A 223,996-nucleotide genomic window follows, 5' to 3' on the forward strand; every position below is an offset into this window, starting at 1 on the left:
AACAGGCCCCCATTAACATCAACGGGGCTGTACTGGAGCGGGTTGAGAGTTTCAAGTTCTTTGGTGTCCACATCACCAACGATCTATCATGGTCCAAACACACCAAGACAGTAGTGAAGAGGGCACGACAAAACTTTTTCCCCCTCGAGACTGAAAAGATTTGGCATGGGTCCCCAGTTCTTCAAAAAATTCTACAGCTGCACCATCGAGAGCATCCTGACCGGTTGCATCACCGCCTGGTATGGCAACTGCTCGGCATCTGACCTTAAGGCTCGACAGAGGGTAGTGCGTACGGCCCAGTACATCACTGGGGCCAAGCTTCCTGCATTCCAGGACCTATATAATAGGTGGTGTCAGAGGAAAGCCCATAAAATTGTCAGAGACTCCAGTCACCCAAGTCATAGACAGTTTTCTCTGCTACCGCACGGCAAGCGGTACCAGAGTGCCAAGTCTAGGACCAAAAGGCTCCTTAACAGCTTCTACCCCCAAGCCATAAGACTGCTGAAGAACTAATCAAATGGCTATAGGACTATTACATTGCCCCCCATTTGTTTTGTACACTGCTGCTACTATGTTTATTATCTATGCATAGTCACTTCACCCCTACCTACATGTACAAATGATCTCTAACCTGTACCCCTGCACACTGACTCAGTACCCCCTGTATATAGCCTCGTTATTGTTATGTTATTGTGTTACTTTTTATTATTTTTTACTTTCGTTTATTTGGTAAATATTTTCTAAACTCTTCTTGAGATGCACTGTTGGTTAAGGGCTTGTAAATAAGCATTTCACGGTAAAGTCTACACTTGTTGTATTGGATCGAAACCCCGAGCTGACAAGGTAAAAAATCTGTCTTTCTGCCACTGAACAAGGCAGTTAACCCACTGTTCCCCGGTAGGCCGTCATTGTACATAATAATTTGTTCTTAACTGACTTGCCTAGTTAAATTTAAAAAATGAAAAAAATATTCGGTGCATGTGACAAAGTTTGATTTGATTTATATCCTTAACTATGGCTCTTGGCTCCATGAAATGGGGTATCAGCCTACTCAGTGACACCCACAGAACACAACGCTGAAGAGTTTACAGAAATATTTGCGACGTAGAATTTCATGGACCCAAGATCCATGGGTAAGGCTGTACATTTCAATATGAATGTAAATACACATAGTAGGTTGACTGGTGAGCTAATGTGTGTCAGTTCACACCGGTGTCAAAGTCCCGCAATAAGTGTTAAAACACTCATATTTGTGTAGACTCTTCACAGTTGTGTTCTGTGGGTGTCACGAATAGGCTGATACCCCATTTCATGGACCCAACATCAATAGATAAGGCTGTACAGGGCATATACGAATGTCACCAACGCAGTTCTGAAATCGAATACATTCACAGTGCGACTTCAATTTGTTTTGGTCAAATTAACTAGTTGTCTTTTGTTAGATTTAATGAACAACATTCCAGCCTTGTTTAGCAGGATATATTCCCAATATGGCATTATTCCACTATTTGTATCCATTTGCGTGTTTCAATGGGGGACATTTATTTTGAAGGCGAATCGCAAATACCAGGCACCTTTGTGGCTAATCCTTATTGTGGCTAGCTTCACATAAGTCCAGCAACCCAACCTAGGTGCCAGCGAGAGTAAACGGACGAGTCGACCTGGGTAAACAACAGTGGTCGCCTCGAAGAGGCAGGAATGGGGACTTCATCGAGGGCCCTGATGGCAAATAGAATGTGTGTTTTATCGTAAAAAAACAGTATGTATTGCGTAGCGTGTTAATTTGCAACATAGAGCCAGGAAAAAATTCAAGTATTTTTCTCTCGGTTCTTTAGCCAGGCGCTGATTTGTAACGACGTTGGTATTGCCACGGGCCCACTTCGATTTTGTTCCTGTTGTCAGTTTCACTACCCGGTGACTGTCGTTCGATCGCGATTTACTTGTGTCCCTTATGTAAGTTCATCCAGGACATATGCAATTCAAAGGGAGCCACGAAATAACACAGAAGCCCACTTTCAAGAGAGTACAGGTATGTGTTGAGTCAATATAGCTAGCTAGATAACTGTCTTTGTTTTTCTCTCAACGTTAGCTGGCTAACACGACCAGACAGTAGCCAGCGTACTGTAGCTAACTAGCAAGCTATTGTTTGCTCTGAAGATTCAGTAGTTAATGTTAGCGTGGTACGGTAGTAGCTAAAATGTCTTTTGTGAGCCATTTTGGGGTTGGCTAGCTAACGTTAACGAGTTAGATAGCTAGCTACATTTGTTATTAGCAAATATGATCTTATCAGCGAGTTCATTAGAAACCATCTTGCTAACTAAGTAAACTAGTTAGCCAAGGCCATGTAGCTATAACCATTTCTTTATTACATTTTACGATGAACTCGGACGTATAACCCAAATAGAGAACGTTAAGTTAACCAAATAAGACAATTACACGTATAACTGACTAAATTAAACGTTAGCTTACTAGTGCTGGATAACGTTGGGCAACATCAAAATGTTTTGTATCTGTGGCAGACACATCAGAGAGGAGGATGATGATGAATGTTCATCACATTCTTTTCAAGTAATGGAACTGCGCTGTCAAATCAGCCTGGTAGCGTGTTAGGTTTGTTGATTTACGTTAATATTGCTAGAGAAGAAAACTAAATGCTGAAGACATTTGCAGCGGTCATTTGAATTATGGTATGGCTTTGGTTGTAATCTTGATGCATTATGTATAAAGATTAAATACATAGACAGGCTTGTACAATTAGTATGGTTACGTACCTAAAGAGCCATAGACCAAAATTAGGAAATATCTCAGATTGAGGCCTAGTACAAGCCAGAAAACATTAGGCAAATACTGTCAATTATTATTATTTTTTCAATCGCATGAAGGAGAACATTGTCAACCGAATGACTTATTGTTAGGAAACTTGATGTGTACACTTGGGACCAGTCAATCGTTAATTATCCTGCCCTAAATTCTCTGTACTGTTCCAGTATAAGAAGCACCAATAATTATTCCCTCATTACATGTTTTGGTTTGTGTTCACGATGTTGATGCCATTACTTTTGCGTTGATGGCACTCTATGATAGAAGACAACCCATCTCATAGTGACAATTTGAAGAACAATAACACATCACTGGGTTGATTTAAAGCTGCAATATGTAACTTGTTGGGCAACCCGAACAATTACACATAGAAATATGAGTTACAGATCTGTCATTCTCATTGAAAGAAACACTAAATCCCCGTTTTCATTGGCACTTTGAAGTCAACCCAGGCTGGCCTGGCCTTGGTGGGTTAGCTCAAATTGCATTTCCACCCCCCAGAAATGATAAATTATGTCATGTTGCTAGGTAGCTGGCTTCGCTGATGTTGCTTGCGAACAAGATGTTGAATAATTTAATTCACCCTCACAATGCTGTAACAAACGTTACCCTATACTCGTGCCAGCCAACCATGTATTTAGCTTGTTGGCGTTGTTGTTAGCATAACTAATAATTCCTACCTTGCTTCCCATGGTATTGGCTATTAGCTAGCTAGCTTTCAATACGACCTGGCTAGCAAAAATTCCTGCTAGCTTACGTTATCTAGCTTGTTTCTACTCTGATTTGCTAGCTAAGGTTAGGTAGCTAGCATTTGAGGACTGACAGTTCTCATAAAAGTTTGTGTAGTGTAATAATGAATAAAGGACCCAGCTATTATGGTAATTTGTGTTATGTATAGCTACTGCAGTACTGCTTGTCCATGTGCTAGCTAACAGCAACCAGCCCAGACAAGCTAGCTTAACGTATCCGCATCCAGCAGTGAACAGCTTGGTGGTTGCATAGTAATGGCGTCACCAACCCGAAATCGAATCGAGCTGGCGCCAGTTGTGAAATTAGGCTGCGCTGGCCCGGGTTTCCCTCGACCCAGGTCGAATCTGGACCAAATTTCAAGTGCCCGTGGAAACGGGGAATTGGAAGCGGTAGCTCTGTTCTATGTTCTATTTCTATGCTTACGTTATTAAAGTTAGTTTTTGCGTCTTTTACTTTCGGTTTTGTACACCAGCTTCAAGGAGCTGAAAATACGAGATGTTTGGTTATGGAACATATATTTCACCGGTTTAGATGGTACAATGGTACAATCTACACTATACTTGCTTATTTTGTCACAAACTGAAATTAGGCGAGCTATTATAAGAAAAAGCTTGGACATCTCAAATACAGGCTTGAGATAATAGTGCCATGATGTAGGCCTATTTCAATACTACTAAAATTCTGTGGGCAGAACAGACGTGATTACTTCTGATGAACAGTCATATCACTGTTATCAAGTCAAACGAAAACTGACCAAAGAAAACATGCTGAGGGAGAATGCTGAAATGGGCCACACTATTATCATTCTATAACTGTGCCACTGCTCTGCAATAAGGCATCCAGTGGGTTTTAGAAGCTGCCATAGTTACAAGGGAATGTGTGTAGCTACAATTACGTTTATTTCTAGCTCATATAATTCTAACGGTGTTCTGCCATTTCCTAAAATTATCAAGGATCTAGTCCTATAGTACCATACGCTAATAGGAAACCGATGCTTAATCACTCAAAGGTTGTCTAGGTGTTCCTTCTTTGAATGCAAAAATTAGTTTATACAAAAGGCCGTTCTTGTCAGTGCATTAGGGGATTTCCGTCACCTTTGCAGTATGTAATGCTGTCAATGTTAGCAGTGCTGGTTGCGTCATACGACATTAGATGGAAGAATCCCTGTGATTGTGATGAGGATGACATATTAGCTTCTCAGAAGGGCATGTCGTAGCGGCAATGTATGAAGTACTGTGCCTGCTTAATCAAAGCTGTGCGCTTTTTGTTTCTTGGCTAACATGTTGGCTACCTTTTGTAGAGACAAGAATGTGTAACTTCCTGTTCTGCAGTTCATTGCACTGCTGTGGCGTTTTCTACAATTATTGACTTGTAGAGTTACTGCATAATGAGTTCTGATACACCTCACAATTTGAGTCACACCTTGCACAGAACACATTGACAAACCTGCACTAAAAATAGTAAAAGCTAAATTAGGTAAAGGTTTGGGATAGGTTAATAATTTATGTGTGTCCTTGCGTAGGTGGTAGATTTGGTTTTTCTGCAGCCATTGCTGAAACTGTGTACTGTGAAGCTCAAGATATGTCTGCATTGTGCTCCTCAAGGAATGAATTAAAGCAGTTACCCATAAACGCCCTCTCCTCTGAAATGTCTCCACCTTGGTGCCAGGGGGGATTGATTGCCAAGGTGGCTGTCCACTGAGGCTGCTGTGTTGCTGAGTGTCATGCATTGCTCGCTCTGTGGCACAGGAGCTCATCAGTGGCTCACAGGGGGAGCCCCAGAGGATTGTGGTTTGGGGCTTTGGTTCCCTGGCAGCAGTTATACATCGGAACCCAGGGAGGGGGCATCTCAGAACGCCCCAGTTCCCAGAAGTCTCCACCTGCGGCATCTTCTATTTTCTCTTTGCTCATGAGATGGAAACACAGACATGATACATGAGTGTTTTCATGAATACTGTATCAGGTATTTGTTCAGTGCTACTGTCAATGTTAGTTTGCTTTAGTAGGCTAGGCTACACATTGAGGGCTCCTGGCCAGATACCCTCTCCTGTTGTCTAGTTTGTGAGGTGGATATCGTGTTTTAATGGTAGTCAACTCAGGGCTACACGAATCCTCGAGCTGTGGAGGATTCGTGAGGAAACTTGTCAGTTTGGATTCCAGCCCTACCGGCATTAAATCTGACTTCAGTCCTCTGCCAGCCTACATGGCAGGGTTTCTACACTAACCTGTGCTTTCTTTGGCTGGAAGGTCTGCTCAGTTTATATTTGGTAAATGCAGGATTTGAATGCTTACCTACCTACTGTGATGATCCCTAGTGATTGACCCGCTCAGGGTTCAGCTGCTGTTTGAAGACAAGCACCCACACAATCCTTATGTTTCCTGCAGGCTTCTACCTACTCATGGGTCAATGGGGTTTAATATGCATATGGAGAATTCCAGCGGCATGTCAACCTGAGAAAGTCATGTTGTCCTTTTAAAGTGAAACCAACATGCCAATATTGTATACACTCCCCCGAAAGGGTGCTATAGACAAACACAGCAAACTTTTAATTTATATTTTGTCCATTCTGTGAGACATTTTAAATTTGTGGTTTTCCATGAAAATGTAACATCCATAACTCTAGAATCACTCTTGTCCAAACAATGGGTGGGGGGAGTGGCTTCCACCCCAGGCACCCAGTCGGTTTGCATTCTAGTGTATGCTCACACACCAAATTACACTCTGCACTACTTTCCTGGTGCAGATTTTAACACACTTTATGATCACTAAATAAGCTAATAGTGCTGCATGTTCACGTCGTGTGGTGTTGTGTAACATCAAGATCTCAGGGTCAACGAATGGAATTCAACTGACCACTGTTGCTGGGTGCTTTAATTTCTCTTTGCCTGAGATGTGCTACCGTAGAGCCCTATAAAATCTGTTTACATTTTTGCCCAATTTGTTTCTCTCTCATTGTTTTCTCTTTAGTTTTCCCAGGCTTCTGAAATGTTCCTGTTTTTGTTTGGTTTTCGCTCTCAAAACAACACGTTTTAATAGAACATCCAATTTTGTTGTTTTTCTAAGTACACAAAAATGCTTAACCACACCAGGAGACAATTCTTTAGGTCTGGGAAGAATCTAAGATATTTATTTTTTGGAGTGTAGTTACACTTTAATTCAAGTGAGCAGCTAGCAAGAGAATGCTGTTATTATAGCAGACATTATGGTAGAGTTTGCTAAACAAATACTCACGATATCATTGATTCCCTACGAAGTTCAATATGTATTTGAATATTGTTGAATTCCGTTTTAATATCTGGATTCGGTGATTTCGCCATCATTCTCCGCATCGCAGATTTTATGGGGCCCGACTAACAGTAAATTCATGTGTTTGATGATTAGACAGAACAGAACCTTCACTTACAATAATGTGTGCATTCTTAGAACCTATGCCACTAAAGCCGTGTTCACATTGGCAGTTTGAAGTGACTCAAATCCCTTCTTTTTTTTTGCATATCTGATGCAAATGTCCTTTTCCTGCAGTCTGAACAGCCAAAAAGGACATGGAATCTGATATTACAAGCCACATTTGAAACCACCCTACATGGTTTGAAAGCAGATACAAATCTGATTCCTGGCCTTGCGACTTGTCTGAAGGGTCAAATCTGATTTATTTGCCCTCAACTGGTTTTTAGACTGCTATTTGGCATATCTTGTTGCTTGCTAGCTACTCTGACAGTTAGATTAGATAGAACATGTTAGTTTGACAACCACACACTAGAGGTCGACCGGTTTAATCGGACTGGCCAATTTAATTAGGGCCGATTTTAAAGTTTTCATAACAATCGGTAATCTGCATTTTTGGATGCCGATTATATTGCAATCCACGAGGAGACTGCGTGGCAGGCTGAACACCTGTTACGCAAATGCAGGCAGCAAGGAGTCATGGTAAGTTGCTAGCTAGCATTAAACTTATCTTATAAAAAAACAATCAATGTTAACATAATCACTAGTTAACTACATATGGTTGATGATATTGCTAGTTTAACAAGCTTGTCCTGCATTGCATATAGTCAATGTGGTGCCTGAAATTGTGTCACTTCTCTTGCGTTCATTGTTAGCAGAGTCAGGGTATATGCAGCAGTTTGGGCCGCCTGGCTCGTTGCGAACTGTGTGAAGACCATTTCTTCCTAACAAAGACCGTAATTCATTTGCCAGACTTTTACATAATTATGACATAACATTGAAGGTTGTGCAATGTAACAGCAATATTTAGACTGAGGGTTGCCACCCGTTCGATAAAATACGTAACGGTTCCGTATTTCACTGAAAGAATAAACGTTTTGTTTTCGAAATGATAGTTTCCGGATTTGACCATATTAATGACCAAAGGCTCGTATTTCTGTGTTTATTTTAATTAAGTCTATGATTTGATAGAGCAGTCTGTCTGAGCGGTGGTAGGCAGCAGCAGGCTCGTAAGCATTCATTCAAACCGCACTTTCCTCCGTTTGCCAGCAGCACTTCGCAATGCTTGAAGCACAGCGCTGTTTATGACTTCAAGCCTATCAACTCCCGAGATTAGGCTGGCAATACTTAAGTGCCTACAAGAACATTCAATAGTCAAAGGTCTATGAAATACAAATGATATAGAGAGAAGTAGTCCAAATAATAACTACAACCTAAAACTTCTTAACTGGGAATATTGAAGACTCATGTTAAAAAGAACCACCAGCTTTCATACAGTTGAAGTCAGACGTTTACATACACTTAGGTTGGAGTCATTAAAACTCGTTTTTCATCCTCTCCACAATTTCTTGTTAACAAACTATAATTTTGGCAAGTCGGTTAGGACATCTACTTTGTGCATGACACAAGTCATTTTCCCAAGAATTGTTTACAGACAGATTATTTCACTTATAATTCATTGCATCACAATTCCAGTGGGTCAGAAGTTTACATACACTAAGTTGACTGTGCCTTTAAACAGCTTGAAAAATTCCAGAAAATTATGTCATGGCTTTAGAAGCTTCTGATAGGCTAATTGACGTCATTTGAATCTATTGGAGGTGTAACTGTGGATGTATTTCAAGGCCTACCTTCAAACTTAGTGCCTCTTTGCTTAACATCATGGGATAATCAAAAGAAATCAGCCAAGACCTCAGATTTTTTTTTGTAGATCTCAAGTCTGGTTCATCTTTGGGAGCAATTTCCAAACACCTGATGGTACCACATTCATTTGTACAAACAATAGTATGCAAGTATAAACACCATGGGACCATGCAGCCGTCATACCGCTCAGGAAGGCGACACGTTCTGTCTCCTAGAGATGAACGGACTTTGGTGCGAAAAGTGCAAGTCAATCCCAGAACAACAGCAAAGGACCATGTGAAGATGCTGGAGGAAACAGGTACAAAGTATCTATATCCACAGTAAAACAAGTCCTATATCGACATAACCTGAAAGGCCGCTCTTCAAGGAAGAAGCCACTGCTCCAAAATGCCATTTAAAAAAAGCCAGACTACGGTTTGTAACTGCACATGGGGACAAAGATTGTACTTTTTGGAGAAATGTCCCCTGGTCTGATGAAACAAAAATAGAACTGTTTGGCCATAATGACCATTGTTATGTTTGGAGGAAAAAGGGGGATGTTTGCAAGCCAAAGAACACCATCCAAACCGTGAAGCACGGGAGTGGCAGCATCATGTTGTGGGGGTGCTTTGCTGCAGGAGGGACTGGTGCACTTCACAAAATAGATGGCATCATGAGGGAGGAAAATTATCTGGATATATTGAAGAAACATTTCAAGACATCATTCAGGAAGTTGAAGCTTGGTCGCAAATGGGTCTTCCAAATGGACAATGACAATAAAAAATGGATAAAGGACAACAAAGTCTAGGTATTGGAGTAACCATCACAAAGCCCTGACCTCAATCCTATAGAACATTTGTGGGCAGAACTGAAAAAGCGTGTGTGAGCAAGGAGGTCTACAACCTGACTGTTACATCAGCTCTGTCAGGAGGAGTGGGCCAAAATTCACCCAACTTATTGTGGGAAGCTTGTGGAAGGCTACCCGAAATGTTTGACCCAAGTTAAACAATTTAAAGGCAATGCTACCAAATACTAATTGAGTATATCTAAACTTCTGACCCACTGGGAATGTGATGAAATAAATAAAAGCTGAAATAATTTTCTCTACTCTAATTCTGACATTTCACATTCTTAAAATAAAATGGTGATCCTAACTGACCTAAGACAGGTCATTTTTACTAGGATTACATTTCAGGAATTGTGTAGAATTGAGTTTTAATGTATTTGGCTAAGGTGTATGTAAACTTCTGACTTCAACTGTATGTTCTGAGTAAGGAACTAAAACGTTAGCTTTTTTAAATGGCACATATTGCACTTTTACTTTCTTCTCCAACATTGTGTTTTTGCATTATTTAAACCAAATTGAACACGTTTCATAAGTTTTTGCAGACTAAATAGATTTTTATGTAATATATATTAAGTTAAATTAAAAGTGTTCGTTGTTCATTCAGTATTGTTGTAATTGTCATTATTATAAATAAATGCCCCTACCACACACACAAACTAGTGAATGTGCTAGAAAGCTAAACGGCTAGCTAGTTGACTGCTGTGGCTAGCCAAAAAGGACTCGTTTTGAAAGTTGGCTCATCTTATCCTCAAGGCTTAATGTCTTATTACATGATGCATTTATAAATTTTTTAGCGACTGGGAAACGTCCATGACAGCCATTGTTGTCACCTTAGCTTGCTTCATAACTTCTGAGTGATTGGTGGTGCTACTGCTTTCTATCAGCCTACTCTACTGCGCCCACACCTGTCGTTACAATGACAACTAGCGTAGCCATGTCAGCTAAATAATTTTGACTAAACTCCCACACATCCAATTTGATTACTTGTAACTTGCTGTTTGGACAGTCAGTATTCCAAAGCGGTTTTAAAAAACAAAACAGATTTGAGCATTAAGGCCTGTAGTGTGAACAAGGCTTTATACCATAGAGTTCATTGTTTTCATACTGAGCCTTGTGTCAATACACAGGATATTGCAGGCTGGAGAATGGCAATTAGTATGTCTTCACACATTACTGTTTAATCAGTACGGCTTCATTAGGCCAACCATTATAAGGCTTCTAAAGAATAGCTAACAATGTCCAATTCAGCTCACTTGTGTCTTATAAATAAAACACATCTCATGAAGTAGGATTTTATTCTGAATCTCAGTTTTGACGTGTTTACTGGTGGATCAAGTATAGAACAACACCACACTGCCAGCTGTGTGTGCACGTTATACCACACTAAGAAGTAGGCTAATGAACTGAGCCAACGTGCCTTTTTAAACAGATGGCTGCTTTCATAATTCAAAGGACTTGAGGTGACTGCACTGAAGCAGAATACATTTTACTCTGCCCTACCCTTGCTGAAAGGCTTATTTTGAAGTAGAAACGGTGTGATTAGATTAGACAATTTTAGGAAAGGAGGATGTGTGATAAATGGTGAGGGATGGAGAGGGAAAGCATGATAAATGGTGAGGGTGGATGGATAGGAGGAAAGCGGTGCGATTAGGCCTATATGAAGGCCTAGAATCTTCCATCTTGGTAAGAGTTTGCGCTAGGCTAGTGTTTTGATGCCAGCATGCTTGTTTTTATTTACAAGATCTATATCAAAGGGATGCATGCTTAGCATTGGTTGCTTGTAGCCTGGTACCTTCTGAAGCTATAGATAAGCGAGTTCTCCAGTCAATTCTGTTCCGGTAAGGCCATTATGAAAATGTCTCCTAATCTCCCCACGCAGCCTTTCCATGGTTTTATCACTCTACAATATAGAATTGAGCTGGTAAAAAATATGCTCCAGTGTTTGTTTCCACCTTTTCCATATTGCCAGGCTGCATGACCTTACTTTGCTTATCAGTTTCCTTCATTACAGCATCAAGCCTAGCGAACATACTGAGATTAGTCCCAGATTACCACCCAGTCTGAGTCATGCACTGCCAAGAGTGGATAATACAACAAATGCTACACGACTGACTCAGCCCAAGGCCTCAATTAATTTGCTCTCACAAACAAACCATGGTGCACTGTTTTTGCTTTTCTCCTCGTACACGATGAGATAGCGAGCGCCTCTATATTACCACAGCATGTAATTATTATCATAATACATTTAGCCCATCTTTCTGTTTTATAAATTGTCTCCATTAACAAAGTGCAATCATTATTTTTCAGCGTGTCTAACATTTATCTTCTCTTGTTTCACAGAACTAGGTTAGTTGCGGGCCCGCCAATGGACCTATAGGAGCTAGTGGAAGTTTAGTTGGCATTGCGTCTGCGTGGACCAGGCAGCATGAAGAGCGAGGTGCCCTCTGAGGCCCAGGGCAGACAGGAGCACCTGAAGGGTCCGCTGGCCAACCCAGAGCCCATGGAGACAGCCAAGAGCTTCCCTGCCAACATGGAGGTGATCGGCAAGGCAGGCAGCGAGTTTGCACCACTGTGTGCTGAGACCAGGCACCGGCCCCTGAGGGACATAGGGGCCCGCAGAGACCCAGACAGGGGCCTGCCCGGACGCAAAAAGCGCAAGAGCCAACAGCCAGGGCCTTCGGATTGCTCCCTGAAGGAGGGTCGTGTCAGTGAGGGCTCTCTTCCCCTTCAGCGCCACCAGCCAGATCTCTTGGAGCACCGCAGCGAGGATGAACGCAACCCAGAGTCCTCATTCAGTGACTGTGCCTCCTCTCCCTCCTCCAGCCTGCGCTTCGGGGATTCAGACACTCTGAGCTCAGAGGAAGAGGTTGAGGCTGGAGGGACAGGAGCAGCAGGGGGACCGCAGCCCCCACAGCAGACGCCGGTCTCCACCACAGGAGGCGGGACAGGGGTGGGTCTGCGCACCATTCTGGGTCGGACTCGGGGAAGCCGCTCTCATAAGTGGGCACGGTCGGAGGTGGAGCCGGTGCTGCTGAAGCGGCCGTGTCTGAGCGGGCGCCGGTCACTGCATAGGAAGCGGTTTGTGAAGCCTGGGCCCGGCGGCATCCAGCGGACTCAGAAGCAGAAAGAGCGCCTACTTCTCCAGAGGAAGAAGCGGGAGGTAATCGCTCGCAGGAAGTACGCGCTGCTCCACAGCACCAGCAGCTCCAGTGAGGAGCTGACCAGCGAGTCATCCTCACCCTCGTCCACAGAGGCAGAGGACGAGCTGTATGTAGATGGCAGCAGCAGCAGCCAGCCAAGCAGCACAGCTGTGGCCACAGGTAAACTCACCCTCCTTATGCACTCTGGTGTGTGCTTCGGACCTTTTCTCTTGCGCAAACACACACATATTTTTAAATAATATTATTTGAATTACACATTACAGTCGAAGGATTCAAACATTTAATATGTCATGTATATATGGACATTTATGCATACAGAAGCACATTCTTCTCCATACAGCCCCGCTGCCCATGACAGCTGACACAGAGCAGTACCTCGCTAGCTGCTTTGCCTTTGTCCTACGCAGGTCTGCAATCTCAAGCCCACATACTGTCAGCCTATGTACATAGCAGAGGCTCCCAAATATCAGCACTACAACGTTTGCAATGATAGCCAAGACTGTTCAGACGTGACACAAGGGGCTGGTATTTCAGCAACTTGTCAGTAAAGGTTCCATCTAGGCTCCATCTACGATTCAAAAGAGTAACCCACTTCCAGAATGAGCACCCCTGCCCCCACAACAACAATAGCTGGCATTTTGTGATAAAAAAACACACACACAATCCCCATAGAGTGAAAAATCTTCCTCACTCCTTTGACACTGAGCTTGCAATGACGTATGACATGAAGCTGCTCTGACCAGGGTAAATTGTACTGATCATTACATTTTTACATTTTAGTGATTTAGCAGATGCTCGTATTCAGAGCGACTTACAGGCGCAATTAGGGTTAAGTGCCTTGCTCAAGGGCACTGACAGATTTTTCACTTAGACTCGAGGGGACTGACAGATTCTTCACTTAGGCTCGGGGATTCGAACCAGCGATCTTTCGGTTACTGGCCCAATGCTCTTAACCACTAGTCTACCTGTCACCCCACAAAACAGATCACAGGCAAAGGAGTCGCTCACTGTTAGCCAGCCAGCCAGAGTTGAATCACAGATAGACTCCACCCGTAGCACCGTTCACTCCTGTCCAACTGCTCTGTTTCCCAGCTGTCTGCTTTGCAGGCCTTGTTAGTATGGAGTGGGGGTGGGGTGGGGAGGTCATGGACTTCCTGATGTTGCAGAGCCAAACATCTCATACTTTTGTCCACATTAGTCCAAGTCTGTTGCATCACACCCCAGAAATGTGTTGTCAAATTCATTCATGTCAAATGAATCTAATGCAAGCTAACTTCGGTGAATCCGCTTGGCTCAGAATTGAGATCAATTCCATATGTTTTGCCTCAGAGAAAAGACTGAGCAAAGGAATGCATGAATGGCCTTCAGAATATACATTTAGTGTGTACACAGCCTATTCCTACAGTTTTATTCAGTCTCACTGTAACTGTATTGGGGGGAATATATTTGGCCTCTGTGGTGTTCTCTGGAAATTAGATGTGTAGCCTGGGGGCCAAGCAACCATTACAATGTTTTTGTTCCTTCTTGCTGAAAGATGTCCTACCAGGGCTATTTGAAGACACTCAGAATTTGGATTTCTTTCACCAGGCCGGCAGCACTTTCACTCTAGCCAGAACTGTGTGTTGTTTACGGTCTCCCTCTCCCCCATTATTTGGAAAGACACTTGATTTGGAAGTGAACATCAACCGAATGCTTGTTACACTATCAAACACATGACTTCAGTAAAATGTTACTTTATTCAGAGACAACTATCAAAATTAAGCTCTAGTAAAAGATACATTCCTCCTCTGATCGTGGAAGAGACCATTTTAATCCCTGAGCCTAGTTTGGTTTGTGCCTGACCTTCCCCGCTCTGTGTGCTCAACAGCAATGAGAAAAGCTGCCTAAATATTGATTGATGAATTAGCTCAGTCAAAGCTAGGCTATTTTATGAACAAAGCACAATATCACATGACTAGGATGGGTGTGGGTGTATCTGGGGGTGTATCAAATTTTATTGGTCACATACACATGGTTAGCAGATGTTAATGCAAGTGTAGTAAAATGCTTGTGCTTATAGTTCAGACAGTTCAGTAATATCTAACAAGTAATCTAACAATTTCACAACTACCTAATACATACAAATGTAAAGGGATGGAATAAGAATATATACATAAATATATGGATTAGCGATGGCCAGGCGGCATAGGCAAGATGCAATAGATGGTATAAAATACAGTATATACATATGAGGTGAGTAATGTAAGATATGTAAACATTATTAAAGTGTAGTTTTTTTTAAGTTATCCATTTTTTTTAAGTGATCCATTTATTAAAGTGGCTACTGATTTGAGTCTGTTTGTAGGCAGCAGCCTCTCTGTGTTAGTGATGGCTGTTTAACAATCTGATGACCTTGAGATGTTATTTATTTTTCAGTCTCTCGGTCCCAGCTTTGATGCACCTGTACAAACCTCGTCTTCTGGATGGTAGCGGTGTGAACAGATAGTGGCTCGGGTTGTTTTTGTTCTTGATGATCTTTTTGGCCTTCTTGTGACATCGGGTGCTGAAGGTGTCCTGGAGGGCAGGTAGTTTGACCCCGGTGATGCGTTGTGCAGACCGCACCACCCTCCGGAGAGCCTTGCGGTTGAGGGCGGTGCGCTTGCCATACCAGGCGATGAGCTTGCCATACCAGGCGATGATACAGCCCGACAGGATGCTCTCAATTGTGCATCTGTAAAAGTTTGAGTGTTTTTGGTGACAGGCCAAATTTCTTCAGCCTCCTGAGGTTGAAGAGGTGCTGTTGTGCCGCCTTCACCACGCTGTTTGTGTGGGTGGACCATTTCAGTTTGTCCGTGATCTGTACGCCAAGGCACTTCAAACTTTCCACCTTCTCCACTACTGTCCCGTCGATGTGGATAGTGAGGTGCTCCCTCTGCTGTTTCCTGACGTCCACGATCATATTGTTTTGTTGACGTTGAGTGAGAGGTTGATTTTCCTGACGCTACACTAACGAGTTCCCTCACCACCTCCCTGTAGGCTGTCTCACCGTTGTTGGTAATCAAGCCCACTACTGTTGTGTCGTCTGCGAACTTGATGATTGAGTTGGAGGCGTGCTTGGCCGCGCAGTCCTGGGTGAACAGGGAGTACAGGAGGGGGCTGAGAACGCACCCTTGTGGGGCTCCAGTGTTGAGGATCAGCGAAGTGGAGATGTTGTTTTCTACCTTCACCACCTGGGGGTGGCCCATCAAAGTCCAGGACACAATTGCACAGTGTGGGGTTGAGACCCAGGGCCTCAAGTTTAATGATGAGCTTGGAGGGTACTATGGTGTTGAATGCTGTGCTGTAGTCAATGAACAGCATTCTTACATAGGTATTCCTCTTGTCCAGTTGGGATAGGGCAGTGTGATGGCGATTGCATCGTCTGTGGACCTATTGGGGCGGTATGCAAACTGAAGTGGGTCTAGGGGGGCAGGTAAGGTGGAGGTGATATAATCCTTGACTAGTCTCTCAAAGCACGTCATGATGACAGAAGTGAGTGCTATGGGTGGCGATAGTCATTTAAAAAGAAAATACTACATAGTTTCCTAAGGACTCGAAGCGAGGCGACCATCTCTGTGGGTGTATCTGTGGGTATTGAAGAATCAGTTTTTACCCTTTTTTTATTCTGTCCACAGTGTTTGAGCTCTGTGCAGCTTCGTAGGTGCCACGGGTAGAGGCGGTGTAAAGTCCAGCGTTTTCCATTCTTTTGAACATAGCTCTTGTGCAGTGGAATACACACATAGAAGTTAAGCCCAAGGGTTTGCTGGAATATGACCCCTGGGCCATGGCCAAGCCTGTTAGGATGTTTATGAATTTACATTGCCTGAATCAAAGAGGGCTATGTTCAAGAAACATTTCAGGTTTTTCCTCTCATATTCATATGCCTCTTTAGGAACTTCTGAGGCCAATTACCATGAATATACATGCTTTGATGGAGCTCTAATGTATGTGTTTCACTTTGAGACATCCAAATGAGGGCGTGCATCGCTGTCTATAAAAGGTGCTATAGAATGGCCCGGCACACACACATTTCAAGTTTCAGACTATATATGCACATTTTGAATTTCCTGTTGAGTAGCAATAGGAGCTTCCCTCCCACATATCTCAGTCTTGCACACGGTCATTATTATGTAGCACATTCTCTTATTTTTACCGAGGTCACTCACTGGCTCCTCTCTATCACACCGCTGAGTCACCCTGACCTGTGAATACCAGTGGAAAATAGACTTTGCACGCAAGGTTGGTAGGTACTGCTGATGGGGGCTAACTGACCTCGCACTGCTACCCGGAGCTCCAAACCTGGCAGCCCAGAAACCAGGCCTCTTCCTTTGTCTGAGCTGCAGGTGTCTGGGTTTATGCACCCAGCTTCTCCTCCCACAACACACCACAGTACAGCAGGGTAGAGCAGCACAGCACGCCTCTGACAACCACCTGCTGTTTCCAAAGCTGCACCGCTACAACACTCGCCAAAGAACGCCCTTTTTCAAGGAACTCTTAATTTTCCGTTCCTGCCCTACCCTCTTTCACCTCTCTCAGTTGAATGTCTTCATGTAGCTAAGCTGTAATAGTGTTTCCACTCAGTGGCCCTGGGGAAGGATCGAGGGGGCCATGGGGCGAGGCTGCCTCTCTGTCTTTGCTATGGGAAGTAGGTGGGTGGAGAGGACTGACTCAAGCACTAAGCCCCACTGTAGCTTGCTAACAACAAGGGCTCTCAGAGGAGAAACTATGCCATTGTTGAGAGGAGAGGAGAGGAGAGATAGATCTCTATTGGCCAGAGGCCATTCGTCAGACCTTAAATACATGGACATGACAGGAGTGTTTTAGTACTGTAATTCCTGTATTCATGTCACGATATAGACATATGCCCTGCAGTAGGGTACGAAAATCATAACAGTTCTATACATTACATTTCTATCTGCAACTGTCCATACTGTGTGTTATGCCAAGCTGCAAACAACCCTGAGGTCACAATCTGCCTTTTCTCAACTGCAAAATGGAGAATGCAGACACTACACACTGAAATAAATATCTATTCAAAGCTAGCTGCCAGGACATTTCTCTTATTTGTCAATAGTCACATCGGCCATTGTTAGATGTGAGGGCATATAGTCTTCCTATTTACATTCCCTGAACCAGGAAGTGTTTGTGTAGAGCAGCATGTTTCATGAGGGAGAGAGGTAGCTAGGCTAGGAGAGGGTGCTAAGCAGCAGCACCCAGTGGACCACTGCAATAGAACTCACTCAGGGGAGTGCTGATGTTCACTAGAGCAACAAGCCACTGCACAGACGCACACAAACAACACATGGCACAGTTGAACCTAATGTTACAATCATTTCAGTATAGTAATAATACACAGTGGACTAGAATGAATTTTGTTTTTGATCTGTAATTTTAAATCTGTTAAAATATGTCTGTAGATCAAACAGACAGTGGGTATAAGGACCACATTTAGAACTAGCTGTTTGGGGTGGTTTGACAAAAACAAGCCTCTTGCCTTCCTGGTTGTGTTGTTAAGTGTATTGAACACACCCTGGGCACACTCTTCCTGACAGTGAGGCCAGGTCAGGCATGGCTGAAATGAGAACTGGAATGAGAGCTACTAGACAGGGGACCAATCAGAGTGCAGATGCAGAGATTGCACTGCAAATCCTGCAGACAGTGGAGAGCAGAGAAGAATTTACTGACCTACATTTCACACAGGCCCAGTACACAGACTGTTAGCCTGCACACCCACACCACAATCACTATTCATTTATACTGATACTGATACTCCTATTTAGCTTTGGGTGTGTTTCTCCCCTGGTGAGGAAGAACCACCAGAAGATGCTGGTGGAGGTTGTTGATGTTGCTGCGTAACACACATGAGCTGATGTGTTGTCAACCAGCCATCTTAGCAACAGAGCCTGCTATATACAGCAACAGACATGTATAGTATAACCTCTCTGGAATTAACTGCATACTAAAAAGGATGCAATTTTATTTACGTAAAGTGAATTTCCGTCTACTTTTCCAGCTACTTTATATGATCATTATCAGTTCAACAATGTTTACATCAGGACTTACAAATTGCTGGATGTCTCTCTCCTCAGTATACTCTTATCTATTCGGATGCCTAGTCACTTTACCCTACCTTCATGTACATATACTACATTACCAAAAGTATGTGGACACCTGCTCGTTGAACATCTCATTTCAAAATCATGGGCATTAATGTGGAGTTGGTCCCCCCCTTTGCTGCTTAATAACAGCCTCCACTCTCCTGGGAAGGCTTTCTACTAGATGTTGGAACATTGCTGCATGGACTTGCTTCCATTCAGCCACCAACATTTGTGAGGTCGTGCGCTGATATTGGGCGATTAGGCCTGGCTCACAGTCGGCGTTCCAATTCATCCCAAAGGTGTTCGACGGGGTTGAGGTCAGAGCTCTGTGCAGACCAGTCAAGTTCCTCCACACCGATCTCGACAAACCATTTCTGTATGGACCTCGCTTTGTGCATGGGGGCATTGTCATGCTGGAACAGGAAAGGGCCTTCCCCAAACTGTTGCCACCAAGTTGGAAGCACAGAATCGTCTAGAATGTCATTGTATGCTGTAGCGTTAATATTTCCCTTCACTGGAACTAAGGGGCCTAGCCCACACCGTGAAACAGCCCCAGACCTTTATTCCTCCTCCACCAAACTTTACAGTTGGCACTATGCATTCAGGCAGGTAGCGTACTCCTGGCATTCGCCGTAGCCAGATTCGTCTGTCGGACTGCTAGATGGTGAAGCATGATTCATTACTCCAGAGAACGCCTTTCCACTGCTCCAAAGTTCAATGGCAGCGAGCTGTACACCACTCCAGCCGACGCTTGGCATTGCGCATGGTGATCTTAGGTTTGTGTGCGGCTGCTTGACCATGGAAACCCATTTCATGAAGCTCTCGACGAACAGTTCTTGTGCGGATGTTGCTTCCAGAGGCAGTTTGGAACTCAGTAGTGAGTGTTGCAACCGAGGACAGACTATTTTTACATGCTTCAAGCACTCAGCTATTCTGTTCTGTGAGCTTGTGTGGCCTACCACTTAGTGGTTGAGCCATTGTTTCTCATAGACGTTTCCACTTCACAATAACAGCACTTAATGTTGACTGGGGCAGCTCTAGCAGGGCAGAAATTTGACGAACTGTTTTGTTGGAAAGGTGTTATCCTATGATGGTGCCACGTTGAAAGCTTTTGGCTCCCGAGTGGCGCAGTAGTCTAAGGCACTGCATCTCAAAGCTAGAGGCGTCACTACAGACCCTGATTCAATTCCAGGCTGTATAACAACCAGCCGTGATTGGAAGTCCCATAGAGCGGCGTAAAATAAGAATTTCTTCTTTACTGACTTGCCTTGTTAAATAAATAAATAAAAATATTGCTTGGTTGTGTGCTCGATTTTATACACCTGTCAGCATCAGGTGTGGCTGAAATAGCTGAATCCACTAATTTGAAGGGATGTCCACATACTTCTGTATTTGTAGTGTATCTACCTCAAGTACCTCGTACCCCTGCACATTGATCTGGTACTGGTACTCCCTGTATATAGTTCCATTCTTGTGTATTTTATTTTATTCCTCTTGTGTTAGTTAAAAAATGTACATATATATTTTAGTCTGCATCAAATGGAAAGGTTTGTAAGCAAGCATTTCACTATATAGTCTACACCAGTTGTATTCGGCGCAAGTCATTTAATACAATTTGATTTGACTGTTGTGTTCCAGGTTCTCTGGATGAAGACGTGGTGGTGATCGAGGCGACCCCAGCACCCCCTGTCCCAGCCAGCGAGGAGATCAACGTCACCTCCACCGACAGCGAGGTGGAAATAGTCAACGTGGGAGATGGCTTCAGGTGAGCACCTTCCCCTGTCTCCTCTCTGAGGAGATCAACGCTGTACAGAGCTAATGAACCACAGTGGAAAATCGAATGAAGTGACATGGTAAAGTACTTTGGCTGTGAAATTCTCTCTCTCGGGAGTAAAAACATCCACCTCAATATTTCCCCCCATCTTTAAGCTGTGAAAGCAATCTAAATGGCACCGGCCTTCGTTTGTGTCCTGAGACAGCCTGGCCCTGCAGTACTGACAGTACTTTATCCTCGTGGCTCTGTCGATATAATCACAGTCAACTTTGGTGTGTCTAATAGAGGCTCGCTGAGCACTGGCTTCTCATCAAGTGTCATAACATTTACTGAGACTGCCACATTGGGCTGGGCTAGTGTTTTTCCAGGATACCTCAAAAATGCAGTGTCGGCTCTTGGAGTGCTATTTGGCCCCTATGGAGAAGTTGCTGGTATCGCTGTGGCAGGGGAGATAATGCTCATCTGGGATTGGCCGTGAAGCTGGCAGGCTGCAGCATTGCACTGGCATTCCACCGCTCTCCCAGCTGTTGCTATCGCTGTCTTCTTCAAGGGCAAGGCTTCCATACAGTAATACACAAGCTCTCTCCCCATCCTCCATCAACAATCTAACGAGAGACCCTCTCTCCCCCCAGGGCATTCTCATCTGACCCTCAGTTCACTCTGATCCAGGTCCAGTTACCTCTGATGCCCCTGTCAGGGAACTGCAGGTTCAGTCTCTCTGGTACAGTCTCTGATCTAGAGAACCAGGACATTAGATCCAGGTGGATTTGCTTTTCTTCTCGCTGCACGCTCTCCTGACCCGATATGATTACTAAAACATTGGAAATAAATGCCAGCTGGTTACAGGTTACCAGGGCTTTTGGCAGGCTTTGTGAAGTGGGTACCCAGTGTGTAGTCTTTCCACATAGACCTAGGCCTACATGATTTCTCTATCTGACTCATGTGGGATGTCCTCTTGAAAATGATCTCTGCCTTGACCTGAGAAGAGTTGATCTCATGCATTGGGATTTTACAGCAGTGCCAGTGTGAGAGCCCTATGCTACAGTATATCGGTGCTGTTATAGTGGTGTTCCTCTCTGAGTTTTTTCTAGTTGTCTCCCCTCGTCTTTCTCTCCTTGAACCCCTCTCCTTTCTTTAATTGTTATTGAGGTGTCTTGGTGCATAGCACTGAGAATCATTTACACCAGCTTGATTCCATTATCTCACCCTCTGCTGCCAGAAATAGCAAGGCCTGTGAATTTCACTCCTGCCAGCAAAGTCACTCTGTCAACCCAAATTAATTGCTCTCTGTTTGTGATATGCCTTGTCTCTTGTGAGACAAATTAGCAGAATTCTAGCAGAAATTCTGTTCCAGCATTCAAATGGTCAGTTTCAGTTACTGTAGCGTTTATCTTGTATAAAACTTTTGTACATGCCACAACACTAAACAATACATTTATTCCACTATAACGGTGACAAACGGTGCCCACAAACTGTTAGTGCCTACAGTGCTTTTGGGAAAGTATTCAGACCCTTTTACTTTTTCCAAATGTTACATTAGACTTATTCTAAAATCTATTCAACATTTTTTCATTAATATACGCACAATACCTCATAATGACAAAGCGAAAACAGGTTTTTAGAATTTTTTGCAAATGTATTAAAAATTAAAAAAAACAGATTCCTTATTTACATAAGTATTCAGACCCTTTGCTATGAGAGCCAAGATTGAGTTCAGGTGCATCTTATTTCCATTGATCATCCTTGAGATGTTTCTACAACTTGTTTGGATTCCACCTGTGGTAAATTTAATTGATTGGAGGGCCTTGGTCGGGGAGGTGACCAAAAACCTGATGGTCACTTTGACAGAGCTCCTGAGTTCCTCTGTGGAGATGGGAGAACCTTCCAGAAGGACAACCATCTCCGGAGCACTCCACCAATCAAGCCTTTATGGTAGAGTGGCCAGACGGAAGCCACTCCTCAATAAAAGGCACATGACAGCCCACTTGGAGTTTGCCAAAAGGCACCTAAAGGACTCACAGACTATGAGAAACAAGATTCCCGGTCTGATGAAACCAATATTGAACTCTTTGGCCTGAATGCCAAGCAGCATGCCTGGAGGAAACCTGCCACGATCCCTATGGCGAAACCTGCTCCAGAGTGCTCAGGACCTCAGACTGGGGCAAAGGTTTACCTTCCAACAGGACAACAACCCTAAGCTCACAGCCAAGACAATGCAGGAGTAGCTTTGGGACAAGTCTCTGAATGTCCAGAGCCCGGACTTGAACCTGATCGAACATCTCTGGAGAGGCCTGAAAATAGCTGTGCAGCGACGCTCCCCATCCAATGTGATAGAGCTTGAGAGGATCTGCAGAGAATGGGAGAATCTCCCCAAATACAGGTGGGCCAAGCTTGTAGCGTCATACCCAAGAAGACTCAAGGATGTAATTGCTGCCAAAGGTGCTTCAACAAAGTTCTGAGTAAAGGGTCTGAATACTTATGTAAACGTGATATTTTTTTATATACATTTGCAAGATTATTTTTTTTTAAGTGTTTTTGTTTAGTTATTATGGGGTATTGTGTGATGAGGATTCTTTTTTTAATACTTTTTTGAATAAGTTTAACGTAACAAAATGTGGAAAAAGTTGAGGGGTCTGAATACTTTACAAATGCACTGTACATAAAGCTGTCCCAACACCTTACCACTGCTACACTTGGCTATCAGCGGAGCCTTGTCGGGCAGCAAAACAGTTTATTCAGCCTAATTTACTGACTTTAAAAAAACATAGCTGATATGGCTGACTTGCTTAAAGAAATGTGCTTACTACTGACAATTGAGATGTACAAACTATGGCGTAAGGGGACGACGTGCGGATGAGGTAATGCGTTATTTCGATTAAGACACTAATGAGCAAGTTAGGACAGACGTTTTCAATATTACTATTTGTTTAGCACTTTTGAAATGGGCTGTTCTTACGGTATTCTCCCTGTACACCAAGTCAGAACTGTAGGATAAATAAAGGGGCATATAGGCAGACAATGAAAGCTCTTACAATATTATATGATTGCAATTCTCTATAACAGGTTATAGGCACCACCAAGTCAGAACAATAGGCAAAATTTAAGAGGTGAAAATAGATTAAATTATTAGTGAGGCACGTGGGCTACTAACAGCTTACTACACAACATACTCTTAATATTACTTTCTTAGCTACAGGATACATATCTCCCTGGCATGTTACATTTATGCAGCAGCATACAAGATATCTTTGGACTCACCTTGTTGTACTGTGCTCACTTGAACAGGAAGGTGGCGCGGCTGTCTTTCGTGGGCAAATTTTGGCATCAAACTCTCATCAGTCTGGCATTCTCTGGATCTATGGTGCTTTCAAGACAACTGGGAACTCTGAAATTAACAAGGGCGAATCATGATGACGTCGGAGCTCTAGAAATAGGCCCGAGTTCCCAACTTGCAATTGCGAGTTGGATGACCATTCAAAACTTATTTTCCCAGTCCGAGCTCGTTTTCTTCCGAGTTCCCAATTGTCTTGAACTCACTGAAGTCTGATATTTCCCAGTTCAGAGTTCCCCGCTGTTTTGAGCACGGCAATTTGCGATTTCCAACTTGTTGTGTAATGTTTATGTCCAATGGCCGATGAGCACCGATATGTTTTATTTATAATTTCTATTTTCATTATTTATCTTCATATGACAGGGATTGAAAAGGAATTGCCAGTAGATTGTCGACTGATTCATGATGATGATGATGACTGCTAGCTAAGATTTTGAAAGTAAGATGTTGACATGATCACTCCAATCCAAGCTACTGTATCTATAACGTGATTTAAAGTCATTTTATCTGTGGCCAATGACCTTAAGCCTTCTTGGATGGACAATTCTAATGTAATTCTATGGCAGCACCTAAGGGGCTTGAATTTTCATGCTCTACCCGTAGATTTTGCAGTGATGTAGGCTGTCATTGTAAATAAGAATTTGTTCTTAACTAACTTGCCTAGTTAAATTATTATTATTATTATTTGTATCTAGTTTCCCCATGCGTGACAGAACACTGAGCCAATCACGGCGCAACTCGAGAACACTACCAACCCCTTCGCTCCGTATTTTCCGCTGGCTGCCCCACCACAGAAACCACCGAGCGAGGCTGAAACGCCTGCATTTTGGAGCTGCCTTACTCAAGAAAGCAAAAAAGAGACAAACTTTGTATGCAGGTTTATTAACTCAATTATATTTTAGTTTTTTCATTGTTTGTGAACTGATATGTGACACGTATTAATGCCAGAATAACATGCAAAACAGGCAACAACAAAAAAGCAAAACAGATGGAGCTCAAAACAGCCCTGAATGACAGGTCATTCCTGCTTGTATGTAAAGGCTCGGTATCTCGGGAGTAAAGTATACAAAATAAACCTACATAGGTGATTTTATGTATCCTTTTTATCCCATGGCAGGTCAAAACACTGTTCTGACACTTAAAAATACTTCAACAAGCAACATTGTGCAGGTTTACTGAAATAGGCAAATTATCTCTACCGTGTGCCTGTCACCAATCTCTAGATGTGCACAAAGCATACCATAGGTCTAGAGATATCAGGAGTGGCCAGCCCAATGAGCCCAGTGCATTTTCATGTTTTTTCTATTTCATCTGAATGACATGCAGATGTTCAGGGTGGCAGTCAGGTAGTAAAGCTTATTGATCTGGGTGATGGATGGCTGACTGGAGAGGAGATGGAGACTGCTAGTAATCCCAGGTTAGCCTCCCAGCTGCTATGTCCTTGAGTGAATCGCTAATTTGCTTCAGTAAATACTCAGCTGGCTACATAAATGCAAACTTAATGAGGCCGTGTCATTCATTTGCATGTTAGGGGATTGGTTGGTTCCTGGCGCTGTATACTGTTTACTAGCTAGCTAATCCACCTTGTGTAATTATGCTCCTTACTAATGTAATCCATAGCATGCTAGTATTGTTAGCCATAAGCTTATGTTTTGTTATTCCCGGTCATTATGCTTTCAGGAAGATAATCAGCCAAATATGGCCGCCTCAATGATGGCTAGAGAGGAGGTACACAGCCATGTCATGGAGTGTTCTGTCTAAACAGGCCCGTTGGGGCCAGAGAAGGTTCTAGAAGCCTCTGTCTCTCTGGTATGACCAGTCATGTGGCATCACTTCCCATTATTATCAGGATGAGAGGAGCCCCCTCCACACTCTACAAACAACCCTAAAATAGGCAACTCCATATCTGACCAGTTAGTCCTATGATATTATCCCATATTGACCTACAGTATCTATCATATAATGCATTTACTGTCTGCAAGGAACGTGATCATGTTGTTTTCAAGGGTAGGTTTTTAGATGTAGGATATTTGTTCTGTATGTAGGGCAGTGCAATGAAGTGTTGAGTAGTGTCTGGCTGTTCCCAGAATGGGACCCTCTGTGTGAAACCTAAGGTCAGTTAGTGGTGCTCCCTCTCTCAGGCTCTGACCGTTGACGTGACTCATCTCCAGGCTCCCAACTCTTTGTGTGTGTGCTGTGATTGAAATGCAGGGAGTGGGGGAAAGCCGGGGGGGTTAATAGCATCAAGTCTTCACATCTCAGGAAAATGAATGACCTGGGTCCAAAGTCAGGCCTTTGTGTGTGTGTGTGTGTGTCAAGAAGAGTAACATACTGTTGATTAGTAGCGTGGACGAGCCGTTAAAGAACAGGTTTAGAGACCAGTTCAGGCTGCTGTGGAATAGCAGGGGGCCAGATAGGGTCTCTCCATAGCTCCGCATAGTGCATAGCGTACCCAGAGAAGAGCTGCACTGGGGAGCAGGCCACATGCCTCCGGTTGTTTTTAGCAGTGAAGCCAAGCCCCTCTTCCAGAGGCCAGCTCATCTGACCACTCTCTCTGGGCTCACCATCGCAGTGAGCCCATTCTGCAGGTCTGGAACCCCAATGGAGAATTTCACCCACTTGGCTTGACTGACTGGAGCTTTAGTGGCCCTGTTAATTTCTCCCATGTTCCCTCTGTCCCACAGACACACGATTAGCTTGCCCGTGATTGATTGTTCCCTGACAGTGCTCCTCTGTAGATTTATTCAGGTTGTGCACTGTGACTTATTTTAAACAGCGTTATCCAGGAGTTGCTCATGCTAAACGTGCCTGGCCTTTTCAGAAATATTCATGGGGGGAAGAGAAGAGATCAGTAAGGGGAGAAGAGATCAGTAAGGGGAGAAGAGATCAGTAAGGGGAGAAGAGATCAGTAAGGGGAGAAGAGATCAGTAAGGGGAGAAGAGATCAGTAAGGGGAGAAGAGATCAGTATGGGGGAGAAGAGATCAGTATGGGGGAGAAGAGATCAGTATGGGGGAGAAGAGATCAGTATGGGGGAGAAGAGATCAGTATGGGGGAGAAGAGATCAGTATGGGGGAGAAGAGATCAGTATGGGGGAGAAGAGATCAGTATGGGGGAGAAGAGATCAGTATGGGGGAGAAGAGATCAGTATGGGGGAGAAGAGATCAGTATGGGGGAGAAGAGATCAGTATGGGGGAGAAGAGATCAGTATGGGGGAGAAGAGATCAGTATGGGGGAGAAGAGATCAGTATGGGGGAGAAGAGATCAGTATGGGGGAGAAGAGAAGAGATCAGTATGGGGGAGAGGAGAAGAGATCAGTATGGGGGAGAGGAGAAGAGATCAGTATGGGGGAGAGGAGAAGAGATCAGTATGGGGGAGAGGAGAAGAGATCAGTATGGGGGAGAGGAGAAGAGATCAGTATGGGGGAGAGGAGAAGAGATCAGTATGGGGGAGAGGAGAAGAGATCAGTATGGGGGAGAGGAGAAGAGATCAGTATGGGGGAGAAGAGAAGAGATCAGTATGGGGAGAAGAGAGCAGTATGGGGGAGAAGAGAGCAGTATGGGGGAGAAGAGAAGAGATCAGTAAGGGCCCTCTAAGAAATAGAAGGCTGTCTTTTTCTGAGAACTTGTAAATATTTGGAGTGTGATACAGATGGGTTTACATAAGCATTGCTCTCCCTCACCCCAGCCCCCTCTCTCCATCTCCCTCCTCTCTCTGGCGCACCCTCACTTGCTCTATCACACTGCTCTATCACACATCCTCCCTCCCTCCACTCTTTTGCTATATCGCTCCCTCTCTCTCTCCCTGTAGATATCCCTCACTCCCTTGGCTCTCTATCTATCTCTCTCCCTTGATCTCCCTCCCTCCCATGGTCCTCTCTCTCTCTCCCTCTATCTTCCTTCTCTCCCTCTCTCTGCATGCTAGGTTGACCATATTCTCCCTAGGTATTTCCGGGAAGTCAATGAACAGAGTGTAGCTAGTTACGTGTGTGTGTTTTATCTCCCCATCTCTGCCTGCACCTCCCAGAGATGCCCTGGCTTGCAGGAGAATGCAGAGAAGGGCCGTTTGAAGGGGGAAGTGTAGCAAGGAGTACTGGGTGTAGAGGTCAAAGGGCACCAGGATGAGTAATGCAGACCTGCCAACATGCACGCATTTTGCTTACCAACTATGCAATTCTCTGTCCATGTACACAGTACGCATAAATGAATAGGGCCTGATTTGGTATTTTTCATATTATACTTTTTTACATTTAAAACAAAAATGAATCCACTGAGTAAATCTAACATCCTGATTCTCGAGCTGCAACACACATACATGTACAGAGTTTGTGTCAACGTACATGGAGATGAATAGATCATTATTGGACGCTACCACGTGTCTGCCCCTCCTGTTTGTTGTGATGCTGAGTTTGCCGACTGTCAGCTGTACGTAAAACACATGGACAAATCCTTTTTCCACTCCGTGTGTTGTGGAAAGGTAAACACTAATTGTTTCAAGCTAACGTTAGCGAACATAAGATGGACATTCAGTGTGCTCTAAAGTGCCAGCAGTTCATTTGCTAGTGAAAGAAATGCAAATACGAAAAATAACTGGTCGCATTTGTGCGAGTGTGATATACATTTAATTCTGCGTCCCATTAGTTCTATTTTCCACGTAACATTACGAGGATCACGCAACCTGATAGACTGTAATTATGATCCACGTCACCAAAAGTATAATCAAAAATAGATATGAACATCTTGGAATTAAATGGAGTCGGGAGTTTAGAAAACTGTGCGATGAAGAGTGAATGAGTGTTAGCTATAGAGTCAATGCTTCTAAAATGCCTTTGCACTAGATTTGAGATCATTTGTTTTTATGTTTACAAAATGATTTTGCTTTTAGTGTTGATTAGGAATAGTGTCTAAAAAGCCAGTACTTGTGAGCTGGCCCTAGTGATTGGCCCTGTTTGAGAGTTGACAAGCATTCCTCTACTATCGAGACTAAACTTGGGGGAATGTGCTAAGAAAAACGTTATAGATAATTATCTTCATTCTATACTGTACATGAAATGGAATAAACATACAGACAATCTGTGCTAATTCCACAAAACATGTATTTATTTGATATGTTTAGTTCTTATCAGTATGAATCTTTTGTGTTTTGTAAATACCTTTTCAGAGGACTGAACTGAACCAGGTGTGATCCACAATGTTTGTCTAAGCACATGAATCTCCAATTTGCCGCGCGTCTGGTACTCTAAAAAGTTGGACAGGGTTGGCAATGATGGTTTTCCGCTGAAAGATAATTTGTTTACAGTGCAGAGAGGCCAATGGTTGGGATAGAGGGAGTGAGTGCATGCGTGCCATATTCAGTATCAGTGGAGGCTTTGGATTTTGGTGCAGAACATGCAGCTTGCACTTCTGTCCCCCCCCAGTACCATAGCCCAGTTTGTACACAGTCCATAGATCCCATCCTTGCAGTTAGCCCCACATTACCCCACTGTCGAGCCCTCTCTAAGCCCTCAGGCATTTGGCAGAGTGCGCGTGGAGATGGCAAAACCGTGGTCCTGCCAAGCCCCCAGTTCCCACAGTGTTCATGTTTACTGTGTTCTGTTTTCCCCTCGCCTCTACCCCTCAGAGGCCACGGTGGTAAACAGGTATTTACAAAATAATCCCAGGTCTATGTTGTGGGTAATTAGGTGCTTGTCCCTGGTGGGCTAGCCTGCTCCCTGGGCCCCGAGGTGGGAGAAAGGAGGAGCAGGTGCCAATTAGTGCAATCAAGCCACACCTCCTGTACTGGCTCTCTGTGTGTACCACCTTCACTGCTCCACGTGTGTGTGTGTGTGTGTGTGTGTGTGTGTGTGTGTGTGTGTGTGTGTGTGTGTGTGTGTGTGTGTGTGTGTGTGTGTGTGTGTGTGTGTGTGTGTGTGTGTGTGTGTGTGTGTGTGTGTGTGTGTGTGTGTGTGTGTGTGTGTGTGTGTATGAACTGCCCTATGGGATATGCCATGGAGGCTTTTCTTCCTCTTTTCTGCATTGCCAACATCAGAAGTTGCACTAATAGGTTTTTGTTGCCTTCCTTAGAATGGCATTTCCTCTGCTGAGTGGTGTGAGAAGACGGAGTGTGAGTGGGGACACTCTCACGCCTGCTTATTAGAAGGACTTCTTAGGCCTACATGGCCGTGTGTGTATGGCCTTGCTATTGTTGTGCACACACACTGGTCTCACTGGAATAGCAGCAGCCCACCATGCTTGTCTGTAATCTTATTGTTTTAATGATGCAACCTGTGGTGTAGAGGTTCCAGCAGCAGCCATTTGTTGAGAGGAGCAGGGGTCTCTCTGCTCTTGGCTCTCCCCTTCCCTCAGCCTGGTCTCGGCCCTCAGGCCTGGTTCACTGCTCTCTCTCTCTATTCCTCAGCCTCATCTCTCCATGTCTCCATGACAGGCTGCTTTACGGCAGGCATTCTATCCCCTAGGCTCCCCCCTCTCATACTGCTTTACGGCACACTGACACTCTCTGGACTCCCACATCACACGAGAGAGAGAGAAAGGCAGGAAGAACGAGTGAGGCAGTGAGATGGGGAGAGAGGAAGACTGCGAAAGGGAGAGAGGAAAGAGCGCAGTCAATGATGCACAATGGTTATGATTTGAGCAAATTTGTGTGGTTGATGAGGCTAAATGAGGTAGAGGTGTCTCTGTGTGTTCCACAAGGTTGTTTTGGAGTTTAGTGGGTGTGGTGGATGAAGCCATGTGTGTGATACAAACATGATCTTTCTGTGTGGTTCTCAAAGGTTTGCACAGCTGTGTGTCTCTCTCATGCGCACGGCTGTGTGTAGACTGTCTTTATGAATTAGCTGCAGCGCTAGCACTCACGTCAGCTGGCTCTTATTTACATTCCAGCCAGGCGTTCCAGCAGCTCCCAGTGAGCTGATTTGGACTCGACACACAGAAAATGCACTGTGGACAGTCCCCTGCCTCCAAATGACAACGCTTCAACTTTCCCTTTTACTACATGATAAATGACATCATAAAATGAACTGTTGTTCATATATTTATTTAAAGGACGATCAGGCTGGGAAAGCAAGAGATTTGCTTCGGGAGGAAAATTGGGCTGAATTGTCTGGATTTTCTCACTTCTCCATGAAGTCCTATGGACTGGGTCTCATCCACTGACCACTGGTCTCCAGTGAGAGGGCTGTGTGGTCAGCAATATATCATAGAATTGTTACAATACCGTAGCCCAGGGTCCAGAAAACCTGGCATTATCAGTGTGGTCTCAGTCAGTCTGAAAACTGAAGCCTTGTGTAATCTGGCTGTTTACCCTCCTCTCCTTCCTATCTAACTGGCTGTGTGTTTGTGTCCACAGGCCTCGCTCGGTGGGGGGCCATGGCAGGATGTACTGGGGCCCCAGCTGCTCCCAGAACCGGCCGCAGGAGCCCCGCGGCCGCCACCGCCTCTCTACCGTCATCCAGCCTCTGCGCCAGAGCGCCGGGGAGGTGGTGGACCTCACAGTGGATGAGGATGGTGAGCATGAGAACGTGCCGACCCGCAATACCACTCTGAGATGAACTATATGATGTAACAGTCACATAGAGGTTCTAGACTTAGGCCTCTGTTTTTCCACTGTCTTTTCTTTCAAATCTAGGCTCATTTGTCTTTCAACACAAAGGCGAGTTTACAGTAGTCCTCTGAGGTATTTGTCCTCTTAAGAAGGACAGTCATTTTTATATGAACAACATACAATGGGTTGCACATACACTCTCTCTCTGTGTGTGTTTCTTACTCTTTCTCTCTCTCTCACACACACACACACACACACACACACACACACACACACACACACACACACACACACACACACACACACACACACACACACACACACACACACACACACACACACACACACACGGATACAGAGAAGCAAGTTTACTCTTGAGGCAGAAAGAAAATAGATCTGGTGATTATATGTGTAAAAATCAATTACATTGGGGAACAGCTTTTTCATAGATGCTGCATACAATAGCCGGACTGTCGCACAGCATATAAATGTGGATTTTGATGAGTAATGCTTTCTTACATGATCCAGCTTAACACTGCTAGGGAGTTGGGAAATATTACATGTCAAATTAAATACTCTCATTCACACTCTATTGTTTAATAGGATTAGCTAGCTTCTTCCACACATCTCTCTAAACTTGCGAGCGAGTGGCTGTCGCTAACTTGAATAAGAATTGTCCTGTCATCACAATTCAATTTGAAATGTTCCCGTAAGCGAACACTGTTTTAATAATGATTTATCTGTATCTTTTCGTCAAATGGAGGGATATTAATAGCGACCGTGCCCCTGAGAGCGACTGCTCTTTCATTGGTTGGCTTTTACACATCAACCCAATGCATTTCTGATGCATGTCATTTCATACTGTCAATCCTATCATGTTTGTAACATGATAAAATGTCACAGTGATGCCTGCCACTGGAGCAGTAGCCAGAAGCATGCTCTTCATTGTAAATGTGGAGGCATTAGGCACAAGGAATGAAATGCACCTGGCAGTATTAAAGCTTTTGTGGGTAAAGTGTTTCACTCTGGATTTAGGGGATATACAGCTGACTCCTGATGAGTATAGCCTACATTGAATTACAAAGTCCATTGAAGAGCTGTGTATTTAATAATCCCCAATTTATATACGTACGTTATTCTCACCAGATGTATAGGCCTACTCCAGTTCAGTTCATACATTCATGACAGCCCAAGCCATTGCATATACACCTTTTAAAAATGGGTTCTTTGTTTCAGTTTCCCTGTCTAGTTGTTCATTGTTTTTATTTATTTAAATGAAAATCACATTAGAAATTCAATTTATTATTATTTTAATATATCAGGTGTAGACTGACTGGTTTTGTAATGGCTTTACCATTCCAACATCCTGCATATCTCTGGCTAATGGCTATGTTTTCCCAGACCAGTTTGCCCTCTAACCTGAGGCATTAGCAAACCAGACCAAAGCATTAATGTGACTTAAAAGTCAAATTTGGTGCATTCTCTTTATGGTCTCGCACCGTGTGACTGATAACAGAATAACAGAGCAGTGTGAGATATGAGTGCATTTGCATTTCTTTGGAGGAGGAGGAGAAATTAATTTGTGACTATGAAAAGCAGATGGAGCGCACACTGTGGAATGCTAATGAGGTCTCTTCTTCTCCCTGGCTGCCAAGGCACTGCAGCCAGTCTACACATCAGGGTTTCCGTTAGCCGGTAATAGCCAGCTTTTGGCCGATTTTTAAAATAAATAAATGGAGAGCAGATTAAATTGCTGTGTGTATAGTAGGCTTACACTGAGTATCCAAAACATTAGGAACACCTTAATATTCAGTTGCACCCCCTTTTGCCCTCAGAACAGCCTTAATTCGTCGGGCATGGACTCTAGAAGGTGTCGAAAGCGTTCCACAGTGATGCTGGCCCATGTTCACTCCAATACTTCCCACAGTTGTCAAGTTGGCCCTGATGTCTTTTGCGTGGTGGACCATTCTTGATGCACACGGGAAACTTTTGATTGTGAAAAACCCATCATCAGCGTTGCGGTTCTTGATAAACCGGTGTGCCTGGCTCCTACTATACCCCGTACAAAGGCACTTAAATATTTTGTCTTGCACATTCACCCTCTGAATGGCACACATGTCTTAAGGCTTAAAAATCCTTCTTTAACCTGTCTCCTCCCCTTTATCTACACTGATTTGAAGTGGATTTAACAAGCGATGACATAGTTTTCACCTGGCCAGTCTGTCATGGAAAGAGCATGTTTTGTTCACTCTGTGTATATTCGTTATGTAGGCATATCTTATTTATCACAAGCCTACAGCATACAGACACAGAGCCTTTGAGTGGAGAATCTGTCAGAGAGCGAGAGCTGCTGCTACAGCGTCTCTAACAGTAAATACATAGACAACACAAGTCAGGCTTCCTCAGCGCGTCACACACCACTTTGCAATGAGCTGGAGGCCGTATGCATTTTGAAAACATATACTTAATGGTTTGAAACCTGAACGTTTTACTACATATGAGGCATGTCTTACCTTGCTTCAAAGTAGACGAGCCAAAATCAGACCATATACGTGGAGGCAATTATTTTATATCAACTTTCTTTAATTGTCCAGTATTCCGAGGCACAATCCTAGTCATATTAGCAACCCATGCTAGTTGTTGCATATTACATCTCCCCTCTTTCTAAATTTCCACAATCACGCGTGCAGTGCCCTTTTGACAAGTGTTTTCCCGCTAATTGGGTTATGGAACGAACATTCACGCGCGCGTAGCTTTCTGCATTGTGCGCATATAATAGTTGATCAACATTTTAAGCTAAACGTTATGATCTGTTGCATCAGACTCATTGCTTTTTAACGTTTGTTTTATGTAGCCTAGGCATTACTGGTTGTATGAATTTGGACTCTATCGTCCCACAACTATCCCAGAGTGTTTGGAATAGGTTATTTCTTTCTCGACAAGCTGACCAATAGACTAGGTCAACTGTTCTACTGTGGAGGATAGTAGATTGACAGGCTAGTGATTTTGCTGTTCGTTGGCTGATGAAAAGTAGATGTGGACAGTTATTCTAACCTCTTTAAAGTGCAAATCAGAATTTGGTAAGAAGGACGGCACCTCATTGCGTCCTTGACTTGCGTGTTCTGTTGGTGCTCAGAATGACAGAAATCACTGTGGGTGGATGCCCTAATAGGTTATGCACCCAATGCATATGGGTCCGGTAAATGTCTCAGATGTCCAGTAAATTAAAATGCTGCCGGTCAAATGTCCGGCGCCACATTTTCCTAACGAACCCCCCCCCCCCCACACACACACACACACACACACACACACACACACACACACACACACACACACACACACACACACACACACACACACACACACACACACACACACACACACACACACACACACACACACAAACAAACATATGGATATGTGTGCTATGTAATGAATTCCCACCTATTAAATCTGTTTACCTGTCTCTTTTCCCTACCTCAGATCTCTCTGTCGTGCCATCCACCTCTGACAGCATTCACGCTCAGACTGTCAGCTCCTCCTCTTCATCCTCCTCTCATCATACCTCTACCTCAGAGCCCCACGATGCTCCTGGCCCCTCCACCAGCTGCCCTGGTCAAGGCCCAGCCCCAGACAGCACGCTGGCACAGGGGCCAAGGGGTACCGCAGGCACAGAGGGTAAGACAGACCATAGACTCTCCAGAAAGAGTGATGTCAACCTTGTGTGCCTTTTATAAGTTTAGTGATCTTCCCTGTGGGTCATCTATGAATAATGATTGAAGCTTAAATGTGTTTTCCATCTTTCTATCAGATGAGAGCAGAAGAGGATCGTCCGGCGTGGCAGGAGAGAGTGGGAGCACGGCCATGCCCAGGTTACCCTCCTGCTGCCCGCAGCACTCCCCCTGCGGAGTGCCCTCCCCTGGTCACATGACCCTGGGCCATTCCAGCTGCCTGCAGGCCCAGCCCTCCCAGCAGCCGGGCTCCCAGCAGCACAGCCACGCCCACCACTTCCACCACCACCATCACCATGTGCCTCAGCACCCACCTCCACCCACTCTGCCCTTTCCTGAGCCCAGCTGCCCCCTAGAGAGGCCCACTGCCCTACCTGCACCATGCAGAGGGGGAGGGGTCAGCAGCAGCAGCTCCACCCAATACCACGACCAGGTAGGCCTGAGTGTTGATGCTCAGATGCCCTGTTGTTTTTTACGTTGTAGCATTGGAGGTTTCCCCAACTTTAATATATCGACCAGAGAATTTATGCATTTCTTATAGCAGCAACATTTTATAAATATATTCCATTATTAAAATGAGATTTTTTTAAGTCATGAAAGTATTTGATCATATTTTCTTTCTTGCCCAAAATCTATAAAAGTAGGCTAAATTAATAGAATCTGATGAGATAAAAGGCTGCCCTTTCCTCCCACAATAGCTGGAGATAAATTAGAAATAATTTATAGTTTTAGTAAACCATGCAAGCCATGTTCTCCCTGGCAGATGTCACCATCGCATTCAAATGTATCTTTGACTAAGTCTTTGTATCTAAACAAACGGCTCCATCAATATCTGCCAATGAATCATATTCAAGGTGATTAAAAAGGATTAAGAAGGAAAAAACAGAATAGGAACTGAAACAGACAAATAACTGGTATCTTAACAAAAACGTTACAAAGGATCTAGCTGGCAGCCTCCCTTGAAGCCAGGTTCACCGCTGAATAATTTAAATTCTGCTAATTGTTAGGAGCTGCTGAATTGTATTATTTACCATCAAAGTGGAGCAGTGTGTGGTTAAAGTGTAATGAGTTGGGTTGGGGTTGAGAGGGCTGTGTCTGCAGGTCAGGTTAGGGGCTCCCTCTATAGACCTCCGTCTCTGTCTTGATACTCTCTGATTCCTACATAATTCATGCAGGGCTGGGGCAAGTATTCAAAACTGGGCCGTCAGGTCTCTACCATGAAAAGGAGGAAGTAGTTGCATGGGTGAGGCAAAATGCTGTGCCCTTTGATGGGCTTGGCCTACATGTAGGTACCGCCCTCAGCTACAGCTCAGAGAAAGGAGACATGCTGCCTGAATAAGGTGAATAAGTCATGTTTTATACATCAGTCTAAATATGATTATTTATTTGAATAATTCAACGAGGGAGGGCTGCTACTATGATTTGAAACTCCATCACTTAGATTGAATTTTCTCAGACGGTTTACTGCAGTCTAAACTTTGAAGCCCATTGTCTTGTACTTGTATCTTGTGCTTTGTGCTGGCTGGACCATGAAGCCCTGTGGTTTTAGTTTAGTGTTTTGCTGGTTAGTTATATATTTGGTCACTACAGAGATCAAAGTCAGACAGGAGCACCATAACATCATAGCCTGGTTCTACTCTCTCCATACCTCCCCTCCCTGTATCTCTCACCCCTATTCTTTCCTTTTCATTCCTCTCCAACCCTCCTATCTGTCTCTCCCCTCCCAAGCAGACTCTGCCAGTGGACCTGAGCAACAGTGGCTTGCGGAGCAGCGGGGCCGGTAGTTTCCATGGAACATCAGCCTTTGACCCATGCTGTCCAGGCTCCACGTCGCGGCCCGCTGCCTATAACTCCCAGAATGCAACGGGGCCAGGGCCCAGCCAGCCCAGCGCAGTGGTGGACTCCTTCAGCTCAGCCATGGTGGCCCAGCCTCAGCCACAGCCACAGCTATCCACCTGCAGGCACTTCATGCACCCCTCCTGTGAGTAGAGCTACATCTGCACCAAAAGGGAGATGGCCTTTTATTTTGGGGGGTGAAGTTATTTTGTGGTTAGATTTGTGTGTGGTTTCTATTGTTTAAGTGTTGATTTGATAGGAATATGAAATGCTGCAGTAGTAACTATAGTGTGTTATTCCCATGCAGAACCTGCATACTACTGTACTAAACACGTGAGCCTTTAGGATATATACAGTAACTATTACCACCAGACCTTGAAAGATTATGCCGATAACGGCACTCTTGAAACCCAGTGCTAATAGTAATTAAGAGAAACACCTGATGTTTAATGTGCTAAGTGCTGCGGGTGTGCTACCAAACAGGCCCTGTTAATTGCTGATTCTCCTCAGAATAGATCTGTGTGGAATGAGAAGGAGTGTGGCGAGGCTCCCTGGTGGGGCCATATTTAGAGGGATAATTGGAACTGTTGGCGCACCTGTCTAGTCCCTACACTCAGTCACGTCAGACAGTTATTCCTGCTCCGGCCACCTTCTCTCTGCAGTAGGGAGGGAGGGAGACCGGGACAGAGACAGAGGGTCTGGGTCTGTACGGGGTCTCAGGTGGGAGACCTGCTCAGCACAGGGAGCAGCCAGGCAGCATGTTTCAGTGAGGAGAGTCATAACTTATGATGATGATCAGGTGTCATCATTAGGAAGGGGACTTAAAGGCGATCTGGTAAGGTGTTACTAACTACTTATCAACTTTCTCCCACCATTCTCACTCTCTCTGACACCCAGACGCCCCCCTGGCACGCTCCCTGCACCACCAGCCCTCTAACACCTGCCCCCATTCCCATGGTAACCCTCCTCCCCCTCCTCAGCCCACTCCACAGGGTGACTACGTCATCCCCCACCCCGTCCATCCCTTCCATACGCCCCTGCCTTCCCACCCCCCTGGCCACGCCGTGCCCCCGCCCCCCCCTGCCCCTCTGCCTGCCCACCACCTCACAGGCTCCAGTGCCCCCCAACACCTGCCCGCGGAGCACCAGGCCCTGCAGCACCACATGCCCGCGCTGGGGACCTCTGTGCAGAGGCTGCACCAGCACGAGATGCTGCAGAGGATGGAGGTTCAGAGACGCAGGATGATGCAACACCCCACGTGAGTTTAGCCTCTGTCCAACCCGTCTGATGGCAGCAACACAACTGCAAACACAGACCGTAGCTTCCAATTGTCTGATTACAGGGACAATATTATGGTATTTTCCCTCTTGTGTTTCTGATAAACCTCTCTTTCTGTCTCCAGACGAGCACATGAGCGCCCCCCTCCACACCCCCACAGAATGCACCCCAACTACGGCCATGGCCACCACATCCACGTGCCCCAGACCATGTCGTCCCACCCACGCCAACCTGAGCAGAGGACTGCGTGGTCAGTACCATTTAGAGCAGTTGAGGGCCAATGCCTTGCGTGTAGAGCCAAGAGATTTTTTTTTAACCAAAGTATTTGTGGCCTGCTGTGCACTAAGGATATAGTCAGTCATCTTCACTGTTGAAATGGCATCTGTGATGTCAATGTATGAGTTGATGAGGACTGTTGTTGGTCTGGTTCTCTTCTGTAGGGAGCTGGGTATCGAGGCTGGAGTGACCGTGGCGCCATATCCTTCAGGACACCTGCACCCTCACCTGCCCCACTACCACCCTCCCCCAAGACTGCACCACTTCCCCATCCCCTTCATGGTGAGTGCACGGCTGGCACCCTCACTCTAAGCACACGTGCCTACGTTAGAATACATGAGAAGTATGGCTTAGATGAATGATGCTAGTCCTCTATTTATAACATCTGTTTTTTCAAGGATGGTTTGTTGGGCCACATGAATAATGCGTTGGCAATTAATGGTGGACCGTAAGGCATTTCAAGTGCATATTCAACATAACGGGTTGCCTGAAATCAATGGATGCCTCTTTGAAAAGATGTTAAAAGTTAATGCACAATGTCCGAAAATATGAAATTGTGAACCTTCTGCGGTTATCAAAAATGCAGTTTTTCTCAATGCTAGCTGGAATTTATACCCATGTCGAGCAGTGCCAGCAGACTTAATTGATAATACTATATCGCTATATGTGCTTCATGAACTGTAGCCCACAGAAACAAATGACTGTACTCCACTGAAGTGAACATATTTCCATGGAATTGTTTTGCCTCCCTCACAGCACACTGGCATGTCTGAAGTAACCTACCCGCACATTCGCTACATCTCATCCAGAATGACTGGATTTGGACGAACTTATGAGGTGACACTCGATTAGTAAAGAGCTAGTAACTAGGGCCTGGAGTTTTTCCTGCTCAGGTCAGGTGGTGAGGAAACACTCCTGGCCCTGGTAATTAGTTATGAAGGCGCTAAGAGCGTATTATGGCTGTGGCTTATGAGCTGTGTGGAACTGAGTTGGCTCAGTCTCACGTTGGGTTGTTTTCCTGCCCTTTTCCTCAGGATCTGCTGCATTTAGAGGAGAGATTGGGGACTGTGAACCGAGGGGCCTCTCAGGGAACCATAGAGAGGTGCACTTACCCACACAAGTACAAAAAGGTGAGAGCACTCCTATAAAAAAGTGTGTGTGTGTGTGTGTGTGTGTGTTTCAGAACATATCCTATTTAATGTAGTTTGATGTGATGTATTTTGTGCATGTCTGCACAAGATTTTATTCTGGGACAGAGTGCACACTCGGTGGTTATTTTGTGCTCCTTTCAAAATATGAATGTATTGCTATCGTTAAGTCAGATGCTGTAGAAACTAGAAAGTGTCCCTTTTCACGCAAAGTTTCAGCCTTTAGAAAACATTGTAGGGAAAGATTCCATCTAGTTTTCCAAATGTATTTAAATAAGTAACCTAATAACCTGCTGCCCAATACAGAAGGTGTTGGAGACTGAGCGAGACATTGACGAACAGTTAACCCCTGAAGCATGGGCAACTATTGGGAAAAATATGCACGCAACCTCTGACTCGGTGAGAAAAAAACAAACAAATTCAATTTGGAAACATGTCTCTGCTCATTTATAGTTGTTAATGGTAGTAGTGTTGGGGGCAAGGGGATTCGGCAGTAGAAACATTTGATAGGTTTTTTTGGAATATTTATTTCAATATATTTTTTCCAAATCCATATTACCTTGATCCATAGGGATGACATGTTTTGTAGCCAGGACAAAATTACCGTTATCTCTGTCCTCATAGGGATATGTGTTCACCCTCATAATGCTTGTACTGTATACAGTAAGCTCTCTATCAGTCATAAAGGATAGTTTATTCGCAAGTTGGTCTGTACCTGTAATGTTTACAGCCTGTGAACCCTGAATACATTTATCGTGTTTTACGGTAACCCTCATAAAATGGTCTTTGCCTTCCCTGTTTAATACGTCTTTATAATGTGAATAAGAGTTGTCTTTGTTGGAACTTTGTTTTTGGTGCTGTGTATCTATAATGGTGTTTTCCAATGTTTCCATTAACAGAGAAAGCTGCATGGTAAGCAAGAAGAAGATGAGGGGGCAGACGAAGACACAGAGGAGAAATGCACCATCTGTCTGTCAATACTGGAGGAAGGGGAGGACGTCAGGTACAGTTATACTGTAGCGTGTGTTTTAATGCGGGCTGTTTTTGTGTGAGAACGACCACTCCTTTCCCACATTTTCTCTTGATATCCCGTGGAGATTTTCTCAACACCCAAATATAGTAATCAGCAGAAAACTCATCCTTTGAGTGTCTGAAAATGACTGGTCTCAGAGGACATTTCTGGAGCTCAACATATGTGCTCATGTGATCAAGTGAGTTTCTGCCCTCTGTTGGTGTAATGTAAGAACTGTAATGAGTGAATGTTCATTTTTTATCTTTCAACAAACCAAATTAAACTAATTGTATTCATTGTCATTTCATTCCAACTTTACCAGATCTTTTCATAATGAAGATGAAATTCAAAGTCTGTCTAACAATATATTCTCTCTTCCACAGACGCCTACCTTGTATGCATCTCTTCCATCAACTGTGTGTGGACCAATGGCTCCTCACCAATAAGAAGTGCCCCATCTGCAGAGTGGATATCGAGGCGCAGTTGTCTGCCGTTGAGAGTTGATGCTGTTTTTCTAACAACTCTTTGTTGGAATTTTCTTTCATTGTTGTTTATTGTTTGAATTTTTCTTCAGAACTGCAGTCAACCAAAGAGGGCATGAATTACCTGCGCAGATCCACTATGAGAAAATAAAAACTTCAGGCTAAAAAAGCGTTGAGCCTAGAGTGCCAGCTATCACACAGTACAATACTGCTAGAATTGACATCTCCATTACGGATTTAAAATGTTATTGTATTTATAAAGCTTTTATGTAGCTTTTGATTGTTTCCTCGTGTCATATTTTATTTTTATTTTTTATTTTTTGCATGGCTCCTCGCAATGCATTTCTTTGCACATGTATTGTGGGCTTCTCATGGCCTAACAACTTGCAGGTGAGGATAGCTGCTCAAGTAAAGAAGCATTTCTATATACCTAATGCCTTGCTTTACTGGAGTAGAATGTCAACCTCCATTTAAAAACATTGCAGGACTCATTTTACCAATCATTGTATTGATTAGTTTATGTTTAGACAATGTGGTTTGCTAGTGGAAGATGTTTCGTTTCTAAGAAGGTAAATCAAGACATTCCTTAATTAGGAAAAAATCATGTTAAACTGATCAGCTGCTGTATTTGTGTTCACCCAGTATTTCTAGAGTGGGAATAAACTCAAACTTCACCTCACCTCCCAGAAAATGCACATGCGTGTCTTACACCTCTCCTGCACCACCTTCTTTTTCAATGGAATGATTGTTGAGGTCTGCTGAGGATACAGTCTCTGTGTTCTGTTTGGATTTCTCCCTCAGACAGGCCCCAGATGGAAAACTGGGTTCTATAAGGGGATCTCAGGCCCACAGATGCAACCAGTTTCACATGAGCCTGCAACCTGGGGATATCTGTTGTTTGGAACTGGGAATGGCATTGGTTTATCCCCGTTTCTATTTTCAGAGGGAAATACACAGCGCTCAGCTCAGAATAATAAATAAGTAGCTGATTTTTCTTACAACCCAGATCATTGTTCTTACCCACACTCTCCCTCTCTCTCTCTGTAGCTGTGCAGCAGCAATCTCTCTTTGCTGCCATTGAAAAGATAACACTAATATTATTCTCGACTTGCTAACTTGCATATACTTGCACAGGAGAGAACAGACAGGAGTGTTGTAAAGAGAGTGCGCTGAGGCCATGTATTTCCACTCTGATTGCTGAGTTTTGGAAAAAAATAATTTTGAATGGAGTGTTGGAATGCAGTACTTATGGCAGGTATCCATGCATTCATAGACTTAATGGCACCAGGATGATATTCCATGGGATTTATATTAGTTTTAAAATAATATTAATAAAGTTAGAACTCTTTCCTGTGTCTGTTTATTTGTGTTTTACCATTCACCTATGCATGTTGGTCCATATTTCACAACTGCACGTTGAGGGATCTACTATCAACAAAAAATATTGGTAACATTGGTATTCACACCCCTAGACTTTTTCCAAATTTTGTGTTCCAGCTTGAATTTAAAATTGATTACATTTTGATTTTTTTTGTCAGTGGCCTATACTCAATACCCCATAATGTTAGTGGAATTCATTTTTTTTTTTTTTACTAATTAAAAATGAAAAGCTGAAATGTCATTAGTCAATAGGTATTCAACCTTTTTGTTATGGCAAGCCTGAAGTTCAGGAGTGAAAATGTGCTTAAGTCACAAGATGTATGGACTCTGTGTGCAATAATAGTGTTTAATATGATTTTTGAATGACTACCTCATCTCTGTACCCCACACATACAATGATATGTAAGGGCCCTCATTTAAGCAGGGAATTTCAAACACAAAGTGCAGGGAGGTTTTCCAATGCCTCGCTAAGAAGGGCACCTATTGGTAGATTACATTTTTTTTTTAAATAGCAGACATTGAATATCCCATTGCGCATGGTGAAGATATTAATTACACTTTGGATGGTGTATCAATACACCTAGTGACTACAGAGATACAGGCGTCCTACCTAACTTAGTTCCCGGAGAGTAAGGAAACTGCTCATGGATTTCACCATGAAACCTATGGTGACTAAAAAAGTTACAGGGTTTAATGGCTGTGATAGGAGAAAACAGGATGGATCAAGAATGTAGTTACTCCACAATACTAACCTAATGGACAGAGTGAAAAGGAAGACTGTACAGAATAAAAAATATTCACATACAACACATTACTGAGTACCACTCCACATTTTCAAGCATAGTGGTGGCTGAATTATGTTATGGGTATGCTTGTAATCGTTAAGGAATGGGGAGTTTTTCAGGATAAAAAAGAATCGGTATGAAGCTAAGCACTGGCAAAATCCTACAGGAAAGCCTCGTTCAGTCTGCTTTCCACCAGACACTGGGAGATTAATTCACCTTTCAGCAGGACAATAACCTTAACCACAGTTGCTTACAAATTAAACGGTACATGTTCCTGATTGGCCAAGTCACAGTTTTGACTTAATTCTGCTTGAAAATCTATGGCAAGATTTAAAAATGGTTTTCTAACATTGATCAACAACCAATTTGACAAAGCTTGAAGAATTTCTTTCAAAAATATGGGCAAATATTGTACAATCCAGTTGTGCAAGGCTCTTAGAGACTTACCTAGAATTACTCCGTAATTGCTGCCTTAAAGGCTCCCAAAGGTGATTGTAACATGTATTGACAGGGTGTGAATACTTATGTAAATTAGATGTTTATGTATTTCATGTACAAAAAACTAACAAAAAAATATGAAAACATGTTTTCTCTAGATGATAAGGTGAGAAAAAAATTCTCTATTTAATCCATTTGGAATTCAGGCTGTAACACAACAAAATGTGGAGTAAGTCAATGGGTATGAATGCTTTTTGAAGACACTAGATGTGATATAGCAGTAAAAAAAAATGCCTATTCAGCTCCTGCGTATAAACTGTTTATAATCTGTAGTCATTAAGTAAAGATTAACTGAAGTATCCATCCATGTATCCAAAGAGCCTGCAGCAAGAATAAAAAACTTATTTCATGCATTCTATGTAGATTTTATGAATATTCCCCTTACTTATTACTACTCATCAATCAGTGAAAACCAAGTGTAGTGTTTAGCCAAGAGTAGCCAAGATTAGCATTTTGGTCAATTCATAAAACATATGTTATTTTGGCCAAGTGAATTTATCAGCAATATATACCTTTATGAAGATTTTACACTATTGTGGAGAGATGTACTGCTTGGATTCTTTACCTAAGATAGATATAAATTGAAACAATTTTATGTAATTCATTTAATTATTATTTTGGCCAAATTTCATATTCACAAATATACATTTACAAACAAAACACCACATTGTCTTACCTTACAACAACAAAAATTGTACTATATTTTAAGACAATGAAATACTCTACCAACAAAAAAGCTGATAGAATTATAAGTGTATGTCCCTTAAGGCCCTTGTGTAATGTGATATTGTACCCCCTCGCCCAATTGTCCTTTGTATCTTATTTATGTAAACTTGTGTTCCCCCCGTGTACTTTCTGTATTGATTTGTTGTTGGAAAAAAAGAGGAAAAGAAATGAGATCCGTTCTGATTGTGCGACGTCATTCTCTTTGGCAACCAATGAAAGAGGTGCATTCTATGAAGCGGTATCCAATTAGAATCAACAGAGCGGTATTTGAATGACTGTGGAATTGTTCGTTGTGACTTGTTTACTTGGGCCTTGTGTCTGTGGAGATAGCGAGCAAATAACAGAACTAAAGCGAGGTTTTGCACATTATAGCTGGCTGTCTAACTGCCGTGTTTTTAACAAAGTGTGAAGATGTCGTCATTAGAAGTTCGTGCTGCGGTGAGTTTTTACAATATGGACTAGCTAATTTGTTTGTGTGCATGTTACTCACAGCTAACGTTACTTGTGCTTGTCAAAGTAATACGGCTTGCGTAGTTGTCTTTTCAGCTTGCTATTTTTTGTTTAGCTAGCCAAGTTATCAAGTAGGTAAGCAACTACAATGCCTAAAATTGAGTTATTTTACCTGCCTGAACATCTAGCTAGGTAAGTTACCTAGTGTAATCTGGCATGGTTAAATTGAACGTTTTGTCATTAACTGACGACGTTAGTAGGCCATTTCTTTGCCGTGTTAGCTAGCAAGCGATGCGAAACTTTTATTAGTTATAATTTGTGTTCACATGGTTGGTTTGACGGGTCATTTTGTCTTAAACAGTTAAGGAACGCAGACAACCCAGCACTAATGGGAAAAGCAAACGTAGCTGGAGTAAGAAGGGCTGTGCTTGGAGAGCTGTCCAACTTTCCTAATGCCAGCAAAGCGGTGCTGTTTAAGGTATGTTGTCTTGCACGGTAATATTTGGTCCATTGTCTGTCTGATTTCACTAGTTACTCACCCAGATCGTTCTCAAACATGCTTCTCTATACTTTCTACAGAAGACTGTTGCTGCTAAGGCTTCAACCAAACAATCTATGAACCAAAAAGACCAGCCAGCAGCTGTTCGGCCTCAACGTTCCCCAGTGCATCAAGTTCCTCAGCCTGGAGAGTCTGCTAACGTGTCCATGAAAGAAGAGGAATTGTGTCAGGCGTTCTCAGTAGCTCTACTTGCTGTAGAAGACATTGACGAAGGGGATTCAGACATGCCACAACTGTGCTCTGAATATATAAAGGATATCTATGGATATTTGCAGCGCCTTGAGGTAACTTGTGTTTTCTCTCTAGGCTAACATGGTGCTGACTTGTTAAATATTTTGTACTGGTCTCATTGTCTATCTTGATGTTTTCCCCTCAACAGACCCAGCAGTCTGTCCGGCCCAAGTACATGAATGGCTATGAGATCAATGGACGCATGCGCGCTCTCCTGATTGACTGGTTGATTCAGGTGCATTCCAGGTTCCAGCTACTGCAGGAGACTCTTTATTTGACTGTGGCCATCCTAGATCGCTTTCTTCAGGTAAGCCTCGTTAAAAATAAAGTTTTGAATTGTACATCCCATTGTTCACTTTTTTATAACCCCTCTATCAAGGTGCAAACTATCGGCCGGAAGAAGCTCCAGCTGGTTGGCGTGACTGCCATGTTGTTGGCATCCAAGTATGAAGAGATGTATTCCCCGGAGATTGGCGATTTCGTTTACATCACAGACAATGCATTCACCAAGGCCCATATTCGGGAGATGGAACAGCTGATTCTGCAGAGTCTGAACTTTGAGCTTGGACGGCCTCTACCCCTACACTTCCTCAGGAGAGCCTCCAAGGCTGGCAATGTAGGTTATTCAATGACATGCATGTTTTCATCGTTTTTCCTTTACTGGTGTATTTTTTAAAATTGCCTATCAACATGAACTGCAATTATTTAATTGTTTGAGGTGGAAAAGCAATCAACAACCGACGGGTTACCAGAAGGTTACATTATTACTTGCATGCAGTGACTTAACCAGTGGTTGTATTTTCAGGCTGATGTTGAGAAGCACACACTAGCCAAATACCTCATGGAACTGACCCTCCTTGACTATGACATGGTGCACTACCATCCTTCTGAGATTGCTGCTGCAGCCTTGTGCCTCTCCCAGCTGCTGCTTGATGAGCTCAACTGGGTAAGCTGCTCTCCTGGCAATTATTGGGATGTTTATGGGATGTGTCCACTCAGATTATCATAGATTACATTCAAACTGATTTGGTGCTAGCAACATATGGTCCATTTTTTTTTTACTATTGGTTATGCTTCTTGTGCAGACTCCAACGCAGGAGCATTATTCTACCTATAATGAGAACCACCTCAAGCCAATCATGCAGCACATTGCCAAAAATGTCGTCTCTGTCAATGAAGGGCGAACAAAGCTTCAGGTAAGTTGTCTGATAGCTTGACCTTGCTCTAGTGATTTTTAATCTTAAACCATTGGATTTGGGTAAAATGATTACATGCCAGATCTTGGAAAGAACCATAACCATTGTCTAACTTGTGCTCCAGGCTGTCAAGAATAAGTATGCAAGCAGCAGGCTAATGAGGATCAGCCTCATCCCTCAGCTGAAGTCTGCAGTTGTAAATGGCATGGCTGCTGCTCTGCTCCCAGAACATAAACCCTAATGTCATGTGATTACAGACTGATTCTTAATCTGCTGCACTTTATTTTTTAACAATTTTTTTGTCTCTAAGAATCTATCGTGAGAGCCTTTTAGACTGCTGCTTTTAAGTACATGTAAATATTTAAATTTGTACAAATAAAAGTTTTGAACCATCTTAAATATTGTCTAGATGCATTTTGGATGTATGCTTAAACATAGCTGTGTATCCATTATTTGGTAAGTCAATGTTGAATAGTCATTAAAATCCAAAGCCACAGCCTAGTTTAAATTTTATTCTTAATGGAGTATCAAAGAGTGAAACACCACCTGTAGTCAAATTATTAACACTCCAAATGTGAACAGGAGTATAATGCATTTCATAAACAACTAATAGTTGTGCTACAATAACGTTATGGGCCAGCCATTTCATTAAGACATGTAACTTTCCCTCTAAATGAAATACAGTAATTATGGTAAAGTTTATTGACTATACTGTAGGGTTTTACAGCCCTGTGTTCCTGAACCAACAGCTGCACCTTTCATCAAGCTGCCCTGGGATGTTGCAGTTAACATGTACTCTCGCCAACGCTTATTGACCAACTGGTAAAGCTACAAACATCTAGGACCAAGCTATGGGGAAGTAGTATTTCCTGTCCAGCTAGGGCAGGATGAGGAAGAGGCCGGGTTGAGCCTTTACGCAAAAATCACTAACGTCTTTAATTACATAAGCACAGTAACTACATTAGTACATGTTTAAAGACTCATTTGCCATAATGCACAATTGTATTTTCCACCATACAGGACCACAACTATGCCTGTAAAAAAATATATTAGGGCTCTATTCAATCCATAGTGCTGAAGATCTGCTGCAGCGCAATTAGACTACATTCACGGTAAACGCTTCAATCGGAAATTATATTTTTAACACGGCTCTTCCAAGCTACTTCCATGATATGGATTGAAACCAGCCCTTAATGATTTTCATAAATGGAGAATTCGAAAGCTGTGGAAACCAGCAAGAAAACGAGGTCAATGGAATTCTTTGCTTTCACCTGAAAGAACAAACTCCGTCTAATGACCCATACTGTGAACTAAAATCTACATAAAATGTAATAAAAGCAGAATTGAGAAAATAAAATTTAAATTAAGTGAAATTTAACACAGTATTGACATAATTCCTAAATGTCAAGATGTACATACAGTATACCTAGAATTGTAGCTCTTATGTAAACAAAGTATCCTCCAGTAACTAGGCCCATCTCTAGTTTGCAACCTTTCAAAATATCCAAGAATTACTAGCTGTGGCAGAAGTGACCAGTCTGTCCAAGTTAATACCTGTAGCTACTGATAAAGTGCTTATAAACCACAGAGTACAGTACACTGTGGCCCAAGAGTTCTAGGGATATCACTCACGTTTTGGAAATAAGAGCAGGGGATTCCTGAAGACTTAACTATTGAAAGTTACACTGCATTTCCTTTTCCCACAAGTGATTGCATTTGTTTAGCTGACCAATAACAATTGGCAGTGTTTTGAGCATTTGGTTATCAAACCCATTTGGTCATTGTTTTTCTGGTGAAATGCATTGCCGAAGTTATAAAATCACAGTGCAATGAACTATTAAAATGTCCATTTTATGTAAATGTCTTGTCAACATATTTTTATAGCCAATACATCTAAATTCAGCTTAGCAGCACAAATCCCCTTTCAGATAATTGTTTGAACAGACAGTGGCTTCTTGGAAACAACCCAGAATTCATTTTAAAACCCTTTCATTTCCAAAATGAGAAATATGAAAAATGTAATTACAACCTGGTTCCACATATCATGCATATCATTTATATGCATCCACAATATCACCTTATAACCATAGCGAAGTGAAAAAGATAGGGAGGGAGAATGTAGAAAGCTATATTAATACAATAAATATTTGTTCAGTGCTCACAGGGATTGTGTAGCGATTTGCCCCTGGACAATAAAGTATTGCCCTCAGATCCTCATAAAAATAGAACTTCATTGCAAGCCTGACACTCGTCTGTCCAGAATAACAGGAAGTTACATCCAGAAGAAGGCTACAATACAGGAGTGGTGAAAAAAAATGTTGGTTTCTCTCTTCTCTCACAAAATCTCTTTGTTTTGTTTGGTAGCTCTATCTCCTCCCTTCAGTCAGTAGAGGTGTGTACTTCTCTCCTGGTGATTGACAGTCAGCTGTTATTCATGCAGCGCCTAGATCTTGCTGACGTAGTTGTTGGGGAACAGGCCTTGCTTTGCCCGTAGCCTCCCCGTCCACCAGCCAGAAGCATCTGATCAAGAAAGAAGACTTTGCTTACAATGGGACTAAAGTCCAAAGTGTTACATTTTTTAAAAGTGTGAAAGCGTTAAAGTGCAAATGTTTTATGCACCCCCCACCAAACAAAATCCAATAATTTTCCCTTTGTGCGATGATGTGATTTCTGCCTCCTGTGTATTACCTTCCTTGATGATGTCGATGACGTCGTCTGCATTGAAGCTGAGCTCATCTGTGTCCTGAGCATCATAGGCATAAAGGGCTTTGCACTGGGGCACCTGGGGCTTGGGTTTGGGGGCAGGTTTGGGTCGCCCCCCTCCTGGTGGTGGTCTACTGACCGACTGTCTTTGGACACTGAGGAATAAAGAGAAAGACAACAGGGGCGAGCCTTAGATATCAAAGAAAAGTCTCCTATCCTTCATTAGTGTGACACTATTCTACTGGCTGACTAGAACACTACAGTCAGTCATTAGGAAAGCTGGTGATTGTGTGGCTTTAGCAAAGGATGTGAAGTTATCAATATTGGGATGAAAGAACATACCATGTGAGTTTGTGTGGTAGTTATTATTGGATTGGTTTGTGCTTACTCCATTGTTTCTTTCAAAGACACCTGACTAAATAGAATTTGATATGCACAGTTCCACCACAAGATGGCGAGCCATCCCATAGATTTGTCTCAGTACAACTATGTACAACACTATTGGTGCCTTTCCAATTAGGATTTACCCCAGTGTTTTACCCAGAAGGCTCTTTTCTGTTTCCATTTACGCGGGCCGGCACCCGTGTCTCACTGGGCCATGGCTCCGGCGGACCTGCTCTGACTTGGAGCCGAGGCAAGGCCCTGGGTACTTTTCAGCTGGTACTTACAGGACATAACAATGTCTAAAAGTGAACTTTAACACCTTCTCATAAAGCAACAGTTTTGAAAGATGCAAAGATGGTTGATTATGCGCACCACAAGTCTTTAGTGTCATACTAAAGACTAGTTATTGTGGAAACACCACACTAGAGCTCACGTTAGCATAAAACACTGGTAACCCCATGGTGTGGGGGTAAGTCTCATTGGAAATCACCACATGGTATTATGGAGTGTAAAATACTGGAAAGTTATTTGTAAATACAGTGAATTAACTTGAGAAGGCTAGAGATGAAAAATGAAAAAAACACACACAACCCCTTCACGAAGTCAACCAATAAGCGAACTATCACACCAAAGGAATCACCAATAAAAAAGTAATGTCTTGCTTCCCCAAGATATGTATCCAGGATATCTCAAAACCATTGAGACGTACCCAATGGAGGTTTTCCATGTTAACTGACACCAGACTCGATTTTGGGAGAAAAAAGCAAGCCCAGTAATTTGCAAGCAGTGGGATCTAGCGATATTATATGACAATAGATTCCATATCAGGAATCCATATCATGCCTTTGAAGGTATAATTCTGGAGCAAAATAACTCTTCAACAACAGAATGATTGACAGCATGTTACTGGGCTCCGACTTTTTCCAGTAGTTCATCCAATCAGATGATAGGTTTTGCCTTCTGTTAGAGAGATGTCTACAAGCAAGAAGGAGAGCATCTAGCTACAGGAGAGCCAGGGAGAGATATACACATCATGCCAGTGAGCTGCGCCTGGCTTGGCTAAGGCCTGAACCATCACCCAACACACCGCAAACACTGACTCACATTCCTCCATTCGAAGCTGTCCAGGCGCCTCCGTTACTATAAAGGAATACATCATCCAAGTTACAGCAGGTAGGTGTGTGTGTGTGTGTGTGTGTGTGTGTGTGCACACTGAAACAACACTGCACCATACTGACACAAACACACACTCATACACACCATGTTACACACCATACTCATCCTCAGTATTTACATGTTTTTGTAAGAGCAAACATATCTGTATAGTAAGTCATTATAGTTATCAGTCCTTAGAGCTCTGTATTGGGAGGTAATCAGGGCTGTTGGTGCCAGTACTCACCCTGCCGCCCCCTGGTCAGGGACCTTCAGACAGTCCAGGTTTGGCTGGTTGGGCTTAGGATGGTTGCTGCCTCTCTCCTTCAGAATGACGTTGTTGGGCAGGAAGGGGCGGGACCCATTGCCTGTTGACGGAGGCCTCTGATTGGAATGCTGTGAGGTGTTCCTCTGATTGGCCATGTGGTTGGTGTTTTTCGGACCACCATTCTGATGGGAAACTGTGACAAAGAGGAAGATGGTTGTCATTAAGTGTTGCTAACTGCTTTGTTATGTACAGGGGTGAGGGCCTACATCAGCTAATGATTATTCTACCTGGAGGCCCAGGGGCAGCCCGTGTGGGAGTGTTCTGATGGGTTCTGGACACGCTGGAGCGACTCTGAGTGAAGCTCTTCTTGGTGGGACCTACAAAGGGGACTCTAAGTCAGTAAACAGCATGTTTCAGACAACACTAAGAAAACACCATGTCGATTGAATCCTGATGTGGAGGGATGGTACACCCTACTCCTGTAATACTCACGTGTGTTCTTGGGCAGACCGGCTCCAATGCTGACCTGCAGCGTCTTACTGGAGGGCTTTGTGACAGCCACGTCCCCCTGGCCCTGGACAAACATCACCTGTCTGGAGCCGCCTCCACTCAGGAAACCCCAGTTCTCCTTCTTCAGCTTCAGCTCCAGTCTGAGAGACAGAGCAGAGAGATCTCCCTTACAACCACTGACTCAAACCATCCACTGGAAACTGCCAGAGAAATGTAATCCGTTATCTCAGTACCAAATCAAACGCAGTATTTCCAGAACAACCCCAGAGTATTGTAAATAATGTTGACCAAAGCTTTGTCTACTTCCACTCCACCCATATATCACATTGTCTGTTTAAAGGCATGTTTGTGTTTACAGCACGTACGTGGTGCCAAACTTGAGCGGCAGCTTCCTCTGGGTCCTCTCCTCGAACCTGCGGGCCAGCAGGCTGATGAACTCGGTCTTAAAGGTGCACTCCAGCAGGCTGTCATACTCCTGCTCATGCAGAATCAGCAGGTCGTCCTGCATCGTGCTGAGGGACAGACCAATCAGTTGGGACTGGGGAGCAACTTTGTGTCATGCACTGTAATGTGACAGATATTAATAAAGTTTGATTTGAAGTTTGAACTGATATGTTGGAGGAGAGCGATTGTGAATTCGACATTCGATTCTATTGTCACAAAACATAGTACATCTGCATGTAAACGCCAAACGCTCCAGATTAATTATTTTATTTTACCAGGCAGGTCAATTAAGAACAAATTCTTATTTACGATGACAGCCATTTGTTTTGTTGAAGTCACCAGTAAAGACAAATAATACTGACAGCATCAGCCCAGAGGTCAGGTCAGGTCAATTATTATAACCCACATTACTTCATGACCCACTAAGCTTGACATTTGCATATAACCAGCGAGAGACAACGCAGCAGGTAACTAAGGAGAAAGGGAAACCTGTTCCTGCAACTCACACAGCGATGCACTGTTTCCCCCCAATGAACTAAAGTCTTCTCCAATGAGCTTTTTACAATGCCTGCTTTCCCTCCCAGCACCACCTGGTTCATATTACCCACAACCCCCCACTCAATCACACAGACTCAAAAGCCACGTCTGTGCCTCTACAAAGTCTTCTACAATGTCATGTGCAACATTCAAACAGATATAGAAGTACTGAACAACAAGCTATATGATAATACAAGTCCTAGAGTTACACTCATAATCTAGTTGAGTGTTAAACACGGCTTTGACCAGTCAAGTTCTTGTTCTTTCTTTTTTCCTCACTGGTTTTATGCAAATGTAAGCTTAGTGGGTCACAGAGTAATGTGGGTCGTAATAATTGACCTGACCTGACCTCTAGGCTGATGCTGTCAGTATTATTTGTCTTTACTGGTGACTTTAACAAAACAAAATGGCCGTCATTGTAAATAAGAATTTCTTCTTAATTGACCTGCCTGGTAAAATAAAGGCAGAATAAAATAATTACTCGGAAGCGTACTATGTAGTTGTGTTGAGAATGTGTATTCAAATAGCCTTTACACACCCACACACACAGGAGCAGATATATACAAGAGGTTTGAATCTCTTCCATGTTTGCAATAGCCCATGTGTGACATTTAAAGGAACATGGGGACTTGAGTGATCGTACATCCAGACTTTGTAGCTTTTACATTTCTGCAGATAGCTGTAGCTTAACATGGTGGGTTTATGTGAGCTGACAGAACAATCTCATGTGTAATGGGGGGCTGATTCCTGAGCTGTTTATCAAGTTTCTTATTGAGACCCAGTGAGTAGTATCTTTTGTACTTGAAAATACAGAAACCTTGATACCATGAATGTACAAGCGTTTGGATGACATCACTGACAAGACCAATAGTCTCTATGTACAGTACATTGTGCATCTATTTGTGACAGCTGGTGAAAAGTGTTGCACTTTAACTAGCTGACTTTGCGAGGCCTTGAGTCTGCTGGTCCTGTGTGTTCTTACTGCCTAAGGGGAATAAACACTAAACAGTCAGTATGGGACTAGGCAGACCCTGCCAGCCTCTCCTGGCGCCTAGGACCTGGGTCATAATATCTGGGTCTTACCTGAGAGACACAGCCAGGATCTTCTCCACATCAATCCGCCTCTTCAGTACCTCGGTCACCTGACCTTTCTCAGGGCCCTGCTTCACCTTTTCTCTCCCAATCAGGTACATACACTTCGGGGTCAGGATCAAGTCTCTCTTAATGCCCTGGAAACACATATGTACAGAGAGGAGACAAATGGTCATTGGACTAACAATATCAGAAACAAGCAGAGAATTCTGCTGCTCAAGACACCCACTTTGAAGCGACGGTCGTATTTTGTGACTTTGTCAGCGAAGTCAATCTTTTCCCTCTTGGCCAGGAACTGTCGTAGCTCAGGCCTGTCGTCCATACCCAGGTAGTCCCCTACAAAGTTCCTGTTGAGGCTGTGTCTCCTCCGATCCTTCCTGTTCACCAGCAGGTCAGAGGCTGGGGACGGACACACAGGGACAGGCAGTAAGACAAGAATGCATACATACAGTCTCAATTCAGTTCATTTTCAGAAGCATTAGACCAGAGCCTTGATACTATTTGACATCTAAGTTGTAATATTAGTCATGATGATTAGGCTATTTCGTTTTTTTCAAAACATGATTGTCACTCACCTTCCTCCCTCATCTGAACGTACTTCTTGCGGGCCACATACTTGCGCCAGGCTTTCTGGATGGCCCTGGCATGGCTGTCAAACTTACGTTCCCTTGTCTCCTCCAACAGGAAGAGCTGTAGAGAGAGGCACAGATATGAAAACATTTATACTTGAACAACCTGTGACAGCAAAACCTACTGGGCATACCTCAGTGTAGACACACCCAAATACAATGACAGGGATGACTGTACAGACATATTGTTAATGCCTGAAGAAATCTGAATATACAAACACAATTCCAAGTTGTCAGGTTTTTTTCAGATTCCTATGAGTATATAATAGCATAACACTATAATGTTCTCTCCAAAGCGAAAGGTGGACTGTTTGGAACCTGAAACGAGCCTTGCCTAATACGCTATTTTCTCCAATGTCCAGACCCATGCGCCCAGATAGTAACAGTACTATGGGTGGGTCTGCCATCAAGTCCTAAGCCCACCCTGGCTCAGCTACCTCCCTCTCATTTCCTGATGGCCCCCCAGACACCCAGCATCAAATCTCCCCACCCCTGTCCCAGACTAAACATCATGCCCACTCACACGTGCCCAATGCAGCCCTGGCACTGCCACACCCCTGCAACAGGCCACACAGGCTCGGTCATGTCCTATCACTTTACATCAAATTACCCTTTAGTTACTAAACACATTCAAACTAGATCTGAATGTCAAATCAAATCCAAGTTTATTGGTGACATGCACACACTCCTCAATGCTCATCAACAATGTAGTAAATAACAATAACAATCGATCAAAAGTGTTAAGTTTAAGAATTAAAAAAAAATAAAAACAAGTATGAGTAGTTCATAAGTAAGTTCATAATAGAACAAAAAGTATGATTGATTTAACAAAATGTATGTTTTATACATGTTAAAATAAAAATGGGGGGGCCTCCCGGGTGGCGCAGTGGTCTAAGGCACTGCATCGCAGCGCTAGCTGTGCCACCAGAGACTCTGGGTTCGCGCCCAGGCTCTGTCGCAGCCGGCCGCGACCGGGAGGTCCGTGGGGCGATGCACAATTGGCCTAGCATCGTCCGGGTTAGGGAGGGTTTGGCCGGAAGGGATATCCTTGTCTCATTGCGCTCCAGCGACTCCTGTGGCGGCCCGGGCGCAGTGCGCGCTAAACCAAGGGGGCCAGGTGCACGGTGTTTCCTCCGACACATTGGTGCAGCTGGCTTCCGGGTTGGAGGCGCGCTGTGATAAGAAGCAGTGCGGCTTGGTTGTGTTTCGGAGGACGCATGGCTTTCGACCTTCGTCTCTCCCGAGCCCGTACGGGAGTTGTAGCGATGAGACAAGATAGTAATTACTAACAATTGGATACCACGAAATTGGGGAGAAAAGGGGGTAAAATTTAAAAAAATTAAATAAAATGGGGGGAAAAAACAATGTGAGGATAAGAATAACTATGAAAGGAAGGAGATGACTGTTAAAGAGACTGTGGAGCCAGTGTTTTGGCTGGGAGTGTGTTTAAGCCATCCAGACCTTTAACTCTGAGCAGCACCTGACAGTGTCACACCTCTGACAGTGTCTCACAGGGCTAACCATTAGCACCTTGTGAGACAGTCTACTCTGAAGAGAGAGTGATTCTACTCTTGGCATGGACTCAAACTATGTCATCTAATAGCATGAAGAGAAAAAAAATGCTTTAGCCATGAACTAATGACTTTGTGTCAGCGTCTTATCAGAGGGAGGTTTGTTTTGAGAAGCCTGGCAGCTGGGTAATCGCAGGGCCCGCCCCTGTGTGATATTTGTGTTTCATAATCACACCTCAGTCGCATGGGCTCAGGAGGGCAATGTGGGGGTTGGGGAACTTGGCAGTCTGCTGCTGGAATCACACAAGGCCTGATTCAGGACTATGTAATGTATCTTCATGTATGTGTGTACAGATGTCAATAAGTGATCTCACGGGCTAGACACAAGCACGGCTTTCATTGGAGCAGTGGGGAAAAGTGCAGTTACGGTGGAAAAAACACCCTCCAATGTCCCACCACCTCCTTGACCACAGACTCGCACTGGTGTAGGAGTTCCAGTGTAGTGTTGACTCAACAGCTCTGACGTGGGCACCAGAGCTGGGTCTAACCCGCTCCTTCCTGCTCCCCAATCACAGATATACTGACATGTTCCTGAATACTACAACCTTTTATGGTGTTCAGTCTAAAAACTCTTGAGTCTTGGATTTCTCTCCCTGACAACAGAATTATTGCATGCCAACGCACATGTCAACAACACCATGGCAGCCTGTAGCCTATGAGAGATCTAATTATACGCCTGTTCTAACCTGTTAGAAGAACGTTAGGTAGGTGGCATTTTCATTGGATGAAGGCAGGTTGGTGGTACAGAGAGGTGTGGTCTAAATGTATGTAGGCAGGTCAGAGAGGGGTGGTCTAAATGTATGTAGGCAGGTCAGAGAGGGGTGGTCTAAATGTATGTAGGCAGGTCAGAGAGGGGTGGTCTAAATGTATGTAGGCAGGTCAGAGAGGGGTGGTCTAAATGTATGTAGGCAGGTCAGAGAGGGGTGGTCTAAATGTATGTAGGCAGGTCAGAGAGGGGTGGTCTAAATGTATGTAGGCAGGTCAGAGAGGGGTGGTCTTACCGACTCAGGTGCTTTGATGAAGACCTTTGTGCTTCCAAGCTGGAACTGGTCCTGGTCCATGTTGACTGCACGTAGGAGATGAAGAACACCCTGCTTCTCATCTCCACGCCATGTAGGCCACGACTCCTTAGTCAGGATGGCATACCTGAGGAACATAATGAGGGGGAGAGAGAGATAATTAGATGAAGACAAAGAGGAGAGAGGGAGATTGAGAGAAAAATCCACAACCAAACCCTCATTTAGAATTTTGGACATGTTGTTGCAGCATTTGCGCGGGATTAAGTGAGTGAGCAATGTAAGGCCTATGCCAGGTGTAAAGGAGCGGTATACTCTTGCTATGTCTGTCCTATATGATGCAAGGGAGAAGAAAGAGGTCTGGGGCCATTAAGAAAATACATTCACCACAAGTCTAATACAATAACCAAACTCTAAACTCAGCCGTGCTTTTTCACAATGACTCTTATATAGTATGTGTATGAAACAGTAAAGCCTACAACAGAAGCCCTGAGCTCTCCCTGTGTTCTATAGCAGTGGTTCTCATCAGGAGGCTCAGCACACAGCCTGTTCCTTCGAGCCTGCCAACCAGAACATTAGCAAAGTGAGCACTTCCTGATTGCCTGCAAATGCCGACCCTGTGTCCTTTTCCTGAGAGAGATGAGAGAGAGACCGCCTTAGCCTGTACTGCCGACTGGGATAGGAGCGTACAAAACCAACCGCTGTCATTCTGGGAGGACAGGGCAGATCGTGTCACACGAAAGTGACTCATACATATATATATTCTTAATTCCATTCCTTTACTTAGATTTGTGTGTATTGGGTATATGTTGTGAAATTGTTAGATATTACTTGTTAGATATTGCTGCACTGTCAGAACTAGAAGCACAAGCATTTCGCTACACCCACAATAACATCTGCTAAACACGTGTATGTGACCAATACAATTTGATTTGATTTACTCTGAAAGTGTAGAATTCATTCATTCCTTTATGCCACTCTCCCCCAGAAGGAAGGGCCTTACCTGTTGAGGAACTTCCTGAAGAGTCTGCGGTAGGCATAGCCAGCGCGCCTCACCCTGATGTTCTCCTTCAGGCCCAGGTACTCCACTTGGTGCTTTACCCTGAAGAAAGAAGAGAGAAAGGGGAATACACGGTCAGTCTGGCTGGGATGTATGAAGAAGGTTGGTCAGATGCCTCAACCAACCCTTCACCACAAAGATATAGCAGTGGAGACATTCATCTGTCAGCATCTACCTCCATTTCTAAGGTAAATCTAAATAGAGAAATTATATTTTATAATGAACCTCATGGTGGGGCTATAAAATAATTTATATTTTCCAACACTAAGGATACTGTAAGGAACTAAAGAATCTCTTTATGCACCCAGGCTTCCTGTGAAAACAGCAGTTCCGGTGCTAATTAGGCAGTCCAGCCTGAGCCTGAGCCCAGCTCACTGCTGCTCACAAAAGGAAGGCCATTAGGCCCAAACAACACAGCACCCTGCATCAGTACATCTCGTACCCAGCCAGGGAAGAAAGAGCGGGAAGGAAAAACAGAGGGAGTTAGTGTAAGAGTGTCTCAGAGACTTCCTCCATTACGCAGTCTTAAAGAGGCCAGAACAGGGAAATACAATACCAGTGAGTGATTCACCAAGCAGACCTAACAACATTGAGTTGAGTAATGGGATATCCTGCTCAATATCAATTGGCAATCTGCAGAACGGACTGTAAATGATGTAATAAAAAACGGTTTAGTTTGACACACATTTCAAAGACTATGTTTTTTGCTGTTCCCTGACATTTCAGTGTTCAAACACTCACCGGCTCTCCTCCCAGTCCTTGGGCTTCTTGGTCTCGTTGGGTTTGATGCAGCGGATGTAGTGAGGGGTGCACTTCATCAGCGTCTGGACCAGGTCATTCGCTTGTTTCTGAACGGAGAAGGAGGAGGAAGAAGAGGAGGAGGGAGAGGATGAAGAATAGTTTGTGTTTAAAACATACCAACTGTATCTACATGTTGTTGTTGAATCACTGTTTGTACTCCAAGATGTAGTGTTCAGGGACACAGCACTGACGAGACTGATTACAAGGTGGTATCTTTGTGCTTGAAAGATACTGATGGGTGTCAGAGAGAGAACCTGAACCCTGATTAAAGCTGTCATCGCTAGAACACAGCGACGACACTAAAACAACACTGGAGTGAATGAGCTTTTCATCCGCAAGCTCTGGATTTGCACCTGACAGAGAGTGATAAGGTCAGGTAGGCGCGTGGCCCATAGATACACCCATGTCACTGATGTACGGCGTACAAACACACGTCTCACAGCTGCTCAACACACCTTGATTTTACTGCCCGCTGTCGTCGGCCGGCCTTTCTTTTCGGCGTTGAGGTTATCTGGAAACAGGGCCCTGATGAAAGCTCTGTAGAGGAGAACCAGGGTGTAATAAGGACTGATAGACAACATTGGCAACGTATATAGAAGACCAGGCTAAGACTGTTCTCCACTTGAGTTTTCTTAGAAGCAGCAAACTCAGGTCTGTGGAATCTCTGAGCTGGCTGCCAGTGACTCAGCTCACATTGTTGTTTAGCTTCAGGGAACTGAGCTGAAGTTTGAATAACTGTGGTTTTTAGCTGCTCTCCTGCCAAACTGTGACTTTTACTTCCTCAAAAATGTGAATTTTTATTGCACTGTGACTGGAAAGTTATACCAGCAAATATGGTATTTTATTTAACCTCATTCCTTTTAATCATGCTCCACTCAGAATGTCCTCACTCACAACATGGTCTCTAAACCCATGATGGATGTGTGCTGGTCAGAATGTAGCACATAGTTGCCAGCATTCCAGAACCCCAAGAACAGTTCTGATCTCAACATTTATGTTTATCACTTGAAGTGCTCAAAGTGCTCATTTTGCAGTCCTCAAATAAACCTGTTGTAAATAACAACAAGGTTCAAGTTCAAGAAATCTACTGCTTAAGGAATTATTTATTTGTTGTTGACAAACATACTAGTCAAGTAAAAACAAATACAGGGACTGTCAGGACACAGAATGTGCAAACGTTTACACGAGGGCTACCATCTTTCCCTGCATGAGTATTTGTCTGGTCTTAAACTTTTTAATCAAGGCCATGTGGACATAAGGGAGGGAGGATCAGTGGGCTTTGTGTGTGCAGATGGACCAGCAGCACACTAACAATGTCCAGCTGACTATAATGATATTTTCTTTCTTCTCTGAGCAGACCTGCTGCGCTAAAGAATGAGGCTCCTTTCCCTCCACACATTTGTGTCTGTGTGTCTATAAGTGTGTGTGTGTGTGTGTGTGTGTGGGGGGGGGGGGGGGGTCTGAGATCACGTATCTGAATTGGGTTTTGGGGTCTTGGCATGGCCCACCGTGCAGGGCCCCCTGCAGGCTACACACAAAAGGGCTTTAGAGGCTGTGGAGGCTGTTTGCACAGATGGCCACTGGTGGCTCAAAGGAGGCCCAGGAACCGGTCTCAGAAAGAACAGCTAGCTGCATATGCTCTCTAATGCTTGCATAAGTGATGAGTGACTTACATTTCGCTGCTTTGCATCAACTCGATGAGGTCACTGAAGAGGACGTCACGGTTCCTCTCACAGAAGCCCTCTGCGTCGTAGGACACCTGGAGGAGAGATGTTAGAGGGTTAGTGACGATTATAGCACACAGTTAACCCATTCAGATAGCAGTTAGTACCCTCTACTCAGTCCAGGTGCCCTATCAAAATTAACAGAGAATGTTAAGAGCAACAACAAAGAATTAATTGACAAAAGAGAAACGATTGACGACAGGTTCTCTGCAAGACCACCAATGTTGTATTTTTAAGCTTGCTTCCCAACTACAGCTTCATATACATAGAGTGTGTATAGATCATTGGTATAGCCACTATAGTCTGGGCTGGTACTGTAGGAATGTTCTAAGCCATGATGACTTAGGACCAGAACCCCTCCAAGCCATTGTGACATGGTTCATTAGGACTTGTGGCATGCAGAGTGTACCAGGCTGAGACCCAAACACATCTGAAGCACACAGCACAAACCATGAGAATGAAAGGGTGAGAGAAATGGAGAAAGAGTGAGAAAAGGACTGGAAAAAGAGAAAGAGATGACATGAGAAGAAGAAAGAGCACAACGGTGTGAAAGACAGAATGAGAGAAAGATAGGGAGAGAGATGAGAGGAGAGAGGGATGAGGAGAGGAGAAGAGAGGTATACTGCAGTGTTGCAGACCTTGCCAGCGTAGTGGTGGATGATGAAACCTTGGTTCCAGCTGTTGAAGTGTTCATGGGAGTTGATGGCCACCCTCAGCTTCTGCAGCATGGTCTGGTCTGCCCCCTCGCCCACCGCGTGCATGGTGGCACACACGTCATCCAGGATGCTCATGATGCCAGGGGGGTTCTGGGAAGAGAACCAAAGAGATGAGCACAGAGAATAACCTCAGCCATGACATCAGATCTAAAGCATTAACATATCCCCCATGACCATCTTGATTATAACTGACAATGCCAACTTTCTCCACACACTAGACACTCTTTCTGAATTTCACATAAATACATGTAATGTCAATGTCACGGATAGACTAAAGTGATAAACATGGGTTACAGTATTCGTTGTGTACTCCACCAGCTCAAAGCATAACAGCAGAGCCAATTTACAATTAGGTACCGCGTTGCATCCCAGAACATCACACATCCACTCACTGAATGATGTCATCACAACACACACGCTACCCTATCTGGCTCCACACTGTGTCCATGGACACGGCGGCCAGTGGCCTTAACTAGGGACAGTAGTTGCAGTGTCTCTGGCTCTTTAGTTGCGGCAAAGTCACAAACAGAGAACACAGGTTTCTGTCACTAGTGTAAATGAAGCTCTGGTAAAGTTGCCAGTCACAGATGTAGCCAACTGGGCTTGGTCTAAAACAGAGGAGTCAGAGAATGGACACAGACTCCCCGCTTGGCTGCCTCAGATCTCAGCTTGTTTAAGGGTCGCCCTTGTTGTGGATTTCATGGATTAAGCCTCTCAGCGGGACGGATAAATCAAATTAAGAGGCAAGTCGGCACGTTTGAGGATGTTAGACTGCCGGTCATGGGAAGAGTGGGGAGGCTTCAGTGGCCCTACTGTGACTCAATTGGCAGAGTGTTTGCTCTTATTTGGAGCATTAAGATGGCAGGCATAACAAACTACAGATCTATCTAAAGTAGTTTCACAACTGTTTCCTGTTATCCCATTTATATATGTGACTTCAAGGTGTGCATTCAATTAATAGTGGGCACTGGGGACTCTGCTTACCAGTTTGCTCTCAATGAGATCGCAGACAATCTTGTTGTTAAAGTATTCAATAGGAGTCCACCGGATGCCTTCTTGTACATACTCCTCCTAGAGAGAGAGGGGGGAGGAGAGTGATTGGTCTGACGATGATTCTCTACTTAAACATGAGACAAGTAGCTTCTGCTGGTGAAAAGGTGTGAGAACAATGAGTGAAAAAGCCCAAAACATTACCTGCTCAGCTTTAAGCGTGAGCTCAATGAAGATCTGCTGCAGTTTCTCATTCACAAAGTTGATGCAGAACTGCTCAAAGCCATTTTTCTACACAGAAAGAGATGGTGTGTTAGTGATAAACCAGAGAGGCTGTGAGAGTGAAGTCATCCGTATGGACACAGAGAGCTGGGGAACTCCTCTGGGCTTCCTGAATGGGCCCTGCTTATGAGGTGAGGATATCTACCAGTCAGCCTGGCGTGGCTGGAGGAAAACATCTCCACAATACTTTACACCACAATAGACCTGGGACCTGAGACTAATGTTTTATCTAAAGAAACCCAATATATCCCATCTCAGGTCGTCTGAGCACTAACACAGGAGGTTTATTTTCTCTGTGCTTTGTTTAGTAATAGGCCTGTGTATTAACATAAGGACTGTGGACGGACCCAACCACTGTTTAGATAACAGTTGTATGCTATCTAAACTTACAGCTTTACATTAGCTCATGTTAGGTATCAGAGGACAGGTACATCATGGTTTGAGACTGTAGCCACGCTACGACACTGAAGCTGTCCCGTTTCATTATTTAATCAAGGCCAGTCCTTTTCGGGGGGCATCAGTGAGACCCCCAATAATGCAACCCAAACAAACAGCTAATCAGATTAGAAAGGTCCATTAACGAATGCTGTCCCAATCAAGAGATGGGACATAATCCAGACACTTTACAAAATCGGTCTGATCCTCTGTCTTTAAGCTGTTTAACTACCCAAACTTTACTATGATTACTGAGATGTAGTGACCATGTATCACCTTCTGCTATGATTTCCATATGTAAATCACAAAACATAAAAGGGAAAATCTACAGAAAACTTACTTGGAATATTTCAAATCCATAGATATCCAACACGCCAATATTAAACTCTTGATGAACCTTCACGATGGCTTTGTTGATGGACTGAAACAGAAAACAAATGCTTTGTTACATTTGCCCATTTATGAAGGGAGAGGACCGGGTATTATTCTAAAGGTCAACAGGTCATGGAGAAGGAGTGTCCATTCATACCTCTACTAGGAAGTCAAAAACACGTGAGTGCAGGGCCTTGGACAGGGCGTCCCGTGTGTAACACGCCTGCTCCACATTCAGTGTCACATCGATGGACTCCATAGAACTGCCCCACTTGCTGTCCATCTTCCTGCTGGTCAACTTCTCCTTCAGCCGCTTCTGGTCAATCCCCAGCAGAAAAGCAGGGAAGGCCAGGACTGCAGAGAGAGAGACGAGAGAGAATGAAGAAAGAAAGAGACAGACAGATGTGTGGCACACACTCTCCTCATGAAACAAAACACCAGTACATTCTGAATACATTGGATCTAACTAAATAAAGGGTTCAACAACAAAACGGGATGCAATCAGGTCTGGTGATGACTCATTGCTCCCTCCTCCCTGCCATAGCCACAACAACTGGGTTCTCCTAGCAGAGGCCTGAGCATTCGGAGGGCCATTAGGACTCTCCTGAGAGCCCCTCCCTGCCTCATTACACTGAGTCACTTCCCCCAGAAGGAAACTGATCTCAGTCTCTGGATCTGACGGTGTCTGAGAATGCATCAGACGGATCAAATAGCCCCTGTTTGGGAAATGAGGGTGTGACTGACTGTACTCCACACCACAGCACAGGCCAAGTCTATCCTCAGGACCATGCTGCATCTCCTATTGTAGCCTGCCAATGCACTCTCCCTCAAAGAGGATATAGATAGTATCAATGACGAGCAGCCAGTTCATCTATACCCAAAATAATGATCCATACCAGTCTGATGGATGGTTAGAGGTTTATATGTACAGTACAAGGGAGTGTTCTTTCTAGTGGATCTGAGGCAGGGATTTGTTTGGCTGAGCGTGAGCAGATGTTTATGCAGACTTGTGTTGGTGTGGTTTTATATGGGGAACCAGGGGTCTTGATATGTGAAACACATTGCAGTCAGACTGGAAGTGATATAGGGGGGGAAGAGGAAACGCAGAGACTCTACACAACGCAGCTTTGTACCCTGGATAACCAGAGGGGATACATTGCATCATTCAGCCTGGACGGGTGGCTGTGAGGTGGGCAAGGAAGTAGAGGAGGGAGGGAGGGAGGGAGGAAGGGGAAGAGAGGGGCGGGGGAAGAGTAGGAGTGGGGCAGGAAGAGGCTGCGTTTCTCTGAGTAATTTTAGTCTGTGATGTAATGTGCCCAGACCTTGAAAATTGTTTTTTATTTTCTCTGGTAATTCAGCGTGGCCTGGAGCTTGGCTGCAGCCCTGCATTAACACAATGAAGCTTTGGGGAGTGAAGAGACAGAGACAGTCTAACTGCATTTCAACCTGACCACTTTCTCCCTTCCCACACCCTGTTGACTCCCCTCACAGATGTGAAAGGACTGGATTGGTGCAAGCAACAAGCTCTACCTAGCCCTCTACATAAACAAAGTTACAAGGGTTGGTACATACACTCCTCGCTCTCAACGGCGGCGTAGTTCCCTGCTTCCCTGAAGTTGATGTTCCCAAGGTGCAGCACTCCGGCTACAATCTGCAGCACCAGCCCACGGTCCTCCCCTGAGATGCCAATCACCTCCATGGCATGCTGGTAGAGGACAGAGACAGAACAGGAGACATGAACCCATGGATGAAACGTGTGTTTACTTACTGCTGTGGTACCTAAACCATGTCCTCTAATTACTCCTGTTGTGGTTTCACTGGTAAAACAAAAACAGGTGGAGTACAGGGTACAAAATGAAAACAACAGAGGAGAATGGAAGACAGACGGAGAAGAAGAGAAAGAAAGGCAGAGAGAGAGAGAGAATCGTCACAATGGAAAGAAAGTAAACGTACCATAGTTTCCTGAAAATCGCTTTTGTCGTTGATGTCATCCACTTTGTAGGATCCAGACTGATTGAGGTAATTGTAGTAATCTAGGCTTGTGATTCCGAGGCTGCTCTTCTGTTCTCCAGTGGCTCCCTCTATCAACTGCACAAACAGAAGACAGTGTTAGATGATTACACTTCTGTTAAGTAAGAACCTGTATACAGTAATTCTAGACTCAAAGGTCTACAGGAGCTTTCAACCTGTGAACTCACATTGTCTTTCCTCACATTTCTACATGTCAGACGTCTTTTAGACAGGCAGCAACATATACACATGCTCATTAAGTGATCAGCACCACACGTTTTACACCCAATTTAGAGTAATATGCTTTATTCTCCTTTCATGTGTCAAGAAAGTTGCATCATGGGTGTTTGACCGCTGCCTCTCTTCCAGAGACCTCAAGTGGTACACAGTGAGAACAACCTGACCTGCTTTCAGGAGCCAAATGGCACTTGTTACTGTTAGTGTCCTGAATGCTGAATTTCACTCATGGACACTGTGAGCCAATTCCTGTACACATTTCCCCAGTTCTAAAATGTCCATAAAAACTCTTATTAAACAGGAAAATGACAAAAACACACCATGTTACTGGAGTCCCTCACCTGATAGAATATATGGAAGCTCCTCTCTCCAGGATTCCTCATGACGACGCGTGATTTCTCCAACAGGAAGTTGGAGATTTTCCCTCCATCTGGCTCGCCGCCGGAGCTGAACTGGATCTCAAAGTATTTCCCCTGAAGGAGGAGAGTGTGGCGCTTTAGTATCAGCTCAGGCCTCGCTTAAGCTAAAACCCAGACCTCTCCGAGCAGGAAATAACAACCATCACATGAGTTGTACTTTGGGTGCACACCTGCAACCCAGTGGTATGTGTGTACTAAGGCTTAACCCCTTTCTCTCGCTCTCTCCCTCGCCCTTTCCCTCTTTCCTCCAGACAGGTCTGTCCTCTGTAATGTCTATCCCATTCCCAGCCAGTCTGAAGCCCCAAAGTGCACTGATACACTGAGACACTATTCCTACAGGGAGACTTCCTCAACCATTTCTCAGACCATGTGTCAAACCTCATTTACTTTTCCCAAACTAAACCAGGAAAACTAAGAACAGAGACAGTACTGCCTTGTCTGTCAACCTGAATACAATACTTACCACTAAGCTCTGTTGTGAATGCTGTAAGTAGATAAACTGGCTTTAGAGGGCACTAAAGACTGTCTTTAAAACCTCTTTCCAAGCTAACTAACTGTCTTTAAAGTATAGTATGTGTTTTTCTATTTGCATCTTTACTGGCAGTGGAGTGCCCACTCTTTCTGGACAGTGTGTCCCCACAGCCCTGGTTAACCAGGCCACACGAGGCTAGCAGCCCCAGCCAAGAGGAGATGGGAGAAGGCAGTAACACAGCTTATAAAAAGAGGAGCACACTGTAATTCACTATCTCCTTTTTTTCTCTTCTCTATTTTCACTGGAAGTCCTTGTGTTTGCTTTGGTTCCGGAAATGACCGCAAAGCACCTTCAAATCATTCCAGGGCAGAACACAGTGCCAACCATATGATGTTAGGCGCCCCCATTCCGCTAATAAAAAAAGAGATTTGGAAAGACGTGGGACCCTTACAAATCTGCTGGAGTTGTTGTTCCTCACTGTCTTGGCGTTCCCGAAGGCCTCCAGGAGAGGGTTGGACTGGAGGATGATGTCTTTGACGTGCTGTGAGGGAGCAGACAGACAGTAGGCTCGTTTTAGTGTGACAGGTAGGGTATAGAGGCAGTGGGTAGGGAGACACTACTACACTCTGCAGTTATCCACGTCCCTGCTGGCAGATCAACATGCACCGTCACCGTCTTCCACCGTCGCTCCACTCTCATAGCGTCTGGAGCACATTATCTTTCCCATGAGCCATCTGCATATCAGGAGCCCATGAGTTTTAAATCAGCACAGCGTCGTGGAGACCAAACTATTATCCTCTCTATTATTGAATACATAAGTGGAGTGGTAGCATTTCTTGGAATCCTTTTGCGTCCCTGAACTATTGTCCTCTATGAAGAAAAAAAACTTTAGTGGCATGGCGGTTCTAGTGTAACAGCTTTTTGTACTTACCCCAGGGCTCAGTTAAACCTTACATACTAATCAAACCGCTCTGTGAGAGCCACGTGAGACTTCAAAACACGTACAATTTCCAGGTTAAAAACACATGCTGTGTCTGTCACATCGATTTGCATGCATATGATTCAGGGGCATGGTAATCTGATATGCATCCTGCAGTCAGAAACCAATATAGGGTGACGATAATCAGAGACAACTACTTTGCTGTTCAGTCTGTCTGTTTGAGTGTTTGACAGGGGTAGTGAAGTGACAGTCACTCACAAAACATTACACCCCCCCCCCCCCCATACACACACACACACACCACAGGCACTTACACTTACCACAAGCACACAGGAGTTGGGGAGACCATGTGAATGAGACACGTGGACAGAGGGATTGACAAAGCTCAACGGGGCAGGAAGGGTATTGAGAGAGGTAGGGGGTTTCCAACACAATGGAGACCTTATTCAATAAAACAATAGAAATTCCAAGGGCAATTTCTGTAATATACTACATAGACTGCACATAGACTTATTTTAAATACATTCTTTAACAAACGTTAGAAGCACACTTTTCAGTACATCTTAAAATGATTTAAAAGATGCAAGGCACATAAGACTCATAGCCAGTAGCAATGCAGAACCATGTACAGTACATTCAAAAAGTATTCAGAACCCTTCACCTTTTCCCCATTTTGTTACGTTATTCTAAAATGGATTAAAACATCCCCCCCCCCCCCCCCCTCATCAATCTACACACAATACCCCATAATGACAAAGTGAAAACAAGTTTTGTTTGCAAATTTAAAAAACAGAAATACCTTATTTCCATAAGTATTCAGACCCTATGCTATGAAACTCAAAATTAAGCTCCGATGCCTCCTGTTTCCATTGATCATCCTTGACATGTTTCTACAACTTGACCGGAGTCCACCTGTGGTAAATTCAATTGATTGGAAATTATTTGGAAAGGCACACACCGGTCTATATAAGGTCCCACAGTTGACAGTACATGTCAAAGCAAAAACCAAGTCATGAGGTTGAAGGAATTGCCCGTAGAGCTCCGAGACAAGATTGTGTCGAGGCACAGATCTGGGGAAGGTTACCTTAAAATTTCTGCAGCATTGAAGTTCCCCAAGAACACAGTGGCCTCCATCATTCTTAAATGGAAGAAGTTTGGAACCACCAAGACTCTTCCTAGATCTGGCCGCCTGGCCAAACTGAACAATCGGGGGAGAAGGGCCAGGAGGTCAAGGAGGTGACCAAGAGCCCAATGGTCACTCTGAAAGAGCTCCAGAGTCCCTCTGTGGAGGTGGGAGAACCTTACAGAAGGACAACCATCTCTGCACCACTCCACCAATCAGGCCTTTATGGTAGAGTGGCCAGACGGAAGACAATTCTCAGTAAAAAGCACATGACAGCCCGCTTGGAGTTTGCCAAGAGGCATCTAAAGACTCTCAGACCATGAGAAATAAGATTCTCTGGTCTGATGAAACCAAGATTGAACTCTTTGGCCTGATTGCCAAGCGTCACTTCTGGAGGAAACCAGGCACAAGCTTGTAGTGTAATACCCAAGAAGACTGTAATCGCTGTCAAAGGTGCTTCAACAAAGTACTGAGTAAAGGGTCTGAATACTTATGTAAATGTAATCCTTTTTATTTGTAATACATTTGCAAAGGAAATCTAAAAACCTGTTTTTGCTTTGTCATTATGGGGTATTATGTAGATTGATGAGAAAAAAAACATTTGACTCCATTTCAGAAAAAGGCTGTAACGTAACAAAATGTCTGAATATTTTCCGAACCGTTTTTACATTGAAAATGTACAGTAATTAGTCATACACCCTTTTCCACATGACTCACTGAGAGCATGATAGCTAACATTAGCTTTGAACTTGAAACCTTGACTAAAGTACAATAATTCCAGTGTGGAAAAAGCACTATACTAATCAGACTGAAAAAATGACTACCATCACAATTGCGTCTGAGTGGAAGTATCTTGTGATCCAGCTTATATTCCTACAGACTGGAAATTCCAAGCCCTTTTCAGTGGGCCAATAATACCAGGGAGGCTGGTGGAGAGGGGTGGCTTGTGGACAGGACATCTGCTGAGTAGTGTGGGGGCCAGATGGCTGCTGGGTGGGGGGGGGAGGGGGGGGGGGGGTTGGGAAGAAGGGTATTTGGGGGTTGGATGGGCTGATGATGGACTGATAATGATAATGGGAGATTGGAGGGAGGGATGGCAGGAGATGGTTTGGGTGGTGCGGAAAAGGGAGGTTTAGACAGGAAGCAGCAACCGGTCATTAGGATAGACTGACCTCATAAGGTACATTGTAAATGACAGTGGATGTGTGTGTGATTGTCTGAGATTAATCACATTTTCACAACTGTAGTTGAGCGGTGTTTTAAAATGGAAGTAGCTTCTCTGGGCTCACCTGCACTTTGGGTCCTCCTCCGGATACTCTGGAGATGTAGCCCATGATGTATTTGGCTGCTACAGTCTTCCCTGCACCACTCTCTCCACTGAAACACAAAGTAGAAAGGTCAGAATGGTGCATATAACAGGGCAGTCCTCTGAAACACAATGTACAATTCAAGGATGCCCACGTTGTTGTCAACTGTATCAGTTGACAGTTAATGGCTGTCAGTAACCAGATGATGTAATTACTCTGCTTGCCTTGCTTTGTTATTCAAGAGGACGTCACAATTCTGGAAATAACAAGTAAATGAGAGTATACACTTTCTCTGTGGAAATTCAACTGAACTGCGAAGCTGAAAAAGCAGTTGTAGATTTATGGTACCAGACAGTAGCATGTTAAATAACACTCCATGAAAATCTCCTCTAAGCCTGGTTTTAAGAGGGTCAGTAAGGGTTTACCAAAAAGCTCCATTATTGTCTCTTCTTATCCCCAATTAGCATGAGGGTGGCCTACTATTGAAGGAGGGGATTTCTCAATTTGACCCATGCCTCTTTTCTCTTCTCTTTAATGTGCGATGTAGGAACATAAGTTGAGCCAGTCAAAATGCTCTTCCTCTAATTCTCCCAGCTGAGCCAAACCCTTCACTTCAAAGCAACTTTTTTCAAACATCCAGAATTACCAGGTGAAATGCCATTTCTTGACTTCCTGTCCACAGAGACTCCACTTCCTATATTCACTCAGCTCTCCTTCTCTGTGGTTTATGCCAACCAAAATCAGACTCATCTCAGCAGTAAACCTCCCACTCTAGAAGGGGCTAATAACACTAATCCTGTTTTGTCACATTTGCCCAGTTTATTTTCTTCCTTCTCTTTCCTCAACCTCTCCTTGCATTTTTCCTCCTGTCCTTTCACTTCACCAGGGTCATACTTATTTAGACATATGTGGTTTGGCAGTGGATGACAGGAGTCTGTGTTTTTATTTCATTTTTGAAGGGGAGTCATGTCGGTAATGCCCTTCTGAGACGACCCAGCTGCAGACCGTTAGAGGACGCCATAAGAAGTCATCAAAGCAACTCTATATGCTTATTCATCTCACTAAGCCGATACTGGACTCTGCTCCTCTATAGTATTCAGTCTAGCTTGCTACACAGCTATTCAAAACCAAAACAACTATAATCATTCTAGATATAGTGGTCACTACAATGCACTCAAAATACAGTCAGTACACTGACTAGTGACCAAATGTGATCCAATGTTCCCTCTAATCTTTGCCAATAAGCATTTGTAGGACCTTAACCATTAAGGGAACCCATCTGCACACGGTGGACTTATGGGCATGTTCTTTTCAGCTGGAGCAGGCTAGGGGCTGGAGTTTGAATCACATCCTATTTTTACCCTCCTGAGGGGTGTGCCCATTGTTGTAATTACACAGCACGCAGATGCTTAACACATTGTTGACTTCTTCTCCCATTTATTGGCCAAACAAGGACAGAAGGAGAGTCATGTCGTTATAGACAGCGTACTGTAAAGTACTACATTCAGCGCTGAATCACTGGGCTCACTGATGTCACTCACAGCTCAGCTTGACAAAGAAAGCACCTGAAGTGATCATTACAGACATCAGCTATGAGTGAAATGGAATGCATGCTGAGTATGATGTGGGACGATGGATACCAGTTATGCATATTTGTATGATTAGGCACATTGTGTTCCCAAGCCACTACCGTATGACACAAGTGGGCGGGCGGGCGGGCGCACACACACACACACACACACACACACACACACACACACACACACACACACACACACACACACACACACACACACACACACACACACACACACACACACACACACACACACACAAGGTGTGACTGAAGTATGGCTTCATTTCAACTTGTTGGATAGCATAATTTCCTGCAACTGAAGGGTCCATCCATTAACAGTGACAAACTGTAAAACTTAGATGGATTCTCCATTTCCCATGTCATTGTTCCCGTGAAACAATGACCCATTACCAAGCATGTCATATCAATGGGGGAGAAAATACACTTCCCTACAGAACTAAACCCAAAGGAATAACTCTACTCAGTATGAGGGTAACATTAATAAGTAGAAGAAAACTGTTATATGAGCAGAGGGTAGAGTATAGTGTGTCATTAGACACTACATTTCAGGCCACCCTTTCCGGGATAGAGCTGTAAACTCACTGGCCAGAGCCTTGATAAGAAAGGACGGCAAAAACTGTGCACAACACAAATGGTGCTATGTGATTCGAAATATTGCAGCGTCAGTGTTTGTAGAAGCGCAAGCACTTCTATATATGAAATGATGGCATCATTTGTGTTTTAACCACTCAGGGAGTTAGTTAATAAAAAATGTAAAACTATTTTATAATAATACTCTACATCTTTATTGCCTTTTATTGCCCTGACAGAAAGCCCAGTCAACACCACTTGACCACGTCAGATGACTCATGTCATGTTGAATGACTTCTTTAATAAGTGGGAAAGAAAAAGGTCCAACACAGTACAGTGCTGACCACACTGCCTGGACAGCAATTTCATGGAGGGCTTTGTTTGCTGATCTGGTGCATCACAAATCCACTTCCATTCCTTTCATGTGGGAATCTGTACTGGCAGCTGTCTAAACAACGGGAGGAAAGTGCTGAACCAGGTGCCATTCGCCATGAGGTAAGCACTACAGTAACCGTCCAAGCCCCGGGCCTCAGGTGACTGGCCCACAACATAAAGCCTCAACTATGAGACAACACTTTTCCCTTGGGAGGCCTCCTCCCATGGGAACCCATTGTACAGTCATGTTACCCACTATAGGCTTCACAACACTAGGGAAGGATCTCTGGACTACCACTAGCTTCCAGGAATCCAGGGCTGTGACCAAACACATTTTAATGGACAGTTAGGCTATTTTACATTTCCTCCTTGACCACTGCTTGGTAAGACCGACTTTGGTTTGGTTCAATCATATTGCTTTCAACTGTCAAGTCTTTTCAGCTGAGTGGTCTAAAGAGGAAAGGAAGCTATATTTGGAGCATAGCCAAAGAGTCCATTACATTTTCAAACAATCTTGTGATCCTCTGTCTGTCTGAGGCGAATAATCCGTATCCATGTGTATTATACAGTATACTCCCAAATGTGTTAATTGTCACTACTCATCCACTCTCAATCCATAACAGCAGAGGAACAGTCCCTCCCCCTTCCTGTACCGTGAGAGAGGACCCATGCATGGGCAACAAAGTACTATGCAGGTGCAATTCCTGTTTTATAAAAGCAGGAAGCTAATGCATAAATAGATGCTGTGTTTTGTTTTCATTCTACATCCTGAGAATATTTTCTGAAATCAACCAGCTGACACAAGAAAAGAGACTTGAGGCCATTTTCTTTAGACTTGAAGGTGTATTTTCCCAGTTTTTCTTTCCCAGCAGGCTGTGATATATGGAGGGTGGATTAAGAGTGGTTGAAGAACCCAGACTGAGCAGGGCACTGTCATTCAGCAGCACTCCTCCCAGTCAGGTGGTGGATCCTGTTGGTTCCCTTTCTATCTATTATCATCACATTCAACAGCAGCACTATTCCACCTGTGTCACCATGCAGTCTCCTCCTACCCCTCCCTGCCTCTCGACTTCTGCCTCATTCACAGGCATTTCCCACATACCAGCTCTGTTGTTATGGTTGTCAGTTGTCACCCTTTCTCCCCAAACACAAACATTGAAAGGGAGGGGAGGTGCCTGAGACATAATAACGAGAAAAGCAGGCAGGCAGACTCACCTGATGATGACACACTGGTTCTCCCTGTCGATCATCATGTTTCTGTACATGTTGTCTGCCAGGGCGTAGATGTGAGGAGGGTTCTCATACTGGGCCTGGGGGTTCAACAGAGATCATGATCTAAGCATATCTCATTAAAAAAACTGGGTGGGTCCATTTTCTTGGTCCTAAGTGGAAAACTGACTGTAAGGGCAAGACTGTAAGGGATTAGGAGTAATTCATGTAATGAAGTAATAAAGTCAGAGGGCTAACTGTTTTTATCAAGCATAGTTAACGTCCGATTTGGCAGCCAAGGCCACTTTCAGTACGCTGGCCAAGAACACTTTAAATAATACAGACTTGAACAGTCTGTACTGAAGGTATTGCCAGGCCTTTTCAATGGGTAAGGCAAGTTTCTAAATCTGCTCCAACTGAGGGGTGCTGCTGGAAAAAGTATTTGAAGCACACCTAACCCAGAGTTGTATTTTCTACCAAATAGAAAAACCTTTTGGTACCCTGTCTCACTGTCTCATACTCCTGTCGAAAGAGAAAAGGCTGCTCACCGCGCCCTGATACATCTCCACTTCCTTGTCCCCAAAGTATGGCATCTGCTTGAACGGGTTAACAGAGATGAGCACAGGGCCAATGTAAGTCTGTAGAGGTTATGGGTTAAGGGTCATACTAATGACACATAAGTACCAGTAATATCAACTTTTCAGGTCCCAGTGACTCACATGGTCAAAGGAAAAAAGAACACTAAGAATTCCCAGAGCTCACTAGTCATCTGCATTGAGCACCAATGACAACCCTCCACTCATTTTACGCTTTAAGACAATGCAGTTTCAGAACACATTTATAAATCTTGACGGAGTCTCTCTTGGAGTAGATGGAGAAAAATGACCTAACTGTGAGTAATTGGGCCCATGACGTCATTGCAATGTGCATCTGTGTGGTAGTACTGGAGTGTGTGGTGATTGGACACAAGCCTTGTAAAGACACAGTGTTCACACATCAGAGTGAACAGCCCAGCAGTGTAGTGATGTGAGGTTTTGGCCCTGCAGCCCAAAGCAGCTCCCGGCACATAAAGCTGGTATTGAGGGCGCCCTGCAGTGACCCCAGCTCCAGTACGCCACTGGCTGGAACACTCTGTGTTGATGCTATTTTCTGACCACAATCAGAGGATTGACTCAGAGTTTTCAATCTAAAACGGCCAGCATCCGCTCAACTCTATAATCCTAAAGACTGCCAGGACACAGATGAGGTTTTAATTAATGAGCTCCTTCGAGAACGTTCAACATCTTCCATCAAAAGGGTCATTCAGAGACTCAAACATTTCAACACTACTTGGATACATTATATGGGCACAAGAACAAAACTTTAAACCTCAATATATTCTTGAGGTCTGTAAGAGTGAAGCGGAATACTCTTCTTAGGGATTGTATAGGCCTACAGGCCTGGGGCATTTACAGATCTGGCCCTGAATGCTCTCAGCACAGCCACACAAAACCATTACTGTTGTAGGAAAGTAGCTGCACTGCTCACATTCACTGTGCAAGGCATACCGTACATTTCCCAGCCCCCCCCTCTTTCCATATTGCTGCATGGTGAGATTAAACCAGAGTAAACCTGATTAAGATCCATTCCAGCCTGGAGGAGAAGGAAGCTGAAGGAAGCTGAAGTCAGGGGTCCAGATAGGGGCGCAGAGGCCCGTCACCCCCTCTCCACTGGTGATACATGGTGGGAGTAGCCCAGTGTCTGGAGCCTCAAACACTAGATCATTAATCTGAGTTATTACATCACTGTGAATGGTCACTCAGCTATTCTGGGAACAGTGGGAGTGTGTCTACGGCAGGGCTTAGCCATTCTTCATCGAGGTGTGAACTGTGTGTGAATGTGAAGGATACAAAGATGTAGTCGTCCATGTATCTCTTCTTGAGGTTGTCCACAATGGCATCCTCGTTGATCTTGGAGAGGAGCACCATGTCGTCCACTCCACTCTGCTTGACATTGTGGCTCTGCCAGTGGTACCGGTAATGGCCCCGACTCCCCTGGAACACACAGAACACAATACACATCTGTTAGTGCCTTCAGACCACTAGTGCCTTCAGACTGCTTGCAGCCGCATCAAACTATAAAGGACAGAATAATATTTTTCCCTGACCGCGTGACCTGACCAGGAAAAAAAAATCATGGTCCTATAATCTCATAGAAACTTCATTAGCAGAAGCTTACCTTTACCTGGGACTGAAATCATCACATTTGGTGAGAGTACTAGAGTAGGCAGTCAAAACTTTTAGCAGAAAACTGTCCAACAACTGAAATGAACTTGGGCTTTCCCCTGAGTAACTCATTTTCACCCATGCAGAGTTTTGATATTTTTTAAACTTCTAATAGGTGCACGGTCAGGATTCCCAAAAGTGCTTTCAGTGTGTTGTTGGCTCTTTGATGTTGGCTCTTTGATGTTGTGTTCTGACTGCTGTCAGACCTTTCCCTTTACCTCCCTCTCTCTTCCTCTCCTACCTCCGTTCCAGTTAGATTTTGTTTTCTGAGAGCGGGTCTCCAGAAAGCTTAGGTCATTCATCATGTGCTGTGAGTCAATGTCATCTGGCTACTGGGGAAAGGATTACAATGTGCTGTGAGGAGTGAGTCTTATTCTCCTGGATGGAGAACCAATTAAAGCCATAGACCAGATCCAGAACATTAGTCAACACTGGACACATCTCAGATCCATTTAACACTTTGTTTGCCTCCTGATTCTACCGAGAAATAGCATTTTAACCCCCCCTATTCTATTTTAGTTTACCTTTCAACTGGAGTGCAGCTTTACATACTGTACAGCTGAACGATTTGTATTTCTACGCCTGTTTTTTCTTCCTGGTTCTGGAATGCTTTGTTTAAACTTTTGAAGCGGTTCAGATTGGAAAGGGCTTGTGCATAGATTAGATGGCAGCAACACCTCCATATTTCAGATTCCATAGGCTACAACAGACTGAATGCTGCTGAATAACAAGTGACAATCACTTGTTAAATGGCAATTTGTGGTTGAAGACAAAAAGCACAGTTGCACTAAGATGTACTTTCTCTACCAAAGCAACACAGAGCAAAACCATGGTGAAATTACAGGAAAATAAAGTAACACCACAGTAGATTTAATACGCCAATGGAAATCCATGGTAACTTTCAGTAATTGACTTGTACAAAGTCAAGCAGAGAGACTGCTCAAATGAACCCTTAACGTTCTCAGGGGTGGCTCAATTTTCTTACACCAACAAAATAAATACCACAACCTCTCTTTACAGACTCACTCTTAGCATGGAACATAGTGAGTAATGTTAATAGCTTCTCAGACTATTTCTATGTGCATTTTCACTCAGGAGCCAAGACATAAATTACTGCTCCATTAATTTTCCAGACGGTTCCCATTATCATGTTTTACTACTTTTTTTAAAACAGAAGAAGAAAAGGCTGATTTCTCCTCTCATTGGCGCGCTAAGCAGGGTGCATTACATGTGATTCCATACCCTGGGAGCTCATAAACACCTCAATGGAGATGTGTGAATGAAGAGAATATTGATGGGACACTGGGGAATTGGTGTCTCAGGAATTTGAAGATATACAGCGCATTCGGAAAGTATTCAGACCCCTTCCCTTTTTCCACATTTTGTTACGTTACAGCCTTATTCTAAAATAGATCAAATAATTTTTTTGTAATTGGTGAAATAGACATCTTACCCACAATGCCTAAATCTACCCGCATTTGGCACGTGGCGGGTGTTCATTTTAGGCCCTGCTTCCAAGTCAAGGTAAACTTCTGGTTTTATAATTTTTTTTATACCTCCAAGGCCCACTGGTTTAACTGCTAAACTGCTTGCTGACTGACTGTATTGCATGATTGTAGAAGGTTTATTAACGCGATAGTTCTAATAGCTATGTTGACTATGACGTTAGCTAATATGGTGACAACGATTTAGGCTGTGTATAGCGATTATGATATGAAGGTTTGGCTTGGAGAGGTTTTTTCACATGGTCACAGACAGCTGATTTGTTATACTGTATTTCCATGTTTGACTACATCACAATCAAAATATGTATGTGAGACTACTCAGACAGACTCTTGATAAAGCATGAGCCAAGTCAGAGGTTCACAGAGCCCTTTACACAGGAGAAACAGTACAGTCTCCTGGCAGCTATCATAAACATTCAGAACAAAAGGACTAGTTGATAAATAACATATAATAATATTATACTGAGATTCTCTGTTATATTTCCATACTCATCTGAAATCCAACACATCAGCTTCATCTCATTGTCATGCTCTAATGCAGTGGCAATGACATTAACTGCATTGGAATCTACTACAGATGTTGCAGTTGGGTCCACCACACATATGCATAAAACAGCCCAGATCTATAGACCAACCCCAGGCAAATGTTATTAAAGCCAGCACCATATATGCTGTAGGACACAACCCTACATCCACAAATGAAAATGAAGTACCACATTAGGCTATTTAGAGTGCTATATTTATCCTGTTGCTGCTTTGTTGGGAATGATAATGTTCTACTTCAAGAGGGAGAGGACGTAAGCCGGAAACACAGGAGCCAAAAGTTCAGAGTATTTTCCATGGGGGTTAGAGGAGAACATTGGGTACATTGAGATTTTCTAATAACTTTCATCAATACGCACCAACAAAATAGTTTATAAACATTGATAAGAATGTATAATGGCTTATTGATGACAGTGGTTATAAAGCCAATCATTGTGACTGCTTGTTGGATGCTGTGCCATAAACTGCTGATGTATGGCTCTGGTTGAATCCTACCTATGTGTTTTGACTGAGATCTGGCCTAGAGCAGGATGCTGTTCTCTCTGGTAAGTGATTCCCCAGGTTAGTGGAAAAGTTGAGGTGAGTCAGTCCGTGCTGAAGGTCGGAGAGCATACAGTCCCTTAGGAGACAGATTGGACTGGGAGCTACCAATAATAACATCACCATGGAACCAGCACTGACTTCCCTCTGAGCACATCTTAACAACTACCTTCTACACACAGACCGCCCTTAGTAACAGCATACTACAGAGCATCAGTCATAACTAATGATCTTTGCTTCTGTACAGTTCCAGTCACATATTATGTGTTTCACAGATGCCAAAACAACCTTGATCCCAGGAAGTATGATTGGGACCTCTGTCCAAAGAGATCTAGGATTAACCTGATTCATTACTTGATCTCACTCTCTCTCTGAAATAACATTCTCTCTCTGAAATAACAATCAACTCCTTAAAGTCTCCCAGGTTTGGGACCAGACCTTTTCCTTAAAGTTATCCCGACAGCATTTGAGGAATTTCTGCACCAACCCCAGATTCATAATGCCAGGCTTTTTTCCAAGCAAATACCATTACCATATATGGAGAGTGCCGAGCAGAGCTGAACTCAGGAAATGGCTGGGTTTGATTCAGTACAACAGGCGGCACTTTCCCCCCCCATTCCACACTTTTACTCTGTTCTCCTTTTCCAACCTTGGATTTGACACAGAGCCCACCATGTGTTAAGAAGACCACTTTCTGGGTGCTGCACTCTACTACAGAACTGGATCTCTTTCCAGTAACAATCTATGAGATAAACTCTCCTCCATTCGATAAATATTATTATCTTTTACTAGCCTAGATTATTCATGACTACAACAGTGTTATTTGATTGTTTGAAGATTTGAAACATGAAAATATGACATTTGAAACATCTTCAAATATGTCTTTCACAGTCTTTGTCAACTGAAAAGATAAATTGAATAACTGTGTGATATCATATTACAAAGCAATAAAAAAGACTGATGTGCAGCAGCAGCCTCCTCCCCCCCCCCCCCCCCCCCTTGCAGGCTGAGCTGCCCAGCATGTTGTGGTTTGGCCAAGACCAAGCAAAGACTCAGGGCTGTCATCAACAGATTAAGATAGGGTTTGTTAATGAAGTGATGGTCTTCAGTGCAAACTGCAGGAGGAGCCTCTTGGTCCTGATGAAGACAGAGGCTATTGGATGTTGTCACGTTCGTTGAAATGAGCGGACCAAGGCGCAGCGTGCATAGAGTTCCACATGTTTATTTCCGATGAAACTCACAAACAAAAATAACAAAGAGCAACGAAACGTGAAGCTATGTAGTACTCGCAGGCAACTAGACATAGACAATATCCCACAAAACTAAAGGTGGAAAAAAGGCTGCCTAAGTATGATCCCCAATCAGAGACAATGATAGACAGCTGCCTCTGATTGGGAACCATACCCGGCCAACAAAGAAATATAAAAACTAGAATGCCCACCCAATTCACACCCCAACCTAACCAAATAGAGAAATAAAAAGGCTCTCTAAGGTCAGGTCTTGACAGATGTCTACAGTAAACCTCACTAAGACACAAACCCAGCTGCAGTGTCCAAAGCCGGTTTGCATGTACCGTCTTGAACTACATGGGAAATGCCCCATAGCTAAACTGTACTAAAATGCTGGTATCTTGGTGGATATAGCTTGGAATGTGGCCAGGATCAGGCTACACATGTATTTTGTTCATGCAAGGGTTTTACTCAGTGTTGGATAAGTTCATACATGTGCTACCATGTAGCAGTTCAGTTGACCTGATTTCTGAAAGCAGTTCCGTTCTGAGTCAGGTTGCCCTCCCCAGAGAAGGATTATGATTTTATCAAATATTTTTGATTTCATTTAAACCGTTTTGAGAAGCTTTGGATAGATGCACATATACTAAGTCTTACAGTATGAAATGCCATCATGCATTTTGTTGATTAAAAAATCCCAATCCCCCAACCACCCCAAACCTTGAAGAAAATACTCTGTGATCCTCCACACCACCCACACTATATCTAGCATTGGAAGGCATGATGTCAGTTAGTACTTCCTGTCTCCATGACCCTGGGTCACAGCCAGGTCACACAGCCATACATCAGCTATGACCTTTGCAGTTGTAACATCCATCTTTGGTGCGTACTAATTGATTCTTGAAGAATACAACTTATAAATGCCTCATGAGCTTAAACTGTCGTACCCCTTCAGAACCCAAGATATCAGCTTGTTTTACTTCAATGTTTGTAAACAAAGTAAATGTAAACAAACACCATATAGCCTCAAAACATGGTTAAAACTATAATGTTGATAGCTCGGCCTATGAATTCGAGAGTGGTGTCTCCAGCCCCATCTCTCAACGTTTTACCGAAACAGGGGCGCTTTGTTATTATTTCAACTCCGGATTGCCCCTTTAACTGACATAAACTAAATAGAACTAAATCAAGGCCAACAATAAGCAGTGCTTCCACCTGGACTCTATCACTGCTCTGGATTAACTGCTGAATCTGCACTTTTAAAAACCACTCATTTCAGAGCAGTGCCAGGAACAGAGTGCTGACAGAGAGTAAACCTTCCACAAGTCAAGAGGAGAAAACAAAGCAATCAAAGAGAGAGGTTGAAAAACCCTGGATGATGATTGAGAATACTGTGGTGTCTCTAATATTAGAGACAGTAGTCTGAACAGTCTGAATCATCATCCGGGGTATTTCAAGATGAGAAAAGAGAAGTAACAATAAGCAGCATCATGGGGCTGTTGCCATGCACAGTTTCTCCATGGGATGGGATATTCATTAGGGTCACAGAGCACCATAGACAGCAGCCTCTTCCTCAGCTGGATCTGGACCCAGACTGGACCATGGTCACCATGGCAGCGCCTGCTGTCTAAGTGGCAGCAACACCCAGGGTACAGCCAACGGGGAGCCAGCTTCACCATTGCTCAGCACCATGCCAGTAGAGGAGACATCCATGCCAAGCCTAAGAACACTACCCAGACTTGGACTAATAGTTGTCTCACGTCAATAAGTAAAAACATTTCTGACCCTGTCTGGGTCTCTTAGCCTGGCAGCCATAACTACCCATGAATGAAAATACCCAGAGCCAGTGGAACCCGCTACCAAAGCTCATGGGCATGAAAAGGTGTCTTACACCAATTAGAGTCAGTTCAGTGTTTGTCTGGGAGACATTAACACCTGGAAACATGCATTTTTTTTACCTTTATTTAACTAGGCAAGTCAGTTAAGAACAAATTCTTATTTTCAATGACGGCCTAGGAACAGTGGGTTAACTGCCTTGTTCAGGGGCAAAACGACAGATCTTTACCTTGTCAGCTCGGGGATTTGATCTTGCAACCTGTTGGTTACTAGTCCAACACTCTAACCACTAGGCTACCTGCCACCCCAAGTTTGGTCTGTATCTATTAGGTATAGGTGGTAGACATGAGAATCCAGGCTGCAGTGCTTCTCTCATTCTGCTGTGCAGCTTACCCTGAAGTCACCTGCTTAGAAAAGACATACCAACATCAATAATGCAGAGAAAACCAACAATACTCCTTAACTGTCTAAGTTCTTATACTGTTTATCTGGGCCAGGGCTGACGTACACGTTGAATAAGCTTTTACGTAAAGTGAAAAGAGGCCCTATTTTTCTAAGAATTTGTTACATAATTGTACTAAATCACTCTAGATGGTAGCTGAGGGTAGTGTGAACTGGAGAGAGCTGTAGCCTGCAGGGCAGGGCTAGGTAGGGCTGGGCTGGGCTAGGTAGGGCTGGGCTAGGTAGGGCTGGGCTGGGCTAGGTAGGGCTGGGCTGGGCTGGGCTGGGCTAGGTAGGGCAGGGCTAGGTAGGGCTGGGCTGGGCAGGGCTAGGTAGGGCTGGGCTAGGTAGGGCTGGGCAGGGCAGGGCTTGGTAGGACTGGGCTGGGCAGGGCTAGGGCTGGGCTGGGCAGGGCTAGGTAGGGCTGGGCTAGGTAGGGCTGGGCTGGGCTGGGCAGGGCTAGGTAGGGCTAGGTAGGGCTGGGCTGGGCAGGGCTAGGTAGGGCTGGTCTGGGCAGGGCTAGGTAGGACTGGGCTGGGCAGGGCTAGGTAGGGCTGGGCTGGGCTAGGTAGGGCTGGGCAGGGCTAGGTAGGGCTGGGCAGGGCTAGGTAGGGTTGGGCAGGGCAGGGCTAGGTAGGGCTGGGCTAGGTAGGGCTAGGTAGGGCTGGGCAGGGCAGGGCTAGGTAGGACTGGGCTGGGCAGGGCTAGGTAGGGCTGTATAGCTGAGTGCCTGTGTCCTCCCCAGGGAGAACAAACAGAGAGATAAGGAGAGGTGTAAGCTGAGATAGAAGAACCTCTCTTTTGAAACCTCTCCTCCTATGTACTGATCCATGGAAACTCATGTGAAATGTCATATTTCATGAGAATACACCTAGAGTTTATAATTCCCCCTTAAATATATGACAATGTTTATGTTAAGACCCACTTCAAGCCACACAAAAATAATAATTAAATGTAATATCACATGCTATGGTATAGGGTGGAACTTAGAAAGACTTAAAAAAGCTAAATGTCGCCATGGGTAGGCCTACTCTTTTAAGAACAGCCACACTATTTTTCTTGCTGCTTGAATGCAAACAAACCATTTGCAGCGGGCTCTCATTTGTACCAATGATTTTCTGTGCCACACAGCGGCTGCTATTTGTCCAGACCAGTCTCAGGTTTCAGTCACACAGCTTCCAGCTAGGAGCCCTCGAATAGGAAGGGAATTCTTGCAAATGTCCAGCGACAATAATATAAATTATATATTTTTGCAAAGACAATATCTCCCTGGTCTCAGTTTTTGTATGGCGGTTTCCTCTCTCTGTCAAAGTGAACCTTCCCTCCTTCTTTTTCAGCTTGTCATACATTACCGGGTGGATGCGTGCCACACATAGAATTCCCTGAACTAGACCTAAGTGGGTCCCATGTCACTGCTTACCATTGCTGTGGCAACAACATTCACTCCCTGTAAAATCAGGTAGACCTCAATTAACTCCTGTAAACATGGCTGATAAGAAAATGCCATTGTGATACCCTCCCATTCCCAACAAGTAATGCCATACTGCAGAGTTCCCTAATAGGCAGCCCGCGGGCCAAATTCAGCCGCTGGATGATTTTATTTGTCCCCCCCAAGTTCTCTTTGCAGAAAATAAAAAATCGAATTGTTGTTGGACATAAAATACTGTAAAATCACCAGGAAATCAGCTGAACGCCATTTAAATTTAGGAAATCTGTGCCCAATACTGTTTGGGATTCTTGCCGACCATCCACTCAAGGATAAATCGTCCCACAGCTGAATGTAATTGGGGACCCCTGCTATACGGTCATTCAATATCCCTTTACTGTGGAACACATCTGGGTGGTCTGACATTCATACTCATTCAGGGATATGGGTAGCAATCTCTAGGAGTCAGTATTGGAATAAAACGTCAAGCTACAACACTGCCAGTTAGCAACGTGTTTTTATAGTATAAATTACCACTCTAAATGATGTTTTCTCAAAAGAAAACCCCTATGACTGAAGGATTATACCAACTACTGCTTCTAAGCTGTGAAATCACCTGCTAGTCAGGAGCCAAACACTTCTCATAAATCCAATGCACCCTTCAATATCCACTGGGTATCTTCAAGATAGACCTTTAGAAATCAACTCTATAAATCTTTCATGAAATGGTAAACACTCCATCTTCAGGGTCTAAGACACCTTCTGCATCAGTAAGAAGTTTGGTATCTCCTCTTATGATGAGACTGTTGCCAGGAGGAGAGTCAATTGCCATAAACAGAAAACCCTCTGAATTAGTGAGGCTTTAGCCCAGCAGCAGTCATGGGTTATGGACTGGACTAATTGGCCCATTTAAAACAGATATATGACATAGGACCTCCCAGGACTAGACAGGAGAACTCCTGAATGGGAGAAGGGGAAGAGGGAAGGCCACTCACTGGATAACACATCAATGCAGCAGGAGTTGTTTTTACAATGTGTACCAAAACTGTCTGGGTCCTGGGCACAGTACTACTGTGGCATAACATGGCTGAAATGAGCGCAGAGTGCCTCAAGTTACTGTGGGATAGGTATGTGAAGGTCAGACACTGTTGAATTGTGTGGCTGGAGCAAAGAGAGGTGGATGTATATTCTCTAAGACACGTTGAGTGCTTTCAGCGCCTGGAATTTTAATCACCGCAATGGAGAGTAAGAGAGATAACTTCGACAGTGACAGAACAGGAGGGATACAGGCAGTGGTGGTGGTGCGACACGTCAGAAATAAATGTGAAAGAGAACCTCGTCATAAGGGGTGTGGCTGGCTGGGTGTGTAGAAAAGCATGCCTTGTGCTTGTTCATGGTATAAATAGAATAAGGGCCCAGTTTATACATTGGATGTATGGGTTATTTTCCTCCTTTGGCTCCACCAAGTTCATTCCTCTGCTTATGAACCAGTCCTTTCAGGGGGGCAAACAGATGCCTGACATAGCGATCAGTCCAAAAGGGCAACAGCAGAGAACACATTAATTTCAGTAAGAGGACACAAAGACACATAAACCGCCTGTGTCAATAACATCAGTTGTGTGATAAGCTGTCCGACAGAGGTGAGCTTCTATACAAGTCAATATTTGTTTTTTGGGCCTTGCTGCCGCTGTGTACTTATACAGAGAGGACACTAGGTGCCAACTGTACAGTAAGTCCACTACTAGAGCGCATAAATTACAGCCTGCCATAAAACTGCCCTGCCTAAACAAAGTTTGACAGATTCATACAAATATACAACAGCTTTTAAGAGATATTAGCAGCCCACAAAAGGGAAGCATAACCGAGAAGTTAATCAAAGCCAGACGTGTGGGAGCTTGATTAAACACTAGCAAGAACTAAAACTCTTTCTGCCATCTATTTTTGGACTGAATAAAAAGATTGAACATTCCCCACAGTCATACTCAAATTCAACTGGGTGCATGAAAAAAAAACAGGGATGTCCTAGGAACAGTAGAGCCAGATTGGGTGATAATTTATCCTAAATGATCATATCTGGCATGGCTCCCAGGAAGGTAGCATCAGAGAGATGAAGGGCTGTGTGTACTCCTGATGGCATAGAAAACAGGCAGACTAACGATGCCGGTTAGAGCATCTTACGCCCAGGCGTTGCGGGAAATGGGTGCTGGCTGACGACCAAGAGCAGCACAACTCCCATCTGAGCTGACGTTAAATACTCAGGATGTCATCAACAACGACCTCTCGCCAGAAAGCATTCCACCCTCCCCAAGTATGGCCTAATAACCTGGCCTACCCAACAGAACACTGGTAATAACCTGGCCTACCCAACAGAACACTGGTAATAACCTGGCCTACCCAACAGAACACTGGTAATAACCTGGCCTACCCAACAGAACACTGGCACAGACCTTTACTCTACACACCCGTGCATTTACAGTCTGTCTGGGACTGGGTATGAGGCTGCTGTCTGTCACTGTGTTTCCACACCGCATGCCCAGAGAGATCAAAATAAAATACTTATTTTGGAATACTTAGTTTTGTCACTGACTTACTTTGTGTCTGAACAGTCCAAGCAGCTGACCAGCTCTAAAAATGTAATGGAAGAGAGCTCAAACTCAGTCACTGCTACAGACACACACACACCTTGAAAAATTGTCCCAAATACAGCTTCATGACATATTGTTCTGAATATACACAATGAATCCAATGACAAGCATTTACATTCCACAAAGATAACCTTGAATGAATCACAATCAGCTTCACTGTCAGAAAGCAAATGTTCACACACCAGATTTCACTGCAATACTTGATACATTTCTCGTTTAAAATCTTATTCCAAAGAGTTTGTGCAGTTAAAATGTGAGAAGAATAAAAATGATAGATGTTGCAGTAGGCTGTTTGTAGTCCTCTCCAGCTTTGAAGGGAACAATATAGCACAGTTTCAATTATTTCCAGCTGACATTCTCTAGATTCTCTGACATTAATCGTATATTTTGTTGGTCACTATAGAATTGCTAATTGATTGCAGAGCTACATCACACCCTTTCATTGAGGGTTACAGTTGATGTTTGGTTCAGTGATATGTACAGTTAATCCATCCATCCATCCATCCATACATACATACATACTGTACTAGTAAAAAGCTTGGACACACCTACTCTTTCAAGGGTTTTTCTTTATTTTTTATTATGTTCGACATTGTAGAATAATAGTGAAGACATCAAAACTATGAAATAACACATATGGAATCATGTAGTAACCAAAAGTGTTAAACAAATCAAAATATATTTTACATTTTAAAATCTTCAAATTAGCCATCCTTTGCCTTGATGACAGCTTTGCACACTCTTGGTATTCTCTCAACCAGCTTCATGAGGAATGCTTTTCCAACTGTCTTGAAGGACCTCCCACATATGCTGAGCACTTGTTGGCTGCTTTTCCTTCACTCTGCGGTCCAACTCATCCCAAACTATCTCAATTGGTGATTGTGGAGGCCAGGTCATCTGATGCAGTGCTCCATCACTCTCCTTCTTGGTCAAATAGCCCTTACACCGCCTGGAGGTGTGTTTGGGGTCATTGTCCTGTTGAAAAACAAATGATAATGGGACTAAGCGCAAACCAGATGGGATGGCGTATCGCTGTAGAATGCTGTGGTAGCCATGCTGGGTAAGTGTGCCTTGAATTCTAAATAAATCACAGACAGTGTCACCAGCAAAGCACCCCCACACCATCACACCTCCTCCTCCATGCTTCATGGTGGGAACCACACATGCAGAGATCATTCGTGCATCTACTCTGCGTCTAAAAAAGACACGCCGATTGAAACCAGAAATATGGACCAAAAGAACAGATTTCCACCGGTCTAATGTCCATTGCTCGTGTTTCTTGGCCCAAGCAAGTCTCTTCTTCTTATTGGTGTCCTTTAGTAGTGGTTTCTTTGCAGCAATTTGACCATGAAGGGCTGATTCACGCAGTCTCCTCTGACGCTCAAACGCATTAAGAAGGAAAGATATTACACAAATGAACTTTTAACAAGGCACACCTGTTAATTTAAATGCATTCCAGGTGACTACCTCATGAAGCTGGTTGAGAGAATGCCAAGAGTGTGCAAAGCTGTCATCAAGGCAAAGGGTGGCTATTTTGAATAATCTCAAATATAACATTTATTTTTTATTTAACACTTTTTTGGTTACTACATCAAATCAAACTTTATTTGCCACATGCGCCGAATACAAGAATTGTAGTCTTTACCGTGAAATGCCAACAGTGCAGTTCAAGAAGAAGAAAATATTTACCAAGTAGGCTAAAATAAAAAGTAATAATAAAATGTAACACAATAAGAATAACAATAATGAGGCTATATACAGGGGGCACCGGTACCGAGTCAGTGTGCAGGGGTACAGGCTAGTTGAGGTAATCTGTACATGTACGGTAGGTGGGGTCGAAGTGACTATGCATAGGTAACAAACAAACAGCGAGTAGTAGCAGCAGCAGTGGCGATTTTTATGAATTGTTCAGCAGTCTAATGGCTTGGGGGCAGAAGCTGAAGCTGTTGAGGAGCCTTTTGGTCCTGGACTTGGCGCTCCGGTACCACTTGCCGTGCGGTAGCAGGGAAAACAGTCTATGACTTGGGTGACTGGAGTCTCTGACAATGTTATGGGCTTTCCTCTGACACCGCCTATTATATAGGTCCTGGATGGCAGGAAGCTTGGCCCCAGTGATGTACTGGGCCGTACCCACTACCTTCTGTAGCGACTTATGGTCAGATGTCGAGCAGTTGCCATACCAGGCGGCTATGCAACTGGTCAGGATGCTCTCGATGATGCAGCTGTAGAATCTTTTGAAGATCTGGGGACCCATGCCAAATCTTTTCCGTCTTCTGAGGGGGAAAAGGTTTTATCGTGCCCTCTTCACAATTGTCTTATGTTTGGACCATGATAGTTTGTTGGTGATGTAGACACCAAGGAACTTGAAACTCTCGACTCGCTCCACTATGGAGCGATGTTAATGGGGGCCTGTTCGGCTTGTCTTTTCCTGTAGTCCACGATCATCTCCTTTGTCTTGCTCACATTGAAGGAGAGGTTGTTGTCCTGGCATCACACTGCTAGTTCTCTGACCTCCCTATAGATTGACTCATCGTTGTCGGTGATCAGGCCTACCACTGTTGTGTCGTCAGCAAACTTAAATGATGGTGTTGGAGTCGTGTTTGGCCACGCAGTTGAGGGGGAACAGGGAATACAGGAGGGGACTAAGTGCACACCCCTGAGGGGCCCCAGTGTTAAGGATCAGCGTGGCAGACGTATTGTTGCCTACTCATACCACCTGGGGGCGGGCCGTCAGGAACTCCAGGATCCAGTTGCAGAGGGAGGTGTTTAGTCCCAGAGTCCTTAGCTTAGTGATGAGCTTTGTGGGCACTATGGTGTTGAACGCTGAGCTGTAGTTGATGAACAGCATTCTCACATAGGTGTTCCTTTTGTCCAGGTGAGAAAGGGCGGTTGGAGTGCGATTGAGATAGCGTCATCTGTGTATCTGTTGGGGTGGTATGTGAATTGGAGTGGGTCTAGGGTGTCTGGGAGGATGCTGTTGATGTGAGCCATGACCAGCCTTTCAAAGCACTTCATGGCTACCAACGTGAGTGCCAGGGGGCGGTAATCATTTAGGCAGGTTACCTTCGCTTCCTTGGACACAGGGACTATGGTGGTCTGCTTGAAACATTTAGGTATTACAGACTCGGTCAGGGAGAGGTTGAAAATGTCAGTGAAGACACTTGACAGTTGGTCCGCGCATGCTTTGAGTACACGTCCTGGTAATTCATCTGGCCAGCGGCTTTGTGAATGTTGGTCTGTTTAAAAGTTTTGTTCACATCGGCTACCGAGAGCGTTATCACACAGTCATCCAGAACAGCTGGTGCTCTCGTGCATGCTTCAGTGTTGCTTGCCTCAAAGCAAGCATAAAAGGCATTTAGCTCGTCTGGTAGGCTCGCGTCACTGGGCATCTCGCGTCTGGGTATCCCTTTGTAGTCCGTAATAGTTTTCAAGCCCTGCCACATCTGACGAGCGTCAGAGCCGGTGTAGTAATATTCAATCTTAATCCTGTATTGACACTTTGCTTGTTTGGTGGTTCATCTGAGGGCATAGCGGGATTTCTTATAAGCATCCGGATTAGTCTCCCGCTCCTTGGAAGCGGCAGCTCTAGCCTTTAGCTCAATGCAGATTTTGCCTGTAATCCATGGCTTCTGGTTGGGATATGTACGTACTGTCATTGTGGGGACGATGTCATCAATGCACTTATTGATTGAGCCAATGACTGAGGTGGTGTATTCCTCAATGCCATTGGATGAATCCCGGAACATATTCCAGTCTGTGCTAGCAAAACAGTCCTGTAGTGTAGCATTCGCGTCATCTGACCACTTCCGTATTGATCAAGTCACTGGTACTTCCTGCTTTAGTTTTTGCTTGTAAGCAGGAATCAGGAGGATATAATTATGGTCAGATTTGCCAAATGGAGGGCGGGGGAGAGTTTTGCATGCCTTTCTGTGTGTGGAGTAAAGGTGGTCTAGGAATGTTTCCCCCCTGGTTGCACATGTGACATGCTGGTAAAAATTGGTAAAACTGATTTAAGTTTGCCTGCATTAAAGTCCCCAGCCACTTGGAGCGCCGCTTCTGGGTGAGCATTTTCTTCTTTGTTTATGGTTGGTTGAGAGCAGTCTTAGTGCCAGCTTCGCTTTGTGGTGGTAAATAGACGGCCAAGAATAATACAGATGAGAACTCTTGGTAGATAGTGTGGTCGACAACTTATCATAAGGTACTCTACCTCAGGCGCGCAATACCTCGAGACTTCTTTAATATTAGACATCACGCACCAGCTGTTATTGACAAAAAGACACACACCCCCACCACTCGTCTTACCAGAGGTAACGTCTCTGTTCTGCCGGTGCATGGAAAATCCCGCCAGCTCTATATTGTCTGTTTCTTCGTTCAACCACATCTCGGTGAAACATAAGATGTTACAGTTTTTAATGTCCCATTGGTAGGATAATCTTAGTAATAGGTCATCAATTTTATTTTCTAATTATTGCACGTTAGCAAGAAGAATGGAAGGCATTGGGAGTTTACTCGGTCACCTCTGTCTTCTCAGAAGGATCCCCGATCTGCGTCCCCTTTTCCGGCGTCTATTCTTCACGCAAAAAGCATGGATCTGGGCCTTTTCCAGTGAAAGCAGGATATCCTTCTCGTCGGACTCGTTAAAGGAAAAAGTTTCTTCCAGTCCGTGTTGAGTAATCGCTTTTCTGATGTCCAAAAGTTATTTTCGGTCGTAAGAGACGGTAGCAGCAACATTATGTATACAATAAGTAAAAAAATAAGTTACACAAAACGCAACAAAAAAGATAACTGGTTGGTTTGGAGAATGTAAAACGTCAGCCATGTTCTTCGGCGCCATCTTACATTTTACATGATTCCATATGTGTTATTTCATAGTTTTGATGTCTTCACTATTATTCTACAATGTAGAAAATAGTAAAAATAAATAAAAACCCTGGAATGAGTAGGTGTGTCCAAACGTTTGACTGGTCGTGTAGCTAATGAGATTATGGGTATTACTGGCACAATACAGTGGGAAATTGTGTGGCACAATAGTATGCTAATTGATGATTATAGGAAAGCCATAATGAGCCATTAGACTTAATCTGAGAAGTGACGCAGGGTGATAACAATGGTGACCTAGGGCACGGTGACAGACTGAGATGGGTTGATAAAGTCTCCATGGGGCAGTGCTGGAGCCCAAACGCTGAATCAGAGGCCTATGATCTTTTGACATAATGCGACAGTGGGAAGGAAACAAGCTGAACAGATAAAGGGAACTCAGCTCTTGGCAGAGCGTGACATTTTTCCATCTCCACAGTTGTCCTAACGGGTGAGAAAACACATGCAAATAGAAGCTTTATATAGGACTTTATTACTTATTTGTTGCGGAACAGAGTTTCACCTCCTTAGTGTGGGAGACTGTAGACAGTGGATATCTGTTGAAAATTACAAAAAGGTGTACTTGTCTCTCACTGTGGTGCTACTTCTTTATTATTTAGCAATAAGGCCTGAGGAGGTGTGGTATATGGCCAATATACCACGGCTAAGGGCTGTTCCTAAACACTAAGCAACGCGGAGTGCCTAGATACAGCCCTTAGCCAAGGTTTATTGGCCATATATCACAAACCCCCAAGGTGCCTTAATGCTATTAGAAACTGGTTACCAACGTAAATAGAGCAGTAAATGTTTTTTTTATTTTTATTTTTTTAAATACCTGTAGTATAGGGCCTAATATACCACATCTGTCAGCCAATTAGCATTCAGGACTCGAACCACTCAGTTTATAATAAGAATTATTACAGTTATGCACCAGTAACACTAAAGTGACATAAACATTGACATGCGACTGATGATTAATCTGTGCACCCAGGAAAGAGTTTGATAGACCTGGGAGATGAGCTATCCTTTTACTGGAACGCAGGCATCACCCATGGAATTCAGGGCATGTTTGTCTGTATGCTAGTGAGCAAACATAACCCTATCACTTCAGCTCAGATCCACAGACAAGACAGAAAATCTCCAGAGGCAGACAGAAGACTCCAGCTGTGCCCAATGGGGCTGATATCATGGTAACTACGGTTGGAAAATATGAAAATTATAGTGACAAATGTTGTGAAATCTTTGTCTCACAGCATGAAATTGCCTAAAATACGTCAAACTTATATACTTCAAGGAAAAACATGAGTTTCCATTTACTACACATGACACCTTTATAAAACATAGCAGCTGTTTAATTGTTGGCCAGACTGGAACAGGTGGGTATTGTTTGTGAGAGAGAAGATATCACATCAGCCTAGGAGTCTGACCAAAAGTGGCCTCCACTGCATGGGACCAAAGAGCAGCCTGGCACAGTCCTCCCCATCCCTCACTGGGGTAATGGGAGACATTCGCTGTGAGAACAGACTGTGCTCTCAATTGGGTTGCAGCCCCAGTGAGGGTAGAGGCCTGCTGGGCTCCCAGTCCTGTGGGTAGTGGTGCGAGAGCCAGGCTCACAAACAGTGTGCTGTACCAAGGGCTGGGCAGCAGGAAACCTGGGCAAGCCAGAAGAGAAGAGGGGAGCTGACAGTGAGCTGGCCGGGACACACAGACCCAGATCACTTTACAGAGGGGAAAATGCGGCTGGCTGTTCCTCACCTGACCACCACATTCACAGCTGGCCCAGGTTGCTGAGGGATGCGTTTCAGATTTCAAAGAATATCAAAGGCCTGCCTTATCACTGTGCCATCACTTAACTGACTGAGGAAAGCAGAATTTTTTTTATTTTTATGGAAACGTTCATTAAACAAAGGTGAGGCAGAAAATGGGTATACAATTAGATCTAAAAAGGAGAATCCTCTATATTTTTGCTTGCTCCAAAACCACTAGACTGACAGGTAACCCTACATTATAAAGGCATCAATGGCCACAGTTAGCAGGTGCTATTAGTTTGCACAAAGGGAACATTTACTTGTCAGTAAAGAACAATGGGGTTTTGGTTTGGAGAACAAACTGCCACCATGCTCAACTACTGAGGAATACTAAGTAAGTGCCAAACAGAGGAAGTTGCTGTGTTAAAGGCATCATGAATGGACACCATGAAGTGGTATCCTCTAATGTGATGCACTTTAAAAGACATGGCAGGATGTGGCATGACATCAGACAGCATATCTGTTTGAAGACAGAAAGGTCAACATCAGCTCTTCATAAAACTAATGAAAATGTTAAACCTTCAATAAAAAGTTAAATTAAAGCAATGCTCATTTTATGTTTAATTCGTCCTTTTAACTTTTCATTTTGCACAAACAAACCACAAGGGGTTACAACTAATGAGTAAATATCATTCAGGGGAGCTTCTGTGAGAACATTATCAGAATAGTATAGCCCAGACCATGAATAACACCCATGAATAAATCTGATTCTACATCTTCCAGAAGACAATGGCAGAGCATTGATCCAGTCTGATTCTGCCATCTGTTCTGGAAGTCAGTGAGTTGGAACTTAGAACCTGTGTGATGGCTTACGGAACGCCACGAACATGAAGATGGAGTTTTGTAACAAAGACCAATATGTGTGAGATTGATAAAGAGGAGAGTGTAGGTTTACTGGACCTCTGTGAACAAATTTAATAAGTTCCCTAGTTCTACAGAAGGGGTGTTCGCCATGTTCTAGAGAAGGTCTCAAATTCCTGCAAAAAATATTTTTAGCAATGCTGGGTGGAAAATGGAGTGCAGGCTTTGAAATGGAGCGATGTTACTGAGCATTCACCTCCCTGCAAGAAAGGCTGATAAAAAACATATGCTGTCATACTGACCTAGTATTCAGCATCTGGCAGTGGGGCCTATGAGTGATGCTACCGTCTGGTGCTCCAGACAGTCAGAGTGACAGACTGCTTCTCTCCACACAAGCCAAATATTAGAGTTCACTCAATGTGGCCCCAAAAAGCCTTTCAAAAAGGAAGAGTTTTGCACCGAGTAACTGCATTGTGTTTCGCATTGGTGCATTACGTTCATTCTTTATCTCTGACATCAGACCAAAGAGAGGAGAATATCTGGGGAAGGTTTATTATTTGACAGAAAGTGTGTTTTTGACGAGCCCAGGTTCTGACACATCCAGATGACGTGTTATGATCTTGTACGCAAAACAGCAACCTACTTTTGGAGAAAACCTGGAAAAACAATTGCTCCTTTCATGTCCAATTTTTCCAGTGGTGCAAAATGTTAAGATGCAAGACGTATTAAATGTATTCCACCTGGTTCATTGAAAGGATACATTCAGTTGTGTCCAACAGTTTGATTTTGTTTTGAACTCAACCTTACCATTCTCTGATTACTGAATATTATGCTCAATAAATCTGTCACTGATGAAGGGATCTGTATATGTTCTACTGTCATTAAAGCTACCTCACAAGAAGGACACCACTCCATTTCCTTCTGGTCATTCAGCATGCAATTCAGCACCCATGCCAGGGAACCGCCCACAAGCGCTAGCCTAAATAGGAATATCTCCAACTTCAGCAGAACCAGGGGAATATCAAAGGCCTGCATTATTCTGCAGTGGGTTCACTGCAGAATATTACCTCTGAAGTGAGTCAGATTGTGCCTCAAGGCTAAAAGTTGTCTAATGCTGGCTCATTTAGATGGTGTATGCACAGCATGCTGAATCTATCTATCCTCATATCTGGGTTCATTCATTGGAATCTACTACAGAAGGAGAAAGAATGTTTTTAAAACCACTATGAGCCTACAGAGAGGTAGTCGTCCAGTCATCAAGCAATGTAAATGCATGCATTTTTTGGTACCTCGTATAGGAGGACAATGGGTAAATCCATTTTAATTCAATCAATTTTGACAGCAACCCTTTTGATTTGAACTAAACCTTCCATACATATTTGCCCACTGTAGAAGTGGTCAGAAAGAGATAAAGAGTGCTTCCATAAAGGTGCTCAAAGTCGATATTTTTTGCATACCCCACCATACCATGAGATATCCATGTCACTTCTTGAGCACTTCCTGAGCACTTCTTCCATGGGCAAACATGTATGGAAAGTTTTGTTTAAATCAAAAGGGAGGCTGTCAAAAAGTTAATCAATTTATATGGATTTACCCCAATGGAAGCTCAAGTAAAATAGTTCCGTTAAATCTCCTATAATCATACCTCATTGTCCTGATATAACATGAAAATACTTTATGTTCTCAGTTTGACTGTTAGCTAAGGTATAGAGCTCAGTTATGTGCTACTGAGTATGTATTATGTAAAGGTTTGTTCCTTGGATTCCTTCTTAGATCTACAGGATCCATACACTGTGCACTGGGAGCAGAGCCGTGAGACTGCATAACAGGGTTGACCTGTTCTAGAGAGACAATATATGGACATAGGGCAGGGTTGGTAACGTCAGAATACACACAGTGTACAAAATATTAGGAACACCTTCCTAATATTGAGTTGCCCCCCCCCCTTTTGCTCTCAGAACAGTCTCAATTCACCGTGGCATGGACATCACAAGATGTTGAAAGCATTCGACCTGGATGCTGGCCCATGTTGACTCCAATGCTCCACACAGTTGTGTCAAGTTGGCTGGATGTCCTTTGGGTGGTGGACAATTCTTGATACACACGGGAAACTGTTGAGTGTGAAAAACCCAGCAGCGCTGCGCCTGGCACCTACTACCATAACCTGTTCAAAGGCTCTTTTGTCTTGCCCATTCACCCTCTGAATGACACACGTACACAATCCATGTCTCAGTTGTCTCATGGCTTAAAAATCCTTCTTTTAACCCGTCTCCTCCCCTTCATCTACACTGATTGAAGTGGATTTAACAAGTGACATCAATAAGGGATCATAGCTTTCACCTGGTCAGTCTATGTCATGGAAAGAGCTGGTATTCCTAAATGTTTTGTACAGTAAGTGTACAGTACATTACAAGTCAAGCAACATCCTTCAGTGAATTTGGGCAATTCAAGCGGAACAAATGATACAAAATGTAAAAAAAATCTTATTTAATTAAATCAAACAAAAGAAAATATACAACATTGATTAGACCCAACCTCTGCCTTTAAAGATAATGTAATACTGCAGTTGACCTGTTGGATTCAATAAACAGTATTTGAGCAGATATCCACATTGGGATATCTGCCACAATGGCAATGGCCTCATGAACTGTGGTCTAAACACAAAGGAAGAGGCCATGCAACAGGGACAACTTTCTCCATAACGCTCACCGGTACGCTTAAGCTGCTGGGATGACATTCAGTAAGCAGGAGAAACCGGTCTCCATGTGGATAACACACGCGCTGCTCTCTGTCTCCTCTTCCATGACCAACCTGTATTATTCAAAGTAGGGCCGTACCTCACGCACCAACACTATACCTAGGAAGTGGGAGCTGCATGTCTGTCAATATAGGTGGTTGCTATAGTGACTGTATCTGCAAGCGCCCTTTCTTTTACAACCCCCCCCCCCCCCCCTACAGATGTATAATTATATGGTAAGTGAGATGAAAGTTAAAAAGGAGATGTTTACTTCCATATTGACATAGTGACTTAGTTGTGAGCAGTGTGACCCACCTGTATCACAGAGAGTAAACAAACAAGTTTAACAACGAACAGGGCAGAGCTAGATCTCAAGAGATCCATGATCCAGTTATCTTTAGCATGTCTCACTAAGGCTTTGGTATCCGATACACACTGTTGTCCAAAACATTTTATTGGTTCAATGTTTAATGGTTTACTATATCTCTCGTCCACATACAAAATCCTGCTCAGTTAGAGAAGGAGGGTGAGAGAGAGAGTTTGAGAGAGAGAACTTTTATCATAAACATATGGTAGGTAGGCTACTCCCCAAATAGGAGAGGGAAAATAGTGGATTGGATTGTTGTTGCATTCTTATCAACATTCCATACAACCTGCTAGATTGGATTGATGGCATAAAGGAGACTAGAATAAGCATTTAGTTCATGTTGTTCTTTGAATTGAACTTTACACTGTAGCAAAACAAAACCTAACATGATTGCAATTCCTGTCTACTTAAAAATATATAATTCTGTGAAGTAGGCACTCATACATCCAGCTATGTTATTATTCTCTATGGCAATTAAAAACATAATGGCTATTGGTTACAATAATAGGCAACTTCACAACAGCCTCTAAAAATGACCCTTGCAGCCCCTCAGTAGGCTAAGACACATGACAACATGACCTTGTTGAACGACTAACCAAGTTAAACTAAACATTTCTCCAAATAGTCTGGTGACAATATACAGGATGCAATATCGACCTTTTTTCACAATTCATAAAAATGATATGGTCATTAGGCTAAAACATAAGATTATATTTCATAAAATGACATTGTCCATTTGTATTGACCGTATTGCTACTGTGCAATAGGAATATGCTGATCTTGAGATTTATAACAATGTTATGACATGTGATGGAAATTTTACGTCATAGTGTCACGAATCCATTAGATCTCTGTATATTTAAGAATCTATAAGAATTGTCACATCCCTTTCAACAATATACATTATCGTGTTCCTTCATAGCCATATGACATGATTATCCATAAAAACAATCTGTAACAGTTAAGTTATCTTACCATTTTCTCTCCTTCCCCAGACAGTAACAATATATCCTTGTATTCCGTATTGAACAGGGGCTGTCTCAGTAGTCGTCTAGTACTAAAAACAGTAAAACGTTGTTGTTTTTGCAGTAAGACAAATTCCAAATAAACAATAGGATCCCAGATGCCTTCCAAGCAGGAACGCACGGATTCTCCTCAGGACCTGGTTGCTCTGTCCATACTGTAGCTTTGTCTAAAAGTGGATCGGCACAGGAACTAAACTCAGGCTCCGAATGCTGCAGTATGTTTGAGCCGTGAAGTTAAACTTCGAGGCTGTCGACTGAGCAGCCTAACCAAACAATCCATAAATGGAAAATTCGTCTTTAGCCCTCAGCCAATAGGAGCGGGATCTGGACGCGTCACTCCAGAGGGAATCCCACCAGATGATTTTGGGCTCGTTGGAGAACGCATTTGCTGTGGGTAGAAAGTGTTGCGCAATCAAATCAGACAAATAAGAGCTTTGAATTTAATAATAATTTATTCCGAAAGAGGACCATATTGTACAAGCATTATACACTTTATGATACTTTTAGATCACTCCTGTGATAGCTTTTACAAATATATATTTTTTATCTTTTTGGTTGAATTTGTGTTTGAAATTCACTGCTCGACTGGGGGACTTTACAGATAATTGTATGTGTGGGATACAGAGATGAGGTAGTCATTAAATTTTTTGAAACGCTATTATTGCACATGCAATTTATTAGAGTCCATGCACATTTTTCCTCCTGAAATTATTTAGGCTTGCCATGACAAAGGGGTTAAATACTTATTGACTCAAGGTGTTTCAGCTTTTCATTTTGAATTTGTTTGTAAAAAATGTAAAACACATAATTCCACTTTGACATTATGGGGTATTGTGTGTAGGCCAGTGGCAAATAAATTCTTAATTTAATCCATTTTAAATTCAGGCTATAACACAACAAAATGTGGAAAAAGTCAAGGTGTGTGAATACTTTCTAAAGGCACTGTAATTAACATAACCCAAATAACAACCATGTGAATGAATGTTACAGTATTACATTTAAAAATGTCTCATGTGACAGATGTAAACAACTGTGTGATCACAAATATCTGGAGTAGTGGGATGAAGACAAAGCACTCATTGTTCACTGTGTCAAATATAGAAAGAGTTCACCCAGGCTGTATCACAACCGGCCGTGATTGGGAGTCCCATAGGGCGGTGCAGAACTGGCCCAGTGTCGTCTGGGTTTGGCCTTGTAGGCCGTCATAGTAAATAAGAATTTGTTCTTAACTGACTTGCCTAGTCAAATAAAGGTTAAATTAAAACAAAAATTATATATATATGTATATATATACGATTGCAAAAAATCTGTTTCTCACAGCCAAATTCAAAATGTAATTTGATTGATTGGATATCTGTAATGTTTTGACAAGTCAACTCTGCAACTCCAACTCCATCATGTGTCAGCTCACCACATCTACTGTCACCAATATGTAGCACACACAAATGATGACATCTCCTGTGCACCAGATCTTTAACTGGGCACAGTTTGGATGTGGAGTGAGGCAGGGAGGGAGCAGATGTAACCTGTGGGTGTAATGTAGTTGTAACCTGTCTGACAGGCCTAACAATGGCATGCAGGGCTTGCATGCTGCCCATGACAATCTGTATCAGGTTATGCTGCTGCCATGAACACTAACTGATTTGATTTCAAACATCTGTAGAACGTGTGTGTGTGTGTGTATGTCAGTGGCATAGCGCAGTTCGAGCAAGACACCCCAACCAAAATAACAATAATTTGGCCACACCTTATTTGGATAGTCCCAAATAGATGATCTACAGATGGTCATTCTATCAAAAAACTACTGCATATGTTGGTAAGCAAATGCTTGCTAAGGTTACAGTTAGGGTTAGTTTTAGAATAAGGTTTAGGCTAAGCGTTAGGGTTAGGGTTATGGCTAGGGTTAAGTTTAGGGTTAGGATAAAGGTTTAGGTTAGTGGATAGTTAGTTGAAATGTTGTTGAAAGTTATTGTGGGTGGCAGTTAGCTTAGTGGTTGGTCCAGGAACTGAAAGATTGCTGGTTCGAATCCCTGAGCCGACGAGGAAACAAATCTGCTGAGGTGCCCTTGAGCATTGACTAAAATGAAATTGAACATTCACAAACCATCTACTTGGAATTATCCAAATAAAGTACGAAACAAACCTTTTTCTTTTTGCCATGAGGCAGAGAGAAAAATGTGCAGTTTTATAACCAATCTCTTGCTATTTTACAAATTTTGCCATGAGGCTAAGAGAAAATGTTACTGTTTTGGAGCTAATTTCCTTGTATTCTACACATTTTTCCTTGAGGTTTATGAGATGTTCATATGTTTGTTATCTGGGGGTCCGCGCTCCGGGGGCACCCCAATCCAAAGGCTTGTGGGACCCCGCCTTGCTCGGGCAGCAGGGGTGTGTGCTGCACCAGTGGTGTATGTGTGTGTGAGTGTGTGTGTGAGAAAAATGTAATTTTGATATTCAAAGATTTGGAGAGTCTAATAATGGTTAAAATATAATATGAACATTAATCGTTGATGAAGAGTTACAGATGCACGGCAAAGCTAGTAAAAACAGGTAAGTAGGGACATCTGCAGGGCAAAAGCTCTAAACACAAACATTGGCCAGAGAGGAACTTAAGGCTGCAAAAGGATCACTGGGGAAAGGGTGATTTAGATTTTTTCCTTAATTACCTTGAGATACTTTGAATTACTTCTATTTAACGTCCAATAACAAATGTTTTAGTCATATCTCCAGCACATTGGAGTAGTAAGTAATCATATAGATATGAATATTCCTATGCAGATTATTATAATGGGCCGAATTTTGAGACTTCATGCATAAATATGTGTAGTATGAACTCTTCAAAAACTAGTTTCTTTTTCAATTAAATGTAAAGAACAGCAAAATAGTTGGGAGTTCTCTAAACTGTACCACACTGACATACACTATACAGTGCCTTCGGAAAGTATTTAGACCCCTTGACTTTTTCCATATTTTGCTATCTTACAGCCTTATTCTAAAATGTATTACATTGTTGTTTTTCCCTCATCAATCTACACACAATACCACATTATGACAAAGCAACAAAAAAAAAAGTAAAAAAAATAATAATTCTAATTTAACCCCAAAAGGTTAAATGAAAAAAATATATATAATTCATCAGACCAGAGAATATTGTCATGTGCCTTTTACTGAGGAGTGGCTTCCGTCTGGTCACTCTACCATAAAGGCCTGATTGGTGGAGTACTGCAGAGATGGTTGTCCTTCTGGAAGTTTCTCCCATCTCCACAGAGGAACTCTAGAGCTCTGTCAGAGTGACCATTGGGCTCTTAATAATGATGGAGGCCACTGTGTTCTTGGGGACCTTCAATGCTGCAGACATTTTTTGGTACCCTTCCCCAGATCTGTGCCTCGACATAATCCTGTCTCAGAGCTCTGCTGCAAATTCCTTCGACCTCATGGCTTGGTTTTTGCTCTGACATGCACTGTCAACTGTGGGACCTTATATAGACAGGGCCCACAGTTGCTGCTGCTAAGCTTTCTAGTAAAGCAATAAAAATAAGTAAGCATCGCAGAAGAAAAGTGCTCAAAATAGCCTGCGGTAACATAATGTAGCTTAAGAAACAAGGTTCATGAAGTCAATAATTTGCTAATAGCAGATGAAATTCATATTCTGACTATATCTGAAACTCACTTAGAAAATGCCTTTGATGATACAGTGGTAGCAATACAAGGTTATAACATATACAGAAAATATAGAAATTCCAATGTTGGAGGTGTTGCTGTTTATATTCAGAACCACATTCCTGTAAAGATTAGAGAGAATCTCATGTTAAATATTGTTGAAGTAATATGCTTCATCTGCCTCACCTGAAGACCATTCTGGTGGGAAGCTGCAATAGACCACCAAGTGCTAATAGTCAGTATCTGGATAACATGTGTGAAATGCTTTATAATGTATGTGATATCAACAGAGAGGTATATTTTCTAGGTGATTTAAATATTGACTGGCTTTCATCAAGCTGCCCACTCAAGAAAAAGCTTCAAACTGTAACCAGTGACTTATCAGTCAACCAACCAGGGTAGTTACCAACAGCACAGGAATTAAATAATTAATATTTATTGATCATATCTTTACTAATGCTGCAGAAATTTGCTTCAAATAAAATAAAATAAAATACAATTTTATTGGTCACATACATATGACTAGCAGATGTTATTGTGAGTGTAGCAAAATGCTTATGCTTCTAGATCTGACATTGCAGCAGTATCTAACAGGTAATATCTAACAATTCCACAACAAAACCTAATACACACAATCTAGTAAAGGAATGGGATGAGAATATATAAGTACAAAATATATGGATGAGCAGTGACAGAGCGGCTAAGATGCAATAGATAGTAAAGAATGGATACTGAAGGATACAGTATTCAGTATATATATATGAGATGAATAATGCGAGATATGTGAACATTCTTAAAGTGGAATTATTAAAGTGACTAGTGCTCCATTTATTAAAGCAGTATTCGGATCCATTGGATGTAATGAGCACAATATAGTAGCCATATCTAGGAAAACCAAAGATCCAAATGCTGGGCCTAATATAGTGTATAAGAGGTCATACAATAAGTTTTGTAGTGATTCCTATGTTGTTGATGTAAAGAATATTTGTTGGTCCGTGGTGTGTAATGAGGAGCAAACAGACACTGCACTTGACACATCTACGAAATTGCTTATTCCAGTTACTAATAAGCATGGACCCATTAAGAAAATGACTGTAAAAACTGTTAAATCCCTGTGGATTGATGAGGAATTGAAAAATGGTATGGTTGAGAGGGATGAGGCAAAAGGAATGGCAAAAGTCTGGCTGCACAACCGATTGGCAAATGTATTGCAAATTGAGAAATCATGTGACTAAACTGAATAAAAAGAAGAAGAAACTACACAATGAAACAAAGATAAATGAAATAAAGAATGATAGTAAAAAGCTTTGGTGCACCTTAAATTACATTTTGTGGAAAAAAGAATACTCATAATTCATTGAATCAGATGGCTCATTCATCACAAAACCAACTAATATTGCCAACTACTTTAATGATTTTTTCATTTGCAATATTTTGCAAATGTAGCCATGACATGCCAGCAACAAACGCTGACACTACACATCCAAGTATATCTGACCAAATTATGAAAGACAAGCATTGTGATTTTGAGTTCCATAATGTGAGTGTGGAAGAGGTGAAAAAATTGTTGTTGTCTATCAACAATGACAAGCCACCGAGGTCTGACAACTCGGATGGAAAATTACTGAGGATACTAGCAGACAATATTGCCACTCCTACTTACCATATTTTCAATTTAAGCCTACTAGAATGTGTGTGCCCCCAGGCTTGGAGGGAAGCAAAAGTCTATCCGCTACCTAAGAATAGCAAAGCCCCCTTTACTGGCTCAAATAGCCGACCAATCAGCCTGTTACCAACCCTTAGTAAACTTTTGGGAAAAAATATGTTTGATCAGATACAATGCAATTTTACAGTAAACAAATTGACAACAAACTTTTAGCATGCTTATAGCAAAGGACATTCAACAAGCACAGCACTTACACAAATGACTGCTGATTGGCAGAGAGATATTGATGATACAAATATTGTGGGGGATGTTTTTTTAGACTTCAGTGCGGCTATTGACATTATCGATCATAGTCTGCTGCTGGAAAAACGTATGTGTTTTGGCTTTACACCACCTGCTATATTGTGGATAAAGAGTTACCTGTCTAACGGAAAACAGAGGGTCCATACAGAAATTATTTGTCGAGATCAGTGTGGAAGAACTTGACTGGCCTGCACAGAGCCCTGACCTCAACCCCATCGAAAACAGTTGGGATGAATTGGAACACCGACTGCGAGCCAGGCCTAATCGCCAACATCAGTGCCTGACCTCTTCAAATCAAATTGTATTTGTAGACCTTACAGTGAAATGCTAACTTGCAAGGCCATAAACAATGCAGTTGTAAGAAAAATACATGTTACGTAAAAAATTGATAAAAATAAGAAATCAAATAAAAATAACAAGTAATTAAAGAGCAGCAGAATGGAAGCAAGTCCCTGCAGCAATGTTCCAAGATCTAGTGGAAAGCCTTCCGAGAAGAGTGGAAGCTGTTGTAGCAGCAAAGGGGTGACCAACTCCATATTAATGGCCATGATTTTGTTATGTTGTTTGAGATTTTCGATGAGCATGTGTACACATACTTTTGTTAATATAGTGTATATTATACACACACCACAAACACCCTCTTTTCATTAATTCCTTCCTGTGATATTCTGCTCTGTTTCCTCATTCTGTGAATCAGGAACAAAAAAGCTTTGTAATCTAAGTTAAATGATCATGGATATGCTATCTATCTTAATGGTGATGACTCTCATAGGAAAATGTCAAGGTCGGTAACTATTTTTATCAACAGTTTAAGACTTGAATAATAGGGTCTGTGAGTGTACAATCGAGGAGCTTGATTCTAACTTTGGAAACCTTTTCTCTCTCAAAGGGAACACTTATCTAAATTATCAAGAGAAAGAGGAAGCTATGTCCCTACAATGTGAAGAGAGAATTTGGCAACTTGATCTAGATGAAGACAACAGAGTGGATTGCACTTTTAATTGCAGTCTTTGTGACAATGAGAAGAAATGTGACCGAGATTTGATGTGCAATATTACAGCATTTGAATTAGAAAAAAACCCCTGCAAAAACAGTATCAAACAATGTTTAAATATGAAATTGGAGAAACACGTCACTGGATTCTTTGCATGTTTTCATACCTTTCCATCAAATGACCAATTCTTATTCCCCTTTAAACCTTCAAAAGATCAGGTGGAATCATTTATTGTGGCATTTGTTGAACCAGAGGGTAAGTTCACATTTCCTAACTTTCACAATTTCTAAATGATATACAACTCACATTACAGTATACTGTACAATATATTGTATATAGACATATATCTGTTTATGAAAATATTTAACATCAAATTATGTTCTGTTTCTGTAGTGGTGATATGCTACCCTGGTGTGGAAACTAAAACGTCTGTTACCAAACAGCATGGAGAATCAGTCAACCTGGCATGTAATTTCACAGTAGCCAAAGATTACTCTAGCTTTCCATTTTCAGTGTATTGGATCAAAACCATCAGTGGCAACAGTAGCACATGTCTTTATTCTTATTCTTATGATAGTCATGGAGAATTATATGACGACCATTGTTTCATTGATGAGGCCCTGCTGAAACGAAGGTCAAATACTGCATCTAAACCCCTAACAAACCCTATCTTTCATAACCTTAAGATCAGCAATGCCACATATTCAGACAGCGGACAGTATGTTTGTGCCTTACAGGTGCTTAAGAATAGAAACGGGCACTGGAAAGTAATAACTAATGTCACAGTCACTGTGAATGGAGAATTCAACAACCACACCAAAAGGAATGACACAGCCCCGTTATATACTCCTGGTGAGTCACAGTATATTGTTGTTACTAATACATAAAAGGATCATGAATAATACCTACTTGATCTTCATTCTGAATGCTTTGTGTTTTATTAAAAGGGGATCCTTACATACCACTGTATGTAGTGGGAGGCTTGTTTTTCTCCTGCCTGTTTGTTACTGTCATTGTCATGATGAAAAATACCAAGATTTCGCAAGGTGAGTAAAAACCCACATACTGTATGCTCTATCATCAGGTATGTATTTTTTTTTTTAAATCTTATAATGTTATTGACATGGGCTTAAGTTACATTAAAGAGAAAAGGAGGATTCACTTTCTTTTTTAATTGAATGTTTTTGTGTTCATTCGTGCTCTACTGAACGTTTCCACTAGATGGTGCTAGTGCTCAGTCCTACAGTTGTGCTTACTGTTTCTCTGATATTGTGTAATATGTGTGATTATCTAATTATTTTGTAACATTGAATAAACATTGCAGAAATAAAATGAACGTGATTTTTTTGTTGGGGGGGGGGTGGGGTGGGGTCCATGGTACTTAATCATTGAAATATCAATTGGATTATCAATAGGCGATAGTATATACTAAACATGATTAATCAAATCAAAATTAGTCGTAAATAGACATAAATGAATGGACCAAACGATGCTTGAGGAATCAAGAGAGTAAGATATAGCACTTTCTGGGGCCCTCCCTACCCTCCGTTGTAGGTCAAAAGCCCTTAAATGTATTTTTACTCCGTTTTTTATCTTAAATCTGAACAGGAGTCAGTTACAGCTGGTCCCAGATCTGTGCTTGGGGGTGCAACATAGACCGATGCTCCTCCCCTGTCTGTCTCCTCTCGAATGTAAACATGGCCGTTGTGTCCATAGCAAAAAGGATACACACACAATTAATCTTCGCCTTTCCCCCTTCTGATGACCAGGTGGCGAATCGCATCTCTGCATGTCTGGCAGACATATCAGTGTGGATGACGGATCACCACCTCAAGCTGAACCTCGGCAAGACGGAGCTGCTCTTCCTCCCGGGGAAGGACTGTCCGTTCCATGATCTCGCCATCACGGTTGACAACTCCATTGTGTCCTCCTCCCAGAGCGCTAAGAACCTTGGCGTGATCCTGGACAACACCCTGTCGTTCTCCACCAACATCAAGGCGGTGGCCCGTTCCTGTAGGTTCATGCTCTACAACATCCGCAGAGTACGACCCTGCCTCACACAGGAAGCGGCGCAGGTCCTAATCCAGGCACTTGTCATCTCCCGTCTGGATTACTGCAACTCGCTGCTGGCTGGGCTCCCTGCCTGTGCCATTAAACCCCTACAACTCATCCAGAACGCCGCAGCCCGTCTGGTGTTCAACCTTCCCAAGTTCTCTCACGTCACCCCGCTCCTCCGCTCTCTCCACTGGCTTCCAGTTGAAGCTCGCATCCGCTACAAGACCATGGTGCTTGCCTACGGAGCTGTGAGGGGAACGGCACCTCAGTACCTTCAGGCTCTGATCAGGCCCTACACCCAAACAAGGGCACTGCGTTCATCCACCTCTGGCCTGCTCGCCTCCCTACCACTGAGGAAGTACAGTTCCCGCTCAGCCCAGTCAAAACTGTTCGCTGCTCTGGCCCCCCAATGGTGGAACAAACTCCCTCACGACGCCAGGACAGCGGAGTCAATCACCACCTTCCGGAGACACCTGAAACCCCACCTCTTCAAGGAATACCTAGGATAAAGCAATCCTTCTGCCCCCCCCCCCCCTTAAAAGATCTGATGCACTATTGTAAAGTGGCTGTTCCACTGGATGTCATAAGGTGAATGCACCAATTTGTAAGTCGCTCTGGATAAGAGCGTCTGCTAAATGATTTAAATGTAAATGTAAATGTAAATGGATAGCAAAGCCTTGGATATAATGCTGTTAGCTAAATACAAAAGTTATCACTGCTGTATGCCTGCAGGGTTTACGTTGTGGAGTTCTTCTCCAGTAAATTAGCGAATTAACTCACGGTCTGCAGCTAGGCGTTCACAAAGTTATGCGAATGGAATGCTTGCTAGTTAGCTAGCTAGGTTGTTTGACGAAGTAAAAGTTGCTTGCTAGCAGCTAACTACAAGGCTAGCTGGTTACTAGTAACTTGCTCGCGAGGAGGACAACCAGAGCTCGCCAGCACAGCACAGCAGCTGTGTTGACACGACACGAAAGGAGATACCCAGCAAGCTATCCCGGCCTGATCCAAATGGGGAAATTTATCTCGAAAAATTGACTGTATTGTTGACTACTTCACATTTTCAGCAGTTTATTTTTTAGCTGTTGTTATTGTGCTAGCCAAGGTACAAGTTAGTTAACGTTTGACATTCTTTTCTCACTGACATCTTGGAAGTATCCATTAATCATCTTTAGTTATTGGACTCAAGCTATTAATAATGTTTTCTGTGAAGCCCTTGAAACCAACCTTTAAATCCTACCTTCTGCCTGTACAGGTGAGTAACCTTAGTTGACTAGCAAAGTTACTCTGTCCTCGGTATACTAACAGTTACTTGCTATTACTGAGTAGTTAGCTAGCTAGGATTACTTGTTCAATTCTCTCGCTATATGTTGTGCAAAATTTAGTTTGCTTATTATAGACTAACAAACTGTCTCTGTTTTATATTTCATGCCGACTGATCTGAAAAAAGCTCCACAGCCACCTATCAAGAAGTTAGAGGCCAAGTTGCTTCCAGGTGAGTTTACAGTTCCCTCTGCCACAGCTAGCTTGTTGTTTCTGACTGTTCTATTTGTAAATAACTATGTTATGAGTATGTAGGGGCTACATAAATTAAACCACCCATCAAAATATCCCGCTCCTGAAAAATAACCAGTAAAGGCTGACCTCATCCAGCTATAGTCTTTCTTCTCATGCTAAGTATTTCAATGACCAGCCAGTGAAAACTCCCATATCTCTTCAGCTAAATGTAATTTCTTGTTTTGAATGTGTTGTCTGTCAGTGCACCTGACTTGTGGTTTTCCCCACAGGTCTTTGGCATCCCTTCTTGTCGCATCATTAGGCTGTGGTAATCTCATCCAACTGAAAGTCTATTTTCTCTGGGCTGTCTCGAGTCACCATGACAATGCAGTGCCTGCCTGGCCCCCTTTTCATCACTGCAACTAACTCTGCATAATTTAGCCTTAGTTAACAATGGGCTGGTTCAGATATGCCTCCTGATTTTTTCAGTCAAATCCCAGCTCAGAGAGGATGCGAGTTGGTTAATGACTGTCTTAAGGAGGTTACAATAAGAGATTCACAAGGGTATTTCCTGTTCACAGAGCATCAGTCACTGAAAACTATTTCTCGCCTTTTGTGTGTTTTTCTCTGCAACTTAGAATTTTTAATGCGTGGCAGGGCCTCAGGGTTGTTTACTTTTTTCCCATTAAGTTGGCAGTGTTTGTGTGTGAGCTAAACTGACACCCAACCTCTCCATATTACATTTTGCTCCAGTGTATTAAGATAAACAAGGAGACATTTAAAGAGAATGTAAATAATGAAAAGTCTATTTATGTGTCTACTCACCACTCATCAATCTGTGTACAGGGAGGGGCCATGACCCTCCACTCAATTCATGTTGCCCCCCCATAAACTATTGTTGCAAAAAAGCCAACAACATTCTTAAGCATTTCGGTTCATTCATGGCTGTTATGGAGGCGGAAGCTCACTGATATAATGGAGCAAGATTGAGAAACACTTGACCGTATAACCTTGAAGTGTCATTAGGTCTATATCTGAGTCTGAGGACAAGTTGTGAATCAGAGGTTGTGCTGTGGGACGAATTTCCCTTTGAGGCGTTCACTCCTTTTAATTAAGCAACAGAGGATGGACTTTCCTTCATTCTAAAATAGATGCGCCTTCCCTCTTGCACTTTATTTCTATTTTCTCTGCTTGGCAGGGCTTTACACTGACGTAAATTGGAAAATGTTTGCGTACACGAATACATTTAGGAGCACAATGACTAATTTTTGATCTAATAAAACTAGAATCCTTCATTTTTTTTACTTTGCACAGCAATATTTATGCGCATATGTGAGTAAAACTGTCACCCTGTGTAGCATTGCTTTGGTTGTATAGTTTTAAACCCTCATCTTTTTCAGCTGATTGTTTTAAGACGCTGGTATGTTTTATAGAGGGATACCGGTTGTTCCTTGGCTGGAGGTTTAGCTATTGTTATTGCTGGGTTCTGCCAGTGTGTTTCAATGAATGCTGGCAGTGAAAGTAAACATGATGCACTCACGCAGTGCCACCTGGCCTTGCTTTACAAAATACGATAGTCACCTCCTCTCCCTCAACTGACTATGAACAGTTTAGCCTACATTGAATCTCAGGTTTGATTTTACACTATGGTCTATGTTCTGATCTTTAGTTCATGGCTCTGAGGGTGGCCCTGAATGGATAGACTTGGGCTTTATTTGTGGGCCTCCCAGCTCCTCGGTAGTGTTGCTATGCGACTTGAATATGACCCATTCAAAGGGGTCTGTGTTTGAATGATCCATTCAAGTGCACACCAAACTGACCAGACAGAGGACCACAGTGGGACTAACTCATCTCAACAAATCATCTCAACTGTCCTCCTCTCTCTTCTATCTTCCCCTCTCTCTCTGTTCATCTGTCCTCCTCCCTTAATTTCTGTAGCTCTCTGTTTATCTCTCTGTCCTCCTCAGATTCTCTCTTCATCCCTGGCTGGATCCTTTGCTGGCTGCCCACCTCTAATTAGTGAACTGTCTGGTTGGGTTTCTCCCTCTTCTCTCTGAATGTTTTTATTTTTCTCCTCCTCTAGGCCTAGTTCTCTCACCCCCCACACTCTCTCTCTCTTACTCTCTCTCTCTTTGTATGTGACCTGTGTTTCTGGAGTGTGTGTGTGGGTGTCCAAACATAGATGACCAACATTGACTGTTTTGTTTAGGCTCCTTGCTGACACACTGTCACCTTTATGACACGCGTTCATCTGAACTGTAGGCATCTGTAATGATAGTTAGACAGGTACTGTAATAGATGTCCCGCTGTTGTTTTCCCAGTAGGAGAATGTGAGCTGAGGCCTCTCCACTGGCAGTGGTGTTTGCATGAGGCAAAGCTAACTCTCTGTACTCCCAAGCACATTCTCACCTCTCTGGCCCACATACTCCTACTGTTCTCAGTCTCTCTTCACCACTTAGTTTGCCAGCACATGAGATCTGCTCCGTTAATCACACAAGCTAGGCTAATATGGGCAAAGTCATGAGTTTCTCAAAATGACGTGTCCTGTCGCTATCCATCAGCAATGTGATGGTGTTACTGGCGCACTGTACTCTACTATTGTACAGGTGGATCGCTGAAGCATGTCTGTCCCTTTAACTGCCATCTTTGTGTTGTTACTGAGGCATTTCTCCCTAGTCTTGTGTGACTCAGAGGATTGTGATAATCACTGTATACAGAGACCATGTTGGGTCTCTGAGCCTGTCCCTCGCCACCAGATGTCCAAACTGTGATCTGGTCTGCTAGGTGCTGTACACAAACACAGGTGGCCTGCTTTGAAAGCTACAAAACCCCAGGAAGCAAAGCCAGGCTGTGTCAGTTGGCAGGTGTGATCACATGAATAGCCCTATTTGATTTAGGTTTTTGTGGACTTATTCAAAAAGGAGAACCTCATCCTAGGAAGGGTTTGTTTCCTCCAGTATGATTACATGATATACATGTTTTTGACATGCCAATCACACACAGGATAGGCCTTGTGATTGTTCTGAATCTGTGTTACCTCTGGTCACATGATAGGCCATGACCTTGGCCAACTGACATTTATCTGAATAGGCACTGAACGTAGCCAACTCTGTGATAAACAGAGAGTGCTATGATGTAAGCGGTTGATGACATGACCACAGTACTGTTAGATGTTGTGGTAACCCAGGTTACTTACTGGCAGAGTTGTAGTCCAGGCAGTACTGTACTTTTGTCAGACCTGTCAGCATTCTGTCTCCACAAAATAGTTAACTCATCAAGCCAGCAGATTATTAGACCCAGCTTTGGAAGTAAAGACAGTAGTGATGGATGGGGGTGATGGTGGGCGGTTGCTGACTGGTCCCACAATTAAAGAGCAACAACCTATTTCTTCAGTCTCTCTCTCTGTTCCTTGTCTGATCTTAATCCATGCTGTGAAACATAACAGTAGAACTCCACCCTACTATACCCACTCCTCATCTTCAATAAGACTCACAGGCCATAAAGTTTTATTGTTACATTCTTGTGCATACGTTAAACAACTTGTGACATGGGTGATATAATGTAGCTTGTAAACAATGTTTAACATGGAATACAGGCAAGAACAAATAGGCCTAGCCTTGGGCGTAATTCATGTTCACATGTTCACGTTTGTTTATTCGTCATATACAAGGAGTAGCCTTCACAGTGCAAGAATCACCTGCAAGTCAGCATTTCATTGCATCGTGTACTCCATGTGTATATACAGTTGAAGTCGGAAGTTTACATTCACCTTAGCCAAATACATTTAAAGTCAGTTTTTCACAATTCCTGACATTTAATCCTAGAAAAAATTCCCTGTCTTAGGTCAGTTAGGATCACCACTTTATTTTAAGAATGTGAAATGTCAGAATAATAGTAGAGGAGGATTTATTTCAGCGTTTATTTCTTTCATCACATTCCCAGTGGGTCAGAAGTTTACATACACTCAATTAGTATTTGGTAGCATTGCCATTAAATTGTTTAACTTGGGTCAAACGTTTCGGGTAGCCTTCCACAAGCTTCCCACAATAAGTTGGGTGAATTTTGGCCCATTCCTCCTGACAGAGCTGGTGTAACTGAGTCATGTTTGTAGGCCTGCTTGCTCGCACATGCTTTTTCAGTTCTGCCCACAAATTTTCTAAAGTATTGAGGTCAGGGCTTTGTGATGGTCACTCCAATAACTTGACTTTGTTGTCCTTAAGCAATTTTTTATGCTTGGGGTCATTGTCCATTTGGAAGACCCATTTGCGACCAAGCTTCAACTTCCTGACTGATGTCTTGAGATGTTGCTTCAATATATCCACATCATTTTCCTCCCTCATGATGCCATCTATTTTGTGAAGTGCACCAGTCCCTCCTGCAGCAAAGCACCCCCACAACAGGATGCTGCCAACCCTGTGCTTCACGTTTGGGATGGTGTTCTTCGGTTTGCTAGCCTCCCCCTTTTTCCTCCTAAGATAACAATGGTCATTAAGGCCAAACAGTTCTATTTTTGTTTCATCAGACCAGAGGACATTTCTCCAAAAAGTACGATATTTTTCCCCATGTGCAGTTGCAAACCGTAGTCTGGCTTTTTTATGGCAGTTTTGGAGCAGTGGCTTCTTCCTTGCTGAGCGGCCTTTCAGGTTATGTCGATGTAGGACTCGTTTTACTGTGGATATAGATACTTTTGTACCTGTTTCCTCCAGCATCTTCACAGGGTCCTTTGCTGTTGTTCTGGGATTGCTTTGCACTTTTCGCGCCAAAGTATTTTCATCTCTAGGAAACATAACGCGTCTCCTTCCTGAGCGGTATGACGGCTGCGTGGTCCCATGGTGTTTATACTTACATTTACATTTAAGTCATTTAGCAGACGCTCTTATCCAGAGCGACTTACAAATTGGAAAGTTCATACATATTCATCCTGGTCCCCCCGTGGGAATTGAACCCTGGTCCCCCCGTGGGAATTGAACCCACAACCCTGGCGTTGCAAGCGCCATGCTCTACCAACTGAGCCACACGGGACCAAACAATAGTACAACTGAGCGTACTATTGTTTGTACAGATGAACGTGGTACCTCCAGGCGTTTGGAAATTGTTCCCAAGGATGAACCAGACTTGTGAAGGTCTCCAATTTTTTTTCTGAGGTCTTGGCTGACTTCTTTTGATTTCCCCATGATGTCAAGCAAAGAGGCACTGCGTTTGAAGGTAGGCCTTGAAATATATCCACAGCTACACCTCCAATTGACTCAAATTATGTCAATTAGCCAATCAGCAGCTTCTAAAGCCATGACATAGTTTTCTGGAATTTTCCAAGCTGTTTAAAGGCACAGTCAACTTAGTGTATGTAAACTCCTGACCCACTGGAATTGTGAAACAGTGAGTTATAAGTGAAATAATCTGTCTGTAAACAATTTTTGGAAAAATGACTTGTGTCATTCACAAAGTAGATGTCCTAACCGACTTGCCAAAACTGTAGTTTGTTAACAAGAAAATTGTGGAGTGGTTGAACAACGAGTTTTAATGACTCCAACCTAAGTGTATTTAAACTTTCAACATCAACTGTATATCATACAAACACTGCAAACACCCTCTGTTCATTCTTCCTTCCTGTGATATTCTGCTCTGTTTCCTCATTCTGTGAATCAGGAACAAAACAGATTTGTAATCTAAGTTCAATGATCATGGATATGCTATCTATCTTCATGGTGATGACTCTCGTAGGAAAATGTCAAGGTCGGTAACTATTTTTATCAACAGTTTAAGACTTGAATAATAGTGTTTGTAAGTGTACAATCGAGGAGCTTGATTCTAACTTTGGAAACCTTTTCTCTCTCAAAGGGAACACTTATCTAAATTATCAAGAGAAAGAGGAAGCTATATCCCTACAATGTGAAGAGAGATTTTGGCATGTTGATCTAGATGAAGACAACAAAGTGGATTGCACTTTTAATTGCAGTCTTTGTGACAATGAGAAGAAATGTGACCGAGATTTGAAGTGCAATATTACAGCATTTGAATTAGAAAAAACCCCCTGCAAAAACAGTATCAAACAATGTTTAAATATGAAATTGGAGAAACACGTCACTGGATTCTTTGCATGTTTTCATACCTTTCCATCAAATGACCAATTCTTATTCCCCTTTAAACCTTCAAAAGATCAGGTGAAATCATTTATTGTGGCATTTGTTGAACCAGAGGGTAAGTTCACATTTCCTAACTTTCACAATTTCTAAATGATATACAACTCACATTACAGTATACTGTACAATATATTGTATATAGACATATATCTGTTTATGAAAATATTTAACATCAAATTATGTTCTGTTTCTGTAGTGGTGATATGCTACCCTGGTGTGGAAACTAAAACGTCTGTTACCAAACAGCATGGAGAATCAGTCAACCTGGCATGTAATTTCACAGTAGCCAAAGATTACTCTAGCTTTCCATTTTCAGTGTATTGGATCAAAACCATCAGTGGCAACAGTAGCACATGTCTTTATTCTTATTCTTATGATAGTCATGGAGAATTATATGACCACCATTGTCTCATTGATGAGGCCCTGCTGAAACGAAGGTCAAATACTGCATCTAAACCCCTAACAAACCCTATCTTTCATAACCTTAAGATCAGCAATGCCACATATTCAGACAGCGGACAGTATGTTTGTGCCTTACAGGTGCTTAAGAATAGAAAAGGGCACTGGAAGGTAATAACTAATGTCACAGTCACTGTGAATGGAGAATTCAACAACCACACCAACAGGAATGACACAGCCCCGTTATATACTCCTTGTGAGTCACAGTATATTGTTATTACTAATACATATAATTATCATGAATAATACCTAATTGATCTTCATTCTGAATGCTTTGTGTTTTATTAAAAGGGGATCCTTACATACCACTGTATGTAGTGGGAGGCTTGTTCTTCTCCTGCCTGTTTGTTACTGTCATTGTCATGATGAAAAATACCAAGATTTCGCAAGGTGAGTAAAAACCCACATACTGTATGCTCTATCATCAGGTATGTATTTTTTTTTTTTTATCATATAATGTTATTGACATGGGCTTTCTGTTTCTTTCTTCCTCCAGCAGAATCTCACACTCTGAGAATGAAAAGGTATTTCATTATTTGAAAAGAACATTTCCGATAGCCATCAATTAATTACATGTTGCTGATATGGAATTTTATAATAATAAATACTTTATTTAATCATTGCAGAGAACAAGATGGAGAGGAGACACTTAACTCAGACTGTAAGTTGGCATATTATTTCCGTAAAAGGAATTTGCAGTACTGACAGATTTTCAAACCCATCTAACCCCACTGCTTCCTCTTTCTGGGTGTAGGCTCCCCATATGCTGAGGGCAGAGGAGAGGATGCGGGGCTCTTCTCACTTCTGAAGCTGACTGAAGTGAGAGATCCTGTGAATGCACAGAACGGAGCTGAAGAACATGCTGCTGTTGCTGTCGAGCCATATTCTGTAGTGATGTTCAATACTGAGTATGAGGCCTTTGACCCCCAGGCCACCCAGACATCATCCACCTGCCCCCTAAGGATTGGAGCGAAAATAGAAGTTACTTGCAGCCAATAGTTACTCATATGATGTAGATAAAGTGAGCTAAAGATAATATTTCATGATTGGTCTTTCATATTGGGTTTAGACCAGGATTGGGGCGGGGCTGCCAGGGGTTTGTTTGGGATGGCGGGTGGGAGGGGTTGAGTGTTGGTAAAAAAACAATTGTGATTCTTATTGATTGTACAGGTTATGTTACTCAATAAAAAATTAGATCACAAAAATTAAGTTACATTAAAGAGAAAAGGAGGATTCACTTTCTTTTTTAATTGAATGTTTTTGTGTTCATTCATGCTCTACTGAACGTTTCCACTAGATGGTGCTAGTGCTCAGTCCTACAGGTGTGCTTACTGTTTCTCTATTGTGTCATATGTGTGATTAGCTAATTATTTTGTAACATTGAATAAACATTGCAGAAATAAAATGTACGTGATTTTTTTTTGGGGGGGGGGGTCCATTGTACTCAATCATTGCAATATCAATAGGCGATAGTGTATACTAAACATGATTAATCAAATCAAAATGTGTCTTAAATAGACATAAATGAATGGACTAGACTATGCTTGAGGAATCAAGAGAGTAAGATATCGCACTTTCTGGGGCCCTCCCTACCCTCCGTTGTAGGTCAAAAGCCCTTAAATGTATTTTTACTCCGTTTTTTTATCTTAAATCTGAACAGGAGTCAGTTACATCTGGTCCCAGATCTGTGCTTGGGGGTGCAACATAGACCGATGCTCCTCCCCTGTCTGTCTCCTCTCGAATGTAAACATGGCCGTTGTGTCCATAGCAAAAAGGATAGCAAAGCCTTGGATATAATGCTGTTAGCTAAATACAAAAGTTATCACTGCTGTATGCCTGCAGGGTTTACGTTGTGGAGTTCTTCTCCAGTAAATTAGTGAATTAACTCACGGTCTGCAGCTAGCTTTGCGAACGTAATGCTTTCTTGTTAGCTAAAGCTAGCTAGGTTGTTTGACGAAGTAAAAGTTGCTTGCTAGCAGCTAACTACACGGCTAGCTGGCTACTAGTAACTTGTTCACGAGGAGGACAACCAGAGCTCGCCAGAACAGAATCTGTGTTGACACGAAACGAAAGGAGGTACCCAGCAAGCTATCCCGACCTGATCCAAATGGGGAAATTTATCTCGAAAAAGGGACTGTATTGTTGACTACTTCACATTTTCAGCAGTTTATTTTTTAGCTGTTGTTATTGTGCTAGCCAAGGTACAAGTTAGTTAACGTTTGACATTCTTTTCTCACTGAAATCTTGGAAGTATCCATTAATCATCTTTAGTTATTGGATTCAAGCTATTAATAATGTTTTCTGTGAAGCCCTTGAAACCAACCTTTAAATCCTACCTTCTGCCTGTACAGGTGAGTAACCTTAGTTGACTAGCAAAGTTACTCTGTCCTCGGTATACTAACAGTTACTTGCTATTACTGAGTAGTTAGCTAGCTAGGATTACTTGTTCAATTCACTAGCTATATGTTGTGCATCATTTAGGTTGCTTACTATAGACCAGGGGTGTCAAACTCATTCCACGGAGGGCCTAGTGTCTGCAGGTTTTTGGTTTTTCCTTTCAATAAAGCCCTAGACAACCAGGTGTGGGGAGTTCCTAACTAATTAGTGATGTTAATTCATCAATCAAGTACAAGGGAGGAGCGAAAACCCGCAGACACTCGGCCCTCCGTGGAATGAGTTTGACACCTGTGCTATAGACTAACAAACTGTTTCTGTTTTATATTTCATGCAGACTGATCTGAAAAAAGCTCCACAGCCACCTATCAAGAAGTTAGAGGCCAAGTTACTTCCAGGTGAGTTTACAGTTCCCTCTGCCACAGCTAGCTTGTTTTTTTTTTGTTTTTTTCTTTTCTTCGGGGGTGGATCAGCTTAATATTGCGGAAAGAATGTTGCTTCCAATGTAATTGTCTGCATCATTTCCTATCCCCCATATTTTTGGGGGTAAATATATATATCCATTCACGTATGCATACATATACACATACCTACATAGACATACATACTTTTTTTAAAAGAGTATACCTTTATTATTATTCCCCGCAAACCCTACCACCGATCCCCCAATTGGATTAAACTGATAAACATTTCTGTTTTTACCTTCAATTTATACATCTTATACACATTTTACAGACACAGTCTACTTTATAATAGTTCTCTCTTGAAGGTTCTTAGTCCTTCCTCTATTTCTGTTGTCCATCCAGTTTGATTTCCACTTGTAACTGTGCTATTTCACAATAGCTCCGCACCTATACACATTTCACAGATCCCGTATGCCCTACATTGTTTATCTTGTTATTAGTCCCACCCTTCAGCTCCACTCAACCTTTCCCATCTATCTTCCAACATCATCCATTTCGGATTTTTATTTGCCATATATTTTTCAACTGTGCTGTGATGCTTCACAAAAGATTTGAATCTTCCTATTCTCATAGCTTCCACGGATTGTAAATGAAAAATAAACATTTTTGCTAAAATAATTATTATATTATTGATTGATTGACTAAGGCTTTTCAAATCCCCCAGTATTGCTATCTGTAGCGTTAGTTTTACGCAAATGTTGCAATTCTTCAACCATTCCTGGACCTGTGACCAAAAACGAGCTACATAAGGACAATACCAAAATAAATGGTCTAATGACTCTGCCTCATCACAGCAGAATCTACAGAGCTGGGAAGATTGTATCCCCCATATATATAACATTCTATTAGTTGCAAGAATTTTGTACAATAATTTAAATTGAAAAATTCGAAGTTTTGAATCCGGCGTTGTTTTGCGTATCAATTCATAAACCATGTGCCATGGAATGGGTACATCGAAAATCTCTTCCCAACTATTTTGCAATTTATATGGCACAGCTGTAAGTTTTTTGGTCCTTAAATGAAATTGGTATATGTTTTTATTTATCACACTTTTCTTTAACCATTTATGTTCTTTAATATAAGGCCGACATACAAGTTCCTTACTTTTATCCCCTTCTACCTGCCTCTTCCATTTTTGTGGTAATGCTGCAATTAATTGGTTGTAATTTTGGGTAGAGCAGACATTTCCATATGTCTGTGTTAGCTGCATGTGTGACATTACTCCACCAGTCCTATTTATGATATCATTCACAAAAATTATACCTTTTTTAAACATTTCTTCGATAAATACATTTTTTTTATCAATTACTATATTTGAATTTAACCACAAGATTTGTTGCACTATTTGTTCCGTCCTTTCAGGTGGATTAAACTGAAATTGCAACCAACTTTCTAAGGCTTGTTTAAAAAATAAACATATTTTGGAGATTATTTCCTTTTCAAGCAACCGAAAGTGAGCAGGTGTAATCTGAATAAAGGGAAAAAGGCCCTTCTTGAACATAGGATGAGACATTCGTACCAATCTACTAGAGAACCAGTTTGGATTTAAGTATAACTTTTGTATGACTGATGCCTTTAGTGAGAGGTCTAATGCTTTAATATTTAATAATTTCTGCCCTCCGAATTCATATTCGTTATATAAATAGGCCCTTTTAATTTTATCTGGCTTGCCGTTCCAAATAAAATTGAATATTTTTTGTTCATATAATTTAAAAAGCAGGTCACTAGGTGTAGGCAAAACCATAAGCAAATAGGTAAACTGTGATATGATTAAAGAGTTAATCAGGGTGATTTTCCCACAAATAGACAGGTATTTTCCTTTCCATGGTAGCAAGATCTTATCTATTTTTGCTAACTTTCTATAAAAATGTATTGGAGTGAGATCATTTCTTTCTTTTGGGATTTGTATACCGAGTATGTCCACATCTCCGTCAGACCATTTAATTGGTAAACTACATGGCAATGTAAAATGTGTATTTTTTAGTGATCCAATACGTAATATGGTACATTTATCATAATTTGGTTTTAATCCAGAGAGGATAGCAAATGTATCTAGATCCTCTAAGAGGCTGTGGAGAGATTCTAGTTGTGGTTTTAAAAGAAAACGTGAATCATCAGCGTACAATGACACCTTAGTTTTTAGGCCCTGGATTTCTAATCCCTTAATATTAATGTTTGATCTAATTTTAACAGCTAACATTTCGATGTCAATAATAAATAGATATGCCGATAGTGGGCAACCTTGTTTTACTCCTCTAGATAGTTTAAAACTTTCTGAGATGTAGCCATTATTTACTATTTTACACCTAGGGTTACTATACATCATGTTTACCCATTTTATAAGAGATTCCCCAAAATTGAAATATTCTAGGCATTTATATATAAACTCCAGTCGTACTTTATCAAAAACCTTTTCAAAATCAGCTATGAAAACCAGGCCTGGTGTCCCCGATATTTCATAGTGTTCTATTGTTTCCAGTACTTGCCTTATATTATCTCCAATGTATCGTCCATGTAAAAAACCTGTCTGATTAGGATGAATAATATCTGACAAAACTTTTTTTATTCTATGCACCAAGCATTTTGCTAGGATTATTGCATCACAACACTGAAGTGTAAGAGGTCTCCAATTTTTTAAATGGACTGGATCTTTATATATACCACTTGGGTCCTGTTTCAGTAATAATGATATCACACCTTCTTGTTGCGTGTCTGATAATCTATCATTTATATAGGAGTGGTTAAAACAAGCTAATAATGGTCCTTTGAGTATATCAAAAAAAAAATTGTATACTTCCACTGGTATGCCATCCAGTCCTGGAGTTTTCCCATCCTTAAAGGCCCCAATTGCATCAAGTAGTTCCTCCTCTGTAATTAGGCCTTCACATGAGTCTTTCTCTACAGATGTTAATTTTACATTATTATTAGGGAAAAAATCCATACAATTAGTTTCAGTTAGTGGAGATGGAGGAGCCTGAAACGAAAACATATTCTTAACTTCTTGAGAATACAGGGGGTGCTGTTTCGCATTAGCATAATTGCCTCTACAGACTAAACTGCCTCTTATTCAATTATTGCTGTTACTATATGCATATAACCATATAGCATTGGATAGAAAACAAGCTATGGTTTCTAAAACCGTTCCAATTGAGTCTCTGAGTCAAACACAGGTCATTTCACAGCACTTTCCCTGAGCCTGAAAAAGATTGCAAGATGTGTATGCTCGCTTCAAAGCTCTGCCTATATATGGTCACGCCACCTATGACCCGAATGACACTTTTTTGTTTATCTTGTACTGACGTGAAATAAGACCTATTTCTTTGGCGTGACCGACAACTTCCGGTTTCTGAGATGCGCGTTTTCAGAGGTGGCATTGTCTTTTGTTATGCTGACGTTACGGATGAAAACTATCTCCGTGTCGAAGTTTGTTTGATACATGTGACCATATCACCGTAATGTATGTTTTTTCAATATAGTTTAATCAGATTATTAGAATTTTTTCGGGAGTTTTGCCGTGTTCCGTTCTTTGAGTTTTTTAACTTTGGGAATTGACCGTGCCAGTCGACCAGTACCCAGGCTAAATGAAGAGGGGAGGTTGCCATTGTGAATGGATTGAACGACTCATCAGGACTAAGGACACCTTGATCAACATTCTGATGAAAGACCAGCAATAGAAAGACCCAATTTACGATGTTATTTCATATATCTGTCGTGCATGTGAACTGGTCGCGCGCGTCCAGCCGGTTCTGGCTGGCCTGGTTATGCTAATTAGCGATACATTTTGTTTTCGCTATAAAACATTTAAAAAATCTGAAATATTGTTTGGATTCACCAGATGTTGGGCTTTCAATGTCTGTACGCTGTGTATTTTTTCTGAAATGTTTTAAGACAAGTAATTAGTTATATAACGTTGGTCTCTGTAATTGTTCTAGCTGCATCAGCACTATATCAGATTGCAGCTGCAATGTAGAACTGTGATTTATACCTGAAAAATGCACATTTAAAAAAAAAAAACTATGCTATACCATAAATATGTTATCAGACTGTCATCTTAAGAATTTTTTTGTTGGTTAGTGGCTATCAATATCTTAGTTTAGCCGAATTGGTGATAGCACCTGATGGAGTAAGAAACTGTTGGAGTAAGAAAATGGTGTCATTTTGCTAACGTGTTTAGCTAATAGATTTACATATTGTGTCTTCCCTGTAAAACATTTAAAAAATCTGAAATGGTGGTTTTATTCACAAGATCTGTGTCTTTCATTGGGTGTCTTGGACTTGTGATTTAATGATATTTAGATGCTACTATTTAATTGTGACGCTATGCTAGCGATGCTAATCAGTGTGGGGGGTGTGGGGGGTGCTCCCGGATCCGGGTTAGGTACTCTGTAGAGGTTAAAGTACTTTACTTCCTCTTTCAAAATATCATTTGGTGAATCATGCGTGACTCCATCATTTGTAACAAGTTTTAATACGTTTTTTTTGGTAGCATTTCTATATTGAAGATTGAAAAAGAATTTGGTGCATTTTTCCCCATATTCCATCCAGTTCGCTTTATTTTTATAATATATTACACTGGATCTTTCTTGAATAAGTTCCTCCATTTCTTTTTGTTTTTCCTCTAACTTATTCTGTGCCTCTATGGTACCGTTTTTATTGTTATCTAACTGTACTGTTAGTCCTTCAATTTCCTTTGTTAATATGGACTCTTTTGATCGAAATTGCTTTTGTTTTATAGATGAGTACTGAATTGCATGGCCTCTAAAGGCACACTTAAAAGTGTCCCATACAATATGGGGATCTGCTGTACCTATGTTATGTCTAAAAACGTCAGTTATAAATTCTTCTGTCCTAGTTCTAAACAATTTATCATCTTGTAGGCTTTGATTAAATTTCCAATATCCTCTCCCACGTGGAAATTCTGTAAGAGTAATATATATGCCAATTATGTGATGGTCCGACCTATCAATTATGTGATGTCCCCTATCAAACACTTTTTAACTTTTGGTGCCAGAGAGAATTATATAAGAAAGTAGTCAAGGCGACTAGCTTGATTAAGCCTCCGCCATGTATATCTCACTAGGTCAGGGTATTTAAGTCTCCATATATCCACTAATTCCAATATATCCATGACATTCCTGATTTCTTTAAGTGCCTGAGGGTGATAGTTTGTAGTGTGATTTCCTTTCCGGTCCATAGAGGTATTTAAGAACGTATTAAAATCTCCCACTATAATAATAGAGTCTAGTGTTGCTTGTAGAGTTGATACATTCTTATATATATTGTCAAAGAAGCTTGGATCATCATTATTCGGACCGTATAGGTTAATAAGCCATATATGTTTATTGTCCAATAACATATTTAAAATAATCCATCTACCTTAAAGATCTGTTTGGACAAGTTGCACATTTGGATCAAAGTTATTATTAATTAAAACCATCACCCCTTTTGAATTTCTTTGCCCATGGGAGAAATATATTTCGCCCCCCCAGTTCTTTTTCCACAAAACTTCATCTAAAACTGTCGAATGGGTTTCCTGTAAACAGTAGATATTATAATCCTTCTCTTTTAGCCAGGTAAATACTGATCGTCTTTTCTTATTATCTGCTAAGCCATTACAATTGTAACTGGCTATACTTATTTCACCACTTACCATAATGAGACACACCTTTCAATTATTTTTATCAAAAATATATGTTTGTAAACGTCCTATTAAAAAGTAACATAATGATTGAGTGTCTATATAGTTGTACCATGACATTTGCATCTCCACTAAGCAAACCTCCAATTGGTCCCCACTATTCCACCCGCCAAAAGCCCCCATCTCGAGTTGGGTTGTCATCCCAATGCCCGGCAGACCACCCCCGACCCCCCGCATCGCACAGCCCCGGACCGACTGGGATCCATCCTTCGAAAAGTGCACACAGCGCCATCCACCGAACCGAAGCAGATCCATTGCCAAATGCATTTCCATCGCCCTCACCTCGATTTTTATTACATATTGCTGTGAATCATCCTCTATAGTCCCTAACATCTTTTACTTCTTCCTTCGCAACAGTTGTGGGATACACACATACACCCACACACATTCAGCCCTTACCCCCACACAACCATAAGCTCACCCTCTCAACAATTGCACCATCCCAGAGCCCAACTCAAGATGGGTCATGATTTACAAATGTACTTGCAGTTGCAGCTGCATGAGAAGGCCCGCAAGACCGCACAAAAAATGAGCATAAATGTAGAGATTTATTTACCATTGTCACATCCTAGATGATGGAGGTCAAATGTACACCTTCTTCCTGAAACACCCACAATACGGTCATCCATTTTGACCATGTTCCCAAGCATCTCCATGCAGTCCGACTTGATTTCGTGCCACCAGGGCCACAATAATATACCCCCTCTCTGAATGTCCGAGTGTGACCCCCTCCCCATGGGTTACTGCAGCTAGTGTTGCCAGCACTGCCACTGCCTGGGTGGGGGCACCCCACCGGAATCCCCCCCGGCTAGGTACAAGGTCGTCAAGGTTCTCATTAGCAGCTTTGAGAATTTCCTTGTTTGTTATGCTCTCCCTTTAGGGGGCTTTGGCTTTGCAGGACCAACCCTGCCAAGCAGGCTCAGAATCTTGAGGGGGCAGTGCTGCTCTTGGTCCCTGACCTCATTTTGGCTGCATACAGACCGCTTACAGCATGCACATAAAACAGTTGGGGACTTCTCCTTAGTATCTGGGCCATTCATGTGGGTGTCTAGGGTATAGGGCCATGGACCGTACCATTAAAATAGGATAATAAATAATTAGATATAATTTATTTTAAAAATGTAGTTCCCCATGATAGGACAATAAATAAATAAGACGTATAATTCATTATAAAAGTATATCCATCATCTGAACAACATTGAAAGCCCTCTCATACCCGGCCCACAGCAATACACTGGCTCTGGGATATGCAACTATTTCATTACTCACTCACTCAACTTTCCAAACATAACAAATAAAAATAAACACACACCACACCATCCACACATACTGTGCCTTCTGTTTACTTAGTTTTTATCTTCACTATGTAGAAATAGTGCTTGTGTTCAATTAGTTATATGTGAAGATTTATAGAAAAGCTATATTTTGTATTGTATTGTTACAATCAATAACCGGGCTTGAATTGTGTTTATTTTCCTCATCTATGAGAACTTTGTAATTTTTAAAATAACCATGGAGTAATCTTTGTGTCTCTGAACAACTGGTTATCAATATATAGTTTATCAACGACGAGAGCTACTCGTTTCGCTTTTAATCTATTTTCTTTAAAAATTGGATACAGAACTTTGCGCCGTTCTGCAATTTCTTTTGGAAACTGATCATTCATGCCAATTTTTGTCCCAGCAAGTCTTTTACCCAGGCTTTTAACCATTATTTTCTCTTTAAATGAAGCAAATTTGGCAACGATTGGGCGTTCGTATCTCTGCCCTCTCTGTCCGAGGCGGTGTACACGTTCAAGTTGGATCTTATCTATAACTTCGCGTGGAATCTGCAGCGCTGCAAAAAGGAACTCTCTAACTACAGATTCAGGAACCTCTCCTTCTTTCTCTTGGATACCTGTAAGTACCAAATTCTCTCTCATGGATCTAGTTTGTATGTCCAGTAAGCATTCCTTCAGAACGGTGTTCTCCTTTTTAATTTCATTCATTTCGGTTTCAATCTTATTGACTGTCCCTTTTAGCGCGTGTGTTTCCTTCTCCAATGCCGCAGCTTTTTCATCACTCATCTCTAGGCTTGCCTTCAACTCTTTTATATCTTTACTAACTAATTCAAGTATACCCAGTTTGTCATTTATTGATTTTAACAGATCGGTTTCGACCTTTACCATTGCCGGTGGTGAGAACATTAGATCATCAGTGTCGGTTGAGGAGTCACGTTTTCGTTTTTGAATCGGTTCCCCTGTCTTACTCTCCGTCATGTTTGGGTGTTGCTTGTTTTCGTAATATTTGTCGATAAATGTCTCTAGTCTTAGGATTTGTTTTGTGTTATTATCCAGATTGAAGGTTATCACCCACCAGATTATTTAGTGCTAATATTTTAGTCTAATTTAGCAGATATTTCGAATATTATGTTTTATCTTGAGGTGCTCTACATAACTTCGTTCAGTCCGCCATTACCTTTACGTCCACCGTCTACGTCTACCAGCTAGCTTGTTGTTTCTACCAGCTAGCTTGTTGTTTCTGACTGTTCTATTTGTAACTAACAACTATGTTATGAGTATGTAGAGGCTACATAAATTAAACCACCCATCAAAATATCCCGCTCCTGAAAAATAACCAGTAAAGGCTGACCTCATCCAGCTATGGTCTTTCTTCTCATGCTAAGGTAGAAGATGACTGATATTTCAATAACAGGCCAGTGAAAACTCCCATATCTCTTCAGCTAAATGTAATTTCTTGTTTTGAATGTGTTGTCTGTCAGTGCACCTCACTTGTGGATTTCCCCACAGGCATTTGGCATCCCTTCTTGTCGCATCATTAGGCTGTGGTAATCTCATCCAACTGAAAGTCTATTTTCTCTGGGCTGTCTCGAGTCACCATGACAATGCAGTGCCTGCCTGGCCCCCTTTTCATCACTGCAACTAACTCTGCATAATTTAGCCTTAGTTAACAATGGGCTGGTTCAGATATGCCTCCTTATTGTGCAGTCAAATCCCAGCTCAGAGAGGATGGTTAATGACTGTTTTAAGGAGGTTACAATAAGAGATTCACAAGGGTATTTTCTGTTCACAGAGCATCAGTCACTGAAAACTATTTCTCACCTTTTGTGTGTTTTTCTTTGCAAATTAGAATTTTTAATGCGTGGCAGGGCCTCAGGTTTGTTTACTTTTTTCCCATTAAGTTGTCAGTGTTTGTGCGTGAGCTAAACTGACACCCAACCTCTCCATATTACATTTTGCTCCAGTGTATTAAGATAAACTGATTCCAAGATGGCATAGCAGTTCAGACGTCTTTGTTGTCCTCGTATTGTCGTGTCCTGTATACATATATATTTACACCTTTCTTCGCATATCTTTATATATTTTATTATCCAAGAACTCAACTACAAAAGCTTTCCTGCAACCCGCCTCACCAATTACAAAAAAAAGTATTATTTACCTAAAATCTGAAAATCCACAGTGGAAGCTAGCCAGAGGCTAACCAGAAGTCGGCCGAAACTAGCCAGAAGCTAGCCGGAAGCTACCCAGAAGCTAACTAGAAGCTAGCCAGTAGCTGATCTGAAGCTGCCCAGAAGTTAGCTGGCTAGCGTTGGTGTTTCAGCTGCCCACGTTTTGTGGTCTTCAGTTATTCCTTTAGCTCGATAATCTATCGGCACTTTTTGTGCAACGCGACTCGGACCGGAGCATACCGGGCCTATTTTTCTCAGTGTCCCCGGATTTTTAGCCGCAGGCTCTGGACGTTTGCACCTTGATTTCACAGCTAGCTAGCTGCAAACCGTGTGACTATTGGCTTACGTCGATCCCGGAGCAAACTTAAATTATTCCGGAGCTAGCCAGCTGAGGAGTTCCATCAGCCATTCCTGGGCTACAGTCACCTATCCGGACCCGTTTTTTGTTGTTGTTGTTGTTGTTGCTGCAGATGCGGAGGCCCATCGGGCCTTCACGACTGACTGGCGACATTATCTGCCCGAGGGAGTTATCCAACTGGCACCTCCGTCGCAACGTTACCTGAACGCTCATCTGGGGCCCGCTAATCGTTAGCTGTCTTATCGGCTGCTATCTGAATAAGTATATCGGACAATTTTTTCTTGGGTCACTATATCTATTTTGCCAATTGGATTGATCCCCTCTACCACACGGAACCCCACTAATCTACCGACGGAAACGCACGAGGTGTCTAAAAATAGACTTCCATCCTATGCTATCTTGCTACCGATAGCCATCTACCCGGCCAGCTGTCTGGATCGCCGTGACCCCAACCAACCTCTACTCACTGGACCCTTATGATCACTCGGCTAAGCATGCCTCTCCTTAATGTAAATATGCCTTGTCCATTGCTGTTCTGGTTAGTGTTTATTGGCTTATTTCATTGTAGAGCCTCTAGCCCTGTTCACTATACCATATCCAACCTTTCAGTTCCGCCACCCACATATGCGATGACATCACCTGGTTTCAATGATGTTTCTAGAGACAATATCTCTCTCATCTTCACTCAATGCCTAGGTTTACCTCCACTGTATTCACATCCTGCCATACCTTTGTCTGTACATTATTCCTTGAAGCTATTTTATCGCCCTCAGAAACTTCCTTTTACTCTCTGTTCTAGACGTTCTAGACGTTCTAGACGACCAATTCTCATAGCTTTTAGCCGTACCCTTATCCTACTCCTCCTCTGTTCCTCTGGTGATGTAGAGGTGAACCCAGGCCCTGCAGTACCTAGCTCCACTCCTATTCCCCAGGCGCTCTCTTTTGATGACTTCTGTAACCGTAATAGCCTTGGTTTCATGCATGTTAACATTAGAAGCCTCCTCCCTAAGTTTGTTTTGTTCACTGCTTTAGCACACTCTGCCAACCCGGATGTTTTAGCCGTGTCTGAATCCTGGCTTAGGAAGACCACCAAAAATTCTGACATTTTCATCCCTAATTACAACATTTTCAGACAAGATAGAACGGCCAAAGGGGGCGGTGTTGCAATCTACTGCAAAGATTGCCTGCAGAGTTCTGTTTTACTATCCAGGTCTGTTCCCAATCAATTTGAACTTCTACTTTTAAAAATCCACCTCTCTAAAAACAAGTCTCTCACCGTTGCCGCCTGCTATAGACCACCCTCTGCCCCCAGCTGTGCTCTGGACACCATATGTGAACTGATTGCCCCCCATCTATCTTCAGAGCTCGTGCTGCTAGGCGACCTAAATTGGAACATGCTTAACACCCCAGCCATCCTACAATCTAAGCTTGATGCCCTCAATCTCACACAAATTATCAATGAACCTACCAGGTACCACCCCAATTCCGTAAACACGGGTACCCTCATAGATATCATCCTAACCAACTTGCCCTCCAAATACACCTCTGCTGTTTTCAACCAAGATCTCAGCGATCATTGCCTCATTGCCTGCATCCGTAATGGGTCAGCGGTCAAACGACCTCCACTCATCACTGTCAAAGCTCCCTGAAACACTTCAGTGAGCAGGCCTTTCTAATCGACCTGACCGGGGTATCCTGGAAGGATATTGATCTCATCCCGTCAGTAGAGGATGCCTGGATATGTTTTAAAAATGCCTTCCTCACCATCTTGAATAAGCATGCCCCATTCAAGAAATTTAGAACCAGGAACAGATATAGCCCTTGGTTCTCTCCTGACCTGACTGCCCTTAACGAACAGAAAAACATCCTATGGCTTTCTGCATTCTGCAACAGCCCCCGTGATATGCAACTTTTCAGGGAAGCTAGGAACCAATATACACAGGCAGTTAGAAAAGCCAAGGCTAGCTTTTTCAAGCAGAAATTTGCTTCCTGCAACACAAACTCAAAAAAGTTCTGGGACACTGTAAAGTCCATGGAGAATAAGAACACCTCCTCCCAGCTTCCAACTGCACTGAAGATAGGAAACACTGTCACCACCGACAAATCCACTATAATTGAGAATTTCAATAAGCATTTTTCTACGGCTGGTCATGCTTTCCACCTGGCTACCCCTACCCCGGTCAACAGCACTGCACCCCCCCACAGCAATTCGCCCAAGCCTTCCCCATTTCTCTTTCTCCCAAATACAGTCAGCTGATGTTCTGAAAGAGCTGCAAAATCTGGACCCTTACAAATCAGCCGGGCTAGATAATCTGGACCCTTTCTTTCTTTAACTATCGGCTGAAATTGTTGCCACCCCTATTACTAGCCTTTTCAACCTCTCTTTCGTGTCGTCTGAGATTCCCAAATATTGGAAAGCAGCTGCGGTTATCTCCCTCTTCAAAGGGGGGGACACTCTTGACCCAAACAGCTACAGACCCATATCTATCCTACCCTGCCTTTCTAAGGTCTTCGAAAGCCAAGTTAACAAACAGATTACCGACCATTTCGAATCCCACCATACCTTCTCCGCTATGCAATCTGGGTTCAGAGCTGGTCATGGGTGCACCTCAGCCACGCTCAAGGTCATAAACGATATCTTAACCGCCATCGATAGGAAACAATACTGTGCAGCCGTATTCATTGACCTGGCCAAGGCTTTTGACTCTGTCAATCACCACATCCTCATCGGCAGACTAGACAGCCTTGGTTTCTCTAATGATTGCCTCGCCTGGTTCACCAACTACTTCTCTGATCGAGTTCAGTGTGTCAAATCGGAGGGTCTGTTGTCCGGGCCTCTGTCAGTCTCTATGGGGGTGCCACAGGGTTTAATTCTTGGACCGACTCTCTTCTTTGTATACATCAATGATGTCGCTCTTGCTGCTGGTGAGTCTCTGATCCACCTCTACGCAGATGACACTATTCTGTATACTTCTGGCCCTTCTTTTGACACTGTGTTATCAACCCTCCAGACGAGCTTCAATGCCATACAACTCTCCTTCCGTGGCCTCCAATTGCTCTTAAATACAAGTAAAACTAAATACATGCTCTTCAACCGATCGCTGCCTGCACCTGCCCGCCTGTCCAACATCACTACTCTAGACGGCTTTGACTTAGAATATGTGGACAACTACAAATACCTAGGTGTCTGGTTAGACTGTAAACTCTCCTTCCAGACTCACATCAAACATCTCCAATCCAAAGTTAAATCTAGAATTGGCTTCCTATTCCGCAACAAAGCATCCTTCACTCATGCTGCCAAGCATACCCTTGTAAAACTGACCAACCTACCAATCCTCGACTTCGGTGATGTCATTTACAAAATAGCCTTCAATACCCTACTCAATAAATTGGATGCAGTCTATCACAGTGCCATTCGTTTTGTCACCAAAGCCCCTTACACTACCCACCACTGCGACCTGTACACTCTCGTTGGCTGGCCCTCGCTTCATACTCGTCGCCAAACCCACTGGCTCCAGGTCATCTACAAGACCCTGCAAGGTAAAGCCCCCCCTTATCTCAGCTCGCTGGTCACCATAGCAGCACCTACCTGTAGCACGCGCTCCAGCAGGTATATCTCTCTGGTCACCCCCAAAACCAATTCCTCCTTTGGCCGCCTCTCCTTCCAGTTCTCTGCTGCCAATGACTGGAACGAACTACAAAAATCTCTGAAACTGGAAACACTTATCTCCCTCACTAGCTTTAAGCACCAGCTGTCAGAGCAGCTCATAGATTACTGCACCTGTACATAGCCCATCAATAATTTTGCCCAAACAACTACCTCTTTACCTACTGTATTCATTTATTTATTTTTGCTCCTTTGCACCCCATTATTTCTATCTCTACTTTGCACTTTCTTCCACTGCAAACCAACCATTCCAGTGTTGTTTTTTTTACTTGCTATATTGTATTTACTTCGCCACCATGGCCTTTTTATATTTTTATTTATTTTTATATATATTTTGTTTGCCTTCACCTCCTTTCTCACCTCACTTGCTCACATTGTATATAGACTTATTTTTCACTGTATTATTGACTATGTTTTTTCTACTCCATGTGTAACTATGTGTTGTTGTATGTATCGAACTGCTTTGCTTTATCTTGGCCAGGTCGCAATTGTAAATGAGAACGTGTTCTCAATTTGCCTACCTGGTTAAATAAAGGTGAAATAAAAATAAAATAAAAAATAAACAAGGAGACATTTAAAGAGAATGTAAATAATGAAAAGTCTATTTATGTGTAAAAAAAAACATTCATCAATCTGTGTACAGGGAGGGACTATGACCCTCCACTCAATTCATGTTTCCCCCCCATAAACTCTTGTTGCAAAAAAGCCAACAACATTCTTAAGCATTAAGGTTCATTCATGGCTGTTATGGGGGCGGAACTCACTGATATAATGGAGCAAGATTGAGAAACACTTGACCGTATAACCTTGAAGTGTCATTAGGTCTATATCTGAGTCTGAGGACAAGTTGTGAATCATAGGTTGTGCTGTGGGACGAATTTCCCTTTGAGGCGTTCACTCCTTATAATTAAGCAACAGAGGATGGACCTTCCTTCATTCTAAAATAGATGCGCCTTGCCTGGTTAAACTTAACGCTGCTGAAATAATAACAAAATTTCCCTCTTGCACTTTATTTCTATTTTCTCTGCTTTGCAGGGCTCTACACTGACTTAAATTGGAAAATGTTTGCGTACACGAATACATTTAGGAGCACAATGACTAATATTTGATGTAATAAAACTAGAATCCTTCACTTTTTTTTTACATTGCACGGCAATATTTAGGCGCATATGTGAGTAACACTGTCACCCTGTGTAGCCTTGCTTTGGTTGTATAGTTTTACCCTCATCTATTTCAGCTGCTTATTTTAAGACGCTGGTTTATTTTATAGAGGGTTACTGGTTGTTCCTTGGCTGGAGGTTTAGCTATTGTTATTGCTGGGTTCTGCCAGTGTGTTTCAATGAATGCTGGCAGTGAAAGTAAACATGATGCACTCACACAGTGCCACCTGGCCTTGCTTTACAAAATACGATAGTCACCTCCTCTCCCTCAACTGGACTACGAACAGTTTAGCCTACATTGAATCTCAGGTTTGATTTTACACTATGGTCTATGTTCTGATCTTTAGTTCATGGCTCTGTGAGGGTGGCCCTGAATGGATAGACTTGGGCTTTATTTGTGGGCCTCCCAGCTCCTCGGTAGTGTTGCTATGCGACTTGAATATGACCCATTCAAAGGGGTCTCTGTTTGAATGATCCATTCAAGTGCACACCAAACTGACCAGACAGAGGACCACAGTGGGACTAACTCATCTCAACAACTCATCTCAACTGTCCTCCTCTCTCTTCTATCTTCCCCTCTCTCTCTGTTCATCTGTCCTCCTCCCTTAATTTCTGTAGCTCTCTGTTTATCTCTCTGTCCTCCTCAGATTCTCTCTTCATCCCTGGCTGTATCCTTTGCTGGCTGCCCACCTCTAATTAGTGAACTGTCTGGTTGGGTTTCTCCCTCTTCTCTCTGAATGTTTTTATTTTTCTCCTCCTCTAGGCCTAGTTCTCTCACCCCCCACACTCTCTCTCTCTTACTCTCTCTCTCTTTGTATGTGACCTGTGTTTCTGGAGTGTGTGTGTGTGGGTGTCCAAACATAGATGACCAACATTGACTGTTTTGTTTAGGCTCCTTGCTGACACACTGTCACCTTTATGACACACGTTCATCTGAACTGTAGGCATCTGTAATGATAGTTAGACAGGTACTGTAATAGATGTCCCGCTGTTGTTTTCTCAGTAGGAGAATGTGAGCTGAGACCTCTCCTTAGGTGGTGGAAAAATGTGCCTGGCAGTGGTGTTTGCATGAGGCAAAGCTAACTCTCTGTACTCCCAAGCACATTCTCACCTCTCTGGCCCACATACTCCTACTGTCCTCAGTCTCTTCTCACCACTTAGTTTGTCATCACATGAGTTCTGCTCCGTTAATCACACAAGCTAGGCTAATATGGGCAAAGTCATGAGTTTCTCAAAATGACGTGTCCTGTCGCTATCCATCAGCAATGTGATGGTGTTACTGGCGCACTGTACTCTACTATTGTACAGGTGGATCGCTGAAGCATGTCTGTCCCTTTAACTGCCATCTTTGTGTTGTTACTGAGGCATTTCTCCCTAGTCTTGTGTGACTCAGAGGATTGTGATAATCACTGTATACAGAGACCATGTTGGGTCTCTGAGCCTGTCCCTCGCCACCAGATGTCCAAACTGTGATCTGGTCTGCTAGGTGCTGTACACAAACACAGGTGGCCTGCTTTGAAAGCTACAAAACCCCAGGAAGCAAAGCCAGGCTGTGTCAGTTGGCAGGTGTGATCACATGAATAGCCCTATTTGATTTAGGTTTTTGTGGACTTATTCAAAAAGGAGAACCTCATCCTAGGAAGGGTTTGTTTCCTCCAGTATGATTACATGATATACATGTTTTTGACATGCCAATCACACACAGGATAGGCCTTGTGATTGTTCTGAATCTGTGTTACCTCTGGTCACATGATAGGCCATGACCTTGGCCAACTGACATTTATCTGAATAGGCACTGAACGTAGCCAACTCTGTGATAAACAGAGAGTGTTATGATGTAAGCGGTTGATGACATGACCACAGTACTGTTTGTTAGATGTTGTGGTAACCCAGGTTACTTACTGGCAGAGTTGCAGTCCAGGCAGTACTGTACTTTTGTCAACAACAAAAGAGTTGTTAACTCATCAAGCCAGCAGATTATTAGACCCAGCTTTGGAAGTAAACACAGTAGTGATGGTGGGCGGTTGCTGACTGGTCCCACAATTAAAGAGTGACAACCTATTTCTTCAGTCTCTCTCTCTGTTCCTTGTCTGATCTTAATCCATGCTGTGAAACATAACAGTAGAACTCCACCCTACTCTACCCGCTCCTCATCTTCAATAAGACTCACAGGCCATAAAGTGTTATTGTTACATTCTTGTGCATACGTTAAACAACTTGTGATGCAGTAACATGGGTGATATAATGTAGCTTGTAAACAATGTTTAACATGGAATACAGGCAAGAACAAATAGGCCTAGCCTTGGGCGTAATTCATAAGTAACATGTTCACGTTTGTTTATTCGTCATATACAAGGAGTAGCCTTCACAGTGCAAGATTCACCTGCAAGTCAGCATTTCATTGCACCGTGTACTCCATGTGTATATACAGTTGAAGTCGGTAGTTTACATACACCTTAGCCAAATACATTTAAACTCAGTTTTTCACAATTCCTGACATTTAATCCTAGTAAAATTCCCTGTCTTAGGTCAGTTAGAATCACCACTTTATTTTAAGAATGTGAAATGTCAGAATAATAGTAGAGAGGAGGATTTATTTCAGCTTTTATTTATTTCATCACATTCCCAGTGGGTCAGAAGTTTACATACACTCAATTAGTATTTGGTAGCATTGCCATTACATTGATTAACTTGGGTCAAACGTTTCGGGTAGTCTTCCACAAGCTTCCCACTATAAGTTGGGTGAATTTTGGCCCATTCCTCCTGACAGAACTGGTGTAACTGAGTCAGGTTTGTAGGCCTGCTTGCTCGCACACGCTTTTACAGTTTTCCCCACACATTTTCTATATGATTGAGGTCAGGGCTTTGTGATGGCCACTCCAATACCTTGACTTTGTTGTTCTTATGCCATTTTGCCACAACTTCAGAAGTATGCTTGGGGTCATTGTCCATTTGGAAGATCCATTTTCAACCAATCTTTAATTTCCTGACTGATGTCTTGAGATGTTGCTTCAACATATCCACATAATTTTCCTCCCTCATGACGCCATCTATTATGTGAAGTGCACCAGTCCTTCTTGCAGCAAAGCACCCCCACAACATGAAGCTGCCACCCCCGTGCTTCACGGTTGGGATGGTGTTCTTCGGCTTGCAAGCATCCCCCTTTTTCTCCGAACATAACGATGGTCATTATGGCCAAACAGTTCTATTTTTGTTTCATCAGACCATAGGACATTTCTCCAAAAAGCACGGTCTTTGTTCCCATGTGCAGTTGCAAACCGTAGTCTGGCTTTTGCCTGGCAGTTTTGAAGCAGTGGCTTCTTCCTTGCTGAGCGGCCTTTCAGGTTATGTCGATGTAGGACTCGTTTTACTGTGGATATAGATACTTTTGTGCCTATTTCCTCCAGCATCTTCACAAGGTCCTTTGCTGTTGTTCTGCGATTGATTTGCACTTTTCGCACCAAAGTACGTTCATCTCTAGGAGACAGAAAGTGTCTCCTTCCTGAGCGGTATGACGGCTGCGTGGTCCCATGGCGTTTATACTTGCATACTATTGTTAGTACAGATGAACGTGGTACCTTCAGGCGTTTGGAAATTGTTCCCAAGGATGAACCAGACTTGTGGAGCTCTACAATTTTTTTTCTGGGGTCTTGGCTGATTTCTTTTGATTTTCCCTTGATGTCAAGCAAAGAGGCACTGAGTTTGAAGGTAGGCCTTGAAATACATCCACAGGTACACCTCCAATTGACTCAAATTATGTCAATTAGCCTATCAGAAGATTCTAAAGCCATGACATAATCTTCTGGAATTTTCCAAGCTGTTTAAAGGCACAGTCAATTTAGTGTATGTAAACTCCCGACCCACTGGAATTGTGAAACAGTGAAATGATCTGTCTGTAAACAATTGTTGGAAAAATTACTTGTGTCATGCACAAAGTGGATGTCCTAACCGACTTGCCCAAACTATAGTTTGTTAACAAGAAATTTGTGGAGTGGTTGAAAAACAAGTTTTAATGACGCCAACCTAAGTGTATGTCAACTTCCGACTTCAACTGTAAATGTGCGGTCAATCTCTATTTTGAATGTACGGTCAGGCTCTATATTGAATGTACGGTCAGGCTCTAATTTCAATGTACGGTCAGGCTCTATTTTGAATGCACGATCAGGCTCTATTTTGAATGCACGATCAGGCTCTATTTTGAATGTACGGTCAGGCTCTATTTTGAATGTACGGTCAGGCTCTAATTTCAATGTACGGTCAGGCTCTAATTTCAATGTACGGCCAGGCTCTAATTTCAATGCACGATCAGGCTCTAATTTCAATGTACGGTCAGGCTCTAATTTCAAGGTACGGTCAGGCTCTATTTTGAATGTACGGTCAGGCTCTAATTTCAATGTACGGTCAGGCTCTAATTTCAATGTACGGTCAGGCTCTAATTTAAATGCACGGTCAGGCACTATTTTGATTGCACGGTCAGGCTCTAATTTCAATGTACGGTCAGGCTCTAATTTTCTCATAGAAAATGCAGTGTATAATCTGAACGATTGTATCAAAAGAAACCAGCTAAATAGAAAGTGACAGATTACAGCAGGGCTGAATGGGTTAAACTCATGCTGACTCTGAGGGATAAACTGTCATTTTGACATGTGATGATCCTGTTTACAGTGCTGGGCCTGGTTCTCCTTGGCTGTTCGCTGCCTGGCCTACGGTAACCCTCTGCAAAGCAGCTCCAGCTGTTATAGTCTAGCGATGCTGCAGTGTCACTCAACCATACTGCCACGATATAAAACGAGAGGGAATCACCACTGCACTCCATTCATGATCTAGTCTATCTTACAGTGTCTACTACTTTAGGTCTTCACTTCATGCAATGGTAAATTCATGCTTAATCTGTCATGAAATGTCAGGAATTTTGCACTATGCAAAGGTAGCAGCTGCATTCATTGAACTTGTCATTGTTTAGATTTGAAGTGTTTAAGAGAGAGACAATGGTTCGTCATAAACATTCATGTCCTTCAATGTTGCCAGCGAGGTTGAGAGCTAATTACTGTCAGACCTCTTAGGTCCCTGTTCAGTGACACAGGAAACGGCAACATCAATAAAAACATCATGAATGGTTTAGTCTAGAAAGTTAAGGCCTAGTTTAGGATTGGGTAGACCTGTCTTTGATGAAGAGGGGTTTTGATCTGGATGTAAAACTTGAGAGGAGGACCTCGATCCATCAAGCAGCCTTACTAACCAAAGCGGTCTCTGTCCGTTTGAGGCTGGGCTCAGTTAAAAGTTTATGCTGAGCTCTCAGTTCTCTTAATGGCAGATCGTTTTCCCAGGAGGAGGACAGCTAGGCCCACCTGATCCCAATTCTCTGGCTCATGGGGTTTTCCTGGCAAGCCCGTAGTGCATGTGCTGAGTCTGTGAACTCCCGCTGAATGGCCAGAGAGAGAGAAGGATCCTGGAGTAGAAACAGTCAGCACTGTATATGACTCATCATGGGCTCTTTTTTATATTGAAAAATAAATACCTCTTGGAGCCTGCATCTGGGCTATGGAGGTAATTAAAAACATCTGTTTGTGAGGAGGAGAGCAAAGTCCTGTAAATGGAGGGAACCCTCTTTGGTTCAGACACCAGGTTGTTGTCAGGCTGTGGGTGTTTGTGTTTTGTCCTGAGGTGCTACTGGAACCAAAGAGGGGTTAAAGAGTAGATGTCACAACGGGCTACTAGGCCTATAGGTTAGGCAACAGAGACTGTTGTGTTGACCTCCTCTGTCATGATGCGTTCTAGCTATTCTATGACAGGTATTTCCATCACCCTGACCCAACGCCTCAGACTGGAATGTGGGATCATTAGAGCCAATTCGAGGGGCTGAGAGGAGAAATGCACAGATCACTCTCCAGCAGCGTAACAGGATGCCTCTGGCTGGATGGCAGGATCCTGAATGAGACTAGGAGATAGACATCTCAGTATGTGATCATTCCACTTCCATAGCACATTTTCCCAAGCTTCATTCATGTCATATTACTCAGCCATCAGCCCAGGTTTTGTTTCATCGCTGTAAGACTTAAAATAACTTTGTGGTTAACACTCACGCCTTCAATTTCTGTCCCTTTTAGGACTATGTTTTCTACCTCCTTTCTTTGAAACCTAAATGTCATGGTTCATGTTACTTCCTGTTTGTCATCCTCAGGGGAGATTGTGGTGAACGAAGTGAGCTTTGTGAGGAAGTGCATCGGAGCAGATGGCAGCCATGGTGACCTGTGGGGGAAGCTGATATGCACCAACTTCAAGGTTTCCTTCATCACCCATGATGCCCTCCCCAAGCAGGTATATTTTCAATGTGAGTGCACTCCAGTGGAGGCTGCTGAGGGGAGGACGGCTCATAATAATGACAGGAACGGCGAGAATGGAATGGCATCAGACACATGGAAACCGTGTGTTTGATGTTTTTGATACCATTTCACTGATTCCGCTCCAGCCATTACCACAAGCCCGTCCTCCGTAATTAAAGTGTCACCAACCTCCTGTGGTACATTATGTGTGCCTCTCTCCCAAAAATGACTGTAGCTCTATGGGCCAGTTACCCAGACACGGATTAATCCGAGACAATCTCCATTAAAATGCATTTTTAGTCCAAGACTAGTCTTAATCTGTGTCCCGGGGGATTGGCCCTACATGATCACACCTGAGTTTATTGGAGAAAGTGTGGTCAAGGTTGTCACATGATAAGCAGCATGTGGGATAGGCCTGTTGTCTGTTGTGAAATACCCATCAACAAAAAGGTTTGTAGGACACTGGTGTCTTTCTTCCAGTGTCAGATGTTTTATGTAACTTCCCACCCTATGCTTTTAGACCACCTGTTTTGTGTTCAGCATATTTTGATGCCTTCACCTCTTAAACAACTTAAGTGAGTCATCCCAGATCTGTTTACTTGAAAAACAAAAGTTTATCGAACTCGTGGAAGGATTGCACTGCTCTTGGAAATCAGCCTTGATCTTAATGGTCCTCATTGATGGCAAAATTGTGGATTTGCCTTTCAGTGCAAATGGGGTAACTTGTAGATTCACACATTTGCTCTAAAGTTGTCAATGATCTCCATTCATCAGCTGATTCAATGTTAATCATTATATTTCACTGAAATACAAAAACGACAGTATCATCATCAGTGTTCCTGGCAGAGCATTTCCAGATGGTTCAAATGTTCTCCTCTCAGCTGTTGATAACATGTGGTGCAGTCTCACTCCGCTCCAGTTAAAACCTCTGGTCTCCCTGGAACTATTGTGTGCTTTTTCCCCAGGTACCTCTTCTCCTCACCATGTTGATCTCTGTGTTGTTCTCTCAGAGGTTCCAGGTTGCCAACCGGCTGCTTGGAGAGCACGATGTTCCCTTGGCGTGTGTGGAGCAAGTGGTGACAGGTAAGAGCATGTGCTATTATGCTAACCATGGTGACGAGATGGTCAACAAACTCAAACAGCAATCTCCACCAAATATAACTCTCAGTGGAAAGTAGCCTACTCATATGACACTGGCAGTCCCTTTAGTCCAGAAATAAAGAGCAGTTTAGGTTCCTGACAGGTAATGTTTTTTTTTTTAATAGCCTGTGTAAAATAAATTACCTATGAAACGCATTGCCCCCCACGATTCTGTCTTTATGACCGATCTCTTGCTGGATTTTGTAAGACCCCCCACACTTCTTGGACCGCTGCAGCTGTAATGCTTCATCTACACCCAGCTGTTGAACTATGAATGCACAATGGACAGGTTGTGCTCTCCTCCTTTGAAATCCCCATTAATGTTTTTTTTCTGATGGCTGAGGGACCAGTCGGATCTCAGATCCAATCACGTCCCATCTGGCTGACCCCAGTTTCTCTGTTTAGGCTGTTACCAGGCTGATTTTTGACACACACCATTGACTTAAACCAGTTTTGGTGACTGCCTGCCTGCTCCCTCTGGTTACCTATCCGTTTTTAGTATCTCCATAGATGAGGTCATAGCCCAGACAGAGGGCCCTGGCTGAAAAGCCTGTTCCGGAATAACCTTGTTTGTGTAACTCATAGCCTCGCTCTCTGCTGACATGGCTGGGAGCGTGGGGCTGTTGTGCTGAGCTGATAGAGCATGAAGCAATGTTTTCTACTCAGTACGCCCTCAACAAAGGTCCTTTATGAGAGCCGTAGCTTGGCAAAAACACTGACCCAACGCTCCACCCACCACAAACCGAGACGAGGCATTGGTCTTATCCTTGTCTGGTAAGGTAGTGAAGGTGTGTGCAGGTGGTGGTACACAGGCCAAGACTAGATTCCTGGTGTGCCATGGAAACATGCAAATAATCCCCTTCTGGTTCTAAGATCATTATATACTGAACTAAAATATAAACGCAACATGCAACAATTTCAAGATTTTACTGAGTTACAGTTCATATAAAGAAATCAGTGAATTGAAATAAATAAATTTGGCCCTAATCTATGGATTTCACCAGTGGTGGAAAAAGTTCCCAATTGTCATACTTGAGGAAAAGTAAAGATAGAAAATAGAATAGAAAATGACTCAAGTAAAAGAGAAAGTCACCCTGTAAAATCCTACTTTAGTAAAAGTCTAAAAGTATTTGGTTTTCAATATACTTAACTATCAAAATGAAATGTAATTGATAAAATATACTTAAGTATGAATCATTTCAAATTCCTTATATTAAGCAAACCAGACAGCACCATCTTCTTGTTTTTTATTTATTTACAGATAGCCAGGGGCACGCTCCAACACTTAGACATCATTTACAAATAAAGCATGTGTTTAGTGAGTCTGCCAGATCAGAGGCAGTAGGGATGACCAGGGATGTTTTCTTGATAAGCGTGTGAATTAGACCATTTTCCTGTCCTGCTAAGCATTCAAAATGTAACGAGTACTTTTGGGTGTCAGGGAAAAGGTAAGGAGTAAAAAGTACATACTTTTGTTTAGGAATGTAGTGAAGTAAAAGTTGTCAAATATAAATAGTAAAGTAGCTAGCTACTTCCAGACACAAATAAGAGAACACCTCACTCTGACTGTTTTACTCACCCTAGCAGGGCTGGTTATCCAAAGTGTTGGTGACTGTAACTGTGCTGCTGGCAACAATAGCCAGAATTAATAATGACCATTGAGAACGCACAACGACTATACCACTTATTTGAAGTCATTACTTTATAACATTGCTCAACATTTTCTTAACATTTGTCAAATCAATGAATTTGTATCTTAAGACCAATAAGCATACTACATACATACTCAATACATTTATTTTGTCTGTTCTGAATGACGTATCCACTTACTGACGCTCCCTGCCGGTCCGAGCGGGTTCCTTTTCTGCGCTGTTTAGTTGGAGTGTGGGGCTCCCTGCCACGTCTAACGCAACCTCGGTCTCCCCAGGAGCAATCAGCAAACGGAGTTAGCCATCCCGTTTGCTGAAAGACTGCAGATTCTTTCAAACAACAATTTTATTATATGATTTGCAAAAATGAAGCAATCAACCATCACTAAGAAAAGTCAGAGTTGAAAGCTCTACGAACAGAGTTGGCTCTCAGCTTTTATAGAAAAGTTCAACCTTTTTGTTTATGTGGCAGTTAGCAGATGTATGCAAACAGGAGTTGGGAACATAGTGTATAAAAGGCGTTTAGTTTGTCTCTGTAGATAGCTGACGTTGCCACCATTGTCTATTCTTTCCTGCAAGTTTCCATACAGAGGAGTTTCTACAGATAGTACAAACGGGATGTCACATACTGCGGTCGCACCCAGCTCTTATCTGCACACCCAGACTTATAACTGTCCCACAAGACAACAAGCCTGCATCAGAGGGAAAAAACACTATCATATAACAATGGACAATTATGTAAGTCAAAACAGCATAGTATCTCTAATTAAGTAATTTAACACGACAACATTACTACAGTCAGCATGCCAATTGCACACACTGTCAACTTGAGACATCTGTGGTATTGTGTTGTGTGACACAACTACACATTTTAGAGTGGTCTTTTATTGTCCCCAGCACAAGGTGTACCTGTGTAATGATCTTGCTGTTTAATTAGCTTCTTGATATGCCACCTATAAGGTGGACGATAAGGTGGATGGATTATCTTGGCAAAGGAGAAATGCTCACTAATAGGGATGTAAACAAATGTGTGTACAACGTTTGAGAGAAATAAGCTTTTTGTGCATATGAAACATTTCTAGGATCTTTTATTTCAGCTCATGAAACATGGGACCAACACTTTACATGTTGCGTTTATAATTCTGTTCAGTATATTTCAGAGGGTGAAATAAACAGTTGAATCTTGTGGAAAATGTTTTACCATATGTAATACTCGAGGAACCTCTGAAGAAGATTATTCTGTATTCAGAATAACATAAGTATATTTAGAGTATTATCACATAAAGGGTCATCTGAACATGAAGAATGAAGTTCCTCATTTGTTTTTAGACAGCTGAGGTCTTGTGGATCATTTTCAGTTCCGTTTTTATACAGCTGAGGTCTTGTGGATCAATTTCAGTTTCTTACTTGGTTGAATTTCTCTGAAGCTCTGTGGTGACATAGATAATCATTTTTTCTGTGGAATCTTTGGTCACTCAGCTGCCCACATGTACATTACACCACACTATACTAGTGTTGTCCCAGATCTGTACTGTATGTGCTTTAGCCCAACTCCTCTAAAAAACATTAAGCCTGCAGACCTGGGACCAGGCTACTACTGTTACTATCTGCATATCCATTAGCCCTAATAAGCACTGGTCTTTGTTTTGTCTTTGTTCCTCTCAGTGAACGATGCTAAGGGAAAGCAGAAGGTTCTGTGTTCCAACCAGAAGCTGAAGTTTAATCCCACCGAGCTCATCCTTTACTGCAAGGACTTCCGAATCATCAGGTTCCGCTTTGATGAGGCTGGGCCTCAAAGCGCCAAGAAGGTTTGCGATATAAGCTTTCTGAACAAAATGGACACTTTTGATGTATAAACACTATATACATTTTACATGGTGTTGACTCTTGAATTGAACCTGAGGCTAAATACCAGCCATCTAGCATGGTAATCCTCCAACTCAACTCTTTCTCACCACTACAGTGGATTAGTTTCTAAGAGGATTTCACTGGTAATTCACTGTGGAATGGAATGCCTCTGCTGTCAGTATAGCTGTTTCCAAAAGACTGCCACTGTCAGATTTAACTATTTTTTTTAATCATCTCTTGCTAGCCTACATGATTATCAGTATTAAGTCCCATTATGTGAGTGTGAGAGCAAACATGCTGGCAATGACACTAGTTAATCCTTTATTTTGGATGAGTAGAAATGCCATGTGTGCTATGTCCTCTCCCAGAAAACCAAACAGGCCTGTATGTGTATGGTAACCGCATTGACAAACACACTGAGGAGGCCCTTCTGGGGCGATGTAGGCTGCCCTGTATCCTCCTTTCTGTGCCTTTCCTCCCCTCTCCACTCCTCTTTTCCCCTCTTCTATTTCTGACAGCAAAGACAACAAACAGGCCTGGTAAGAGCATTCACCTGGAGTTTTTATTTTTATTTCACCTTTATTTAACCAGGTAGGCTAGTTGAGAACAAGTTCTCATTTACAACCGCGACCTGGCCAAGATAAAGCAAAGCAGTGCGACACAAACAACAAAACAGAGTTACACATGGAATAAACAAGCGTACAGTCAATAACACAATATTTAAAAAATGAAGTCTGTATACAGTGTTACCGAGCCTTGTGGGCCTGTTGAGCTCATGCTAGACAATGTGATGCTGTGTGCAGTGAGAAGGGAGCCGGGTAGGAGGGAGAAGGGAGCCGGGTAGGAGGGAGAAGGGAGCCGGGTAGGAGGGAGAAGGGAGCCGGGTAGGAGGGAGAAGGGAGCCGGGTAGGAGGGAGAAGGGAGCCGGGTAGGAGGGAGAAGGGAGCCGGGTAGGAGGGAGAAGGGAGCCGGGTAGGGGGGAGAAGGGAGCAGGGTAGGGGGGAGAAGGGAGCAGGGTAGGGGGGAGGCGGGAGCAGGGTAGGGGGGAGCCGGGTAGGAGGGAGAAAGGAGCAGGGTAGGTGGGAGGCGGGAGCAGGGTAGGGGGGAGAAGGAGCCACCCTGGATATAACCTGCAAGCCCCTTGGAACATATGAAGCCGGATAGAGAGGTTTTAAAGTCACCACAAAAAACAACCAGGGAACAAAACATCCATTCAGCCCTCTAGTTTCTGATCACTCTGCAAACACAGATGCTGTTGTACCCCAGGTTCTGGTCCAAAAGTAAATTCTGTGTTATGTGGAGTAAGGCCTCCAAGAGTTCTTAGCAGCAGCCCTGAGTCCTCTGCATGGCCGAGGCAGGGAGACCGCAGACCTCAGTATATCTTCCTGACAGCCTGCGTCTATGTACACACGTGACCTTAGATCTCCAGCCAGAGCGCATGGTGCATGCCACATGGGAGCAGTTTGTCAGAGAAAGGGGGAGCTAGCGCTTGAAGCGCTTCAACACACACCTGAAAGATATTGAACTAAGAATGAACTATTAACATTACCTGGCTACTCTGCCTTCCAGGGCCCTTTATTTTTTTTTGGGGGGGGGGGGTTTGGTAACCCATGACAATTTGATTTGTTGTGTCTTGGGCACTGTTATGACAGCTGTTTTGAAGTCCAATGGTAACTTCTGGTTGTTTCTGATTACACATGGTGTTTTTTATGAATGGGTGCTTCTGCTGTAAGTATTGGAATGGTACAGAGTGGGATTTAACTGCAGTCACTGTGCCTATTTCTATATGGGGACACAGTGTAATTACTGTGGGGAGCTAAACCAGGGCTTGATCCTTGTTTTTGTTTGTGACATATGGAATGAAGCCATTCTATAATAGCTTATTATACCAAAGGAATTTAGAGTTGGGAGCAGTCTCTCAAATATACACAGAGGCACACACACACACACACACACACACACACACACATACACACATACACACATACATACATACATGAACACAAGTTCCTTCCTTGTGTCCTGTGTTTTGGTCGCAGCTCCTCCAATGAATGGACAGCATTGTGTAATTCTATGCAACTGCCACTGATGGAAAGCTCCAAACGCCAGACTCAGCCCTCTATCCCAATAGAAATAGGCCTTCTGCTAAGTTTTGCTTTCCTAGGTTTCACTTAAATGAAATCCTGGCTGCCACGCTTAAGTCTGAATGCTTGGCGCAACTTAGCTACCCAGATAGTCCCACGGCACACTTACAAATACATGAGTATGGTTCAATGGTTGAAGTCTTTCAAATGTTTGCCCTTGCTTTTCAACGTTTGCCTTTTATTAGAAATAGTGAGACATAAATGAATGTCTTCGTCACTCACTTAAAATGAAATACAGCACGTGGTGAAATTACTTGTATTTTTATTAATGGTCAAATTCAAGGTTGACAATCTATTTGACTCTTCATAGTACTCTCACACAGGAATACTATCTACCCTTCAAGGTGCAGAAAACATGACTTAGTGCCTCAGCAGTTGAGAATGTCTGGGATAAATAATACATTCTGCTTTTTAAATGGTGGGATCTTGTAGTAAAGGTAGAGGCCCCTTGTAGCCAAGGCACAGCTTGAAGTGTTATTGAAAGTTGCCAAGCAGGTTCCTGAGTCTTTAGCCAATAAAAGCATCACCTCCAAATGAATAAAAACAACTCCTGTAAAAGGTGAACAGAAAAACACTCTGGCCGTCGTCAGCAGACTCCGAGGCAGCCAGAAGGTGCCTCGAAATGCATTTCAAAGACACAACTCATTGAAATGGGACCGCATATCCTATGGAGTCACTGAAACCTGTCCATTCACAGTACAGAATTATCTGCCGTCACATCTTAAAGATTCTAGCAGACCATCTCCCTTAGATTGGATTGTTGGGGCCAGGAGATTTTCCAGACTCCCTGACCTGACAAGTGGTGCATTTCCATACAGGATTTACCGCAGTGTTTTACCCAAAAGTCTTAAGACTTTTCTGTTTCCATCTATGTGTGCCGGCACCCATGTCTCATTGGGCCATGGCTCCGGCAGATCTGCTCTCACCTGGGGCCAAAGCCAGGACACTGCTACTTTTCATCCTGCATTTACATAACAATGGTTTACAATGAACTTTAACACCTCACAAAGCAACAGTTTTGATTCTTCAGAGGTTGTTTATTCTGCTCTTCACTAGTCCTCATTGCCAGCCTTAGCTATGGAAACAATTTCCCTAGTATAATATAAAGACATATACTCTGGTGTTACAGTCAAAAAGCAGCAAAGGAAAACTTACAGGCTCGTATAACTAGGCCCTACAGTGCATTCGGAAAGTATTCAGACCCCTTGACTTTTTCCACATTTTATGTAATGTTACAGCCTTATTCTAAAATGTATTAAATTGTTTTTTTCCCCCTCAACAATCTTAACTTCTTCGGGATCGGTGTGGGACGGTTGAGCTAACGTAGGCTAATGCGATTAGCATGAGGTTGTAAGTAACAAGAACATTTCCCAGGACATAGACATATCTGATATTGGCAGAAAGCTTACATTCTTGTTAATTTAACTGCTCTGACCAATTTACGGTAGCTATTACAGTGAAAGAATACCATGCTATTGTTTGAGGAGAGTGCACAATTTTGAACATGAAAAGTTATTAATAAACAAATTAGGCACATTTGGGCAGTCTTGATACAACATTTTGAACATATATGCAATGGTTCACTGGGTCAGTCTAAAACTTTGCACATACACTGATGCCATCAAGTGGCCAAAATCAAAATTGCACCTGGGCTGGAATAATACATTATGGCCTTTCTCTTGCATTTCAAAGATGATTGTACAAAAAAATACAAAATAATGGTTGTTTTTTTCTTTGTATTATCTTTACCAGATCTATTGTGTTGTTATATTCTACTACATTCCTTTCACATTACCATAAACTTCAAAGTGTTTCCTTTCAAATGGTACCAAGAATATGCATATTCTTTCTTCAGGGCCTGAGCTACAGGTAGTTAACACAATACCCCATAATGACAAAGCAAAAACACGTTTTTAGAAATCTTAGCAAATTAAAAAATATATATATTTCTCTTTTATTTTTAATAAATTTGCGAAGAAATCTAAACCTGTTTTACTTTGTCATTATGGGGTTTGTATGTAGATTGCTGAGGAAAAAATATGAATGTTTTCCATTTTAGAAGAAGGCTGTAACGTAACAAAATGTGGAAAAAGTCAAGGGGTCTGAATATTTCCAAAGGCACTGTATGTACTGTATATTTGCCTGGACCTATTCAGTTCCTTCCTTTTTGAAGTCATCTGTTTGCCCCACCCTTTGATTTAAGGTTTGCCTGGCCATCGCTCACTACTCCCAGCCCGCTGATCCCCAGCTGCTGTTTGGCTTCGAGTACGTAGGGAAGCAATACTATGGATCCCTGGGTAAGTATACAGTACATTGCTTAATCATCTGGTTCTGAGTGAAAAGGCTTTGACACACCCTTATTCCCTGTGGCCTGCCAAACTGTTCTAGCTATCAATAGCATCCCCACTGTACATGTCTTGACATGTGAGGAACCTAAAGGAAAACATGCCGAATACACTGTTAACAGAACAATGTGATCAATTGAGTTTCGTTGGAACACCGGGGCATCAACAGATATTTACAATTGTTGCAATGTTTGAGTTGAAGGAAATACAGCAAGCAGGTGTGTGTCTTTAATTAGCAAGAACTCACTGCTACATGTGCAGGGGAGCGAGTTAATGGCGTAGATCCCGGAGGAGGACTGCAGATGCCTCTGTTTGACCGGGCCTCTGAATGGGACAGAGAGATCAAGAGAACAGGTGCAGCAGAGTGGAGGGTGTGCTCCATCAACGAGGGCTACATCGTCTCATCCAGGTGGGGCCCACATAGTTTAGAGGAGTGGGGATGAGGGGGAGGGAGGGTTACTGCAGGCCTTGAGCTCATTTTCTAAATTTGGATTATGATTAACATAGCTCATTAGTGTCATAATCCTCATCAGGCAGAATGGTAATACTTTATGTAACACACTTAGGTAATGGCTTCCATTGACACTTTATATAATATAATCTTTGTGGAGATGGAAATGTAGTAATTGCTTCACTTGCTGCCACAGATTTTGAGTTATTTATTTTCATATTGTGGTGAACCATTCAGAATCTGCTGTGGCTAATATGACGCCCGACTCAGTGACATCAAATCTCTGTTATGCATATTTCCCTCTTATATTTCTTTGTCCAGTCTCCCAGAGTACTTTGTGGTCCCAGTGTCCCTGGCGGATCAAGACCTGAAGCAGTACTTATGTTTTTTCACTGCTCACCGCATACCTGTGAGTGGCCAGCCTCTTTCATCCCAAAAAACAACAGCTTTTGCTTAATAAAAGCCTTTCTTGCTGTTTTAGACAGAATTCCCTAGACCGACTGTTTCTATCAAGTATTAGTGGCTCTGATTTGTTAAGTGCTTTGAGAGGAGTGACTATGCATTTGAGCATATGTGAGTGTTTGTAAGTGAGAGAACAAGGGGGACTGTTTGTGTGTGACTGCTGAAACATGACACGGTGGTGTGTGTTTGTGTGTGTTTCCCTTAGTTGTGGTGCTGGAATCACCCCAACGGGAGTGCCCTGGTGCGCATGGCCAGCATCAGTGACCCACTGCAGCAGAGGAAGCTGGACCAGAGGTATAATAAGACTGAATAGAATATCAATGAATCCATTTATATTTGTTGACGTTTTCATATTGTTTACTACAATCATCTGTTTTCAATTTCCTTTCAAATAGTGTGATTATTATGTCAGCACTGTGATTTGTTATTTTGGCATAACTGACAAGTGAGATTGCCAAACTATTCTGTCCAGACTCGCAGTACCAAAGAGAAGTAAATAAACTGCTTGTCAAATAAGTAGTGCTGTTAAGACCATTTCCAACAGTCTTTTCCTGCTCTGTGCTGTGGTAGGATCTGTAGTGCCATAACAAAGAGCCACCCACAGCGCAGTGACGTCCTCAAGTCCGACCTGGACAAGAACCTGCCCAACATCCAGGACATCCAGGCTGCCTTTGTCAAAGTGCGGCAGATCTGTGTCATCGGTAAGTCGGAGGAATTGAAATCAATCAATTAAATGAATGTTGTGATCTATTTGTTGCTTAATTATTTTTTTTATGAAGGCACTTTGTTGTTCTTAGGCTTTTATTGCTGCTCTTAGGGATTCTGAAAGCTCTTGGGATGTTTGACTGTGTGTTTATTTGTGTGCAGAGCCCTTTGAGGAGTCTGAGGAGAAGTGGCTGTCGTCCATGGAAAGCTCTCGATGGCTGGAGTATGTCAGGTATGTACAAATATTTAGACGCCACTGGCCCTGCAGGTTGGCTCACCATGCTGTTTGCACTGGCATTGCCGCTGTCCTGTCCTGCATGAAGTTTCATTTAGAAAAGTACTAGCATTGACAGACGCTCCTGCTGGTTCTCTCTCTACCATCTGGTAGAGAGAGAATTAGTCCTTTTATTTACATTTTTTAATAGTGGTAATATTTCATGAACAAGTATAGGATCATTTTGGTTGGACTCAACTTTTGGTCAGAGTTAATGAATGTCGTACTTAAGATGTATGTGTAAATGTTACATATTTGTACCTAGAGTAAAGTCAACTGTATCCTTTCATATTCCTGGCTCCAGGACCTTCCTGAAGCATTCAGCCGAGGTAGTCTACTTGCTGGAGGGAAAACATGTGTCTGTCATTCTGCAAGGTAACGAAATACATGGTTTTGTCCTTTAGTTGTCTGTTTCCTGTATAGTTCCCCCTCTGTTTGTCTGTCTGTCTGTCTGACCTGTATTTCTCTCTTCTTTTCTTTCTCTCTTCTCTCTTTCGCCTCTCTTCTCTCTCCAGAGGAAGAAGACAGGGACCTGAGCTGTGTGGTGTCCTCTCTGGTACAACTGATGCTGGACCCTCACTTCCGTAGCCTCACTGGCTTCCAGAGCCTGGTGCAGAAGGAGTGGGTGATGGCTGGCCATCGCTTCCTCGACCGGTGCAACCATTTGAAGAAGAATGACAAAGAGGAGGTAGGCTTAGTCTATTTGCATACTTGACATGGAGATGTACTTTGAAATGTTGTCATTGTTTTTGTGCCCAGGGATTTTAGTCATTTAGCAAACACTCTTAACCTTAATTGTTCCTGTAAGTCGCTCAGGATAAGTGCCATGCTCAAGGGCACATCAACAGATTGTTCATCTTATCGGCTCAGGGAGTCAAACCAGCAACCTTTTGATTACTGGCCGAACGGTTTTAATCGCTAGACTACCTGCCGCCCTTAATCCCAATATTCTCTACCTTTCCCCCTCTTCCTCTCCTCCATCCCCTCAGTCTCCTCTGTTCCAGCTGTTCCTGGACTGTGTGTGGCAGATTATAAATCAGTACCCAGCAGCCTTTGAGTTCACTGAGACCTACCTGACTGTGCTCAGTGACAGCATGTGGATCCCTGTCTTCAGCACCTTCCTCTTCAACTGTCCCCAGCAGCGCACTGAGAACAGCATGGTGAGGAGCTCACACACAAAAAGCCACAAACACAGGAGGTTCCCCCTCAACAACATAGTTGCGGTTGTATTCAACTCCGTCAACGCATCTGTGTGCAGCTGTGTGCAGCATTAGTAACCTTAACTGTCCTCCTCCACAGGATTTTGCTAAGAGTAAGTGCATCCCTCTGGGGGAGGAGAAGGCCCTGCGTTTCCCCCCTGTCTGGGACTGGTCACAGCAGTTCACCCCCAAAGACCAGGCCCTCTTCAACAACCCCATGTATGTTGGAAAAGGTGCCACCTGTGTTCAGAATGGAACAGTGAAGTCCTTCAGACGCACCAAGGTCCGTTTGCTCTCTTTGTTTGAGAATGCAAATGAATACAATGAAAGAGAGTTGTCAATTACCCCTTAACAGGATAAGTACAATTAAATTCTAGATGAGTAAATTAGGGAGCTTTGCAAGAATAGCTATGCAAGACTATCCAGGGACAGTCCCAGATGCCAGGAAATAACCTGAATTCATGAAGATCAAAATGTCATGTCCATCAAAGTAAAATCAACACCATCTACATGTATGTACATTCTAAATTCTAAATGAAATAACTTGTAAATGAGTGTGTGTTCCTTTCTCGTCCAGAAAAACTACAGTTCTACACTCCGAGGGATGCCCTCTTCCCTGAGGAACATTCTGATGGACGGCCATGACAGCCTCACCCTGACCAGGCGGAACTCCCTGGTGCCGCGGCTCAAACCAGACTTCTCCCAGATCAGAGAAGTGGTGGAGAGCCCAACAGAGCGCTTCTTCAGGGACTGGGTCTCCCGGCCCGCAGACCTACAGGGGATGCTCATCCCCCAGCTCCTGCCTTCACACCTGGCTCTGTGGAGGCTCTACTTCCTGCGCTGGGTCCCTGAAGCCAGCATCCCCAAGGGCGGCCCTGTAACCGCATACCACAAGCTCTCCCAGCTGGCTGATGAGGTAGAGAAGCTGCAGAGCCAGCTACGCCAGTACAAGGGGGGCAGCACCCCGACCTCCAACCCCAGCGCCGCCCCATCAGACCACAGCAGGATGTACTTTAAGGCCGGTTCCACCCACGAGCCCTCTTCAACTCCAGAGTACCTCAGCTCCTCCTTCCCCTTCTCTCCCGTGGGGAACATGTGCCGCCGCAGCATCCTGGGCACTCCTCTCAGCAAGTTCCTGAACGGGGCAAAGATATGGCTCTCCACTGAAACTCTGGCCAATGAGGCACTCTGAGGTCCCGTGGCTAAAGTTCTCACTCAAATCAGTGCTTAGAGTCCAGAATTGATGTCCTATCATGCTAGAGGCCAGAGGCTAGCTCAGTTGAATGTGATGATGTGGCTGTTTGTTTTTGCACAAGATTATTCATCTTTGCTTAAATCGCACATTTCTTCAGGGGTTTGCCAGGGTTGCTCTCTGTAGGAAGTCAATTTTGATTTCCAGTTTCACTTTCTAGTTTTAGATTCAGTTGAGTACGTAGAAGAATGTTAGTGGAATATGATTTTGTAGTGACATTGATGTAGTGCTGATGACACTTTGCAAAGGAAAAAAGGAGTTATGAGGAGGAGTTAAATCTGTGGTAGACACTTATCGCTTTATTTGTATCACTTAATATAGTTTAGTTGTATTTCTAGAGACCTTCTGGTAAGGTACTGCATTGTTTCTAGAATGAATAATAACCAAATCATGAATAGTGAAAGGAGAAGGACAGACAGGGCTATTTACTATTAGGCCTTCTTGCAGGAAATTATCTTCAATCACACAACACACCAATAAAATGCCAGGGAACTGGCACTGGAAAATGTCTTCACCGTTCGAGACAATACATTTGTGGACATTCATCAATCAACTTTTTCCCTTGATGGCTTTGGCATTGAAATGCATTAGTTTCTGGACATGTATGATTTGGAGCTGTGGGCAGTAAAGAAATGCTGGGCAGGCTGGATACCTGTCCTATCATTACTGTACACCCACACAGCCTGAACTGATGCTGCTAATGGCTGGACGCCACCTGAACTGATGCTCAGACAATCGGCATGTCTATTCACCATAGTCAGGTGATGTGTTTCAGAGTGGGTTTGAAGTGGAGACATGTAAACAGTTGGAATCTCTTTTCTCTAATGAGCCCTCATTGCTCCTTCACCTGATATTAACAAGACAAATCCCAAATATGAAGTAAAGCTGTATGAAATAACTACTGGTAATGGTGATGGTTGTTTGAATTCTGAGAAGGTGAAAATAATATTGGCAAATAATGTACAGTTTTATTGCTTGAAATGACTTATTTGACTATTTTCTAAATATGGTACTTACTGATTTTTAGCCCCTACTTTTAGTTTATATTCCATGAATGCACAGCCCTTGTTTTAGTTTACCACTAATTCACACCATTGGTGCACTCAGCACTGTTATTGTATAACAATTGTGCTCTTCATTTGACACAATTTGATATTGATCAACAGTGCACATATTTATTCAGTTATGCAAATGGTCTAAAACAGGAATGTAGGAAATTCCTTTTTAGATAGAAATTTGTGTTACTTACTGTGTTCAATGTACCGGTTCACTTCTATCACTTATTCTACTATGCATGTTGTTACACCGAGAGTAATGACATTAGGAGAGACTGAGTACTTCAAAAGCTGCATCTGGAAGCCAAATGTAAGTGCTTGATCTGAAGTACCATGTTGGGATTAATGTTATGTTGTACCTTTGTGCTCTGTGGAGTGTCAATGTGTTAGGTCAAGTTTGGAGATACACATTTAATGCTTGCAGAACACTTGTTGGAAAATTGAGGGTTCTGAAGTGCAAAAGCACTGTCAACACTGACCACAGGGGATCACAGTTGTAAGGCCAAATTTCAATGTTAAGGAACTTAGAGCAAATAAAAATGCTAACAATTTTTGAAGTTGTCATTGTTTTTTGTTATGGGGGGGGGGGGGGGGGGGATATGTGTGAAAAATCTTGTACTCAATATTTCACAGACACCCAATAAAATGGCTGCAATGCTTGTGACTGGGTTGGATTGCAAAGCTGTCAAAATGAGACGATTAGCAATGTCTGCAACACAGATTTATGAGGGAAACTGAAAATATTCACATGACATTCAAATGAATATATTAACCATGTTATATGCAGGTACTACAGTCAGTGTATGGATAAGAAAATGCAAAGCTACTGTACACACTGTAACGTATATCATATAAGCATAATAAGCATAATAAGCATGCCACCGGCACCCCCTGCTGTAAATTCGGAGCATCAACCGGGAAAATTGCAAAAACAACACGTCACAATAATTTACCGGTACTGTAAATCTGAGAAATTACTGCATTCATAATTCAAGAACCTCCTAAAGAATCTCAAGGAGATACCCATAATGGCTAAAATACCACCTTTTTTTATTGCCTGAGGATTGCCATTTAGAGAGGAACAAGGCAATGTGTGTTCTAAAGGGAAATAGATAATTGTGCATGCAGACATTCGGGGGGGAAATGGCAAATCAAGTATTCCTAGCAGAAGGTAAACATGCGTATTTTTTTATTGGCTATGAAGCTCAAATTTATGAAAATGATCGGATTTATATGCCTCAAAATCATCCAGGAAATCGAGTTTACTATGTCTGACGTCATCTAGGAGCGCCACCGGGTTTTCGTCTGCTGGCCTCCGAAATGGGCTCGACTAATCAGCCCTGATTTCATCCATATTTCTTAATCATATTAACTATTCCGAAAGCTTAAGGCAGTCGAGGCATATCCACAATGATATTTGGAGGTAAGTGCACGAGAAGACAGGAAGTCGTGGCGTCTGGAGATACAATATTTGACCGATAATAACAGGTGATAAATGGCTATCCAGCTAGCTAGCTAGCTAGCCATTACTAGTGTTCGCTGATGTCAAGCCATATATTCTGACGTTGCCTGGCCTCACTTCACTATTATTTTCATCCCACGAAAGTTTACTTTTCTAACTATGCCCACAACAGTAGGTAATTGTCATCCAATTATTTGATCATGTTTTGTAGCCAGTATGAGTATTCTCAAGCTTGTTTGAATGACATGAGGAAACACCCAACTAGATTGCTACTCTTTACTCCCATCCCAACTCAAATTTCAGTTTTAGCTATAGATCTATCAAGAGAGCTTAATCAATTTAATATCAGATGTGAACATGTTAAGTTATAGTGCAGTTTGTCCAATGTTTTACATTGCGAATGACAACATGATCTATGCCTTGAGACCATTGCTCCTATTCAAAGAAGATGACCACAGCATCCTTCACCAAATATACCTGCTGTAGCGAATAACGCTAATTTCTTCATGGACATGTCAAAGATTGGTTATATTGGGGGAAATGTTGGCACTAGATTTCTGAAAATATCAAGTGTCCTGCGCGCCTCTTCACATGGAAAGTGAGGCATGTGATATGAATGTGGGTCATTTAACACGTTTATATAAGGTTTTATAAAGAAAGGGAGGATGTGTGTGGGTGGAAGAGGGTTTGTTGTGTAGGTGTTTAACAGTCTCATCTGTCTTCACCCTTACGTTTCCCTCGCCTAGCTTCCTACTAATAATCCAATTGACCGTGGAGAAAATACACAACCGTGTCATGGGACAAGACAATATAATTAGGCTAGCTGAAAAAAATGGTTCTGAATAATCTGAAAGCATTTCTGTTTGCAGCAGCTGAGGTGTAGAGAAGTCTCTCCATTACTCTCTTACTCACTCTCCCTCTTGTGTTGTGATTCACTATGTCATACAGTTCAGCCTGTAACATAACATGTTGCCATGGGGAGAAAGCAATATGGCATAGACCATAAATGAGTTTAAGTGTGTGCCTGATCTTTATGGGGCTGTTGGTTTTCTCACCTCCTGTCGTCACATGATGGCAAATAGGCCTAATTATTCAAGGAAATAATATCCAGAGTTAAAAGCTGCAATATGTAGCTTTTTGGGCGACCTGACCAAATTCACATAGACGTGTTTTATAGATCTGTCATTCTGATTGAAAGCAAGTCTAAGAAGCAGTAGATGTGTTCTATGTGCGCTATTTCTATTTGTCCCTTAAGTGTTGTTTTTGCGTCTTTTTTACTTTAGGTTTTGTACACCAGCTTCAAACAGCTGAATATACAATATTTTTGGTTATGGAAAATATACTTCAAAGCGGTTTAGAAGATACAATGATTCTCTATACTATACTTGCTTGTTTTGTCACCAAACTGAAATCAGGCGAACTATTAGAATTTTAGCAATCAGTAAATTGCGGAGCGATTTCTGCATAGTGCATCTTTAACTGAAATTCTGTTTGTTTGTGTCCATCTTTTTGTGGATCTCCTGTGTCTAGGTCTGAAAACACACTCTCAAACATCTTGGCACTCTAAGCCTGGCTTGTGACGTGGGTCTAGTATGTGTTGATGTAGTATGTTAAGGTGAATCCTTGGGGTCGTCTGGCGGCTGGTCACACTGTCTCTCTCTGTGTTTCTAGGTGAAGCGGTGGACGAGGTCAGCTGCAGGTTCTCAGAGCTGGTTCCTGTGGTGCTGACTGCCTGGCCAACAGGCTCCACTCCCCGTGTTGCACAGTAAAGAGCCTTTCACGCCCAGACAAGACCACACGACACCGCCATGAAGCCGGGTCACGAGCGCAATCAGGAGTGCCTGCCTCCCAAGAAGAGGGATCTCAACAACAGCACCAGTAGTAGTGCGGGAGGAGGGGCAGGCAGTGGAGTGGGAGGGGGTGGTGGTGGGGGAGGGGGAGGGGGGGAGGAAGTGCCCTCCACTCAGAGCTCAGGGGTCGGTGGTGATACTCAGGGAGGTGGCACAGCAGAGGAGTGGCTGCATGCTCAGCCTGGTCTACACTATGGAGTAGAGAGTGCTGAGGGCCTCCAAGGGCTGCCTGTTGACCAGTACAGCATGCTCTATAGGGTGGCTCTCCCCTCTGTCTCCTACTCCCAGACCAGTCTACACCCAGTGTTAAGCCATATCTCTCCAGCTTACACTGTCCCCTCATCTCTCCTACAGCATCATCCAGGTATCTCCTATCCCCCTCTAGGCTATGCCCAGATCCCCCACTCCTCTTTCCAGTTTGTCTCTCCATACGGTGCAGTCCCTTATGCAGTTCCCCCTGGCTTTGTTCCCAGCACCCTGATCTCCCCCTCAGTTGCCCTCTCCCAGCCCCACCTGGTCCCCTACCAGTCAGTCATACAGGAGGGGTTGGTCTCCCCTCCTACCCAGGCCCATGTATCTGCCCATGCCTTTGCCAAAGTGGGGTCGTCCGGAGGGGTCCCGCTGATGCTGACCTCGGAACAGGCTGCCCAGCACCAGCAACACCTGGGCCCGCTGCCCGCCGCAGAGCTCAGTCCTCGGGGAGTGCCTGTCTTTTACCACCCTCAGGGCAACAGGGCTGCGCCTGCCCCCAGGGACCCCTACAGCAGGGAGCAGGAGACAGACAGGGATAGGGAGGTGAATGGGGGGGAGAGGGAGCAGGCAGCCAGGGAGATGCTCCAGGACTCAGTCTACAATGCCAGGAATGCAAGGCTGCTGCAGGCAGCATCTGCCTCTGCAGCACTGGAGCACGCACAGGACAGAAGCTTGAAGAGCCGCAGGCTGGACGAGAGGGCTTCGCCTGGGCAGCGCAGCACCCCAGACACTGACCTGGAGGTAAGACTTGAGGTTTTGTTGTAGTAACTTACACACATTTATTTATTTTAAATAAATGTTTTATTTTCAAATTGTTTTTGAATAAGGAGAGTTTTGATTTGATTTTGAATTGTCCAAAATTCTGACATTATTTAGTGCACTTTACTTTTTATAGTGTCTGCTGTGACAGTTGCACAATATCCATGTTCCCCTCCACTTCCTTCCTTTATTACTTGAGGGTGTGCTGATCATTGGGCAACCAGTCACATCCACACACTGCCTGCTGCTTCAAGGAAAGACTAAAAATGCTCTGGTTTGTGGTCTCGACTAGAGTTGATAGGAAACCACTGCTTTCTGAGGCTTAATAATGGTGGTTGAGAGGAGGTACAGGAGGACAAAACTTCAGTCTTTTTTCCTTTTTCTCAGACACAATTTTTTACATTTTAAAGATAAAAAGGTTGATTGAAATGTGTTAAGATGTATCTTTTGTCATCCTCAAGGTTCAGCAGGTCGTTGGTCGCCTAGCCTCTCCTGTCCAAGGTGTGAGTGGAGGGCGCAAAGAGGTGTCCTTTGGTCCCCTGAACCTATCCCAGGGCTCCCAGAGAGGCAGAGAGGCTCATGGGGAGGCAGGGGAGAGTGCTGGCCGGACAGCATACGCGATCCACCCTGCGGTGTATGGAGACCCCAGGGTGACGGCCCATCAACAGCAGGCAGGGCAGCCAGGCCACGCGGTCATCTTGGCCAATGGACAGACAGTCCTGGTCCCCTTAGACTATCACCAACATCAACAGCCACCCCAGCACTACCCCAGCCAGACCAATGACGACACCTCTGCTGTCACCATGGCCTCCCCCACCACCTACTCTAAAGCCTCTGAGTCTCCAGCCAGAGTGTGCCTCCCAGACAGGGCTGTGGTGGAACTGGCCGCCGTGGAGCAGCAGCCTATTTCTGTCCCATTCGCGGCAGCCCTCACGCAGGCCCTTGCCCCGGCGCCCACCCCTGCCCCCTCCAATCCCTCCCATTTCATGAAGGGGGCCATCATCCAGCTGGCCACGGGGGAGCTGAAGCGCGTGGAGGACCTGCAGACTCAGGATTTTGTGCGGAGTGCTGAGGTGAGTGGGGGGCTGAAGATCGACTCCAGCATGGTGGTGGACATCAGGACCAGCCAGCAGAGACCCGGCCTGGTGGCGCTGCACTTCACAGTGGGCGAGCAGCAGAGCAAGGTGACCATTGACGTGCCCCCGGAACACCCCTTCTTTGTGTTTGGCCAGGGCTGGTCCTCCTGCAGCCCAGAGCGCACGGTCCAGCTCTATGGCCTGGCCTGCCACCACCTGCAGGTAGGAGACGTGTGCGTGTCCATCACTCTGCAGCAGCCGCCCCAGCAACAGAAACAGCCCCTGCAGCAACAACAGCAGCAGCAGCAGACCCAAGCCAGGACTTCCACCAAAGTCAACTCCACATCAGGGGCCATCGGCCAGCCTATGGGGCCCCCTGCCCCCCAGCAGCCCAGGCCACAGCCTCACTTCAGGATGGAACGTGTCCACAGAGAGAGGGAGAGGGGGGATAAAGAGGAACCCATGCAACTAGGGGGTGTTGGGCAGAGTGAGATGCCCACCAGACCAAATAGGACTTCAGCAGAGCACACTAGGAGCCAGAGCAGTTACTATTTGCACACAGAGGGTTCTGCTCGTCCAGGGGCGGGGGTGGGAGTGGTGTCGACAGTGTCGAGCGCGTCTCAGAGGCGCTGGTCCTCCCCCGGCCTTCAGAGATACATGAAGGTAGAGGATGGGGCGCACCCTCAGCTGGGCCCCTCCGGCTCCTCTCGACCCTCCTTCATCCCACAGGAGGTCAAACTGTCCATCGAGGGGCGCTCTAATGCTGGGAAGTAGCACCAACCATGGCAGTCCACACCACAGAAGAGACTGTCAGAGGAGTGAAAGCATCAGATAGGGGGAAAGGGGAAAAAGAGTGGGAATGTAGCCTCTGAATGTTTGATATTTTGCACACATAATAAGATTACAAGTTCTTTGTTTTCAGGGGAACTACCTGGTCTGGAGGCTGGTCAGGTCCGCTCTATTTGCCTGTCAGTCAGTCCGGACAGTTCCTGGTCCAGTGATCAGGAGATTAGGTCTCTGCTCTCCCAGGCTGACAGGGAGCGGATGCAGAAGCAGGGAGTGTATGTAGCTGGTGAATCACCAAAGTCTTCAGACTGCATCTTCCTTCCGCCCTACCAACCTCTCAGTACCATCCTTATCAGAGGTGAACCAACCCTCAGAACCATCCTCGTCAGAGGTGAACCAACCCTCAGAACCATCCTCGTCAGAGGTGAACCAACCCTCAGAACCATCCTCGTCAGAGGTGAACCAACCCCTCAGAACCATCCATATCAGAGGTGAACCAACCCCTCAGAACCATCCTTATCAGAGGTGAACCAACCCCTCAGAACCATTCTTATCAGAGGTGAACCAACCCCTCAGAACCATTCTTATCAGAGGTGAACCAACCCCTCAGAACCATTCTTATCAGAGGTGAACCAACCCCTCAGAACCATCCTTATCAGAGGTGATCGCATTCACTGGACTTTCTCTTTTTGACCAAACTATCTCCTCTGGAAACTCAAGACTGGGGAGAATATGTAGCCCATGTCTGGTAGACAGACAACAGGGTCTGACACAGTGACAAGAACATAGCTATCCTATTATGCTCTGTCTCCCCCCACATTTCTATTTTGGTCTGTTACCTTCAAAAGCGTTCTCCCAAAAAGAAGAAAAGACTAAAGACACACCTGCGGTGCTGAATTGCTGGTATCGGCACAGATGCTTTTCCCTCTAATGATGTTAGTTCTCTTGATGCAGACTCTTGACGTGTCATCGTCAATTAGTGTGCTTCTCTAGTAGGAGCAGAGGACTTCTACTAAGGCACAGACACTCTCCCTCATCTCCCTGCCTCTCCTCGTAGGGCCCAGTCTGCTGAGAGAGGGTCTGAGAGGAGGGCAGGCAGCCTTAGAGGTCTTTCAATCAGCTCCTTCAATCAACCAATCAGAACCTAGGAAACCGCTCACTCCTTTCGTAAGGCACCAACCAAGCTTCCCCGTTTTTCATTTTACACCCCGACCCCACTTTGTGCCACGGTTACATGTCAGTTTTCCTTTCGAAAGAAACCAAAAGAGATCATGCATTCCAGTATCATAGTGATTATCAGAGTGACCACAAGACAAAACAACACTCATCTTCCCGAATGCAGCCCTCCCTGCCTGCTATACCGCTCAGCATTCCTCTGCCTGACTGGTGACTGTTTACTGTCGTTGTATTAGTAGGTACCACTACTGGAGGCACGGGCTGCTCCACTAATGTCACCTGTAGGAATGAAGCCTGCATGGAGCAGTACTGGCTGCAGGCAACTGGCCTGCTCAGGCCGCAGCCCGTCGTGGACGGTGAGGGCCAAAGAGTGGGACCCCAGCCCCCATTGAGCCATGTTGGCACCCATAGAATCTCTTTCAGTGCAGCAGCCCCTGGGCCTATGAGGGGAGCCCTGTGTGTGTTGGAGGGGATGGAGTTGGTCCTGCTTTATACCTATTTCACACTATTGTCCCAACACAAACTGGGGGGGATCTTTTGGCTTGCTTTCCAGTGAATATAATTGGTTTAAGGTTAGCCTGCCATTTTCCAGCCTGGTTTCGGTTGTTCATGGCTAGCTAACTATGTGCCTCTGCTCGTTTAAAAGCAGGATGGCACTAGATATGTTATCTGGCCAGGTCAGCATACACGACTGTGTGAAATGGGTATATGAGTCTAGTCAATCCTTGCTCAGTTACCAAAATCAAAGCAATAGTGGCGTTCCTGTTTATTTGGGGTTTTCTGTGTATTTTGTTATTGTTTTTATATAAATATACAGCTTGCGTATCAGACCTAATACTATCTTTAACCCTGACCTGAAACATTCCTGCTTTTCAAAGGTGATGCACAATTTGTCTCTGAAATGTTTTGTTCTTTGTATGGTTATTACAGATTCACAATCAAAGCATGCCTTTTGAAAATAATTTGTTTTCAAAAACCAGGCATTTCTTCTGGAGAGAATAGTCTCATTTTTGATGGACTGGTGGTTCGGGCTCTGATCCTCACTGATAGTGTTTTATATGGTTTTATATAGTTACCCTATATGGTTACCCTATATGGTTTTATATGGTTACCCTATATGGTTTTATATGGTTACCCTATATGGTTTTATATGGTTACTCTATATGGTTTTATATGGTTACCCTATATGGTTTTATATGGTTACCCTATGTGGTTTTATATAGTTTCCCTATATGGTTTTATATGGTTACCCTATATGGTTTTATATAGTTTCCCTATATGGTTTTATGTGGTTACCCTATATGGTTTTATGTGGTTACCCTATATGGTTTTATGTGGTTACCCTATATGGTTTTATGTGGTTACCCTATATAGTTTTATGTGGTTACCCTTTATGGTTTTATGTGGTTACCCTATATGGTTTTATGTGGTTACCCTATATGGTTTTATATGGTTACCCTATATGGTTTTATGTGGTTACCCTATATGGTTTTATATGGTTACCCTATATGGTTTTATATGGTTACCCTATATGGTTTTATATGGTTACCCTATATGGTTTTATATGGTTACCCTATATGGTTTTATGTGGTTACCCTATATGGTTTTATGTGGTTACCCTATATGGTTTTATATGGTTACCCTATATGGTTTTATATGGTTACCCTATATGGTTTTATATGGTTACCCTATATGGTTTTATGTGGTTACCCTATATGGTTTTATGTGGTTACCCTATATGGTTTTATGTGGTTACCCTATATGGTTTTATATGGTTACCCTATATGGTTTTATATGGTTACCCTATATGGTTTTATATGGTTACCCTATATGGTTTATGTAGAATTGTTTTATTTTGTCCATGGCAATATTATTTCCAGTGGACCTTAAGATTGTCTTGTATTGCACATAGAAAACTTCACCTGTTGATTCACACTGACCTTGTAATGGGAATTACAAATGTTTTTGTAGTTATTACATTTTTTAAAAGTATTCTTAAGGTAGTTTTGGCAATAGAGAAGCTAACTTGCATGGTTGACACTGTTTACAAATTAGCCAAGAGAAAATGCTGCAGTTTCCTTTTTCGGACACAGATTTTAGTCACAGAAACTTCAAGTGGATAAAATCAAGATGAAGTGCAATTAGAGCAGATGTAAAAATGTTTAAGTCATTTAGTCATTTAAAAATCACTCAGACATTTAGTTTATGTCATTCCATAAAGCAGCCAGACATTTAGTTTGATATGTCATTCCATAAAGCAGCCAGACATTTAGTTTGATATGTCATTCCATAAAGCAGCCAGACATTCAGTTTGATATGTCATTCCATAAAGCAGCCAGACATTTAGTTTGATATGTCATTCCATAAAGCAGCCAGACATTTAGTTTGATATGTCATTCCATAAAGCAACCAGACATTTAGTTTGATATGTCATTCCATAAAGCAGCCAGACATTTAGTTTGATATGTCATTCCATAAAGCAGCCAGACATTCAGTTTGATATGTCATTCCACAAAGCAGTCAGATATTCTCATTAGCTTATAGTAATTCCAGTTATTTTTTATTCTAAAATGTCTTTACTATTAATGCTCTTATCAGAAAGACATTTCACCTCAGTTTTGTCTAGTTTTAATGTTTCTGGTCACTTCTGAACCGGTAGTCCTGTCTGTAAATGACGTGTATTTGTTTTGATATCACCTGTGTCACAAGATGTGCTCCAACACAGATCCAAGCATTAATATCCCAGGCTCACTGATACTGTGTGAGAAGGTAACTGTGTGTTAGAGCATCTATCTACTGGCCTGTCTGTACCTGTATCCTGGGCTTTGAGCTCTGAGGTGAAGACTGGTGATTGTGTGTGGTGACACCCAATGCCTTCTAATGGACTGGAGTCCCTCATCCACGCTATTTATAGACGGCTGTGTCAAATCTAGTTCATACACCCCTTCCAACCCCACCACCCTACTGCCTCCAGAACATTTCTGTTGAGTGGAGCCCCCAGGGACTCACGGTTCACTGAGGATAAAACCTCTGACTGTCTTCGACAACAAGGGGAGGTCCGTTAGGCCTGATCAGGGCAGAGTCACATACCATTTGATACCGTCATGACAACCAATCTGAAATTTTGTTGAAAAATAAATGTTTTTAAATACGGTAGTGGTCAAATGCCATACAGAGATGAGCTGGATGATTTTACACAGTGGAGCAGTAGACATTTAGCCATAAACCGCTCAATACTAATTCATTTATTTTTTACGGTGATTACGTTTGTTAAAATGTTTTTTGCTATAAGCAATACAGTTACACAGAATACCTGAAAACGTCATGTAGTATAAGCATGTGCTATGCAGTAAACTCTGAAGTATTCTGCTCTTCAGTGTCAAAGTGTACCTACTACGGGGTAGGACAGGTTTGTAATGTATATAAGAAGGTGGCTGATGCAGTCATTGTACACTGATTTCTCTGAGTACTATTGCTTATCAGTGCCCACTCTTGGGTGTCTGAATATAGTGGATTTATTTTGTCAGGTTAAGTTTTTGTTCAGACCCTTAGTTGTCACTAACCTAAGTTCACCACAGTGTTTTGTTCCAGTCAGCTCAGCCTATGACCTCCACCTTCCGCTGCCAGGCAGTACGGGACAAATCATGACCAGAGATAGGTATGCATGTGTAACTCAAATTTTGATGTAAATCTGTCATTGACATCTATGGATTTGTGCTGAAATTCAAATTATGTGCATGGATATCCAGTTAGATTTTGGCCTTATGATCTCTCTTGGTCACGTGTAGCAATACCTTGGTATGAATGTTAAGGTGTGTATTCAGCCCTGTAGGGTCAGAGTCTTCTCTTTGGTGAACTTTTACTCTCCAAAATGTACTGCCTTACCAAGGGCTCTCAGCTGGGCCTGTCTCACATTTTATAGGAGATGGTGTGGAGAGTGCAGATGCTCTGAAAAAGAACGATGTCAACAGCCTGCCTGTGTCTGTGCACTGTTGTCAAATGTTTTGTGAATGGGTTGCATCTCATGTCCCACCTCCCTGGGGGCTCTTCCAGAAAGCAGGATCAATGAGTTAGCCAGCTAACGGTCCCCCAAAAAATGTAAATAACAGCATTTTTTTCCGAGAATTATGAACTTGAAATTTGTAGTGGTATAATTGACTTGACAACCAACAATCCATATTCAGGTTTAGTTTTCTCAATGAAAATTAAGAGATTTATTTGGCTGCTTATCAAAGTTACCTGGCTAAGGTAATGATCCTGCTTGCTGGAACACCCCACTGCTCATCACTCTTTCCTCCAGATATTCTTACTGCAGTAAAATATCATGGAACAGAACTCCTCACATGCACAAACAGCACTTCTGTGTCTTACCACCTCCTCTCTTTGCCATGCCACACAACATGTGTATCAAACTCAGTATTGTGGTCTGGGACAACCATTCTAGGTGCAAGCAGTGCCTCCTGTTTCTTTACCTCTTCCTCTCTGTCTTGAACACAGTATGTGGTAGTGGCTGTATGACCACTCTGACTCTCAGCAGACAGTCAAGTGGACAGGCACATTAGCAGCACGCCCTCTGTTACACTCAGACTAGCATCGTTCTCAGACTTCTCTTCAGAGCGTGAAAGGGCTACTTCAGCAGTTTTCTAGGTTCTTCTCTTGACTCTAACCATCGTAAGAAAGGGGAAACATTTGACCTGTACGTTTTTGACCTCACTCTTCTTATTACAATTTTATTCAAGAAAGAAAATTGCACTAATTTGCCATCCTTTATAGTATTATAAAATTAACGGTTAGTTAATTGAAGTTTTTAATTATTAGCGCTAAACAACACAAAACCCAATGAAACAATCACTTGACTGTTGTGCATGTTTGTAGAGATAATGTTTTATGTGGCTATTATCAAGCTTGTCAATAACGCCTTAAGATCTGCTTTGTACAATGTGTTAATGGAATGATGCTTACAAGTGACCCAGTTTCCCTGTTTTTCTGTAGCTGCAAAGGTGGATCAGTTCACTCTTGTTGTATTGACCCCCTCTTGGCACTCTCCCGGTGTTTTATTCATAAGCAGAAAGGCATTTGGAGATGGATTGTATCTCTGGATATGGATAGGTTACAGTGAGGGATCATGTAAGAGTGAGTCCCTAGCACTGCTTGAAAGCTGGACCAGTAACTGACTCGCTGTTTCTTTTCTTTTTAAATACACGCACCACCCTCTGTTGTTAATGTGAGTGGACGTTGGGAGTAGGTCCCTGAAGGTGAGGTTGTGCTCAATGTATTTTAGTTCTGGTCCTGTCTGATCTACATGGGAGAGAATGTGAGGCTTTTCAAACCAGTGACAACTTTCCTTTATTGGTAACTGTATGGTCTGTTTTTGTTTTGTGATTATGGAAAAAGGCTTTATGACCCTTGTATAAAGTAGCCCTGTTGGTCTGATCTTGTATGACTGAGGTAAATAGACTGGATGGGATGGTGTTGTCGCCAGGCACTAGAGATGCAGAATTAAATCAGGAAGATGGGAATGGTTAAAAGTTTTAATGGAGTTGTTGTGTATTTTCAGATTTGACATTTGTATTTTGGCACTAAAGTTACTGCTTTTTACGTGACATTTGACCAGTTTTAAAAGAAACAGCATCCTTTTTTTAAAGTATAAAATCTGCAAAATATATGCAATGATGTATATGTAATATTCAATCCTCAAATATAATCCAGGTTGTATAAACTTTTGTATAGTGAGTTTTAATATCGTATGGCCGTACCAATATGTATTGATTCTTATCAAAAGCCTTAGTTGTCTACCCAAAGTGCTCCCTTAGAATACAGTACCCTACACCTATCTGAACTTTACAAAGCATTAATAACTATTTTGTTTGTGTTTTTTTTATTTGTACCCTTTTTGAATAAAATAGATTTGTACTGTATATTTGTACCGCTGTGAACTACTTAAGGCTGTTTTGTTTTTGTTTTGCTGTTTTAATTCTATGTACTTAAGGACACAAAGATATTGTATTTTTATTGTTACAGCTAACTTCTTGGAGACATTGCATTTATCATGTTTGTTAAGTAAACACAATAATATATATATATATATATACTTACTATTACCCTATGTCCAGAGTTGTGTTTTATTTGGTCTCTTCTTTGACTGGTCCACATGGAGAGGTGATATGTGGGTTCTGGAGCTAGTTCCGGGGTCATAAACCATCTCATCTGCAGCTTTGGGTTATCAATGATTTCATTACCACAGAGGTCAAACTTGAGTTTCAGGATCATGTCTGAATGAACTATAGAGTTGTTTAACTACAGTACACCAGTGATATTTTCATTCCATGTTCCTGCTCTGTTCACACCCCAGAGTTAGCATTGGATATCACTACTCTGTGTAGGTGTTATATAGGTTTATGACACTGTGTCTGCCATGAATAGAGAGGCCATTTTGGCCTGGAGAGAGCCAGTCCATTTGAGTGGCATGCTTTATTTGCTGACTGGTGTGTAGGGTGAACTGAAAGAGAAGAGACAGATTACTACACAGCGCAGGTGTCAAAGTCAATGTTTATTTCCACATTCTATTCCTGCTTTCAACATGATCTGTACATCTGTTAATCCAGTAGTAGAACGGCTGCCGTAAAAGTACCGTTCTGAGCAGTGACAACAGATCGAGCATAAAGTGTTCTGTTTTTCACTTTTGTTTACCCTCATTGATTTTGGCCTTCTTAAAAGGATTTCCTTTGTAAACATGGACATCAAGAGAATATCCTGATAGACTAGTAAAAAGGCCAAAGTTCAAAGAACATCTTTCAATTAAATTGAACAAAAACAGGCAGGCATAGAATAACAGTAGAATACAAGCTCATATTGAACCATTCTAGGACAAATGCAGTTTCACGACATGCAGTGTTAACCTAATCCAGACTGTCACGCCAGGCAGAGCTTTAGACAGTGCTGTTCAAAAGCACAAACAGAACCTGGGAAACTGTTGATACAATTTCCTTTTGTAGTATTTTAATGTCAGAGAAGAGCGTACTCCACATTTTCCATTGCATTATTCCACTGTGTGAGGATGATATCAGCTGCCAGTTCAAATCAGTCAGAATACCCAGTATTCATTATTGAAAAGGTATCCATACGTTCAGTACTTGGCAGAAATGTTGGTACAGATTTTGTAGCAAAGATAATGACCGTGTGTGACAACTTTGTTGTGAGCATGGCTCTGCTCTCTGTGTATCTTAAATTAGGATAGTGATATGACCCTGCTGAAAAGAAGTTCATGGACCAGGGCGCTGAATCTATGGCCAAAGAGGCCTCACTGAGTTGCATCGCCTGAGTTGCACAATTCCATACATTTGAGTCCATTTGTTTTTTCCTGCACTCTGCATAGTTTTAATAGTCAAATTTCCCTTGGAATAAACAGCACTGTTGCATAGAGGTTTGAACCACTCCTACACTCTTAAGGACAATTAGAATATAATAGCTTTTCCCTGTTGAGCAGGATGCTATTCTGTTGTGGGCTTCAGCCTGGTAGTGGCTCAAACTGAGAACCAGTCTTAGTTCCTGTCTTGAGGAATACTCCAGAAAACTAATAATGTAATGTTGTCAATGTGTCTGCAGAGCTCAGTTGAGAAACATTGCGTATCGGAGGTAACCTTTGGCAAGAAATTGAGAACATATGACCAAAGAGAAGGAAAAAACAAATACATACAGTATAGAACCAAACATGGCAAAATGTGTACTTTCATCTATTATATACCAAACAAAAAAAATATCCCCCATTTTTTTTAAACAAAATATATATTCACATGTTGCATAAATATCAATTGGAATGAGGTCAATGAAACATAAGACCAGAGATCTCTCCCAACTGGTCGAGGGTCAACGGGTTTAATAATGAGTCTAGAACATGCTCATTGGAGAGTGGAACTCTGCAAAGTATGATCACTGGAAAAATGCAAAGATTAGTTATTCAAAATATAGCTTTTACCCTGACACAAGCAGTTGAAGTCAGAAGTTTACATACACCTTAGCCAAATACATTTAAACTCAGTTTTCACAATTCCTGACATTTAATCCTCGTAACAATTCCGTCTTAGGTCAGTTAGGATCACCAATTTATTTTAATGTGAAATGTCAGAATAATAGAGGGAATTATTTATTTCAGCTTTTATTTCTTTCATCACATTCCCAGTGGGTTAGACGTTTACATGCACTCAAATAGTATTTGGTAGCATTGCCTTTAAATTGTTTAACTTGGGTCAAACATTTCGGGTAACCTTCCACAAGCTTCCCACTAAGTTGGGTGAATTTTGGCCCATTTCTTCCTGACAGAGCTGGTGTAACTGAGTCAGGTTTGTAGGCCTCCTTGCTCACACACGCTTTTTCAGTTCTGCCCACACATTTTCTATATGATTGAGGTCAGGGCTTTGTGATGGCCACTCCAATACCTTGACTTTGTTGTCCTTAAGCCATTTTGCCACAACTTTGGAAGTATGCTTGGGGTCATTGTCCATTTGGAAGACCCATTTGCGACCAAGCTTTAACTTCCTGACTGATGTCTTGAGATGTTGCTTCAATATATCCACATAATTTTCCTGCCTCATGATGCCATCTATTTTGTGAAGTGCACCAGTCCCTCCTGCAGCAAAGCACCCTCACAACATGATGCTGCCACCCCCATGCTTCACGGTTGGGATGAAGTTCAGCTTGCAAGCATCCCCCTTTTTCCTCCGAACATAATGATGGTCATTATTCCCAAACAGTTATATTTTTGTTTCATCAGACCAGAGGACATTTCTCCAAAAAGTATGATCTTTGTCCCCATGTGCAATTGCAAACTGTAGTCTGGATTTTTTATGGCGGTTTTGGAGCGGTGGCTTCTTCCTTGCTGAGCGGCCTTCCAGGTTATGTCGATATAGGACTCGTTTTACTGTGGATATAGATACTTTTGTACGCGTTTCCTCCAGCATCTTCACATGGTCCTTTGCTGTTGTTCTGGGATTGATTTGCACTTTTCGCACCAAAGTACCTGCATCTCTAGGAGACAGAAAGTGTCTCCTTCCTGAACGGTATGACGGCTGCGTGGCCCCATGGTGTTTATACTGGTGTACTATTGTTTGTATAGATGAATGTGGTACCTTCATGTGTTTGGAAATTGCTCCCAAGGATGAACCAGACTTGTGGATTTTTCTTTCTTTCTGAGGTCTTGGCCGATTTCCCCATGATGTCAAGCAAAGAGGCACTGAGTTTGAAGGTAGGCCTTGAAATACATCCACAGGTACACCTCCAATTGTCTCAAATTATGTAAATGAGTCTATCAGAAGCGTCTAAAACCATGACAATTTTCTGGAATTTTCCAAGCCGTTTAAAAGGCACAGTCAACTTAGTATATGTAAACTTCTGACCCACTGGAATTGTGATACAGAATTCTAAGTGAAATAATCTGTCTAATTTTTGGGGGGAAAAATGACTTGTGTCATGCACAAAGTAGATGTCCTAACCAACTTGCCAGAACTATAGTTTGTTAACAAGTAATTTGTGGAGTGGTTGAAAAACTAGTTGTAATGACTCCAACCTAAGTATGTAAACTTCCGACTTCAACTGTATGAGCATATTTCAATACGTTGGTTAGGAAGGAAATATGACAATTTGGGGCATTTAGAAAAATGCTAGTAAATTAGCACTCTCAGTTCACATGTTGAGTCCTAAATGTCCTAGAGGTAACTAACATGTACAGAACAGTAACAGCAGCAAAGATTGTGGTTTAATGAGCCAAAAATGTCAATGCAACAGAAGATACATAAAGTAAAAAGGAAATTATTACCAACTACTTGGCAAAGGTTATGAGTGTTGAAGGTACGAGGGAAAAACAGATTGAGGAAGGTCAATGTGACTAATAAAAGGCAAAGAGACCTACAGTAGTGGCAGTATATTTTGAGTTGAAGAGAATGTGCTGGAATGGAGGATAATGGTGCTCAAAACAGGGCTCATTAAATAGTACAGCATATTCAGAGCATAGCGGATAGAAATGTGATGTATACGACAGGTCCGTTTTCTATCGTTCCCGTTTTATACCGTACATTTCGGACTATGTCTTACTGAATGTTCTGTCCTGTTGAATATTCTCCCGGTGAGCTGTGAATACATCCTAAAGATATAAACACACCCTCAAACTAAGGAAACAACCCGCATTCTCTTCTGTAGTGTACGTGTAAAGAAGCTTGGAGTCAGAACGTAGGTCACAGAGGGCTCGGCCTCAGCCCTTACTGAGGTAGTTGATTGGGTGGATATGAGCTAGCCAGAGCAGAGACCCACGTTGGCAGCGTGAGAGAGGTGTAGCTACCGGTAAACTCCAGCGACTTTGCTAGCAGAAGGGACCAGAGGCGAGGGAGAGAGCTATTGGCTATGTGACTCATTCCCACCACTGAAGGTCCATGTGCAAAATATGGAAGGGTGTAACTGCTCCTGTCACAATGGGCTGGTAAGTCAAAGTCTGCTAGCCCCCAAAACAGATCAAATCTCTTTACAACATGCTTTATCAATACCTACCATTTAGTGACACATTCTTGAATCTGCTCTTATTTCCTGCTAGTCTGTAATAAATTAATGTTATTTGTTGACACAGGAGTTCGGGTATCAAGTTGTTGGACACAGAAGCTGCTGGAATTTCAACCAGCATGGAATGGTTCCATCTGTGGCCTTCTCAACCCATAGGCGTAGTGGAGAGGTCATTGTAACTGTTAGTGGCCCAGTGTGCTGCCCCCAGTGACCTGGTCCTGCTAGGGCAGCTTCATGAAGAGGCTGTTGTCCAGAGAGGGGACAGGCATGGGGCAGGGGAACTGGAACAGGCTCATGTCTGCCGTCAGGGCAGCCATAGCAGCTGGATCATGCTCTATCTGGCCTCTCAGGGAGGGGTCAATCTTCTCTAGCCGCCGTTTCAGTCTCTTGGCCTCTCTCTCACGGATCAGCCTGGTCTGCCTCTTATCTGGCGTCTCGTTGGCCCTCTTCATCCGCATGGCCTCCCTGTCGCGCAGAAGCCTCCGTGTCCGTTGCTCCTCTGTCTCCTGCAGCCTCTGCATCCGCTTGGCTTCGCGGTCCCGAAGCCGTCGCAGCTCCCGCTCCTCGGGCGACTCGTGCTCCCGCTTGGTCTTCTTGGCGGAGCGCTCACGCTCTAGACGGTGCATGCGTGCCTCCACCGGCTCGTTCTTCCTGCGCATGGCCCACTTCCTCATGGGAGACTGGGCGTCCACCAGCTGCTGGTAGGCCACACAGCTGTTGCACACCAGCAGCACTCCGGCCGGGTGCACAGGCATGGGGCTCAGGATGTCTGGCAGCAGGGGTAGGCCTGGTGAGGGGCTGAGGGCGTCAGGGAAGGAGGGGGGTGAAGAGAGGAGGCTGTGGTGCAGTGAGGGGAGTGGATGGCCTGGGAGGTGTCCGAGACCTTGGCCATGGTTGTGTCCTGGGCCATGTCCTTGGTTGTGGCCGGGGTTGTATGCCGGGCCGTGGCTGTGTCCCGGGATGTGGCCTGTGCCACGGCCAGGGTTGTGTCCTTGGTTGTGGCCGGGCCCGTGGCCGTGTCCCAGGCCATGACCGGGGTTGCCCATGGGGCTGCTGGAGAGAGACCGGGACATGGAACAGTTCTCATCTCCGCTGCTGCATTCCATACTGCTGCCTGTGTTCAGGACCTCTCTGAGCTTCTCCCTGTGTAGGGGGGCAGATATGTGAGTAGTTACAGGACACAGCTGTTACAGGCTAGCTCAGACAGACAGTCTAACTCTCTAAACTCTGTAGATAACCCATGTCATTGTGTATGTGAAAGGCTGAAGCACTATACTAGGGTATAGGACTGAAATGAGGTAGTAGTGGTTGTAGCTCCCTCCAGTAACCACGAGCACAACCGTTCCTTGATCTTAACTGGCGGGTTTATTCTGTAGTCTTAGTCAAAATTATCACCTTCCGTGAGAACTAAAAAAATAAATGAAAATAGGGTTATTAAGCAGACTCTTACAACTTTCTTGTCTTACGAGTGACTTATTAGCTTTATATAACTCTGAAGTGCTTACATACATAAACAGTTTAGCCGGAGCTATAACAGTATCAGATTAAACACATGAATAAAGGAAAAATACCTCATTGGCTGCTTATTACAGAAGGGAGGAAATCAAAAACTGCACACTTATTATTCCTGGCATGAATTCACGCTTCATCCTTAATTATTATAACATACACAATTCAACCTTTACGAACTACACCCGAAGACATGAAAACTTAGCTAACACAGCGTGGGATTGCCTTCACTCCAACGGTGTGTTGCTACGATAATAATCCCCGTTACAACAGTTCTTAGTCACATAGTTCCGCTTGTCTTATCATTTCCCCTGCATAGCAAACACGTAAACAAAAAACAACGACATAGACTTACAGGTTAATTGTCAGTTACAGTGGTGGAGGAGGCACAGACCTGTTGAAGTTGTTGGTGTCGGTGAAGCGTGTCCCACACACAGCACAGTTGGAGAGGCGGTCCTCAGAGTGGATGAGAAGGTGGCGCCCCAGGGAGCCTGGCGAGCTGAGCGTGCGCCCACACACTGGGCACACGTAGTTCTTACTGCTGCCCATCAACGATGTGTGCTGCTCCACACAGACAGACAGAGTTATAGTTATTTAATTAGGTAAAGCACAATGGTTCTCTTTGTTTGTCAGTGTATTTTATAAGCAACCTAAAAGTGAGGACAAACCCCAACAGTGCATATCTAAGAATACTCATATCTACAATTGTGGCATAAACGTATGTGGTTACCACTCCACCATCATGTGAGAAAGAACACGAATGGAAGGAGGAAGTGGTTTGGTGGTAAACGTGTAATTCTGGCTCAGAGACTGATCACATGACTGGATCAGAATTATCCTTCCATCTTCAGGGTGGTGATGACAGTAGCTCATAGGAGGTTTAAAGGTAATTGTCTACCCCTAGCCCATTATCCCCCTGATCCAACCGCTGAAGCCAAGGAGGCTTTGGCCCCGTCTGAATACTTGGTGCCATGGTGGGCTGTCTGGTACTGTACTGTCCTCACCTGGTAGACGTGTGTGATGAGCTGCTCGGGGCTGCTGAACTCCAGGGTGCACAGAGGACACACACAGCTGTTCATCAGGTCGGCCCCCTCCTCGCTCTCCTGAGAAACACAGAGGCATCAGTACTACTGTACACCCAGATACTGTGGATGCTATGTGGAGCTACCATACAGATCTGCTTCATCAGTAATATGTATGCTAATGATTGTGTAATAATACAGTAAGTTATGTAATGGTGGTTCTGCCTACACTGAGAATGTAGGGTAAATATTAGAAGAGGATTTAATGTGTACATCTAAAGGGTGGATATGTTCATCCTCTCTACAGTACATCTATGGCTGGTCCTGGGAGCAAGAATCCTGAGTGGTAGGTCATAAGGTTGTGTGTGGTTGTGGTGTTGGGTGGGTTGAGAGTATGAGAGAGAATTACCCTCAGGCCCCCAGTGACTAATTGACTGTCACTATGACACACTGTATGACTCTGCCATGGGTGTGAATCACACCACACAACCTGAGATGCTTTCTGTTTCTGGGGTCTGAAAGTGTGAGGATATTCTGTGAATCGCCAGTTTACAATTTACAAACGCAATGTATTCAGACGTATTCTTGTGCTGCATCTCTTTCTGTAGGATTATTGAATAACATAATTCTGGAAATGGACAGTGCGGGGTGGGGCAATAACCTTTCCACATAAGTCTAGAGGGCCAGATGACCCTGAGATCTGTAGAACACAAATCAGGAAGGAAGTGCATGTGTGAATCAGCAACCAGGCAGGCCCGCACTCAGTGACCACACAGTGCTAGGAGGAGAGAACACCCCTCCATGGGTAACCCTGACAGTGACACTCACTTCTTTAACTCCCCTGTGGTGTGTTCTCTTGGTGGAGGTCATGTGGTCGTCAGCTGAGGTGTTGGAGGATGAGTCGTGGTTGTCCAGGTCGCTATCACTGTCTTCTATGGAGGCAAACACAGTCCTATCAATATAGACAGACAACAGAACACAGAGCTAGTCATATTCTCTCACGACACCCCCTACAGAGAGTATGTCACATTAGGGTCAGGGAAATGCCCTAAATGCCTACCTGAAATGCTGTCCTGTTGGGAATTGTTGCTGTGGCATTCGGTGTCCTCAATGAAATCGTCCCTGCCATCCATGTTAATAGTGTGGAGGGGGCCTGCAAAGCCGGTGCTGTGGAAGGGCCCTGTGAACAGAGGAGTCACAGGGAGATGATAAGACCATCCGAGGGAGGGGTGGCCCAATTTAACTCTAGGCAAATCCACCTGATTTTCAAACACTTAAAACACGGAAGCCAAATGCAGAAACAACTTCCTTATCATAATTCATATTCGAGCCACTAGAAATCCCTGCATTAGCATGTTTCTTTTCGCTGATAAATCCTGAACGAAATACACCATATTACTGGCCTGCTAATGTGCCTGGACCTTGTCGGCTAACAGCTGAGTAAAAACCCATAACTGATCCAAATGGTTCAAATGGTTGCCAATCAGGCAAGCTAGATGCAGCCATTTCTAAATGAACATTAAAAACGCTAGGCTTTTGAGCATTACTCAAATGACAAACTACAGTGAATAGCTTACAGCCTAGACTAGAGGTTATGTACTCAATTGAAAACAATACAATTCTTCATTACATTGTGTTGTTGTAGCCTAGGTAGGATACATTTATTGTCCCTAAAAAAAACAAATAGGGTAGCTTTTCCAGCTGGTACCAGAGGACTGGGAGGGAGAGCACTCAGCGCATCCTCAATAGTGTAGCGTGGTTCGTTCTGCGTTGTGTAATTCTTAATGAAGACGCTGCCACAACTGATGGTCTGCTCGTTGAAATCTTTTTATTTGCCCTGCACACGAAGAGACAACACACACGTTACCCTTGGTGCAGTCACAGCTCTCCGGCACCTTGCTAGCCGAGGGTCAGGCAAAAGAGCGCCAAAAGGAATTAACAGGTGCTGCGTGCACACTCGCTGCACAACAGCATATACAGAACATAATTCTGACAAAATAAAAGACATACCTGCACACGAAGAGACAACACACACGTTACCCTTGGTGCAGTCACAGCTCTCCGGCACCTGCGCGAGCACATGTACACTCACTCAACCACTGTCACAAGTACTTAGAAGTTACAACAGATACCCCAGTCAGTGAGCTCTGTGAAACTTGTTAACATAAATTCCTACACTGTCCACACTATACCAAACGTATGGTTGCAAAACAGTACATTGTATAACCTTATGACGGTTCCATATTAAACAGTTTCGGAGCCAAGGACAACATACCTTGCTAGCCGAGGGTCAGGCAAAAGAGAACGATAAAGTGGTATGGGGATACAGATAACCCGCGATGGGCCAAACCAAAATATACAAAACTTTTACAATCACTTGTATGTACAATATTGGTATGAAAAAGTGTTTGTACACCAAATAAAAACATTAGCTATGCAGCTGTAATTAAATAAAAAAATACACTGAATTATTATTATTATTACCAGATTATTAACATCCCCGCTTTACCTGGCCTATTTGAATTGGTCCTTGTGTGCAATTTGGTGCGTAATCTAGGGGAACAACATCACACTGCTACATTCACCCCCACTGTTTTACACTAGATTATAGACCCAAAACAAAACACATTACCTCAAAGGTAACAAAGCAAAGAAAGAAAAAAAATTCACACCCACAGGGCGACAGAGTAACCCAGTGTAGTCCCTTAATTCTAGACCCACAAATGGTCGATCAGCTGAAAAGCTATCCCGCGAAGGATTAGGAAAAATAAGGGGTAGCTAATCCCTTATTCAACCGTATACGAAAAATGCCATATACATTTTATGCCGATGGACTACACACAAAGTTACATGAATTGTCAAATATATTAGACAAACCCACAAATCATTCTAAGACATGCTTAGATTTCCTACATTCCTACAAAAGAAAAGGTAGGCAATATCCTACCGTCACTGAGAAAACAAGAACTGTTTCATTTCCTGTGTAGACATAGTTTGGATTAACCTATCCACTGGCTTAATAAGTCTACCCAGTCTAGTCCGAACACCCTCACCCACAAACCTAGCAGGAATGTCACAGACAGCACTAACCCTGCTCAGAGGTCTAACCTCAGGATGGGGAGTCCTACAGATCCGCATCTCCGGAGCCAGCACACTTTCAGTTACCGACTCAACACTAGTAGTGTCAGACGACTGATCAGAATCCTGGTAGATTGTCACAGACCACACTGACGAAGCATCTTCAACCAAGGTAACATCATCCACACTGAATGGAGTTTCGCAATCAGAACTCTTGTAGGCTTCGGGGATATCTCTCTGGTCCACTTCTGCTGAGCACACCTCACTTAAGGGGACTTCATACGGTTGTTCCACCTCACTTCCATCAGCCGGGACTTCACCATCCTCTTGGAGTATCCTCCCAGAAGACTCAGGAAGGCCTGCTACCCAGTGGACAGTCCTGGCGTCACTCCCATCCATTTGGCTGGACATTGCAGACATCTCAGAGATCACGTCACCACTCGATAGAGATCCGTGACCCTCAGGTTCCTCCCACGAAGGTAAAGGCAGAAAGTTGACTGGCATAATCAGGTTCCTATGCACAGTTTTGATGCGTCCAGTGGTAGGGTGTTGGATACGATATGTGTTCAGTGAGCTGTTCTTTGCAACCACTATGTACACCACACTCTCCCAGCGATCAGCCAGTTTCTTCTTGCCCCTCTCCCCCTTGTTAGCAAGTAGAACTCTATCTCCCTTCTGCACCGAGTGACCCTTAGACCGTCTGTTGTAGACCTCGGCTTGTCTCTTTTGTTGCTTACTGGCATGCTGCTGGGCCAATGTCATGGCCTCTCTCAGATCCTCACCCAGAGACTGGACATACTTATCCACATCTACTGTGTCCCCATCCAACAGCACACTTTCAAACATAACATCTACCGGCAACCTAGGGGTGCGTCCGAACATCAAGAAGAAGGGTGGAAACCCAGTAGTCTCATGAACAGTGCAGTTATAGGAGAATGTCAATGTGTTCAACATCTGAGGCCATTTAGCCTTAGACCTAGCTGGCAGAGCTCTAATCATCCCACCCAGTGTGCGATTCAGACGTTCTGCTTGACCGTTACCCATGGGATGATAAGGTGTGGTGTGGGACTTTTCAACACCAGATAACTGAAGTAATTCTGCAATAAGTAAACTCTCGAAGTTTGCACCCCTGTCAGAATGGATGCAATCAGCGAACCCATAAATGCAGAAGAAATTATTCCAGAGAACACGAGCAACAGTCTTAGCAGACTGGTTTGGACATGGATACGCACAGGCCAGCTTAGTAAAGTGATCAGTCACTACTAACACATCAATAGACTTGTTGTTTGAATCTTCGGCAGTCCAGAAATCAATACACACAAGTTCTAAAGGTGCCGTTGTCACAATGGAGACAAGTGGGGCTCTTGCTTCAGGCTCAGGTGCTTTACTCAACACACATCTCTTACAGTGGGCCACATATTCCTTGACATCCTTCTCCATAGATTCCCAGTAAAACCGCTGTCTCGTGAGCCACAATGTGCGCTGCTGACCCTGATGACCAGCATCATCATGAACTCCCTTCAACACAAGGCCTCTCAAAGACACAGGTACGACATACTGGAATATTTTCTTCTTACTCACTGGGTGTTTTGAGACACGATACAGAATCCCTAACCGCGTGGTGAGTTTCCCCCACTGTCTTAGAGTATAAACTGTTTCTTTAGCTTCAAAGACTCGCTCTCTCCTAGATGGGCGCCGGCCTCTATCTACAAAGAACATTACTCTGCTGATGATAGGATCCAGTGACTGGTTATCATACAGCTCCTTGTGTGTAAGGACAGGTAAAGGGCTCTGACCCATGGACATCAACTTCTCAAGGTGCTGCACATGTGAAACGGACCTCACTGTGGCACCATCATCCCATCGGCGATGGGCTTGGAGGACAGCAGACACCTCTTCACAGGAAACCAACCCACTGACATCGTCTCCAGCTCTACTCAACTCACTCCCAGGGAGCCATCCATCCCCCCACAGAGGCGTAACTACTCTCCCTACTAGTATGTGTCGATTCACACAACGAGACGTGCTGGGTTCGACAACAACAGTACTGCCCACAGAGAGTTTTGTCTTTGGGGGTAAGCGGCCCCACACAAGATGCTCACTCATGGGTTGGAGCGTTACTGCCCTCTTCAACTTAATGGTGCCCACTTTATCTGGGATGGAGTCTCCTCTCCATCTCTCCAGATTTGATAGGAGACGCAGGAACTGGCTGTCCTCACACTGTCCAGAGGGACCTGGCGTACCCACCACCTGCCAGTAGCTGTCATTTGATTTGAACTGTCTAATCAGAGACTTCAACACGTTAGTGCCAACAATGAGTTCATCAACCTGCCCATCTACAATCAGCACTGGGACTACATAACTGAAGCCATAAAGCTGTAGTTTCAAGTCACACATGCCCACTGGGCTAGTTTGCGTCCCACCACAACCCACCAGTATGATGTCTGAAGGAGCTAGAAAGTTCCCCTCTACCACTCCTGCCTCCCTCAACCGAGGTACAATATCTGCGCGCAGAGTAGTAGCCATGGACCCACTATCTAACATCCCCTTCAGCTCAACTTTATCCTGTACTAGCACGGTGGTGTAAAACAAACTGTCATTCTGAGAAATTCTCATTGTGTTCTGAAAAATTACTGTGTTGTTCTTGGGTACTGACTCACAAAAATAAGAATAAACAGATTGGATATCATCATCAGTGGAGGAAAAATTAGACTGCCTCACATTGCCCTCCTCAGAATGGAGACTTTCTAGTTTTCCTGAGACCTGCCAGTCTGCCCACATACAGGGCTCTTTCGCTTCCCAGTCTCACTACAGTCAAAGCTCATGTGGCCAGGAGAGAAGCACTTGAAACACAGCTGGTGCATCTGACAGTGAGCTTTGGTCCAGTGATTAGTGCTTCCACAGACAGCGCACTCACGCTCACGTTTGGGGAACTGTTTACGGGGCCCTCTGTTCACAGACTGAGTATTGCTGACAAGAGCCTTCTCTAGCATACTCAAAACCTTCTCTAATGTCCCACCCTCAGATACAGATTGGGCCTGATCCGGGTCACGGCACCAGTTTGTAGCGTGGTTCGTTCTGCGTTGTGTAATTCTTAATGAAGACGCTGCCACAACTGATGGTCTGCTCGTTGAAATCTTTTTATTTGCCCTGCACACGAAGAGACAACACACACGTTACCCTTGGTGCAGTCACAGCTCTCCGGCACCTTGCTAGCCGAGGGTCAGGCAAAAGAGCGCCAAAAGGAATTAACAGGTGCTGCGTGCACACTCGCTGCACAACAGCATATACAGAACATAATTCTGACAAAATAAAAGACATACCTGCACACGAAGAGACAACACACACGTTACCCTTGGTGCAGTCACAGCTCTCCGGCACCTGCGCGAGCACATGTACACTCACTCAACCACTGTCACAAGTACTTAGAAGTTACAACAGATACCCCAGTCAGTGAGCTCTGTGAAACTTGTTAACATAAATTCCTACACTGTCCACACTATACCAAACGTATGGTTGCAAAACAGTACATTGTATAACCTTATGACGGTTCCATATTAAACAGTTTCGGAGCCAAGGACAACATACCTTGCTAGCCGAGGGTCAGGCAAAAGAGAACGATAAAGTGGTATGGGGATACAGATAACCCGCGATGGGCCAAACCAAAATATACAAAACTTTTACAATCACTTGTATGTACAATATTGGTATGAAAAAGTGTTTGTACACCAAATAAAAACATTAGCTATGCAGCTGTAATTAAATAAAAAAATACACTGAATTATTATTATTATTACCAGATTATTAACATCCCCGCTTTACCTGGCCTATTTGAATTGGTCCTTGTGTGCAATTTGGTGCGTAATCTAGGGGAACAACATCACACTGCTACATTAGCACAGTGTAGACTACCTATGATTTCCTTATCTGATAAACTTGTTTTTCCTTTTGTAAATTGACTGTATATATTCACTGCAGTATTAAGCCTAACATTGAGCTTATGAATTACGGGTTAATATGCATACGCTTCTAATTTAGGAGACAGGCATGGGATGTAGACTGTCTGTCTGTTGCGCAATTACGCACCTGGGGTCTCTTCCTCTTAAATCTTATGGGGTCCCAGAAAGAGCCATACTACAAAAGCTTGTTGGACACTTATTTCGACTTATTTTCTTTAGCCTACTAATAGCCTATTAGAGAGATGCATGCTTGCGGAATGTAAAATAGGCTACAGCATTAAGAATGGGCAGGGAGTTGGAAAGGAGAAGCCCATATTTTCCTATAGTAGGCCTAGCTTAACACTGGGCTACATCCTGACAGAACACACGAGTGGCCTGCTTATGTACCTTTCTGGACCTTCTTAACTGCTGAGAATAGTCCCAAACTGATCCAAATGGTTGCATAACCAGGCATAACCATATGCAGTTATCTTTTTACAAAATCGGACGTTTGAGGTGTTATTCAAATTAGCCTACATCACATGGACAATAACTGTGCACTCAAATGATAACAGTAAAACTTTTTTTCTTGCACTTTGACTCGTAAATATTTAGCTTATAGCACTAATATCTAGCTAATATTTAGCTTATTACTGTCACGACTTCCGCCGAAGTTACGTCAGCTACACATTACCAGCCTCTCTTTCCAGCTGTTCCCATTCACAACAGGCTATAGCAGGGGTAGACAACACTGGTCCTGGAGTGCCGCAGTTACTTCACGTTTATTATTTAATTGACCTGGAGGATCAGGTGTGTTGAATTTAGACAAACATTGAACTGATCAATTAGCTCAGCTGGTCAGGTGTGGTGCCTAGTGGAACAAAATCCTGCAGTACCTGCAGATTGTTGAGGAGAGAAAGTGCATTGGTGTGATTACTTTTGGCCACTTATTATGATAACACTGTTGCATTGCAAATAGTTGCACAGGACAGAGAGATGAGCACAGTGAAAAATAAGACCCAAAGAAATTGACAACCATTAGAAAAATGGAAGTCACTTGCAAACCACTTGAGCAATGGTGTAATAGATATGCAGGCAATATGGCGTTTGTTGTTGAAATGCTACATTTAAATACAGTAGGAGTTATTATATTGTTTTACATTAGGCCTACATTGACGTATTATTTGCAGTTGTCACTATGACAATGAACACACCCTGAAAGCACTGGTCTGAACCAGTATCTGTGGTTAGAGAACTCATGGTCACCTTATTAATAGACAGCGTGCAGTAGGATGCGTTGATCAGTTGATTGACAGGTGTAGGACTTCAGAACAATAAGAACTTTCCTCTAGTGTGGATGCTCACCAACGTGTTATAGTTATGTAGCCTATAGTTTATCTTTATAGTTATTGGCTTGGTGCCTGGCCCTTAACTCTGACAACACAACTAACGTTATTGTCACAACAGAACTAGCCTAGTAGGTCTAGCTAATGGAGAACGTGTATGAAATCCATGTAAAATTACACTTATATACTTGTTTACTTAACTTTTATACTGTACACTATAAAATGTCTCCTTCAAATAATTGACATTGGCAAATTTGCCACCGGCGAGCTGCAGTAGAGAAGTAAAGCGGAAGTCGAATCCATCACTTCCGTTGTTTGGCTGTGCCCATAGCAACGTTAGGATGGGAAAGTGTGACCACTACATGTCGACTTTAGTTTTTCTTATGTTCTTGAAACACAACACACACACGCAAACAGGATGCAATTGAACATCTTAAAAGGTCAGGTAGAAGTAAATTAAATACACAAATAAGAATATAATTGTATATCTTAAATGACAGCATTTGGGAATTTGGTTGTATAATCTTAAAGCCCATTCAAAACCCGGAAGATCGAGGAACCGAGGCAAAATGGGCGGTCACTTTCCCATCGTAATCTTGATTGAGGCCATCCTCAATGACATAAAAAATATATATATATTAATTTGAGTCAGGTGTGTATAAAAAGACAGTTGATATATTACAAGACAATGCAGGAAAATACAGCCAGTAGACAAAGCCTTGGAGGTAAAACGTGCTAGGCATAGGAATGACAGCCCTGGAACAGAAGATTGACAGGTCAGTAGTACAAGGCGGAGCGTGATCATGAAGTCAGGGGAAGACATTTCTAGAGCACAGACCTGTAATATTTAACATGGAGGGCATAAACACCAGAGAGCCTGGTGTGTAGCCTGCACTTCAGTTACCTGGTGTAGGTGCTGACTAGCCACAAAATCCAAGCAATCTACCACACTTAGCATACTGAAGAAAGTGCTTCAGATTAGAATAGCAAGCCTATCCAGCATTAAAGGAGTCGTAGCTACACACATAAACCCATCATAGCTGCTATAATACACTAGCACAAGACGGTTATACAAACACAACATAGAATACATGAAAGGCCTAAACCTTTAAACACAATCATTCACCTAGCCTATATGCAGTTGACATGGATGCTTTCATATTCACTGACATGCCAATATAATGCTGCATCAACACATCGCAGAAGCGCACATTGACACATGTACTCACACACAACCAGACCCCCAATTTTCACAGAAGCAGAACGAACATACACGCTTATCCAGGCATGCTGCAGTCCCAGGGGGAAGCAGCCAGCACTCCTTTCCACTAGCAGCCTGCAAGGCACTGTATCTCCCTCTCTCAGTACCACCCACACACTGCACAGCCTGGCTCACCCTCTGTCCTCCCTGCTCATACGCAGCTCTGACTGTTCTATATCCATACCAGCAGCTCTGAGGGGGAGGCCAATGCCTCATACCAAGGAGCCCATATGTATCTGCTTAAACCCCTCACATGGCGCTCAGCATTTTACAGCATCTCTGCTCATTGCATTAGTATCCCAATTCCCCTCCGATCTACACCCAAGCTTGACACGGTTGTGATGGGAGCACAGGACCTCTCCAGTTGTTAGTGACAGTACACTCATTCCTGTCATCAGTATACGTTAACGGGAGGTTTTATTTTGATAATTTTAATATCTCTCGAAGGGAAAAATATATTTAAACTGCAACAGTTTAGGTTCCATAGCCCTCCAGTTATCACCCTCTGCTTCTGAATGCAATGAATTGCCCCTCCCCTTCCTGTCCAGTCTTTCCACTCAGTTACCTGAGGCTGGCAGAGGTAATTACAACCTCTGTTCTAATCCTGGAGTAACACACCACTGAGGAGCATGGTCTGTATGCGAGAGGGTTGAGGAATAAAATCTATCATTAAAAAAAAACTCCCCTCTAATCTTCACAGGGCTGTCATTCCTGCATTAACTTTTTAGCGGAGTATAGTATGTGAAAATAGTTTGGGCACATTTCCCATAGTGATCCAGGCACTCATTAGCATTGGTAGAGTGGGTCCGATTGTTGAACTATGAACTGCTACAGACTGGCTCCACGGCACACAGCCAATGATTGATGTGAGAGCTACCCATCCCCCACTGCTAGGCTCTGTCTGTACATCTGTCTCTCTTCTCCCACCCGCCCTCCCTCCCCATGTCTCTGCCACTCTGATGTTATCTCTGAGTCTGCGTGTCTGTAGGCAGGAGGTGACGCAGTGTCTGACTGAATCCAGACAAAGACAAACTCATCAGCCAACAGACAGAGGGAGAGAGGAGGAGGAAAGGGGGACAAAACAAAACAGACAAAAGAGAGAATGCCAAAACTCTACTCAAACACTAAGCAATGGGGCTCCTGTTGAATTCAAGCTCCCCTCTTTTTTACCCACCCTCTGCTCCAACACACACAGACAGATGCCACACACACACACAAAATACTGTCTGAATCTCTAGGAAGTGCTGGGGCCCCTGCCTTCCATCCATGTACAGGCACTGTGGTGTTCAGGACCATGGGAATGGTAAAACACAGACATCAGATAATCCCAGATCATTTCTCACTTCGCCTAATTGGCGGCCTGGTATTTAATTAAGGCAAGACGGAGGAAACCGCCATCACCCCTTTTCTCCAGAATCCCTCCCTCTCTGTGGAGCCTTCCTCCCCAGTGAAGTGTCTGAAATGACCCAACTCTGCTCTCAGACAAATCAACACAAAATGACCCATCTGTATGGCTTCCTCAAGCATGTGTGTTGTGAAGATGATACATTATAGATCCACAATGAAAACTATTCTGATACAACCTGAACGCATGCTATCAAAACAGACCTGTTTATCGTCACTAACCCTTTCAGGGCTAATGAGACTTCTAACAGAGCTGCTGTTTCCCCTGCTATGCTTTCCCTCTACCCCAGCCATGATTGGCTCAGACAGGCTAGCTGATTAGTTTTCCCATGCTGGTAAAGTTTGCTCTACATTGAGGGACATTTCACATCAGTTCAGGACACACACCACTTCTAAGGATTATTATAATATTAAATTAGATGGTGGGTTAAAAAAATGACCTATTATCATTTTATAACCTATGTGGTATGTGTGTGAATTTGTCTTGGACCAACTGTATGTGGTCATAGGAAAGTGCAAAAGTCTTGTTCATTCTGAGGGTAATAAAAAAAGACTGTTGTTATTTCATAATTATCAGTCAGAAGTAGTACGTGAAGCTTGGAGACGTCACTTTAGAAGCCCCCCAAAAAACGCCTTAAGATTGATAATGTATGTTGTTGTTTTACTATACTGTGTTTGAACAACAGAGTTCTATGGACCAATACGTCTATCAGCACATCATGCATCCTTACTGTCTTACTGTTTCCCGTGACAGATGTTGTTAGCATATAGGGATTAGAGGCCATTAGAACAATACGTATTTCTACACCATATTTAAACAAACTAGCTCGCCTATGTTTAGAAAAGGACCCTAAAGGCTACATGTTCACCTCACTGTATTGTTGGGTTCAATCCCCTTGGGTGGACTTATGCGTCCTCAGGCATCCAGTAGCCTACACTGTGAAGGATCAGCAGGCCAATTCATCATGCACTCAGTTTGACCTTTTAGCATGCATAGGAAAAGGACATCACCATCAGTAGAAATGTTTGTCAGGCAACTACACAGCTACCAAACCTGTAGTACCTAGACCACAGGTGTCAAACTCATTCCACGGGGGGCCGAGTGTCTGCGGGTTTTCGCTCCTCCCTTATACTTGATTGATGAATTAACATCACTAATTAGTTAGGAACTCCCCACACCTGGTTGTCTAGGGCTTTATTGAAAGGAAAAACCAAAAACCTGCAGACACTAGGCCCTCCGTGGAATGAGTTTGACACCCCTGACCTAGACTATACCTGCTCTGGAGTAGTCTCCCATTGGAATTGGAGGAATGTTTCTTGCAGATAGCCAAAGTAGTCAGTGACACTTAAAAACACCCTCCCCTAAGCTGGTGACTATGACAGAGACACAACAGCACTCATGGAACAGAAACGTAAAAATAGATTAACGAAACGTGTTTTAATGGGCTCTGATTACAGAAACCAAGCAGTGCACCTTTCCATTTAAAATATATATATATATATATGGTCTCTTATTTTGGCCCCAGGCATTGACAATGCTAGTAGTATGACCGACATTGCTATTCTCCACTGGCTGTACTGGTTCTGTATCTGAATCTGAGATGTCAATGTGAGAGCTTATCCAGAGAAACAGAAAGTACAGTCAACGCAAAAGCATGTTGTACCTAGTTTAAACTGACATTATATGAGGGACAACATCTTAAATGGATTCTGAGACCAAGAAGGGTGAAATCTGTCCTAATCTCAAGACTAACATTATTTATTTTCATTTACATTGGTAGGCTATATCGTACTCTCAAAACAAGAGTTGAAAAAAGCATGCCACAGCAGGTTTTCATGTTGCCTCAAACAAAGAATGTAATTAAAAACCACCAATATAAGCGCCGGTAAACACATGGAAATAACTATCTGAATAGTTTCCCTCAGAGAAAACGACCTGCGCATGCAATTGTGAGGTTGACATCTCCATACAAATATTAATATCATAGTATTAGTAGCCTAATAATGGTTCATGATCATTTTTTTGGTTCGAAGATACAGACAGTCGTCGGTGTCACGCGCGTTGATTCAATGTATCATCAAAATTATAAAAATGTTGACGTCTACGCGCCACATAGGTTGAACTAAAACATTGTATCAGGCGCTTGTATCAACGATGGCGATTGACACATTGTCTTACAGTTCACAATTGCAACGGTGGCGAAAACAATCGTCTAGTTAGAGGGATGGAAATTATCCTCCTCACTACTTTTCAACAAGTAAAAATGGCATTTACAATACCTGAGATACCTACAATTAACTTTGAAGGGGTTGTTCTGTTTTCGCCTGGACATATTATCCCCCACTCCCGGTTGGAAAAAAATCGAATCTCCTCCTAGCCCAGACAGATTTGAAGATTCCCCTATGCAATCCAGCTGTATTCCGTAAAGGGACTCCCTTTCGAGAGTACAACAATATCACTTAAAAAATGATTTAAAATAAATAACAAAATACCCGATGATCAAAATTGTTTACCCATGTAGAGATGAACACAGCTTACACCATTGGTGAGAGTCGAGGTCATTTAAATGAATACAAAACAAATAGCCTATAAAAAATGTTTAAATAAGCCCAAATGGCTTGGTTACAATCTGATCCACTTAAATTTAAAACACTCTCCAGTCGATCTATATATAATTTTAAAATGATAGAAACTGCGATAGGGTCCTATCCAACCCGGCCTGAGATGGTATTTGCTCAGCTGCCCCGAGCAGCTACAATCCTGCGTTGCTGTCGCTTTGCCAATGCACTGCAGCGATACACAGGCACAGCTTCTTCTTCTTCGGTATAATGAAGTTCGCACATTTTGTTTGTGCATGCTGCCACCTACTGTGCGGTAGTGTGTGGTCATCATGTCAATTTTTGTAACACAAAAAAGGGGAGAAAGGGAAGAAAAATTGCACCACCAACTAACCCTACACCTATTTAATAAAAAAATATATATTTATAATAATCACCACCTCATTCCACTACTTTGACCCTAACTGATCCTACACCAGTCCGACGGCCTGGGAGGACCGGACTCTGGTTCAACACACCCTGTATCTCTTCCGCAGTAAAACCTTATACACCCAAGTACTGCCACCACAACATCTACCTTCTGTGATTTACATTCCATTTCTGCGGTACAAATTGATAACCATGGCAATGAATGCTAAGAAGCCAACCTTACTGAAGCACAAATTCAAATCACTCTGTATTGGCCTAAGCCTACTACTCACCCTTGATCCATCATCCTCTACTCTCTTCCCTGCCTCAGCGTGACACCTTCTGTTCTACTTTGACCCTGGCAACTTCAGCCTGTCTCTCTCGCACCAGGCACTTCTGATCCCCAGCAACACAGGCACCACCACAATTGACCGTTTTTCCCCACCGATAATACCTTCACCGATTTAACATTACCCAACTTATTTTCTACCCAGCCTGAGACTACACATGGATCAGCCAAAAGGCAGGATCCACTTTCTCAAAAAATCTCACTCCCACTGGGCCAGAATCTTCCTTTGCATGACCATCGGAGCAAGGATCGGAGGTCTTCACCTCACATGCCACCACAGATAATTCATCCTTGGGTTCACTTTCTGAGCCATCAGACACAGCAGAATACGGTTTGTACTTGGTGCCATTCTTCCTCAACACACATCTTCCCACTGCACTCGGCTCTTCCTCCTCCATAACCACGTCTAACTGTTCACCACGCTCATGCCATGGCTTCATCTGCAGTGCTGCTTGCAGAACATGCACTGATAGCCCATCTTCTGTTCCTTAGCCCAATTTAGTAGTCTGGCTATCTCTGGCCACTCCACGCTCCCAATACGTGCCACAATTGTCAGCCAAGTCTCCTCCTCGTCATCCATCATAGCAAACAATCTCGGACTGCATCTCTGACCTTGATATGGTCTTAATTTTCATCCCACAGGCACAGCTGATATCTATGATTACAACATGCGCACAGCAATGCATTGTGGGATGTTCAAAACATTTGAGGGTAGATAACCTGTGATGACATAGGAGCAGTGGACTACCGTCAACAATGCACACAATAATACATTGAGCCTACTTCTTTCTCTCCTCATTTCATGTATTATAATATTTAAATATTGCATATTTTTTAAGGATTTTAGGCTGTATGTTAGGTAATTTTAAAACACACTGACAATTTTAATATTGTGAATTTGAAATAGGCCTATATTCACAAAGCCCCCCAAAAGTAACAAAACTATTTATACCAACTGATTCAATGACATGGTTGCAAAATTCAGTCTGCTCTCCAACATTACAGTCATATAGCCTACCTGTTGTACGTGGCACGTTGCACACTACAGCCTCTACCAAGAGGTCTAGACCTTTATGGTACAGGTGGTACTGCACTCGATTCACCCCATAACCACAGCATTGCTGGTTCAAAACATGCTCCAGCTGTTCGCTCTTATTTTGGAGAAATCAGAGGGAAGTCACAACTGGCAGGGTTTGAAGCCGGGTGTTTGCGACTGTTAAACACATTAGCTTTTACACTAAGAGATCAGAATCTTAAGGTCGCTACACATTACCACCTTCCTTCGAGGTGTCGGGCTCGCACTTCTCTAGTTCCCTGCACCCTTGGGGCACAGGCACAATCAGGGGCCATCCCATTTCTGACACCAGTGTAGTGAAGTCGGAGTGGTAGTCCCGACTCTTTTGATGAGGTTGCTAGGTGTTGGATTAGGGCAGCAACACATACTGGTACCAGCAGTGGGAAACCCATGTTTTTTCTGGCCTTTAATGGACGTTTTCACTGTTCACATTCTGGTTTGTGCATGGGATACTTTCGGAAGAAGGGGAATATAGTGCCTCCAAGTATGGGAGTGTACTGGACCTTTATAGCACATGTAGTAGTGTGCTTGTTGGTCCGAAACCTGGTGACGCTGGTTGAAACACCGCTCCAGTTGTTTCTATACAGTATATTTTGATGGCGGAAATAAATGTATAATATATTTTTTAAAGTATAAAGATGCTATGATGCGCATGTCCTGGTTGAACTTAGTGCGGCATTGTCTGTAAAGTACACTAGATGGAGTCAACGAACCTCACAAAATTACAAATGTCATAACATTACAGGTTGACGTCATCACTGATTGCCACGAGGTGAGGTGTGCGAACCGCAGCACGACGTTTATAGACACATTATTACTCATCCGCCCATTTCGGACACATCTCAATACGATACATCAAATAGTTACATAGCTAGGTAGAACACCAGCCAATAAACATAATCAGATTGTGGCGTGGTATAATTACAATACTCGAAACGTGCATTAGTATCTCTAAACGGCTCACAAGTGTAGCTAGAAGGGCATGCATATGTTAGCTAGGTATAAGGGGTTATTTAGCTAGTTACTAGTAGCTATAGCATTATTGCAGTGGTTAAATAAACATGTTCGCATTACCGTAATGCTTACATACATACCAGCAACCCATGTTACTCAATCAAATATCACATAGCAGTGTCGAAGTTGGTGGATTTGCTAGCCAATTGAGAGTTCTGCAAATAATTTGCACGCTCGCCTGTTTGAGGTCTTCGTTTCTTTCTCATTCCACAAACGTTGAAGTTTTGTTTTTTTCGGTGTAACCCTCCGCCTGCGGTAGAAGTGTCGAGGCTAGGAGAGCCACCATTTTGAATGTCTGGTCTGTTCCTACCTCCGTCGCAAATAGAGAAGATTCCAGCTATTTTCTGGTATCAATACGGCTAGTGAGTATAACTTTATACAACTATGTCAGTTAAACATATTTGATTATAGCTGACAAATCAGCACGACTTTGTCTTAAACCGCGGTGACAATAATCCATGTTGGTGCTACAGAGGATCGGAAGTGAGGCTGCGCTAACCAGCCAGTGTACGGTGGGGGGGGGTTGTATGTCAGAGAAGCGTTAGCCTGGTGTCGGCTAGCTGGTATGCTTACCTGATCTGTACTTGTGCGACCTTTAACCTTAGAAATCTGTTTTTATACTTAACTTTTACTTGCTTATACGCCTTCAATGTATGTCAATATTGCATTTGGTCATTTGCTGTGTTACTCAAACGAGATGTACCGGCTGGTATGTAGGAAAGGCAGCTATCTAGTTAACTAATCCTACTAGCTAGCTAAGTCAGTGCGATGAAGGCCTCTTCGCGATTGCGTAGCTATCTAGCTATGCACTATATGTTCACTTGCTAAAAGGGTTTACTTATGTCTGAGAAATTAGGCTGTAATTGTGCCATGTTCGCCCTGAAATGGCCTCTGCTCGGACGTTAGATTGCTAGCTTGTTAGTGCCAATGCTAACTAGTGGTAACGTGACAATGCATAATATATTTGACAGGTGTGGTTAAAGGTTCGTAAAGTATTGCGTTCAAAAGATGACTAACAATTTAACTATCTTTCTGTGAGCTTGTGATCTACCGTAGCAAGCTAACCACCCTACCCAGCTAACGCTACTGGCTAGCCAGCTACTTGGTATGCAGAATGTAGATATGTACCGACGTGGAAGTTTCCTAGCTAACTACTGTAGCTAGCCAATTATGTTAGCTAAGTAGCTAGCTAATGTTAACTTAGTTAGTGCAATACCTTGATGTGTTCAAGTTGAACTGTAACGTATACCCACGCTTCAAATACGATGTGTGTTGTACCTAGCTTGGGTGTAACTGTTGTAACGTTAGCTTTGACTGTTTCTACGTGTTTGCAATGAATTTAAGGTTAATAACGTTACTTAAACTAGCAATCTACTATGGTATTGTTGCTACTTAACGTTAACTAGCTAGCTACAATACTCACATACTGGTTGTGTAGGGAAGTTACATTGAATGTTAATGTACTAACGTTATTATGTAAGTTGTTTACACACCTCGACAAGTATCAATTCTCAAGTGTGTTAGCTAGTTGTAGCAAACCTCTAATTTCTTAAGTTGTGCCATCCTCAGACTTTTTAAATTAGTGGGTAATTATGCCACCTGCTTCACTTAGGCTATTTAGTACAGCCATTGGGTTTTTTATTTGAGCTTGCTTGCATCTGTGTAGAAAGTTCTTAAAATATTTGACTCCTTTTGAATTGTGATTTCCTGTTTCCCTTTTGCCACCTCTTCTGTCAGTCGATTCTCCTGAAGTCAACATCAGTGTCATATACTCAGATCGACTTGCTTTTTCATTGCATGTTCTTTGTATTTGCATTAAACCAGCTGACAAGTGCCCATGTTTTACCTGCATTTTCAGCCTCTTCAATGAAGGCTTTCTGACAGTACACACTTTTATTGGTAGGCCAATACTTGGCTAAACCATGTAGGTCAATGTTTTGTATAAATGTACTGTCATACTACTTGCAGAATTGTTTTTAGGTTGGAATGGAGGTAGCAGCCTGCTGTAACACTACCAATTAAATATCCCTGTGAGAGTTTGGCTGAGCAGTGACAGCAAAATGAGTGTCAAAGAGAACAATATGCTGGGATATTGTGTTGAAAGGAGCGCTTCCTCTACTATGGTGGCGTTGAATTGTTTCTGTAGCTTAATGAACTTCATCTGCATAACTTTGGGTAAGGAGGAAGTAAATTGTGGCACATACTCCTATACAGTTGCTGTATTATTCTATAGCGTCGGGGTTCTCAATTGGAAAGAGCCACATTGATGGATTGCGTTGTCTCTGGAGTCTGGACATTGGAAATAGAATAGCCTATGTCCCCAGTGGACTCGACCGTGTGTAGAGGTTGTTTTCTCTTACCACTGGTTGCTAGGCTCAGCAGGCTTGTGTATCTTCTAGAGTCTCAGGAGAGGAATGGGCAATTCCATTCGCTCAGGAAATCTGCCACAGCTGGTGTCAGATATGATCCCTTCTGTGGCTAAATGAGGGTGTTGATAACAATCAATGTATCATTATTATTTCTTCCTTTATGCCCAATTTGTTCCCAAAGCAGTCTTAAGTAGCATGATCAAATGCATCAGTATGCATGTGGAGGACAAGGGCCTAATTCAACTGGGACAGGAATAAGTTCAGGGGTGTTTGAGATCCACCCCCTCTAATTGATCAGGATAATGCCTCACGTCAGTCATTCCATTTGACAGCAATGTTTGCGTCACTTGGCTTGACCAAATGACAGTGTTGGCTGTCCAAGCTCCTGTGAAATATAGCGGGACTAAAATCTGTAGCGTGGCCATACAGCTGAACAGTACTGTTTTTGTCCTGGGAGAGTAAGTAAGGCTGAGCAAAGCGGATGTTGGTGAGTGCTTCTTTGGTGGTAGCTGCCCAACAGTTCAGCAAGTGCAAACTTTCTCCACCTATGGTCTTCCTAATCCATCTATTGTGCTCAACCCGTCCTTTCTGTCGAGACCAAATGCATCTTTTGTGCCAGCTTTTGGGGACATAATAAAGAAAAAGTTATGTCTTTCATGTTGTAATTACGGTAATAAAAGAATGTGTGCCTATAAAAGCTATTGCAACGTTGTAGTAGAACCAAAATTTCCTCAAAGTCTTTGTTAGTCTAGCAGACTGGATTTTCCATATCTGTTGTGTGCGCACACTTATGAGCACAGAGGCTGATTGGGGCTTTGGTTACTTGTCAGTCACAGGAAATATAAGCATTTGTTTTGCTCGAGTCATTAAGCCTAGGTGCTGAATGTGTGTTGTCATGATTCATGCATTTAAACAGATTGCTGGACTATAGGGTGTGAATTACTTGTTGCAGTTAATTGTACTTTCTTGTGCTACCAGGGTAGCGACGGAGGTTGCTAATGCATTGTGCCTAAGAAGAACACCTCTAAGCCATGTACGATTTACCATGGGATCTCATCTATGCTGCCCAGTTTCAATTTTAATGGAAAGGAGGAAGTCCGAGTCCCCCTGCTCTTTTGGAATGTGCACTGACCTTCCATTGCACTTTGATCACTGTGACTTCTTACATTATCAACATACTGGCTCATGCAACTATGTTCCTTTTTCTGCACTTTCCTTGTTCCATTTCATTTCCTCCAGACTCCACGGTAGACTGGGCAATATGGCCTGAAAATTTGTAGTTTTTTTTACAAATATATGGGCTATTCACAATGTACACTATATGACCAAAGGTATGTGGACACCTGCTCGTCAAACATCTCATTTCAAAATCATGGGCATTAACATGGAGTTGGTCCCCCTTTTGCTGCTATAATAGCCTCCACTCTTCTGGGAAGGCTTTCCACTAGTTGTTGGAACATTGCTGTGGGGACTTGCTTCCATTCAGCCACGAGCATAAGTGAGGTCGGGCACTGATGTTGGGCGATTAGGCCTGGCTCGCACTCGGCGTTCCAATTCATCCCAAAGATGTTCGATGGGGTTGAGGTTAGGGCTCTCTGCAGGCCAGTCAAGTTCTTCCACATGATCTCGACAAACCATTTCTGTATGGACCTCGCTTTGTGCATGGGGGCATTGTCATGCTGGAACAGGAAAGGGCCTTCCCCAAACTGTTGCCACAAAGTTGGAAGCACAGAATCGTCTAGAATGTCATTGTATGCTGTTGCGTTAATATTTCAATTCGATGGAACTGAGGGGCCTAGCCCATTGTTCCTCCTCCGCCAAACTTTACAATTGGCACTATGCATTGGGGCAGGTAGCGTTCTGGCATCCGCGAAACCCAGATTCGTCCGTCGGACTGCCAGATGATGAAGCGTGATTCATTACTCCAGAGAACATGTTTCCACTTCTCCAGAGTCCAATAGCAGTGAGCTTTACACTAGAGGTCGACCGATTATGATTTTTCAACGCCGATACCGATTTATTGGAGGGCCAAAAAAAGCCGATACCGATTTATTGGAGGACCAAAAGAAGCCGATACCGATTAATCGGACGTTTTATTATTTTTTTTACCCCATTTTATATATATATATATATATATATATATATATATATATATATATATATATATATATTTGTAATAATGACAATTGCAACAATACTGAATGAACAATGAACACTTTTATTTTAACTTAATATAATACATAAATAAAAGCTACTTAGTCTCAAATAAGTAATGAAATATGTTCAATTTGGTTTAAATAATGCAAAAACACAGTGTTGGAGAAGGAGGTAAAAGTGCAATATGTGCCATGTAAAAAAGCGAACGTTTTAGTTCCTTGCTCAGAACATGAGAACATATGAAGCTGGGGGTTCCTTTTAACATGAGTCTTCAATATTCCCAGTTAAGAAGTTTTAGGTTGTAGTTATTATAGAACTACTTCTCTCTATACCATTTGTATTTCATAGACCTTTGACTATTGGATGTTCTTATAGGCACTTTAGTATTGCCAGGCTAATCTCGGGAGTTGATAGGCTTGAAGTCATAAACAGCGCTGTGCTTCAAATATTGTGAAGAGCTGCTGGCAAACGCAGGAAAGTGCTGTTTGAATTCATGTTTACGAGCCTGCTGCTGCCTACCACCGCTCAGTCAGACTGCTACATCAAATCAGAGACTTAATTATAATAAACACAGAAATACGAGCCTTTGGTCATTAATATGGTCAAATCCGGAAATTATCATTTCGAAAACAAAACGTTTATTCTTTCAGTGAAATACGGAACCGTTACGTAGTTTATCGAATGGGTGGCAACCCTAAGTCTAAATATTGCTGTTACATTGCACAACCTTCAATGTTATGTCATAATTATGTAAAAGTCTGGCAAATGAATTATGGTCTTTGTTAGGAAGAAATAGTCTTCACACAGTTTGCAACGAGCCAGGCGACCCAAACTGCTGCATATACCCTGACTCTGCTTACAATGAACGCAAGAGAAGTGACACAATTTCAGGCACCGCATTGATGCAACGCTGGACAAGCTAGTTAACCTAGTAATATCATCAACCATGTGTAGTTAACTAGTGAATATGTTAAGATGTATTGTTTTTTTATAAGATAAGTTTAATGCTAGCGAGCAACTTACCATGGCTCCTCGCTGCCTGCACTAGCTTAACAGGTGGTCAGCCTGCCACGCAGTCTCCTCGTGGATTGCAATATAATCGGCGTCCAAAAATGCTGATTACCGATTGTTATGAAACCATTGCGCGTGGTGATCTTAGCCTTGTGGCTGCTCGGCCATGGAAACCCACTTCATGAAGCTCCCGATAAACAGTTATTATGCTGATGTTGCTTCCAGTAGCAGTTTGGAACTCGGTAGTGAGTGTTGCAACTGAGGACAGATGATTTTTATGTGATACGTGTCCCATTCTGTGAGCTTGTGTGGCCTACCACAACGGCTGAGCCGTTGATACTCCTAGACGTTTCCACTTCGCAATAACAGCACTTACAGTTGACCGGAGCAGTCTAGCAGAGCAGAACATTTTACAAACTGACTTGTTGGAAAGGTGGCAGCTTATGATGTTTCCATGTTGAAAGTCACTGAGCTTTTCAGTACAGGCCATTCTACTGCCAATGTTTGTCTAGGAGATTGCAGGCTGCGTGCTTGATTTTATACACCTGTCAGCAACGTGTGTGCTTGAAATAGCCGAATCCTCTAATTTGAAGGGGTGTCCACATGCTTTTGTGTGTATATATAGTGTATATCTCAATTTAAAAAATATGTTTTTTTAATCTAAATAAGCTTTGCTATACAATTTAAAGGTCAAACAGTCAGCAATAATCTAATGAATTGAGGGCTTGTGAAGTTACCTAGGCTACATTTAAGCCTTCCACAAGACCCACTAATTATTTTGTAACAATAGTTTAACCTGCCTTTTTGCAATAATCAGTAAACTGGCTTTCAAGTCTATGAAAATGCCCTTTTTTATAATTTTTTTAACAAATTGAACTTGAACCAATTATAATGCACAAATCACTAATAATGACACTTGTAGCAAGCATTATAGAAAATGAACAATCTCTCAAGCGCAAGCTCACGTGCCAGTGGGTAGCCAGCTAATTTCTATTTGAAGTTTAACCAAATTGGATCTATTTGCTAGTTAACAAGGTAGGACAGTTGAATTGTTATGAACACACCCTTCTGTCCATCTCTAGCTGTTTGGACAGTTTGCTAGCCTGTCCACTTTGTTCAGATGTGTTAATCAACTGTCGTTTTTTTCTCTGAGAACGAGTAGCAGCGCAGTACAATAGCGCAGTACAATTGTGGTGTTCAGAACGGCATCTCGGAAAGCACAACTGGTTGATCCTCGTCGCGGATGGGCAATTTCAGCAGACGACTACACCGTGTTCCACTCCTGTACGCTATAAACAAGAAGTGGATCCAGTGGGCAAACGATCACCAACACTGGACAATTGATGACTGGAAAAACATTGCCTGGAACATGACTGCAAGTTTAGTTTACTTGAGTGGCCTGCACAGTCCCCAGACCTCAACCCAATAGAGCATGTTTGGGATGAGATGTAACGGGCTGTACGCAGCATGACTGGACCGCCGTCCAATCTGCAGCATCTGCGTGATGCCATCGCGTTAGCATGGACCCACATCCCTGTGGAACGTTTGACACCTTGTAGAATACCCCAAATAATTCAGGCTGTTCTGGATTGGTGTACGTAATAAACCTGCCGGTGAGTGTAAGTTAACTTAAATTTGGCACATCTTAGATAATTATATCCAGCTCAGGGCCCCAGCTATGCATTTGGTTTTCTAAGGGGCTAGATGTCAAGATAATGCTTGTTGGTTACAGCAGAGACAATCAATTCCCTCCTGGATTAAGATCCATGTTGCCTAAATATATATATATATATTTTTTAAAGAAATATAACCATTTGTGTGCACTAACGGTAATACCGTATACCCTGGTTTTGGAAAAAGTCTTTGATGTGACAACATAACTGGTGTTATTATTGGATTGTCTGTAATCTGTTGGACCTTTTTGTGTGTACAGCCTTTATATTTTCCCTAGTTCTAAGAGGGTCTCTGCTCTGTGCATTCTTTTTTCAGTAACAACATCAGCTCTGAGGCGGCTAGATGCAGAAAATAGCTTTGTTCAGCAACTAATTACTGTCATCCCTCTTGCTGTAACTGCTTAATTACATTATCCATGCTAACAGATAAGAGCCCTGCTTCTTTTGAGATGGGAAGCCATAAAACACACATCTTCTCTGCATGCAGGAGCCAGCGGTAATAACTTTCCCTGTTTGTTCCTGGCATAGTGCGCGTGATGGATCCCCTGTTGTGGCGGTGGTGCATTAACACACACCCCTCTCACCAGGCCCTTCACTGCAATAAACAAGGCCTCCTCCAGACCCACTGCTGGTGCCAGGCCCTTGACTTTGTTCAGCCTGCCCAGGGTTTCTCTTACATCCTCTGTCACTCTGCTGTGTCTGGCTGTAGTACTGTAAGTGTACACTTTCTGAATGTACCACACTAGAGGGTAGGCCGCAGTGTTAATTGCTTTAACTCAGGTGTTGAAAGTCAAACGTGTCATTGCTGTAGGGGTTTCTGAAAGCAGGAAGTAAAGTTTGTTTAGCACACCCAATGACGACGTGCCTTTGGAATGCCGAGATCTGTTGGTCTTTTGTCGTAAGAGTCACATCATATGACTTGGCATCTGTGTTTCATGTGTAGTTATTACACATTCATAGTTTCCCCTCAAGGGAGACCGCATATCCATGGCTCTGATTGTGCCAGTTTGTTACTTCTTTCTCTACTGAATCTTTAAAGATAAAAGCCTATTGAGCAATTTTGTCACTATCTCTTAACTGCCAAGAGAGCAATCCTTCCTCTGTGCTTCCGGATTGCTCTCACACCACCGCTGGGCTCATCCTCACTAGCAGACAATTCATGAAGGATTGTGATGCAGCTCAGTGCTCATGCACCATTTACCCAACGAATTCCTGCAGGGTTTTAACGCAGAGTTTCTAAACCCAGGGGCGCAACATCGTGAGACTTCGGGAACGCTTGCGGAACGGAACAAACAGACCAGGCCGTGGTATGAGAATTCAATAAGGGAAGTGAAATTCTTCCTTGGTTGTTAATTTTCTCAAAGTCTAAAGGCATCCTAGATTATAAAAAATGTCCTAAGTAGTTGAACATGTTATTACTTCAACCTTGTGAAAGTGACAAACTGACACATTTACATTTTCGTCAAAAACTACGCAGTTCGGTGCGAGATGACCGTTAGACCCAATGACGTGTTTCTACGCATGAGCTTAGCTAGCCAAATTTAGCTAGCCAAATTTTCCATGACATCGCCTACAAGTGTGATCGGGGAGAAGCAGTTTTAACCTGTCTTCATACTGTACTCTTGACTTAGTCAAGGTCTCATTTACCTGTTTTGTATATTTGATCCTCTGAAATGGGCATGAGACCGATTTTAGTCAACTAGTGTGTAGATCCAACATGCAGGCTTCCTCTTCTTGACCAGAGGCCACTGGATTGTGGTAGTTGTGTGCACATACAGACTAGGTGGTCAACCTGCTGTACATTGCTGGCCTCTGGTGAATGTTATACAACACAGGAAGTCTACTTATCAAATGGGAAGTAGTACAGTGTATTTGTCATTATCATCTTGCCGCCTACCTATAAAAACAAATCCAATCCCTCTATCTCTGAGTCAGACACATACAGTGGGGAGAACAAGTATTTGATACACTGCCGATTTTTGCAGGTTTTCCTACTTACAAAGCATGTAAAGGTCTGTCATTTTTATCATAGGTACACTTCAACTGTGAGAGACAGAATCTAAAACAAAAATCCAGAAAATCACATTGTATGATTTTTAAGTAATTAATTTGCATTTTATTGCATGACATAAGTATTTGATCACCTACCAACCAGTAAGAATTCCGTCTCTCACAGACCTGTTAGTTTTTCTTTAAGAAGCCCTCCTGTTCTCCACTCATTACCTGTATTAACTGTACCTGTTTGAACTCGTTACCTGTATAAAAGACACCTGTCCACACACTCAATCAAACAGACTCCAACCTCTCCACAATGGCCAAGACCAGAGAGCTGTGTAAGGACATCAGGAATAAAATTGTAGACCTGCACAAGGCTGGGATGGGCTACAGGACAATAGGCAAGCAGCTTGGTGAGAAGGTAACAACTGTTGGCGCAATTATTAGAAAATGGAAGAAGTTCAAGATGACGGTCAATCACCCTCGGTCTGGGGCTCCATGCAAGATCTCACCTAGTGGGGCATCAATGATCATGAGGAAGGTGAGGGATCAGCCCAGAACTACACGGCAGGACCTGGTCAATGACCTGAAGAGAGCTGGGACCACAGTCTCAAAGAAAACCATTAGTAACACACTACGCCATCATGGATTAAAATCCTGCAGCGCACGCAAGGTCCCCCTGCTCAAGCCAGCACATGTCCAGGCCCGTCTGAAGTTTGCCAATGACCATCTGGATGATCCAGAGGAGGAATGGGAGAAGGTCATGTGGTCTGATGAGACAAAAATAGAGCTTTTTGGTCTAAACTCCACTCGCTGTGTTTGGAGGAAGAAGAAGGATGAGTACAACCCCAAGAACACATCCCAACCGTGAAGCATGGAGGTGGAAACATCAGTCTTTGGGGATGCTTTTCTGCAAAGGGGACAGGACGACTGCACCGTATTGAGGGGAGGATGGATGGGGCCATGTATCGCGAGATCTTGGCCAACAACCTCCTTCCCTCAGTAAGAGCATTGAAGATGGGTCGTGGCTGGGTCTTCCAGCATGACAACGACCCAAAACACACAGCCAGGGCAACTGAGTGGCTCCGTAAGAAACATCTCAAGGTCCTGGAGTGGCCTAGCCAGTCTCCAGACCTGAACCCAATTGAAAATCTCTGGAGGGAGCTGAAAGTCCGTATTGCCTAGCGACAGCCCCGAAACCTGAAGGATCTGGAGAAGGTCTGTATGGAGGAGTGGGCCAAAATCGCTGCTGCAGTGTGTGCAAACCTGGTCAAGAACTACAGGAAACGTATGATCTCTGTAATTGCAAACAAATGTTTCTGTACCAAATATTAAGTTCTGCTTTTCTGATGTATCAAATACTTATGTCATGCAATAAAATGCAAATTAATTACTTAAAAATCATACAATGTAGCCTCCCGGGTGGCGGCGTGGTCTAGGGCACTGCATCGCAGTGCTAACTGCGCCAACAGTCTCTGGGTTCACGCCCAGGCTCTGTCGCAGCCGGCCGCGACCGGGAGGTCCGTGGTGCGACGCACAATTGGGCTAGCGTCGTCCGGGTTAGGGAGGGTTTGGCCGGTAGGGATATCCTTGTCTCATCGCGCTCCAGCAACTCCTGTGGCGGGCCGGGCGCAGTGCGCGCTAACCAAGGGGGCCAGGTGCACGGTGTTTCCTCCGACACATTGCTGCGGCTGACTTCCGGGTTGGAGGCGTGCTGTGTTAAAGAAGCAGTGTGGCTTGGTTGGGTTGTGCTTCAGAGGATACATGGCTTTCGACCTTCGTCTCTCCCGAGCCCGTACGGGAGTTGTAGCGATGAGACAAGATAGTAATTACTAGCGATTGGATACCACGAAAATTGGGGAGAAAAGGGGATAAAAATAATAATAATTGTTTTAGATTCCGTCTCTCACAGTTGAAGTGTACCTATGATAAAAATTACAGACCTCTACATGCTTTGTAAGTAGGAAAACCTGCAAAATATGCAGTGTATCCAATACTTGTTCTCCCCACTATCATTAATGGGGTGAGATTATATGCTTGTGTCTAATCATTTAATTCTGATTGCATCCTCATGGAGCAGCGTTCTTGTTAGAATGGGAGTACATTAGTAACATCATAGAGGCACGGTACTGTGAGTTCTCTTGTGTTTGCCAGGTCTGTACCTGGCTGGTGTTTTAGAAATGGGGCACTGTACTCCTATTGTTATTCCTCTGTGTGGCTGCATGTAAATACTGGAGAATGTAATCTCATCACCAAGCATGTGCCCCTTCAATATTTAATCACCCTCGACTGGTTTGAAACCTTAGTGTTCTCTTCACAAGCTTCTGAGCAAGGAATTCTCCACTTGTCACATTTGAGGCTGTACTCACAGAACAATGCTAATTTGCTATTCAAATGTTTTTCATTACATAGGCTACCAAAAAATACCATTACAGGAGTATGCATTTATCTTATAGAATGGCTTCATAATGATAACCATAATGAGCTAGACAGAAGTGGTGGTCAGGTGATTTTACTAGCCCCCCATCTACATGCACTTTAACTCCGAAATGCATACAGACAGACACTCTGTGGACCCACCATCACCCCAGACATTTTTCTTTCATTCGTGTTAATGGATTTGTCCTCTATTTACGGCTGTAGTAATGCCTTAAGCAATACAAATGTTGGAGAAACAAATAAGTTACTCATATTATTGTCATTTTCCTCCCATACTTTCATAATGACATACTTTCACCTACCGGCTGTCAGATTAGGATATGACTTTGCAGTAAGGCCACCTGTGCCAAATGTTTAGTTTCTCCGTGTTTTCCAGAGGATGCCAGCGCCGATCAGACTGCGGGAGCTGATCCGGACCATCCGGACGGCTCGGACCCAGGCAGAGGAGCGTGAGATGATCCAGAAAGAGTGTGCTGCTATACGCTCGTCCTTCAGAGAGGAAGACAACACTTACCGCTGTAGAAATGTGGCTAAGCTACTCTACATGCACATGCTGGGCTACCCAGCGCACTTTGGGCAGGTATGTTTAAAAAGAACACTTCTTAATTTATTAACCTAATGTCTTGTTGTTTCTGCCAGTGAATGTGTCTCTCGCTGAAGAGCGCAGTTTTGTGAACGGATGACTACAGCTCAGCGTTCAACACCATAGTGCCCTCAAAGCTCATCACTAAGCTAAGGACTCTGGGGCTAAACGCCTCCCTCAGCAACTGGATCCTAGACTTCCTGACTGGCTGCCCCAGGTGTTAAGGGTAGGGAACAACACATCCGCCACGCTGATCCTCAACACAGGGGCTCATCAGGGGTGCGTGCTCAGTCCCTTCCTGTGCTCCCTGTTCACTCATGACTGCATGGCCAGGCACGACTCCGAACACCATCAAGTTTGCCAAGGACACAACAGTGGTAGGCCTGATCACCGACAACGATGAGACAGCCTATAGGGAGGAGGTCAGAGACCTGGTCGTGTGGTGCCAGGACAACAACCTCTCCCTCAACATGATCAAGACAAATTGTGAACTACAGGAAAAGGAGAATGGCGCACGCCCCCACAGGTTGAGAGCTTCAAGTTCCTTGGTGTCCACATCACCAACAAACTATCATGGTCCAAACACACTAAGACAGTCATGAAGAGGGCATGGCAAAGCCTATTCCCCCTCAGGAGACTGAAAAGATTTGGCATGGGTTCTCAGATCCTCAAAAGGTTCTACAGCTGCACCATCGAGAGCATCCTGACTGGTTGCATCAATGGCTGGTATGCCAACTGCTCGGCCTCCGACTGCAAGGCACTACAGAGGGTAGTGCGTACGGCCCAGTACATCACCGGGGCCAAGCTTCCTGCCATCCAGGACCTCTATATCAGGCGGTGTCAGAGGAAGGCCCTAAAAGTTGTCAAGGACTCCAGCTACCCCAGTCATAGACTGTTCTCTCTGCTACCTCACGGCAAGTGGTACCAGAGTGCGAAGTCGAGGTCCAAAAGCCTTCTTAACAGCTTCTACCCCCAAGCCATAAGACTCCTGAACAGCTAATCAAAGGGCTACCCAGACCCCTCTTTTACGCTGCTGCTACTCTGTTTATTATCTATGCATAGTCACTTTAACTCTACCTACATGTACATATTACCTTGACTAACCGGTGCCCCCGCACATTGACTCTGTACCGGTGCCCCCTGTATATAGCCTCGCTTGTTATTTTACTGCTGCTATTTTAATTATTTGTTACTTTTATTTAAAAAATTTACTTAACACTTATTTGTATTTTTTTTCTTAACTGCTCAAAGCATTGTTGGTTAAGGGCTTGTAAGTATGTGACAAATAGAATTTGATTTGATGATTTTTTTTTTCCAGCTGGAGTGCCTGAAGTTGATTGCGTCCCAGAAGTTCACTGACAAACGGATAGGGTACTTGGGAGCCATGTTACTGTTGGACGAGAGGCAGGACGTCCATCTACTAATGACAAACTGCATCAAGAAGTAAGGCAGGCCAAAACCGCATTGGCTCAAACACACTATCCTGACAGGAACAGCTGCTGATTTGTAGTGTGGGAGTAGAGATAAGAGCTGTGCTGCAGGAGGTGGTGATGTGCACCAACACCAGTGTTCTGTTACTGCCAGAAATGTTACTCATGAGTGGTGCTCTCGCCAGCAGCGTGTGCTTCTGATGTTGGATACGGAAACAGCCCCATAACCTGCCGGACCAGCTGTTGCATCTTTTTCTCAATCTCTTGCTCTCGTGCACATTTTTCTTCTTTCCTGTAAACCCCGCTCTATCCGTCGTCCATTTTACCTACCTCTTCCTGTTTCTTATATTTTTTTCTTTCCTCTTTCTCTTCTACCTATCAGCGCCATCCTATGTTTCTGATCTATTATCTCCCTATGAACGGGGATACAGCCACATTCCAAAGTTTAGGTTGAAAACAAAAGGCATTTGCCATTAAGAACCTTAGACTTTGGAATTGTCTGCCAGAGATCAGGCTTGAAGATGCAGTGCCTGTTTTTAAATCCCTTTTGAAGACACACTTTTATAAAGATGCTTTTAATGTATGATTTTAATTAGTTATCTTTTTTTCATTCTCCTTCCTCCTGTCTATATTTCTTTGTTAGTACTTTTATTTCATGATGTGAAGCACTTTTACTTTATACGCTATATAAATAAAGTTTTATTATCTGCTATCCACTCCTTCTTCCCCCTGTCCTTCCTCAGTGATCTGAATCACAGCACGCAGTATGTCCAGGGCCTGGCCTTGTGCACTCTGGGCTGCATGGGCTCCTCAGAGATGTGTCGAGACCTGGCTGGAGAGGTGGAGAAGCTGCTCAAAACATCCAACTCCTACCTGAGGAAAAAGGTACCTCATTCTCACCTAGCCCACATTCACTCTTTACAAAGAAGTGTTAGTCAGGTGATCAGTTTAAAGTTCGTTAGCAGACCTGCCAACCTGCACTCGTTTTACGTAACATGCTCACAATTTGAGGTCAAAGTATGCTGGTACGAAGTACCCCAAAATACGCTTCTATTGGTACAACTGTCTGAAGTTGGAGCTGAGCCAATCAGGACTTGGGCGAAGAGAAAAAATCTCAAGCTCTCCACTCCGGCCCGCCCCCCGTAGTTGTAGTAGTCTACTATTTTCCTCCCTCGAGCTGAATGGCAGCTCTCCACTTTGTCCGTTGATACCGCTGATGTGTAACAAAAAAGGGTAGGGAAAATGGAGAACGAACTATTCGGCGAATACATTTTCCAATGTTGTATGTGTTAGTCAAGCACACAATCACTATTTTGTAGTTAGCTCCTTCTACATGAAGACAAATGTAGTTAGCTACAGTGTTTAGTCAACAGACATGGCAGAGAGAGCTGTTCCGCTCCTTCACAGAAAGTTATATTAGACTGTCTTAAGATTAGTAGGCCTATGTAGATGTAATCAGTTGTTGATCTGGCCTCTTGATCCAGCTGTATGTCAACAGTAGGTAATGTTGTGATAATAATCAGTTCACCAATGACAAGTCATGTTGATGAATGGTAGTCTGACCTTGATGGATTAGGTCAAGGATGGAGATCTGAAACAAGCTGATATAGACCTTGTTCAGTTGTTTCATATTCCAAATAGCCTACAGTAAGCTAGACCACTACATTATATCCAGTAATTTAATTATTCTCTTATTCTAAATGTTCTCCCCAAACAAAATTTAAGGAGCCAGTTTACATTTTTACTAGACTATCCACATAAAGACACCTATTAATTAGAATAATCAAAAACCCCTAAATGTAACCTAGAAAAATGTGACTGTGCTCTGGGCAGGGGCACAGCCATGGGAGGGCATAGGCCCACCCACTAGGGAGCTAGGCCCAGCCAATCAGAATATGTTTTTCCCAACAAAAGGGCTTTATTACAGACAGAAATACTCCTCAGTTTCATTAGCTGTCCGGGTGACTGGTCTCAGACTATCCCGCAGGTGAAGAAGCCGGATGTGGCGGTGTCATGGTTACACTTGGTCTGTGGTTGTGAGGCTGGTTGGATGTACTGCCAAATTCTCTAAAACGACGGAGGTGGCTTATGGTAGAGAAATTAACATAAAAGCTCTGGTGGACATTCCTGCCATTTGCATGCGCCTTCAAAAACTTGAGACGTCTGTGGCATTGTTGTGACACAGCTGCACATTTTAGAGTGGCCTTTCATTGTCCCCGGCACAAGGTGCACCTGTGTAATGATCATGCTGTTTAATTAGCTTCTTGATATGCTTCACCTGTCAGGTGGATGGATTATATTGACAAAGGAGAAATGCTCACTAACAGGGATGTAAACAAATTTGTGCAGAACATTTGAGAGAAATAAGCTTTTTGTGCATATGGAACGTTTTAATTTCAGATCATGGGACCTGCACTTTATATTAGAGGTCGACCGATTAATCGGAATGGCCGATTTAATCGGGGCCGATTTCAAGTTTTCATAACAATCGGAAATCTGTATTTTTGGGTGCCGATTCTTTTAAATTTTATATATTATTATTTTTTACACCTTTTATTTAATCTTTATTTAACTAGGCAAGTCAGTTAAAGAACACATTCTTATTTTCAATGACAACCTAGGAACGAGGCAGAACGACAGATTTTTTTACCTTGTCAGCTCGGTGGATCCAATCTTGCATTGATTACATTGCACTCCACGAGGAGCCTGCCTTTTAGCGAATGCAGTAAGCTAAGGTAAGTTGCTAGCTAGCATTAAACTTATCTTATAAAAAACAATCAATCAATGACTGTCATTGCTCCAATGTGTACTTAACCATAAACATCAATGCCTTTCTTAAAATCAATACACAAGTATATAATTTTAAACCTGCATATTTAGCTAAAAGAAATCCAGGTTAGCAGGCAATATTAACCAGGGGAAATTGTGTCATTTCTCTTGGGTTCATTGCACGCAGAGTCAGGGTATATGCAACAGTTTGGGCCGCCTGGCTCTTTGCGAACTAATTTGCCAGAACTTTACGTAATTATGACAACATTGAAGGTTGTGCAATGTAACAGAAATATTTAGACTCATGGATGCCACCCGTTAGATAAAATACGGAACGGAATAAACGTTTTGTTTTCGAGGTGATAGTTTCCGGATTAGTCAAAGGTTATATGGTTTAGAGAGAAATAGTCGACGTGTTATAATTCCTGTAATAACTTGCGGCTGAATTTGAAAGGGGTTCCTTCGTTATTTTACCGTTCATGTCTTCCATAGAGAATGTCTTGATCTACTTCAAATAAGGTCTGTGTTTCGTGCAGGCTTAAACCGCCTCGATGTTTTGATACCCGTGTAAATCTCACTAGGATAAGGTAACGTTTGTCAACATATTTTCATAAATCCATTCTACAATTATTTTTTTTTATCTTCGCTAATATTTAGGCAATACTGATCAGAGTTACCTTGTGCTATGGATATCTACACAGTTATAAAATTGGCACGGTGATGTAAGCCTACACGAAACACGGACCTTATTTTAAGTGAATCTAAAAAATATCCTATGGAATAAATGAAGGAACCGCTTTTCAGATTTTGCTAGGTGTCATGGGAATTATGACTCGCACTTTGGTTGTCAATTCTTACCATGCCCATTATTAAAATAGGATTTCCTGCATATAGAAATTAAAGTTTTTGTTTTCAACATTCATCACAGGTAACTTAAAGTCTATTTTTATTCAAACAGTTGAGAGTATTTGTCTCCTAAGCAGACTCTTCAGTATCATTGTCACTTTAGAGCTGTGTGCGTGTGTATTTATGTATTACATTAAGTTAAAATAAGTGTTCATTGTTCATTCAGTATTGTTGCAATTGTCATTATTACAAAAATGTGTGTGTCTGTATTATTTATATATATATATATATATATATATATATATAATAAATAAATTAAAAATCGATTTTAATCGGTATCGGCTTTTTTTGTCCTCCAATAATCGGTATCGGCATTGAAAAATCATAATCGGTCGACCTCTACTATATATGTATCATTCTATTTTTTTGTTCAGGAAATGGCAGTTAAAGGTTTTTCAAAAATGCAAAATGCTCCAACTTTCTGAGTGGGAAGTTGACTGACCCCCTCGAGATCTCCCCTATACTCCCCCCAGAAATGTCAATGCATTTCTGGTTAGATACTGAAGAGCAGCCAAGTACCCATAAGTCTATAGCCTAACATTCCTACTGAGACAGTCTTCTGACAAAATCGTTGTTAGGCACAAAAACAAATAAAAAGTGCCTTTTCTTATGATTTGAGCAGTGTGGGTGTTGCCTCGGTAAAGTCGTACTCATAAAAATTATTTAAGGTTGGCAGGTCTGTTTTAGCATGTCATAGTTGAGCACTTTGGAAAACATTTTTAATTTTCTCCCCAGGCGGCATTGTGTGCAGTCCACGTCATCAGGAAGGTCCCAGAGCTGATGGAAATGTTCCTCCCTGCCACAAAAAACCTGCTGAGCGAGAAGAACCACGGTGAGACAACCGGGGGCTGGGGGCTACTATGTCCTGCACAGAGAGCATTGGGTTTGGTCACTCACAGATAAAATGGGGATGCTGTGTCCTTCAAAGGGAAAATTGGACTGGTGCCCTCTATACAGTTGAAATGTCCTTCAGTGAACAGAGCTGGATTAATGACTGTTTCCTGATGAGCTGTGGGGCTGCTGCGTCCTTCAGTTTTCAATTGATCACCTCAGGTGTTTTCACTAGACACTGATGGGTGTCATAGTACAATGGCTGATGTTCTGACAGCTTTATAAAGTGATGCTCTTGTCAGAACCAACGTTATTGCTACGAATATGTTTCTAACGAGTTTGATAGATTAAGTTGCCCATAGAAACTGTCAGTTCAGTTTTGTGTTTTTCCCCACAATGGTCAAGGTAAGGATTTGGGGAGGGCAAGTTGATGCTAGATACATACCCGTAGTTGTCTTTGTAGTGCTTAATGACGTTAAACTGACACGTACTAAGAGTGAGAATCCAGATTATAAACCACCACAACGGAACCAGCAAACAGCTTCCTCATAGACTATGTTCCTTATTTTAGTAACAATGCTGTGACATTGCTAAGACATTGACTCCCAGGGAATTGGCAAGGAAATCTGTGCAAATTTTGTGAGCTTCTACTGTCCATCGGGGATGCTGTTTGTTGACCTTAATTCAAACAACAAGTTTCTCTTTGTCTCCTTAAGGTGTTCTCCATACTTCTGTTGTCCTCCTCACTGAAATGTGTGAAAGAAGTCCTGACATGCTCTTACACTTCAGAAAGGTATGGATAGCCACCATCTAATTAGTGAAATTACTGCTATCAAGAGTTTTTGGGTAACACGTCATCAAATCTTTAGGGAGTTAATTAAGCATTTGTCCTAAGCTCACTCTACATTTCATTCTCTCTAAGTACTCATTTCCCTTTCACTATGACTGTTTTGGATATACTTCAAACATATTTTGCCTTTTGAATCCTTGGATTACATTTCCCCTTAAGGTTTGCTCTACATTCATAGTAGGCCTGTTTCAATCGTATCTCCTTGCCTCGCTTATTTCCTCGCTGTATCTCTAGTGGCTCTGTACCTCTTTCCCTTAGCCATAACAACCTTGAGCCAGTCTCCCACCCCTCATGTTCCAGATCAGAACATGACTTTGAGCTCTCTAAAAGTGAATCTTCCCTAACATCTATCTCATATTTTTTCTGTCATTTGTCTTTGTTACAATTCCTGCATTGTGTTAGAATGAGAAGGTAAGAGTACATTCTGGTTTCATAGCTGGTGCATGCTGTTACTAGTAATCACACGGTCACTGTAGATGTAATCAAATCTGTGTTCCGTAAAGTTCCTTTTTGTCTTTTTGATTTAGACTTTTACAGCGCTCATATGTTGGTGTTCTCTTTTTGATATCATGACAGGATTTTTAAAATGTTTCTTAGACATCTCTCACTATTGTAAATGTGTCATCATCAACCTAATGTGTAACTCGTTTGATCACCGTATGTTGAAAACAACATGATGGATCTGTTTTCAATTGATCACCTCAGGTGTTTTCACTAGACACTGATGGTTTTATGTCTGTTAAAAGGGGGGTATGTGTCTGTATGCGTACAAATATATATTTCAGAAAAATATATTCGCATTGGTGCAAATTGTATATGAATATTCTTGCCTAGCATTCCTGGTAAGAATGATTCGGGTTAAATTTCATCCAGATGTGATTGAATGTTACATCACAGTTCGATTAGCTTTTTAAAACCCAACATCCTAACTGAATGTTTTCATACAATCAATGCTGTCTTGATTACCATAACCCAGAAATGTAAGTTACATTGACGATTAAATCAAGAGAATGTAAAGAATAACTGCACATTCTACACAATACTTTGTCAAGTTATTTCACTAACAAGGTTGGACACCGATTCCTTAGAAATAAAGACCTTGACCCTTGATAGTACCCCTCTCCTGTTGGTCTTTTGTAGTTGGTTCCACAGCTGGTGAGAATCCTGAAGAATCTGATCATGTCTGGTTACTCTCCTGAGCATGACGTGTCTGGCATCAGTGACCCCTTCCTGCAGGTGAGACCTTTAACCTTGTGTTTAGTTCAAATCATTTTATCTTCTGTAACATAAACTTGGCTAGGCCAGTCAGTGATGCCCCTTGACCTCATTGCAGGTGCGGATATTGAGACTCTTGCGAATTCTGGGCAGGAGTGATGATGACTCAAGTGAAGCAATGAATGACATTCTTGCACAGGTGAGAATATAGGTTAATCAATAGTACTCGAGGCTTACTGCCCTAGAGAGATGGCCTTACAATCAGACTAATGGTTTCTTCGCCCTTGTAGGTGGCAACCAACACCGAGACCAGTAAAAATGTAGGCAATGCAATCCTCTACGAGACAGTACTGACCATAATGGACATCAAATCAGAAAGTGGATTGAGGGTGTTGGCCATCAACATACTGGGACGCTTCCTTCTCAACAATGACAAAAATATTAGGTAAGTAACACACTTGGGGAACTAATTCATTGAATGATCTGAACATAGGTCATCAAAGTCCCAGGTAATATAACACTTTGATGGTGTCTTTTTGTCCACCCTCAAGATATGTGGCACTGACGTCCCTACTTAAGACTGTACAGACGGACCACAATGCAGTGCAGAGGCATCGGAGCACCATTGTGGACTGTCTAAAAGACCTGGATGTGTCCATCAAGAGGTGAGACCTACACCTAAATGAGGAGAACATGAGTGACATACAGTATAGACATTAGTACATAAAACACTGCTAGTCACTGTACATACATTTCTGACCCTTACTTGCAGAAGATGTAGAGATTTCCTTGTCTTATCGTCCTCCCATTCTCCTCGCTAGGCGTGCGATGGAGCTGAGCTTCGCCCTGGTGAATGGGAATAACATCCGAGGCATGATGAAGGAGCTGCTCTACTTCCTAGACTCCTGTGACCCAGAATTCAAAGCGGACTGTGCGTCCGGAGTCTTCCTGGCTGCAGAGAAGTAAGGCTCGGGTTTGGTCCAGTTAGAGCTGGAAGATCCATAGAGATCAGTCTTTGCCAATCAGAAGGCTCTTGCTAGTTCCATAGCAACATTAAGCAGTTGCACCATGTGAAACCGTTCTCAACATTATCCCGTGGCTTGTAGGTCTTTACCACCTCATTTTGTTTATTGGCCGTTGCTCAGCAGTTGTAGTAGTGGTTCGAGAAGTAATAGAAGGATTAGTAGTGATTGCATGAAGCCATGGCAGCAGTCGTTTTTGCATGTGGGCTGTTCACACAGATCCTGACGGAATGCCTCAGTTTACTTGCATTAGGAATGTAGGCTTAGAGAGTAGATTACAGCCAGTGGCCTCAAGCACCTCCAATGATTAACTATTGTTTCTGCATCCTCCGGTTAATGTGTGTGGCTTACTTACTAAAATGCTGTGTGATGAAAAAAATGAGTGATCCATCGTCAGAGCATGACATTGTTGAAACCATATATTTTCTGACAGCATAAACCTCAGTCCAACTTTTTTCATTTCATGGTTATATGATCCTCCACTCAGTGTAATGCAGAGGTGACTGATGCGTGTTCTGTCTCACAGGTATGCGCCTTCAAAAAGATGGCACATTGACACCATCATGAGAGTCCTGACAACGGTATATGTATAATTTCATCAAATACTTTTCTCTGCACAGATGATGGTAAAAGAAATAAATATGCTTGACTGTTGAGTGACGAATCCTTGAGTGATCCATCGACTGAACTGCAAATGATGATCTCATCATATCTGACAACAGCTGCTTTTTACCATCTTAGACACTTGGTGTCTAGTCTTGAAAGTGTTTTTGTTGCTGACCCTATACAAAATTATCATCTGCCTCATTATCCATTTTGAGATGTTTTTTTAATTTTTAACAACACCTTTTTGTGTCCAGGCGGGGAGCTATGTCCGAGACGACTCTGTCCCCAACCTCATCCAGCTCATCACCAACAGTGTGGAGATGCATGCCTACACGGTGCAGAGACTCTACAAAGCCCTGCTGGATGACATCTCACAGGTCCGAGACATCTCTGGTCACACACACGTCATACACACGCCTTGTATGATAAGGGGAAAACACACATTGAAACAGCCCAGTAACCAGGCAAATAAGAGGAACCTGACAATGAATATGTTGATTGAAACGTTATTGGATCACTAAAGATCACATTTGGAAGTAGCAAACAGTGTGTGGATGTTTCCCTTCCTCTCTGAGGAGGACTGGTTACAGTGAATCTGATCTTTCTGAAGTATAAGCGTTTGTCTGCCATAGCAACCACTGGTCCAGGTGTCATCCTGGTGTATAGGGGAGTATGGAGACCTGCTGGTATCTGGACAGTGTGAGGAGGAGGAGCCCATCCAGGTAGACCTCCTCAAGCACTCAATCACCTCAACTATTTCATCTAGAACGTTACACACAACACGTCTACGTGCACTGCCGACCTCAAGTTGAAGTGTATATATTTTCTCCCATTTTGTTTGCATTTTGTTTGCAACAGGTGACAGAGGATGAAGTCCTGGATGTTTTGGAAGGTCTTCTTGTGTCCAACTTGTCCGCCCCTGTAACCCGTGGTTACTCCCTCACTGCCATCATGAAGCTGTCTACTCGCTTTAGCAGTGTCAAGTAAGTCCCCCCGCCCCTTAGCTCTGAAATGAATGGAAGGACGCACACTCAAGGTTAACATTTTTGTCTTCAAATCTCCAGCCGAATCAAGAAGGTGGTGTCAATATACGGCAGCAGCATCGACGTGGAGCTGCAACAGAGAGCTGTGGAGTACAATGCACTTTTCAAGAAATATGATCACATGAGGTGAGTATGCTCCAAAATGTATTCCCATTCATTACAAGCACTTTTCTGTAGAAATGATTGGTGCTTCCCCTTGTTTAGTTACCATTAAGTCAAGGAAATGTACCTATCCCCCCCCCCCCTCTCTCTCTCTCTCTCTCTCATTCTCTAAAGGCCTGCCTTACTGGAGCGAATGCCCATCATGGAGAAAACGGCCTCCAACGGCCCTACAGAGATCGTGCAGACCAATGGGGAGACAGAGCCCTCGGTACCTGACACAAAACACCTGCCCCTAGTCACCCAGCCAGCCAACCAGGTAAGGGCAAGGTCACATGACATATCTGTACTAACCATTGCTGGGAGGTTTTCTGTCACAGACGATGTGTAGCTGAATCAGTGGATCAACATCTGATTCAATCCCTATCACTGAAGTTCAGCGTTATACGCAAATTAAATGTAAAGGTAATTCCTGTTTGAGATGACAAATGTAGCAGCTTTTACCGTGAATGCGGTCTTTGCTGGTGCAGGAACATTTTGTAAAATGTAGATTGCGCTGTAGCGCAGATCTTCAGCGATACGGATTGAGTCGATCCCTTAAGCTCTTTAAAACGCACGAATACACGTACACTCACACACATTCTTTAAGTTTTTTAATTTCTATTCGTGTGGTGAAAGTCCACAAATCAGAGTAAGTCTGCTAATGCTTTTACAAACTGGTCAAACAAGGACCCCTGCTGGTAGGAAAATTAAACTGCTGGGCATGTCAATCTATAGATTATATAAAGTAGTCTACATTTTCCTTTTTTGAGTTATAAATATTTTACCATGTTTTAAAACAAAGCGTAAATGAGATGTTATTCAGAGCACTGATGTTTTGTCCAAATCCTCTCTGTATTACAGGTTTAATCTACAAATCCTCCCTGTATTACAGGTTTAATCTTCAAATCCGCCTTGTATTACAGGTTCAGTCTACATGTGCTTTATGATTTAGTTTCTCTTCTGTTCCAGGCTAATGACTTGTTAGACCTGCTGGGAGGTAATGATGTGGTGCCTGTGATCCAAACCACCCTGCCCACCAAGCCTGCCTCGGCTGGAGGAGAGCTGCTCGACCTACTGGGGGACCTCTCACTGTCTGGTAGGACCACAGTCTCTCTCTATCTCTCTCTCCTTTTATTTCCCTCCAGCCCAAAGCACAGGTGGACCAACCGTGGTCCTTGGTTAGGGCAACTTGATTGGTTTCTTATTTTCTCTTTCACCCATTCTCTCTTTCACCTGCCCTGTACCTTCCTTCATCAAGAAACCACATTAGTCACTCCACATCCTGCTTGACTTGGTCAGGAATCAACTTGTCTTGTGTACTATCACCAGTGGTATCACTGTTATGTCTGTGTGTGGTTCCCTGTACCCTGTTGGAACCCCCTGTGTTGTTGTCCCCCTCCCTAGGTGATCCAGCTCCTGCCCCCTCTGTGCCCATCTCCCAGCCCCCCTTCCTCCTGGATGGCCTCTCCTCACAGCCCCTGTTTAATGATACTTCAGCAGGTGAGAGCTAGCGCTCATCAGGGAAGCTTTCAAATTTGTCATTTGATCCAAACCCCTCTCCCACCATGTTTATTTTTTTTATTTGATTTATTATTTTACTAGGCAAGTCAGTTAAGAAGAAATTATTACTTACAATGACGGCCTAGCAAAAGGCCTCCTGTGGGGACGAGGGGGCCTGGGATTTAAATACATTTTATTTACAATATAAACATAGAACAAAACAAACATCACAACAAGAGAGACAACAACATAGCAAGCCAGCATCACATGACAACACAGCATGGTAGCAACACAGCATAACAACAACATGATAGCAACACAACATGGTTGCAGCCCAAATCATGGTACAAACATTGGGCACAGTCAACAGCACAAAGGTCAAGAAGGTAGAGACAACAATATGTCACACAAAGCAGCCACAACTGTCAGTAAGAGTGTCCATGATTGAGTCTTTGAATAAGGAGATTGAGATAAAACTGTCCAGTTTGAGTGTTTGTTGCAGCTCTTTCCAGTCGCTAGCTGCAGTGAACTGAAAAGAGGAGCGACCCAGGGATGTGTGTACTTTGGGGACCTTTAACAGAATGTGACTGGCAGAACGGGTGTTGTATGTGGAGTACTCTGTGTCCCTATGTATCCCTTTCAAAACAATGCAACCTTATACAAGTTCATACAATGTTTTTTGGGGGTTATGTTTTGTACTACTTTTTCACTCTGAATTGTATTGACTTGTGCGTTCTTGTCTTTAGCTATTCCCCCCATGACAGCCTATAGCAAGAATGGCTTGAAAATAGAGTTAACCTTTGAGAGGGCCAACCCGAACCCGAACATAGCAGTCATCACTATCCACGCCACCAACACCACCGAGGCTGACATGACAGAGTTTGTTTTCCAGGCTGCAGTACCAAAGGTGAGCCATCACATTTTGTATAACTATGTAATATTACGAAATATATGTGTGGTTCTATGATTGACCTTTGTAGCAATGTACAGCTTAGTGAATGTTGGGAATATGCAGGCGCATGTCCTACGAAGCAGACTTGGCAGGAGCAGTCTTTTAAGCTCTGTGTTCCTCTCCTTCAGACATTCCAGCTGCAGCTCTTGTCCCCTAGCAGTAATATTGTCCCAGCACTCAACCAGGGAAGCGTCACACAGGTCATCAGAGTTCTCAACCCACAGAAGGTAAGAGATGTTCCTGTCTGTCCTCATCTTCCTCACATTCTTCTTCAGTTTCCTGATCTATTGGTGCTATCAGAGGAATTTAGTGCAGAGGGCTCCTATAGAGTTCAGCTCTACATTGAGTAGTTCATATTGCTTTAATAAACATGTCTTTCTCATGATTTACAGCAACAACTCCGCATGAGGGTCAAGCTGACGTACACCCACAAAGGCTCACCTGTCCAAGACCTGGCCGAGGTCAACAACTTTCCTCCTCAGTCCTGGCAATGATGACTGTGCCCTCTCGCTCTTAAAGACCCCGCCAAGGGAACTATGGGAAAGATTCTCCCCTCCCCCCCTTTACCCCAACTGATCCATCTGTGACATCACTGCAGACTGCTGCCCTGGGGTTGCATGGGAAGCAGCGGAATGTCAAACACACAAAAAAAAGATGGTATGAAGACCATGATGACGACAACCACAACAACGACGATAGACATCACCAGAAATATGTGAAAACATATACATTTGCTCACCCTTCTTTTCCTTGATTGGTTTCACCTCAATCTGTCTGCTTTGCAGTTGCCACTATTTCCATCTTCTTGCCCTCAATGCACGTACACCCACATTGCACTCTCTGTGGTATGCCCACCCCTCTAAGCCACCATAGAAAATAGCTGTTGGCTATGCACTTGTTTAAGCAGTCTTTTTTTCTCTTTTGTTTCATGTTTTTAATCTTACAGGAATTTAACATGGGTATATTTGTTTTTCTATTTTCAAGCCTGAATGAGATGCAACTTAATTAACTCTATGAAATTTGCACACTGTCCATTCACCACTTTCCCAATTGGGTTTGGAAACTTGGAGTACTTTGGCTCTCAGTATTTAATCTAGTTTGGTCTCCAAAGTGACTATAACACATTCTGTTATAAAGATCTCCAGCTCTATGCTTCAAATGCAAGGTCTTCGGTTGCAATACAAAGGTTAATCTCTCGTGGACAGATTCTGGGTGTAAACTGAAGAATCTGTCGGGATGGAATGCGTAGGATCAGTTTGTCACTGATTATCTGGATGTATCAGGATTGGCCGAAGGCGGTGCTTAAACTTCGACTGCTTCGCTTGTGTGGGGAAATTGGTGGAAGTGGGGGGGCTTTCTAATACGGGAACTCCCAATTTCTAATACGTATGGTCCCACAACTACATCACGCAGCTGACCAAATTAGTGAGATTTTAGATCTGGGGTAACTGAGATTATACAAACATTCACATGATGACTTTTCCCCTCTTTTACATCCATTAACTTTGGCAGCAGAAAGGTTTTAAAGACCCAGAGCACTCATTCATTTTGGGGGAAACTTAATTTGACCCTCTATCTTATGAGTGATTTAAAAGGCAAAAGATGTGTGGAGTCGTTTTGAATTCCATCAGTTTTCTCTGTTGAAGTCAGTTTGAGAGTTGTTTGAATCCCATTCACCTTGGTTGGCCAGAGGCCTTTCAGCAGGGTTGAGATACTGTAAATGGATAAAGTGCATATTTTGAAGGCTGGAGTGTGTTTGTTTGTCATGGACTGGTAAACACACAGTATGGTTCCATTTTCTTTAGTTTTGTCAGCAGTTTGGTAGCCATAGTACGCCGCTATCTTGAAAAAGTTTATTTTCTGAGATGGAATCTAGAGGGTGGACATTTCTGCTTTGTTTGACTGCCCTGTATAGCACTGTTTTTCTCACATAGATGGGCACTATTTACAGTTTATTCAAGCCATCTTGTTAAATTCAACAATGAATTGCTTAGATCAAGCTAAGGTTATTGAAGCAATATGGATATTGTATATCAGTGCGGGTCTGAGACATCTTAGTTATAGGCAAATCCTTAAACAGAGATTCATTGAATATTAACTTTGTAAGTATTTGAATCTTCCACGCATCTGAACAAACAGCCTGAAATGTAAGATTCACAGCTTTGGGACGTCAAAACGTCTGTCTCTTTTTAGACTATTAACCTGGCTGGACATAGCCAGCCTAGAGACGACACTTACGTACGTACATTAAGTCTGTTTTGAATGTAGTTATATGCACTGAATGCTTTTTCTTTGCAGTCTTTTTCTGTGGCTCTCTTTGAGGGCGCTGGCCATTTTGTTGGCACTATTTTTGTGGTATTATGATTTTGTTTTTTTTGCAGTGATTTGACTTAAACATTATTGCCCGATATCAAAATGATGTGCCTTTTGACATAACTAGATGGGAAGTCCCTAAACTGGTCTCATCTGATCTGTGTGAAGAGGGTTTGAGTGTCAGGGAGTGCTTATTGTGGGTAATATCCTGACTAGAGAGCAGGCAAGACGGACAGGCTGGATGGAAGGAGTCAAAGAAGAATGTGACCTTTGATTTTAGAGACATCTCACTCTGATTTTCTGGCATTTAGAGTGGAAATGATGTAGTCGGATATCAGTGTAGCTTGGTGTGATTCCTTGGCTGTCATACTTCTCCAAATCAGAATCCCGACCAAGCTGTCGGAAACATTAACCTGAATACCTCACAATGTTTTCTCTTCCTGTTAACTATCTACAGTACAGTACCTGGAAAGCTGTATTTAGTCTTCTGTATGATCTGCAATCAAGTGGGCACCTGTAGGACATCTCATTACTAACACGCTTAGCTGCCCCATGATGCTGTATGTGTTCAGACCTTCAGATGTTCAATCGCACTATATGCTTATTGATATTCACTATGCTACACTATCAAACATTTGTGACCAAATCGGAGATGCTATTAGCTTTGGAAATAAGCTTTGGAAATATTTTTGCGCAATGTGTATATATGGAGAAAAGGATTTAATTCTATCAGTTAACTTTTTTTCTGTTTTGACAATGCTATATTGGCTTTTTCTGTATATATTGAGGGCTTTTAAGATTTGTCAAATCTTTTCTTTCATCCCTTTTTTTAGATACCAACTATTTTCTAAGACTTCCAATTACTCACGGTATATATTGTCTGAATAGATCTTAGTCAACAATATGGTCTAAAGAAAAGACTTCCCTATTTCATCAGTCATCGCAAAAGATATAATCGGCTGCCTGTACATTGTATATTATTGTAAACCGAAACAACAAAAGATGATCAAATGAAATAAAACCCCATTTGAAGACTGATGCAGATTAGCTAAGGATATAATTGTATACATATATGTAAAAAAGAATCATCTGGAAACGATGCAAATGAGCTGCATTCTCATCATATTCTTGAAGTTTGGACGTATCTTCTATTTTCTGATTTAGTGGGTGAGTAGTCTGTTGGTTTCTTATAATGTCCTCTTAAGGTTTGGTTGGGCAGAACTGGTTTTGTCTGTGTGTGATGTACTGTACTACTGAGAGGTCTGTGAGCTGAGCACAGTGCTGCACAGTGACCGAGGTGGCACCTTGTCGGTATTCGTGGTCCTCAGAAAGGCCTAATCTGTTTTCATATGCTCCTTAAGAGTAGGCCTCTTGCTAAGACGCTGTAATGCCTCCTTTGGTATGTAATGTGCTTTATCGTTTTTTTTTTCTTTCCCAGCAAAAGTAATTGGAGAAAATGTATGTTGTCAGACATGCAAGCTAATTAATGGATGGATGACCTACCTACAGTGCCCATGGTCCTTCTAAGAGAGCGATTCTCATTATTGGACCCCTTTTCAAGTCTCCTATTCGCAGGTCATTCTCTGTTTGTTTTTTCTCCGGTCCTATAGATTCTCTCCCCATCCATCTGGCATCTCACCTCCCCACGTTAATTGTATTGGATTTCAGAGACATGAAAATGGGCCCAGAGTTTCTCTGAAGTGTTGAGGTCTTTTTTTTTTTTACCCTTGTGATGCTGTTGCACATACCTTTTTATTGTAAGGTGGAGATTGAATATCCTGAGTGTTATCAGGTTATGAGAGGTTTAATCTGTGTGGTGTATATGATTCATTAAGTAGTTAAGTGCTTGTCCTCTCTTGGGGTTGACAGATACAAGGTGCTCTTGGCTGCCTGTCATCATCCACTCTATTACTGAGTCTGTTCATCGCTCCTGATGACTGCATTAAGGAACCCGTCTTATGGACTGGTTTGTAGGGAGAGCAGAGAATAGGCCTGGTTCTGTTACAGGGAACCGGCCAGCGGGGTAGATGATGTTCAGGCTCTCTAAGATGAAATGTGATCCTTTCTATTTATTGAAATCCAATTCTAAAATCAGGACTGAAGTGTGAGGCTGATCTCTCTGCTGTGTGTATGGCCTTTTTGTGTCTACAATTTTTTCAGAAGACCTGTGATCTTAATGCAGTGCTGCTTAACCTGTCCTTGTGATATGACACAACTATAACACTGAGCTAAAGCTGCATGTTAGCTGTGCTGTGAGCTCATTTCCACAAGGGGGAGCTGGTCAAGATATATAAGGCTATAGGGAAGAAAAGACATCTCATACTTGTGTCTTGTCTTGAATGTTTTGTTTTTAATCGGTTCGATTCCGTCAGCATGACCCTGTGTCAATCATGTTTGACCAGTTAACGCTTTTAAGGATACAGTGCCCCCATATAGTTTTAAAGGAGAAATGCTTATGAAGGTGAAATCCCAATTGGTTTGGACACTGCATCTTAAATAGGACATTTGTAAACGAAAGAACCCCTCAGAGTTCTGAGCAGCTTTTGATGTGTTTAGTTTGTGTAATCAGCCAGTATACGTGTGTGTGTAAATATCTCTGAGAGTGTTGGCATGTCTTGCTACAGTCACCTGGTAGGACATGAAATTGGCTGCAATGATTTCAATTCACAACTTCTGAGCTGCATGTGAGAGCCAATGTAAATAGTGTCATTTCTAATCTTTATGTAATCCTCTTTTTGAAATGCAAGACAAGTTCAAATATTTTCAACAAATTCAACACACCACCTTGTTGGGTTGTACATTTGAAAATGTTGAGGGTATTTTTATTTTGGGGGGAAGTTTAAAGTGCACACCACTCATTCGGATGTAATTGTTTTTTACTTCTATATTTGGCCAGGTGAATTCTGTGTGTAAAGCGGTTTGAAGGCGCATCTGACTTTAGCCACTATTATCACTTTCCCTGTGAAATCATAACGCGTCCATTGTACTTTTGAAAGAGAATCTATATGTAACTCTCAGATTTATCCCGACTATACAACATATCTGATTTGAGATGGGGAGGAAAAAAAACATTTTTTGAAATTCACTTTTCCAGACAGGTTTAACATTTTGAACTGAATCAGTCCCATGTCTTCAAAGTGGGTGTGAATGGACTGAAAATATGAATAATGATGATTAAAGCTGAGAGGCTGTAAACTACATGGGATATTTTAGACTTATGCTGTGTATTATTGTCTTTGGGTTGGAGGAAATGATGATCAAGGGTATAAATAAAAAGTCAAACAAAATTGTTGACCAGACTCATTAATTTATCAACTCTTTGGGAGTGGAATTGGCATGCTGACTGCAGGAATGCCCACCAGAGGTGTTGCCGGATAATTCAATGTTCATTTCTCTACCATAAGCTGCCTCCAACGCCGTTTTAGAGAATTTGGCAGTACGTCCAACTGGCCTCACAACCGCAGACCACGTGTATGGCGTCGTGTGGGCGAGTGGTTTGCTGATCTCATCGTTGTGAACAGAGTGCCTCATGATGGTGGTGGGGTTATGGTATGGGCGGGCATAAGCTACACACAACGAACACAATTGCATTTTATCAATGACCATTTGAAAGGATCTCGTCACCTCTGTCCAGAGGCCCATTGTCGTGCCATTAATCTGCTGCCATCACCTCATGTTTCAGCATAATGCACAGCCACATGTCACATGGATCTGTACACAATTCCTGGATGCTGAAAATGTCTCAGTTCTTCCATGGCCTGCACACTCACCAGACATGACACCCATTGATGTTTGGGATGTTCTGGATCAGTGTGTTCCAGTTTCCGCCAATATCCAGAAACTTCACAGAGCCAGTGAAGATGAGTGTGACAACATTCCACAGGTACAATCAACAGCCTGATCAACTCTGCGAAGGAGATGTCGCACTGCATGAGGCAAATGGTGGTCACACCAGATACTGACTGGTTTTCTGATCCACGCCCCTACCTTTTTTTAAGGTATCTGTGACCAACAGATGCATATCTGTTCCCAGTCATGTGAAACCCATAGATTAGAGCCTAATGAATTTATTTAAATTGACAGATTTTTCCTTTTATGAACTATAACTCTGTAAAATCTTTGAAATTGTTGCATGTTGCATTTATATTTTTGTTTAGTATAGTTACAAATGGTGTTCACCTACATAGCCTGTGTAGGCCTGTTCTAAATCAGTTATGTTAAGCTGAAAACATCTGACATGTTTCAGTAAACATAGGCTACTTGTCCTACTAAACTAGATTGAGTCACAGTGAGGTTGGAGCAGCGTACAAACAAGGAGAATTTCGATCAAAGTTCCAGTATCTGTTTCCACGGGAGTAGTTTCTTAGGTCAGTGATTCTTGATTCGCTTTTGAGGAACATTATCAAGTCCAAGCTGTTAAAAGTACCTCTGTGTGGGCTGGTAGTTGAGTATTGATTTTCTGTGAGCCAAACAAACTACAGTAGTGGAAGAAGCCAAGTCATGGCAGTCAATTAACAGTGATCCAGGTGGAATGGAAGTGACAGGATTCTCTCATGCACCACTAACACATCTGTTTGTTTTTACAGTTGTGGTATATTGATGTCTGCTGATGAACCCATTGGCTGGACATTGCTATAAGTTCAGTACTCAAGAGGACAACTCAAGGGAGAAGTCATGAAGCAACAGGCAAGTGGTGCTTGAAAGATACCTGGCGGAATTTGCTGTTTCAGACCCACCCCCTATACTGCTTTTCCATGACCCTGAAGAGACATGAGTGCCTTGGTTACCTCATTCACCCCCCCTTTTTTTTAAACATTTTATTTTTATTTAACCTTTAGCCTTTATTTAACCACATATCCCTAGCCCAGGCCTGCCTTAATGACATATCTTGACATGCCTTTTTAACAGGGTATTTTTCTCATTAATCTACTTGTTCCAATTTAGACTATAATGAAATGGGATATTGGCTGCTCTGATTCCCTATGAGGAATAATTTGAGTGTTTATGTAAAGATATACCATTTTTCAAAATGTAAGTATCATAAGCCTCTAGGGCAATTATAAGAAATCGCCTACAGTCGTGGCCAAAAATTGAGAATGACACAAATATTAATTTTCACAGTCTGCTGCCTCAGTTTGTATGATGGCAATTTGCATATACTCCAGAATGTTATGAAGAGTGATCAGATGAATTGCAGTTAATTGCAAAGTCCCTCTTTGCCATGCAAATGAACTGAATCCCCCAAAAACATTTTCAATGCATTTCAGCCCTGTCACAAAAGGACCAGCTGACATGTCAGTGATTCTCTCGTTAACACAGGTGTGAGTGTTGACGAGGACAAGGCTGGAGATCACTCTGTCATGCTGATTGAGATTGAATAACAGACTGGAAGCTTCAAAAGGAGGGTGGTGCTTGGAATCATGTTCTTCCTCTGTCAACCATGGTTACCTGCAAGGAAACATGTGCCGTCATCATTGCTTTGCACAAAGAGGGCTTCACAGGCAAGGATATTGCTGCCAGTAAGATTGCACCTAAATCAAACATTTATCGGAGCATCAAGAACTTCAAGGAGAGCGGTTCAATTGTTGTGAAGAAGGCTTCAGGGCGCCCAAGAAAGTCCAGCAAGTGCCAGGACCAGCTCCTAAAGTTGATTCAGCTGCGGGATCGGGGCACCACCAGTACAGAACTTGCTCAGGAATGGCAGCAGGCAGGTGTGAGTGCATCTGCACGCACAGTGAGGTGAAGACTTTTGGAGGAAGGCCTGGTATCAAGAAGGGCAGCAAAGAAGCCACTTCTCTCCAGGAAAAACATCAGGGACAGACTGATATTCTGCAAAAGGTACATGGATTGGACTGCTGAGGACTGGGGCAAAGTCATTTTCTCTGATGAATCCCCTTTCCGATTGTTTGGGGCATATGGAAAAAAGCTTGTCCGGAGAAGACAAGGTGAGTGCTACCATCAGTCCTGTGTCATGCCAATAGTAAAGTATCCTGAGACCATTCATGTGTGGGGTTGCTTCTCAGCCAAGGGAGTGGGCTCACTCACAATTTGGCCTAAGAACACAGCCATGAATAAAGAATGGAACCAACACATCCCCGAGAGCAACTTCTCCCAACCATCCAGGAACAGTTTGGTGATGAACAATGCCTTTTCCAGCATGATGGAGCTCCTTGCCATAAGGCAAAAGTGATAACTAAGTGGCTTGGGGAACAAAACATTGATATTTGGGTCCATGGCCAGGAAACTCCCCAGACCTTAATCCCATTGAGAACTTGTGGTCAATTCTCAAGAGGCGGGTGGACAAACAAAAACCCACAAATTCTGACAAACTCCAAGCATTGATTATGCAAGAATGGGCTGCCATCAGTCAGGATGTGGCCCAGAAGTTAATTGACAGCATGACAGGGCGGATTGAAGAGGTCTTGAAAAAGAAGGGTCAACACTGACTCTTTGCATCAACTTCATGTAATTGTTAATAAAAGCCGTTGACACTTATGAAATACTTGTTACTATGGAAAACTGAAGTATAATTACATCTGACAAAAATATCTAAAGA

The 223,996-nt window shown here is 42.9% G+C and overlaps 7 protein-coding genes across 30 annotated transcripts; 5 read left to right on the forward strand and 2 right to left on the reverse strand.

Moving 5' to 3' along the window:
- The first annotated feature begins 1,595 nt into the window (after positions 1–1,595).
- LOC129854261 (E3 ubiquitin-protein ligase Arkadia-like) lies at positions 1,596–42,514 on the forward strand. 4 transcript variants are annotated; one of them, XM_055921087.1, is made up of 15 exons: positions 1,596–2,029; positions 11,825–12,804; positions 20,400–20,526; positions 31,209–31,366; positions 34,887–35,081; positions 35,215–35,567; positions 36,863–37,115; positions 37,868–38,228; positions 38,373–38,498; positions 38,689–38,806; positions 39,281–39,361; positions 39,559–39,654; positions 39,979–40,071; positions 40,572–40,675; positions 41,068–42,514. In XM_055921087.1, the coding sequence occupies exons 2-15, from the start codon at positions 11,910–11,912 to the stop codon at positions 41,186–41,188; spliced, it is 3,081 nt and encodes a 1,026-aa protein (XP_055777062.1). In that variant the 5' UTR covers positions 1,596–2,029; positions 11,825–11,909; the 3' UTR covers positions 41,189–42,514. The 4 variants fall into 4 exon arrangements, with proteins under 4 accessions (XP_055777062.1, XP_055777063.1, XP_055777064.1 ...); XM_055921088.1 differs by having other exon boundaries at positions 36,866–37,115; XM_055921089.1 differs by lacking the exon at positions 39,979–40,071.
- Positions 42,515–42,601: 87 nt separating this feature from the next.
- ccnb2 (cyclin B2) lies at positions 42,602–47,390 on the forward strand. 2 transcript variants are annotated; one of them, XM_055921092.1, is made up of 8 exons: positions 42,602–44,993; positions 45,367–45,483; positions 45,585–45,848; positions 45,944–46,102; positions 46,175–46,411; positions 46,601–46,741; positions 46,881–46,991; positions 47,116–47,390. In XM_055921092.1, the coding sequence occupies exons 1-8, from the start codon at positions 44,967–44,969 to the stop codon at positions 47,230–47,232; spliced, it is 1,173 nt and encodes a 390-aa protein (XP_055777067.1). In that variant the 5' UTR covers positions 42,602–44,966; the 3' UTR covers positions 47,233–47,390. The 2 variants fall into 2 exon arrangements, with proteins under 2 accessions (XP_055777067.1, XP_055777066.1); XM_055921091.1 differs by having other exon boundaries at positions 45,944–46,411.
- Positions 47,391–47,488: 98 nt separating this feature from the next.
- LOC129854260 (unconventional myosin-Ie-like) lies at positions 47,489–98,218 on the reverse strand. Of its 2 annotated transcripts, XM_055921085.1 has the most exons (29): positions 97,911–98,218; positions 75,826–75,969; positions 74,485–74,574; positions 73,943–74,037; positions 70,168–70,255; positions 67,267–67,356; positions 66,266–66,397; positions 65,631–65,765; positions 65,250–65,382; positions 63,835–64,031; positions 63,646–63,726; positions 62,793–62,879; positions 62,583–62,669; positions 61,521–61,688; positions 60,832–60,917; positions 59,614–59,695; positions 59,099–59,205; positions 58,301–58,399; positions 57,283–57,427; positions 54,657–54,771; positions 54,311–54,480; positions 54,073–54,218; positions 52,374–52,520; positions 51,991–52,148; positions 51,786–51,875; positions 51,478–51,691; positions 51,183–51,218; positions 49,680–49,849; positions 47,489–49,511 (listed from the first exon to the last, which is right to left on the reverse strand). In XM_055921085.1, exons 1-29 carry the CDS (start codon positions 97,911–97,913, stop codon positions 49,435–49,437), a joined length of 3,372 nt encoding a protein of 1,123 aa, XP_055777060.1. In that variant the 5' UTR covers positions 97,914–98,218; the 3' UTR covers positions 47,489–49,434. The 2 variants fall into 2 exon arrangements, with proteins under 2 accessions (XP_055777060.1, XP_055777061.1); XM_055921086.1 differs by lacking the exon at positions 51,183–51,218.
- Positions 98,219–106,947: 8,729 nt separating this feature from the next.
- Positions 106,948–153,319, forward strand: LOC129854263 (myotubularin-related protein 10-like). 10 transcript variants are annotated; one of them, XM_055921099.1, is made up of 24 exons: positions 107,266–107,890; positions 108,086–108,130; positions 108,423–114,330; positions 114,469–114,543; positions 114,813–114,927; positions 115,023–115,121; positions 115,228–115,255; positions 115,358–115,392; positions 115,486–117,082; positions 117,463–117,523; positions 138,101–138,237; positions 139,253–139,325; positions 142,697–142,839; positions 147,227–147,320; positions 147,630–147,777; positions 148,141–148,228; positions 148,487–148,575; positions 148,852–148,982; positions 149,149–149,218; positions 149,565–149,635; positions 149,776–149,948; positions 150,250–150,420; positions 150,560–150,742; positions 151,037–153,319. In XM_055921099.1, exons 9-24 carry the CDS (start codon positions 117,026–117,028, stop codon positions 151,649–151,651), a joined length of 2,304 nt encoding a protein of 767 aa, XP_055777074.1. In that variant the 5' UTR covers positions 107,266–107,890; positions 108,086–108,130; positions 108,423–114,330; positions 114,469–114,543; positions 114,813–114,927; positions 115,023–115,121; positions 115,228–115,255; positions 115,358–115,392; positions 115,486–117,025; the 3' UTR covers positions 151,652–153,319. The 10 variants fall into 10 exon arrangements, with proteins under 10 accessions (XP_055777070.1, XP_055777074.1, XP_055777072.1 ...); XM_055921097.1 differs by having other exon boundaries at positions 108,423–114,543; XM_055921096.1 differs by having other exon boundaries at positions 108,423–113,865; positions 113,971–114,927.
- A 418-nt stretch (positions 153,320–153,737) lies between these two features.
- On the forward strand, positions 153,738–166,228 carry LOC129854264 (ataxin-1-like). Of its 2 annotated transcripts, XR_008759288.1 has the most exons (4): positions 153,738–154,189; positions 155,900–157,071; positions 157,551–159,309; positions 159,376–166,228. XR_008759288.1 is itself a non-coding variant. In XM_055921104.1 (3 exons), the coding sequence occupies exons 2-3, from the start codon at positions 156,037–156,039 to the stop codon at positions 158,937–158,939; spliced, it is 2,424 nt and encodes an 807-aa protein (XP_055777079.1). In that variant the 5' UTR covers positions 153,738–154,189; positions 155,900–156,036; the 3' UTR covers positions 158,940–166,228. The 2 variants fall into 2 exon arrangements, 1 of the variants encoding a protein (XP_055777079.1); XM_055921104.1 differs by having other exon boundaries at positions 157,551–166,228.
- A 429-nt stretch (positions 166,229–166,657) lies between these two features.
- LOC129854266 (zinc finger protein 821-like) lies at positions 166,658–189,805 on the reverse strand. Of its 8 annotated transcripts, none has more exons than XM_055921112.1 (6): positions 189,716–189,805; positions 174,264–174,383; positions 174,032–174,135; positions 173,186–173,284; positions 172,576–172,742; positions 166,658–171,815 (listed from the first exon to the last, which is right to left on the reverse strand). In XM_055921112.1, the coding sequence occupies exons 2-6, from the start codon at positions 174,334–174,336 to the stop codon at positions 170,894–170,896; spliced, it is 1,365 nt and encodes a 454-aa protein (XP_055777087.1). In that variant the 5' UTR covers positions 174,337–174,383; positions 189,716–189,805; the 3' UTR covers positions 166,658–170,893. The 8 variants fall into 8 exon arrangements, with proteins under 8 accessions (XP_055777087.1, XP_055777084.1, XP_055777082.1 ...); XM_055921109.1 differs by lacking the exon at positions 189,716–189,805 and adding an exon at positions 186,745–187,038 and having other exon boundaries at positions 174,032–174,132; XM_055921107.1 differs by lacking the exon at positions 189,716–189,805 and adding an exon at positions 186,745–187,037.
- Positions 189,806–189,907: 102 nt separating this feature from the next.
- Positions 189,908–220,727, forward strand: LOC129854265 (AP-1 complex subunit gamma-1-like). 2 transcript variants are annotated; one of them, XM_055921106.1, is made up of 22 exons: positions 189,908–189,997; positions 201,658–201,859; positions 203,181–203,305; positions 204,036–204,177; positions 207,703–207,799; positions 208,515–208,591; positions 209,789–209,884; positions 209,982–210,062; positions 210,154–210,308; positions 210,415–210,528; positions 210,685–210,825; positions 211,412–211,466; positions 211,746–211,868; positions 212,124–212,213; positions 212,350–212,474; positions 212,556–212,660; positions 212,811–212,952; positions 213,645–213,771; positions 214,080–214,175; positions 214,922–215,082; positions 215,256–215,354; positions 215,520–220,727. In XM_055921106.1, the coding sequence occupies exons 2-22, from the start codon at positions 201,659–201,661 to the stop codon at positions 215,619–215,621; spliced, it is 2,454 nt and encodes an 817-aa protein (XP_055777081.1). In that variant the 5' UTR covers positions 189,908–189,997; position 201,658; the 3' UTR covers positions 215,622–220,727. The 2 variants fall into 2 exon arrangements, with proteins under 2 accessions (XP_055777081.1, XP_055777080.1); XM_055921105.1 differs by lacking the exon at positions 189,908–189,997 and adding an exon at positions 190,107–190,198 and having other exon boundaries at positions 201,656–201,859.
- The last annotated feature ends 3,269 nt before the right edge of the window (positions 220,728–223,996 follow it).

Source organism: Salvelinus fontinalis, chromosome 4 (assembly GCF_029448725.1).
Source record: "Salvelinus fontinalis isolate EN_2023a chromosome 4, ASM2944872v1, whole genome shotgun sequence".
In the NCBI taxonomy this organism is placed as follows: Eukaryota; Metazoa; Chordata; class Actinopteri; order Salmoniformes; family Salmonidae; genus Salvelinus; species Salvelinus fontinalis.

What these genes read in the sequence shown, in the direction of transcription:
- LOC129854261 (XM_055921087.1), top strand. Translation starts at nt 11,910, where the DNA reads ATGAAGAGCGAGGTGCCCTCTGAGGCCCAGGGCAGACAGGAGCACCTG. An exon ending in GCACTTCATGCACCCCTCCT is followed by an intron (nt 37,116 to 37,867) that starts GTGAGTAGAGCT and finishes TCTGACACCCAG; the next exon opens with ACGCCCCCCTGGCACGCTCC. An exon ending in GATTTGGACGAACTTATGAG is followed by an intron (nt 39,362 to 39,558) that starts GTGACACTCGAT and finishes CCTTTTCCTCAG; the next exon opens with GATCTGCTGCATTTAGAGGA.
- ccnb2 (XM_055921091.1), top strand. Translation starts at nt 44,967, where the DNA reads ATGTCGTCATTAGAAGTTCGTGCTGCG. An exon ending in GAGCCTCCAAGGCTGGCAAT is followed by an intron (nt 46,412 to 46,600) that starts GTAGGTTATTCA and finishes TTGTATTTTCAG; the next exon opens with GCTGATGTTGAGAAGCACAC. An exon ending in TGCTTGATGAGCTCAACTGG is followed by an intron (nt 46,742 to 46,880) that starts GTAAGCTGCTCT and finishes CTTCTTGTGCAG; the next exon opens with ACTCCAACGCAGGAGCATTA.
- LOC129854260 (XM_055921085.1), bottom strand. An exon ending in ATGGATTTGAAATATTCCAA is followed by an intron (nt 62,880 to 63,645) that starts GTAAGTTTTCTG and finishes CTTTCTGTGTAG; the next exon opens with AAAAATGGCTTTGAGCAGTT. An exon ending in GGCTGCCCCTGGGCCTCCAG is followed by an intron (nt 51,692 to 51,785) that starts GTAGAATAATCA and finishes TCTTTGTCACAG; the next exon opens with TTTCCCATCAGAATGGTGGT.
- LOC129854263 (XM_055921095.1), top strand. Translation starts at nt 117,026, where the DNA reads ATGTTTTCTGTGAAGCCCTTGAAACCAACCTTTAAATCCTACCTTCTG. An exon ending in ATGATGCCCTCCCCAAGCAG is followed by an intron (nt 138,238 to 139,252) that starts GTATATTTTCAA and finishes TTGTTCTCTCAG; the next exon opens with AGGTTCCAGGTTGCCAACCG. An exon ending in CGATGGCTGGAGTATGTCAG is followed by an intron (nt 149,219 to 149,564) that starts GTATGTACAAAT and finishes TCCTGGCTCCAG; the next exon opens with GACCTTCCTGAAGCATTCAG.
- LOC129854264 (XM_055921104.1), top strand. Translation starts at nt 156,037, where the DNA reads ATGAAGCCGGGTCACGAGCGCAATCAGGAGTGCCTGCCTCCCAAGAAG. An exon ending in CCCCAGACACTGACCTGGAG is followed by an intron (nt 157,072 to 157,550) that starts GTAAGACTTGAG and finishes GTCATCCTCAAG; the next exon opens with GTTCAGCAGGTCGTTGGTCG.
- LOC129854266 (XM_055921107.1), bottom strand. Translation starts at nt 186,793, where the DNA reads ATGACCTCGACTCTCACCAATGGTGTAAGCTGTGTTCATCTCTACATG. An exon ending in ACCACAGGGGAGTTAAAGAA is followed by an intron (nt 173,285 to 174,031) that starts GTGAGTGTCACT and finishes TGTGTTTCTCAG; the next exon opens with GAGAGCGAGGAGGGGGCCGA. An exon ending in TCATCACACACGTCTACCAG is followed by an intron (nt 172,743 to 173,185) that starts GTGAGGACAGTA and finishes TGTGTGGAGCAG; the next exon opens with CACACATCGTTGATGGGCAG.
- LOC129854265 (XM_055921106.1), top strand. Translation starts at nt 201,659, where the DNA reads ATGCCAGCGCCGATCAGACTGCGGGAGCTGATCCGGACCATCCGGACG. An exon ending in TCAGTGACCCCTTCCTGCAG is followed by an intron (nt 209,885 to 209,981) that starts GTGAGACCTTTA and finishes ACCTCATTGCAG; the next exon opens with GTGCGGATATTGAGACTCTT. An exon ending in AACAATGACAAAAATATTAG is followed by an intron (nt 210,309 to 210,414) that starts GTAAGTAACACA and finishes TCCACCCTCAAG; the next exon opens with ATATGTGGCACTGACGTCCC.